The 288,358-nt window shown below is 38.0% G+C and overlaps 3 protein-coding genes across 4 annotated transcripts; 2 read left to right on the top strand and 1 right to left on the bottom strand.

Moving 5' to 3' along the window:
- Window positions 1-65,266: 65,266 nt before the first annotated feature.
- mlt (tubulin folding cofactor E like protein mlt) lies at window positions 65,267-87,794 on the top strand. Its single transcript, XM_083112254.1, has 6 exons — window positions 65,267-65,350; window positions 65,814-66,059; window positions 71,231-71,409; window positions 75,209-75,554; window positions 84,825-84,985; window positions 86,674-87,794. The coding sequence occupies exons 2-6, from the start codon at window positions 65,823-65,825 to the stop codon at window positions 86,993-86,995; spliced, it is 1,245 nt and encodes a 414-aa protein (XP_082968380.1). The 5' UTR covers window positions 65,267-65,350; window positions 65,814-65,822; the 3' UTR covers window positions 86,996-87,794.
- Window positions 87,795-92,321: 4,527 nt separating this feature from the next.
- Window positions 92,322-267,857, bottom strand: Sym (symplekin scaffold protein). 2 transcript variants are annotated; one of them, XM_083112238.1, is made up of 20 exons: window positions 267,676-267,857; window positions 255,188-255,281; window positions 244,858-245,054; window positions 227,430-227,663; window positions 222,343-222,498; window positions 219,152-219,300; window positions 213,425-213,579; window positions 209,517-209,777; window positions 207,890-208,054; window positions 202,682-203,030; window positions 200,473-200,680; window positions 190,309-190,504; window positions 159,055-159,296; window positions 153,161-153,339; window positions 148,719-148,879; window positions 133,025-133,154; window positions 112,961-113,148; window positions 108,541-108,717; window positions 105,912-105,983; window positions 92,322-92,638 (listed from the first exon to the last, which is right to left on the bottom strand). In XM_083112238.1, the coding sequence occupies exons 2-20, from the start codon at window positions 255,260-255,262 to the stop codon at window positions 92,537-92,539; spliced, it is 3,396 nt and encodes a 1,131-aa protein (XP_082968364.1). In that variant the 5' UTR covers window positions 255,263-255,281; window positions 267,676-267,857; the 3' UTR covers window positions 92,322-92,536. The 2 variants fall into 2 exon arrangements, with proteins under 2 accessions (XP_082968364.1, XP_082968373.1); XM_083112247.1 differs by lacking the exon at window positions 267,676-267,857 and adding an exon at window positions 267,219-267,299.
- Window positions 261,513-264,103, top strand: LOC145989071 (histone H2B-like). Its single transcript, XM_083124366.1, has 2 exons — window positions 261,513-261,518; window positions 263,813-264,103. The coding sequence occupies exons 1-2, from the start codon at window positions 261,513-261,515 to the stop codon at window positions 264,101-264,103; spliced, it is 297 nt and encodes a 98-aa protein (XP_082980492.1).
- Window positions 267,858-288,358: the final 20,501 nt, after the last annotated feature.

Genomic DNA, 288,358 nt, shown 5'->3' with positions numbered 1-288,358 from the left:
ACATTTTTATGTTTTTTCATTGAAATTCGGGGGATGCAGCCCCCGCCCGTAACCCCCCTACGGTTGGGGCATCCAAATTTTACATGGTTCCATGCACCGATGTATTGCCTGCAAAACAAAAGTTATCCGAAGTAGATTGGTCCCATACTGCCAGAGTTATTACGATTTTTCTCCATTATGTATACGAATTCAAATTTCCCGCTCAAAGCCTCGGCGACACTGGGCTTACTTTCGTCAGACCGCGCGGCGTACTAAGGGTTAATGGTCCAGTCATCAAAGATTTCCCCTGCCGAAAAGGTGTTGTGCAGCCTTGTGGATTAAAAAGGGAGGTCATTCTGCAACTGAATTACATACCTAGCCTTGCTGTTTTCCACATGAGTTTTCATGGCATGGGGCTGATGTTTCACATGTATTAAAGTGTTCAGAAGAAATTTGTATGTTTTGATTGATTGAGTGATTTAGTTTATTTTACTTCGCGTTTTGTGCCTCTTGGCTAATTTGCGAAGATGGGGATGAGTGATGAAATGATGAAATTGATGAATGGACACTCACAAACAACCAAGCCCGACCGGGATTCGAACCCGGGACCCTTGGCGTCGCAGCGCGATGTGCTAACCACTCGGCCACAGGGTCGGGCAATTTGTATGTATTAGATGGACATTAAGTTTGAACTTGGAATAGAAATTTGGTTTTTCGGTGTTACTTAGTTCGATAGCTCTTTTCGTGTATGCGTTTGGGTTTCCTTAGAATGTAAACATATAGGGTGTTTCTAAATTACGTTTAAATGATTTAATAACATTTTATGACTAATCAAGGGGTCCCGGGTTCGATACCCGATGGAGGCACAAGTGGTTCGGATCCCACTTTAAACTGTAGGTCCAGTCCCGATTAGCCTTACTGTGCATAAAGTGGACTTAAAACAACAACTCAACTCAACTCAACATTTTATGGCCTAGGTTAGAACAATTGTTCTAAGGTACTCACAACCGCCTGGAAATAGTTTATTCTACTAACTTGTAACATATAAAAATTTGCATAACCCCCAAAAGAACGATTGATTGATTTGGTGTTTTAAGTCCATTTTATGCACAGTAAGGTTAATCGGGACAGTTTAAGGTCGGATCCGAACCAGTATGTTCCTCCAACGGGAATCGAACCCGGGACCCCGTGATTACAACGCGACCACATTACCACTGCGCCATCGGGGAGAACTACGCCCCTGAGATGAAATCACAAATACACCGTGGAGTGGTCATCCCTCCAAAGCAAAAAGCTCAATTCGCACAGTGCGTAGAGGGACTACTTTGGGGGAGCGTTCCTGCCTATCAAGTCGAACATTCACAGCTGCTGTAGTCGACCAGCGTCGATGACAGAGGAAAACTTTGAGACAGGCCACGCATCCCCCCCTGGCCACAGTAATTTATGTTAATTATTATAAGGGCATTGATAATTTCAGACTGAAGCAGTATTTTTTGAGGGGGCATCACTATTATGGGGAAAAATATGCCCTCCTGGAAAGAATCCTGCGGACGTCCATGCGTGGACCAGGCTTTACACGAAAGGATTGGGCAATGCAATAACTCTCGCAGCTGTCGATTATCGTGAGACAATCCTCGCATTCCTGTCCGCTCCCGACCGTGGCCGATCGAGATTCGGGTTGCTTCGTTCGTCCTTGGCAGAAAGACCGGCTGCTTCCGCATTCGACCGATCGCTCAGCTCGCCAAGGCGTAGGCAGAGTGGTTTATCTTGCACAACCGGACTCCGCGATAGCTTCATTAACCTCGCATTTCCTCTGGTTTTTGCGCAGGAAGATATTTCACTTTTACTTTCTGGTTTTAGCTCTTCCTGTACAGAGGTATAAGCCTCTCCGTAAGTTTGGCTTCTTGTCCGGCTACGGAGGGACCAGCAGTGGCCAGAGTTTTGGCGGTGGGGGGAGGGGCAAGCACCTGGAAAAACGTGCCAACAATAATAATGACGACAGTATTATTATTACGATTATTATCTTTATAGGTGGTAGTAATTGATTGATTGATTTCTATGTACTGCTAAGTCGCTACAGACAGACGAGCTACCACTATACGGTTTGATTGATTGAGTTGGTGTTTTAAGTCTACTTTATACACAGTAAGGCTAATTTTGACTGCACCTACAGTTTAAAGTGGGATCCGAACCACTATGTGTCCCACTATACGGAGATGCCATGTAAAACTACCATGGCCACTACATGAGCGTCCCGGGTTCGATACCCCGTGGTGCAAATAGTGGTTCGATTAGCCTTTCTGTGTATAAAGTGGACTAAACTCAATCAATGAACACGAGCGTCCGTTCTGCCACCTGTTGTGATGCTAACTTGTGTTGGATGTTTATGACACCTTACAAACATCTGCTGACGAGTTTGGGAGCTGCAGGGTGCTTAGAAGGAAGCAGACATTCGAATCCCTGAACTTTTGAGCTCCTGTGTTTTAGTACGCTCAGTGCTCGGAGCAGTGGAGTAAAGAACACCCCCGCCACCCCCGCCGTGCGGGGGGGGGAGCAGTAAGAATCATAAATTAAGAAAGACCGATAGTTCACAAAAGTTTTCCTTTCGGCGTTAAAATACATTTTCATATATTTTTACGCCCGTAGAACTGCAAACAGAGAATGTTAATCACTAGAAAAGTAGAAAGTGAATTACCAGATTACAAGAAAACCTTCATTAGTTGAATTGTTCGTCATCGATGGCAGGCAAGAAAATGAGCTGGCAACGCTGACTTTAAAAAATTGATATGTAGGCTAAGATCCAAAATACTGTATTACTACTTTGCGCAAAATTTGTGTGTTCTTTGCAACCTAGCCTTTCTACCGCAAAGAATAACGTCACCGATGCGATGTTGACTTGCCAGCAGGCAGGCGACAAAGCGTTCTTTCTTGAACGACTGTAGCGCCGAAATGACGAACTAACGATAAAAGTATGTTAGTGAGAAAAGTTGTCTGTTTTGATATCCTATACACGTTTCTGTGGTCTGTGGGTACCATTAAAATGACACCCTGTATAATAGTTTACAGTTTGTCTGTTGTATTAACATTTTGAACCAGTATATACACTGATTCAAATTACATGTAGACTACGTACCTTCATGTTTGTACGTACATACTGTGAAAGTGTCGGCCCCCTATCCCTCGTTTCTATCCGGCCCTCTGGATTACTTCCTGTCTTAATCCCTCAATCTCTCCTTTCACCTCACCCTGGGTGCAAAGCGAGCAGATTATATTTGCGCCGGAATTACAAAAAGGGGGGGGGGTTTCACATAACAATTTATATTTGTATGTCCCTGGTTCGTTTACACATATACAGCAAGTGAATATACAACTGGTTAAATGGACAGTACCGTAGTTCTTGAAATTATAACATTCTCGTAGGATATATTGGTTTATTATACGTAGTTATATATATACATATTTTACAGAGCGTTTCCATGAGTGTCTTGCATAGACCAAAATTACCAAATCTCTAAATCAATATAATTGCGCACCTATGGCATAACCATCGGCACTTCCCTTACCACAGAGTTAGCATAACTATCTCTGTGGGCCTATCCTCAGCTTAAATGATATTCCGTTACAAATGCGTTTTCTTACGCCTTCACTCCTTCTTTTGGGCACCAATTAATCAAATACGGAAATATCCACATAATCAAAGCTTTTTCTAAAAGGGGGCTTGGGACAGCAACAGGGTCTGGCATAACCAGATGCTACAGTATTATATCCAGTTTAGCCACCACAAGTGGACTAAACTTGAGGAGACGTTCCTCTTTCGTCGATCAATAGGGAAACACTGTTTTTTCTAAAGCCCACTGGCCTTTTTTATAGTCGGGGTACACGTCCGTGGACGTGGACCCCGTAGCGTTGGAAAATTCCACTGCCAATGGTCTTTTGTAAGACAGCTAGCTCCCCCAACCGGGGAGCTAAAAACAGGGGAATCTAACATCCAGCAAAGCACAATCCAATAATATACACTTACATGCAATAATAACATAAAAGTACACTCATGGATGCATATTACTTAACCCTACACCTTGTAGCTGGCCAGCAATTAATTATTACAATATACCAAAACCAGTGATGGTCAATCCGACCGTTACAATACTTATTATAAATGTAAGCTGTAGAAAGGAACGTTTTTTTAAAAAAAAGACTAGGGGCGCACAATTGAAAGTTGCGGGGGGGGGGGAGGCACAGAGCTGTTAGTTACGCTTCTGGCTCAAAGTAGAAATTCTTAGCTGGGGAGATGCTATGGGGGTGAAAATCAATGTGGTGCACAGCCTGGTACAAAATTTGCAAAAAATCCTGTTTTTTTAGTTTTTTTTTTAGGGTAAAGCAAGTATAGCGCCCCCCCATCCCACCCAGTTGGGTGCCAAAACACCTAAAAACTCCGCACGAAGTTGGAACCCGAACGATATTTTCCGGCCGTGGTCCACGCGTTTTTATTTTTCCCATACTGATAACTAGGGAACGGATTTATATGTAGTAAAATTGTTCTAAATATGTAAATACATACAAGGCCTGTTCAAAAAGAAACCGAACCTATTTTGTAAAGTTTTCATATAAATTCGTTGAATAGTGTTGGTGCCTAGCGGTGTCCTCAGTTATTAACTTGGCCCAGTTTGAAAGCCGTTGCTAACCACAATAACGCAGTAGATCGTGTTGAATGCAGGTGTGTATAGTGCCAGCCGCGATTTTCAGTTCCCCTGCCATAAAGGAAGGAACTGGAAGAGTAGCGAGTACCGGTACGTGTGAAATTCTGTGTGAAATTGCAGAAAACTTTCAAAGAGACGTACGACATGTTACACGAAGCCTATGGCGAGGGATGTTTCAGTCGAACACGGTGTTACGAATGGTACAGACATTTCAGATAAGGTCGAACCTCCATCGAGAACGAGGAATGAGTAGATTCCATGTTAAAATGACGTTCATCATTTTCGTCGACAGGTAGGGGTTCGGAGTTCGTGCAGCATTCACCGCAGTGAATACAACCTTCTGCGTTAACGTCATGCAACGATTACAAGAAAAGGTGCAGAACAATAGGCTAGGCCACAGATGTGGTGGAACAAGTCCTGGATGGTTCATCACGATAATGCATGTGCTCACTCCTCACTCGTTGCCCGGGAGTTATTGGCAAAGCACCGGACACCTGTTGCCCTAAAACCGGCCTATTCCACTGATCTTGCACCGGCAGACGTCTTCCTCTTTCCCAAGTTGAAATCAACCCTCGAAGGTCACAGATTCCAGACAATAGAAGATATGAAGGGAAATTCGCCACAGAGTATGCAGGCCATTCCAAAACTGGAGTTCCAGCAGACATTACAGGACTGGAAGAAACACTGGGAGCGGTGGGTGCACAGTGGAGGGTAGTACTTTGAAGGAAACACATCGAAATAGCTGGTGAATATTACTATTTTCTCAATTTTGTAAAAGTTCGGTTTCTTTTTGAACAGCCCTTGTATTTAGTTATTTTCACCAATATATGGAGTTAAATATGGACTTAAAATTGTAAAAATGTACCTTTTTAATAATATAAGGCACTCCACGAACTACATAAAATACAGTCTCGACATTGTAACTATTAACGTGACTGACCTGAAGAGAAAACAGAAGCGAATCCCGTACGTGTATATATATATAAAAAAAATCGTATCTCCTTGAGCTGCTTGCGGGCACACAACTAGTAGCGAGGGTGGGGTTAGAATGGGCTGCTCGACTTTGGAGACTCTTCCAACAAAATGACATTTGTAACAAAAAGCCCTCATTCTCTATTGTTGACTTGACAACAATTGTAAATAAACAGGAATTTCAAGTGTTTTACAATAGCAAATAAAAACAGTAGGGAAGTGTAAAATTGAAGGAAAGAAAAACATTGTTCGGATGACAGTAAACTTATAATTATTTCACTGGCGTACCCAGGGGCGGCGCCAGAAAATTTTGACCGGGTGGGCAGGATCCATATATTGATAAATTAGGGTGGATATAAAGCAGAGGCATCTCCTGAACGCATGCGGTGCATGCTGCGCATGCGTCAATTGTGGGGAAAGGACAGCTTGCTCTGCGACGACATTAATGAGCAATTCTACATTCTAATTTCTTCATATAGAAGAAGTATTTATTTTACACTAGAGCGCGCAACTAAGATTATATTACATTTGTTGGATCTGAAGTGACGCATGCGTCAAAAGGGGGGAAAATAATTATTACTTTCTTTCACTTCAGATCCAAGAAATGTCGTATAATCGTAGTTGAGCGCTCTCGTGTAAAATAAATACATCTCCTATATGAAGAAATTAAAATGTAGAAATGCTCATTCATGTCGTCGCAGAGCAAGCTGTCCTTTTTCACACAATTGACGCAAGCGCAGCATGCACCGCATGCGTTCAGGAGACGCCTCTGATATAAAGTAAATGTATGAGCTTCACAATCATGCATTCTCTTCAGATTTCGTTTGTATTTCATTCCGCATTTATTTTTAATGGTAAACATTTTCTTATATATACTTAACGGTCCCCCCCTTCTCTCTCACACACACTCACTTTTCTCCCTATTCACTCCACTCTAGAAAAAGGTGGCGAAGGGACTCGATGCCGTCACCTATTGAATAAACACTTGGCAGTTTTCCTCCAGGCCCGTAGTCAGGATATTATTTCGGGGGGGCTCACCCTTTATCAGCAGCCGTCATATAAAGTCGAAAAAGTTGGGGGTAGAAGCCCTGAAGATAAATTTGTCAGTTTAATCCTGCTAAGGATATAAAATTAATTACCACTATACACTATATAAATTAGATATTTGTAGGAAACCTCATTATCCCTTCCCCTGTCTGTCTTGACCCCTCAAAGATCTGCAGCTGCTCAGGGTTTTCTCCTCTCTATCATTTCTTCTGTCTTTCCTGTGTCAGTCTTGATTTAATCTCCCTACTTATCTATCATTTAGGTCATCCTTCCTTTCATTGTATCTGCTCGACAATGCCTTTAACTGCTCACTGTGTACTTCGCTTTGTACACTGGATATAATATTGTCTCGTGCCTTTAAGTTAAGAAGGGATTTTCAACATAGCCTACTATTTTATTAGGTGAATGTAGCAAATAAAGTACTGTATAATTCATGCGAAAATATGAGACGTATGGAAGAAATTCTTTATCAATGCAAAAGGCAGCGAAAGTTATTATAAGAAGCATTTATATTTGTGAAACCAGCGCCGCCCCTGTGAGAGGGGCAAGGCAAGTCTCTACATGGAGGCAAGCCGCCTAGCAGCAAAAATATTTGAAATTTAATTTTTAACGTACACGGTGGAGGCACATAATGGTTCGGATTCCATTTTAAACTGAAAATCCAGTTCCCATTACTTAGAACAAAACCTCAAAAAACTCAAATATAATTTTAACTTTTTAGATTCGAAAAGCATGTTACGCCAAAATTCGACATTTACAGTTGCGTAAGTTTCAACTGTCCTACTTTATTTCCCACCATTAGTGTTATGTTCAAGACGAAATACCTTGTTTCTTATTTCGATTGTTGATTGTACATTATATATTCAAGGATGGCGACAGAAAGTCTCACAGAAAACAGTGAAGATTTTCTTTTGTTTTCTCCACAATTGAAATTAATGGTCTTGATTTGTAGTTTTAATATTGTGAGTTTTTAACTGGAAAGAGTGCTGCTTTCTGGATGAGGGTTAATGACTGATCCTTTCATTTGGCTCACGGGGGTTTCAGAAATTGATAAGTGCATACGAATCTTAGCATTTATTTGATGTATTGTAGGGAAAGTTTTAAGATACGCAAGGAACGTACAATTTTTGTTCATTCAGCATTCAACTTTCCCAGCATAAAAACGAGAATTTTCACACAGGATAAGTAGTATATGTTTATTCTTTCACCGGACAAATCCGTTTGATACCATAGCCTATTCTGGCCAAAATTAAGCTATATTTTCATATCTTCTGGTGGATTTAGATAAGTTCTAGGTGTAGTTAAATGCCCAACCATGGTAGTACTCTCGTACTAAGGTGATTAACAAGAGATTAAATTTTTGAATATCTAGCTTGGGAATTCTACCCTTAGAGTCATGTGACATTCTGTTGATTACTTGTGAGTGTATTTAACTTATGTTTCAAACAACTCTACTGCCAGGTGGCTAGTTTTATTTGAGAATGGTGCCAAGGTAGTTTTTTAGATATGAAAACTACTGACTACTTGATTACTAGTTATTTTGAGACACCCTGCTTTGCTTATACCTAAGGTAGTTTCTTAAATATTATTTTGGTTACTAATACTTTTGAGGCATCCTATGTAAGAGACTAGTTTAGTCTAGTCTAGTAAATTAAACAACTAAAATTGTTCTGTGACTCTTTCATTCTTCACATCTATGTATCATCTATACCTTTGTAAATATGTGCTATCATACTTATTTCTACTCAAAATAATTTCTTAAATATGATATAAACCTCTAAGCTATCATATTTGTTATTACTAAAAATAATTTCTTAGATATAAAAAATACCAATAAAAAATAGATACTACTTTTAATACACCCTATTTTTTCATCCTTATTTGCCACAAGTTATTACATAAAGAAAATAGATGCTACTTTTAACACACCATGTTTTTCATTCTCATTTGCCATGACTCAACATAACAAATGTATATGACTTTTGGGACATACTGTCTATTGTTCACCTACACATTCTAGTATTGATCCAGTCTGGAATTCCTTATACAAGGTTGTGATAAGTTACTCACGCATGTGTATGATTTTTTAGTTTCTTTTTTCTTTTCCACATGTGTCATTAGTGCAATTCCTTTCTCCAACATGCATGAACATGTTACCTTAGTGGAATGCTTTCTTCTTGTTGTTCATGGAAGAGTTTAAGGTTGGATATTGACAGAGTTTGTTAAAATTGTTGGTTTAAGTAAGTTTTTCTTCAGGATATTATACTAATATTGTCTAGTAAATTAGAGGAGTTTCTAAATTTGATTGATTTGCAACACTTCACTATTTTGAGTGATCTGGAAATCTATTATATACAATTTTGGTTAATCTATAGTGTGTTTAGTTTGCTTGAAGAGCTGGTATACAAAGTTTCAGTTACTATAGAATATCTAAGGGCCAAATATTGCCAAGATTAATATATATGGTGTTTTTCTCTCTATATATATACAGGGTGTTTCCGGGATGATGTTACAAACTTTCAGGGATGATGGAGAGGGACACATGTATCAATTTGAGATAAGGAACCCTGGTCTGGAAACGACTTTGTCGAAAGTTATAGGGAAAAATCGGTGTATGAGGATGTAATACTTTTATTACCTGCAGAAGTTTCACAAGCTCTTTCGTGGCCAGGTCGGTCACCTGATCTGTCCCACTTGATTTCTTCGTGTGGGGTAATGTGAAAAGTCCTGTGTACGAGACACGTGTTGAAACTGAAGAGGATCTCCTGGCAAGAATTCTCGCTGCCTGTGATATTGTTCGAACGACCCCGGGGTTGTTCCAACGGGTATGCCAGAACTTTGTGCGACGATGTCTTGACTGCAGCAAAGCTGGGGGACGACACTTTGAACAACTGTTGTGAATGTAGCAGCTTGTGAAACTTGTGCAGGTAATAAAAGTATTAGATTACATCTTCATACACCGATTCTCGCTTATAACTTTCGACTAAGTCGTTTCAGGACCAGGGTTCCTTATCTCAAATTGATACATGTGCCCTTCTCCATCATCACTGAAAGTTTGTATCATCACCCCGGAAACACCCTGTATATATATATATATATATACAAGGCGTTTCGTAACTTCGTTTACAACGCTTGGGAGGTGATTGTATGAGTGAAAATAAGGTGGAAAGTTCATGTACAGAAATTCCGGAAACGGCTTTGTTGCCGAGTTATTGACGTTTGAAAACGTGCGAAAATGATTTTCCGAAGTGAATAATGGCAAAACGGGTGGAGAGAAGTCGTCGGTGTTGGGCGGTCCACTAGGAAATTGGGTACGCTCTTGTCAAAAAATCACGCGGCAATATTGTGCAATGTCGGCGCAAGGGATTCCCCAAAGGACGCGAACGAAGATGTTGACGGGAGTGGGGTGGGTGTGCGTTCTGCGTTCTGCGTGAGCTGGTATCGAAGAAAATTGGCATGTGTTGAATTGCACCAAAAAACAAAGAAAATTTCCTGAGCGAAGGGCACCATGACGTAAAAACGAAAAAAATGAACTGTCATAGGTTGCATACCCTGAAGAGGAGATGGATGTCCGTGTGATCTGACGTTAAGTACCACATTTCCCGCTAGGGGCGCCAACAGTGTAGGTTTCCTCATGAAGGAGTACACGTGTCTGTGCCATTCGTGCTTCAGGTGCTGTGCCAGCAGCAGGTTCTTAAACATTCACGGTTGAATGGAAAGACGTGAGATTTTTAGACAGTAGTGTTGGGCAAACATTTGACCTAGCAGTGTTACGTGTTAATTCTTAGCCACCGTACATTCTCCCTGTTCGCCTACGTGGACCCACTTATCAAGCATTTCTCAGTGAGGTTTTGCCTGAACTACTAGAGGACGTGCCTTGGCACTGAGACAAAGACTGTGGTTTCAACATGACGGTGCACCCTCACATTTCGATCGGAATGTGCGCCATTTCCTCAATACCGTATTTCACAACCAGTGCATTGGCAGGAGAGGGCCCGTGCCCTGGCCACCTCGATCGCCTGATATTACGCCCCTGGATTTCTTCCTCTGGGGAGAGATGAAACGCCTCGTTTACGAAACACCTGTCGTGTTAGCCGAGGACCTCGTTGCCCGTATCAATGTAGCTGCAGCATCGATAGCAGAAACGCCGGGGTTGTTGGCTCGCACTAGACAATCCTTGATTCGCCGTTGTCGCCTCTGCTTGGAAGTACATGGTGGACACTTTGAAAACCGTCTGTGATGAGGTTCCCTTCACATCTCCATTAAGCATACTGTGTGCCCTTCAGGGTATGCAACCTATGACAGTTCGTTTTTTTCGTTTTTACGTCATGGTGCCCTTCGCTCAGGAAATTTTCTTTGTTTTTTGGTGCAATTCAACACATGCCAATTTTCGTCGATACCAGCTCACGCAGAACGCAGAACGCACACCCACCCCACTCCCGTCAACATCTTCGTTCGCGTCCTTTGGGGAATCCTTTGCGCCGACATTGCACAACATTTAAGCGTGATTTTTTGACAAGAGCGTACGCAATTTCTTAGTGGACCACCCAACAACGACGACTTCTCTCCACCCGTATTGCCATTATTCACTTCGGAATATCATTTGCGCACGTTTTCAAACGTCAATAACTCGGCAACAAAGCCGTTTCCGGAATTTCGTTACATGAACTTTCCACCTTATTTTCACTCATACAATCACCTCCCAAGCGTTGTAAACGAACTTACGAAACACCCTGTATCTATCTATCTATCAATCTATCTATCTATCTATATATATATATATTCTAATACCCAAAATATTTTACTATTTTTGATGCACTTAAGCATAGAATTGTGTCTCCAGCAAAATTTATTTATATACCCAATATAATTTACTATTCTTGATACATTTAAGCAAAGATTAGTATCTATTCAATTTTTAAAGGTATTTGTGCTAAATATATTATCTCCAAGTGAGATTGAAATATTGACACTCTCTAAAGTTGTAATATATCCAGAAAAATTTATATATAAATACCAAATAAAAGAACAATGGCTAAAACTGAATGCCCCAAATGTGGTAAATTTATATCTAAAACAAATTTGTCAAAACACTTGGCAATATGCACTGGTCAACCCAAAATTCCTAAAATACCAACCCAACCCTGCCCCTATTGTGGAAATCTTATTAGCATACCTCATATGATCAGACATAAGAAGATGAGTTGCAAATCTTAACTATTAACCAGCCAGACCAATCCTAGAAAAAGACAAGCAGATATAGATCCAAATGATGGTCCTAAACCAAAACAAAGTAGATTTTTGACTACACCTAGTGCAACAATTGGTCGTCTCAATAATTACGCTTTTGAATCAGAGCCACACTGTGATATCAACAATTTATTGAAGATCATAAAATCTTCAATAATAGAACTCCTGAGAAATGAACTCCTAAGAAATAAACTTAAAAATAAATAAAGTTTTATACTACACTATCTTCTGAATATGAGAAACCTGATGAAATACATCATACATTTTGCCATTGTTCCAAGATTCAGCCTCTATATTTGAGTGATATAGATAATTTGGAACGAATTTATGCCCAGCTTATGGACATATTACTTACAAAACATGAGCAATTTGAGGATAAAGAATCTGGTTGGAAATTATGTGGACTCCCACACAAAGTAAAACTGAAAATAAGTAAATTCTCACCTCTTTCTGCTTCTACTTACATATTGAGTACATATTGAGAACAAGAAGCTGTAGTCAATATAAAAAATAAAGAAGACAAGTGTTTTCTGTGGTGTGACTTGGCAAACCTTTACCAAATTCATTGGAAAAACAATCCAGAGCTAGTTCTTCATTATATACAGTATGAGACAGAGTATAAACATATTATGTCAAATATCCAGTATCCTCTTGCTATATATGATATAACAAAATTTGAAAAACAAGCAAAAGAACTCTTAGCAATCAATGTGTATGCTTATACAGAAAATAATTTTGTATATCCTCTCAGAATAAATACCATCAATAATGATAATGCTACTGAGATTGATTTGTTACTTATTTCAGATGACAAGAATTTTCATTAATGTCTTCTTCGTATTCTTTCTCGTTTGGTTAGAAGTCAAATAACTAAATATCCTGGGGATATCAAAATTTGTCGTAGGTGTTTGACTACATTTAATAATTGTAAACAACAGAACTATGTTAAATATCATAATCAAGAAATTCCTATCCAGAAATTTAAAGAACACAAACAATGCTGTGGTGGAAACAAGCCTGTACGTATGATTATGCCCAAACCAAAAGAAGTTTAGAAATTCAAACAACACAAAGCCCTGTTGGAGCATCCAGCTTTAATAATAGCAGATTTTGAGCCATTTCTTAAACCATTCAACTATTCAGACCCTAATCCTGAAATATCTTCTACTACACTTTATCAGCTCCATGAGGTCTGTAGTTATGGTTACATAGTTGTGTGGGGAAAACTAAATTTAAAAACTAATGAGCCTTATGGATACAGAGGACCTAATGCTGTCAAACATTTTTTCCAAAAAATAAAAGAAGAAGTAAGAAAAATTGGTAAAGTATTATCTGTCTCAAAACCAAGAGTACCATTATCTGCTGAGGAAGAATAATTATATGGTGCTACTGAGATTTGGCCACAGTGTAATTCATATTTTACAAATGAAAATAAGAAAATTCATCATCATGAGCGTTTCACAGGAGAAAATTTGGGGATTTTGTGCAAAAGCTGTAATCTCAAAATACAAAGAGACAAATGTGTCCCTATATTTTTTCATAAGGGCAGTGGCTACGATTTCCACTATTTAATTAGGCATCTAAGTTATGATACAGAACATATAGGTGTTCAAGAAAGATACATTAGTCTGAGCAGAATAGTGAAGATTTCTGAGAAGAGTACTATTAAGATGAGATTTCTACACTCTATGAGAATTCTCTTTGCTGGCCTGAACAGTTCCAAATTACAACTAATAGTTTTCCTGGCTTAGGCATAGAACATATTAGACAACAATTGGTCTATCCATATGAATATGTAACTGACCATACTAACTTTAATGATGAAACTCTTCCTCCTCTCAAGACGTTCTAAAGCCAACTCAGAGAAAAGAATATTACCGATAAAGATTACCATCATCCACAACTAATGTGGAAGAAATTAGGGTGTAACACACTGGGAAACTGCCATGATGCTTATCTAAAATTAGATGTGACAATTCTTGCTGACGTATTTCAAGCTTTTAGAAAATTGTCTATGAATATCTATAAATTGTACCCAGCACATTTTTACACCCTACCAGGGTTAGCTTGGGCAGCTATGTTGCTAAAAACAAAAATTGAGTTGGAGTTGATTTCAGATGTAAAGATGGTACAATGCACACAAAGATATGCAAGGGCCAAAAATGACAAAAGAATATAATCAAATGAACCCTCTAGCTGTATATTCTATGTTGATGTAAATAATTTGTATTGTTATTCAATTATGCAGAAACTCCTCTATGGTGGTTTTGAGTGGATAGAACCTACATCAATAGATATACAAAATTTTGATGACACTGAGTATGGTTTCTTTGCTGAGGTGGATCTTGTCTTTCCTCATAAGTTACATAATCTGTTTTCTGATTTACCACCAGCCGCCCCTGAGTTCAAGTGTCCACCTGAATCAAAGGAAAAGAAGCTTCTGATGACTTTTAGCCCTAAGGAGAGATATGTCATACACTATAAGAATCTAAAATTTTTAATAGAGAAAAAGGTTCTTATAGTGGAAATTCGAAGAGTCCTCAGATTCAGGCATAAGGAGTGGTTGAGGTCTTATATTGAGACTAACACAAGACACAGAACACTTACTACTTCAGATTTAGATAAGGATTTCTTCAAATTAATGAATAATGCTGTCTATGGTAAGACAACTTTAACAAACCTATCTATGTGGGAGCTGCAGTTCTGGATATGTCTAAGCTCCACATGCTAGAACTCCACTATAATACAATGAAACCTTTTTATAAAAATGACCTTTCTCTTCTGTATATGGACACAGATAGTTTTATATATCATATCAAGACACTTAATCTGTATAAAGATATAAAACATCGTAAGTTGTTTGATTATTTTGATACATCTTCTTACTCTCCTAGATTTGATATTCCTTTTGATTGCAGCCTACGTATAACTGAGAGCTTGTGTTTCCTGTGCTGGATTGGAATGTTGCATGCTGCCATAATTAGCCTAGGGAGTAGGACGTCAATACCAAGTCTGCCCGTGGAAAATCAATATCCCAACAATCTCCTATTTCCTTTACCTGCCGGGAAAAAGTACATTCAAGATAGGACAGGGCAACATGGTGTGTTAAATGTAATTTGTACTTTCTTAATAAGGCACCTATAGTCTATGTATTCCCATAATCAATAGTTGTGTTAAGTAGAAACTGTTCTTATATATTGGATAAACTATTTAGGCTATGCTATACTTTAAAAGCAGGATGAGACTACAGAGTGTGTCAAAAGTAATGTACACTTTCTCAATAAACCAGCTATAGTCTATGTATTCCCATAAGCAAGGGACTATGTTAAGTAAAAATTATTTCTACATATAATAGTACTTGCACTAGAAAATAAGATTGATTTGGTTTGATTTGGTGTTTTAAGTCCAGTTTATGCAAAGTAAGGCTAATCGGGACTGAACCTACAGTTTAAAGTGGGATCCGAACCACTATGTGTCTCCACCGCGTATCGAACCCGGGATCCCTTGGTTACAAGGCGATGACGCTACCACTGCGCCATCGGAGAGGCCCTAGAAAATAAGAGATTCTAAATACATAAACAATATCTAAGGATAGGTAGAAACTATGTTTATGAATATCTATATTTTCACATATTTTATATTAAATGAACATGGTCTATTTTAAATTGTATATGATCTTAGAGTAATATGATAGTATATGGTCCTAACCAAAATCTTTGATTTTTTCAAATTTTTCATTTATTCATTTTTTTCAAAAATTTTAATTTTTAATTTTTAATTTTACGATTACAACAAACTTTTACCTTTGTTTTTGGAGTTTTAAAGTTATCTATTTTATAATAAAGAACCATTACCAAAATGCCTAATAATATTTTTGATCATACAAAACAATGATTACAGTGATGAAATTTTTGTACTTGATATTTGAGTCAAAAAAATTACGTGCTGATCTACGAACATTACAGGAAACTCTCAACTGTAGTCTCCAATCCGAGATAGTTAGCCTCCAGTCTGTGTCTGGATCCAATACAACAATTAAATAATCAAACAAACAGTATTTGTACAGAACTACAAGCAATCATCCAAAGTATCAAAACTCAAGAAGATTATGATAGTATAATTGCTGATTTGCGTCAGCAGTTTCAATTCTTTGAGATTCCTACAATAGATAATATAAAAATCGAACTACAAACAGATGAGCTGCATACTGCCATAACTGAAGTCCTAGCGAAACTTCAAACATTGGAAGATTTTATAAATAATCTACCCTCCTCCAGTGGACTTAATGCAATTGCTCGTAATGTTACTAACATCAAACTCCAGCTTGAGACTTACGAGGATTTTGTGAAAATTCCAAGTACCATAGCCCACATTGAGGATACTTTGGCAACTATGAAAAATGAACTAATGAGTGTCCAGGAAATACTGGAATCAAAATTACCTGGCATTACTGTAACTCTGAGTATAGTCCAACAACAAATTCCTAAGCTGGAAAATCTGAACACTGAATCTGAATTATCTTATTTTCATCATTTGATAGATGACATACAAAACAAATTAGAAACGCTACAGCAATCAACACCTACACAAAATGACATAATACAACTCCAAGATGCCTTAAGTACTGTAGTTAATGCCACTGTACTAGATGCTGTGACAAACCTTTGACAACATTCCAGAATACTGCAACTAGCTGACCTACTTCTCAGGAACTAAGAGCTGTGTAAGGTCAGTAAATAGAATACTAAAATCTGAAGATATTAAAAACATTCAGGTGGAAATTGCACAAATTCAAGAAACTATTGCCACTTTGCCAACCAACCAAACTGTCAGTGAACTTCATTCATTATTTATGGATATCAGAAGCCAAGTACATGATCTCTCTAGCCAAAGCTCCAAATTGAGGCTTGTGGAGAGTTTAAAGCAAATTATTTCAAATATTAAGCTTCAAATTGGGACTACAGAGACAAATCAAGAATCAGCCTTATCAAGTTTCACCACACAGCTTTATGATTTAAATGAACGATTTCAACAACTGTATGTTGATGTGAAAATCAAACCTGGCTATGATGAAATTGTTCGTACTATAGGAGAACACTTGGAACGATTGTTGAGCAGATTCGATGAAGTAGAATCTAGTCAATTATTCTCTGCTGATATTGTCAGACTTCACAGTGTTCCAAATACTAGAGGGCACTGGACGTATGTTAAAGCTGGTAATATTTTCAAATTATTTCCTTACTCACAGACTCATGAATTTTTCCTCAATGGTACTATTACATTTTTGAAGTTTGGATATTTGAAAAAGGGAAAACAATTTGAGGTGTCAATTTTCACTGTACAAAGAAATATGGTGTATTCAGGGCACTTCAAATACCGATAGCATCTTCGGATAATACTACCAATAAATATAAAATACATGAAGATAAACAATTGTCTGTTTTTGATGTTGAAACTGGTCACCAATTATTATTTAAGTTAAACAATTGTACCCTGAGGATAATACCTTTTATGTAATCTTCTCTTACCAGACAAAATGTCTAGACAAGATATAGTTAATGAACTACACATGCCAGCTCGTCGTAACTACAAACGACTATCTGTGGTAACAAAAGGAATTGATGATATATGGCAAGCTGATTTGATTGAAATGAACACAGGAAATTTGAAAAATCTACATAAGATAAATAATGGTTTTAGGTATTTGCTTACTGTAATAGACACTTTTAGTAAAATGATTGGGCTGCTCCTCTGAAATCTAAAACAGGAGCTTGTGTCACTGAGGCCTTTAAGTTTTTTTTTAAAACAAGGCAGAATACCTCATCACCTACAGACACAGAGGAAACGAATTTTACAATTCTACATTCACCAAATTAATGGTAAAGCATGATATTAGACATTATTCTACATACAGTAATTTGAAAGCTAGTATAGTCGAACGTTTCAACAGGACACTAAAAAAATCATACGTGGAAACAGTTTAGTTTGCAGGGTAACTATAAGTAGGTAACAATTTTATCTGATCTTGTTCATAATTACAATAATTCTATACAAAGAACTATATGTATGAAGCCTACTGAGGTAACCAAATCTAATCAGACACACTTGATTTCTACTGTTTACTGTCCTAAATATCAACACACAACCAAGAAACCTAAGTACAAAATAGGAGATCAAGTAAGGGTTAGCAAATTCAAACACCATTTTGAAAAAAAGTTTTACTAAAAATTGGAGTACAGAGTTGTTCACTGTGGTTGAAGTCTTACTAGGGAACAGCATACATATATAATAAAAGACAATTGCAATGAAATATTTAAAGGAAGATTTTATGAAGAGGAACTTAGCAAAACTGAATACCCAGATACATATCTTATTGAGAAAGCATTACGTGTATAAAAACAGAAAGTTATTAGTGAAATGGCTGGCACTTCCAGAAAAAAGTTGGATTACAACAGACCAAATATTTCTATGATAACAACATGGAATGTGGTAAGACATTTGCCTGATTTACTAGAAACTAGAAAGAAAAATGGTGAGGTGCTCCCTGACAATCTCAGATGCCTCATTGTAGGTCCATCTGGTTGTGGAAAAACTACACTACTTATAGATAATTTTCTGCTTGCCCCCAATTGGTTAGACTGGAAGAACAGACACTTGTATGTATGTATTTTCAAAAAGTTTGGAGAAACCAAAATACCAGCAGTTGATGAAACTGTATGAGGGACTGGGCATAGCCACTTTTGGATCAAAAATAAAACCACTTGACAATTCTTATGAAAACTCAGTTGTAGTTTTTGATGAAGTAATTTTAGAAAATTAAAATGAAGTACGTAATTTTTAACTCGGAGCCTCACAGGGGAATAGACAGTTTTTATCTGGCTCAGATTTATTCTTAGATTCCCAAACAGTTACTTCGTGATAATAAAAATCCAGTTTGTCTGTTTCGTCAGGACCCCTCTAATCTAAAACATGTATATAATGACTATGTAGGATGGAGATCTAAACTACAGTCAACTTTCAAAATTCTTGTCTTTCTGTTGGAACAAAAATAATTTGTCTTTGCCCCAATTGATATGACTCAAAAACCAAATAATGGAAAATATAGAAACAAAATTAACATTTTTTTAAATGTTGAGTCATAAAATGTACGCTGTGACGTTATAAATAACCTATAAAGAAAAATGAAAAAACATAAAATTTAAGACAATCTGAAATTACGTGGTCAAAGGATTTAAAGGCTCGAAATCTGAAAATAGAGGATACTATGAACAATACAAACGTCAGGATTAACCAATTATTGATGGTATCAGTGGTCTTGGTAGAGATATTAAGGGTGTCAGAGAACAAAATAAGAATCTCATAAATCAGCTAGTGCCTCTAGCTGCTAGAAATTATGCAGATTTTCCTCCTACACCATTATCTAGTATTCATACTCCTCTAGTACTCCAACAACCACCTACTAAGACCATAGGATATTCAGAAAAAAATGAGTTAGCTCCCTTGGCATGAGAATACCTAGTACTGGGAAATTTGACAAAGTTGAAGTGTTTGGATTATATCCAACTATGGAGCCTAATGAGGGAATAGTCTGGAAAATTGAAAAGTCTAGAGTTACATTTCAAGGAGATGACGTAAAAATCAATTTTGGTAGGACAAATAGTTGGTCTAGATAACCTGGCACTGTGGGACTGTGGGAACTCATCACCAAAAAACAACCCAGAAATTATACAGATGAAGATTATCAGAGTTACTCAGAAATTTTAATACTGTCTGATGCTCTATACCAAACAATGATGCTAGTCAGAATAGAGTTAAATCTAGCAGTGGAGATAAATACAAGAATCTCATTAAACCTATATGGAACCAACTTAAAACTGGTAGGGCCATTAAACACTACAATACTCTACCCAAAGAGTTTGTTGGGTGGATAATGTGAGAAAACTCATAAATAGATTGTTGGTCATAGCAGGAGAAGAAAATGCGGGCAATAATAATTTCTATAAAGAAAAAAATAGGCATTGTAGATATTATTAGTGCTAAACTAGCCAATTTTATTGTAAATGACAGTAAAGGCATAGGATACTTAATGAAAGTTATTAATACTCTACCTTCCAAATTCTTGAAGGGTCAGGGTTTAGTTAATTACATTATTATCCAACTTCCTTTCGAAATGCACTTACCTGGTTACCAATACTGTGGTCCAGGGACTAAACTAGAATAAAGACTGGAGAAATGAGACAAATGAATTAATCCTATGGATACAGCTTGTAAAGACCATGACATTGCCTACAATACTCACAATGACCTTAGTGTTCGTCATAAGGCTGATCAAAAATTGGAAAAAGTAGCATTTGGAAGACTAATCAGCAAAGAGGCATCATTAGGTGAAAAAATAGTAGCAATAGGTACAACCATTGTCATGAATACAAAACAAAAATTAGGGTGGGACTATAATTTATAAATATATACATATATACCCATTATGATGAAACCTAAAGGTATTGTATACCAAGAACCTTATTCAGATCTAAAATCTCTAGGATTCTTAGACAATCTCCTCACTAAGAAACAACAGGAGAAGAAAAAATCTTGTTTGAGTAAGGGTCATGGAATGAAATTAACACTTAGTACACCTCAGTTGAAAAGATGGCAGAGTTCTAGAAAAAAGAAACACACTGGTCGATTCATATTTAGTATTCCAGCTATTTTAGCAGCTCTGGGTGCTGTAGCGAGTCTAGCAGGGGGTAGTGCTGCTATAGCAAAAACAGTTATTAACGCAAAGAAGAACAAAGCTGAACTAGAAGAAGAAAAACGTCAAAATCTGGCAATGGAGGAGAAAGGCAAGGGTATTAATGTTTTGAGAAAATGTCTTAAAAAATACAACCAATATCAAACTACGATATTGAAATATGATTAAGTTACTGAAAATTAAATACTTCAGAGGTGTTTTCATGTCAGATTCCTTACCCTTCAAGGGACCATATAAAATAGAGTGTGGTAGTCAATTTGGATAGTTTCAAAAATCAAGGCACTCACTGTATTTGTTATTACAAACAAGCTAACATAGCTTTTGTTTTTGATTATTTTGGTGGAATACCACCATCAGGCTTAGTTAGTTATCTTAACACTTCTAATCTTTATTATAGTGACGAGCGTATCCAGAATTTTAAGGATGTAAATTGTGGCCACCCATGTGTTTCTATGCTGGCCTTCCTATCTCATATAAATAACCCAACAAGAGAAGATTACCAGAAGGCATTGTGGCACCTGAAGCATCATGGGAGTATTCCATCTCACTAGTGAGACTTCAATACTAAAACTTAACTTACACAATGATATTATCTATCCTAAATCTACAGCTCTACGTGCTTTCTACAGTATGTATCTTATTCCCAATATCACAGAATACAATAATAAGGTTGCAGTAGGCAATGAAAAAATTATTATTACTCCTGGTCAGTACAATCTATCAACAAGCTCATCTTCCTATAGGAGTGTTACTATCACAAAATTCTGTTACACACAGAGTAGAATTAGTTTCTGCAACTGAAACAGTAGATCTAGGTACACTTGGTAACTTACTAGGTTTTGAGAACAACACAAAACTTGAGCCTGCCATCAAACACATAGGTGGCAATATTCCTAAATTCTTGGCCATAGAGACTTTAAACATCCATCGTAATGTGGCAGAAGGAATGATTACCAATTCTGATGGCATCGAAAGTAGTCACAAACAAACTGGAATAATAGCAACTTTCAAACCAAATTCTGAGTTCATGGATCCTATCATCTACACACCCTCCTCACCTAACTATTTTCCAGTATCTGACAATCGTATACACCTCATAGAGTTGGTGGTAACCAATGAAAAAGGAGAAGTAGTAGATTTTGCTGGTGCTTCTAAAACAGCAATCATAGAAATTAATATACAAAATAACCATTAACATGGAGCATATTGAAAGTTATGAATTACAATATTTTCCTCCCAATCGTCGTACATTTGCTAATCTCAATGAACCCAATCGTGAAATTGAATTTGACGTGTACGTGGGTGACAGTTTTGTACATCCTCACAGGGCTGATTTGTATATTAAATTTGAAGTAGTAAAAAATGAAAATTATGAAGCATTTCCCTCTGGTGCAAACATAAAACTAGTAGATAATTTTGTACCAGACTTGTTCTCTCAAGAAGAAATTAGAAAACATGGTACTGTGAGAATAGAATAGACTATCCTGGTATTACTTCTACTGCCATAGGAACACTTAAATTTTCCAAAGTAGATGCAACATATTACCAGACAGGGGATTTGAATCAGGAACCAAAATTATGGCAAAAAACCACAAAGTCTTATTTCCCATGCGTCTGCTGCCAGGTTTCTTCTCAGACTACAAGGACATCATGTGGAAAGGTGGTTTGAGGGTCACTTTTCGCAGGACAGCTAATAACAATAATGTACTAATGCGTTAGAGTACTTTGAATCCTGATGGTACAACATTACCCAACACCTTACCTGAAACAGCCAAGTGTATCATCAAGACCATGGAGCTAAGAATACCAGTAGTAGAATATGAAACTAATTATGCCCTCAAATACAAAGCAAATATTCAAAAAAATCCACAAATTCCTATTGGATTTTACACTTACCAGTGTTGGGAGTGCTCATCATTTGGTAGTGGTTAACTTTAAAATGAAAATTCAAGCTCAGAAGAAGAGAATGGAACAGACAAGGAAGCGGTATGATGTTAGTAAGTTGAATTATAAGAATCTCCAGGAAACCTTCAGGATTGAACTGAGAAATCGAATCCAAGTATTGACGGATGAAAGTGAGCAGAATGAAACAATTGAAAGAGAATGAACAAAAATTCAATCTGCCTTCGCAGAAGTAAGTGAAAAGGTTCTAGGCTTTAAGGATAGGAGGAAAAAAGATTGGATGTCTCTGCAGACCTGGGAAAAAATTAATGAGCGAAAAGTAATTAAGGAGGCAATGATCTAAAGCAGGACAAGGACAAGGAAGGCAGAATTGCAAACAAAGTGTACAGAGAAGGATCGAGAAGTAAAGAGTAGTGTTCGTAGGAATCAAAGAAACTGGGTAGACAATCTGTCTCAGCAGGCGGAGGAAGCAGCAAAAAAGAGGAATCTTAAAGAACAATACATCACAAAAGTTCTGTCAAGGAAACAGATGCAGAGAAATCGACCAGTGAGAAGTAATGATGGTACCCTCCTTACGAATACTGAGGACCAACTGAAACGTTGGAAGGAGCACTTCTCTGCAACCCTTAATCGCTCTGTGGATACTAGATATACCAGGGGGAGGAGGAAGATGATAATGATGGTGATGCTGGCCCCAGTGTAAGAATTAGGACGGATGTCCCAACAGTAGGAGAGATTAAACAGGCTCTGAAAGAGGTACGTAATTGTAAAGCAGCTGGTGTCGACAACATACCACCGGAAGTGATGAAAAGTGACATAAACACCACGGCAAATATGTTGCAGCCCTTATTTGAGAAGATATGAATAGAGGGAGTGATGCCTAAGGACTGGAGGAGTGGTCTGTTGGTGAAGCTATCGAAAAAAGGGGATACATGAAAGTGTGACAACTGGAGAGGTATAGCACTTCTCTCCATTCCGATTAAGATCTTTACTAGAGTTATCCTAAACAGAATTAAGGAACATGTTAACTTGAGACTCAAAAGAGAACAGGCAGGGTTTCGACCAAATCGCTATTGTATTGATCAAATTAACACCTTGCGGATAATTTTGGAGCAATGTATAGAATGGTCATCTCGTCTTTATACAGTTTTCGTTGACTTCGAGAAAGCATTTGACTCGGTCAACGAAATGCAATGTGGAAGGAAGTGAAACGATATGGAGTGCCCACAAAAATTCTTGATCTTATCCGACGTATCGTGATTATACATGTAGAGTTATACATGAAGGCCGTGTATCTGAACCAATAGATGTGCAGTCTGGAGTGAGGCAAGGTTGTATATTATCACATACAATGTTCCTGATCGTGATCGATGCAGTGATGCGAAATGTAATAGGAGGGAAAAGACGTGGTATCCAATGGGGATTGAATAACAGACTAGAAGACATTGATATTGCAGACGATTTGTGCTTCTTATCTGAAGCACATGGTGATATGCAAACAAAACTAGCAGATGTGATAGAAAGTGCAAAAAAAGCAGGACTTGTGATTAACTCCAAGAAGACCAAGGCACTGAGGATTAACTCCACAAAAACACACCCGTTTAATATTGGTGAAGAGATTATTGAAAATGTGGATAGCTTTACTTACCTGGGTAGTGTGGTGGCAAAAGACGGAGGGGCTGCACAGGATGTTTCTCAAGGAATCCAAAGAGCAAATGGTACCTTTGTGAGGAGGCTCTATCCAGTATGAAAAACAAGAAGATATCTATGAAGACCAAACTTCGTATTTTTCGAAGTAATGTTAAGTCTGTACTGTTATATGGAAAGTAACAAAAACGATTACCTCTAAATTACAGACCTTCATCAATCGCTGCCTGAGAAAAATTTTGAATATTTTTGGCCAGAAGTGATTCAAAACCAAGAACTTTAGAGAAAATCTGGAGAAACTGAGCGAAAATGGAATTGGATAGGCATACGTTGAGGAAGGAAAATGAGGCTGTCGAAAGAGAGAGGCACTAGACTGGAACCCGCATGGAAGAAGGAAAAGAGGGAGTCCTAGACAGACGTGTGGAAGATCTGTTCATGCTGAGGCCTTGGAGGAAGGAAAGAGCTGGAATGCAGTGAAGAGAATTGCCGTCAGTAGGACCAGGTGGAGATGCTTTGTTGATGTCCTATGTTTCACACTGAACTACAGGAATTAAGTCAAGTGTGTCCAAAAACCAGCCTCTGGTGAACGTTATGAATTTGACGCCACTAATCAATTAAGTAGTATACAATATGATATGCCAGATTTTGTAATTGTGTTGTTCCAGACTGGGAGAGAGAACAGTCAAGAAAAAGATTCTAGCAAATTTTATGATTGCAAGTTTAAAAATATTTATCTGAAAAATTGATGTAATGAGATTTTCCCTCGTGAAAATTATAATCTGGACATAGCACAAGATGATTTTCTTAAATGATATGAGGCTTACACTGCTTATAAGAGAATAACTGAAGGAAACATAGATGTATACTACACTCCTAGTGAATTCAAGGCACACAGACCAATGTTTATTATTAACACATCAAAAAGAAAACAAGTGGTAGTCAATGCTAGAACTAATATCAACATTGTATGTGAATTCCATAAGCCTCTGCCTGACATCACTTTATGTAGTGTTATTCTTAATGCAGAGAAGACTTTTGTTTTTATGATGTGAAGAATGAAAGAGTCACAGAACAATTTTAGTTGTTTAATTTACTAGACTAGACTAAACTAGTCTCTTACATAGGATGCCTCAAAAGTATTAGTAACCAAAATAATATTTAAGAAACTACCTTAGGTATAAGCAAAGCAGGGTGTCTCAAAATAACTAGTAATCAAGTAGTCAGTAGTTTTCATATCTAAAAAACTACCTTGGCACCATTCTCAAATAAAACTAGCCACCTGGCAGTAGAGTTGTTTGAAACATAAGTTAAATACACTCACAAGTAATCAACAGAATGTCACATGACTCTAAGGGTAGAATTCCCAAGCTAGATATTCAAAAATTTAATCTCTTGTTAATCACCTTAGTACGAGAGTACTACCATGGTTGGGCATTTAACTACACCTAGAACTTATCTAAATCCACCAGAAGATATGAAAATATAGCTTAATTTTGGCCAGAATAGGCTATGGTATCAAACGGATTTGTCCGGTGAAAGAATAAACATATACTACTGGATATCACTGAAAAGTGGTTAAATAAAAGGAATTTGCGCAAAATGAATATCGAATAATCGATGGAATTACTCAAGAGATCTGAAGTAAATCTTCATGTGGCTAATGCAGAAAGAGATATTTCTCGATGCGGTTCAACAGAAATATGCATAGCACTTTGGAAAACAATTATTTATACATAGTACTGTTGTGGAAAGTGATTTAGACCAAAAAATCATCAAATTTGATCATGGTAGCTACATAAAATTCTTCTCTTGTTCATAGCGCTTTAAAACTCTTGGGAAAAGTTGTTTTCTGCTCTCCAAATTCCTCACGAAGTACATGGTGAGGCAAAAGTCCGGCACCAGCCTTTTAATTTGAAAACTACTTGACGGATGGCAATGAAATTTCGGATATGGGTAATTGGGGTGGGGGCACACCAGATGGTGCTAGTGTGTATCATGGCGGCCATCTTGAAAGCCGCCATCTTGGAATTACATCCAGATTTTCAAGTGGGAAGGGGGTCATGTAGCATATCATATTACATTATAGATGAAAGAAAATATTGTCAATCTTGATCTCCCCCTCACTAAATGTTTATGTAAAGTTGGCACCCTCTGATTATTATCATACTATCGAAATGAAACATCCATTACCCAAAACGCTAGGATAGGAAAGCCTTCTCATGGATCGAAGTTATATTTCATACCATACGGAAGTAACGTGTTATTATTTGCTTGTTGGGTTGTTTTTTATATTTGTTCCATTCCGTGTGATTTTGTACTTCCCACCTCGGAAAACGTGCGCTTTGGCTATAGCCAGATTTGACAGGTATTATTCATCAATATAGAAATTTCCTAACGATTTTCCTTTTCTTGCTCAGTAAACTAATGTAAATCCAAAAACAGCGAATAAGCAAAACTTCTTATTGGATAATTTTTGATACTTTCTAGTATCGACAATATTCATATGAAAAATGTGTATGGAGTGAAGACAGGATTTTTTTTTCTTATTGCAGCATTCATATTTTCCTAAACACTTTATGTCTTGAATTTGATGGGGTGGGCAGAGGAATGTTTGGGTGGGCGCTTCCCCACACTCACCCACCCGTCGCGCCGTCCCTGCAGAGGGGCTGTAGAAAATGAAAAACAATCAAATGAAGTCGGAAATAAAAACTTAAAATTACCCCCGATAACCATTTTTCTGATTGAATAACTTTTAAAACCAAGATTTGAAATAGTAATTGGAGCTCATATCTCATGACAATAAAATACCAACAACGGGGTATCACCGAAAGTGATTCCCGCCGATGTATTCTGTGACCCAAGTAAATATTTAATCTCATTCTGTTCAGTAAAGTTTCGATTCTGGACACTGAACCCGCGTTGGCATTCAGCTGTAGATATTGATTCAATTTTAATTGAATTCGCATAATCCTTGAGTGAGGTGGAAATTTGTTTTGAATTGTCCTTGTAGATGTGAAAATATTTACAGGTTTTGAAAACAGAACGATCCAATAGGTTAAAATAGCTATTTTACAGCGTATTTCAAACTATGATAAACCAATTCACATCCTTTTTACCCATATAGTGGAATCTTGAATCCCAATTGGCAGGTGTTCTTGAGTTGGGACACTTCAGAGTAGACAGCAACAGGGAAGTCCAGGACGTCCGAATGATGCGGATGTGACGTCGTCAGTTTTTTGTTGTCATTTTTTACGATCGTCTGCCTGTCAGTTTAATAGTTCTATACCTTCTCGGTGGTGTGCCCCAATGTAACAGTTTCACATCTTCACGGTTGTCTGCCTCCACTGTTGTATTCCTATTTTTCCTATTTTCCCCACTTTATAAAGAAAGAGGAGAAATATTTTTTCTACTCAAAATACACTGGAAACTTATGAACCTAAGGACAAAATTTTCCACTTGAGAGAAGTGATTTGCGATGATCACAGATAGAGGAGATCAGGGAAACTGGCGACATTCGAATGAAGAGAAAGTGACGTCATCAATATCTCTGCCATACCTTCTCGATTGTTTGCCCCCAATGTAATAGTTTTACATCTTCACAGTACCCCCAATGTATTTTTACTATTCCTTTGATGTTTTTTACAACGCGGAAAGTGAGGAAAAATTTTCAATATTTTCGCTAGCGAGACTGAGGGTCTCTAATTTGCCATTCGACTGTTTTCTTGGTTAATTTTGCAAGAAATGCTATACTGTGTTGGCTTCGCAAGTGTATTTTTTAAAAATAAATGTATATAAATAACATATATTCAATTATAACACCATTAAGCCTTGTTTCCATGATTATGAAAAACTAAATATGCTGACCAAGGCAGTAATTTATTTTATTAAAAACATAAACTAAACGTTTAGTTTACGTTTTTAATAAAATAAATTACTGCCTTGGTCAGCATATTGAGTTTTTCATATATTCAATTTTTAATACGTAGATATGTTTTAAAAAATGGGGTTATTTCTAATAAATGAAATCAAATATGTAGTGTGGAAAGCCTCATATTTGAATTGAAATATTGTCTTGCTTTCTATTCACATGGCGCTTAACTTTCTTAGTTGTAAAAATTAGGGCTGACCCGATACCACTTTGAAACGATACTGGTGCAGATACTCTCACCGATACCCATAAATACCGATACTTGTATAATTCTAATTTAAAATATCAAAGGCTATATTATATATACATATATACATACATACATACATACACACATACATAATAATAATTATTATTATTATTAATAATACATTTTATACGTATGCATTTCTGACGAGGGAAGATGAATAAATTAACCCACCAAACGATGCTCTCTTGCAACAATGCATCTCAGCTTTACAGTATTTTTTTAGATCAGTGACAATCGATCAGATATTTCAAATATTAGAGAAATATTAACTGAAGCTAAGAGCGAGGCAGTCGAGTCGTTGTCGTCCCTCTCCCCCCATTGTTGAAAATTAAGATCATGCTTCTTCAACCCAGTGGCGACTCGTGTATTTTTTGGGGTGTGGGAAGTTACGGTAAAAAGACCGAGGAAAGTTTTCGAAAATGCTTTCAATTACACAGTCACATGTATCGCTTGTATCTTATAACGGTCAAATCTTGAGTAAAAGGTAATTGATCTAATTGCCCGTTATTAAGAATTAATTACAATAGGTAATATTAAAATCCGTCGCGAATAAAGATGTCTAGCAAATGCTTTAGCCAAAGCGTGCTTGCTCAACCACCGTTTTTCGCCCGAATCCTGATTTTACATGCATTCATATGGAGAATAACAGGAAAGGAGGAACTTCTAAACTGCTGGACAGAATTGAATGAGATTTTAATCAGCGGAAGACCACATCATGAAAAATTTCAGCATAATCAGAACCGAAATACGGGAGTAATAAATTATTAAAAATCCAACGCTGTATACAATGCAAGAGGGCATCCCCGTTGAGAGAGGCCTCGCTGGACGTGCGAGCCACAATAGCGGAGGAGTTAGTCTAATCTCTGCACGAGGCGCTGCTAGCAGAGGTCAAGGAACTGCATTAGCACAGACCAGGGTAGGAGGACAACGGTAAAAGCACCAAAAACAATAAATAGACACCTAATCACAGAGGCTAGAGCGTCACCACGTTCAAATCTAGCATAAAAGAGATGTTTGGGGATAGCCAGAACACAGTTTTGCCAAGAATCGACACCGGAGTGTGAGCAACGCGCGACCTAGCTCCGAATAGCGATCAGACCCGTGATCTGAACTTGTCTTTTTAAAATGAGTGATTGTTTAAAGCCATGGAGTAGAGCAAAGGAAACCCAGGGGGTGGTTTCCCCTCACCGTCAACGCATCCGTGGACATACGTGTGGTTATGTGAGAATAACACCAGACACATCCACCTGTGTCAATCGTCCGGTACATCGCCCTAAGTTAGTAGAAGTTAATAACAATTGATAGCCAAGTTAATACCGAAGTGCATAACAGTCAATACCAAAGTTAATAACATTTAATATCCATGTGTGTCCATGTGAAACCGCGAAGGGCTCATTACATATGTTCGTCTCAACGCCTAAGCCATGTATCTCTACGTACGAGTGACAGCGAAGGACTGACCTACGACTGCGCTAGTTTTCGTATGGAATCGACAGTGTACGAGTACCGTCATGGCCGTGCCAACGAAGTGAACGTGTGATGCCGATGATGGCATATGGAACTGCCGAGTGATCCACTTTCGCCGACCAGGATAACCGCGAAGTACAACACCTGAGTGTGGACACCTTCTAAAACTGTAGGACCACTTTCACCCTACCCAGGTCAGAGGGAATTCAGTGAAGGTTAGATCCAACCATGTGTGTGTGAGAGAGAGATGACACCAATCTACCGCGAATCTGCGTAAATCATTGCATAACTTAACTCAGTGCTATGGCATAACTAGACATCCTTATACCGGCGGACAAAATCAACGTTATAGAACAAGGTATATGTTAACAGCCAAACAATAGTTAATTGAAATATATTTGTACCTCCAGAAAAGATAAAAGGGCTCGCACAAAGAACAATTAATCGCATTACACTTAAAACACTAAACAGTAAATTTTAAAAGGCAATGTAGCTAAGAAATCACATGAGTCTCGTCAAAGTATTAATTAATTTAACATTTGTAATTGTAATATTGTCCCAATATGCAATGGAATGTGTGTATGAATGAACGAGAGAGGGCATGATGTACTGTTTATTTATCTGTGTTTTAATATATGTGTATATTTTGAATCACCGTAGTACTATGTCACGTCATTTCAGGTGCTTGAAAACAAATCCTTCTAGGTTTATACTTAGTAGCTCCGACTGTAGGCACTTATCCTGACCGTTGTTTTATAATTCAGGTAATGGTTTAATTACAGTGACAGGTGTGTCACGGTGAGCGATTCTGTGTTGTTTTGTTGTTTAATTTTGCATGGAAAAGAGTCGTCTCACAAATTGGCGCCCGAACATCAAACGAGTAGGCGAATAGGAAAGTAGGCAAGTAAAAAGTACGCCCGAACATCAGACGATATAATGTTAGCTCCAGGTATTCCCGGCCTGTCGTGTGTGAATTGAGAACAGCTTTGCCAACACCAAATTCCTAATAAGGAAAATGTTGTTTCAAGTCTTATGTTATGCTACATGTGACAAAATTATGTTTGGGTCTATTATTATTATACAATAGTAGATGTATTTACGGTGGGGACAGGACGAGAAAGTACGAACCCCTCTCCAGCAGCTTTGCTATACTTAAAACTTGCTCAACATGGCCATATGAGCTTTTTGCTCAAGTGTGGAACTCTGCATAATTCAAGATTTTTGTAAAAAATGCCCTCGGGAATCTCTCAGAAAGTACGAACCCCCCTCAGAAAGTACGAAGCCCCTCAGATACCTACACCCACCCATACCCACCCATACCTACCCACACCCACCCACACATATCCACTTCCGGTCCACTTCCGGTCCACTTCCGGTCTACTTCCGGTTTACTTCCGGTCCACTTCCGGTCTACTTCCGGTTTACTTCCGGTCTACTTCCGGTTTGAGTTCAATTGGGCACCAGGCTCAACTTGTATATCTAGTATTAAGATAATGTAATTCTTCTAGAATTGCTCCGTGACTCGCTCATTTCTCACATCATAAATATATGATTTTTCACCTATGAGAATAACGCTACATATGGTGTCATCTGGTAAAGCCTCGTGGAATTCACAGATAATTTTAATGTTTGTCCTGTCATTAACCACAACCTGTTTTCTTTTCGAAGTGTTAATTACAAACATGGGTCTCCGTTCCTTGAATTCATCTGGTGCGTAGTACAGGTCAGTATTGCCTGTAGTGACCCTTTTGAAAGCCGAAAAAGCTTCATATAATTTGAGAAAATCACCCTTGGACATGTCTAAATTATAATTTTCTCTAGGAAAGACCTCATTTCTCCCATTTTTAAGATATATGTTTTTGATGTTGCAGTTATCAAATCTACTTGAATTTTTTTCCTGATTGTTGTGTCTTCCAGTCTGAAACAGTACCACCACAAAATCGGGCATGTCAAATTGAATACTGGAGAATGAATTTGTAGCATCAAATTCATAATAAGAACCAGTGGCAACCTTCTGTACGCATTGATATGTGTAAAATTGCAGAGGAATCTGGGGATTTTTTACTATATCAGCTTTGTATTTAAGAGCGTAACTGGCCTCATATTCAACAACGGGGATTCTTAACTCCATAGTCTGAATAATGCATTTGCCTGCATCTGGTAAGGTATTAGGCAAAGCTTCCCCTGTAGGGTTTAATGTACTGTACCTCATCAATGCATTGTTATCATTTGCAGCTCTTCTAAATGTAATTCTTAAACCACCCTTCCACATAATTTCTTTGTAATCCGAGAAGAATCCTGGCAACAGGCGCATAGGGAACAGCACTGTGTGGCTCTTGGTTAATATCTTATCACCAGCTTCAAATCCACCGATTCTGTAGTATGAAGCCTCGGTTTTGGATAATTTTAGAGTGGCCAAAGCCGTGGAGGTAATGCCGGGATAATCTATTCTGTTTATAACAACGCCATGCTTTCTGATCTCAATTTCAGAGAAGAGATGCGGCACAAAATTGTCTACCAATCTTATATTCGAATTTGCCGGATAATCTGTTCCATCGAGCTTTACAACATCAAATTTGATGTATAGATCTGCTCTGTGGGGGTGTATAAAGCCGTCCCCTACATCAAGGTCAACCTCTATTTCTGTGTTGGGTTGATTTAAATTTGCAAATGTCCTCCTGTTTGGGGGGAATGATTGTAGCTCATAACTCTCAATATTTTCCATTGTATGTATTTTTATTTAAATGTTAATCTCTATGATTGCAGTTGTTGTGGCTCCAGCAAAATCAACTAATTCTTCTTTTTCATTAGTGACCATCAATTCAATGTAATCTATTCTATTATGGCACACGGGAAAATATAATGTTGGGGATGGATTGTAGATGATTGGCTCCATGAATTCGGAATTAGGTTTGAATGTTGCAATGATGCCGGTTTGTTTGTGAGTGCCTATGCCATTTGATTTGGTGATCATACCCTCGGCCACATTACAGTGAATATTCAGAGTCTCTATGGCTAAGAATTTAGGTATATTCATAGCAGTGTGTTTGATGCCTGCTTCAAGTTTTGTGTTGTTCTCAAAGCCTAACAGCTCTCCTATAGTACCCAGATGTACTGTCTCCGTAGCAGATACAATCTCTACTCTGTGAGTGACAGAATTTTGACTTAACACTACACCTCTGGGTAATTGTGCATTTAGAGTGGACAGATTATACTGCCCTGGAGTGATGACAATTTTTTGATCACCTACTGCAATTGTGTTGTTGTGGTGTGTAATATTAGGGATCAGGTACATGCCGTAAAATGCTCTGAGAGCTATTGTTTTGGGATACACTATGTCATCATGCAATTTGAGTTTCAATATTGAATTTTGGCTGGTGAGATGGAATACCCCCATGATGTTTCAGATACCACAAGGCTTTTTGAAAATTTTCAATTGATGGTTTATTTATTTGAGACATATATCTGAGAACGGATAAACACAAATGTCCGCAATTAACATCTTTGAAGTTTTGAACACGGGCATTATTGTAATAAAGATTAGCTGAATTTAGATATTTTACTAAATTTTCAGGTGGAACACCTCCAAATGAATCAAACACAAATGCCTCATTTTTTAAATATTTAAGATAACAGATCCAGTGAGTGCCCTGATTTTTGTACTCATCCAAATTAACAATGCCACACTCTTTGTTGAGTGGTTGTTCCGGTAAAGAATCAGACATGTACACACCTCTAAAATGTTTGATGCCCAGTGGTTTGATTAAAGCTTCAATATCTTGGTTTGTAAGCGGCTCTTGTTTTTTTTAAACTTATTCATGGCTCTCTTAACACCTTTGCCTTTTTTCTCCATTGCCAGGTTATGGCGCTTCTGCTCATCTAATTCTGCCCTATTCTTCTTGGCATCTATTACTGTTTTTGCTATGGCAGCTGATCCCCCAGCCAAGCTCCCAACAGCCCCGAGAGCAGCTAAGATGGCCGGGATGGTAAATATAAATCCCCCCACATGTGATTTTTTCCTGGATTGCTGTAATTTTTTTAATTGGGGGGTACTAAGCAACAATTTCATACCATGTCCCTTTGCAATACAAGAGCTTTTTTTCTTGCGCTGCTTTTTGGTCAAAAGACTGTCAATAGTTTTAAGAGATTTAAGACCTGCATAAGGTATTTGATACATAACACCCTTGGCCTTCATCCTATGTTTATTATATACATGTTCACAACCCCCACCCCAGTTTTTGTTTGGTGCTCATAGCTATGGTGGTCCCCAATGCTGCTATTTTTTCACTTAAAGAAGCATCTTTGCTTACAAATCTGCCAAATGCAGCCTCTTCTAATTTCTTGTCTGCAACATGTCTCTTGTCAAGATCAGAATGTGTGTTGTATGCTATGTCATGGTCTCTACAAGCAGCATCTAGGGGATTTACACCAGGATCGCCTCTGTTTAATCTATGGTCCAATTTTGTACCGGGACCACAATACTGATAGCCTGGAATGTGTAGTTCAAATGGCAACTTGTTTATGATGTCATTAACCAACCCCCGACCCTCAGAGACATTCCAAAATTTAGGTGGTAGAGTATTAATAATTTTTATAAGATATCCAATTCCCTTAGGGTCATTCACTATAAAATTAGACAATTTTGTGCTTATCATGTCCATAATTCCAACCTTTTCATTGTAAAAATTGTGGTTCCCAGCATTTTCCTCCCCAGCTATCACCAGCAACCTATCTACAAGTTTCCTGACATCATCAACCCACACAAATTCTTTAGGCAGAGTGTTGTATTGTTTGATTCCACTGCCAGTCTTGATCTGTGACCATATGGGCTTGATTAAGTTGTTGTATTTTGCCCCACTGCTAGACTTGACTCTTTTTTGTGTGGGATCATTGTTCTGGTATAGAGCATCTGATTTTATTAATATTTCTTTGTAATCCTCATAATCTTGATCTGTATAGCTGCCAGGCCTTTTCCTAGTTATCAGTTCCCACAATCCAGGTGTGCCGGTGTACTTAACAAAAGCACCTTTTTCTCCGAGACGAGATTCTGAATATACAATTATATCATCTCCCATAAAAGTTACTCTGAAATTACCGATTCTATGAATAATGCTGCCATCAAGCTCTGTGTCGGCATATAAGCCAAAGACCTCATCTTTGTTGTCTTTAGGTGTGGTTAAATATTTTTGAGCAAGAAGACCCAATTCAATAGGATCCTGACTAGCCTCAATTCTTCTAGGAGCAACAGGACTAGGTGTATGAATACTGGAAAGTGGGGTGAATGGATAATCTAATATGTTTCTTGCAGCTACAGGTACAAGCTCCGTGATCAAATCTTGATTTTGCTCTGTAACAGTTTTGATATTCTTACCTAAATTATTAATAGCATCAATGACAGGCTGTTCTGTTTGTTTGTGTTTTTCATAAATTCCACGGTTCTCTGATTTCCATCCCTTAAATCTTTTTACAAGATAATCTCTTAACTTAAGATCATCAATGACTGGTCGTTTCATGGTTGTTTATTTATGTCTCAACGTCTAGAAAATCGTTGATTTTATTTCTGTATTTGCCAGTATTAGGTGTTCTTGTCATATCAATTGTGACAAACCCATAACTGTCCTGGCTCCAGCACTTGCTGCAAAACTTGGAAAAATCATTGTAGCTCAAGTCCCCACCTACATATTCATCGTGTATGTGTTTGAGGTTGGTATGATCTTGATGAAACACACATATAAAATTGCTGTTGTCTCGGATCAGTTGCTTCGGTATTTTTGAAAAAGTCTGTGCCAGGTAGAAGCAATCAATATTTTTGTGCCGGCCCTGTGTAAAGAAATTCCTAACCTTGTTTTGATTATCCAGTATAATGTCATCAAACACAACAACAGAATTATCGAGACATTCATGAAGTGGCTTAACATCTGATTCAAAAGTGGCAATATCCAGTCCATCATATAGCTTCATCAGCTGCTGATATTTTAATTGTTCCAAGCTCTTAGAGAAGATATACAAGTGCCTGTTTTTCCAGTCTAACCAGTTGGGTGCCAATAAAAAATTATCAACCATTAGTGTAGTTTTACCACAAGCAGATGGCCCAACAATAAGACACCTAATATTATCAGGCAGCAATTTGCCATTTCTCTTATTCTGCTGTTCAGGTTCTGGCAGCCTTTTTATAACATCCCAGGTGCTCATATTATTACTTTGTCTGCATCGATCCAGCTGTTTTCCGGATGACCCAGCCATTTGACAAATAACTTGTTGCCTTTTCTGCGGATGATTTTTTCTATGAGATATGTGTCAGGCTGTTTAGTTTTGCTGAGTTCTTGTTCATAGAATCGGCCTTTGAGAATTTCTCCTCGGTGATCTTTTATTATATATGTGTTAAGGGTCCCGGGTTTAACTTGAACTACTGTAAATAATTCGGTGCTCCAGTTTCTCGTAAAGCCTCTCTTGAATAAGTGCTTATATTTGCTGATTCTTACTTGATCGCCCACCCTGTATTTGGCCCTTCTTGTTGTTGGCTGGTATCTAGGATAATAAACAGTCCTGATCAATTTTTGCTCATCAGATGAAGTTACTTCAGAGGGTTTCATGTTGATTGTGGAATGGACCGAGTTGTTATATTTATGTAGAAGTTCTGGAAGAATATTAATCCATTTATAATTACCTTGAAGTGTAAATTGTTTATACATAAGATTTTTTAAGGTTCTGTTGAATCTCTCTACAATTGAGGCTTTGAGATCACTGTAACTCGAATAATGTTTTATTGACTGGCTTTTAATAAATTGTTGAAACACTGAATTATAAAATTCTTTGCCATTATCTGTTTGCAAATAGCGCGGGGATCTTCCTGAATGATTGATGATTGTTCTGATGGCTTCTGTAACACATTTTCCAGTCTTGGATTTGAGTGGCACAGCCCAGGCAAATTTTGAAAATGTGTCTATTGCAGTGAGTAGATACTTGTAGCCCTTGTTGATTTTGTCTAAGTTTTTCAACTGTCCAGTTGACAACTCAATCAAGTCGCTCTGCCATAAATCATCTATGCCTTTTGTGACTACTGGGAGTCTCTTATAATTATGTCTGGCTTGTCTGTGTAATTCATCAACAATAATTTGTCTAGACATGATATGAAAACAAGAATATTGCAACTATGGGGTGTTCAGCAGCTGAGACTGCAGGATTTTCTAAATATAATTTGTCCCCTATTTGTATTTTAAATTCCAGAGAGCCATCATCTTCAGTATAGGCTGTTTCTAATGTATTGGGATCTGTAAAATCCTCTAACTCTACACTGGTGATTTTTGGTTTGTTGTCAGCATTTGTTATCGATAAGGTGGGGTAGTGGTGTGCCTGTGGCTGATGCCAATATTTGATCTTGATTGGTCTCAATGTGCCGCCAACAAAAAACTGGTAATAAAATTGTGCAGGGGACAGCATATATATTTTGCCACCTGGTGTAAATGGTGAATCATATTCTTTGTTGGGGATGCTGTACAATTCAAGAATTACTGTATGTTTTGGATTCTCGATTATGCCCGTTATTTCCTTTTCTGCTGTAAGCAATCTGCTTGTTACAGATTCAAGGTGCTCATTGATGGTCCTAACAACATCATCGTGGCCTGGCTTGATTTTTACGTCCACAACGAGTTTCTTGTATTGTTGTACAATCTCTTGAAGCTGGGTGGCAAAAACAGACAGAGCATTTGCTTGATTGGATTCCATGGTTCCTAGCTGTTGCTTGATATTAGCTACAATTTGCTGTAAATTTTCAACAACTGCCAATTTTGAATTTTGAGCAGTAAGATCATGGACCTGTCTTCTGATATCCTCAAACAGGGCATGCAATTCATTAATATGTTGATTGGTTGGTAGAGTGGCCACTGTCTGAGTGAGTTGTTTGATCTCTGCTTGGATATTCTTGATATCTTCTGATTTCAATATCCTATTCACAGCTCTCTTAATATTTTTAAGTTCCTGTGATGTGGGAAGATTTGAAACAGTATTCTGCAAAAATTCAAGTGCCAATTTTACATTGTTTAATTCAGATGCATCAGCCACATTTTGCATGGCATTTTGGAGCAGGGCTATATCTGCCTGAGAGGGTGTGGATTGCTGTAAAATTTCAAGCTTTGTTTGGATATCATCGATCAAGTGATGAAAATGAGATAGCTCAGATTCAGTGTTGAGGTTTTCAAGCTTTGTGATTTGTTGCTGGACACTGACAAGTGTGTCTACAATTCCAGGCAATCGGGATTCTAGTACATTTGCCAAATCATTTTGCACTGCTGCTATTGTACCTTCAAGATGGGTTATGGTACTTTGAATTTTTCCAAAATCTTCATATGTTTCAAGTTGCAGCTTGATATTTGCTACACTCCGAGTTATTGCATTCAAAGCATCAGAAGATGGCAAGTTGTTCATAAAATTTTCAAGTGTCTCAATTTTTTCTTTAACCTCGGCTATGGCATTGTTCAGAGGATCCAGATTAGGTATCTGGAGTGACTGAATCTGTTCCTTTAGAGTGGAAATCACTAGATCAAAATCTTCTTGTGATTTTATGCTTTTGACAATTGTTTGGAGCTGTGCCTGGACATTATTTATTTGCTCTTCCAATTGCTGTTTCAATTGCTCGGAGTTGTTAGCCTGGGTCTTAAATTTGGCTTGAAGAGCTGCTACAGCTTCTTCTAAACTTTGAAAATTATCTAATGTGGCCAAATCAGTATATTTCTGAAGCAGCACTTTGAGTTCAGAATCAATTTTAAGAAGAGGGTCCATGCATTGTGATTGTAAATTTGTAATTTCTAATTGAAGACTGGCATTGAGTGTGGTTTGTAAAGCTTGTAAATCACTTCTTAATTTCTTGACTCTGACATCAAGCATAAGAATCTCATCACTGTGATCTTCATGCCTTGTATGGCCAAATATATCATTAGGCATTTTTGTTTTACTGGTTATTTATTATAGAGTATCTGATTCTTAATTCTATAAAAAAGGGTATAAGCTTGTCATAGGATCCAGGGACCTCAATATATAAGCAGTCACCAGCAGAAACAGTATATACAGTGCCAGAAACCATGTTTGAGTGCTTAATTCTATAAATATTTCTCCCTACTGAAATTTTAACATCACCCTCAGGGGTTGTAATAAATTGCAATTGCCCACCTACAGGTAATTGGTAATGATTTAAATTATTGTTAAATATGTACAATGTTTTGCCTGTTTCTTCATCATTATCTGTAAGTATGCTGTTCAGATGAATAATTAACAAGCCACTCAGTTTAGACAGCATATCAGGAGAGCCTTGTGGTGTTGGCAGGTCCATAATAGCCTGTTTTTTGAACCCAAATAAGTTCATAGGCATGTTTATTTATTTCAAATCATGCTCTGTAATTGGGCATTGTTTGCCATTTTTCAAATCACAATGCCCCCAAGGTAAAGTATGTATGCAACATGATAAAATGCATCTCTTATCATCATGTGGGTCCAGGGCCACTTTTCTTACAACATTTGAAGTCAACAAGTGATCCTCACTCTGAATTCTATTTTCTGATGTTCTGATTGAACTCTGGGATTTGATGCAATTTTTATAATCTTCAAATTCAAGCTCTTTGTCAACAGTTACTCTGCCAATGCCCTTGGCCTTTTTTGCAACAACACCACTACATGTTTCAAAGCTGTACATCTTGGCCCTTAACCCAGCAAATTCCACAATAGCATCACCACATGTCTCATCTTTTAACTTGCCAGGCACCTTTTTGTTGTGGGGTTGAATTCTTGTATGTTCACTGGTATCAAAGTATTGAAACAATTCAGGTTGTGCCATATCTTGATAAACATCTTCTGTTTGAATATCAAGAATAAAACTATCCGTGTCCATGTACAATAATTTTACACCATCACCATAAAAAGGTTTCAGCACATCATAATACAATGTTAACATATGTAATTTGGACAATTCCAATATTGCAGCCCCTACATAAATAGGTTTATCAAATTTGATCTTTGTTTTCATCATGTTGAAAAGTGCCATGTGCTCATCATAAATTCTTCTGTAATTGAAGTTGGGCTTTGCAACCAATTTTTTGCTCCGGCTGGGGTCAGTAATTATTTTAACATCGGTATGTTTCCTGACATTTTCAATAGTTTTGCCATACACTGAATTCACCATCAATTTAAACAAGCTCTTATCAAATTGGCTCTTTGCAGATGTTCGAAGCTCCGTGTTTGTATCAATGTATGGTTTCAACCATCTTGAGTGCCTGAACCTTAAGACTTTGCCAATTTTGGTCACTTGAACACCATGTTTCATCAGGAACTGGAGGTTTTTGTAATATATGACATAATCCTGTTTTGGCTCCAGGGTCATCATGAGTTTCTTCTGTTTAGAGCCAGGTGAGCACTGAACCTCGGGAATTGGGGGCAGGTCAGAAAATTTGTTGTGCAAATCATCAGGAATTGTCAGATCAACCTCTAAGAAGAGGCCATATTCACTGTCATCAAAATTCTGAAGATCTTCAATATTGAAATCTTCGACCCACTCAAGCCCTGCATATGGCAATTTATCCATCATAGCATGACCATAGAGGTTGTTGGCATCTACATACAGTATATAATTTGATGGCCGTGCTGGATCATAATCAGGCATATGCTTGTTATTTGCTCTGGCATATCTCTGGGAACATTGCACCATCCCCCCTCTTATACATTTCTCCATAAACAGATACATATCTTGATCGTGGATCAGATCCAATTGCATTTTAGTGTTCAAAAACGTTGCGGCCCATGCTAGGCCCGGGGCACTGTAAAAATACACTGGGTCCAGTCCATAATTTTGCATGGAAGATTTTCTGAATGCTTGCAGTATATCAGCTAAGAGGGTGACGTCAAGTTTTAAATATGCCATGTGATAATCACCAAATATCTTGCATTTTAAATTGTTCCACATCAACTGAGCATGGCGATAATCTTCATCACTGATTCCAGATCCTCTGATTTTGCTATAAAATGCTTCTTGTGGTGGCAGGGAACACTCATCAAATTTAGAAAAATCTGTGACATAGTCATATGGATATACACCCTTCCGCCTAATTAATTTCAGGTCCTGATTTGGAAACAATGCACGTGTGATTTTGAATTGATCATCAGATAATTGAGTGGCCAGTGTATCCAGGCTAGCAGATAAAAATCTGTAAGAATCAAGAAATCTTATGTGAATAGGAACACCATCAACTTTAATTATCTTGCTAATAGATATATATTTCTCATCATTTTCAGCTAAAATATTTAAATTCTGCTTCTCAAACCCCTCGTACCTGATCAGATGATGGAAATCATAATTGGATGCTCCATGGCAAAATATGGGGACAAATCTTGGTCTCTTGATCTTAATATTACAGCTATTACACAGGGCCATTAAGAATTTACCATCTGTATGAGAATGGTGATGAACCTTGATATTTGTATCTGAAAATTCACAATCACATACCGGGCATTTTTCTGTATTGTTGAAATCTTCAATCTGTTCCTCTGTTAAAGGCAACATAGGCTTTGATTTTAATAAGATGTTAGATGCTATGTCACGGCACACATTTTCTATTCTATGTGCAAATATTTTGATGGCTTTTGGTCCCTTGTATGAATATTCTTTAATAACAACACCATCCCGTATAACCATAAAACAAAAGCTAGAAGGTTCATGTTGCTGGTACGGTGTAATTGAAGATTCTTCTGGATCTGGGCTACAGAATGCAAGAGATTTGAGATTCGATTCGGAATCCCAGACAATATATACAGGGTGTTCCAACGAGGCTTCATACTTTTTGAATTTGCAATTTTCACTTGGATTGGGCATCACCATATGAACAGGTTTATGGTTGCCACAGTATTTCAGATGCTCAATTAACTTATTTTTTGCAATTTCCGCACTCTCTTCCCGAACCCCTTTCACCATTTTTTGACCATCAAATACAGTTAAACATCTTCTGCACAACTTGAATATTTTTTTATATTTGTCTAGTTGTGTTCTCACTAAAGCTTCAAGATTATGTATCAGAGTGTAATGGTATGTATCATCTCCTTCAATTAAGAGCAGATCAATCGGAATAGCAGATTCATCATCAATTGTACTGATTCTGAGAGGTGCTATCGGGCAATTGCCAGTGGAACAAATAAATACATTAATAGATAATTGTTTGCCATTGATGTGCCTGGCCCTTTTTTCAAATTTATCAATATTCTGAACAGACATTGGATATTCCAAACCCTCTATTACATCGTCAAAATCGTGCTCATGTTGTTTATAATAAGTTATTCTCTCAGGATGGCTTGAAACTGGATACAAAGCAGCTAATATACACCACAAAAAGCATTTCTGGTCGGTGTTTTTTATATTGACCACGGCTCTTTTGTTTTTGATATTAGCAGGTAATGGCAGATATGTAGAACCTTTTAATGGAGTGAATTCAGAAATATTAACATATAGCTTGTGTGATGAACCACATAGGCTCCATCCTGATTCTTTTGCCGCAAATTCAGAGTGTTTGATATTCAGTTGATTTATCAACCTGCTTATTATTGTGTCTAAATTTGCGTTTGAATATACCGGTACAGTTTCTGTTACGTGGGGGTGTGTAAATTTTGTGTCATTTGGTTTCTTATATTGTACAAACAATTTGAGGAAGAGCTTATAAGAGCCATTTTGTGCATTTAGAATTGCCTGCACTTTAGGATTTACACTGTTCAAGAAATTCTCAATGCCGCATCTTGGCTCTGATACAAACTTGTGATCCCTTAATTGGCCGTTAAAACTGCTACGGATGGGTTCATAGCGTGGCTGCTTTGCTGCTCTGGCATTAACAGGTGCTTCGTGATTCCTTTTCAGACCAGATGTGGATGGTTGCTGGGGCAATGCAGAGCAAGTATTTTTATGTGTATATGTGAAATATTCCATGTTATATTTTCTATGGCATTTGGGGCAAATTTTTGTGGGAGTTTTGTATTTGTCTGGATTACAAATTTTTTGATGCTTGGCCCAATTAGAGCTGGATATATTTTTATTGCACTGATTACAATATTTTTGATTCGGCATTTTTGTTGTTGTTTATTATATACAATTTCCTGGGTTTCAATTCAAAACTTTATACTGAATAAAAAATATCAGTTGGCTTCAGCCGTGTGATTTGTATGTGTGTGTATGTATGTATGTGTGTATACACTTAATATTTTTGGCTTTGGTATTTATATAAAATTTCCTGGGATTCAAATCTAATCTCTATGGATTAATATTAATAATATTAATCTTATGACAGGTTGTAAAACCAATAGCTTACAAGTGAAAAATCATTCACACTGACCCAGCGCAAATGCCTGCACGAACATGCATATCTTGAATAGCAATAACCTTGTTATGTATAACAGGCTGGGACAAATATAAGCTTGACTCTAAATATGAATGGATTACAACAAATATCAGATTTTATATTGTTCAATATGAATTTAAACCAGTAAGTATGAGAAGCACTGTATCAACACATCTGTCCCCCTCAGTCACTCTCACATAACTGGCTGATGCAATAATCGGGAATTTCTGTAAATACTGGCGCTGAGGAAAAAATCAATACTACCGTCTCGGGAATTCCACACATTGCCACAGAGGAGAAACATGCAAACACAAAGCAATTCTAGAGGCAGGCTCTGCATATTGCTTTGTTTTAATATTAGATAAGCAAATTGAATAGTATCCAATTAAACTTAAACCTGAAGTAAATATGTATAGGTAGGTATGGATACAAGTTTATAGACAAACTAATGCAATTTTTGTAAATCTGCTTGAGGGGGTTTGATATTTTCCGAATTATAAAATTCTTGGGTTAGGCAGGTGCTACACTTAAACAAATAAACATGTTGAGCAAGTTTTAAGTATAGCAAATCTGCTGGAGAGGGGTTCGTACTTTCTGAAAAATTCCCGAGGGCATTTTTTACAAAAATCTTGAATTATAAGAGCTCCACGCTTGAACAAAAAACTCATGTAACCATGTTGAGCAAGTTTTAAGTATAGCAAAGCTGCTGGAGAGGGGTTCGTACTTTCTCGTCCTGTCCCCACCGTAAATACATCTACTTACAATTATTATTCACTTATCATTATCATTTTCTGATGACTGTTGTAGTTTTAAGATCAATTAATGCAGCTATTTTGGAGTTGTGAACTGCGTTATAACTATTTATTATAGTTAAGCAATGTTAGATATTTCGACCTTTAAATAAAATTGGTTCAATGTAGTGCTTGAAAAAGGTTGAAGAAAATTGGACGACTGGTAACGGCGTCCGTTTGTTTTATTTGTGACCTCCAACTTTCTACCGATTCCCTTTTATGAAATGTTTCCCACGTGTTAAATTGGGGAGGATATAGAAAAGATTAAAACAAGAGGATGGACCAGGGCCTGTATAAGCTTGTCCCTTGGCCAGCACACTTCCTTTTGTTTGAAACAAGTCCGCTGGAGAAGTACGAAGAAAATCTGAAGATTTTTAAAAATATATAGAATTTCCTCAAATGTCTTTATTAGAATTCAATTTCTCTGTTTCCCACGGACGCCCGTTTTTGAGATGATGGCATTATGATAAAAACAGAGTGCCAACGAATTTCAAATTTTCCTAGGTTTAGAACTATTATGTTAGGGTTGGCATCACTGATTGAGGAAACGAGTGGAGCTTCCTCGCGGAACGTGGAACTGGCCAACCCCCTCCCTCCCTTGTACTACCCCTCACCTATCTGCCTGTAGGATGATGAGAAAGCTTCCTTAGCCTCTCAGCCACGGAGCAGTCTCAGCGGCAGCAGATCTGGAGCAATAGCAGATTGACTCTTTGACAGTTGAGTAGCGAAACTACATTGCGCTCATAATTTTATAACGCTCATTAAATTCTTAAAAAGTAAAGAACTGGAAATAATTATAAATGAACTGTAGGAAGTTCCTCACTTCCTACATAGAGTAATCGCCCCTGCTTCAACCTCCTCTAAAACTAAGGGATCACTCTCCCCAAACTAACATTAAATCATCCGTGAACACAAGAATATTGGAGATTTACCAGCCCCGGACACGACGTCTAAAACTGACAGTAAAGATGTAATGTAAAACCAATCTCGTCTCTTCTTTGTCCTTTAACAAAGAGAATAAAAATTAGTAAACGAAACGTAAGGAGAGAATGAAAACTTACCAGTCTTCTATAAGAATATTGAGCCTAAGCAGGGATTATGACCCTCACCAACCCCTCCTTGAGTACGCCACTGGACTGCAAACCTCGCCTGACTCCATCAATTGGCTTAGAATAGGCCGGAACCGTCTCCTCTTTAGTGAATAAAACGCATTAACTTCAAGTTCCCACAACTTCATGAATCAGCCTTGACTCATTCTCGCGTATAAGAAAAGCATAAACTGCCTTAGAATGGGCCGGAACTGGGTTGATTAAGTGAGAGTAGGCCGGAACCGGGTTCCATAATAGTATCTATTATGCACTAATGGAAAACCATTAAAACCAAGCTCCCTCGACGGCATAAATCATCCGTGACTCATATCCGGCTGTAACACATATAAGAAAAGCATAAATGGGAGATACAAAAGGCCGAAAACGGACTTCACAATAGTATCTATTGTGCACAAATGGAAAACCATTAAGATCAAGCTCCCACGTGTGCGTGAGGCATCCATGACTCACATCCGGCTGTAACGCATATATAAAGTACGTACAACAATAGGGTTAGTTTAGGGTCAAAACGGGATACATAATAGTATATTTTGTGCACTAATTGAAAATCAATAAATCCAAGCTCACACGTGCGCATGAGTCATCCATGACTCATCTACCTCCCCCTATACTCTCCGCTTGATTAATTAACAATAGCGTCACCCCTCGATACTGAATTAAAAAAAACATTAATGTCAATTAAAAAGGTGTATGGTTTGGTCTCATCTATTCCCCCTACTACTCCCAAGTACTTTCTTTTCTTCATCTAAAATGGATTAAATATGGTGCATTTAAGGTGTAAACTTTTTAGATATATTTTAGAGAAATATATAAATGTTGAATGTTAATGTTATTTGAAAGGGAAAAAAATCCCCCCAAAAATCTCGATGGCGAAGTCTGCGCCACAGTCCGCCCCCTCTCTCCACCTGTGGGCATTGTGCTCCGTGATTTTTTTTTGCGCCCTATTAAATCAATATTGTTTTCAGTTTAGATCTAAAAAATTTCTTGCTCGCTTCGCTCGCAATTTATGATTGTTTCCTGTAATGCATTGTAAATTACCAGAGAGAGAGAGAGAGAGAGAGATGTAAGACATTCTCTTAAATGATTTTGTCTTAAATGCATGAACAATTTGTTTTGAGAAAAAGGGGCGTGCACATTTGGGAGGCAATTTATGTACTTCTTGTTCTTGTTAGTTTATTATGAGATGGATGAAATGACTGTGTAATGTATTTAAATAATATATACATTAAAGAATTAACGTTGAATACGTACACAGTTTAGTGTTAGCATGTTGCATATGTACTATCTGTCCAGAAAGTAAATGCTCGGTGGATGTGGCCAAATCTCGAACTAATGTCTGAATGAGAAATTATTTGCAACATGTATCAATGCCAATTTGCATTTACAATACATGAGATTTGTCACATTATATCAGACTGGAGAGAATAAGTTACCACAGTAGTCTAGTTCTGAGTTGCAGACCTCAAGTCTATTCCAGATTGTAAAAATAAACAAGTGAGAAACAGCAGGTATGTTAACGAAGTTTGCAAGATTGCTGACGACTCTTAAGACAAAAATTCAACTTGTTTTGATCCAGTGATGAAGTGGGAAAGTGGTAAATAGCTGTCTGAAAGTCGCAGGTTCAAATCTCTTGTAGAATCGACTTTTTTTATTTAGTAGAATTGTTGCTTTTAGACATTTATAAGAGGGAGAATATTAAAACTCTTCTTCTGATAAATCTAATTACTTGTCGATATCACTTGTGATGTGTTTTCCACATAACTTCTCCAATACTCAGTTACTTCCTACATGAGGTAATAAGGCGAACGTGGCCCAACTGTGAGGTAAAATAGAGGTTGTTTATTATTATTATTATTTTTAAAAAAAAGAGTCGTGAAAATCCTACATCTCGTTTCCAAATTCCTGGGCACTCCTCTGCAAATCAACCATCATACTGCTGAGAGAACATTCGCGTTGACTGTGTGAATTGTGGTTTCAGGCAGATGCTTGCCAATCGTTGAACTTCGAATGTCCAGCTCACAGGCTTCTTTAAGTAAGACTGTTGAATCATACACGACATGGGCTATCCTGTCTGTGACCAAATTCTAAATTCCCTCCTATTCAATATTTAGAGTTAACAAGAAAACATAATGTTTCGTAGTTTCGAAAAACACCAGTTTAATTGTAATATTCTGTTTGAAATATTGTCTATGAATATCAGATAAAATAGTGCAATATAGTTTGAAGACATGAGTACGAGCATATAAGCAATAGATCAAGAAGGATAGTGTGGTCCAGTCAGTACGATACCTGCCCATCACACGAAGGGTCCCCGTTCGATTCTCCCCATACAGCACTTTTATTTAAAACGATAGAATGCGAATTAATGTAAGTCTGTGAAATATTTATTGCATATTTGATGACAAATGTTAAATTGCAAATTGTTTTGAAACTGTTCAATACAAAACTACTTTAATACATTTGAAACCATAAAATGAGACGAATAAAATAAATGTAATAAAAATAACAATAAACGCCAAGGGTCCCGGGTTCGAATCCCGCTCGGGCTTCGTTGTTTGTGAATGTCCATTCATCAATTTCATACTTTCATCACTCATCCCCATCTTCGCAAATTACCTAAGAGGCACAAAAGGCGAAGTAAAGTAAACTAAATCAAATCAAATCAAATAAAAAACAATAAACAGTGTATAATTTAAAACTAGTGTTTGCATGGAATTGATGGAACTATATTTTATGCTTATTACATCATTGGTTTACTGTGCTATTAAATCTTGCCTCTAAATCCAAACACAGACACAAGTGTTAATGCTGGTGTTGTTAGTAAAACATTGTCAAGATGTCATTTCAGAATGTGAAGTTTCTTTCAGTTTGGCATTTATATTCCTCCAGTTTCTATTCAAATAATAAATTATTTATATTGATTCATACTTTGAAAGATTGTGCAGTTTCAGGAGTTGTATGTATGCAGTGAGCGAAGAAGATATCGACTTTGTATCACTGCTCTCATCATTCCCTATCCATATACAAACATTTCTTAAAAATTGAAAGACTCTCATCACCTCCCCCCTGCCCGACAATCACATCCCTTGCTTACAAAATTGCTCGTCTCTCCACTGCAAGGAGGTTTCGATTGTAGATCCAAGTGATTGAACCAATGTGTGACGTCATATAGTCATATATCGTTTCGTGAATGCTACACGTTGAAGTAGAGTTCACACTTCCACGACATTTTTGGTAACGTCCTACTTCAGAGCGATCAAGGAACTAACTTGCTGTGTGTGAATTGTGTCCCGGGCAAAACAGGCTTTTCTGTGCATGATCCCTACTGCCCTACACTTCCCTTAAATACGTAAACTTGCATTTATTGTCGAATAACATAGAAAGTCGTATAATAGTTGTATTTTTTGTTTTTTTTTACAGAAGCCTAAGTGGGCAAATGAAAGGCTTTGTGAACGTGACGTTGTGGTCAAAAGTCGGTCCCTATGGCGGAGTGGGTAGCACATTGCAATTCGCATCATGAAGTTTGAGCATTGCCAGAGACTTACTTACCAAGTTGCTGTGAAATCACAAATGGCTATTGAATTTTTTTTAAAAAAATGAAACATATTCGTCGATATCATGGTTAGTGGAAATGGTGGCGAGGTTAATTCTTAGGAACAGGCAAAATAATTTCCATTGAGGAGAGAAGTAAGGCATTTCAATAATTTAAACGGGATAAAATGTATTGTTTACCTTAGTAATGTTTCCTTGTTTTTGAGGGCATTGACGGGGGAGTAGGGGGTGGTAAGTGTTAAGCGGAAATTATAATAATTCACAGTAAATTAAAATTTGCCTGTGCTTTGTAAAGGGATTTTCGGTGGGCGTTCTGGTGGACTGGCTAGCACAGTACAAGGTCCCAGGTTCGTATTATTCATAAAAGATGAATTATTATAATTATTCACATTTCTTGTTTTACTTTAGTTTATATTTTTTTCCTTGTACTCTAAAATTTATTAACGAAATATATTCTGACCTCACTAGAACAGTTCTGTACCGTTCAAATTTGTATAACTAAAATATAAATTATATTTATACAATAAAGGAGAAAAGGTTTATTTAAAAAGCAGAGGAATCCTTAAACACTTTCAGAAAAGACGACCAAGGTTTATTTTATTTATTATATATATAATAACCCATGGCGCGACAGCCCTCAAAAGGCCTTGGTCTCCCTCCCACAATCATACACCTAGAGGTGTGGAGTTCTTCAATCCGTGATGTGGTGACGTGTGGTGAGCACGTCGAATTGTGGTGACGTGTGGTGAGCACGTCGAATCACCAGCCGTTATAGAAGATATCCGTGACCGGTCTACGCTACTCACTCGTAGCTCCCCAATTTCCTCACGATGGTGGGTAGCCACCGTCCCTATACACAGGCCGAAAATCCAGAGACTGAACCCAGGTGGACTCGAACCCATGCCGTCCTGCTGTCGAAACCCAAAGCACAGCGCCTTAGACCGCAGGTCCACGGAGGAGGACGTATATAATATTTATTTTGTAAGATGAGTGGTTCGTTTTGGATGTGGATGTCTTGGACAGTGGCGCAGGAACGGGGGGGTACAGGGGTACATTGTACCCCCGCAAATTTTTGAAGGGGGGTACTGTACCCCCTTAAATCCGTAAATCGAGTTGTACCCCCTGTACCCCCCTTTGGTAATGTGACAGCAGACGGAAGGTGCTACTGTTAAAATTACCTATTATCAATTCGCCCAATAAAAAAATGTATTATTGTTTATACATTTTAAGCATTATAGTCCTTACCACAGAAATTCCAAACATTTAATTGTAAACTTATTATACTACATTGTGCTTGCTACTAGTTAGTTCATTGACCTAAGTTCTTGGAAACCTCTTTAAGGAGATGAAAATTGTTTAAAATGTGTGTGGAACGATGGAATCAGATTGACTCTCAGACAATTACGCTGCAGACGATTGCTGCTTTGCGTAAAGGGGGGGTACACATTTCTAAAGCAGTGGTCGCGTCGATTCGAAGATAAGATACAAATCTTCATCAGAAGAATATATACTATGACTGACCCCATTTTCTTTGGAATATTTATAATGGAATTTTCCGAAACGGAACACTTACACGAACGAGACGAGACACTACAGACCAACTTGGGGGCGGGGGGGGGGGTTACAATGCACTCCTGTACCTCACCCATATTTTTCATAAATTTGTAAGAGGGTGTTGGGAAAACTATACTTAAACCTATACATTAAGATATATATTTTTAAAAAAAATAGAGTGCCGATTAGCCTATCTGAGAATTAGGTGAATTTGGAATAAGTTTTCATAACTTCAGAGTGGAAACCGAAAGGAAAATAAGCACAAACAAGAACGAGCAGGACCTCACCACACAGGAGACGAGATGAGGCTGTGACAATTCTCGACTCATCGCATCACGATATCATTCCTAGGTGACATGAAATCTTTCCTAGACATTTAAACAGGGTGCAAATTGCGATTTTATCAGAGGGGGAACTATTTTTTACCTATGTATTAGGTATACTTATAATTAGGGAACGGAAGTTTAGGTAAATAAATGTTTTTTCTGCGATAAGATAGAGACGCTCGTTTTTGTCAAAATTCTGATCATAGCCTTATATGTCAACACAGCAAATTTTATTTTACATAAAAACACATATTTTCCAGTTTTCCGTATGTAAATACATATTTTGCGAATTTTCATTTTAAATACATAAAATCGCTCATTGACTTCAGCTGCCTCGAAATCCTCGAAGGAAAAATGTAGATTCTCAGCACCTCTTTCATATCGAGAGTGTTAGGTTTGTTTTGTCTTTGAACACGCTCGCTGGCAAACTTCTGGCGCCTCGCCTACGATCCTATTGGGGGGGGGGGATATTACCCCCGCTGGATCTAACGCACAAGTGCTAATGTCTAAATGTACAGAAATTTTTGGGAAAAACCAAGGTGTTCAAAATTTTTGCCAAATTGCACATGTTTTGGAAGGTGAAGTAGAGGAAGAGGAAGCTTTGGAAAACTTCAGCGTTAGTGGCATCTCGTGCTTCAAATATGCAAGAATTGTTTCTTGTGACGTGGAGCGATCTTTCTCACAATATAAGATGCTTTTTAGAGATAATCGTCACAGATTTACAATGGAGAATTTGGAAAAACTATGGTGATTCACTGCAACTCTTCCAAAAAATAGCTCACTAAGAGGTAAGCATTTTTGTTACCAAATGTTTTTATTTTTGTCACATATTTTCCTGTTTTTATCACATATTTTCAACATTTATGAGACATAAAAAATAAATATTTCTGAGTTTTTTAGCACATAAAGTTCCGTTCCCTACTTATAATTGGACATTAATTGCTCAAAATCTAATTGTGATATCGAATGCAACACAAACACAACGCCATTTTATGTTAAACTCTAAAGTCAAATTGTAAGAAAATTACATTAGTCAGATGAATGCACGAGATAAATGAGACTCACTGCAGGTTCTATTGGTAGATTTTGGATTGGATTTACAAGGTCTCTGGGAGTAAGATGGGAATATTTGATTGATTGATTGATTTGGTTTATTTTACTTCGCATTTCTGCCACTTTTGGCTAATCGCGAAGATGAGGATGAGTGATGATGATATGATGAAATTGATGGACGCTCAAAAATAACGCGCATGGGCAGGCCAGGATTCGAACCTGGGACCTCAGGCGTCATAGCGCGCTATGCTAATCGCTCCGCCACGGAGTCCGGCGAGGTGGGAATGTGTTTTGGATTTACTTTGTAGATGCGAAAATCTTTAACTGTGACGTGCACAATTGCACATGCTTCTGCTTACATTAAAGTTTACCTTTTCACATAAACGAGAAATTGACATGTCATCCTAAAACACACGCATGTATCTGCATTTAATACCACTACATACGAAAATAAACCTTGGCCGGCTCTTCACATTGTCCACCAAAAATTGAAAAGAAAGAATAAACTTTTGAGCGTATGGCTTTCCTTGCTACTTCTGAGAGCTGAAGGATTTCGGTTTTGTAAATGTACCGAATGGTATTACTTTCAGTACTTGAAGAGCGTCATTAGGTACAGCTAATTATATTACAAATAAATGATTTGTCAAATTTTTTCACAAATATTTCAAAGTTAGACTTCTTACGAGTCGATTGGGAACCATCTGAACTCATTTTTTTTCTTTTTTAATACAACACCCTATAGATGTCTGAGAAAATACCAAATACATGGCTTCTAAAAGGCATTGGATGTGGTACACATCTGCCATAAATTGTTTAAAGATATTTTTATGCGTAGCTATGGGACTTTTAAAATGAGAATGAACGGAACTGAAGTGGAACTCTATATAATGTAGTTTCTATATCCAGTGGGTGGGAGATGATTATTCCTGGTTGGGGTGGCTCAAGATCCCCCTCACTCCTGATTTTCCGTTCCGTGAAATTCAAATAAGCCCAGAATGAGGTCCAGAGCTTAGCCATATATATTTCAGAATTGTTATCTGATTTTAAAATCAGTTTTTTTTGTTGTTGTTGAAAACTTAAATTCTAACAAAAACAATGAAAAATATTTATGCATATTTTGCATTAAATAACAGGACATTCGTGTGTGCTGTTCTAAAAGAGAATATTTCTCATGGCTTCACATTATACCTAGGTATCAAGGACGTTTTTGTGGGGGTCCAGGGGGTCCGGACCCCCTCCCCCCGAAAGACTTACCAAGTAGTAAAAGTAATTTATCAAAATATAATTGTTTAGCATTTGTTATACTCAATTTCCATCAATGCCAATACCATGCTTGAACAGCGTAACAATTAAAAGTTAGGGTGCGGCAGAAATATCTCCCGGATTTCATTTGTGAATAACAAAGCAACGATAGATGTTATGCAAAACTTTATTGCACAGTTGGAAAGAACAAGGTTTACCATTTTATTGCACATTTGCAAATAACAAAATGTTCCAATTATTTTTTGTCAAAATTGCCACAAGTCACCATTTCGTGTGACATAGTTGACTTTGTTTTAAAATGATATCGTCCAAATGCCGATCTGCACAGTGTACGCATTTCTGAATTCTCGCCCTGAAGTTCTGCATTACCCTCCTAGTCATGTCTGGTCGGTATTGCCGCTCTTTCCTGTCGGATACCATCTTTCAGATCATTGGCTGTCCTTGGCCTTCCTTGGTAAACTACAGCCTTCAGGTACTCCCACAGAAAGAAGTCGCAGGGTGCGAACTCGGGGGAACGAGTTGGCCATGGAAGGTGAGATCAGACGCCCTGGAAACATTTCACGTAGCACGTTCATCGATACGCGAGCTGTGGCACCATCCTGTTGGAACCACACAGCCAATTTGCCACGTTCGTTCGATTGCGGCTGCAGGAAGTTGCGTAACATCCATACATAACGGTCAGACGTTACATTAACTGCGTGCCGTCTTCCTCAAAAAAGTAGGGGCGTTCATGGAGTTGTCTCGGTACATATGGGAAACAAAATGGTAATCCTTGTTCTTTCCAACTGTGAAATAAAATTTTGCATAACATCTATCGTTGCTTTGTTATTCACGAATGAAATCCGGGAGTTGTTTCTGCTGCACCCTGTATACTCGATGGTTTTCTCCGCTGAACTTAATGGAAGACAAGGAATTTGGCTCATACGGCTTTGAAGGATTCCAAAGATTTATGCACACTACTAATGATAATATCCATAAAATATTAATCAGGAACTTTACTTTTCGTTAATTGGATCTAACTCTTTTTTTTTGTTATTCAATAAATATTCAATTCTTTTTCTATCTGACATTAAATTCCTTGCCAGGGCAGTTGTTTTTGTGCAAATCTTGGCGATCTTAACTACACGTACGCTAGATCAGGGGTTTCCAACTGGCGGCCCGCGAAGCTTGTTTGCAAAATACATTAATTTCATGTAATTTTATTAAAATACGTTCTATTTTTGCTGTTAAATGAACGGAAGTTCTGTGAAGAAAGACAATATCACAGGTAGAATTGATTTTGCAGTCAATAATGGTCATCAGAAGAATCTAAAGTGACGTAACGTTCTCTTCACACCATGCATTCAACCCCTTCGCTATGCGGAATGAACTTGCCCGCTTCACACCTCTTCGCTATGCGGAATTGCAGGGAATCGTAATAAACTGATGATTTTCAACGTTACTTTGGAGAGGAATAACCTGGTCCATTTTCCAAGCTGTCGGCGGCTACCAGAAGATGAAGAAACACTGGACTTTTCTGAATTCAGTGCAAATATTAAAGAAATAATGGACGAGTTTGACTCCAGATTTAAAGATTTTGAAGAACTTAAAAGCAGCATCCAGCTATTTAGTAATCCTCTTGGTGTTAATAACAAATGAAAAACGTTCCTGCGCCACTGGTCTTGGATACTACAATACAATGAAATGTTATCGAGGTTAACTCTGGAAGTGTCATCTCACGCTGTTTTTGAACCTCTGTCCTGTCCAAGTTGACCGTGTTCCTTTCGTCAACATCTGTTTTCTCTCCTCACGCCGAGGCAATAATTTAAAAGTGACAGAAAAGGGTCCGCTCAGGGCAGGCACCTATCCAGGAATTCCTTTCGGCGGGGGGGGGGGGGGTCAAAAAATGGGGAGCAACTATCCCCTAAATCGTTGCCACTGTTTAAGGCTGTCATTTTAATCGGAAGGTGAAATTGGAACATTTTTTACCAATTGACCCCTCTGTTTGCATACACTAATATTGTGTGTCGGAACCATCTCAGTATGTATGTATGTCCATTTCTTCTCGTCAGGCATCAAAACATCTATATACCACAAGTAAGTGTTTTTATAAAGCTGTTACACGTGCACGGGACAACGAGAGATTCAAACTGTGGGCTGCGAACTGGACGCAAACAGTTCTCGAATATTTCTCTCTGATTCCAGCCTGAATACCATAAATGTGTCTTGTCCTCTCATGTTTGCCGCTCTTATTAAAAGCCGAAACACACCACATTGTTCATATTCAGGCCTAAGCACTCGCAAGTGTTCAAAATTGTCTGTCATAGCTTCCGCAGTCTTGTCGTATATCGGCACGAAACAAAGGAAGTCTTCGCGAAACTAATGCACAGTGACAACCCTTCCGTTCCCAACACATGTAATGTTTTGTCTCCCGATATGATCAAATGCTTACTCATTTTTATCCTCATTCATATCCAGTTATGTGCCCAAGGAGGATTGGTTGTATCCTAACCCCATTTTACCCAGTATTCCTTAAAGCAAAAAGAACGTCAAAGACAGGAAAAGATGGCAAAATGAGGACTGACCACCAAAAATAGTGAGCGTAAACCCTCTCCCTTCCGAAAATCCTGGACACGGCTCTCTTTATTTCGGATACATTTTTTAAAATCAACTTACCAGAAGTTTTTGTCATTTCGTATTGGAGACTTAAGATCGTTCTTCCTGCAGATTTGGATATTATCCTTAAGGGTGCTGTCGCCTGCCTTCGCACCTAACTTTAACAAAGCCGTAATTTTCCATCCTTGTGACTAATCTTCAATACTTAGGAAGATATCAGACTGAAGGGACACGCGATACATGTCGTTTGAAATGAGGCAATCAACAGCAACATTTCACACCACCGTAGCGACACAAAAGGCCGCACAAACCTACTTTCGACTTGTGAAATCCTCAGGCTACACGGTGTGAAATCTCGCCACTGTCATAGCCACCTAGAAATGGTAGCTCTTCTTGACCACATAACTAGTGTTGCCCACGAGACGAGACGAGACGAGACTTTGGTCTGTCTCGTCCCGTCTCGTGTCTCGTCTCGAAAATATACGTTTGTCTCGTCCCGTGTCTCGTCTCGAAGGGTTCTGTCCCGTCTCGTCTCGTCCCGTCTCGTTTTGTCTCGTCTCGTCTCGTAAAAGTACTGCAGGATATTATGCCAACAAAAGTAAAAACTGGAAGACATCACAAAATATTATTCCCGAAAGTGGGTAAAACCTTAAAATATTTTGTTCACTGTATAGTGAGAATAAATAAGGTTCGTTACCATAAGGACATTAATCTAATATATGTATAAAAATGGATATATATATATATATGTGTGGGGGGGGGGGTGCGTATGTTTGTTCCGGCATAACTCTCGAACGCCTGGAGCGATTTCAACCAACCTTGGTACGCGTATCACTTGAAATCTCGAAAGAAATACTGTGGGGGTAAGACAGCTCTGGAGGTGGGGGTGGGAAATGGGTGACATTTAAAAATAATCGAAAACGACCGATATTAGTGTGGAATCCATAGTTTTCGGGGTTGCTAAGATGAATAGTGACACTCCCAATGACGTTCAACTCCAAGACACCTCTGGCACCCTTAGGGGTGGGGGGTGGGAAGGGGGTGAAATGTAAAACGACCGATATTAGTGTGGAATCCAAAGTTGTGGGGGTTGCTAAGATGAATAGTGACACTCCCAATGCCATTCAACTCCAAGTTCCTTTTACACTATAGTTAGAATTCAATGTTTTCCTGTTTAATAGAAGATTGGGATAAATAAATACCCAAGCAACGACGGGCAATCAGCTAGTATTTAATATAATGTTTGTTAATTACCAATAGGTAGAGAATGAACTCTACTTTGTCGTTTTTCTGCCTTCAATCAACTCTTTTATCCATTGTAAACTAAGGGAGCTTTCAGACCGAAGCAACAAGCGACAGGCGACAAGCCGCATGGGGAGTTTGCACCGAAGTTACGATCAACACGAGCCCCTTCCGTATATAGGCAAATATTCACCCCATAGTATGCACTACCAACTAACAGACCGAGGCTACACTATGCACGATATTAAGTTTCAGCGATAAAGAACACTAACACCTTGTCGTGTTACTTCGGTTCTGGAGGTCACATTTACTGAGTGTTCGATTCCAAGCTCCCTTGAGGGAGCGTTCAGATCGAAGTGACAAGCGACATGGTAGTTCACACGTGACACAGGCAACTTCAGTTTATTAGCAAGCATTCACAGTCCGAGGCAACATGACGCACGGTATTCAGAAAACTGTCTAATCCGTTCAACACGCAAGCGACAATCGACCCCGAACAGTTTGTTGCGTCGCTTCGGTTGCAAGGTTTCATGTAAGGGAGAGTTCAAACCGATACGACACGCGACACATGCTGCTTGGGAACTAGCCCATCAACAGCAGCATGAGACGCCGTGCAAGCCTGCGTTCGATCGGTGGAATGCCCAAGCGACACAGGGGTTTGGCACCGAAGTGACAAGCGACACAAGCTCCTTTAGTCTCTAAGCAGGCTTTCCCCACGCATGCGCTACCAACGGACAGAGGCGACACGATGCACTACATTAGAAAACGGTCACGTCCGAGCGACACGAAAGCGACAAGCGACACGTCCCGCTCGTCATGTCGCTTCGGTTCTGAGGGTTCATTTCCAAGTGGCAGGCGTCGCTTCTTGCTTCTTGCATGTCGCTATTTACTCCTTTGACTTCAGGCAATATAGATTCTTTACGTCAACGCAGAGTATCTAACTATATTGGCCTATTACCAGGTTTTTTGTGCGAAATCTTTGGACTTTGCAACCAGTACCGAGGATGGAGCTGTTGATTTTGAGAAGAGGGGTCGCAATGAATGAACTGTTTGTGCTGGCGAGAATTTTATGACGATTGTCCCCAATAAGGCTGGAAGAGGACCTACAGTAAACAATGGCAGTGGCTACCTCCACATCGTTTGGCGCAAGGATGAATGGAAGGAAGCCCTTGGGGTAGCAGTTGTTGAGGAAATTTCAGGATTTTGCAAGTAAAGATACCTGCAACACGAGGCTATAGCCTGGGCAAATTCGTTACGGGCATCGCGTGGCGAATTACGTTTTGCGAGGAGGAATCTTACAGAAATAACTCGAAAGAGCTTGCTAAAGAATCGAAGAAATGTTGGAACATCCAGAAATATGGAGAAATAAGGTAATGCTTAACCGAAGCAAGAAATTAATTAGAAATGAGATGTTGATATGGGCAGTGATAAAAGAAAATACCTTTTCCCAGCGACACGTGCAGCTGGTCGTGATACTTAGGTTCGGAAATTGACATAGGTTGTTACTTTGGTCTGGTCACTTCTTACTTCGGTCTGACTTATGCGACAAACAACGAAGGACAGGCGAAAAGCGAGAAGTGTCGTTACATGTCATAAATCACATCACTTCCTTCCATGAGAAGACTACAAAAATTGATTTAGGTCCGTTTCTTAGATGGCACGATTTTATGTGGAATATTCCTTATTCCTTGTGCGGGAATAATCGTGTTGTGAAGATAACTTAACTGTTCAGTGTGGTATTTAAGAAATTTCCAGTGGGGGGAAATTCTACTGAGTGTCTAGGGACAGCATGAGATAATGACTTTATGCCGTATAACATTTCCCCCACATGGATAAAATTTATCAAGCAGAGGGAGATACAAGTACCCAGAGGGGGGAAATCCCCCATCCCCCTACAAATACCACCCTGCGCGTTATAGCAGTAGTTTTTACTTTAAAGGCGTTAAATATATTTATTCATTCATTCCTTTATTTGGAACCTAACAGCTTTTATGCCGTTTTTTGTCCATAACAATACACATATAAAATGTACACAATTGTTTCACATTAAAATTATGAGGTCCTTCCCCCCTATTTTACAGATATTAGATTTTTTTCTTTTAAAAAAAGAACACTTTGCCTTTTACAATTGTATGTTACACTTCCTTAAAAATGATAACAAACTATAACCAATTCTCACATCTGGATTAACAACTAAACTTAACAAATTTGTTGGAAACTGAACCTTTGGATTATTCAAAGTTTTATACAAGATATTTCTCTCTCTATTATGTTTTGAGCATTCCAGTATTATATGTTGTTCATCTGCACTTTCCCAGCCACATTCACATTTCTTATTTAAGCTGTTTTAAGGATAAACAAAAAATACATTTCGTTACTATGGAAAAGCAAAAAAAGCCCGCAATTTTCGTAAGGTTTACAATATTTTTCATAAATTTTCCATTCAAAGAAATTATCGAGAATACTTCTCTCTCACAATATTTTTATACAGATAGATATCTGAATCTGTATTTTAGCAAAGTACTTCTATCTGGAGTACTATAACAGCTTAAAATTACTAAGCTTGAATACATTGCAAAATGGAAGTAATACTGGATTTCGGAAGAGTATAAAAACTAAATAAGATAGCCAGCTTTTTTTAATGTAATAGAAGCTGATTTGGGTTCCCAAAGAATATCCTTTACTCCGAGTAAATAAATATTCGCAACTGATTAATTATTTTGTTTGTATTTTTTTCGAGACATTCGAGACGAGACGAGACTTTTCACGAGCCGTCTCGTCCCGTCCCGTGTCTCGTCTCGAAAACGAGACGAGACAGGTGGTCAGTCTCGTCTCGTCTCGAATTTTGAAACGCTTGTCCCGTCTCGTGTCTCGTCTCGTGGGCAACACTACACACAACAATAATTCTTCTCGAATGCCCCTCAGTTTTCATCTCTCTCTTTTATTATCTGTGCTTGTTCACTATACAGGCAACATCTTACGATTTGACATACACAGGACATGTACTATGTAGACATTGTAACTAACAATCAGTCGAAGTCAAGGGTGGCTCATGGACACCTCATTAACCGATTCTGTTGTGCAGATCAATCGGGGAAATTGAAGCCGCATATTTTAACCTTATTATAATTCTAGAACGTTCCGCAGATAAAACGATTCGTAAATATTGCCAGTAGTTCGACTCCTTCTCTTATTCAAGAACGTTCCCTCTCGCACCTTCCAGATAATAAAAATTTCAACGAATCGCCCTACGTGCTACGTAACGCTACCTTTGTAGCGCAAGGAAAGTTTACGTAGACTATTAACAACATGAGGGTTATATAACATTCTCCGTCTTGCTTTGATAAGTATTTCTCTTCTCAAATTATTGTCACATGATTCAAGAAGACAAAAACCTAATTTTATCTAGTGTAATGTGAAAAGTTTCCTGGGAGCTCGAACCCTCTGATCCCCACCTTGGATGCGTACTATTAACAATAACAGAGTTATAGAACATTTTCCGTCTTGCCTCGATAATTATTTCTCTCAAATTATCATCACATTATTGAAGAAGCCAAAAACCTTATTAACTAGCGTAAACAGAAACATTTCCTGAAGGGGGGCTCGAGACCCGTGTACCCCACCTTGGATGCGTGCTATTAACAATAACGGGGTTATAGAACATTCTCAGTTTTGCCTCGATAATTTGTTTATCTCCTTCATTTATCGTCACATTATTTTATTTTACACCACAAGAAGCCAAAAACCTCATTTTATCAAGTGTAAACCGAAATCTTTCGGGGGGGGGCTCGAGCCCCCTAAGCCCCCCCTTGGATACGTGTCTGGCTCAGGGCAAGGACAAAAAAACGAAGATTCTGCAGGTTTCATGCAGGATTTCAAATTATTTTTAAAATATTTAATCGGTTAAACAAATATTGCACAATTTTGTAGATTGTAGCATGTTTAAAGAATCCACGCATTACTCCATTACACACAGACACGGATAATACACACATTTATTTACATACATTGGCAACTCTGCCAGTATCTTCGCTCTGCGGAGTTTGGAATTTCCAGAAGATTGGAGTGTTTCCAGCCTACTCCTCCATCTTATATGACATCATTGTTGACAACTTCCAAATTATTTACACTGTACTTCTGAGTTTTGATAGAGATAAATTCAATAAACGGAAAATTTTTGGATATAACTTTGATGTGAAAGAAGTACTGGAACTGAACTGTCTACTGAAATACTCAAAACAGTGCACACTTTGAACAAATTAATTTCTATCTTTTATTGAAGCTATTGGTCTCCTTGGAAGAAGATAAAATTTTGTGAATTTAGGCTGGGTGTGAATACGGGGGGGGGGGGGGTAAATTTATCTGAATCTTGAAGTGGGAATGGTGTGTTGTCACACATTTGACCTTAACATTTTACATATTTGAAGTTTTGCTTTCAACGCCACCATCAACCGAGCATTTTCTTTCTGGACACATAGTATTTTCTTATTTTACGTCGCTCCATGTTGCATATGTGTAAAACATATATCGTGCATGAAAGTTATGTTATAGACCCTATTAAAAAATATATTCGGAAAGCATTTACCAAGCAATTTCTGTCTTTCAAAAATACAGTTTGTGTGCTTGTTTTTCATTATTAATGTGAAATTGAACGTTTTGGAAACATATTTCAAATAGTTTGCTCCGACGCAAATGTTTTAGCAACCGACTTCGACCCGTCTTTGCGTAATTTACAAGGGTAATAACGTCTTTAATACTGCTGCGACTACTACTAATAATAGTAATGCTGTTATTATTGGTACGTTTATCCTGGTACTTGCCCCCCCCCCCCCCTTGACAGACAAAAGTTTGTGGTTGCGCCTCTGCTCTTACGTAAGTAGTCACTTCCATTGTACTTGGTGACCTCTCGGTATTCTCCTCGCAGCGTTGTTGCAGCTGGAGTGCAGCAGCGTTGCCAACCTCCCGATCAGGAAAAGTATAGATTTAACACTCAAATTATGCTAAATGCGACAAAATTGTTCTATTATCTCTTATTATTATTTTAGTATTAGTATTAATCTCACTAATATTATTATATATTTATTATCAATTTATGATTATGATGACTTAGGTTTCAAGTTCGATTTATGGATCTATTTTGGGGGGAGTTGTGAACATTCGTTATTAATTATTTACTACAGTTAAACAGTATTGGTAATATCCTCCCATTGAATTCATTACAATGTTTTAAACAATCAAAATGGTTCGATATAGCTCTTGAAAATGTTTAAGAACCTTCGATAACTAGGAAAGGAGACTCGCTTGTTTTATTTGTGACCCCAACTTTCTACACATTTCCTTCAATATGTTTCTTGTGAACTAAGTAAGGAAGAATAAAGAAAGATTAAAGAAAGAGGATGGACAAGGGTGTGGCTGGAAAAACTTACTTCTGGATTGGCATGCTACCTTTTGTTTAAAATGTCCGCACAAATAAGATCTGCGTATACAGGGTGACTTGTAATTAGATGTATTCCCTGAAAGGGGTTAAAGTAGAGACAATTTGCAATAAATTTGACCATATGATACCCCGTCCGAAAATTAGTAGTTTTCGATATAATCGGATTTCTATTGTTTTTTTAAAAAAATGACAATTTTCCACATAAAAAGATGAATTGAGAAAAAAAACTGCTCAAAACGTCAACTCGGGGATCAAGCCGGCCAGGGAATCGGGCCGCCTCGGCCAATCCATTTCTCTGGGTAATTTTCATCCAGCCACTGTCGCACGCCCAGGCAGAAGTATGGATGGACGTCATCAACAATCATTTGATCGAGCCATTTTTCCTGCCACAAATCTTAAATGGCATCACTTATGAACATTTTTTAAGGAACGGGATGGCAATGTTGTTGGAGGATGTGCCTCTAGCCACAAGACGTTACATGATTTATCAGCATGATGACTGCCCAGCTCGATCCCCCGATCGATTTGACGACTTCTACATTTGGAGCCACATGAAAGACTTAGTTTACAAGACACCGGTAAACTCGCAAGAAGAGCTCAGGGAGAGGATCTTAACAGCTGGTCAACACATCAAGGACACCATCACATCACGAGTTAAGAGACCAAATGTCCTTAAAAACCTGCGTGCCTGCATTCGTAACGGAGGTGCCCACTTTGAGCAAGACGTGTAATGTTCTTTAATTGTATTGTTCATTGATTCCATTCACATGAAGATGAACAAAGTATTATTTCTTGTACACAAATGTGAATGTTAGCAACATTTGTACCTTGTTGGATAGCTGATGACACAAGGAAGTAATTTAACTAATTTGTACGCTTCGTGTCATACCATTTTTGTTATTAATACGTTGCCAAGTAAACTAAGAGTGCATTTTTTTTTATCATCACTTGTAAGTTTAGACCCACCCGTTACTTACATGTGATTGTTATTTGGGAAAATCTTTTTGTTTCAACGTACCACTTATTTGTTAGTTATCAGAAAACGCTGAAATTTGTGCCATATAATGAGCAGTTTTTTTTTCAATTCAACTTTTTATGTGGAAAATTGTCATTTTTTTTAAAAAAAAACAATAGAAATCCGATTATCTCGAAAACTACTAATTTTCGGACGGGGTATCATATGGTCAAATTTATTGCAAATTGTCTCTACTTTAACCCCTTTCAGGGAATACATCTAATTACAAGTCACCTGTATATTCATTTGAATTCAATTTATCTGTCTCCCAAGGACGAGTGTTTGCAGATGAGGCTATATTTTACCATTAAGGCAAGCACAGATTGTTAGGTGCCAACCAGTGGCGTAGTGCAGTTCTCTGGGGGACCCCATGCAAGTAAAATATTTGAGGCCCCCTTAGTGACAAAAAAATAATGATGCCAGAGTGGGACGGACGTGCAATAGTTAGCTAGTCCCCCCCCCCTTTCGGTCAGTTGTAATAAATTAACTTTTACCTCAAATTCTCATTTTTTGTTATCGATTATACTATATCAGTGTAGTACCTTCCTTCAACCCCAAAAGAAATCCCAAGATTCAACGTAAGAGTCGCTAACATTAGCCCTCTAATACTAATAGTGGATAATATACTCAAGTAAATATATCACTTGAGTTATTGTGGTTGAACTGGATCTTTATACTCTCGGCGGTGACCTAACATCACAAGGTCAATCGCAATCTGCTACGAAGAAATAACATCGGACTCCAGTGTTTAGAGAGAGATAATAAAGCGGCGATGGAACTATTCACTAAAAAAATGTTACTCAATGAAATGCCGATTGGAAGGACTGGAGCTCCCAACATGTTGTTGACACCCGTACACGGTGTTTAATTTTAGTGTTGGTGGACCTCAATATTATTATTAATAATTTTAACGCTGTCGTTTCTTTTCGATAGACCTTTGATTACATATTTCTTAAAGACTTTTTCATGAAACAAGACCAGTTTTATTAATAGATCATCAGTGCTCGAATTTGCGTAAGCATCCTGCTCCACCTACTGCATCGTCTTCCAGTTGATCCACACAAGGATCCTTCCTTCTATCCTCAAACTCGAACAAGGAAATTCGCAGCTAGAAACTTTCACTTCAAATACTGGAGATCACAAAATCGTAACACATTGGAAAAGAAATGTCCACAAAATTTCAATATGTAAGAAAAATTAACTTCACAAAATTACACAAAATAATGGTCACATTTAACTCATACGCTGCTTACCCTGCTTGGCAGAGGAGGGATTAATGGCCCTTAGGGCAAAGGGATAGTAATTGCACCTGGACTCCACCTCCAACTGACTTTTGAGACCCATTTGAAGAAACGTAGACAATGTGGGAAATTCATTTCAGCTCTTATTCCAATATGAAAAGTCTTGAGGCTCCCTTGAAAATATTTAGTGTAAAGTTACATTTTAAATACTCGTATCACGTGTAAAACTAATATTAGCGGCAAAGGTCATGAATTACCAAGTTTGATGTTTACTGTGTAGCAATAAGGCATCGACTGGTTGAGCAACTGAATCTCTCTACTGGATTATTAACTATAGACAATTGACACACTACACTACTTTTACGACAAACTGCGACGCTATAAAGGTATGAGATGAGGGATATTTTCCTGTTGATTTCTATCTCCAGAGCAAATAAGTTGATTCTGCATTTCGGAGGGGGCCCGTATGACTAGTTACCCGGACCCCTTCGGTTGAAACAATACGCCACTGATTATTATTGCAGACGTCGTCATTCTATGGTCATATCATGTTACTGGGAACCAGATTTCTGTTTCTTTTTTTTTTTTTTTTTTTTTGAGATTATATAAAATTTCAGGAGCTAACATTGCGGGGCCCCCACACCTCGGGAGTCCCCTTTCATTGCGGGGGTTGCGGGGGCGGCCGCTACGCCACTGGTGCCAACAAAGTTCAAATTGTGCTAGGTTTAGCACCATTATGCTAGAGTTGGCATCACTGGAGTGCAGGCAGAACCTTGCCGAAGTTTGCTCCGCTCCTGGTTGTGCTTGGCGGTGCTGACATCTACGTGACGTAGAAAGTATTTTTTTACAGCTGTAAACAAAACAAAGCAGCGTACTGAAGCCATCCTGGAGTGGACGGTTTACACCGTCGTTTTTAATTAAATGTAAGTATTCAACCATTTTCGTTTTAATTGCTGTTGCATCCATATATTTAAGAGGTTAAAATGTTTTTGTATAATTGTAAAAAGAGCAGTAGAACAAGTACTAGTCGATGACGTCTCTTAAAAGCTGTCGCTTTAACGAGAGCAGAGCTGAATGGCGATGTTGTGAAAGCATTTTAATAATTTTTGTAATCCGAAATGCTTATACAGATGCTACATATACCCTATTAACAGTTTATACCTTTTAAGATGCAACACAAAAACTAATTTGACAAAATATGCATAATTTTATGCACTTCTGTTTTGCTTCTGCTAGTTGCTATTGTTGCAATCAGCTGATCAGAGGTGAAAGTAAAAGCGCAAGTCCGATTGTGAGGAGAACAAAGCAACAGAGACGTACATTATATACTACGTCCAGTGCTCGTTACAAGATAATTTTATTACGCCTAATGGTTTATTGTTGCAGATATGTGAAATGCCCTCACTTCTGGAAGCAATAGACAGAAAATATGGTAGAGATGAGCATCACTGTAATGATCTACCCATTGCAATTTACGTTCCAAGGAAAGGTCCGCGGAATTGTGTACCATCGCTCTTAGTGCTAAACGACTGTGATATTGAGTCAGCTGGTGATGATCAAGAGCTTGAAAGAAAGTGCCATGCTGTGGAAGAACTGGACCTTGCTCAGAATAAATTGTCACAGTGGAGGGAGGTGAGAATTTTCAATTAGTATTGCTTCAATCTGAAAACTTATTTTATAACTTGTGCATAGTGTGTGTGATACTTTGTATATGTCAGAAATTTGCATTTCTTTCACGAGTTGTTAATTCTTCTGTCATAATTATATGTTACACATGTAGTATCTCCAGTAAATAAAATGAAATATTTGTGGAAAGAAGTGTTTAAAAAAAAAGAACGATTGAAAAGTTAATTGGAGTTCATATTGATTACAGAAAGTGAGTTATAAAAATGGTAGCTAATTTATCAAAAATAAATTGAACAATATATTTGGAAGATTTCCACTTGGACATCATTTTGTAAGAACTAATTACTTGTTGGGAGAGGGGAACAAATTACTTGTTGGGAGTGCAGAAAAGGTAAATGATACAAGCACTGTCTGAACATAAGATGAGATTGTAAAACTAGTTACTTGCTTAATGATCTCCAGTATGTTGCAGTCTGAAGACTGCCCCCCATTAGGGGTCCCCAAATGCAGAATCAATGTTATAGAGCTTAATAGTTCATAGACCACATCAGGAAATTTACTGTTTTTGGCATGTATTTTCCGATGCATGACCATTTATTAACAGTTTGTTGTTTGATAGAATGTATAAGCTACAGTTGAGGGAAAAAGAGGGAAGAACCAAAAATTTCATTCGCGGAATGTTAAAGGAAAAGAAATGATCTGATAACCTTAATACTGGTTTTAGATTAACCCATAAATAATCTGGCTAGGTATTTTTTTGCCAAACCCAAGCTAGAACATTGCCTCTGGAGGTGATGTAATGTAATAGGTGACTTTCAGATCATTCTGTACCTCTGTTAATGATCTGGAGTTTTATAATCTGTATAGTATGTAATGATTAATTTTATCTCTGGTATAGCCATGTGAAATAATCAAAGTTCTTAAATGTGAAATTCTCTACATTGACTTTAACTCTGCACCTTGTCTTATCTTGCTGTTCTTACATCAAACATTTAAAAGGGAACAAAACTTGGTAACACTTTACTATACCTGAGACAGATTCCTTCAAATTTACAGGAGAAAGTACTTACGGAATTCATTTTCAGGAGTGTTGTTGATGTTCCGGAATGTAGTTTTGGTCCATTTTAATGCGAATCCATGTGGTTTTATACGAAAATCTCTCTCCAACGTGCTATTTCTGCTCCCGCCATTTGCTTTTTACACGAGAGCACTATACACGCTATTGCTGCGCAGCCATTTGCTTTGTGGACGAGAGTACAATGCGTGGTATGCGTAAACCCGGATTTCTTCAAATTTACAGGAGAAAGTACTTACGCAAATAATTTTCTGTAGCGTTGATGTTCGGGAATGTAGTTTTGATTCATTTTAATGCGAATGCACGGGGTTTTCTACGAAAATCTATTTCCAACGTGCTATTGCTGCTGCTACAAGCCGATGTTGTCCGTATATGCTAAATTGAACGAAAGGAGTGCTAATGGAACCTAACCTAACAGGCCTAACCTAACCTAGTAGGCATACCTCGTCTCCGTAAGTAAGTAAAAAGTGAATTTAAAATTCCTAAAGTGTTTTTAATTTTTAACAAAAATTTTAAACTATGCTTGCCTTACCTAACCTAACATAACGTCATTGGTTTGTTCCTGAGGTGTTTTTTTTAAAATTTTGTAATTTTTTTTTTATTATTTGAGCATACTTTGAAATCCGGCCCGAAAGTAGGTATTTTTTGGTAAAGGAGCTTGCAACACTGCATGCACACTCCAAATCGACAAAACACTGGCACAACGAACGATCAACGGTAAGCTATCGCCATGTTGTGTGTGGAAATAGACAAGAACAGTAAGTACTCGTAAATGTAAGAAATATACATTATTTTCATTACAAATTCCATTATTTCATCTAAATAAGTGTTCCGGAGTGCAGAACAGTACGTTAGCAATGTAAAAAAGTGCGAAAGAAATCAGGTATAGTAAAGTAGTACCCAAAACTTCATCAGAAGCATAGAAATGTTTGTTTACTGTTTGTAGTCTTTGGTACCCTGGTCAAGTGCTATTGAAGTGCTACATGAACACAAGGAAATATATTTCTAGCATTTAAAAACAGGTAATTTAGATAAAATATAAAATTAGAATTTCCTAAACATAAATTACATAGCAGAATCAACTTTCGGAAGCAGACGATTTTACTCGAGCCGAGATCCTATCCCCTGTACGAATTGAGGAGTGGGGGTGTACAGTATTCATGCACGGAGGGATGAAAAAGGAGCAAAAACGTGCTATTGAGATTCTAGCACGGTACAGTATTCCTTATAGCCCCAACAGCGCGAGGTAAATACGTGGTGCCGCTGTTAAATGTTGAGGCTCTTAACACGAGCAGTTTCAATTCACTTTAGGGCTTCATTAAACTTCTTGCATCTGTGAGATTTGCTTTTTTTCTTCTTTTCATTTTAACAAATTTAGCAACGTGCTATAGCACGGTAGCACGTATTAAGCAGCCGCCGCTGAATAATATATTTTGAGAACTTAATTTGAAAATTCAGGCACCAGGTAAAACATTTCAGGCACATGACAACTGGTCACCCTGCATTTTTCTACCTCTACGTGGGTCATATTTTTTGAATCAAATTCTGTTATTTTTGTTTTCTGCATGCTGGAACCAATTTTATATTACATAAAACATCTAAACAGTGACGTGCACTGAGGAGTAGCTAGTCTAGCAGAGATAGTTCAATCAATCTCACATCTCGAATTATATTCATATCACAATATTTATTGTCTTGTTAAAGCCACCACAGCTCATACGCAACACTTTCTTTTCCACGTGCTTCTCGTCCATCGGTGTTCTCCGCGGGCAAAGCTGGCTGGATACCCTAGCTCGCTCTTCTTCCGCCAGACCAGTTTTCAGGTAGAAACGGCTGGCCCAAGGAAAACGAAGATTTCTACCTCTACCTCTCTTCTCCCCTCGCCCCCCGCTGCAATGGTTGAAAGCCCAGGCTTTCAGGTCCCCCAGTCTATCTCCTATAGGACAGATAGGGGATTGGTTTCTCATAGATTTTTTGTAAATCCTGTAAAGAACTCAGGGTAAAATTTTCTGCAGTACTTATGTTCTCTGTATTTACACAACCTTTTACACGTTGTACAATATGTGCGTATGTATAATATGGGATGTAGTTTTATTATTTATGAAATGGGAACGTGTTATGTGCAGACAATGATGTTATGCTTTCTTTCTTTCTTTTTTTCTTTTACAAATATGGAATATATAATGATTAAATTACAAATATATGCTCAGGCTCTCTCTGACTCTCGTTTTAGTAGTGTTTTATTTAAATATACTACTCTTGGTCTCTAACAGTCATAAATACGGATGTATTTATTTGGGCAAGAGAACGCGTGTTCATATTGTTGTTGGTTTGGTTTATTTTACTTCGCTTTTCTGACACATTTGGTTATCGTGAAAATGAGGATTGAGTGATAATATGATGAAATTGGTTAAGGGACCTCATATGAACAATCCAGGCCAGGATTCGAACCCGTGATGAGTGCGCATTCTTGTCCTATGTGTTGCAGTGAATAATGAAATAATTTGGAATAAAAAATGTATCTCAGAACTCAAAAAGTCAAATGAATATCATTGAAGAAACTACAAAAAAGTGTGTTGTGTTTTGTTACTTGTCACCAAATCAACCAAGCGTGGGGGAGTGGTTATCATAGCACGCTACGACACCAGGATTTCCGGGTTCGAACCCCGACCCAGGCATGGGCGTTCCCTGTGCTCGTCCCTTCATCAATTTCATCGTATCTTCGCAATTAACCAAATGTGACAAAAAAGCGACGTTAAGTAACAAAAATGAAATCAAATCATTGATTGATTGCTCAATTTGGTTCATTTTACTTCGCTTTTCCGCCACCTTTGGTACAACAAAATAGATGAAGGAACACACACAAAGAACACAAATGGCCAATCCGAGATTCGAACCCAGGATCTCTGGCTTAGAGTCAAATCAAATAGTTTTTTACTTTCGAATGTGGGTGGGGGTTACGTGTACTTTTTTCTGGTACTCATTCATAATTTTGCAATCTTTTCCTGTTATTGACATTCTTTTTTGTAGGAATACTGGCCCTAAAGGGAGGAGGGGTGTGACCCACACCAACCCCCCCCCCCCTTGAGCACGCCACTGACTGCTACCCCAAGTGTCGACGTCACCGCACGTCACTGCATCTAAATGAGTCAATTAGAAAAAAAATGAGCATAATTCTCGAGGGGGTAGAGTGGAGCAATGGCTGGGTAGCCAATATTGGGGGAGGGGGTATTTTTTGTAACAAAGATCATTAAGTGTATCTTTATTTCTTGCTTTTTATGTACTTTATTTTACATAGCTTTTGTACTCTTGGTCTAATTAGTCTGTTTCTTCCAGCAGGGCTGTCTTGAGGCAAACTCATAGACTCAAGACTTTTTAAAACTCTCCAATGAAATTGACAGCCAGTCAAATTTCTTCATAGACAAGATAATGCTTTGAGAGCCTTCCATATTTTCCATAACAAATTGCACATAAATATTCTTCAATTCCATATTGTACAACATAGGAATTTACATTTACTCATTATCACGAGGCCAACAGTGCACTTGGTCACATTATTTTGATGCTAGTGTAATGCGTTATTATGGACATGCAATATGCAATACATTAACTACATTTAAAACTTGATTCTAATTGTACCTTTTTTTGTAATAATCCTAAGGGGTGACCCTTCCACATAGTACACCCAATTGTCAACCTCACTTCCATTAGTACACCCTGGACTGCATTTTGCAGGCTAACGAGGCTTTCGCATCTGGATCTATGGCCAGTATAATCCTCTGCAGGGCTCTGTGTGTTTTGTCCTTATGTGTGCTGAGTGCCCCTTTACAGACTCAGTGTTTAACCCAAGTAAGAATATTTTAGTAATGCGACATTTTAGTTATGTTGTGGTAAGGAGCTGGACCCCGTATAATGTGACGGGTGCAAAATAGCAAAGTGCTGAAGCACTCAAAATTTCTGATTCAATGAATCAATTTAATAATCCTAACCAATATGTTCCTTTATTAGAATCACATTAAAATATGCTGGATGATTTTTTTTTTTACTATTAGCTTTTATTCTAATATTTTCATCATATTACTGTATATTTGTTCATTTCCAGGTTTTTGGTATCCTTCGACACATGCCCAAGGTGAGATTTGTGAACCTGAGTTTTAATAACCTGACTGAAAAACTTTCAGCGGTTGACACCAATGGCTTTAGTTATTTAAAGGATCTCATTCTGAATGCAACTCATGTTGATTGGAAAAGTTTACAGAATCTCCTGAAAATTCTGCCAAAGTGAGTATCGTCACTCGTTGTTGTCAAGAAAAAGCTGAACACATCCTTAAAATACAGTGTGGCACGAGCCGACTGACACATTTCAAATGGTCATAGAATATACATGGAAACGGGGGAAAATAAGCAAAACTGTCATAAATACATCCAAGTATGCCATTTAATACTTGCAGATTACAAGCTTACTTATTGAAAACTACATCTGTAAATGACCTCCATTTACATCAATGTATTGCAAGCGTGTCTAGAAGTTGCAGTGCACGTGCCTCCATAGGTTCTCATCAATATTTGCAACTTCGTCTACGATGGCTTGCTTTATTTTTTAACAGTCATGGTACGTTTCTTAAAATTTCTTCACCCAAGCCAATATGGTATTCCGAGATAGTACGTGTCCATGTCTAACACATTGTTGTCATTTCCAACGCTCCGTTGCAACTGACTACATGAAATGGTGTCCTCTCGTTTACCGTTCCCCTTTCTGCCAACCACGACAAGCAGCACAGTATTTAAATTTGAAATGTGTCGATAGGCTCGGCACGACCCTGTACAAGGAGTGTTCCGAAAGCAAAGCCTCCTATTTTATTATATTGCCTATAATATGATAGGTGGACATTTGTGCTTTGGTAGTACAGATTAAATCTTCCTGTTAATAGTCATAAAGTTTTGTTGTGATAAGAGAAGGGCAATTGAGCAAAATGTAGTCTGACTAAACCTTTATGGAGATCAAAGAGTGGATGTAAGTAGAGAGAGAGGTGGGACATTACAAAGTGGTCTGCAGGATGTGGCTTCCAGCCCTCCCTGATGGTGTATGCAGTGGTCTTCAGCATGCAGCCCTCTGGCTGTAATTTAGTGGCTCGCTCAAGCCCGTAATGAATTGAAAGAATAAATGTAAAAATGCGAACCAGGGAACTCAAGTTATGTAAAAAGAGTCAGAATTCCCCGTTCTGTACAATCATACCCTATTCATTGCCCTCTAATTGGCTTCACTTATGTCTGCAAATGACTCTTTTCCAAAATGAAGAATGTGGAATCAAAGTTGAAGAATGGACTGTCCAAAACACTCTGCTAGTAACCTCCTCAAACGTCAACGCAAATATTTACATTATGATGAAGAAGAAACAATCGCAGTCTTCTCATTGAAGTAGTAAATTACAATTCGTGTGTATGAATAGTTAATGTGCTTTTTTTCTTAACAAATATCACACAGCATTGTTTTGTTATGCTTATTTGTTGCATTACATTGACTAACCTCGATTCAGAACGTGACATCGTTCTTTACAATGTTACCATGCTAATATATTCTTTCATAAGAAAATAGTACAGTAAGTGAATGTATATTTAACAACATAAATCATGCAGTTATTTCTAAAGCTCATGGATGAGCATCCAACCTGTCGGCTCTTTATAGAATGTAAATATGGCCCACGATAGATAAAATGTTGAGGGCCACTGGTTGATTGCCACTTTGTAATCAAGGGGTCCTGGGTTCAATACTTGGTGGAGGCACATAGAGGTTTAATCTGTAGGTCCAGTCCCAAGTAGCCTACCTGTGAATAAAGTGGACGTAAAACTCAGCTAATCCATGTGAATCAGAAGATTATAACCAGAGAACTGCGTGCAAAATTAAATACCAGCAAAGCCTATCTTGCAATGCAATTACACCATGCCCTATGTCAGAAAACTATGGTGCGCATTGCAAAATATTCTGGACTGTTCAGCCACATCCACTGCATGGTCTTCATTTTGTGCCTCTCGGCCATGAAAAATGCACTACATGATGAACATTTTGCCAACAATACCTTCATCTCAGTTTTGACTGTCTGCTGTGATAGAGTTTTACAAGTGGACATGAAGGCTCTTGTTCATTCCTGGCCAAAATATAAAGACTTTCTGCAACGGAGTTATTGTGATCCCTGTATCAGTTGTAATTTTCATGAAAATAAATTAGGCATTAATTTTGGAATGGCCTTTGTATCAGGGATGGGATGATGATGGTGCTGCTGAAATCGTGAGAAAATCAAAATTTTCAAATGAAATCAGTGAAGAACTCAGGAAAGGCAAGATGATAAAAACAAACTCCCTTTAAAATGTCTTTGGACAACTTTTAAATCGAAGAAAAAATTATATTTATGAAATATTTTATACTGTATCCTGCGTACGCCAGTGGAGTGCCCAGTTAGATTTTTCTATCTTATCATTAAGTTTGGGGCATTTTAACATTTATTCCCCATCAATAAACACTGTTTATACATAATTTATATTCTAACATTTCAAGTTGTTGTTGTTCTGAGAGTTTTGGCCAGCTCAACAATATTGTGTCACTGCTTTCTGTCTTTTGATTCTTGTCTTCAATTTCTAACTTTCATTCTCCTGAAATCTTCTTCCATGTCAGCTTCCCATTTCTTTTTTCGCCTTCCTCTTAATCTAGATGCAAATGGTTTCCATTTTGTTACTCTTTAACCGTTTGAGCTTCCTCCATCCTTTCGGTACGCCCTATCCAAGCCATCCTTTGAGATTTTGCTTCTCTTACTATATTCCTATGTTTTATCAATACATCCGTTCACAGTTTGTTTTTCGAACATACATTTCTTCATTCACCTTCTTCGATCCAAATATCTTCCTCAAAACTTTTCTTTCAAAGATTAGGAGCTGTTCTTCAGTCTTTTACTTTAGTGTTCATGTCTCACATGCGTAGATAACACATGGTTTTATTATAGTTATAAAGTTTTCAATTAGATGTTCTAATTATTAACTTGGTGGTGAACAGGTTTTTATGTGCATAGAAAGCTTGATTTCCTGCCGCTATCCTTTCTTTAATCTCCTCTTCCGTGGTATTGTTAATGTTTACTACGGAACCTAAATATTTAAAACCATTGACATTTTCAATTTTATTTTCTTCAATTGTAACTGATCTTTCGACTGCAGGATTTCTTGAGCATTTCATGTATTTTGTTTTAGCTGTTTTTCAAATGTATTGACTGCAGGGCAGATAAAAATCATCATTTTTATTATTTAATCTATTTTTTTAAAAGAAAAAAACATGTTTCAAATTGTTTCCATGTTTTTTGGCACCATACATGTAGATATGTTTTTTATAGAAAGGCTTTTTCTAGTAAACAGGCCTGTAAAATATTTGAACAGTTTGATTAAAACAAATAAAAAAAATATTTGTAAATGCACATACATTTTTCTGTTTCTGATACTGTATATATGAACCTACTATGGACATATTTGTTGAGTGTGTTAGTGTAGCTAATTTCAGTAACTTTAATTCCAATCAAAATAAAACATTCTGGATGTATTCTATAATTATAAAATCTTTTTTATAGTTTTTGCAGCTGAATTTTTGAAATGATAGTTTGCAAAATATCAGCTGCCATGTTTATTTACGGTTTAATGATAATGACACTATTTACGGTTTAACGTGATTAGTATTTTGTATATTATTCTACACAAAAGCGTTTGCTATTTTCGCCTTAAATCAAGATAAATTTAAGTGTGCTTACAGTTTACATACTACGTTTCCTTTCTTGGAGCCTAATAAACACCATTTAGTGATTATGAGATTAATTAATGTACTTTCACCAAAAGTGATTCTGATACCTTCAAAATCACGTACATTAGTTTATAAATGATTTCTAAATCCATCCACCTTGATTGACTGGTTTGCTGTAATTGGAATGTGAAAAAGTGGCCAAAGTAAATTTTCGATAGTAACTGATTTGAAAACATAAGATATGATTTTTGAACTACATCATCGTACTTGTCACAAAACGTGCTTATGTTTTGCATCCCCTTTCAGTCTCCAAGAGTTGCACTTGAGCATGAATGGCTACGAAAGGATAGAATTAGAAGACATACAACACCATGGCGTCAGGAAATTGCATTTCACGGGCAATCCAGTGAGGACATGGAGCGAAGTCTGCAAACTCGGTATCGTGTTTCCTCATCTTGAATCCCTGGTGTTGGCCGACTGCCCCCTCCAGTCTCTGGAGCCAAACGGGTACGACAACTCTCACTTCTGCTTTCCTTCCCTCCGATGCCTAAATGTCAACAACACACACTTGTCCAGCTGGAGTGACGTGGACAGGTTGAGAAAATTTCCTCTCCTTCATTGTCTACGGATCCAGTCATGTCCACTAGTGGAGGTAGGTCTGAGAGTATGGGTGCCATGTTATATTATACAGCAAGGATAATACAATACATTTTTTCTTTCAGATTTAAGAAAATAATTGATCTGGCAGGGGATTAACTCCTCGTGTTAATTACTACAGCTAGGATTTTCATGACTTAGCATATTTCTTTGGTAAGGGTGATGTGTTCCCTACGTATAAAGAAACTTATTACGTTAAGGTGCTTTTTAAGAGCAGCCATTTCTACATGATAGAGCATATTTTGATACATTTTTAGTCATATTCAGCACATTTTCCCTTTTTAAGTAATGTGCAGCCATTTTCGAAGAGGATTAGTTTTTACTCCCATGTCCACTCAAGTTGATTTTTTTTACAATTACACGTCCCAGTTTATTTCCTGAAAAAAAATGGTGAAAACCAGTCTCCTTTTCTAACGGAATGAAATCAGAAGATGAACTTTTGTCCAAAATAACACTTGAGAAAATATTTGCTTGTTGTTGAATTTCTCTTTTCTGCAAAATTATGAGAACTACCTTCCTCTCCTATTGCAATGCAGTGCACAAAATGGACTTTACCCCATAACTTCGGAGTCAAGCACTTTCAATTGTTTTGCCACAAGCAGGTAGCCAGATACTGGACTGCAGCAAAATCTTTCCTTGTGTTTGTCTGTTTATTGAATCTTGCTCAGGGTGTCTACCAAATAAAAAATTAAAAATTCTTGACTTTTTCATGACCTTTCTCCCGTTTATCTTGAACTTTCTTTCCTCTTTCTTGACCATTTTTCCCCTTTTTCGTAACATTTTTTTTAATCGCCTTCTACTTAGGTATAGTTGGAAATTAAGAAAGTAGACGTTTAATCAATGAAAAAACCTTTACAACAAGGCCAGGTAAGATGAAAACTGAAGCCGTACTTTAACAAGAGATTTAGACTTGCTTTCATTATTAATGCTTCAGACTTCATCCTGGATGGTGAATGGCCACATAATCCTTAAGAAATAAAGGTAATAGATTTTAACCACAATTCAATTCAAAATTGTAGAATTATTTCTCTTGTAGTCTACGGTTATTACTAGCATAAAAACACAGTTTGTTTAAAAACAAAATAAAAAATAAATGTCTGATGAAGGGAGCGTGTGTTCTGAAATGTCACAATGAAAAACTGTGTTTTTATGCTTGTAACAACCGTAGACTACAAGAAAAATAATTCAATACAATTTTAGATTTCAAAATATTCAATTTTATCAAATCCCAGTACAGGTATACAACAATGTAAATTCACTGTACCATAAAAAATAGCAAAACATCTTGACCACAGGCATAACTCCTTGACTTTCATGACCTACTGGTTGATTTTTTGACTCGTAGACACCCTGTTGCTGAAGTCGCAAGAATGTGGATTGCAGATGAAATGCTGAAGACAAAGCAATACTCTATTAAAATTGAAACAATACATTCCTGAATATGATGAGAAAGTGTTTTCGACTGATATTCATACTGATGTTTGAAACAGTTCAGATGTAAGGGTATATTTTTCAAATTATGGTGCATATTTTTTAAAAATTTTAAGTCATAAGTGCATTTTGTTATTGCATGTTTTGGTGATTTTGAGGTCATAGAAATCCTAGCTCTATGAATTTCATTCCAGACCAATTTTTCGTAATTCAATGGCTTTGCCTTCTCTTCTAAATTCTGGCCTCCCCATTAGCGCAGAGGTAGCATCATCGCCTTGTAATCAAGGGGGCTCAGTGGAGGCACATAGTGGTTCGGATCCCACTTTAAACTGTAGGTCAAATCCTGATTAGCTTTACTGTGCATAAAGCATACATAAAACACCAAATCGATTAAATTTCCTAAATTCCAGTGACCGGCTTTTAAATTTTATTGTTATTTTTGCAAATTGTGATAATAAATGGTGATATCTATTCACGAAATGTGTGCTCGTGCAGCATCTCACTGGTTACTTAGGGAAACAAGAGCATAATGCTTGGTCACAGAGCCTTACCTCCACACCCTGCATGTACAGTGGGATGTATAAGTATTACAAAGCAAATTGTTTACTGTCTTTTTTTCACACAATGAGAGCTTCAAAAACTGAGACAAAACAGCAAACAACAAACAAGCTGTGGACAACATCTGCATAACAAGCCAGTCCTTAGAAACACGAAGGATGCAATAGAATTAATGAAAATTGTCATGGACAATTTGCCGAGCAATACTAGTGCATCCTACTGTTCCTTTTAGGGCATGGTGCATTATTTTTGCTTCAAATAAGATAAGATCTTAATTTTTTTGTTTTTGCAGTGTTTTGTTTATTTTTAATTCTTATTCATCATTCTTTGCTAATGTTTGTGTATACAAGTACCATCATTAACCTTTAGCGGATAGTAGCCTCTTGAGCAAGGATTTTTTTTTCAAGTGCATGCTTTTCAAATGTGCAATACTGCGCCAATAAAATCTTGGAAGGAAAACTATTTTCCATATAGTTGTTTTTTTTTTTTACTGCAAGTGCTCTTGTGGGAAGAGAAATTTTGGTATTCTCTTCCCAAAAAAACACAATTAGAAGAAAATTTAAATTTTAGACAAAAATTCCTGTTTGGAGAGTTGTTTGGCCCCCACAGTAAACCAAAGAATAGTACTAAAAATGTAATACTGTTAGAGTCCCACAACCATCTGAAATTGTTTTGATAATCATCCAATAGTTCATTGCAAATTAATTTAATTGTATTATGCTATACCAATAAAACATAATATGTGCCAAAAAAATAACCCCACTATGATAGGTAAACATCGTAGGTACTATGTATAGATATACCGGGTGTCTGAGAAGTCTTTGTATGAAAACAAAAATTAACTGTATCCGCTATATGCAACATAGACATGAAAAAATGGTACCAAAATGTTCGGAAACTATTCAAGTTTTATTGGCAATAGGAAAGAAATCAATAAATCTCCACGTGAGCACCCTTGGTAGCACGGAGTACATCTAGTCGAAATTCAACTTTTCGCCATGCATTAGCCAACATCAAAGGAGGGATTGATGTGATGACTTGGGTTATCCGTTGTTGCAGAGTTGCAAGATCGGATGCAGGAGTTCTGTAGACATTGTCTTTCACATAACTCCATAGAAAAAATCTAAAGGGGTTATGTCTGGAGATCGTTCAGGCCACGCCGTCGGTCCATCACGACCAATCCATTTTCCAGGAAATGTCTGTTCAAGGTAGGAACGAACCTCCAGACTCCAATGTGGCGGTGCACCGTCTTGTTGAAAAATAACATCTGGGTGATATTCTAGCAATTGAGGAACAGCAAACAATTGCAACATGTCGAGATACACTCCAGATGTTACGGTGTCCTCACAGAAAAATAATGGTTCGATTATTCTGTCATGCAGCAGCGTGCACCAAACGTTCACCTTCGGGTTGCTCATGGTCGACTTCCTCACCTCATGAGGGGGCTCTTTACCCCAGATACGTACGATGTTTGAAACTGTCTCTGCACTGTTTTTTGTGACCTGCTCTCGTGAAACCACAGGACACACTCAGCCTTTTTCTGATTTGTGTACATTTCCGGTTTGCTGGACACTGGCACTGCTACACTACTGCAACGGTACAGAAATCTGAAACAAAAAAAACTTGAATAGTTTCCGAACATTTTGGTAGTATTTTTTCATGTCTATGTTGCATATAGCGGATACAGTTAATTTTTGTTTTCATACAAACACTTCTTGGAAACCCGGTATATATATATATATATTGTCACGATCTGATATTTTTGCCATGTGCTAAATAGGGGTCAAAGAGGAGATAAAAGTTTTTAAAAAATGGGGGAAAGTTACAGGCTTTTAAATGTTTTTGCATTTTTTTAAAATTATTTATTTGGTACGTAAATGTAAGTAATTATGTTAAATAGCTTGGGCTGTGTAATATTTCAATATATCAATATTGCAAGCATCAATATCATAAATATATCGATAATATTGGTACTGATATATCAGTGATGCTGATATTATCAAGATTGTCTGTCATGCTTAAATTTATCCACACTAAAGTACTTGGCTTTGAAAACACTGAGTTGCTGACCAAGGCATTTTATTAAGATTTAAAAACACTTAACATGTAACGTTTCAACCCTTCCTCAAACGAAGAACTTAACTAAAACGTTACTTGTAAAGTGTTTTAAAATCTTATTAAACGACCTTGGTCAGCATCTTTAGTGTTTTTAATATGGAAACAAGGCTTAATTATGTTACCATTGGTTTTGAGTATGTATATGCATTCTGTTGTGTTTCATGGCAATTGCCACCCACAAGCAGAAGTAGGGTAGAGATTATAGCCTTTCTCTTTTGCCAAGCTTTGATAAAAAAAAAAGAATGGGAATCCGAGTTTCTTACAACTTAAAAAGAATACATTTTTGTCTTGCATCAAAAGCATCACAAAGAATAAAAACGTTGATATAAACACCTTTATTGTACTTAAATTCATGAATGATAATAATTGTTTCATTTGCATCTCTTTTGGTGAACGATGATCATGATAGGCCTTACTGGTAAGAAAAAAATGCCATAGTTGACAAAAACTAGTATTTATGGTGCATTTGTGACAGACATAATGCAATTTTAAAGAAAGATATGTGATACTAACAAACAAATTGCATAAAGTTGGACGAAATAGACATAAAGAAGGTGATGTAGAATGAGGCTATTGATAAGAATTTTGTGGATGAAATAAGAATGAGGACAGGATAGTGACTTATTTGAAGGGTACTATCGGGTTTGAACTGTGATATAATTCGTAAATAAACCATTGGAACAGGGATTTTCAGTCGAGCAAGACTGATCCTCAATATATTCACTTTCATTTATGTCGAGACTAGTTAACAAGCTTCCAGTATAAAATAATGGATTGCATAAATCCTCTAAGTATGCATTGTAGTTACCTGTATTGATTAGGATTTTTGTTAGGGGTGTTTATGACCATAAGTTCTTATTTTACCTTTGCAAAATCAAATTGAGGTTGAGACTTTAGTATGGCATTTCAAATTTTACCTAAATCAAATTTACTTTACTATGCTGTTCGTTCAGCCATAGCAAGTGGATATTTACCCAATTATCTATGGATAAGTCTTGTATTTTGTCAATAGAATGTCACTCTGCAGTACCCATTTTAAGCTTATGTTGCTTGGTTGCACATATATTCAGTACACAGTTCCATCTTTTGAGGGCTCCTAGATAGTGGCAGCACCGGAAGAGAATTAGCATGGAGGCAGAGGGATGTGTGGGGTAGGGCTCCACAGATTCTTGATTTAGGCCATTTTGGAGGTGATGTAATCAGCATCATGCTCTGGCTGCCTTTACCCCCCAGGGTTGCCCCCAGGTACCCATTGATTTGAGGCTGGGTGAGCCTCATAGCCACTGTATCGAGGATAAGGCTGGAAAAATTCCTACATTAGATCACCCACGTGGCAGTCGGATACCCTAGTGACGACCGCTGTGGCTGGAGTCACATTTAGAAAAGATCTAGACACCACACATCAGTCCATATTTCAGGTAAAAGATCCTTACTTGTCTAGTTTTTCTTGTTTGTTAGAGGACAGAGTTGTGAACTGAAGGTGTTTGCTCCCTTCTCGTACTGCCACTGCTCGTAGCATTGAAGCAGAAAAACATTATTAAGAAAACGTTTGTTGTGACATGTGCGTGTTGTTTTTACTAGATTGTTTGAGATGAGGCTGACACTTGTTCTTCAGGGTGGAGATTGGTGTTCGTATTAGTTTCCATGTAATCGTAGACATTATTTACCTTTCAAGTTCTGCCCGTGTGATGGGTGCTACTTGCCCTCATAAGCCCTCATAAACAAACTTTTGTTTGACTTGCTTGCATGTAATGATTGCAACATCACCATTCTGTCACGATTGTTTTTAGTTCCTCAGTAAGAGGGATTGGTGCAGACCAAACCACTCAGTTCTTTTGTCAGATTCATGCAGAGAATATCATGATTTTCCGTTTGTTCTTGTGAAAAGTATAATTAAAATGTCAGGTTGAAAGATTCCACTGTGTCTGTATCATCAATATTTTCGATACTTGATATTAGGGATGAGCCGATATGAAATTTTGGCCGATACCAATAAAGTCTTGATATAAAATTTACTGATACCGGTAACTGATATTCTACCGATATAAAATTCCAAATGAACCTGTGGTTCGAGGTGACTCAAGTGCAAAATAAGTTGCATATTTGGACATTTACTTTTTTAAGAAGTAGGGCATGGAGATTATCCATAAAAAATTTAACAAAATGGGAGAATTTTGCACTAAATTATAAGATATTTATAGACATATCGGATTGGTAATTTTACCAATATGCCTATATCGGCTGATACCGATAGAGTACCGATTATTCTGTTCTGTCCCTATTTGATATTGACAAATTCATATCACACAGCCAAGTACATCGCCTATTTAGGAGCACTACCTTCTTGCTGATTTTGTAATCATAAACTATGGGACAATTTTCAACTATACTTAGCACAATTAGAGGTATATATTTTAGAATATTTCAACTCGCTTTGGTTTAATGTGGGGTCTTCGGAAAATAATTTCTCGAGTAATTTATTTTTCTTCTTTCTGACTGCACTGTATCAAGGTGGATGTCAACATTGTACTTCCAGTGCCCTATGGCAAACAGTTCTCAGTCTATGATTTTTTTAAAAAAACATCTGTGCATTTGAAAAGCCTGTATGTGAACTAAAAAATAAAATCAGCTTTTGACAAACATCTAGTCCTCGTATTGCAGTGTGTAACTCGAGTATACCATAGCTTCATATTTATATAAATGAGCAACTTGGTACTGGGACATATACGTATATGAACCAGCTGTGCGGAAGAGGTGAAAAGTAAAATAGTGTAATTTCCTACTTCTGGTGTTGTTGGAATGTAGTGTGAATAAACAAATTCCACATGGTGTATTCATTTCTTGATGATTCATGCAAGGGCATTGAAAATAATTCCTCATTAAATCAATATTTCAAGCATTTAAAGAATTCTATAGTAGCATGGGTATTATTAAAGCAGTGTTACGGTTATTTTCAATCTTTTGTTATTTTCTTACAACCAGTTGTGTGTGTACTACAGTAGAGGGTGATTCAAATAAAAACCTTAATTATTTATTATGAGGCCAGTGAGGAAATACAGAAAAATTACACATGTCACTTTTTGACAGTCCCCATGTTGCGAAATGCACGTATTCCAGCACTTTGGAAGTGCATGTATACCTCGTGAGAAGAATTCCTTTGCTTGCGACTAGCCACTCGTGCACCTGAGGTTTTCACCTCTTCGGAAATGATTGCCTCCCATCGTTCTTTGGGCCATCCGAAAACATGAAAGTCACCGGGGGCGAGGTCTGGTGAGTGCGTGAGACATTCAAGTTTCATATCCTGGATTGTTGCAACCGTTAAACTGGCAGTATGCGGTTGGGCATTGTCATGCAGTAACACCTGCACCTGAAGTCAGAAGTTGTCATCGTTTACTCCTGATTGCAGGGCAAAAGTGATTTTGGAGCAAATCTACATAAGAAGCACTGGTCACTGTTACACCCTTTTCCATGTAATGTTAAAAAATTACCCCATTTGCATCCCAGAAGAGAGTGAGCATGACTTTTCCTGCTGATGGTTGGGTGCGGAATTTTTTGGGTTTTGGCGATGAGCTATAGTAATCGATCCTTTTGTTTCAGGTTGGTGATAGTACACCCAGGTTTCATCTCCTGTAACAATTCTTTCTAGAAATCCATCACCTTTGACCTGGAAACAAAGCAAAAGTTCCTCACAGGCATCAACGCGACGGTCTCTCAATTCACCAGTCAACTGACGTGGCACCCATCTCACCGAGACTTTATTGAATCGCAGCACATCATGAACAATATTGTGTGCTGAACCAACACTAATATCCAAAATGGCGGCTATTTCTTTCACAAGCTCTTCCACTGCGGCGATGTTTTCATTCATCACTACATGGTGTGCCTGGCCCTGCACAGAAGTTACGCCAGTTTTAAACTTTCTACACCACTCAGTAAACATGCTGCAGGGACGCACACAAATCACTGTACTATGCTTTCATCCTGCGATGAATTTCACTACTCAAAAAATGCATTAGAGATTGCTGCTCTAACGCGATGCATGTTGACAATGGGGCGGCCATCTTTGCACTGATGCTGCTTCCTTCTTCAGTGTTGCAGCATCATGTTGCCACCTGCTGGTCATTCTTTCAACCACAAGAATAACTCCTGCCAACTTACAAATCAATCGTACAACGTTTCGGAATTTTATTGCACTTTTAAGGTTTTCATTTGAATCACCCTCGTAGCATACGAGGAATGTTCATAAAGTAATAATTATTGCCAAGAAAGACTACAGTAATGCATGGGAATTTTTGTGACTGAATCAGTCTTTCTCCACATAAACTTCACTCAGACTGACACACTTCTCCCATTGATGTACCAACTTGCTGATGCTGTTGTAAAAGTCCTGGGTCTGGCTGTCCAGGAAGTCATTCACCGCAGGAATGATGTCATCATCGTCGTCGAAATACCTCCCAGCAGGGGCTTCTTCAGTTCTGGAAAGAGGAAGAAGTCACTTGGTGCGAGGTTAGGAATACGGAATGTGAGGGAGAATTTCGAAACCAAAAGTAGCTGTATGAGTCACTGTCTCCTGAGCGGAATGGGCAGGCGTGTTGTCGTGGAGAAGCCTCGCTCCTTTCATCAGCATTCCAAGATGTTCCTTCTTGATTTCATCCCCTAACTTGGTTAAGAGGTCCAAGTAGAACCACCCAGTGATGGGTTGTCCATTGTGGTAGTCTCACAGGATCACACCGTGGCAGTTCAAAAAGACACCTAGCATCACCTTCCCTCGTGATGTCACGACCTTTGGTTTTTGGGAGTTGGTGACCCAGAGTGCTGCAAATGCTTGCTTTGTGTCTTCGTCTCTGGGTCATAATGGTGCACCCATCACTCATCCACGGTGGAAAATTTGCAATTTTTCCTTTCAAATAGAACAGGCGAATCGTACCTCGAACTTCAGCTTTCTCCATGGGCTGCGCCTTCTTGGTTTTCTGCCCCTTTAATGGTGTTCTGCAGAACTGCTACGTGCGGAATGTGTGCCGATCCGATTGCTTAAGGATCAAAGGCTTCCCCACAGCGGAAATTCTTGAAAATTATTACTTTATGAACGTCCGTTGTATATGGTAATGGTACAAAGAGTGAGTGAAGTTCATTTCTTAAGTAAGTGTATTTAATTTAGGAGTACACTGAGCATGAGCGTCGACTGCTTCTGATTGCAAGGCTACCGAATGTAAATACTCTGAATGGCGGTGGAGTGATTGACAGTGAAGAGCGCGAGGACTCGGAAAGGGCATTCGTTAGGTTCTACATGGAGAAGGCGCCAGAGGAGAGGCCAGAGAGGTATTTATCTTATTGCCTTTCCACAAGTAGCATAATTTCTTGAGAAAAGGTTTTAAGAAAATGTAACATTGGAAATTGGCAGAAAGAATATGATAGAACATCACAGTATCATGATACAAAGTGTGTGTAATTGGCTGACTACAATACAGATTTATGTTCTTATTTTTCTCCCTCTGAATGTTAATCACAATGACGATGATGCATGTTGAACTACTTAAATAGACTGCCTGCAGCTTGAATTTAGGCCTCGGGAACATCTGAAATACAATGCTATCCATTGAAGTGTAGACAACCACATCAATGTTTACACTATCGGCAAGGCACTCGTGGCTGTTTATCAGCATTGTAGTGTGTTTATGAAGCAAGCGCACAACAGTTTCTGTAATTATTTTAAAAAGCGATTTGCTTACCAGAATATAAAAGAAGGTGTTCGAAGTAGTTGCTTTTGATGTGCTCACATTTTTTATATATCTTTATTAAGACACCCACTAATGTAAGCTTGAAAGGGGACCTAGAAACTGTTTTATACGGAGGTCCTGAAAGTAGACACGAGACTGTATCCTTGTTTTGTAGTGGCCTGTTTATTAGTCTGGCAACTTTGAAGTGATGGGGTGTTTTTATGTAGTGCATTCAACCGGAAATTATGTTATGGCTCAGTAAATGTTTTCTACTGCACCGCTTGTGATATTCAAATGTGATTTGAAACAAGATTCCCGGGTGTAAAGTTCCATGTGATTTTCATCTTTGGGTAGATTAAATAATGCTGTATACAGGTCAAATCCACACACCCTGGAAGAACTTAAACTTAACATGTGCAAAGAAATTACCAACATTGATCAACGAGAACTGCAGTGAGTTATGGACAACTTCATCAAGAGGTGTCGAAAATGTGTGGACAACGAAGTACGTTCTTTCATAAATTGGTAAGTAAATAAATCACTCTAGTAAAACTAGTTACGGAAACTTGCACTCTCAATTCACGGACAGTCTACAGTGCCGACATACGGCCGTGAGTGCCTTGCTTGCCAAATGCACAAGCAGTCTACGCTTCAAGGATCGCTCTGTATAATTATTACTATTTTGTATCTGTGGTTCATTCTCTTTGTAGCAGGCATAACACCTGATCAAAGGAAATGGGACTTTGTTACATTTGATGACTGAATGTGACAGGAAGTTGATCTACATTCAGCCTAATGTAGTTATTTAAGTCACTTTTCATAGCAGTACTGCATTGCTTAGAGCAGTAAAAATGTCTACCTGACGTAATAAAACTGTTTTTAATGAAAGGAAATAAATCAGTATTGTGACCAATTAATTATGGACACCTTGTATTGTATTTGACTTTCTATAGTTAAAGTTCATAATATAAAAAAACACACACGCACGTTTTTTCCAAATAGCATTTGCACCCACAAGAAAGAATAATGCTGAATTCTGGATAGCTTTTTCCTATCATTTGAAAATAAGAAACTGAGTAGTAAAAATCTTAAGACTGCCTGAAAAGTTACTGTTTTTGTCCAATTTACAATTTGTATGGCATTTCTGCACGTATCAAAGAGAATTATGTTGCATAATTTCACAATACTTCATACAGAAAGGAACTAAGAAGTTGACCAGGTGAATGGGATTTACTGAAAGGAAATAAAATTGCAGTTTTAACATTCAGCAAAATATTGTCATTTTCACAGGTACAGTGAACTGGTTGCAATTCATGGACAGCTTGATCCCCTAGTCAGCGTGGATCTCAGCCCAGAGAAGAAAGTGAACGTTCTTGTTACGTTTGGTGGCATACATGAAGAACACAGTTTCTCGGTGTATCAAACTGTGCAAGAGTTAAAACAGAAGCTAGAAACTATAACAGGCATCCCAGTGAATAAAATGCGTCTTTTTTACGTAGATCAAATTATGCATGCGATACAAGGTCCCGAAGAGATGAAATTTCCTCAGAAGCAGATCTACAGCTACAACATTTCCAGCGGAGACGAGCTTATTGTTGACAGTAAGGTATAGGAGTTCCTACCTTATCCTTTCAGAATTATTGAAATGGGCTTGGAGCGTCCAGTGTTCCGTTTCTGGCTCACAGAGTCACCAGATCACACTTTCAGTTTCGTTTTGAGCATTTCTTTCGAAATAAGCACATGACTAACTGTGGTTGCGGCCAACTTGTTTCGTAGTATTTTGTAAATGTTATCTCCCATATTAGGTTTTATAAACCTTTTTAATTAAAAAATGAAATTTTTAGACACATATATATTGACATACTAATTTTCTAGTCTGTTTTGAGTGATGTGACCAGAGGAATGATTGTCATTTTTGTATTATAGCGTTTCTGTGCATAAATGAACTAAACACTTCATCTTTGGTTGACGTATGTATGCAATATTAATGATTATGTAGATACGTATTGTGTTAATGGTCATTGTGAATGGCCACATAAGTATACTGTGAAAAATGCAGACAAAATATTAAAATGCAATCAACTACTACCCTAAAGACTGAAGCTTACAAGAGGAGTGCCACTCGGAGGCCTTGCTATAATTAAGAAGAAAGTGTTAATATGACGGTGTTCTTAGACAAGGATCATGTACCGAATAAATCAATTCTTCCTATGCACTATTTTTAGGAAAAAAAAATATAAGACCGATGCTCTTCCAGTTGAATTATTTGATTTGTTTTTATATTTGTTGCTAATGATAATTTTATTGAAAGGAAATTGTTGTTAGTATTTTTATTCTCAAAGTATTTTCTTTTATGTTCCCTGTTTTAAATGAATTGATTCACAAATGCACAAAAATCAACATATTGCAATTTGAATGTGAATTCATATATAATAATAAAATTTACATTTGAAAAGAAATTTGTTTTTATTAACCGTATACAAGCAGGAAGGGGAATGACATTTATCGTAAATGCTGGTTTACTTTCTAACAGCTCCATGAAATCTTGGCACCCGATATTCACACAGAAACTTTCTCTCCTGAAACCAGACAAGTTAGAGAAAAAATACCAGGTGTTTCAGAAATACTTGAGGGGTTACAGAAATTTATTGCAAGTAAAGTATTGAATGTTAATGAAACTAGTCTGAAACGAACAAGAAATTCAGTTTTTTTTTTTACACCTATGTTCAATGTGTGGACCACGGATGACACTGCACACATCAACACAATAGTCTACTTCTTGCCACACTTGCATCAACAGGACCAGTCGATTGTGCCTATCACTGCGATGTATGCTGCCGTAGGTCTGCGATATCAGGCATCTTTGATGAAACCCCACAAAAAGAAGTCTCATGGTGTAAGGTCCGGTGATTTTGGGGACCAAAACATTGCACAAAACACTGAGTGATGTTGGTGATTTTGTCACCTAGTAGCAGGGATGTGAACTCTCAGCTTAACAAAACGTACACACACAAACTCTTTGCGTTCCTTGATCATTCTGGACTGGTTTCATTAACATAAGTTTAATAATTTACTTGCAATAAATTTTTGTAATCCCTCAATTATTTCTGAAACACCTGGTATATATTTCGTTTCTCACCACCACGGAAGAACTAAATGACCAAGTTTCACCAATTTGAGATCATGGCTTCCAAAACCTACTGTTTTTGGTTGAACTGACAGGGAATGACCATTTATACACATGGCTTAATTGAGACTACATGTAAAGTTTAAACTGGTATCAGAACCATTTTAAATGTCTCCACTGTGAACTGAATCAGGGTGGCTACTCACCGGGAATTCTTTGAATTCTGGGAATTATGCATCAATTATTGGCTCCAGGAATTGTGCATGAATTCTGCTTGAATTTTTCTCCATAGACGTGTAAAACTGTAACTTTTATTAATCCAAATCCCCTTCAATTTATACATAATTTTAAATGCACTGAAGCAAGTTTTTCACATTTTAGCTTTTATTCGAATCGAGGAAGGAAAAGAAAAAAAATCTCTATCAGTTTGCTTTGTTAGTGTCCTTTGCAGGGCAATCTTGAAGTTGATTCGGTAAATTTGAGTTTGAAATTCTTATACAATTAACAATTTTCCGTAGATGACTATATCCTGTGACATTTGAGACTTGTGTTTGTAGATGTATTTCTAGTCTGAGTACACGAAATGACAAATATAAACTGGCAGCTTAAATTAAATATATATAGCATTGAATTGAATTAGAATTTTTGGATACATTGGAGTTGCACAGTCCCTTTATATTGTTAATATATTTGTGGGTATGTGTGTGGGTGACTGTTGAGAGGCGGTCATACATAAGGCTGAAATAGAGAAAACATCTGCCTGTGGCATTGAATTTTTGGAAATTTCACCTTGGAAACTGGGAATTATACTTGAATTTTGTCATGGTCCTATCCAGGCCACTTCGATTGCAGCATGTAAAAACAATTTCCCCTTGCCATCCACTGACCAAAGACTTCTAAAATTAACAACCAATTGTAAATTATGAGTAATTCAGATGATGTTGGATTAAAAATTATAGGTACAATGGGATCCATGAGTATTACCGTGCAAATTGTCCATGACTATTTTCATTAATTTTTCTCTTACATCCTGTGTGTTTTTAAGCTACAAATTTTAATGTATGCTGGTGCAACAGCTTGTTTTAAGTGTTCCTTTAATTCTTGAAGCTCTTATTGGGTCAAATAAAGTGTACGAGCATGGTGATGGACAATTTGCAAGGTAATACTCATGAATCCCACTGTACTAGAGTTTGGACTCCCAATTAAAAAATAACCAGTAGGCCTACATAAAAACGAGTTGCATCAAATTTTAGCTTATTCAATTCTGCATTAATCTATGCTAACCATTTTTTTTAGTATGCCTTCTATTTTTTTACCATCATGAGAACAAGAAAAGAGCAGTTTTTTTTTTTTAGTTTTGCAAATGTGGCAATGTGTCTCTGAAATTCTATAAATAAAAAACAGGTGGTCAGATCATGATGAAATTTTGGTAGGGTGCAGGCAGAAAGGTTTTAAACACAATTCTTAATTTTCAGAATTTTAAAATTTGTCAAAAAACCATTCTTAACAATTTTAAGAAACAACTTTTTCTTAGGATTGGATGGGTAGTCCTACAAATATGATCTTGGTCTTGTTTTGAAGCTCTTTACGACTGTTTTTAGAATCCACATTCATGTTGTGAAACTGATTTTATACAGATTTATTTTCAACAGAGTAAAGATGTACGTGGAATGTGGCAACACCACACACAGCGATGTCCGTTGAACCGTGGAAACTGCAGGCTGTCACTGCAAGTCGGTGCATGCGGTGTTGCCACGTTCCATGTACACATCATCCAGGGATGTCGGGGCATTGAGGAGGATTGTCCAAAAAGTATAAAACCACCACTGAATTGAACACACACACTTGACTGAACCTGTTTCTACCAAAACCATCCATCGAGAACTTCATAGGGCCAACATCCATGGCAGGGTTGCTACACTGAAACCCTTGATCGCTAGCACCAATGACAAAAAGTGTGTTGACTGGTGCCAGCAGTGCAAATTTTGGATATTAGATGACCTGAAACATATATTCTCGGATGAGTCCCCCTTTATTGTTTTTCTAACATCTGGAAGAGTTTACATGTGGAGAAGTCCATCTGAAGCATAGCAACCAGACTGCTTGGTGCCGAGAATGAAACTTGGGGGTTCATCTGCGATGGTGTGGGGTGCAATATCATGGCAGTCTTTGAGACCACTGATTCAGAGGGACATGTCACTGCCAAGGACTATAGGGCCAATTTGGAGGACCATCTGCATCCTATGGTGCAAATATTGTTCCCTGATGGTGGTGCAATATTCCAGTATGATAATGTAACCATACACACTGCTAAACAAGTCACAGAGTGGTGAGATGAGCATGAACATGAGGTTGAACATCTGCCATGGCCTGCTCAGTGGCCAGACCTGAACATTATTGGAGTCTTTCGGAGGATCGTGTGTGGCGACATTTCCTTCCACCATCATGTTGTGAACTCATCAGCGTGCTCCAGGAGGAATGGCTGCAGGACCTCTATCAGTCCTTCCACAGACATGTTGCTGCTGAACTGGGTGCCTAATAAAGGTTAGTGTCTGCGTTCTAGGTGTTTCAGTTTCAATTTCCACCACCTGTAGCATCTGTACGATGTGATTCAGTAGAAATAACTTTTCTTGTGTTTTAATAAAAAAATATTTGAACTTGATTAATTTCCCAGATGATTCATTAACAGATACCATATTTATGAAAATTGATGAGGTGACGAGACTACAGAAGGGCTTTATAATTAAATACAAGGGGAATCATTAAATAACAGGAACTTTATTCTAAACCTCGTGCAAATTTATGCACAACGAAGAAAATTTGTATTTCGGAACTCAAAATGGTTCCTTAGCAACATGGCATAAAGGTGTCGTGACGATTAAACAGCGTGCACAGTAAATTGTACAACATGGCTGCTCCACTGTTGACTTGAACTGTAGGAGAGCACCGACCGAAGTGTTATTCATTTTTTGTGGTCAGAGGGAGTGATTGATTGATTTGATGTTTTAAGTCCACTTTATGCACAGTAAGGCTAATCGGGACTGGACCTACAGTTTAAAGTGGGATCCGAACCATTTTTACCTCCACTGGGTATCGAACCTGAAACCCCTTGGTTAGAAGGTGACGACACTACCACTGCACATCAGGGAGGCCGGTCAGGGAAGTGAAACCTGAAATCTACAACAGAATGAAGGTTCAGTAGGGAGACAATTGTTTAAGTCAGGTGAGAGAGAATACTAAATTAATGGATTCGCTGGTTGATCTGCCGTTTCACTGCCTCAGTTGCCACGCAAACTGGCCTCCCACTTCTGTGTTCATCACTGACATTTAGTCTTGCGGTTTTAAAAACGGATCTTTCCACCCTTTCATACACTCTCCCTGACTTAAGCAAGCAGAAGGTTTCACTCCCTCTGACCACAAAAAACAAACAACACTTCGTTGCTCTTCTACAGTTCAAGTCAACAGTGGAACGGCCATGAAGCTACTGCGTAAGCACATACTGCTGGATCACCACAACACCTTTATTGCATGTTGCTAAGAAACCATTCTGAGTCCCAAAATACAAATTTTCATTGTGCATAAATCTCCATGAAGTTTAGAATAAAATTCCTCTTATTTAATAACTTACCCTCGTATTTTAAACTAAAGTTTTTGAATTTTTAACAGTTTGCTACTTAAGCTCTTCTACACCTTATATCTTCCTTTAACTCTTGGGAATAATTTCTCATAAGCTTTACAACAAAGATGGTTTGGTGGCCACATGCGATAACTGTTTTAGTAAGGTTTGCATGAGTATATATACTGCTACAGATTACAAGAAAAACTTTTATTATTTTATATGAATTCTTTTCTGTCACAACATAAATTATGTACATCAAATACATGTTCACTGAATAGTGTAAATGCATAATTTGATGAATTGCCACATGACTTACAAAACTAATTTCATAAATAATCTGTCTATAGTTGTGAATATGCTGCGTGTTTTATCTTCAATCCTCTCCAACAGCCTGTCCTTGGGTACTGTCAGTCCTCTTCTCCTGGTGGTGCTGGTTCACCTTCCGCAGAAGCCCCCATCGAGTCGTCAGGCTCCTCTTTTATGTCTATGGTCATTGCCGTAGGAGAGATCTGGGGATAAAAATAGAAAGATTTTCGCATTTGTACACTTATTTTCAGGGAACGGCTTTATATGTAATGCAGCGTGACATCGGGTATGGCACGGGATAGAGTCATGCCGGGACATAACTCAGTTAAAGTAAGTAGTTTTCAGTTGGGGTCTCGCTGCACCACCTCTACCCTGAGTGGTGCGGATGAAGGGTTGTTGGGAGCCTAAGTTGTTAAACGCTACTCACCCCTTGCTTGTAGTTCTGGCCCTCGGCTTCTGACGTTGGCGACTGTTGGATGGTGTCGGGTGCCCACTGGAGAGATCTTTGGTGGTGATAAGAGGCAGCTGGCAATTCGGCAGCTTAATTCGACGCAGTACTGATTCTCCGGACTCGGCTGGCTATCGGCTTCTGGTTCTCCGTATTCCGGACGACTTCTCGTTCTGCTCACTCGTTGGTGCCTCGTAAAGTCGCGATCTCTTACTGGCAGACCTCGTGGTCCCGTCGATTGTGGTTGTTGATAATGTGGAGTGAAAGTGAGAGATCGATTTACCGTCTCCATGGGTTTTATACGTACATTGGAATTGAGTCCTGACTTGGTGGACTTTGCACCTCTAACTGTACACCTGGGGCAGGTGGAATTTTACACTGGCGAGTGCCTTGCTGACTGTGTGGAAAATTCTTGTTGCTTGGTGCTGCATCCGGTGGAATTTGGGGTGAATGAGTGTTCAACTGGCAATCTGCAGGACAATGTTTTAGTAAAAGTGATGACTTTTATGCTCCCAATTCCTTCATCAGTAAATACTTATTTATGTATGAAGCTGAAATCAGTAATATTTTGTATTATCTTTGCACCATATATTACATCTGACTACCATGCGAGAGACCTGGGTTGGGGATTTTTTCCACCTGTTCAAGTGGCTCCGGCACCCACCCAGTATCGCATAAAGTGGGTACCTGGAGGAAACTCTGGGTGTGAAGGCAGCCAGGAGTGTTGTGCTGATCATATCACCCCCATCTTTGGCCATAATCAAGTAAGTGTGGGCCCCTAACTCCACATCCCTTACATGCGTTCATGGCATGTGGACACAAAAAATTCAGTTTTTATTTTCCACACGTTCGGTTTTGGCTCATATTTTAGTTATTTTTACATATTTCCATATTTCAGGACATTTCTCAACATATATTCCATATTCACGCAATAACTACATGTCCCCATGTGACTGAAAGAGCTGAGTGAATAACAGACAAATTTGAAATCCACTCCCATTACTTCCTGCGATATTGAACACTTTACCTTTACTCAATATAAATCCATCTGAAGAGAGAACAGAAGGAAATTCACGTTTGAACACTAACAACAAAATTTTGTTATTCACTGTTTTGGAAACAAGAAAATGAAAACACATTTTGTGAAGAGTGAATGACATAATACATATTCAATGTCACCTACCCACCCCTCTCTCCCTCCACTTTGCATCCCAAAGCTTTCACTTCTGTAAACATCCTGTTTATGCTGTCATAAAAGAAATAGATCAAAATGTGAAAGAGGGGGAGTTACACCGCTGTTTTCAAATTGCAAGTTCGGTGGTATATACTCGAAAACGACAACAGGGCTGCAACTCAAAAATTTGACATGGTGAGGCAGTTCCATCCAAGAAGTGGGATTTTCAGAATTGGAGGAGCAGCAGCTACATAATTATGTTATGGATTTTCAGCACTCGGGAATATATTTTCTATTATTTCTCATGCAGCAAATACAGACGTTACGCATCCCATTTGTTGGGAGGTGGGTGATTCCATCCTGCTAGAATGGCTAGATGGCTCGTTGTATCAAAACGTTCCAATGCAAAGTGAAAAATCATGGGAAATGATTCACTTTAATACGTTCTTTTTTTAAAAAAATATTATTCCTAAAGAAACCCAATCTGGTAGTTTGTATTTGCACTTGTTGTTATATACGTGTTATATGCAGTGAGAGTGAAAACATGTGGGGTTGGCTGTCCAAATTTTTCCATGCATAATATACTGGCCGCGGTGGCTCAGTCGGTAACGCGTCTGACTACCATGCTCAAGGTCCCGGGTTCGATCCCCGGCCGGTTCAAATCCGGGAACTTTTCTAACGGTTGGAAGCGGCCCCGGCGCCCACCCAGCGTCGAATAACATGGGTACCTGGGGGAAACCCTGGGGGGTAAAGGCGATCAGGGGCATGGTGCTGATCACATCACCCCTATTCACGACCGGATCAAGAACCCCGTTACCCCCACACCCCCTATACGCCTTCATGGCGTGGTGCTATGCACAGGGGAACACTTTACTTTTAATATACACCACAGTTTTTGGGGGCCAAAAATTTTGGAAAAGTGTGCATTATAGATGAGTAAATATGGTATTTATTGTAATTAGCAGTTAAGCTGGAAACTATTCATTGCATAATGCCTTTAGTCACTTACCCAGACTTCTGCTGTCCTTTTTATGGCTTACTAAAGCAGTCTCTTGGAAACTGGATTGGATTACTGCCTTTCTAAATGAGATTGCTTCACAGGCAATGAAATGCATTTTTCAAAAATAACTTTGCAAAGCCTTCAGAATATGGCTCTGGAGCATTTATTTCCACGGTGGAATGAACATATCTCAGTGCAAAGAAAACCTTTTGGCACCAGCTGAAACCTTTAATTCCTCATGGCATTACATAAAAGCTACAAAATACGCACACCATGGTTACCAACATATTTCCTGCACATTAATGTCCACTATCATTTTAATCAGAAATACCTCTACATCATAAAATATGTATCTGGAAGGAATGGAACATATTGGTACTCTAATAGTATCATCCGATATAGACAACTGTGTACTAATACAGAGTGGCACATATTGTATCTATCAATATTAGTTGGTAACCCTGTCGGAATGGAGGTGCACATGTGCAGAAGTCTTCCATGCTTAAGCAGATGCAAGCCTGGCAATCAGTCTGCTATGAAATGTTGGCCGGTTCAGACACGAATCGTGGCAGTGGACACGTTCATCCAAACAGGTTCCTGTCAATAGAAGCAGCAGGATGCCCTGCACTGAAGAGCATCAGAATCAGAGAGCTGCAGATCGGGAAGATTCGCTTACTAGGCCCACCTGGCTGGTGAGCGGGCGAGTGAAACTAGACCTGAGTTTTGACCCATCAAGCATCGAAAGCCCACGGGTACCTGGAAGGCCTTGCAAGTCGATGCTCTCTTGTCTTCAGCGAACGCTCATTCCGGTTTTGCACGGTCTCCAGATACGTGAGTCACGCAGTCACCGTTGCCAACTTTTAGATTCTAAACTGGTCGAGGAGCACTTAAAATGTTCATCATGTTTTTATCAATTTGAAATTGCAGACATTTATTCCTTGGTAGAAAACATTTGTATCCCTCGCACCCAGTGGCAGCGATTGGGTTCCAAAACTAGGGGGCCAAGGTTCAAGACTTGGGGGGATGGGGGCAAGGACAGTTTAATTTCCCTCGGTACGTAAGGTTAGCGTGGTGCAAAAGTGGCACCCCTGCCGCTACTGCTGACACCTGCAAAGGAGTACGAACCAAGTTTTGCAAAAAGTGCCTTCGTAAATATTTTGGAACTTTGTGTGACTGGTGGTTGTTCTACATTAAACATCTTTTGGGGACACTCCCTTATGGCGCAGTGTTGGTGTCATCGCCTTGTAATGAAGGGATCCCGGGTGGTTAGATACCCGGTCGAGGCATATGGTTGTTCCGATCCCACTTTAAACTGTAGGTCCAGTCCCGATTAGCATAAAGTGGACTTAAACGCCAACTCAATAACAATAACAACAAACAGTGATTCTGACATCTACAAATTTCTTGTGTACATTATTCTGTAATTTCATATAAAGTGATTTCAATAAGTGATTCTTTAAAATAGAATTCCCCAATTTAAATCTTGATTTAAATCAAACCACCTTGCTTGACAGAAAGCTGGCTTCTGGGCAGCAAATGACACTTTTACATTACATCTTGCCCTTTCTCGTTCAAGAGTGACATTACTGATTCAGCTAAATTAGGGCTGAATCATACCATTTTACGCTACCTTCCAGAAGCTTTCCCTAAGTTTCAATTTTGAGAAAGATTGTTATTTTTTCATGGTTGTTACTTGAAGAGTAGGAAACAAACAGAAGGCAGTACAGGATATAGATAACACCGGAAGCTAGTGTAGAGCTATCAAGGAGAAGAAATTTTGCCAAAGCACTCGATTTCAGATTTAAGCACATTCCTGAAACGTAGAACTTGATCAGGAAATTAGGAAGATAAATCAATTCGTGCCCATTACAGAGGCAATAGCTACATCTGAGGAAGGAAGGGAGAACTTCTATTATTATCCATGCCCTTCTTCAGTTCAAAATAACGGAAGCATTTAAAAGCTGCCTACTTTGCTCCGTGGCGGTTTGAGGTGTTTTATCATTAACATATTCAAATCGGGTAGGCTATGCAAGGTTACGAGACAGAAGAAAAGCCAAGACAAAGCGCTTTTTTATTCAAGAATAGAATAAATGGATAAAAATGTCCAATTTTTACATTAATGTTTCACATGAAAAATGATCATTATTTTGACTTAGAGCTCCCCCCCGCCTCTGATTTGACGTATTCATTCAAATTATAACATGAAACTAGAATATAAAGCCAGAAAAAACAAAAGGTTTTAATTTTATTTCCCACAAAAATTAGCCTTTTCAATTTTTCTCACTTCCATTTATTAAGTTTTTCGTATCAACCTCATGGGACGTGAAGCCCCTACATGCGCGAGGTCCAGGGTGGTCGCCCACTTTGCCCACCCCTTGCTACGCCAATGGTTATACAACCTCAAGGCACCTGCGCCTAGCAGAAATTCAAATATTTCCATGCGTAGTGAAATATAATGGCTGTTGGCAACACTGACAGTAATCCTCGCATCTACCTGCAAGAAATACATCAAGTCTCAGGACCCGGGTAAAGAAAAAGCCTGACAGGCATCAAGACTTGTGTACAGCTGTGACATGAAGCCCACTTGCACGATGTCGTAACACCTGGGCTCGACGAGCATGTTGCATATTTTTGTAGGCACGCCTCCTCGCAGATGGGTTTTTTTCGGGTCTTGTGCAGGTCTCTAATCAGGATGCCAGAGAGTTCACCTCCTCAGATCTGGAGACTTCTGATTCTGCCGTTAGCTTTCTATTGCATGACCCATAGTATCATGTTCTGATGCTCAGGCATGGGTTCATGACGACCCTCATTGGAGCGCCGTCGCAGTGCCTGCTCCATCTCCTGAATGGAACCCGTTGGGATGAATGCATCCACTGACACGATCCGTGTCTGAACAGATGAACATTCCATGGCAGACTGATTGCCAGTCTTGCATCTGCCCAAGCATGGAAAACTTCTGCGCATGCGCACCTGCATTTTGACAGGGTTGCCAACTTAAATTGATAGATACAATATGCGCCACCCTGTATTACCCATCTGATACATCTATAAATAGTCTGAAATTTTGTACAAAATTCAGCCATTTTGTTCTTATCCTTATGGATATAATTATATAATTTATATAATCTACTTATGTACAGCAAATGTCTGCATAGACATTTCCCATTTTAAATCAAAACCCACTGCAATCACCTGGTTACATGCATTAACTAAGGGGGCTAATAAACCATTCACATTTATCAATTCAAGTGTTTCATATTGGTAAGAATAACTGAAGGGTGAACAGGTATGTCAATGTTCTGCTGTAAGTGAGATAGTGGTGTAATTTCATGTCATGTCGATGCTGTGATGGGACTTTACAACATGATTTATTTCGTTTCATGCATTTGGCACTTCCCCACTACACCACGTGGGGGGGGGGGGGGTGCTTAATCATCATGGATTGCAATAAGAAGTTCCATCAATAGTAATGTCATGGGGAAATAAATATTACCAAAAATTGTTACATCAAATATGTTACACATGTTCCATTATTATGAGGGGCGTATCATAAAGAATTACACTTTATTGTTTTAATGCAAAATGAAATGACGTAATTCCATGCACTGCGCAGGATGGGTGCATAGGTACCTTGTCTACCGCCAGGTGGCAGCACCGTGTGACAGTCCGTAGTCTGTGCAGTCGTCGAAGCACAACGTCACGAGTGCTGTTGCGGACAACATGGAACAAGATGAACGTGGTCAACGATGGAGGAGTTGGTTTTTGTGGAAGGAAGGGGAATCAACGGCACCTATCCATAGACGGTTAGTGGCTGTGTGTGGCGAGTAGCAGTGTCACGGAAAATGGTGTATAATTGGGTAACTGGTTGGAAAAACGGTCAAACGTCGACAGAGAAGGGAAAGAGTCCAGGGCGACATGGGAGTGTGAAAACAGACGCAAACATCGCACGTGTGGAAAATGTCATACTGGAGAACAGGCGTGTGACGTTTACGGAACTGGAGAGGATTACGGGATTAAGCAGACGAACCCTGCAACGCATTGTGCACAGTGACTTGAAAATGGGTAAAGTGTCAGCTCGGTGGGTACTGAAATGTCTTAACGCATGCCACAAACAACAACGCGTAGACATTTCCAGGGAGCTTTTGGAACTTTACGACCAGAATCCAGCTGATTTCATGGGGAAGCTTGTGACAGGTGATGAAGTGTGGCTGCATTACCACGAACCGGAAACCAAATCCCAATCCATGCAGTGGAAACATAAGGGTAGCCCCCACCCAAGAAATTCAAAACAGCGCCCACGGCTGGGAAACAAATGGCCACTGTGTTTTGGGATAGTGATGGCATCATCCTCATTGATTGGCTACCGAGGGGAAACACCGTTAACAGTGCAGTCTACATGGCAACACTGATGCGGTTGCGTCGTGCAATTCAAAAGAAGAGGCAAGGCAAATGGGGCAAAGGTGTGCTTCTCCAACATGACAATGCCCGACCGCTCACCAGTCGTGAAACAACTGTTATTGACCGACTGGGTTTCAAGGTGTTACCACATCCAGCATACTCTCACGATTTGGCACCGTCCGATTTTCACTTGTTTGGCGCCATGAAGAAGCCCCTGCATGGTCACCATTTCAACAATTGTGAGGAACTCCATGAGGCTGTCCAGCGATGGGTGCACACAACTCCAAAAAACTGGTTTCAAAATGGTCTCGAACGACTTCCACACCGCTGGCGTAAGTGTCTACAGCTCCAGGGGGACTATGTTGAGAAAGTGCATATAGCCGATTAAATGTATCTATGTCTGTATGTATCGAATACAATAAAGTGTAATTCTTTATGATACGCCCCTCGTATATTCATACATTAACCCAAACTTACCTGAGGAATGGGGAGGGAGTTGTCAGACCCACATCTTCAATTTTTTTCGATTTTTCAACTGAAACTTTTTTTAAAAAACTGAAAATAAATTACATTACATGGGTGTTCCAAATATTTCTGTATGACTTTTGTTCATAAAAATATAAATGTAATGTAAATAGGAGGCAAAATGCACTGGGTGGGCCTATAAGGCACCATCTCTGACTGCATATTATTAGACACTCACGCCCGTGAGATAGTACAATTAGTTGCTAATGATTGTAATTTTGGTAATTACTGTATTATATTTAATGAACAGCTACACCTCTATAAGCAAAAAAGCTTTAATGAGAAATTACTACGGTTTTTGTAATGAACAGCTACACCTCTATAAGCAAAAAAGCATTAATGAGAAATTACTACGGTTTTTGTAAGTTTTAGTGAATGGTAAAATATGTGCAACAATTGGTTATTATTTATTATACTAATTATGAGAATTTTTATAATTAATAATAATGATAATCAACAAAGGAAGCAGTGAATTAATAACAAAATGGTTTCTTGAATTATAATGATAAAGAAAGTGTGGGTCTGTAATCTCCCCCCTTCCCTCAGGTATGTATGTTACTCATACGGCATGGGCACCCTAGGGTTAACATGTGAAAATGGATCCTAACCTTTGCAAAATTTTTGCAGTAGAGAAATCTAATTTCTGTGGAGTAGATGCCAGCCAGGTTTGAATCAGTAATAAGCAGGGAATAGATTTATATGTAGTAAAAATGTACTAAATATGTAAATACATATTTAGTTATTTTCCCCAAATATGGAGTTAAAATTGTAAAAATTTACCTTTTTAATGATATATGTTTTCATTTTCTGTTTCTAAAACAGTGAATAACAAAATTTTTTGTTGTAAGTGTTCGAACGCGATTTTTCTTCTTTTGTCTCGTAAGATGTATTTATACTGACTAAAACTATGTTCAATTTTGCAAGAAGTAATGGGAGTGTATTTCAAATTGGCGAAGTCTGCTGGAGTTAACATTTGTTACAACCAGGAGCCGATGCTTGAGCCCTCATTCTCTATTCTTGACAATTGTAAATAAACAGGAATTTCCAAGTTTTTTAGAATTGCAAAAGCAAACAGTTGGGAGAGGTAAAATTGGAAATAATAATAAAACATTATTGTTTGGATGAGAGAAAACTTGTAATGAACGCAATTGGACTTTGTCAGTTAATCGCAAGGAATTCACACAACTACCGTATTTACGCATGTATAATGCGCGTGCGTGTATAATACACACCCTCGTTTTTGATGGGGAAAAGCAACAAAAAATATATCTCGTATATAATGCGCAGTACAATTCAGGTTCCAGAAATGGCTTTCTTTGCATCGGACTAACATTTACGTATTTCATTTAAAATTAATCAGTAGATCATAAAAACGATCTTTTCCTTGCTTTCGTAGCTGATGCATTCACCACGCGACCTTGAACTTCCAGATGTTGGGCTTTTCATAGGAGAGGAGGGAGCAAAGTTATCAACCACCCGTTCAAGGTCACAGTGCGTGATGCTTACAATACTTGGATGACATCAGGCAGCATGAACTCTCATCAAGCGGGAGGGTGAAACGTGCGTCGCTGCCGATTGTTTGTGAATGGGTTCGTGAGGCATGGAACTCCATCTCCCGTGAAATGATGATCAAAAGTTTTAAGGTAACGGGAATATCGAACAAGATGGATGGAAGTGAGGACATTTCAGACTGCTTGTATTAGTAACTGGGAGTGAATGATGAAATTAAGTGTACATGTTATTTATTTATTTACGTGAGTCAAGCCGCAATAGCGCAGTAAATATACAGTAATTATTTCTATTTGTTAAGTGTTGACGTAATTATTTTACCTTCATATTTGTTAGTCAACTCTCGATACAACGACCTTTCATAGTTCCCAGGAAAAAGGTAGTTATTTCGAAGGGGTTGTTATTGGAATTTGCACCAAAAACGATTATTAGGAGATTATCGGGCAGAATGAATGTTGGATTTAATACGGGTCTACTAGAGCACTGTCTGTTACAAGATGAACTGGTAAGATAAGATCTCTCGGAATATCTCACCTTTCTAGGCACAAAAAAGGGGCTGAAAATTTCGTTTTGGTTCGGCTGTGTAAAATACGTCGTAAAAATGTCATTTTCCTTCCTTCGACCCACTTCACCCCCTCCCCCATTCCAAGGAGCAGTCCTTCCTCTTCCTCGACTTGCATTGTAAGCCAGCCTGAAAAAGGAAACGGGCAACTTGCGATCTATTTGTACCCAATGCGTATTCTAAGACACATTGAACAGTGTCGCACTCGATAATCATTTTGCTTTGGAATTAGATTTCACTAAAGTGAAACTATATAATTAGTCCCGATTAGCCCAAAAGCATAAAATGAACTCAAAACAATCTTTATGAAACCTGCGCATTTTTAGATATCAAAATGGGAGATCTGTATTTACTCTCACGCGATAATCGGTGTCAGCTTATACATTGAGCATTTTTAAAAAAATCGTTCGCAGCTTACACATTGAGGTTCTGAAGATAAAGGTGCAGAACATGAAGTTGTTTTAACTCTTCTTTTTCTTTCTGAAGATCGAATTTCGTTATCGTCAAATCAAAACAGCTTTGCGAGATACAAAACAATGACTTGCCTTCGCGAGTCATTGCTGTTATCCACAAGCGACAACTTCGCAGACGCTAGACAAAACACTGGCGCCAGTTGCAGCGTAACAACAAGGTGACCGGCTGGAAGTTCGAGCAACAGGTGGTCAGGGAAAATCCTCCATATTTCAAAGATAACGCAACTGTCGAAGGCTGAACTTTTATCAGCTGTGTGAAGAAGAAAGAATAAACCCTTTCTTTACGTTTTACCTTGCAACAGACAATAATACGGGCAATATTTCAATACAATAGCATTAAAAAAAGAAAAAAAATAGGACCTGAATTCTGCAATTATTACATTGCCGTGCAGACCAGTGGCGGAGAAAGCTGGGTAGGGGGGTATTATTTTTATAATTTTTTTTTATACTTGTCCTATGGTTTTTGTTCGTTTTCAAGAATGCATCCAGAACTGGTTGACCATTTTAGAAGCCAAAGGAAAGTAAGAGCGGTCCACTTCCACCCTTGCCTGTAATCAGCCTGTGTGCACACACGAGCAAGAAGACAATCGGCATTGCCCCCCCCCCCTCCCTAAATGTTTGCTGAGAAGAAAAGAGGGAGAAGTCACTCTGCCAACGGAACACTTTTGGCAAATATTAGGACATCGGCACAGTCATGAAAATGTAGAAAGTGGTAAACGGGAGTTATGATGCAAGTAAGATCGAAGTGAACTTTTGCGGAAACCTGGATGAAAATGCATTAAGAGTGTTGACGATCTTCAGTTGGCCTATGTGGCTTTGATTATCTATAACAGTTTCACTTCTTTATGAAGTGTTACAGGGAACAAAGAATACGTTTTGAATGAAAGCGATTACCGGAAGTTGTACGCTACAAAGTCGATTTAAAATAGCATCCAAGCATATTCGATCCCTTCTCATCTATCCAAGAGCAAACGAAATCACAATGGCAAAACAAGCCTGGCATGTTGGGTAGCAGCCGTCGGCTGCGGGTAACATTGGTACGCTTGGGGGAGGGGAGGGCAGAGGTCAAGTGCTATTGGATATAACTGAAGCATGGTCTGGTGTTTATTTTTAGATCAGACCCACTTGCGAGCGGTGCTTCTGAAGGGAATGAGTGCAAAAAACGTATTTTTCGCCCGATCTCTGTTCATGACGAAAACAATCTTTGTGGAAGTTATTTCTTTCGCGAAAAATACCGCTTGATACGTCTCCCGTGTGACGGTAGGCGCGGGCTTGAATGCCGCCAGAATGGGTGCTGCTTTTCTCGATGTCGCAAAACTTTCCATTACTAAGTGACAACTCATGGAAAACTGCCATTTTGCATTAAAAAGTTATTTTTTAAAATTATTATTGCTAAAGAAAGGCAATCTGTAGATATATACATGTTATACGCAGTGACATAGTGAAAAAAAATGCGTGATTTCATTTTGGCTGTCCGAATTAGTACGTGCATAATACGCACCACAGTTTTGAAGGGCAAAAATTTTGGAAAAAAGTGCGCATTATACACGCGTAAATACGGTATTTCCGTCACATGGGAACATTAGTTATTGGGCAAATATGCAGTATATGGTGAGAAATCTTCTGAAATATGGAAATACATAATATGTAAAATTAACTAACATATGTAAAATATGAGGCAAAACCTAATATATGTACAAATATGGAAAATAGAATTTTTAGAGTCTACATGTCATGATGTGCAAAGATACTACAAAACATAATTGATTTCAGCTTCATATATGAATATGTATTTACATATAAATCCGTTCCCTGCTAATAAGGTATGGATGTTCATTTGTGTTTGTTCACACATTTCAGTAGCAATTAAACTAAAATCACCGATACAATAATTTGGGCTTCAGTAATATTGGTTGGTTAGAAAATGCAGGTTAAAATAAGCTAAACTCCACAGCACAACAGTTCCTTTGAGAATCAAGTCTCATTGGGTGAAACTATCAATGTGAATGGCTGCCATCACTCATTTCATCTTCCTTGCTAGATTAAAGCCTGATACACACATACCGGGTGTCCCAGAAGTCTTTCCCTGATTACAAACTTTATTCATATCCACTATATGCAATGTAGAGATGTGAAAGTGGTGCCAAATGTTTGAAAACTAACCAAGTTTATTTGTTGCAGGTTTCAGTAATTGGCTGTAATGTAGCAGTGTCAGTGCCAAGGAATCCGGAATTAATGCTCTTGACATCGGGTGGCATCTTTCCATACAATGTTTCTTGGACTTGACAGGATTTGGGAATAAAGATAAATTCCATTTTTTAAATACCAACTTATTGATGGCAGATATTCTAGACGAAATAATTCTGTACATTTGAAAGTTCCTCTGCATTGTTATTGGTGACCGGATCTTCTGATACCAGAGGACACACTGAGATTTTTCCTGATTTGTGAACATTTCCTGTTTTCTGGGCACCGACACTACTACACTACAGCCACGTTACTCAAACCTGCAACAAAAAAACTTGGTTAGTTTTCCAACATTTGGGCACCACTTTCACATCTCTACCTTGCATATAGCGGATATGAATAAAGTTTGTAATCAGGGAAAGACTTCTGGGACACCCGGTATATGTTCTTAGAATATTCACTTAAAGAAAGAAAACAGTAAGAGCTTACAATGCAAAAGGAGTGGGAATAAGGCCAAGGGAGAGACCAAGTTGTCTAATGTCCAAGCAATTACTAATGCTCAGAACTTGTTTCATATCTATATGAATTTAATCATACCATTTAGGGATTGACGATATCGGAAATTTGATATCATGATATATCATCAAGAAAATATTGTCACAGACGATACAATACGATGTGATATTTTTTCTGTATAGTGATATTGGTGACATTAGTCTCCACAATATATATCACCAAATACAGAGATGATATATCGCCTACATGATATATATTGCCAAAATATCATGATGATATATCGCTGACATGATATATATCACCATATATCGTGGCAATATATCATTCACATGATATATATAGGTAAAATAACATGATGATATATCGCCGACACAATAAATATTACCAAAATATGATGATATATATATATATATATAATCTAGTTGATATTTTTTTCAATATTTCGATATAGTGCCTGGACGATATATCTCCCAACACTAATACCTTTATTTTTTATTCGCAGAACATCACTCAAGCATAAAAAAGCCCTATTTTTTGTTTCCAAAATTCCCTGCTTACGAAACGAAATACTATTGAATTATCACATAAAATAATGTGTCCTTGTCTCATCATGCAGGCTAAATTTCTATTCACTATTAATACTGCTGACAATGAGTGAGTGAAAGAAAAAAACAGGAAACTTACAGGTTCTGTGTCCAAATCATCTTCAGTCCTTCCCATAATAACATCCATTATGGTGTGTGGTATATGAGCCCTCTGAAAAGATATTTAGTTTAATAGATTATTTTCTTTGTAATGTGTTTGCAGCATATTTTTTGGTTGGGTCTTAATTATTGTATGGTTGGAACATATTAATTAGTTAATTTATCTTTTATTTACTGATGCGACACTTTCTGAAGTTTGAATTATCCTGTGAGTTACGCAATTGATGGAAAATTAATCACTTCTGCTGTCAGAAGGCAAAATGGACCCCTTTATACAGGAATAAACTTAATACTCTGGTAAGTACGAGGGCAAATCTAAAAGTCTTTGCCCCTATTTTTTTTCAGCTGAAATATTAGTCATTGAGAAACGGAGATATACATTCAATGCAATAGGTTTTTCTTGGAACAGTCCAGCGTTAACTCTTGGCTGCTCCGCGGCACGGCACTACTGTCAGTTTGCTGTAGTACTCAACATGTCCACGTCGTATGAGCAGCAAAGTGTTATTCGTTTTCTATGGAGCAAGGGATGAACGCCCATCGAGATCCATAGGGAAATGCAGCCGACGTATGGGGACAAGTGTCTCTTTGAGAAGTATGCGGTGGTGGTGGTATGAGTTTGAAAATGACCAAGAAAACCTTCATGACATTGAGTGGTCGGGGCATCCTCGCTCATTGCTCACAACAGAAAACATTGCTCATGGTCTTCTGGGATTGCCTAGGACCACTCCTGCAGGATTTCATGTCACGAGGTGATGCCATCAATGCTGACAGCTATTGTGGCACACTCTCACGTTGCGAGCTGCCATCAAGGAAAAGCGCCAAGGGATTCTCAATTTGGACAATGTGGTTACCCTCCACGATAATGTCAGGTCTCATGTGACAAACAGGACCATCAACAGACTTCAGTCATTCAAATTGTGGGGGGGGGGAAGACTTTTCGATTTGCTCTCGTACATAAATGTGCTATTAGAAGGGATATATTTATTTTGTGTAATAAGTGTAGTTTTATAATAAACTTTAGGATTATATTCACAAAATGTCATTTTATATACCCCCCTTTGATCCAATTTTTCACCATTATAACACCAAAATTTTATTTTTACAGCTTTTGAACCTGGAATTGACTGTTTTTGTACGAAAATTTTGCTTTTTTACTTAACAAAAATATGTGCTTCTAATAATGGCTTAATTAAATCATAAGTACTTTTTTTTAGGGGGGACATTAATTATAATTTCCTCTGAGCAAAAAGGTGGTGAAATAAGTATGTAACAGGTTAAACTGCATGATACTTTAACTTATTTTATCTACACAAAATATTGAAGTCTTAAAATTTATTTCAAGTACTAATGATGTACAGAACACTGACTGTGCAAAATATTACACACATGTTTTGTTGGTGCTATAACCCTGTGCTCACAGGATTTTCTTTAAAAAAAACTGTACACTTGATACAAGGTTTGTTACGAAAATATATGAACTTTAGTTTGTGTTTGGGTCAGCCTCCATCTTAGTTGATGAGGTATTAATAGCAGCCTGTCTCTTTCTCTACTGTGTTTTCATTATGCATTTTGCTGATGTTACCAAACGTTAGCAGAGTTAAAAGAAATCCTTCAGTACAAGGCAATGATACGAGCTGTGGCAGAAAAGTAATGAGACTGGCAACACTGTGCACGAATTGATGACATTGTTGTCTTCCCCTTCACATGGCAGTTAGGTTAACCCCTGCCGTGGACTTAGTACAAGTTTAAATTTGCTGCATTTTGCAATTGTTCAGAGCGTCTGAAGTGAAGTTGTGTTTATGAGGTGCGCTACGAAAATGGACTGGCAAAATGTTTGAGCAATGTTTTGCCATCAAATTTTGTGTAAAGCTTTGCGAATCTGCTACTGTGACTTACATAAAAAGTTACAAAGGGCTTATGGAGAAAATTCCATATCCAGGGCACAACTGTTCAGATGGCAGGTGACGAGTCCTTTTTAGAAGGCCGAGAACAAGTGGAAGACGAACATCGTGTGGGAAGACCTTCAACCTCAAAAACGGACGACAATGTGGGAAGAGTGAGGTCAGATCGTTGATTGACGTTGAGAACGATCAGTAGTGAGTTAAATTTTAACCGGTTTACCGTCCATCAAATTTTAGCACTTGGATGCTGCACCATGGCAATGCCCCATGTCACACTGTAGTTTCCATCAATGAATTTTTGGCAGAAAAAAGCAGTCATGTGGTTCCTCAGGCCCCAGATTCGTCGGATCTCAGTGTGACTTCTTTTTATTTCCCCAGCTCAAAAACCACTTGAAAGGGTGGCATTTTGGTACTTTGGACAATATCCAAAAGAGCGTAACCGACGAGCTGAGGGGTATTCTAGCAGCAGCCTTCCATCACTGCTACGAACAATGGAAACAATGCCTCCGTCGCTGTGTAGCTGCCTAAGGGAACTATTTTGAAAGAGATAACCTTGATTTGTAAAAATAATAATATTCATGGTTAAAAGATAACCAGTCTCATTACTTTCCTGCCACACCATATCGTTATTTATATCTATATGTTACGAAGACTAACAACTGAGCAGGTCAAAAACAAAATTAAACATTTTGAAGGTCTGAAACCCACCTGTGTGTCTGTGAAAGACATGACATGGCTAAGGAGTGGCTGCTGTAAGTCTGAAGACATCTGGAAAACGTCCTTCAGCTGCACAGGAGGAAGCTGGAGAAGAACTTGGAAACTCTGAGGTTTCGTTCTTTGGCAACATTTCACAAAGCCTTCCCAGACCTTCTTCTGCTTCCACACCTACAAAGAAAAATTAACAATTGTAAGAAAACAGAGCTACCAGATTACTGTGAGCTAAAAAGTAAGGCATGTTGTTCCAAAATATAGGACATATTCACTCATAGCAAATCAGCCATGTCAAACTCAATACGTAAGTAGAGCTGCGTAACGATAATGTCGAAACTCTTTGGGCCGCACATCTTGAACCCCAATCCCTTGGAGTCCTTATATTATAAAAATTACATACAGGGTGACAATAAATGAACTATATGAAATAAAACCGTCATAATTTCTGAACAGTTCGCGTGATGACGTCCAAACTGCATGGTTGGCCACAGGGCATGATGGGAATTCGTATGCGTATGCGCACGCAACGTGTTGATGTCGGCCATTTGCAAGTGAAAATGTCCTGGAGGAGTATTTTGGGGACCGCATTCTGGCTCTGGGGTACCCAGAGGCCACTGGAAGGGGGCTATGTTAAGGACATGGTGTACAGAAATAACCCTAAAACCATTGCCGAGCTGAAAACTGCCATTCAGGAGGTCATCGATGTTTCGACACTTCAGCGGGTCATGCAGAATTTTGCTGTTCATCTGCCCCACATCATCGCCAGAGATGGCAGACATATCAAACATGTCATAACCTAAATCCGAATGTCTGTAGTGCCGTTTACAGGTGCAATAAAGTTTGTGTACTACGTGGTTTGTCACTAATTTCCGTTTTATTTCATATAGTTCATTAATTGTCACCCTTTATGAACCCCACCCTTCTCTGGACAAGTGTCAAAAATTAGCAATGAGAGAGGAATGCAAAAACTATAGGGGGAATTTCCCCTCATCCCAATTACATACCACCCTCTTCGGAACTGAACAATTACGGTCGTTTGTAATGAAAAATATTTTAATTATAATCCTTATGTATTTTATTGGAATAAAATAAACCTGGTTATAGTTGTGCAAATATTTTGACAATTGTCTATGGACAATTCTAGTTTCGTTTCTCAGAGATTTGACACATTTTTTAGAAAATCACTTCTCAATGTCTGCATTAAGTCTTTTGTGAGGAGAAAACTCTTAATACAACAACAAATTTTGTCAATCATTCTTGATTTTTTGGGCTAGTTTATTAAAGTTCATAATGGAGAACAGCTGTTCACATAGGTAAGTCCAGCCAAAAATGGCTAATAATGCAGCAGCAAAATGGCTCACTCCGTGATACTCTGTGGGAGATTTGAGGAAAATCTAGGAACATCCAGATCATGATACATTTGGTCAGAAATCGGCAACACAACCATACAGCCTCGACTGCAGAGTTTTGTATGTTTCTGATTTAATTCAGTGCTATTTTGGTAATATTTTGCACAAAGATGTTCATTTCATGGAAAATTACACATTTTGCATTATTTTGTCAATAAAACTCATGAATTTTTTATCACTTGGAATGTCATTATTTTTGGAATTCTAAAAGAAATCATATTTTCATATATTGCATATTCACCTAATCAGAGTGGCTACTCTAAGACCCTGATAAAATTCAAGGATACAAGTAAGTTTCCTTTATTTCATCATTACTTACTACACCCCCCCCCCCCATCACACACACACAAACATAATAAAAATATGAAGGGTCATTGTGGTTCCAACGTATCCTGACAGACAATGAAGTGACGGTCAATGCAGTTGAATTTCTGCCATAAAGGAACTCGTAACTTAAAATCTCGAAAAAGGTTAGATTTGGCCCCACCACATGACTTTCTATGTCAGTCAGAGACATTGTTATGCAAAGATCGTTAACTAAGTATAATGGACTGAGAAATCTGTTTGGTTTTCCACTGTAGCTTTCTTTTATTTGCTCCATAAACACAAAAGCTAAACTGTGAAAAACATATGCCAGAGCAATTATAAATATCTATGGATTAATAAAAGTAGCAATTTGTCACATCTATGGAGTAAAATTCCCGCAGAATTCCTGGAGCCAATAATTCACACATAATTCCCAAAATCAAGGAACTCCCTGTGAGTAGCCACCCTGCTACTGTAAAACATTCAATGCCCCTTCCAATAGAGTTCTCATTAATCTGTCCCTTTCGAGTAACACGATGTTTCAGTACTTGAGAGTGTTTCTTTGAAGCTCAACGATAGATTTGATTTTGATTTGAATTTAAAATTTTCGGTGCGTCAGCACTAAGGCTATTTTGCACCCGTCATATTATACGGGGTCCAGCCCCTAACCGTTACACATAACAACTCTTAACGTTGCATAACTAAAATTATAAAATATTAAAATCTTCTGACTTCCGTTAAAAGCTCAGGCTGTAAAGGAGCACTCAGCAAGAATAAGGACAAAACACAGGACAACACAAACAAAATTATACTGGCCATGGGGCCAGTCGCCAGAGCCTCGTTTGTCTGCAGTCCAGGGTGTACTATGTGGAAGTGAGGTTGACTATTGGGTGCACTACGTGGAAGGAGCACCCCCCTTACACCCCGCTCAAAGATAGATTTGATATGAAAATCCTTCTCTCTTCCAGACAGGTTAACATATATTTTTTGTTCCCGTTTTTAATGGATTTTGTTTTAAGCCTACTTTGTGCACAGATTGGCCAATCAGGACTGGATCTACACTTTAAAATGAGATCTGAATCACCACGTTCATCCACAAGCTATGAAACGTGGGAACCCTTGATTACAAAGCAATTAAGTTGCCACTATACCATCTGTAATGCTTTCTTTCCTTTAGGCACCAAGAAAATCCAAAAACTACTGTTACTATAAGCAAAAAGTTAAAATGGAAATGTTTATCTAAAAACTAGAAACAACAAGTGTTTCATTTAGCGATACTACTTGTATAAATTTCCCTATTTGTATATAAGGTTCATTTTTGTTGCGCATGTAATTAAGCAGGGCATTATTGGGTTAATGTACCTAGTCTTATCATAAATAGAATCACAAGGTTTGCAGGACACAAGATGGTTAGGGATAGTGTAACATCCATAGAATATATGGTACATGGATATGTGAGGAACACAAAACACCTATCGCTACTCAATATGACCACCTTTAGCACGCACGCAGTCATTCAGTCTTTTGGCCACGCATCAATTGCATTACGCACGATATCTACAGGGAAGTCCGCCACTGCCTTCCTGAGAGAGTGCCTCAAACTGGGGATGTTGGGGTGTCTTTTCTTGCATGCCACTTCCTGAAGTACAGCCAACAATTTGTAGTGTAGAGGATTGTGATCGGGGCTACCAGAGGACCAATCAGACATGGAAACAAAGTCTGGCAAATTCATCTGGAGCCACTGCTGGGTCATCTTAGCTTTATTGGCTGTTTCCTGCTGGAAACTCCAGGAATGACCGTGAAAGAAGGTGTTTATGAAACCCCTGATCACACCCTCAAGGACCATCTCTTGGAACACCTTGGCTGATGTTTTGATGCCTTGCTTGCAGAAATGAAGCTCAGTGGTGCCCTCGCAGCCCCCCCCCCCCACACACACACCAAGTAAGACTGGATGATGGACCCTCTGAGTTTTGTCGGCAGCTTCTTGTGAACTCCCCGCATATAGCCTGTCATTTTGGACATTGAATACCTCCTCAACATTGAACTATTTTTCATTGGTGAAGAGGATTCATCGGTAAAGTGCCCATTTGCTGTGTACCACTTGAGTATGCAGTTTGCTTTGATCAACCTCTGCCACTTTAACGCATCAGTGAGAAAATGACCTGTATGTCGTTTGTAAGCTTGCAGCTGCAGTCACAACGTAACACACGAGACATGGACATTTTGGACATCTTGTAGTCCCGAACCAGCACTGACCGTCTCCTGACAGGATTTCATCGCACACATTGATTTTACAACCTCGGCGTCCATACTCTTCCAGGCCACCCTGCCCTGGGCCGGTCGTTCACAGTTTCAGTTTCAACGTATCGCTGGATAGTGTGATACACAAAACTCTTTCAGATTTGAAGCTTCTGGAGAAGTTTGAAAATCTCAATAGCTGCTTTCCCTACCTTATGTAGTGCAATGACAGCCACTCGACGTTCATACTCCTCAACCTGTATCATCCATACCTGTATCACGATCACTTTCTCCCGTCCGCAGTTCACCACACAATGACTCGGGTCTTACACCTCCCTGTGGGCAGGTGCTGCCCTTGCCATGAGGGTGTCTAGCCAGCCTCCAAAGGCATGACAGTACTTATGATATGACTAGGTAATTAAAAACGTGTAACTACATGATAAAGCCATGCAACATATACCTACCTGTTTGAGAATAAGTCGTTGTAGAATGTTCATAACAAATCCTATGAGGCGTGGGTACAAAGACAAGGACTGTATCACGGTCCTCATCAGCAGGGTGGGCAATGGATTCTGTTCCATGAGTTGTTGCATTACTACGGCCAGCACCTCTTGTGTGTATACTTGCTTTTCGCTGAAGCATAGCGACGTTGCTGCAGAAGAAAGTTGCATCGTAAATTGCTATATACAATTTATACACACAACATTAAACATTCATGCATCGAAATCACTCAAACAGACAAACAAATTAAAATTTGTATGTTTTATCACAGGGTCGTCACTCTATGACCATAAAAATTCAAGTATAATTCCCGGTTTTCAAGGCAAACTTTACAAAAATTCAAGGTTACTGGCAGATGTTTTATTTATTTCAACCTTATGTATTACCCCACCCCCTCAAAAAATATATTAACAATATAAAGGATTTCCAATCCTATCGAAAAATTCTAATTCAATTCAATGAAACAGTATAAATTTACAATATTTAATTTAAGGTGCGGAGTTTACATTTGCCATTTCATATATTCAGCCTCGAAATACATCTTCAAACACAAGTCACAAATGTTATGGGATATACTAATCTACGAAAAAATGTCAATACTCTTAACAATTTAAAACTCAAAAATTTACCTAATCAACTTCAAGATATCCTATCTTGCAATAATTTTCTGTCTGTCTGTTCCACAAAGGACACTAACACAGTAATCTGATTGAATTCTGTTTTATTTTCCTTCCTCAATACAAATAAAAGCTAAACTCTGAAAAACTTGCCTGCGAGGCATTTATAAATATGTATAAATTCAGTGGGATTTGGATTAATAAAAGTTGCAATTTAATAATTAACACAAAAATCCTGGTGAGTAGCCACCCTGTGTCATTTAAAAAAAAAAAACATCAATAACACACACAAAATAATTTACATAACATTAAAACCGAAAGATACTAAACAATTCCGTACACTCACCTCACTTAGTACTTAGTACTCCAGCAGTTTGTTTCTTTATACAGGATATTTGCAGAAGATACAATTTAGCATACAAGTGTATCAATATACACTGTATATAACACAACTTATTATTAACTTCGTTGACCGTACAAACATGGCATTAGTAGGAATTGTACCTTTCCTAGCGATGTGATTCAAACAAGTGTTCTTGGGTTACCAGCCACGTTAAATTGAAGTTAGCTTCCAACGTTTCGAGGGCATACATTGCTCTCATCTTCAGGGAATGGAGAAATGGAGACCAGTGTAGGTTAATATACATGACTATAATGTGGCGGAGTTTGGACTCTGTCTTCCTATTGGCTCGTTCTGGATCCTGGTGTTCTCATTGGCTGATGTCTTGTTTGTACGGAGGAGTGGGTTCCAAGCATGACTGAGCTGGAGTCCCACGTCCCTGTTAAGATTGGTGCTTTCCCGTTAAATTTCTTTGGCTTCCTTTACCCGTCTGTCCCAGTAACCGGCACATTTGGCTATTATTTTGGTGTCGGTAAATAAAATCCTGTGTCCCTCGGTGATGCTGTGTTCCGCAAGTCCTAACTTTTCCAGTTGGAATAATCGGATATTACGTTGATGTTCATTCCGTCGCTGCACAGGCATGGAGTGAAGACCATTCACAGGCCACCACTGAAAACCAAGGCCTTACTCCGTTCAGTCAAAGATGACCTGGAACTCCGCATTGCAGGAGTGTACCAAATACCCTGCGAGTGTGAGACACCATACATAGGCCAAACGGGATGCACCATTGAACAGCGACGGAATGAACATCAACGTAATATCCGATTATTCCAACCGGAAAAGTCAGGACTTGCGGAACACAGGATTTTATTTGATGAATTTTATTTACATTGTTACAACAGTTTCCACCCCTTGAAATTTGCTATTTTATTTTATAAAGTCAAAAGTCCCAGATTGATTTGAACGCCCCTCGTATGTTTTCACAAATTGTGATGTCACAATATTTACCAGAAGGTTGTTCCGTCAGCCACGTAACTTCTCTCTCTCCCTTTCCTTGCTTTTGCTTAAGTTTAATTCACCAAGCGACCTACCCCCACCCAAGCTTTTAAAGTAAACAACATATCCGATTAACAGACTAAATTGAGGCCCAATCCATTCAATTTTATACGTAAAACTTCATGGAACCTATATTCTGGCCGTTATCCACTCACAACGCAGAACAGTTATTTTGACAAAATCCTGTTTCCCTGCTGGCTGATTTGGGGAGTGGGATTTTTAATGTTGCCACTTCTTGCCAAGCATTAGGCCTAATTGGTTGTTTGCCCACGAGTGCTTTCTAAGGAAATTGCAAAAACAAAGGGTCACTGCCATAAAAGCGGTCTTCGTGCCGGACATAAGGACAGCGGGACTGTAATACAGAGGAACCTCGATTTTACTTTTTCAGGGAACCAACATGACAAAACTTAAAATGCAGGAAAATATACCATTGAGGAAAATTTTATAACATTCTGTTATGTTAAGACCATCCTGATTGAATGTATAATGTGGGAAATTGTAAAATCCAGATGTAAATATGGGGCTATACTGTAGCAGGTAGCTTGTTGCCTGGCTCACATGAGAAGGTTAGTTCTTGACTGATTTTCACTGCATTGCATGCCTTGCTTCTTTTACTTACGAATTCATAATGTCGCTTTCTTTTTAATACGTTCTATGATAAAAAGAAGTCAATTGTGCAGTCATTTCTTACGTCCATTTGAGTTTCAACCTTTCCACTCATGCTTTCCTTCTTCTTATGTTCCCTATATTTTATTTTTTATTTACAAGCTTCTAATCAACATAAAATTGAGGTTCTACTGTGTGTATATGTGCGTGTATTTGCTAGAACCAATATTAATGGAAATAACTGGAAGCAATTACTTATACAGGGTGGCTACAAACAAGCAGAAATAAAATTCCCTGACTTTTCCAGGACAAAATTTACATTTTTCCCTGACAATTACAAACTAAACTAAATCGATGTTTCTTGCAAATGGAAATAATAAACTTGTACAGATCCAGGTATGGATTTGTTAAGTACCAATATTTCATCTATGAAATTGACTTAATTTCTCTAGTGTCTATGATTTGAATTCAAACTGCAAAATAGTGAATTTGGAAAATTATTACAATTCACAAGCTAGGGAAGGATTACGGAATTTTATCATACGCAGTAAGTTTAAAATAAAATACTTGATTATTTTTAAAGTTACGACTAAATGAGATTAGAGTGAAGAGTGATTGATTAAGAAATACATTTTGTAATTTATCAATCTCCTTAGCCATTCTCGGTATTGTATGTTGATATTTCCACTGAGGTTTGGAACCCTCTGCTTGAGTGTGGACTCATTTTTCGATGCATTTCTCTCTTCTCTGTAAAGCAAACAACTTAGCTCTTGCAAGTAAGTGAAACAATTGAATTGCACAAAAGAAAGTGTCATATTTCCTTACATTATCAATGGGATTTCTGCTTCAGTACAGTATATCCAAGTGAAGTACTGTGAAACTGAAAACATGCAGTTATACCATTATTGCTGACGAAAAGAAAGCAATTTATAGAATTTATAGAATTGCATTGTATAGGTACCTGATTTAGCTAATCAAAGATTAAAACCGGAACACATTGTTAATAACAGCTTTTAAAAGTTCATATACGAGGGGCATCCTGAAAAAAGCTCCAATGTTGCCTGTACGCAGCACTAGTGGCCAGAGAGATGGCAGGAAGAAGTGGTATGGAGCTGTAATCTGGTACAGTCGCAATGCAGCCATTTTAGGACAGTTCTAGGTTAAAGATTGTAGCTCTCATACAGTCTCCCACCGACTGTGATGTAGCCTACTTGTAGTAATCATATTTTTGCATGCTCAGAATTTGGCACAGAACCACCAGCAACCGTGTGAGGTGTGCAGACCGGACGTCGTGAGGTGTGCAGACCGGACGTCGTGAGGTATGTATGTGTGACGTATAGTATGGTCAGACGATGATGCAGACAATTCACGGAAGGCCAATCGAATGCGCACAACCTCATACAGCTGGGTACACGTGGGCCCTTTGCATCACTTCAGGTGAGATATCTTGGACCACTCCCTGTACGGATTTCACAGCTACACTGCGGTAGAGATAGTTCCAGTCTTTGCTGTCAGATGCATATAGCATGGGCATACAAAATTTAGTGACATGCTACCACTAATGTCATAAAAACGGTGGTGATTATGCCGAAAATTAGGTTAGGAATCACTGTTACTAATGCAATAAATTACAACTGATATTCTTGTTTTATTTATACCTAATCGGTAGGGACCTTGATATTTTGTTACTTTTTTTCAAATTGGTGTATTTTTTTTTTTACTATAACGTGTTATTTTTCCCAAAATTCACATTTTCATTTTAGCGCATTTTCTGGCAAATATCTCAAATTATACCTTCATGGTGTTTTAAAACTACTGTTTCAAATTGTAAGTCACATGGCTTACGCCTCTTCATGAGACTTTGATATCTTGAAAGTTATTTTGGGAAAGTTATTTTCCATACCCCTTTTTTTAATTTTAAGGTATGGATTTTAGATAATGGAAATTTCCCCGTATATACTGAATTTGAATTTGAATTTTATTTTTCTTCCGTTGACCCTTGTTTAAAAGGGCATGGAAAACGTCAAGATACATAATGAAATAATAATTAGTTAAGTACATCATAACAAAAAAGAAGAAACATTGCGTAGTACATTACTTCACTACACCAAAGTAAAAATGAAAAAATACACTTCATTACACTACAATAAAAATAAAAAAAACACATTATCATTGTTGCATGATTGAAATAAGAATACAATTAAAATACACCTTTTTTAGTACATTGGCCTTGTATTGTCTTGTTCCATGAATTCTCCGATACTGTAGAGAGCTCTATCTGTCAAATATTTTTTTATTGTTTGTATTTGATTATCTTTTGGAGATATCAGTTTTATGTCATGAGGCAGCTGGTTGTAGAATATTTTTCCGGCATTCATTGGTGATTGTTTTGAGATATTGAGTCTGTGTTGGTTCTGGTAATAATTATCTTTCCCCCTTGTATTGTGGTTGTGTAATTGGTTATTTTTAGTCATGCTTCCAGTATTTAGAACAAACATTATAGCCTTATAGATGTATAAAAGTAAAAAAGTAAAGTGCTCCCCTGTGCTTAACACCACGCCATGAAGGCGTATAGGGGGTGTGGGGGTAACGCCCCACACTTTCTTGATCCGGTCATGAGTGGGGGTGATGTGATCAGCATCACGCCCCTGACCACCTTTACCCCCCCAGGGTTTCCCCCAGGTACCCATGTTATTCGACGCTGGGTGGGCGCCGGAGCCGCTTCCAACGTTAGAAAAGTTCCCGGATTTGAACCGGCCGGGGATCGAACCCGGGACCTTGAGCATGGTAGTCAGACGCGTTACCGACTGAGCCACCGCGGCCACCTTATAGATGTATAGGGAGTATATTGTCATTATTTGTTTTTCCCTGAATAACTCTTTGCAAGATTCCCTACAGCCTAGTTTGTACATTATTCTAAGTGCTCTCTTTTGAAGTCTCAGTATTCTGACAGTATTATTATAAAATGATCCACCCCAAGCTATTATGCCATATTCAACATAGGGGTAAATTAGTCCATAATATATGCATTTGTTAATTTCTGTTAAATTATATTCAGCCATTTGTTTTAGCAGGTATAGATTAGATGATAATTTACTGCAGATGTTGTTAATTTGTTCTTCCCACGTTAATTTTTGATCTAGTGTTATTCCCAAAAACTTTACTGAAGATACAGTTTCTATGAGCACATTGTCTATGCATAGTGTTTGTAACTCAAAATCCATGTTTCGGATTGTATTGAATATCATAAATTTTGTTTTATTGTTATTTATTATTAATCCATGTGAAGTTAAGTATTGTGCCAGTTGGTTTATGGTGATAAAAGTGTTTATTTCAAGCTTCCTAGGGTCGATACCTCTGGCAAGAACAGTTGTGTCATCGGCATAGGTGACAATTTTTGTGTTTGGGTATTCTGGTACATTGTTTATGTACAAAATAAAGAGCAGGGGCCCCAGGATTGATCCTTGGGGTACCCCCATTAACACTTTCCTACTTTGTGATTTAAAGTTAGTGACTATACCATGCATGTTGTAGCTTATTTGAGTAATTTGCATTCTGTCCTGTAGATAAGATTGTATAAGTTCATAAGCTATCCCTCTTATTCCTATATTGCTTAGTTTGACCATAAGCAGGTCATGTTTTACCCTATCGAATGCCTTGGAAAGATCTAGATATATAGTGTTTGTAGCTTCGTGTTTCTCTAATGTTTCGGTTACATAATCAATTAACTGTGCTAGAGCTGTGTTTATTGATTTCCCTTTCTGGAATCCATGCTGGTTTCTGTTTATTATGTTATATTTGTTACAAAACTTTATAATATAATTTGATAAAATTTTTTCCAATATCTTTGAAAAAGCAGATGTTAGGGAGATAGGTCTGTAGTTCTCAATGTCTGTTGCAGCTCCTTTTTTGAATATGGGTATCACTGTGCTGTGTTTTAGAACTTTGGGGAATGTACCAAATTTTATTGAATTGTTGACTGCATACAGCAGGGGTTCTAAAATAGATTCTGAGCAGGATTTAATAAGTTCAGCTGACCATTCATCAGGTCCATGTGATTTTTTGTTTTTTAAACCTTGTATAACTTTTTTTAACTCATTAGCACTTACTTCTGGGATATATATACTGTTTGACTGATATTTCTCGATTGGGATCTCTAGTGTTTTGTCATTATTTTCATTCTCTCTGTTTGTGTTGGTTAAGTTTATAAAATATTCGTTGAATAAGTTGCATATGATATTCGGGTCAATTACTTCAGTGTCATCCTTGATGACTTTTATGTTTGCTTTATCATTGTTTGTGTTTGATACACGGTGATTGTTTACTATTTTCCAAATGGCTTTTTGTTTATTAACAGACTTTTTTATTTGTTTACTGAAAATATTTGATTTTTGATTCTTTATGGCTTTCTTGAATAGTTTTTTTACATTTTTGTACTTTTCCTGGTGCTTAGTGTCTTTTGTAATTCTAAATTTTTCATATTCTATTTTCATATTACTTTTCAAAAGTATAATTTCTTCTGTTAGTGGCACTTTCTTCTTATTAGGGTATATTCTTTTTGTTGTTTTGGGACAAGCTACATTTAAATAATATGTTAAGTGGCTTATTAGTAGGGAAAGGAACTTTAGGTAAATAAATGTTTTTTTCTGCGATAAGATAGAGACCCTCATTTTTGCCAAAATTCATATCATAGCCTTATATGTCAACACAGCAAATTTTATTTTACATAAAAACACATATTTTCCAGTTTTCCGTATGTAAATACATATTTTGCGAATTTTCATTTTAAATACATAAAATCTACCTCGAAATCCTCCAAGGAAAAATGTTTATTCTCTGCACCTCTTTCATATCGAGAGTGCTAGGTTTGTTTTGTCTTTGAAAACGCTCGCTGGCAGACTTCTGGCACCTCGCCTACAATCCTATCGGGAGAAAATAGCTGTAAGTAGCTGGGGCTGGCTACACGTAACGATAGCAAGGCTTTTTAATGAAGCAATGCAGCTATTGTGGCCAGGAGACATAAAATTTGACAATGTTCTTCTCTTGACAGATGCTGCAGCTTACATGCAGTGGTCTTGCCGTTAGCTACCCCAAAATGGTGCACGTTACATGTGTGGCGCATGCGTTGCATAGAATATGTGAAAAGATAAGAGTTCTTTATCCCAATGTCGATAAACTGGTTTCAAATGGGAAGAAAGTTTTTATCAAGTCGCCTAGAAGAATAGACATTTTTAAACAAAAATGTCCTGAGGTTCCCCTTCCCCCTACACCTGTAGTTACGCGATGCAGATGTTATGCCCAGAACTTTGAAAAAAATTGTATCTGTTGTAAATGATCTCGACAAAGAAGAATTCTGCAAGAACTGTTGATGGAGCCCTCCTTAAAAGTCGAATTGGCATACATCTCAACAAACCTGTCCATTCTCTCTAATTCCATATGAAAGCTTGAATCGTCCGCGAACACTTTGGCAGCTTCCATTGGTGAAGTCCGTATAGTAGAAACGAAACTGAAAGAACTCACTGGATCTAAATGTCTAAATGTACAGAATTTTTGGGGAAAAACCAAGGTTTTCAAACATTGTGCCAAATTGCATGTGTTTTGGAAGGAGGTGAAGTAGAGGAAGAGGAAGCTTTGGAAAACTTCAGCGTTAGTGACATTTCGTGCTTCAAATATGCAAGAATTGTTTCTTGTGACGTGGAGCCATCTTTCTCACAATATAAGATGCTTTTTAGAGATAATCGTCACAGATTTACAATGGAGAATTTGGAAAGAACTATGGTGATCCACTGCAACTCTTCCAAAAAATAGCTCGCTAAGAGGTAATCATTTAGAAACTAATTTCAGGTGTTTAAAATGCATGTTATAGTTTGTTTTTGTTACCAAATGTTTTTATTTTTGTCACATATTTTCCTGTTTTTATCACATATTTTCAACATTTATGACACATAAAAAATAAATATTTCTGAGTTTTTTAGCACATAAAGTTCCGTTCCCTACTTATTAGCAATTCCCAGATATCATTCGTGTCAGTTAGTTGGTAAAGGTCTATCCAATTTTCCTGATGTAAGAGGTATTTAAGATAATCTATATTTTGCGCACATGTATCCCTACATTCTATTGTGTAACTTTTTGAGTATTCTAACCTTTTCCCTTGTATTGTAATTTTTTGAGACGTGTGGTCAGAGATAAGCGTATGTAGGACTTCAGCTTTAATGTGATTTGATTGTATGTTTGTTATTACATGGTCAATCAGGGTTTCTGTACTTTCTGTTATTCGAGTTGGTTCTTGAATTATTTGAGTTAGGTTGTTTGACTTCAAGGTATCCAAGTATTGAGCACAGTTTGTGTCTTGTTTTAGAAGATGTATGTTTATATCTCCAACTATTAACAGTTTGTTATGTTTTTTGTTAGATGGTTTAGCATGTTGTCCAAAGCATTTACAAAGAGATTTATGTCACTGTTTGGTGATCTGTATACTGCTATAATCTTAAATGTATCTAATCCTATATTAAGCTCTACACCACTAACTTCTAGTATATTTTCCATACAGTATTTGTCAAGGTTTAACACTTTTTTGATATTTTGTACACTATTTTTTATGAAGATCGCAGTGCCACCACTTTTTTGAATTGACCTGTGGTAGACTGCATGTAGATTGTAACCTGTAATTGTGCATAATTTATAATTTTCAGACCTGAGACCATGTTCAGTAACTACAAATATATCTGGTGTGCACTCACTTAGCATTATTTCCAGTTGGTCAATTTTGTTGGAAATGCTCTGTACATTTTATGGAGAACTGTAATCGTTCCTTCTTGGTTTCGCAGGCTGTTTTTATTGGGGATTTGGTTATCATAAGTATGCTTATCACTTACCATAAAAAATCGTTTTTCAGTTTACTGGGTGTACACTTCTTCCGTTGAGATGACCGTACATTTGGAGCATTCACTTTTTCACTACACTTTTCACTGCTATCTTCGGTGTCGTGACTGATTGTAGCACAATCCCTGTTTTCAGATTGTACTTCTACCATGGAAGAATGTGTTTCTTCCTCAATTTCACTTTGGTTTATGCCATTCTCCTCACTTTCTTCACTTGATTTCCGCCCTTTCTCTTCCATGAAACCAATATCACTCACAGTTTTCATAGCAATGTCGCTAGCTTCTACACCCACCCTATCATTTTCCTTGCTGCTCTTGTTGTTTGTCTCAGTCAAAGTGTTCTGTGTTTTTTCCTTGTCGGATTCAACTAGTGTTGCTCCACTTATCCACTTCCTTGTGTCAGTACACTTTTTCCAGCAGAGTGGGATGATTTGATTTTCCTGTGATTTTCTGTTAATAATACCATGGATCATTTGACATACATACTGTTTTCCTTTGTGGTTCAAGTGCTGTCCATGTCTTGTATGATATTCTCTGCTCATTGTGTCAAGGTCGATTATGGTTACATTTTTGAAGTGTTTACAAGTGTTCTTCATCTGTTTATTTATTTTTTGTATTTCGATGTTTACACACGACTGAGGGATGAGATCATATCTGTGGGGTATAGTACTTACAATTACATTTGTATGAGTCAGTGAACCTAGTGAGTCACGTACTGCCATTATTGCATCGCTGCCCTGATTTGTCGCAATATCATTGGAGCCAGTGACTATAATAACATAGTCATTTGAGCTGAACCTTGAACAGTCCTTCCTTGCTGCTTCTAGTACATGTTTTGACTTTGCCCCAGGTTTTACTGAACCATATATATTCATTGCTGGTAGAAAATCTTTCATATTGGTGGCCAGGTGGCGCCCATGGCTGTCGGCGAAGATCACTGCTTTGGGTCTCTTTTCTTTGATTTTCAGTTTTGTAGTACTTTGAACTTTCCCGTCTCGAAGTGCATTGATTGGGTCTGTTGTATGCCTCTTTCTTCTTTCTTGGTATTTAAGCTCCCTACACTGATTGCGTGCACTTTCGATTTCACCAGGTTCATTGGTCAGTGCTGCAAAAGGGTTGGTATGCTCGAATGAATTATCCAAGCACTTTACTTTTGGGGCATTAGTGGATGGATAGTGCTGATTGAATAGAACTCTCCCATGTTTCACTACTTCACTCCAACTATCTTGCTTATTTGTCTCGCACAGATTTTGGGCAATCCTTCTTTCTTCTTCTACATCTCGAAAGTCCGATTTCAGAACGTCGATAATTTTTTTCTTTGACGCTAGTTCCAGTTTCAGTCTCTCACACTCGAGGCGTAATGATTTACAGCTGTCACAATTCGGCATCCTGTTTCTTGACTTTTGTGATTCGTTTGCCACAATTTTTTGCACAGGTTCGATCAATACACCACACTCACGTCAAGGTCGAGAAATAGAACCTACACTGAATTTCTTATACTTTCGTTTTCACTGCACTTCCTCACTCCCGAGTTGGGAAACACGCCTGATAATGGTGTGAATACCTCATATGGTTTATGAATGTGCTTCGTAAACAAATTACTTACTGCCTAATTATTATTATTATTTTTCACTGTTCACTTAAAGGACCCGTTCTTCCGTATGCATGTATGTCTTGCTACTCGTTGTCACTGTTCACTTAAATGATCCGTTCTTCCGTATGCATGCATGTCTTGCGACTCGTTGTCACTGTTCACTTAAAGAACCCGTTCTTCCGTATGCATGTATGTCCTGCGACTCGTTGTCACTGTTCACTTAAAGACCCGTTCTTGTGAATCAGGACGAACCAAAACATATCGCTGTCTCTGCGTCTCAGGTGGTGCAGTTTTCGAAGATTCTTGGCAAATTGCTTTTCACAGTGGGATCAATTTACTTGCGATAGGCACTGGTTGGTATCTGAAAACACTACAGGAGACTCATTTGCTTCTACGATCATATTTTCCTTTCAGAATATGAATAAAATCGGGAGCACAACTCGCTAATTACCGGTTCCATCCGCCATAGGGTGCATAGTGCATAATAACCATAAGTGGCGACGCACCCAAAAAATTAAAATCAATCAATCTCATGTGACCAATACCGATATATTATGGCACCAAACTGCAGTAGAGACAGTTCCAGTCTTTGCTGTCAGACACATATGCCCTTGGCATTCAAAATTTTGTGCCATGCTACGACAAATGCCAGAACAACAGTGGTGATTATGCCGAAAATTAGGTTAGGATGTTAGGACTGTTAGTAATGCAATAAATTACTACTGATATTCTTGTTTTATTTATGCCTAATTGGTAGGGACCTTGATTTTTTGTTATATTTTTTTCAAATTGGTTTATTTTTTTATTTTTTATATTTTACTTTTCGGTGTTATTTTTCCCAAAATTCACATTTTCATTTTAGCGCATTTTCTGGAAAATACCTGAAATTATACCTTCATGGTGTTTTTAAACTACTGTTTCAAATTGTAAGTCACATGGCCTACCTATGCCTCTTTGTGAGAGTTTGATAGCTTGGAAGTTATTTTGGGAAAGTTATTTTCCTAACCCCCTTTTTAATTTTAAGGTAAGAGTTTTAGATAATGGAATTTTCCACATATATACTAAAGGGTGCATAATGACCATAAGTGGAGACGCACCCAAAAATTTTCAATCAATCTCACATGACAGATTATGGAACCAAAAATTGGCATTATCTTTTTTTGACTTGTTAGTGTTATGTTTCCCAAAATTCGCATTTCTGTTTTAGAACATTTTTGTGCCAAATATACCAAAACTTATACGTCCACTGTGCTTTTAAACTATTATCTTAAATTGTAGGTCACATGGTCTTACGTATTTTTGTGACAGTCTGATATGTTTATTTATTTATTTATTAATGCCTTGTTTTAAATGGCGGAGTTAAGACCGTACAAAGCCTTTTCTTCCACTCAACCATACATTTAAAATTATACATTATTATATTATACACAAAGTACACTAAGTCATTTCACATAGGTCCACACACACACATTATACTCATACACACAAGTCTTAAAGCCCTGAATATAACACACAAAATACAAAATATATAATACACAAAAAACTAAATATGGAATGAAAGAATGCAAAATTTAAAATTGTATTTAAGTAACTGCAAGGTATTTTAAGAATTCGTTCACTTGCACATGCTTTTTTGTCTGCTTGACAGGAGAAGATCTAACGACTACTCTGAAGAGAGTGGCGAACACGTCTGCTAAAGGAACCAACGGAGCTTACTGCTCTAGTGCTTTCTGGCAACTGATTCCATAGTCTTACAGCCGATACGGAGAAAGAGTTGGAGAAGAAGTTTGATCTGTGGACTGGGTTAATATACATGCCATTGTCTAGCGACCAGTTAACAATCCTCTCTATATCTTCATTAACCTTGGAAATACCATCGCTTAACATTACTGGGGGTGCAGAATAGTACAACTAGAGGTCATCGGCATACAGGTGATAACGGCAGTGTTTCAAGATATTTGGCAGGTCATTAATGTATAAAGAAAATAATAAAGGGCCGAGTACACTTCCTTGCGGAATGCCACAAGTGATCTCAGATAGCGCCGAGCACTTGCCATCATAAACCACTCTTTGTTTACGTCCAGTTAAGTAGGATTTGACCCAGTCGGTTGCAGAGGTGGTGAAATTAAAAAATGATTTTAGCTTGGAATTGAGAATATCATGGTCGAGTGACTGGAAAGCTTTCGTGTAGTCCAATAAAACTAAAACTGTCGCCTGTCTGCAGTCCATAGCTTGTCTGACGTCGTCGGTTATGTGAGTCATGGCGGTGCTAGTGCTGTGATTAGGTCTAAATCCCGACTGAAACGGAGCCAGAACTTCATTTGTATGTCGGCTGATTTGGTCGTGAGCAATGTATTCTAATGCTTTGGATAGCGCGGGAAGAATACTGATAGGTCGGAAATTGTCAACGGAAGTGGCGGGGTCAGTCTTGGCGAGAGGAAGAACGTGTGCTATTTTCCACTTATCTGGAAAAATACCAGAGCGCAGAGAAAGATTAAAAATGTCAGTGATGTATGGCAATACATGAGGTAAAATCAGCTTCATTAGTCGCAATGGGAGGTTGTCGGCTCCTTCAGAACCAGATTTGATCCGATCGATTGCGGTTGCAACTTGGAACTCATAGACTGGGTTAAAATTAAACTCCATCACTTCTGTTTTGTGGTTTGCTATAGCTCTAATAGTAACATTTTTAGCATCGTTATTCATTGAATTAGAGAGAGAGAAATGTGTATTTAATTCATCAAGGGACGAAACACGAGTAGGATCTACGTTACGTTTCTCTCCTAGCCCTAAATTTCTTAAGTTATTCCACAACATTCGGGGGTTGCCTTGCATATTTAATAATTCGTAAGAAAGCCTCCTCTTTGCGTTGCGCACGGCCTGATTACATTGATTTCTCAACACGCGGTAGTTATTAAAACTATTTAAAGTATTTGGAGATTTGAGGTGCTTGTCAGATTTAAACCTGCGGTGAGCCGAATCGCGCTCCGCCATAAGTGTGAGAATGCTGTCGGTCATTCAGGGGGAAGCAGGCCGCGTGACGCGTTTTTTCTTTAGTGGAGCATGTTTGTCGAAAAGGTGTAAGATTAGACTATTTAATTCATTAAGCTTATTGTTAATATTAGTGAAGCTGTTTATTGAATTCCATGGGGTTCTTGTAGCATCTTCGTTTAGTGAAGCGGGGTTAATTTTCTTTAAATCGCGGTATTCAATTATGTTTGGCTCGGATTTCGGAACATTGAGCGAGTAAGCAACGTAAATAAGATCGTGGAACGAGAGACCACAGGCGCTCGTTTGTCCATGTTTGGTGATTCGAGAGCAGTCTCCTGTTAAGCTGACATCTAGCCAAGAATGCGAGGTAGCCGTGTGGAAGGTAGGATCGAGCTTCAAAATATTTAGATTGTAAGAAGAGATAGCAGCGCGGAATTTATTTACTTCAGGTTTGTCAGTTTCTAAATGAAAGTTCAGATTGCCCAGTAATAATTTTTGAGAAACTAAAAGTAAAGTGCTCTCCTATGCTTTGCACCATGCTATAAAGGCATCTAGGGGGTTTGGAGTTCGGGCCCCACACTTTCTTGATCACGGCTGAAGGTGGGGGTGATGTGATGAGCACCATGCTCCTGGCTACCTCTCACCCCCCAAAGTTTCCTCCAGGTACCCACTTGATACGACGCTGGGTGGGTGCCGGAGCAGATTGAACAGGTGGAAAAGATCCCGGTTCTCCCATTCTGGGGATCGGCCCCGGGTCTCTCGCAGGTAGTCAGATGCCCTAACGACTGAGCTCCATTATTTCTTGCTCGACAAATGCCGATGGTGCGCACTTAGTTTGGTAATTCAAAACACATCTCACGTGACAAATACTGAAGAGACGGCTCCCGTGTGACGGGGGTAGATACACACTTGATATCCTGTTAGAACCCTGCAACTTTGCTCTGTGATGCAAATTGTTTTGATAGAAGTTGAAAAAATCGTGGGAAATACATGATTTAAAGTGGCTGTCGGAATTATTCCATGCATAACAAGCATTATAGTTTACTCTTGACTAAAATGTTGGAAAACTTGCACGTTCTATGTACACAAATATGGCACATTTTGTTTCTTTAAGCCTAGAAAAGACAAGAACGTTGGATTTCACGGACTTTTTCGTTGTTTTAGGACATTTTTAAAATAAAAACATTAAAATGCTAAGGCAAAATTTATAGTATAAAAATATAGCACAAAAACATAACGTTTCCACCGTCTAACAGGGTCTGTTGGACCTGTTACAGAGTGGAAATGTTACGTTTTAAGTGTATATATTTTATAAATTTTGCCTTGGTCAGCATTTTAATGTTTTATTAACATGGAAACAAGGCTTAACAGTGTTGACATTTTTTTAAAAAAAAAATTGGTAAAAACGCACACAATTCGCGTCATTTTGATATTTCGAACGGGCGAAAAATGCATCCAGACATCACTGCAAATTCACAAACACAACTTCGCAGCAATTCACATTTTTTATGGTTTTCATGTTTGCGAAAAATCAAGGTCCCTACTAATTGAAACTTACTTTCTGGACACCCCTCGTATAAATCAGTAGATGAAAAGTGAAAATTTAGTAGGGCTGGCAGAGATAAGCCAATTCTTGAAGAAAGTGATTTGCTTTTATGATTGAATGATTCAAGCAAATATGATATTAAAATATTTACGTATTTATTATTAGTATTATATTTCATAATATTGGACATTACCTTCACTCAGTGAGAGATTAATGACCATCTCTCAAGAGTTTAAACAGACAGGACAGAGGGTAGCGTTAATTTCATTGAAATACTGTTGTTGTTGCAGTAAATTTGAGGTTGGGAGCATGCACTTGCCAATTTTTATAACGTTCACAAATGCAGATTTATGTTTCACTTTTTTGTGATATTATTTAATATATATCCCGTTTTGTTGGATTCTTCTTGATATCTAAGAATAGTGCAATGTCATTGTAAACTTGTGCGAAACCAGTAATACTTCAGTATGATGAAAGAAAACCTTTGTAGGCACTGCTACATTAAATAAGGTGAAGGGGAGCCAGAAGAGTAATAAAATTCCAGCAGCATACTTGCAGTCTAAAGGTCTTGTTTATGCATGTGATTTTTGTTGGATGTTGCAGTCTGAAGGCATCCAACAAAAATCAATTCCATAAGAGTGCCATGCATGCAATTTCTGTCGCATGCTGTAGTGAACAAAAATACGTTAGAGTATTCAAATTGGTAGACCAATTTAAATACTCTAACGTATTTTTGTTTATTGTTAGTGAGTAACACGCACGTAACCAATATGCTATTTATGTTGTAGTGAGATACTCTTGTCGGGTGGTGATATTCGACAAAAATCGTATGTATCAATGGAGCCTCTTTGTTTCCATGTTCCTTCAGTGTGTCCAACAAAATTCCTTACTACGACGTCCGACAACTATCGGATGGCACCACCTGCTCCCATCCCATCCAACTGTTGACAGTTCTGTCCCCTTACTACTCCCATATGGAGAAGAAAAAATGATAATTCAATGCATTATCCACGTAATATTTAGAGGCTTAACACATTTTTCTGCTCTGGAAATTTTCTCTCTATCTCTCTCTCCTCCTGCCATCAGTGCGCATAAAAGGGGCCTAAGTTGAGGCCGAAACTTAGCAACAAGATTTCCTGTTCCTGTGCAGAGTTCCATAAAGACATAAAAAAAGAAGTCAATCAAGACAAAATTCCCCGACATTTCCCTGACTTTTTTTGACACCTCAAATTCCCTGACTTTTCCTGGTTTTCCAGGTTTTCCAGGTCTGTCGTCACCCTTAATAATGCTGGCACAAGGTGCAAGCTATGTTAATAAATTACAATTACCTAGCTGTATACATTCACTTTTATTTTATTTATTCCTACATTAAACATACTTTAAAGTTACCATACACACACAGGCAGGATGCTTTTACATTGAACAGCCCCTCAGCACATGCTTTAAATTAAATAAACATTTAAAAATGTAGTGTGTTAAGTTTTGTGTATTGAGGAAAGGACTTGGGTGATGTGGGAACTGAAATTTTGACATCTCCTTCTCAATAGGCGCAGTTAGAAGAAAAAATACAGGAAATTTCATGCAAAACATCTCCTTTGGCAAATCACTATGGCTCCTAGAATGAATTAAAATCAATAGAAAAATTCTAAGGTGTAGCATTATTATGTTATATACTTACAATTGTGCAAAAACACAATGAAAAACCCTTTTGATAGTTCATTGTAAAATAAAAATAAAAAATTCATTATGCACTAAGAGAGAAGACGTATATGCACCTGTAAAAAAAAAGAATTCACAAAACTTGGTTCTAGCATCAGTGATTTTCAACGCAACTTTGCATGATTTTAGGTACAACTAACCTAACCTTACCCAACTTAACCTAATGTTAGAATCTTTCTATTCATTTAGTCTTTTTATTTTTTTTATTTTGAGGCCACAGTGACTCACTGAAGGAGGTGTTTGCGTAAAATTTTCTATTTATTCTTCTAATTGCACTTGTTGAGATCATGAGATCTCACCTTAAAACTAACTTCAACTCTATGATAAATTCCTTATTTTGTATTTTCTGCCCATTTTTTTTAAAACTTACTCAGCAGAAACAGAATTTTATGTTCTTCAACAGACCAAGATATAAAAAAAACAAAGAAAAAAACACAAACAATCATGGGTTGCACTGTAATTGCCTTGAAAACATACAATACTCCTTCCTAGTATGTTGTATTTGAAAGATGTCATACATTTATGGGTGCATGTAAATGAATATAAAACAGGAATGATATATCAACAGTTCATGATGGATGCGATAAATGTGGTTTAAGTATTACGTACACAATTATTAATTTCAAAGGCTCACTGCCTTCATTCACTAAGGGTACGGCATCTGAAGCAGAGATGGTTGCACATCACTTCTTTGTTCATTCCCGGGCAGTGATAGTTGCATTTTCTTCCATTTGGTGGGGCTGCAGACGATTAAAAGAAAAATGCAGCCACCCACTTGGCCTCCCTCCAACCATGTAAAGAACAGGAATAGGGTGGCCACTCTAGGACCATGATAAAATTCAAGTTTTCAAGGCAAACTTTCTAAAAATTCAAGGGTTCAAGCAGATGTTTTCTCTATTTCAACCTTATGTATTACCACCTCCCACCACCCACACAAATATACAAACAATATAAAGGGTCTGCGTAATTCCAATGTATCCAAAAACTTTAATTCAATTCAATTAAATCGTATATACAAGGGACATACCGAAAGTAATGAGCAACAATTTAAAAAAAATCAAAATCCATTAAAACACGCAAACAAAGTAAACTGTCTTTACTTAATGCGTTAAGGTAGTGTGACGTCGTTAGCTTCAATTACATGAGCGCAGTCAGTTGTTTAAAATGGCTGACAGTGATGTTTTGTTTCGACAACGTACCGTGATTGAATTCCTTGTTAAAGAGGGAATTCCTGCTGCTAGCAGTGTTAGAAGATGGATAAAAAATTTTAAATATGGAAACACGAGCATCAAAGATCAGCCTCAGAGCAGTCGCCCACAAACTGCCTCCAAGGAGTGCAACATGGAAAGCAGAGGTGTGCATTCTGGTTGGTTGAATTTCTTGGAACCTGGGGTAACCATAAATGCTTGCTGTATATCCAAACACTTCACAAACTCCCATCGTGCATTGTTGAATAAACATCCTGGAAATCATCCTTCAACATGCACTGTGCTCAGTTTACCAGGGAGGAAAATGGGGAAAACAGGGTGGGAACTTCTGCCTCACCCTCTCTACGGTCATGATATTGCACCCTCTGACTATCATCCATTTAGTTTTGTGAAGGAACAGTTAAGAGGCCAACGCTACCAGATGACTGAGAACAAACAGTCAGTGTCTGCAAGCAGCTGGATCAACTCCATTCTACCGTAAGGGTATTTGCAAGCTTCCAGAAAGGTGGGGAAAATCAGTGCAAAGAAATGGAGACTTTGTTGAAAAGTAAAGTCTGTAGCATGTTTTTACATAATAAAACCAAAACTTCGTTCATGAAAAATTGTTGCTCATTACTTTCAGTATGACCCTCGTATATATATTTAAACATTTAATTTAAGGCCATTTCATATACTCAGAATCGAAATACATCTACAAACAAAAGTCACAAATGTTACGGAATATACTAATCTACGAAAAATTGTTAATTGTATAAGAATTTCAAACTCAAATTTACGTAATCAACTTCAAGATATATTATTTTGCAATAATCATCCACCTGTTAGATAATAGATTGTTCTGAAAAAGACATTAACAAAGTAAACTGACAGAGAATTCTGCCTTTAAATTGTTATTTTTATTTTCCACACAGCTAGCTTTCTTTTTCTTCCTCAATAAAAATAAAAGCTAAACTTTGAAAACTTGCCTTAAAGCATTTATAAATTCAATGGGATTTGGACTAATAAAAGTAGCAATTTTTCATGTCTACGGAAAAAAATACATGCAGAAATCACACATAATTCCCGGAGCCAATAATTCATGCAGAATTCTCAGTGAGCATCCACATTGAGCAAAACAATGCAGCAGATGCCCCCCCCCCCCCCCCAACCACCACCTGACAACAGAAAGCAGAAAGCACAGCCGATGACACACGCCAGGAAACATGCACCAGCACTGCCAAACTGGAGAAAATGCAACTACCACTGTCCGGGAATGAACAAAAAAGTGACACGCTACCATCTCCACTCCAGATGCTGTACGTTTAGTGAATGATGGCAGTGAGCCTTCGAAATTAATCGGAATAAAAAAACAACTATCCAATTGTGCAATGCGGAAACACAAAACATTGCATAGGTAATATGAAAAGTTGTTCTGTGGAAATTACTTGAGTGTTATAATCACAAGATGATAGAAATCAGACTTGACTTACCTTTGATAATAGTTTTCATATCACATTTTGTAGGATCGATATTGTGCAACGCAACTAGCAGCTCCGCAGGAGTTAAGGGGGATGTGTAACTTGCAGCATCAGAGTGAGTGCCCAAAAGTCGATTGAAAACCTAGAAGAAAAATGTTAAAGCTGTATTATTTTCTTTGAAATAACTTCTTGAAAACAAAATTTGGAAAATGTCAAACTTATAAGGCTGAGATAATAACAATTGATCTTAGTGATTAATGTTAACCTTTTGAGACCCAAGACCTTTTTCACATGTAAGCCTCTCTGTCCCGAGCCGATTTTGAGCAAAATGCAGAGTTTCAATTAAATGAGTGTAGATCGGAGACTAATTGCCCTAGAGAGATGAGTGATATACCGTTGTACGCGGAATGAACCAGAGATTCAGACTATATGAAATTTATGCAAATTCGTCGTATATGTGGCGGGGGGAGGGGGCGAACTCTCAAAATTCCAAAATTTTGGAAAAAAAAATTTGGTTCCCCCACCCTCCTCCCAAGAAAAAAGTACATGACAGTGTCGACATGCACATGGAAATGATCGCTGACATGTAAGGAACACAAAAATATTTGCATTATTATCATATGACCAATGTAACTTGAGTTGTACCCCCAAAAGGAATGGTCGGCACCCTACTGATTCAAGCTTCAAAATGCAGCGGTACCTTGAAATGACTATAGCTCAGAAACTAAATGCCCTAGAGATATGAAAGATATACCGTTGTACGCAGAATGAATCACAGATTTAGACGATATATAATTTATGCACATTCGGCGTATATATGGAGGGGGAAAGGGGGGGGAAATCCCTGAAAATACTTTTTTAAAAATGGGGTTTACACCCCCCCCCCCGCCCCCCAAAAAAAGTATATGAAAAGTTCAAAATGCACATAGAAATTATCGCTGGCATGTAAGAAACAGAAAAATATTTGCATCATTGTCGTACGACCAATGTAACTTGAGTTGTACCCCCAATAGGAATGGCCACTGATTCAAGCTTCAAAATGCAGCGGTACCTTGAAATGACTATAGCTCAGAAACAAAATGCCCTAGAGATATGAAAGATATACCGTTGAACGCAGAATGAATCACAGATTCAGACGATATATAATTTATGCACATTCGGCGTACATATGGGGGGAAAGGGGGGAAATCCCCTCAAAAATACTTTTCTTAAAAAAACGTCAAAATGCACAAAATGCAAAATTTATGCAAATTTGGTGTATATATGGAGGGGGAAAGGAGAAAACCCCCAAAAATTATTTTAAAAAATTGTCACCACCCAAAAAATGTCCTCGCACTTGGGCACATAACGACACCTACGCACAACATTCACGGACGAAAAGCTAGAACGCAGTGAAAAATGAGCACCGATTCTTGCAGCTGCTTGAAATTCTATTTTTAGACAATGCAGGGTAACCCCTGTCGCAACTTGTGGACACTTGTGCTAAAAAAACAAAGGTTTCCTTCAGCGCGCTTCGAAATTCCATTCTCACAACGCAGATTCAGCAACGGAAAACTTTCATTTTGACATCGGATACTGATAAACAAGCTTCCTTCGAAAGCAGTTCACAGGCGGGAGTGAAAAGCATTGCTTTAGAACAACAAAGCCTGTCTTCCTTTGTTGGCAAAAATTTGACCTTGAAAAGAGACACAAAAGAGAAGTCCCTTTTCCCGCCATTCCCCCTCCATTTTCATGAAGACAAAAAAAAATGCAAAAAAACATTTCTGTTAAATACATGTGTTAGGAACAATATATAAAAAAAATCGAAATTCTAGCCAAAAATAGAAAAATTAAAACGTAAAAACTACGACCTTGGCACAGCATCTCGATCGAGACGCTTGGGACAGTGAGGGTTACATTTGGGTATCTCGATTGAGATGGTTGGGACAGTGAGGGTTACATTTGGGTATCTCGATTGAGATGCTTGGGACACAAAAGGTTAATATTGACACTGGTACCTGAACAACGTAGTAACATTAAGCTGCTTGGCGTGAAAAAGTGGTTTAAGCATGAACTGTAAGGCAGAGTTAAGAAAAGAAGCAATATGAGGATGAAAAGGTATCAAGAAAAGCATGAAATTAGACTAAAAGGGGAACTAATACCAATACCAAAATGGATTAATTTTTTAAAAAATCATGTTGTAAATCCCCCTGAAAAGATTTCCAGCATACAGGGTGCCTACAATTTTGTATAAACAAACTTTCCTGACTTTCCCAGGTTTTCCAGACCAAAAACCAAAACTTTCCAGACCAGTTCATTAGGGCAATTCACATATTTAAACATGTAAGAATGTCACTGCATTTTAGCTAACACCACACTTAGAACCCCACTTAATCAAGTTTTTAGAATATTCACTTCACACATTAAAATTAAAAATGAGAACAGGAACGAAACAGAAATTGAATGTTGAATAGGAGCATCAAGGGCAAGCTTCTGCGTAATACTTGCCATGTACGAGGTGATATGGTAAAGTTTTAATTATCATCCAGAAGTTTTTGAGCTATGAGAAATAAATTTTGCCAGTGTAATCACTGATCCTTGTGTGCATGATGGTGTAAAAATGTTCGAAGTATGTCGTTTACTTTTTTGACAGATGTCTGTAACCTGCAAGATGGAGAAGACTGAGGCTCACAGCATGATTAACTTCCTGCATTTGAAGGCATACGATGAACAGCAGATTCATGATGAAACAAAGGCTTTCTATGTTGATGATTACCTTTTAGGTTAAACTGTTTTGAGGTGAAAGAGTGATTGATTGATTGATTTGCTTTATTTTACTTCGCTTTTTGTGCCACTTTTGGCTAATTTGCAAAGATGGGATGAGTGATGATATGATGAATGGACACACACAAACATCCATGCCCAGGCTGGGATACGAACCTGGGACCCCTGGCTCCTTAGCGCGATGTGCTAACCACTCTGCCACTGCGGCCAGCTTAAGGTGAAAGAGAAATTTCCAAAGTGGCCACATGTCCCTCACAGACGAGCCAAGATTTGGAAGACCATCACTCACGGACGATGCAGCTCCAGTGAAGAAAGTGGAGGATCTCATCCGGAAGACCGATGAGTAACTCTCCACATGATCATGCATGCAACTCGTCTTAGTTACGGCAGCGTATGGAAAATTATTCACGACGAACACTACATGTCTAAGGCGTCAGGGTTCCACGGTCCGCCTCACTGACAATGCACCCACTCACTCATCTCAAGCTGGTGCTGTGGAAATCTTGCCACTTCCACCCAATTCTCCTGATCCTGCCCCAAGTGACTTTTTCTTGTTCCTTGAAATGAAAAATCCACTGCGGGATCGGCAATTCAACAACGCAAAATGTCATGCAAGTGTTGGAACACTGGTTTTCGACGGGATCTGAGGACTTCTACAGTGACGGCTTGCTGAAGGTCAAGAAATGCTGGGAGAAATGTGTGCATCTGCACAGTGAATATTTAGAGGACAGTGAATATGTAGAGATGTCTTAAGGACCACAACATGAAATAAACTTTCTGTTTCATTTAGTTCATGATGATAAAACTTTACGATACCCCTTGTATGGACTAATAGTAAACAAATACTTATTTTTCATGTAAATTGTAGCTTTCCTGGCAATGTGATTCGAACAGGTGTTCTTGGGTTACCAGCCAGGTTAAATCGGCGTTAGCTCCCAACGTTTCGAGCGCATACATAGCTCTCATCTACAGGAATTCACATTCCCTGAATAACCTAATGGCAATTTTACCTGACTGGTAACCAGAGAACACCTGTTTGAATCCTAATAATTGTAGCATAAATACATACATAATTATATAAAATGTATTAATCATAATATCAACCAAGTAGAACCCTAAAACTGCAAGAAGAAAGTGGTAAATGCCAATAGCCACTCACTGTAGTGCATTTCCACTTTAAAAAGGTTTAAAACATGACCCCTTTATTTAGAGTATTTAAAATGCAAACTGTACTCTAACTACGGGTAATACTAGGCATATCAAACTGAAGTATAGTTTGTCCACAACAAATATAACAAATCTTTCTTGTCCTTTTTTCTGTTTGTTTGAAAACCTTACTCCAAGTGAACTACTTTCAAAATGTTGACTTTCCAGAAACATGGTAAATTTCTCCAACAATTCTAGGATTTCCAGGTTCTCCAGACTGGTAGACACCCTGAAACCTTGAGAGCGAATTCAGTTTACCCAATGATATAAGAAGAGGACGGGGGAGGGAAGGACAATTAAGTTTGTGAACTCGCCACTGTTTAGCACTGAGGGCAGCACTATACAAGCAGCTCTGTAAGATTTTGTAACCTTGGTAGTTCAGTGTCTCACAGCAGTGTTCGCGTTGACGGGTGGTGGATTTGTGCTCAGTGATGTGCATTGTTGTTTGTTCATGTGTGTCATGAAAATGGTTGAGCTGGATTTAGAGCAAAGAACAAACATCAAATTTCTGGTGCAACTGGGCAAGAGTGGGAGTGAAATAAGGAAATGTTATTGCGGGTGTATGACGAGAATGCCATAAGGGAAGGCAACCAGTGACTGATGACGGAAGGGTAGGGCAGCCAGTAACGAGCCGAACGGACGAAAACATTGCCAAAAGTCATCAAATTGTGCATGCAAATTGGCGACTGACCATGAGATCCATAGCAGACCATGTGAACATTGATAGGGAAACTGTGCAGAAAATTTTAACTGAAGACCTTGGCAAGTGTACTAATTGAAAAAGTGATATGGGAACGACTGGAACTTTTCAAGACAATGCACCTGCGCACACGGCACTGCCTGTATGGGAGTCTTTGACCAGGGAACATATAACTTTGGTAGACCACCCTGCCATACTCACCTGACCTAGCCCCCAGTTACTTCTTTCTTAACCCGAAGATCAAACAAGGGGTGAAAGGAAGACATTTCGATGACAATGAGGACATTAAGGCTAATACGACGGTAGCTCTGAAGGCCATTCCAGAAAACAAGTTTCAAAATTGCTTCAAAGGTGAAGTAGGCGCTGGCATCAGTGTAAAGCTTTCCAAGGGGAGTACTTTGAAGGTGACCCCAGCGCTATTCAGCAATAAGGTATGTAGCATATTTTCCAGGATAAGTTTGCAAAACTTAATTGTCAGACCTCGTATATACAGAGCAAGGCCAGTGCTGCAGGCAGTGGATAGTGGCGTGCGTTGTTAACGCAAGACAGCTGACGTCCATGAGACAGTTTTTAATAAAGTGACTTTATCCTTTGAACTATTTTTCTTTCCGTTTTTAACCTTTTTACTTTATAATGTGATTTTATTGGAGGAGCCCTGAAGAAGGATCCAGCAACGAACCCGGAATGATGGTTTTTAACAAGAACCTTGAAAGCCACACGTCTGAATATATTATGGGGAGAAAACTTTCACTCACCGTTTCAACACATTTCAACTGAGTCTCTCACAAGAGCTGTGGCGGTATGTCTTGGCAAGTGCAGTTTAATTATACAGTTCTACTATGAATGTGAATACACTAACCATCTTAAAAAAATTGAAAAGATGAAAGAAAAGGAAAAGAATGGTGGGAAGAAATAAATAAATGGAGGAGAGTTGGATTTGAATGCAGATCCAACTGAAGAATGAAAAATAAATAAAGGGCAATGATGAAGGTTATAATCTGGTCCATTCCTACAAGATAAGACAAGCTGTTATGTCCTAATATTTATGACAAACAGAAATAAACATCTCAAGATTGGAACTTCATAATTAAATATATTCAAACTTGTAACAAGGTGGATTACATTTTTAAAACTTAAAATCATCCATAAGACACATAAACAAGATGCATAATCGTTGCTATGCACAGACTATGTACATTGGCCATAACTGCTAGGTTACCATATACAATAATACATTTTATAATATATATCAATCTTCTCCCCTTCCAGAGAAAACAAACTCATGAGGGGTAAAACACACTTGTCCTTTTTACTCTTTGCGATTTCCTTCTTCCCATTGAACTATGTCCTAGACCAAAACTATTCCCTTGCTTCTTAGACGAAGTAGTTCCTGGATCAAGATTATTTCCTCCCTTCGAAGATGAACTGGTTCCTGGACCAAGTCTGCTCACTTCCTTCGAATATGAACTACTTTCTTGCTTCGAAGACGAACTGTGAGCATTGTGTTCTTTACTGTCGCTTAGTTCCTGCCGATGCATTTCATTCCTAATTGGAGGACATAAATATGCTAGATATGCATTATCGTCATATTCCATACGTCTTTCTGACTGATTTGAATCTTCTCCCGTTTCATGAAGAATCTTTAAAAATGAATAGTGTACATTTCTCTAAAATGAATAGTGTACATATCTCTATCTGTAGACTCTCTCCAGAAATGATAACATCATCAATAATGCTGCAACTCTATCAATCCTGTTAAAATTGAATCAATTACCTGTTGGAAAAGCTGAGACGAAACATTTGTACCAAATGTTAAATGTTGCATTCTGTACAAGTGAGAATCATAAGTTAAACACAATATGTTTTGTGAGTCTGGATGCAAACTTATTTGTAAAAATGCTGAACGTAAATCAAGCCTGGTGTTGTGCTTTCCTATTTTAACTTTTTGTAAAATATCAGGAAAATATGGTAGAGGTTTGAAATCTGGTTTGAAAATTGACCGTTTTCGAGTAATCTACACATATACGTATAGAATCATTTGATTTCTTAACTGGCACAATAGGACTAGCCCATTCTGAATGTTCTATAGGAGCTATAATATTCTGCTTACACATATTACAGGAAACCCTCGTTAATACGAAGTTCAAGGGACCAAAAAATGTCAACTTCGTATTAAACGACTTCGAGTTATCCAAACTTTTCAAGATGGCGCCTGTTTTCAGGTGTAAATAAAGTAGAGTATAAATTACCCCCACAAAGGATGTTTTATACTTGGTGGTAGCTCAGAAAATAAGCTTTATATGTACTATATAATAATATTGTAAGTTTTAAAGAAAGTGTAAAAAATGTTACACAAAATGAGAACACGGAGCTTACGCGGACACAAAGATTCCAAGGAGACGGTTAACACCATTTATCCTGCCTAGTTATACAACCGGTTATGCACGGGATGCATGTTGTGGCAAAAAGTCTTTTAAAAAACGGTATTTTCTATTAATTGTGCAAAGTCGTTGCTCTTCCACAAAATTCTTACAATTTTAGTCCATAAGAAACCCGTTTGCACGGAGACCTACGGAAAGGAAAACAATCTCGTTTATTGCAAGAAGTGAAACTCGGAAGAATCTTGACAATAGTCCCACTGGCGCGAGCAAGAGACGGGAGATAATCGGACAGAATGAATATTGGATGTTATGTGCGTTCACTAGAACATTGTCCGTTACAGGTTTAACTGGTAAGAGAAGATTCTCTTGGGAGAGAACACAACCTTTCCCTGGCACAAAACAAAACAAAAAAAAATCGGGGCTGTACATTTCGTTCTGGTTCGGCTGTCTAAAACACATTCTTTGCTTCAGTTAACTTCATATTCGCCACCCCCCCCCCCTCCCCCTTTGCAGGGATCAGTTCAAACTCTTCTTCAACTTGCATTGTAATCCACTGAAAAAGTAAACACACAACTTGCGATCTGTTTGAACCGAATGTGTATCCTAGGACACATTAAACAGTGCCGCACTCGATAATCACTCTGGTTTGGATCCCACTTTAAACTGTATATTTAGTCCCGCTTAGCTCACCAACATAAAATGAACTAAAAACAAGCTTTACGAAACTTGCGTATTTTGAGATTGATCGACAATTTATTGTAGGTTTCAGGAGTATTCTGGAGGTCAAACACTCGCTCCGCCTATTCCTACATTGAGCATTGCGGTTGTTTTTTTTGTTGTTTTTTTAACAGCAGCAGGCTAATGGTTCTGAAGAAAAGCAGGAATTATATGGCTTTGCAAGATCCAAAACAATGAAGCTTATTCCTTGGCACTGGATGAGTCATTGCAGTTATCAGCAAGGGACAGCTTTCCAGATGCTAGACTAAACACTGGCGTCAGCTGCAGCATAAACACAATGAGAACGGCTGGAAGTTAGAGCAGCAGGTGGCAGAAGGGAAATCATCGGCATTTTATAATGCAGTTGTCGAAGACCTAACTTTTATCAGCAGTGTGAAAAAGAAAAATCATCCTTGCATTACCTTTTACCATGCAACAGACAATAATACGGATATTTCCTATCCAGACAGCTGCATTCAAACAAGAAAGAGGGACCTGAATTCTGCAATTATCACATTACCATGCACACCAGTGGCGGATAATAAAACACTGTTTTGGCAAATTTTATGACCGGCACAGTTCACAGTTGGGAAACTGGAGTTGCAACATACGTAAGATCGACGTCAACTTTTGCGGGAAACCTAGAGACAACGCATTAAGTGGGTTGACGATATTTAGTTGGCCTATGCGGCTTTGATTATCTGTAACAGTTTTCCTTTTTTTATGAAGTTCTACAGGGTACAAAGAACATGCTTTTAATGAAAGCGGTTACCGGAAGTTGTCGGCTACCAGGCCAAAAGTTGCTCGCTCACGGGAAATTGCTGTATCTCGAGCTCAGAGCTAGACAGATGGGTGAGACTTCCAGGTGCCACGCATCTTGTATTTTGGAACATTCCTGCGATCTTATTTCACATTTCTCATCTAGCACTGGTGAATATTTCCAAGGTGGCGCATTCTGCGGGGAAAGAGCTTGACCTGCCATGCACATTGACAAAGAATGTCAATGTCCAGCAGACATTTCGGGCTGCTTCCCTCGAGTTGTCAGCAGCTCTTAGGTCAAGGAAACATGTCAAGGTCAAGTTAAAATAACGTCCAAGCTCTCTCCACATTCGATCTTCTCTTGTCGACTTACGCAGGTGTCTACTTCGAATTAAGCAAAACCAGTTTTGCGGTATTAAAAATTATCCGTATTTCGATTTATCCATACTGAAATACATTATAAATCCTATCTTATCGGCTGGGGAATGGGAAGAACTTCGGATTAAAGGGAACTTCGTATTAACCAATATCGTATTAACGAGGTTTTCCTGTATCTATTTCTTGTTTTATTTGATCTCGTAATGAATATGCTATTCTGTACGTTTTCCTGAACACAGACCTGCCGTTCTTCTGTAAAGGTATTGATACCTTGAAATCTTTAATAGGTGTACTAATATCCTCATTAAAAACTTCTGCAAAAGATGTCAGCAATTGTGAACGACAGTCTTCAATGTTCATTTGTTCTAAATTACTTGAATTATCTACCTCGGCTTTACGTTTGTTCTGAATCATGGGTCTGCTATTTTGCCCTTGCACATTTGATGTTCGTGAACATTCACCCATTCCATCAAGCTTCTGTTGATGTACCTTTGGAGTATCCATTAAGCCTGAACGCTGAATTTTCAAACAAGCATCTGGTAGCAAATCTTTTGATTCTAGACCTAAGCAAGCATGTGTAGAATCTTCCTTTTGAAAGTAATCAGTTTCAGGAAACTCATTTAGACGTTTGCTGCGCCAATCACCAAATAATATGTTCATTCCAGCTCTACCAATTAATATATTTGTATTGATCTTGATCTTTTTATTTAAGGCTGATTTCGAGCAGTCGGCCTCACGACAAATGTTTGAAAAATGTTCGTTTATTTTATCTACGTCTCGTATATCAGAGGGTATTTCATTATTAGTAGTTTTACTATATACTCCCCATGCCTTGAGTTTGCTCCACAGGTCTTTGTTGTTTTCATTAGATCCTAGGTGATGGTTAAAGAATGCTTTTTTCTCTTGTCGTTGCACCGTAGTTGTAAAGTTTCTTAGTTCCTTGTAATGTTCCCAGTTGTTGTTTGTCTTTTCGCGTTTATATTTTAATAAAGCTCTGTCGCGGAGTTTCATGAGTAATTTCGTGTTTTCGGATATCCACGGAACACTTTTATGCTTAACCGGTTTAGTGTGGAGAGGTGCATGTTTGTCAAAAAGGTGGATAATATTGGTAGATGTATACTGTACCTTATCTTCGATGTTGTCGTAGCTGTTAATTTGTGCCCAATCAATTTTTGCAGCATCATCTTCAAATTTCTCCTTATTGAATTTTGAGAAATTACGGTATGTGACATAATGTTTTTCTCTTTTCAGTTTTTCAATGGCAAGGGTGACACTTACCATGCAGTGATCTGAGTTTCCGATAGGTACGGTTACATTTGATGAACGTACAATGGCAGGGTCATCTGTTATTACGACATCCAGGAGTGATTCGCTATTTTCCGTTATTCTAGTCGGTTTATTGATAATTTGCGTAAGGCCGACAGAATTAAGAATTGATCGAAAGTATTTTGTCTCCGGTTTGTGGTCATCTGAACGAATTTGAATCTTCAGGAAAGAAACCAGCTGGTGTCAGATTTAATGGGAAACATAAATGGGTTTCGTTTTTGTTTTCTATTACTACTGAGATTGCGATTTTCATATTTACATGTTTTGCACTTGCGTTTTACTTTTATTGTGTATAGGGAATGAATTGTGTTTGTGTTTATAATGTGTTATAGTTGTGATGTGTTTGTGTGTGTCTTGTGTAGTAGTTGTGCTGTCTAATGTGTTTGTGTTCGTCTTGTGTAGTAATTGTGCTGTCTAATGTGTTTGTGTTTGTGTTTGTCTTGTGTAGTAGTTCCTCCATTCATATTGGGGGTTAGGCGTAGAGCTGACAACTCTGCACTGTAAAAAGCCATGTCAAGAATCAGCAATATAAGGCCATGGATGTTCCCAAGGTAAAATATTCCGGAGGTAAAATAGTCCCGCGTTCGGATCTCCGGGTGGGGACTACTTTGGGAGGTCCCTGGACTAAGGATAATATCTACATTAGGAATAAGGATATTAAATTAGGCACCTGGAATGTTCTGAGCCTTTACTGGCCTGGGGCATTTCAGTGTACAGTTAATGAGATAGTGAAGTATAAATTAGATGTAGTAGCTGTCCAGGAAGTTAGGTGGCCAGGAGAAGGGAATTGTAAAACTAAAAATTATACTTTTTTCTATGGTGGTACTGAAAATCATAATTTTGGAACAGGCTTTTTCATAAATAATAGAATTATCTCAGCTCTTAAAACAGTAGAATTTATTAATGATAGGATATCATATGCAGTTTTACAGGGTAGGTGGTGTAAAATTATTTTAATAAACATACATGCACCAACGGAAGATAAAGATGATAATACTAAAGATGATTTTTATGCAGAGTTAGAACAGGTCTTTGATAAATTTTCTCAGTATGATATGAAAATTCTGTTAGGTGACTGTAATGCACAGATTGGCAAAGAAGAGACATTTAAACCCACGATTGGTAAAGAAAGTCTTCATGAATTAAGTAATGATAATGGTATAAGATTGATTACTTTTGCAACCTCAAAGAATTTAATTGTGAAAAGTACCACTTTTAAACATAAAGATATCCATAAATATACCTGGTCTTCTCCAGATGGTAAAACTCATAATCAGATAGATCATATTCTCATTGATAAGAGAAGGCATACTAGTATAATTGACGTTCGTACACATAGAGGTGCTGACTGTGCCAGTGACCATTATTTAGTAATTGCTAAATTAAGAGAAAGACTCTCAGTGATAAATCATAAGCAACAAAATCTAAAAGTTATAAAATTTGATACAGGAAAGTTTACTGATGAAAGAATTAAGAAAGATTACCAAATTAAACTGTCAAATAGATTTGATGTTTTGCAGGATTTAAATGATGATGAAAATATAAATGAAACAGACGTAAATAAGAATTGGGAGCACATACGTAATGCAATAGAATCAGCAGCTAAAGAAAGTATAGGATACCATAAACCGAGAAAAAGTAAGCCATGGTTTGATAATGAATGTCATAATCTAATAGAAATAAGAAATCAGGCTAGACTTAGGTGGTTAAATAACTCTGATGATACAAAACTAAACAATTATAATAGAATAAAGCGAGAAGTTAACCGCACGTTTAGAAGTAAAAAAAGAGATTACTTGAAAAGCAAAATTAACGAAATTGAAACAAACAGCAAAAATAAGAATATCAGAGATTTATATAAAGGTGTAAATGAGTTTAGAAAGGGGTGGCAACCTAAAGTAAACTTGATAAAAGATAAAGACGGTGATTTTCTAGCTGACCCAAGCGATATTCTAAATAGATGGAAGAACTACTTTAATGACCTTTTAAATGTCCATGTAGGAGATAAATCAGAAGTGAATGAAGTCCACACACCAGAACCTTTAGTTCCAGAACCTAATTTGACTGAAGTTAAAGATGCTATTAAAAGGCTAAAGAATAACAAAGCACCTGGCATTGATTTAATACCAGCTGAGTTAATTAAATATGGTGGAAATTCATTAATATGTCAAATTCATAAATTAATTTGTTTAATATGGAATAAAGAAGAAATCCCTCAACAGTGGAAAGAATCCATAATTGTTCCTGTGTTTAAAAAAGGTGATAAAATGAACTGCAATAATTACCGTGGAATTTATCTACTCTCAACAACATATAAAATATTATCTAACATTCTTTTAACAAGACTAACCCCATATGCTAATGAAATTATAGGTGATTATCAATGTGGATTTAAACGCAACAGATCAACTACAGATCAAATTTTTCACATCAGACAGACACTTGAAAAAAAGTGGGAATATAATCAAAATGTCCATCAGCTATTCATTGATTTCAAAAAAGCATATGATTCGGTCAAAAGAGATAAATTATATAATATATTAGTAGAGTTTGGAATACCTAAGAAGCTTGTTAGTATGATAAAAATATGCACCAGTGAAACAGAAAGTAAAATTCGTGTGGGTATTAATATGTCTGACAAATTTACAATTCATGATGGGTTAAAACAAGGAGATGCATTATCTCCATTGCTCTTTAATTTTGCCTTAGAATATGCTGTTAGGAAGGTAAACGAAACTAAAGAAGGACTAAAATTAAATGGTGTGACTCAGTTGTTAGCATATGCAGATGATGTAGACTTACTGGGGGATGATGTGAATACAATTAAGAATAATGCTAAAATATTTTTCAAAACTGCTAAAGAGATAGGTTTGGAAGTTAACAAAGAGAAAACTAAATATATGCTTACAGGGCGAAACCAAGTGTTAGGTAATAATCAAAATCTAATTATTGATAACAACTCTTTTGAAACAGTTTCCAAATTGAAATACTTAGGAGTAATATTAACAAATGAAAATTATATTAAAGAGGAAATAAAAAGTAGGCTTAAGTCAGGAAATGCATGTTACTTCTCTCTTCATAAACTTTTGTCTTCTCGTTTAATATCTAAGAAACTAAAAGTTAAAATATACAAAACAGTAATTTTGCCTGTAGTATTATATGGGTGTGAAACTTGGCCCCTTACATTGAAAGAGGAACATAAATTGAGGTAAAAAAGGTAAAGTGCTCCCCTGTGCTTAGCACCACGCCATGAAGGCGTATAGGGGGTGTGGGGGTAACGCCCCACACTTTCTTGATCCGGTCGTGAGTGGGGGTGATGTGATCAGCATCACGCCCCTGACCGCCTTTACCCCCCAGGGTTTCCCCCAGGTACCCATGTTATTCGACGCTGGGTGGGCGCCGGGGCCGCTTCCATCGTTAGAAAAGTTCCCGGATTTGAACCGGCCGGGGATCGAACCCGGGACCTTGAGCATGGTAGTCAGACGCGTTACCGACTGAGCCACCGCGGCCAAAATAAATTGAGAGTATTTGAAAATAAGATCCTTAGGAAAATATTTGGACCTAAAAGGGATGAGGAGACAGGTGAGTGGAGAAGGTTACATAATTTAGAACTACATAATTTGTATTCATGTCCAGACATTATTAGAATAATTAAATCAAGAAGACTTAGGTGGGCAGGCCATGTGGCACGAATGGGAGAGGAAAGAGGAGTTTACAGGATTCTTGTTGGGAAACCTGATGGTAAGAGACCAGTAGGAAGGCCAAGACGAAGATGGAGGGACAACGTGGAGATGGACCTAAGGGAAATCGGTAGGGATGGAAAAGAGTATATAGATCTTGCTTAAGAAAGATAGGGACAGATGGAAGGCCTGTGTTGCTGCAGCCATGAACCTTCGGGTTTAAGAAGGCTAGAGAGTTAGTTAGTTAGTTAGTATTGATCTTGTCTCCAACAACAAAAGGCATCATGTACATTTTGCCATGATAGTAAAGTTGTAAGTTTAATTGTCCTAATAAACACAATCTGTCACCTGATATCGACGTATATGAATTCAATAACGGACTCAGTGTGAAGTTGCCTATAAGATTAGTTAACAAATCTTTGGAAATGAAATTAGCAAAACTACCAGAATCGACAATAGCTTCTAACGGTTGTCTTGTATTATAATATTAATGTACAAAGGTAAACATTCATTTTGCAATGAAATTTTATCAGGTGCATGTTGCAAATTAGAAATAGATCCCTTTGTATGCCTTTGTATGCATTATGTGTTTCGAATCTTGATTCTCTTGTATCTTGTTGATTCTTTGAAAAATGAGATTTAGCAAACTAATTGTTTGTACTGAATCTACGTGAGCCTTGTAACTGTTTACTTGCACCTACCAAAAATGCATTTTGGTTCACTTTATTTTTATTTGTGTGTATTATCTCATGTTGGAGTACCCGACCCTGTGGCCGAGTGGTTAGCACATCGCGCTGCGACGCCAAGGGTCCCGGGTTCGAATCCCGGTCGGGCTTGGTTGTTTGTGAATGTCCATTCATCAATTTCATCATTTCATCACTCATCCCCATCTTCGCAAATTAGCCAAGAGGCACAAAACGCGAAGTAAAATAAACTAAATCAATCAATCAATCAATCATGTTGGAGTACATCACAAACCTTTTGACATGTGCTGGGCATGTCTGACAGTAATCTATCTTTTAGTATACTGCCGGGTAGTCCGAACACAAGTTTTTCTCTAATTCGTCTGTTGTAAACTCACAAGTTATTGCAGCAACTATTAAACGATTTATGTACGATGTAGCTGTCTCACCTTGATCTTGCTTTATTTGCATAAAAGCAAATTGTTGAATCCATTTATTAACTTGTGGTGGATATATTTTTCTCAATGTAGCAAAGAGTTCCTTCAAGGTGCAATCTTGTGGATCCTTTGGACTTAATCTGTGTTCCAGCTCTTGATATGGTAAACTACCGATTACAGAAATGAGAGTAAATACTCGTTTCTTTTCCTGTATATCGTTGGCCTCAATAAAAGCTTTGAATCTTCTAATATACGAATTTATATCCTAGCTTGGGTCATAAGCCTCAAATGTGTTTTTCCATACTGGCTCACTTAGACTTAGTTAATACAATTCTACTTACAGTAGTAATTATTTATCTTCTTTAATCCTCGTCGCTATTTTGTTATGTCCTAATATTTATAACATAAACAGAAATAAACATCTCAAGATTGGAACTTCATAATTAAATATATTCAAACTTGTAACAAGGTGGATTACATTTTTAAAACTTAAAATCATCCATAAGACACAAACAAGATGCATAATCATTGCTATGCACAGACTATGTACATTGGCCATAACTGCTAGCTTACCATATACAATAATACATTTTATAATATATATCACAAGCTAAGAAGTTAATAATATTAAAACTTTTCTTATAAAATGTTTGTAAGTTACCATGAATATACCTACCTCCTTTACTACTATTGGATTTAATTTGATTAATTTTGGAAGAGCTGCAATCACTTCTTTCTTCGTAAGGCCATTCAAAACAGGAATGAGAAATCTCACATCTGATACTCTCTTCTGGTACAGGTCCCGTACTCTATTCACCAACTCCATACTGGGTGGAACTGCAAAGAACAATGTAGCATATGTAATCCAATAATTAGCCAAATGAAGCAATTAACAATTTTACATTTCTTAGTTTGTTTATTAAAAAGTTAAAATGTGTGTTTCGCAACTGAGGCTGTTTGTTGTGAGCCTCAAGCATGCAGTTCCCGGGAGAGTCACATAAAGTGGGGTTGCCCTCGGGGATAAAAACGAAAAAAAAAATTACACTGTGAGATAAAAAGGAAAAAAACAAAAACAAAACAAGAGTCCAAAAATGTTAAAACTGCAGGACGACGATGATATGAAGGATGAGATAGTGTTGAGCATAAGGGTGAATGTTATTGTACGAGGGTTGTTTGGAAAGTTCCAGGAATGACCGAGAGATGAGTGTAGTTGTTAGGAACGACGCATGCCAGTGGAATACCTCACCCTTCAAGGAAACATGTGCACAATATTGCCCGAATATCTTCCTTGATTTTGTGTCGAGAGGCAGGAACAGCAGAGCAGGTGCGAGTGTTGAGCACTCTGTGGTGATAAACTACTTCGTGTAAAAATAAATAAAAATGAGAGAGATTCAAGCCGATATGAAGAACACTTTAGGGAACTCTGGTCCTTCATTTGCCACTGTGTCAAAGTGGACTACCGAGTGTAAACGTGGCCGTGACAGCTTAGAAGTTGACTTGTGTAGCAGAAGGCCAAAATCAGCGATGACGACAGAAATGATTGAAAAGGTCCATGATATGGTGTTGGAGGACCATCGTCTGAAGGTGCGTGAAATTGCTGAAACTATAGGCATCTCAGGTAAATGGGTGTTTCATATTGGATGGAAGAAAAAAATGTCTGTAACATGGGTCTGTTGACAGTCGATTAGAAGCAAATGCGGATGCTAGTGTCCAATGAATGTCTGGCCCATTTTAAGAAGAAGCAAACCAATATTGTGCACAGATTCATAACTACAGATGAAACGTTGACACACTACTACACGCCAGAGACAAAAGAACAATCAAAACAGTAGAAGCATAGCGATTCACACCACCAAAGAAAGCGAAGGCAGTCAAAGCACAGGGAAGCATCATGGTGTCGATTTTTTTAATGCGAAGGGCATCCTGTAGATAGATTATCTCCCAACTGGATCCACAATAATAGATAGTTCTATGCTAACCTTCTCGACCAACTGGACATAAATATTCATGCAAAAACATGGGAATTAAAGGAGAAGAAAATCATCATGCATCAGAATAAATGCCTGGCCACTCAGTGTGTTGTTGCAATGGCAAAAATCGACAAATTGAAGTATGATTTGCTGCCAGATGCTGCTTATTCGCTTGACCTGGCACCCTCAGACTTTCATCTCTTCCCACAGCTTACAAAATTTCTCGGAGGAAAGTTATTTTCATCACATGAAGACGTGAAAGTGGCAGTGAAAAATTATTTTGCAAGCCTTGAGGAATTGCATTTTGTGATGGGGATCATGGCACTGGAACATTGCTGGATGAAGTGCATTGCTCTCAAGGAAGACTATGTAGAAAAATAAAAACAATTTCAACAGATAATTGTGTTTTTTTCCTTCGTCATTCTTAGAAGTTTTCAAATGACTCTCGTATCTAAAGGTATCACTTTGGCGGTAGCATTCTAATATACTCACAATTCATTTTCCTGTTTCTTGATTACAATCGATTCTGCCACCTGTCTAATTCTGCCACCTGTCTAGTAGCTTTATCAGGCATGTACTGGCACCCACAACAGGACAGTCTGTGCCTGATGAAGCTTCCTGAAGAAACTGTACATGGATTAGAGGGATGAATGCCGTTCTGTTACATGGAGGGAGGAAAATTCACTTAGATGAAAAGCAGTGTTACATGATCAATTATACCTTTTCACATGGGAACATGTAATTCTACGCCTGAAGAAATCAGTTGATTTGGGGTTAAAGAAGTCATCAAGCCAAGATTGAGCAGCACTTTTGTTATTAAAGCAGTTTCCTCGAAGATTGTTGGATTGAGAGTGGAAAAGGTGGAAATCCAACGATGAAAGATCAGGCAAATAAGGTGGATGTGGAATAACCTACCAGTGGAGTGCATTATCGTGTCACAGCAGCACTCGATACAAGAGAAAGAAAGAGACAGTCTTCCTGGTTGTTTGTCTTGAATTGCAGCCACGAAGGATCTGAGTTGTTGGCAATATATGTCAGCAGTGATGGTAACATTTCTGGGAAGCAATTTGTAGTACACATCATCTTCTTGGTCCCACCAGATGCATAACACTATTTTCTGTGGATGGGGAGTTGCTTTTTCACTTTCTAATGTTGGCATAGAAGCACTGTTTCTTGTAACTGGAAACAATCCTGGACAGGAATTATCGATATTGTTCCTGAGCTAACCAATGTTGAGCAAGCAAAGAAGCACAAATGGTCACCTGCTGAGATTTTTTTTTTCCCACTTAAAGTATGCAGTATCCGAACACTCAATTTCTGAACCCTGCTCATCACAGTTCACACTTGCCAATTCTCGGGTTGACTGACATGGTTCATTGTGGATTAAAGCTTTTACACCATTCCAAAGCTGTAACCACCCAGTTTATTCTGTAGTAGAAGAAACCAAGATCAAAATTATGTTATGGATTTGCAGCTTTCATGAAGTTACTTTCTATTATTTCTCATCGAACAACACATCCCATGTGATGGGAAGTGCATGCTCGAATTCTGACAGAATGGCGCCATTTTTCTCGGGGTCGCAAAATGTATTGTTACAAAGTGAAAAATCATGGAAAATGACCACTTCACTTTCATGGTGTGTTTTTTTTTTCTTAAATAATATTAGTACTAAATAAATCCAACCTGACAATTTGTATTTTCGCCTGTTGATATATATGCAGTAACATAGTGACAACATGCATGGTTTCATATTGTCTGTCTGAATTATTCTACAGGGTGGCTCAATAAGTCACTTAACACCCTCAGTACAAGGCCAATGCGGCATGGAATTTGAAATTGGCGATGACCAATCGTTATCTGGCCAAGGGGGAACCACATTGACGCCACCCACATGGTCGGCGGCCATCTTGATGTCCGCCATCTTGAATTCAACTTCAGAATTTTAAATGGGAAGGGGGTCGTGCGACATATCAAAATGGGCTAGAATTTCACGAGAAATGCAATGGTGAAGGTTTTTTCGACGTATCTTTAACCAGTAAAAAGTTATGACTGAATTCTTGTACCAATTTGCTCCTTTTAGAGGTGTTAGAAAAATGCCTTAAAATTTGTTTAGCGCTTCGGTAATGCATCGATATCAAAGTGACGTCTATGGAGAGACGTTCGCATGCCATTGCACATTATTTTAATCGGATACATCCATGAAGAGCTGTGCATTATGAATGGTTGTCGCGAACAATTTACAGTGTGACGCTTCCATTGAATTAAAAGTCCTTCACAGTGACAAGGCTAATGTTTATGTTCATAAGGAAGTTCATAAACAGAATATTCGATGATTTTTATCTGATAACCCATTTTCGACAGATCAAAGCTGAATGGTTAGTGTTGGTAAGTTAATGGTGTGGCGTGCTGTGTGGAACACGATTGGTTAGTCAATTTTCCATCAACGGAACCTTAAATGCTTAGGGCTACTTGGATTTGTTAAATAAACAGTTTTTTTCATCCTTGCTTATGGAAGAAGGTACTTTTTACAGAGTTTTTTCAATAGGGAAGAACACCAGAACACTTATGGGAACGTTATGAACCAGTTTTTGTCCAAAGTTAGTTATCAGATGACAAGGGTCACATATTCTGTTTATAAACTTCCTTATGAACATAAAAATTAGCCTTGTCACTGTGAAGGACTTTTAATTCAATGGAAGCGTCACACTGTAAATTGTTCGCGACAACCATTCATAATGCACAGCTCTTCATGGATGTATCCGATTAAAATAATGTGCAATGGCATGCAAACGTCTCTAGCCCATTTTGATATGTCGCACGACCCCCTTCCCATTTAAAATTCTGAAGTTGAATTCAAGATGGCGGACATCAAGATGGCCACCGACTGTGTGGGTGGCGTCAATGTGGTTCCCCCTTGGCCTGATAACAATTGGTCATCACCATTTCCATGTTGCGCGCTGCAGTGGCCTTGTACTGGGGGTGTTAAGTGACTTATTGAGCCACCCTGTATGCATAACACGAACCACAGTTTTGGGGAGCTAAAATTTTGGGTGAGCATTATACATGAGTAAATACGGTACTGTTCATACTAACAGAGAAATATCAGCTCCATTATATTTTTAATTAAAAATTTAACTTTTGGCATTACCTTTGTCCGTGAGGATGTGAATAATCCGCGTCACCAATGTTTCAGCACCTTTGGGAAAGTTCTCCACGAGCAACATTAGCTGTGGTGAGTCTATGCCCATTCCTCGAACAGGTTGCTCCAGCACACGGAGTATAGTTCGCTTCACATCTGCTGCAGTTTGTACATACACTTGTGCCAGCCTATAATGTAAAAAAGGAATATGTAAAAATATACTTTCCTCTAACTCAGATATGACAAATTAATCTTTGACCTTAGTACAGTCAACGAAGTTAGTAGTAAGGTGTGTTTTAAACAGCGTATATTGATACACTTGTAGGTTCAATTGTATCTTCTGCAAATATGCTGTATAGAGATACAAACTGCTGGAGTACTAAGTGAGGTGAGGGTACAAGTGCATTAATGTTGGAATTTCCTTAGAAAAAAATGCATTTTATAAAAATAATGCTCAAGAATTATGTAACTATAATAATAAAAACATTAGAAAATAACATAATACTACCATATTTCAAAGAATAATTGTTGCAGATTTTATGCCAAAAAAGTGGGGTGCAACCACTGTGTAAAGCTTTCTTGAAAAAGAAAAAAAAATTGTACCAGTACTTCAAAATCATTTATTATTATTACTAAACTGTGTTTGGTGCAAGATTAGGATGCACAAAATACTCATACATATATACACATAAAAATTGAATAGTCCAAATTGACGCACATAATTTCTTCATGACAGTTTAGCCAACATTTTTCCGGTCTGAAAGCAAAGTGCTACCGACTTGTGCACTATAGTCGAAATATTACACTTGAGAAAATTTGTTAGTGTATCCAAGTATGGATTTCTGTGTCTGATTGATTGATTGAGTTGGTGTTTTAAGTCCACTTTATGCATAATAAGGCTAATTGGGACTGGACCTACAGTTCTTTTTTTGGTTCCGTGCGACTTACTCACTATCATATATAAGCATAAATTCGAAATTAGTTAATTTACTTACGTTCTGGGTGCTTTTCGATCAATGCATGGTTCAAATTGATGAGTTGTTGACGGTAGCGAACGGCATTTACTGTTTCACCTGGTTTCAGAAGCTCATGGTACACCACATCCTTATGATCCCACCAAATGCACAGCATTGTCTTCCTTCCGAAGCGATACGGTTTTGCAGTCGATGTTGAAGGTTGTCCTGGGTCAACCCATAACTTCTTGCATTTTGGGTTCTCGAAGTGGATCCATTTTTCGTCCCCAGTCACTATCCGATGCAAGAAAGACTTTCTTTCATGCCGAGAAAGCAACACTTCACACACCGTTTTTAGCTTTTCCATTTGTCTGTTGTTCAGATGATGTGGGACCCATTTTCCTGCCTTCTGGATCTTTCCCATGGCATGAAGATGATGAGATATGGTTTGGCGACCAACAATTAACTTCTCTGCCAGTTGTTGTTACGTTTGCGTATCGTCTTCGTCCAACAGTGCTTGCAATTCGGCATCTTGGGATTTTTTCGGCTGGCCCGGGCGATCTTTGTCTTTCAAGTCGAAATCACCACTTATGAATCGGCGAAACCAACACAGATACGCGTCTTGCGTTATGACATTGTCATTGTACATTTCCACAAGGATACGATGGCTTTCACTCACGTTTTTCTTTTGATTGAACAAGAAAAGCAGGACGTGCCGCAGATGTTCCTTATTTGATTTGAAGGTCAACATGTTTTCCAAACAAACCCAATATCACAATCACTCGCACTCGGTTGCATATCCATGGCATTTTGACAGGTACTGTCCTGGCAACACACTGACGTAACAGTTGAGACTGTGCACCAACCCTTGCTTCCAGCGCCATCCAGCGACGAAATTAAGAATTATTAACCGGCACACCTGGTAGTCATTAGTCATCCTAACATTCAACCTGTCCATACATATACCTTGATCCTTTCTAAATGACGAAGCTTTACGTATGCACGTAATAGTTGACTTTATGACCTGAAGAAGGGGGCAGTTGCCACCGAAACGTCGTCTACGACAACTATATACTCACTTTATGTAAGTAAATTAACTAATTTCGAATTTATGCTTATATTGGGCCTACAGTCTAAAGTGGAATCTGAACCACTATGTGCCTCCACCGGGTATCGAACCTGAGACCCCTTGATTACAAGACAACAACGCTACAACTGTGCCATCGGGGAGGCCTCTTCTGTGTCTGAAGGCTGTGCATCACTTTCATTGGTTTTGTTATCTGATGCGCAGATGTAACAATAACGAGGTGAAAGCCTACAAACTAACTTTGGACCAAAAAAATAGTCTGACGATTATGTGGTGAAATATGATAATTATAGAATTATTAAATATTAGGTAGCACAATTATCACCAATTTTACTGATAAAGAAGTGTGTCGGTATTGCCCATAAATATAGAACTGGCAGTACACAAATTAGGGTTAGATCGATATGAAATTTTGGCCAATACCAATAATTAAATGTACTGATAGCTGATAATTTACTGACCCAATATAAAATTTCATTGGCCTTCTTAATAAATGTTGTTACCAGATGAACCAAACTTTTACAATGGAAGGAAGCTGCATATTTCGACATTAACAAAAAAAAGTACGGAATGGAGATTATTTGTTCATGTCCATAAAAATTATAACAAAATGGCACAATATTGCACTAAATATGAAGATATTTATAGATATATTGGACCAGTAAAATTATCGATAATTTACTGATTAACTGATATATCTATATTGTTGTTGGTTTGGTGTTTTAAGTCCACTTTATGCACAGTAAGACTAATCGGGACTGGACCTACAGTTTGAAGTGGAACACGAACCACTATGTGCCTCCACTAGGTAATGAACCCAGGACCTCCTTGATTACAAGGTGAAGTCGATACCACTACGCCATCAGAGAGGCCTCAATATCTCTATATTGGCCGATACAGCTAGACTACCAATTAATCTGACATCCTCAATACAAATTAATACAAAACAGCATCCTGATTTCATTTACACATTGGACGCACAACATGAGACCTGAAGAAATAAAACATATACAGCAGAAACCCAATTCTATATTTTCTAGTACCCTAATATATATACATAAAAAAAAAAATACTACAAGAAACAAAAAGTGTGAAACCACAAGGACTAACTATTTATTGGTGCAATAGATTTGGATGCACATAATATATTGAGAACAATTTTAACATGGGGGAAAAGTAATATATGAAATCCTGAAAAAAATTCCATTCCCTTCACAGCACCATTCTTTGGTTCCACATTTCCCCACTCCTTTCACCATTTTTTGTTTCCACACACATTTCCCCACTCTTGGGGGAGGATGACTGCTATGCAAGTGCTGATGGTTATAGACGTAACAGCATAGCAACATAGTTGCTAGTTGCTGTGTGATTTTTACGCACACAGCTGGAAAATGGAAAGTATATGTATAAAAGTTTGGATAATTGTAAATGCTCTTGCCTAGGTTGCCTTTTGCCCAGTAGCCATGGAAGCCAACGGTGGTTGGGGATGGGCTGTTTGTCGGAGGTATAAATACCAGGTTCCGACTTATTATGGGCTCTCAGATCTCAGAAAGTTGTCATCGCTCAAAAACTCCATCAGTTGCTGACTCTCAGATACTCCGATACAAGGCCCAATGAATTAAGAAAATATTTGTGGATGCTTAGAGATACATAGAGTGAGCGTCGTATGTGTAGCAACCTCTGCGTGATGAACTGCGGGGGCAGGTTAGCGCTATGGTAAATAGTGCACTCGTACAGTGGAAGTCCTGATAAGTGCATTTCTCTGTGATAGGGCAAAAAGGCAACCTGGGGAGGTTGTTAACGGAATGTAACGAAAAGATGGATATACGGAGCAGAGAATGTATGTGTAAACTGTACATAAAGAGATAACTACGTGAGACATCATTCTTTCCAACATAGTGAAAATGGTTTCTCTAACAACAAGCGGCAAAAAAAAAAAAAAATGATTAGTACACGTTTCGAGGGCAGGAAAGGTCTTGCCTCTGGAAAGTTAGCACTGCTCTATGGGTTGGGGAGAGGACTTGGAAGGGGAAGAAAAGCAAAGAAAGGAAGAGACTTGCTTGGAGAAACGCTCAGCAATCTAAACTTATTTTGTGCTCCAAATGTCGGACACCTCTACTCTATGCTTATTGGTGACTTGTTGTCTCTTTTAGAAGTCTCAGGCAAAGGATGAATTAGGGATGTGCCGAAGCCGATTACAGATGTATGAAAATTGGCCGAAATTGACACATCGGCATCGGTATCGGAATCAGCAAAAATCCGATATTTAAACCGGTACAGATTATACTAGAGTTTTTACCTTCTAGTAAGTTTTATATTCTAGTTTTGTAAGATTTATTGAAAATTTGGTTATGATTCGTCATTACTGTAGAGTTTTTGTAATAAAATTATTGCAAACTCATTCAGAGGATCAACCTAACTATAAATCGGAAATAAAACAGTATATTGCTGAACCAGGATCTGCCGTTGTATTGGAAATTCAAAAATGAATATTCAAACCTGAAGCAAGTGATGAGAATGAATGCTTAATGTTGGACTTTAAGGAAATGATTGGCTTTAGTTTCCAGGTTTGATTTACAAAAGAGACTGAGCAGATGTTAAGAGTAGGAATGGCCACATTTGGATAACATTTTACCCAGATATTGGACAATTTTCTATCTGGATTTCAGATATCAGGAGAAATATCACCCGCAATTGTAGGTAGAGTAAAAGTCTGCTGCATTGCAGCTGGGCTACAACTTTTACATCAATATTCTTTCTAAAATGTAGTATAAAAAAGTGAAAATTTAAATATTACCTATGAATCTATGTAGAACTGATATTTAAAGGAACCGTAATTTTGTACCTGAATCAGAATCAAGGTTCTGATCTGAATCCTTTTGGGAGTGGAATAACTAGAACCAAATCCAGAAGTGGAAATGAACCACTTGTTCAATTTACAACTTTTTCTCTTGCATGCTACAAAATGCATGTAAATTTCAGATGATCTCCAAATTCCCTGACATTTCTCATCATCACAGAATCTGCCAAGATGATAGTTGGTTACTACCCAGGGCTAAATATGTGTGTAATTGTTGCAATGAACATTCATTAACGCTTTCACACCTAAATTGACCACCAAATTTTGGATCAAATCAAAAATCTATGGGATGACTTGGCACAGCCAGTGAACCAGTCATTAAAACTTCTGATGTATGAGTGGCTGGAAAGTTCAAACCGGAGTGAGCCAGGTTGGTTTCTACCATCCAAATCAACACAATGTAACCCATCTCCACCCATTAATAAGCTGCACCTTGACCTTTAAATAATTTAAATTCAATGAAATACTGGAGAACAAAAAACAATTAAAAAATTTAATGGAAATAAATGAGAAAATAATAATAAATGTTATCTACATTGAAAACATAAATACTCTACTAAACATTGCAGCTTTTGTTCAAAGGGAGGCATCACTTGTTATTACATAACATATGCCAGAGGTGATTAATTCTTTTGTCTGGTTGCTTATAACTATACATTTTTTAAAAAACAAAATTCACAGAAAAATAGAAGAAAAACTAGTTTTTTTCCACAGGTATATGTGTTATTACTATCTAAAGAAAGTCAGCATCCAATGTGGATGTGAAATGTAATTCTTAGTCTAAAATTTTATGAAGCAAACTGCATGAATACAAGAAGCATCACACAGGCACCATTCACATTATTATTAATTAGCTAAATAATTCTCAAACACTAAAATCATACTTCAATATCTTGAAAGATGTGAAAAAATATAACATTCCTTTTCATACACAACTCTAATTTGAAACTAAACAAAAGAGTAATTGAACCCCTATTAAAATATTGGATAGTTTAATACTTACTCATGAATGAGTGATTCATTAATTGGAAGAAGAGCCAGATACAAATACAAGCACACTTTCACAATGTCCTCATTCCACTCTTCTGCGGATACTGGTCTCCCTCGATCAGGCCCAAAGAGCACATCTGGAGGCGTTGGTAGAAGCAGAAACCGAAGATAGAAAATGGCATACTCTTCAATTATGTTTCGAAGATCCCCTCTGTCGTAGAGTTCCACAACTGCCTTAATGGCACGATTTCTTACCTTAAAATAAAGTAAAAAAAAACAAAAACATTTTAATACATTAAGAAAAACACAACACAGCTGAAGGAATTCATCTAAAGCTTGACACGTGCAACACTAACTAAATACAATGTACATTCACACAATATTTGAAGATGCCTATCCATTATGATGTGCATATATCATCAAAATGTGAAGGTGTGGCAAGTTCAACACCAGACTATGTTCTTATATCCATCATCTACATTTTGCCTAGAAGTGTATCTGCTCAATATATGGTGACAAACCTTTTGCATTGTTCCGTTTTGTTGTTAATATTTTGAAGCATTCTTTTTCTGTGCATCAAACCTTGTACTCAAGTTATTTTTCCATAAATTTCCTTAGGTCTCCTGAGTACAATACACTACACAGTACAGGATGGCCAGAAATTAAGGGGGCACCTTTTGCCACTGTAACTTTGTATTAATGTAAGCTAGTATATATATATATATATATATATATATATATATATATATATATATATACACACACACATACAGGGTGATTCTAAAGGTATAGTACAAACGAAAACCACAGATACCTCCCATGAAATAGAGACGAAAGTTCCCCTTCCACTTTGCCGAGAGATGCCTCCGTGAGGAGCTAGACAACGCCGAAAACGTGTGAAAATGAACTTCACGCCTCTGTACAGCCAGTACCAGTGAAGATAGAAAGGCGGAACAAACGAAGTCAAAAGGAACACCAAATTCGCCCATCCGAAAAACACTAGGTGGCAGCTGCACAACGCATGCGCATGGGGTTCCACAAAGGAAATAGGAGTGTCCCGCAAGACAAGTGAAGGGAAAGGGTAGCAATCGACAACGGTAGGGAGAAAAGAAGCTATGAAGCATGAAGTAACAATTGCACAGCGGGAAACAAACACCATCACTGAAGCAGTGCAGTCGAGAAAAGTAGTGCGGGGTTGCAGAACCACGGGAGGACGACGTAGGATGTAAAAACACACCGAGAATGCAAGAAAAGTGGTCCGTGACACTCGACAGGCAACAGACGCGTACATGGTTCGGGGCAGAAATGGCGGCGCTGGCGGTGCAGCGCAAGGGGAGTCCCCAAAACACAGTGGGGAGACACCGCAGCAAGAACAAAGCACGGTGCAACAAAAGAGAAAGAGGACCGGACGGGGAATGGTACCTGCCAAGGAGACAACAAATGCGGGATGAGGGATTCCCCGTAGCAGCACCGAGGGGATGTCACACACAGGTCGTGCGCCAGCAGGACAAAAACAGCAACTACGGGCACAGGAGGTTATTGCTAATGAAAGGTGCACGTACAGATAGGACCACGTACCCCGTACTGACGTTGTAACAAACGTCGGGATGGGGCCCAATCAGAGTCTTAGAAATGAAGCCGGAGGCACATCACTGGGTGGGAGGGGGCGAAAGGCTGCTGGAGTGTCGTACGGACCCCACCACTCCGTACGGTGGATGACACTAATGGACGAGGTCGGAATGTTTCCATCCCGATCACCAGGTCCACCGTTCCCAGACCTGACGCGGCTGCTTGCTTCCGAGCGCAACCCCAGCCGAAAAACTCGAGTCCCTCCTCGGCCGCAGCCTTCCGCTCCGAAACCAAGCGTGGCCTCACACCACCACAGCCGCACACTGCCGCGTGGGTTTGAGACCGGGCCGAGCAAGGCTGGACAAATAAACTGCGTGGGACAATCGTGTAATGAAGCTACGTGGGGGTATGCACGTCTGTTCAACTGCTGGGTTACCCCACATTGGTGTACACAAACACCACACGATCGTATGTAGTGCTCCCCGTCGGCTCGAGCAAGACGGACGAAGTACGTGTTGTGGGTGAATGGGGCAAGAATGAAGGACGCTACATGTGTTCCACGATGACAAGACCCCAGAGTACATGGCCCCACCTGACGGCAGTGGTCAGGTAGTGAAGAACACAGGCACAGGTGGCTCGGGAACGTCAGCTGATTGTACCACAGCGCCGTGCGGACGTGTGGGCGGCAGGCGTCTGTTCTGCGTACAAAGTGCCAGATTGGAAGTGCAGCGTCAGGGAGCGTGTCAGTGAAAGAGCCGGTGCGGTGGTGGTGTGCTTGACGTACGACAGTTGAGTACGTTGTTTCGAAGCCGTTGTGACCAGTGTGTGTGTGTGTGCCACCTGTGCACTGCAGTACAGTATTCCATAATTGGCACTATCCTCACCGTACCATGGAACGCTACACATTTGTAGAACTGAGGGACATGCATTTTGTGTACGGCCTTGCAAATAGCAATGGCCGAGCAGCTGCACGCCTTTATCGCAGACGGTATCCGGAGAGGCGACAACCCAACAGCAGGTTGTTTTCGAACGTGCACCGTACCCTTGGTGAATCGGGTGTGTTACGTGCAGGCCATCATGTCGGTCACCCAAGACATGTGCGCACCGCGGCGGTCGAGGAGGACGTACTTGCTCGCGTGGACGACACACCGTCCACTAGCACCCGTAGCATTGCACGTGCAGTGGGAGTATCACAGTCAACAGTGTGGCGTGTCCTTCATGATGATCTGCTGTATCCCTATCATCCACAGCGAGTCCACGCGTTGCAGGCTGGGGATTACCCACGACGTGTGGAATTCTGTCAACGACTGTTGCTGTTTTGTACCGACGATCCCCGTTTTTTGCACCATGTGCTTTTCACGGACGAGGCAACATTCACCCGTGAGGGCATCTTCAATTGCCGAAACAGCCATGTGTGGGATTATGAAAATCCACATGCAGCAGTCGAGGTGCACCATCAGACCCAGTTTGCAGTGAATATCTGGGCAGGTATCATCGATGAACAGATTATCGGTCCATACCTGCTGCCACCACGTTTAAATAGCCGCCTCTATCGCACCTTTCTTGCATCAGTCCTTCCAGAGCTGCTAGAAGATGTACCCCTCAACGTGCGACATCGTATGTGGTTTCAATTAGATGGAGCGCCTGCACATTTTGATGGCACAGTGCGAACCCTTTTGTACCATACCTACCCACAGCGCTGGATCGGCAGAGAGGGCCCCGTCCCCTGGCCCGCCCGTTCGCCTGACCTCACACCAATGGATTTCTTCTTGTGGGGCCATGTGAAAACACTAGTCTACGAGACCCCGGTGCCTGACAAGGAAACATTGGTAGCGCGGATACTTGCAGCATCGGCCGAGGTGTGTACCATGCCAGGGATTTTTGATAGGGTTCGCCAGAATTTCCTGCGACTCTGCAATGCCTGCATTGAATGTGGTGGTCGTCAATTTGAGCAACTTTTGTAACAACGTCAGTCCGGGGGTACGACTACGTACTAAGTACTATTCCTATCTGTAAGTGCACCTTTGCGTGGCAATAAACTTCCTGTGCTCGTAGTTGCTGTGTTTGTCCTGCTGGCGCACGACCTGTGTGTGACATCCCCTCGGTGCTGCTACGGGGAATCCCTCATCCCACATTTGTTGTCTCCTTGACAGGTACCATTCCCCGTCCGGTCCTCTTTCTCTTTTGTTGAACCATGCTTTGTTCTTGCTGCGGTGTCTCCCCACTGTGTTTGGGGACTCCCGTTTGTGTGTTTGTTTCCCGCTGTGCAATTGTTACTTCATGCTTCATTGCTTCTTTTGTCCCTACCATTTTCGATCGCTACCCTTTCCCTTCACTTGTCTTGCGGGACACTCCTATTTCCTTTGTGGAACCCCATGCGCATGCGCTGCGCAGCTGCCACCTAGTGTTTTTCGGATGGGCGACTTTGGTGTTCCTTTTGACTTCGTTTGTTCCGCCTTTCTATCTTCACTGGTACAGAGGTGTGAAGTTCATTTTCACACGTTTTCGGCGTTGTCTAGCTCCTCACGGAGGCATCTCTCGGCAAAGTGGAAGGGGAACTTTCGTCTCTATTTCATGGGAGGTATCTGTGGTTTTCGTTTGTACTATACCTTTAGAATCACCCTGTATATATATATATTCTATTTATCTTTCTTTACACTTATGTAAAATTTAACCGACATAGCAGAACAAGTGGATGTTGTTTAGGATGGCAGCAAGTCGCCTAAGTATTGAGCAGTGTGTCAAATGTGTACATGTAATTTCCATTACCAATAACGCATAGCTGAAGTTCAGTGATGAATGGTGCAGGAATGTGGACCTCTAGCACTTAAAAGTGAAATTATCTCAAGAATCAACAAGTTATTTGATGCAACCGGAAGTGTTTCTCAACTGGAAGTGTTTGAGACCTTAAAAATCTAGTAAGTCACGAACAGATAGAAGGAAAGCCAATTACGTCTCCAAGCTTGCATTGATTTAAATGGTGCTCTAATTGATAATTATGTGGAAAACAGATAAAGTTGCTATTGTGATGTCTAAGTTACTACCTTCAGAAAATTAACAGTTGCCAATATTATAAATATGTTCTCATTGTTAAACATAATTGATTATCAAAAGGTGGCCCCTTAATTTGTGGCCACCCTGTATATTCTGCCTAGAAGTGCATCTGCTCAATATATGGTGAGAAACCTATTGTACTGTTCTGTTTTATTGCTAATATTTTAAAGCTTTCTTTTTCTGTGCACATATAGTGTGTATCAAACCTTATACAGGGTCCAACAAGGAAATCTGACGTTTTTGTAGTACAAGGTTGTAATTTGATAAAAAACAAAATTTATGTTTTGTTATATACAGCAAATGAAGTGCCACTTACGAATCATAACGAAAAAACTGGATAAATAAATGTCGACGTTTTAAAAATGATGTCATGCAAATGAGAAACATTCTTGCGAACACACTCTCGCAACCTGTCACTGAAATTCGCACAGCATGTTGCACCATATCTTGTGGAATTACCAATATTTCCTTACGAATTGCTGATTTCAGTTTTTCTGCAGTGCATGGTTTGTTCATGAAAAGTTTCACTTTGAGGTAGCCCCATAGAAAATAATCGCATGGCAGTAGGTCCGGTGAGCGAGGTGGCCATGGCATGTTGCTTCGTTCAGAGATGAGGTGCCCGGGAAACATTTGTCTGAGAACAGTCATCGATGTCTTAGATGTATAGGCAGTTGCTCCATCTTGTTGAAACCAAATTTATGTGGGGTCAATTCATCGTCTACGAAGTTCTGGCAAGAGAGTCTTGCAACATGGTTATGTAACGTTCAGAATTTACTGTCACTGAATGTCCATCTTCTTCAAACACATATGGTCCAATTACAGATTCGCCATTTTTAAAAAAATGTTTCCACAACAAAAGTACGATGTACAGCATTCCACTACTTGATGCCGACTGAAATGGCATTATGTAACTGGCAAAATCCCAGTTCCCGCGTGGAATCCGACTCCACCTACCGGCAGTGTTGCCAAACTAAAAGTCAGATTTCCTTGCTGGACCCTGTACTTGAGTTATTCCAGAAATTTCCTTAGATCTGGTAAGTACAATACAGTGCACAGTACTGCACAAAAAGTATACAGCGGAACCTCAATTTTATGAAGCTCAGAGAATGAAGTAAAAAAAAAAAAAACCTTTAAAAATGTGGGAAAATGCAAAATCATGAAAATTTTGGAACATTCTGCTCTGTTGGACATTGAATTGATTTGATTGATTAGTTTATTTTACTTCGCGTTTTGTGTTTCTGGCTAATTTGCGAAGATGAAGATGAATGATGAAATTGATGAATGGACATTCACAAACAACCAAGCCCGAGCGGGATTCGAACCTGGCACCCTTGGCGTCGCAGCGCAATGTGTTAACCACTCGGCCACAGGTGTTGGGACATTGAAGACTGAATGTAGAATACAGGAAAATGTAAATCCGGGAACATATAATCTAGGTTTGAATGTATCAATTTTAGATTTTGTTAAGCATAACTTACATTTAAAGTGCACAGGTCTCAACAAAATATTATAATTGACTGAAAATATTTTTCACTAAATAATGGTCACAAAAATTATCAGTTTGGTGTAAACTGACATACAAACCACCACCAACTTTGGGCACATATATCAGCAAACAAAAAGATTAATGTTACATACATTTCTCTAGATGCACTACCAGTTTATCTGACTGAATGTAATATATGTGTAAAAAATATGTAAAGGAAACCAAATGAACTTTCATTCATCTAAATCTCAAGCACCCTGTATCTTTGCCATGCCACAAAACATAAATAACACCAAATTACTCATCTCCAACTGCAAACAAAACAGAATACACAAGGAAACGAAATAAACACAGTAGGCAACACGAGTTGATTTCAAGAAAATCAATGAACAGCTTTGAAAAGTACATTTTGTCAAATCTTTCTACATACTTAACAAAATATCATATATATAATAAAAATTTGAGTACATTTGATTCATATTGTTTCACTTTCATGGTTAAGGATCAATAGACGTATGAACTCTGCCAGCACTTTTGCCTCTCTTGTCATTGTCCAAGTCTCTGCTCCGTACATAATTATTGGTTCATTGTAAGTATTATATATTACCTTCTTGCATTTCATATGTACATCCCTGTTTCATATCAATCTCTGAACACTTCGATAGAGTGCACCACCATTTGTCCTCTTCTGTTTACCTCCTCGTCTATTCTTCCACTTCTCTCAAAGTACTTTATATTGTTTAAGTAACAACTATATTGAGGAGCTAGTACCCTAATACAGTTCAGAGATAGCAATGGTTGTTTTGTGAAGTCTTCATTATGTGTTTTCAGCGCATTCAACTAACTTAACATCACATCATGCTGAAACATGCCTGAGGCATATAGTACCACCAAAACTATGACAGTGCTACGACACAGTCCACATCATGCAGAAACATGCCCCAGGCATACAGTACCATCAAAACTATGACAGTGCTACGACACAGGAACTGAAAATTAACTGATATATTTGGATCTATGCATCACTTCCCATCCTCAAATATGCTTAACTGTCTGTGACAGAGGATCTTTTCACAATTGTACCAACAAACAGATGTACAGTCATGTTCAAAAAATCTGTCGCATGGATTTTTTCTAAGTCCAACGTCTTACGAAATTATGTTGGTAGCTCTGAAACAAGGAAGTGTTGTGAAATATACGATCCTCCAATCAGAGTGAAGTTCGATTCAGAGGAACAGGAGGCGTGACTCACGGTCTTGTCCACAGGAAGTTCAACCAATGCAGCATTTCCAAATATGAGATAACGTCCCCATTGGTTAAATATTGTTTCAATAATGCGAATCGGCAGAAAGATTGCGCAAAAGTTTACTTTGTCGTTTTAATTGCCTTTAATCGTTTCAAATTAGTATTAAATTGTCCCAATGATAGTTCACGAGCTTAATATAATGTATTCATGTATGTGTTTGACAATCATATATCACTCATTAGAACAATTTTCACATTGTTTTCACTACGTGAGATGACATTTCATTTACATTTACGATAAAATAGTGGTTTGGGTGCAATAACAGTTTTCATTAATTAATTTAGAGATGCATTTTTATTTGTTGAGTTAATGATTAGGTTAATTCGTTATTTCTCGCGAAAAGAGGGAACCACAGCTGAAAGAAAATACACAACTTGTATTATTGAGGTCAAGAGTTCGTTTTAACATCACGTTTTGCACACATAGGCTAATCACGACTCGGGATACATTTAAATTGGAATCTGAAACATTATGCGACCTGACTGGAACTCGGAAAAGGACACACTGATTACAAGACGTCGATACATTACCACTTGGTCTGACGAACGCCAATAATAATGAGGGGTTGTGGGAGTGGGAGAGGGATGACGGAAAGTAGAAAATAAATAGTATTTTTGGGGGTATTTAATGTTATATTTATACACATACAAACTTAAGAAAATATTTATGTTGATACATGTGTGTGGGGGGTGGGGAAGGGGAAAAAGAGAGGGACAGAAATAAATTTGGAGAGATGGGACGAAGAGGAGATTGTGGAAAATGTTTTATTTGACGTTCAGTAATAAAAACAATCAAATCAATGATGATTATCTTATAAATACCATATTTAATGTAAATTTGTTTTAAAAATGGGGGCGGGGAGCTGTTTGTTTTACGTTCAGTGCAGGATGACAAGTGGAGACACATAGTGGTTCGTATCTCACTTTAAACTGTAGGTCCAGGCCCCATTAGCCTATCTGTGTATATCGTGGATTTAGAATTCAGTAGAAAATAACGTCGATCTAGTATTTTGGATTTTAGATGCGTTGAGACCACTAAAATTTCCAATTCTCATAATAAGAAACCTGTCCTCATATTACCATTTTGAAAGAGAGAGAGAGTTAATTGTATAATCTTTCGTTGTTAGTTTCAAAGAAGACTAATTCAAATAGTAACAATGGGAACGAATAAAGTTTACGAAAAGTTTTTGCCACCGTGGGGATTTGAACCTACGACCATTAGACTGACAACCCAGCGCGATAACCACTACCCCACGAGTTCGTTCCTTTTTATGGAATGATGATGAGTTAAGACCAATTCGTTCAATATGCATTAGAAATATAATCCCCACCCGCCTCTTTATAAACAACACACCCAAACGCTCCTTTGTAGCAAATGAAATAAAGGTGGTATGAATGTCACAAAACATTTAAGCAAAATCTACTATATTTACGACGCAATCGTTTTACATGGAGAGGCTACAGCTTCGAAAATTGAGGTTGTGACGTGGTTTCTTGTAGTGGTAGGGTAGATATTCGTATGGCAAGGTTCCAGCGTGCACTAGGCAGTAATTTGCGAGAAAAAAAACTTCACTTTTTTTTTATGATGGTAAAGTGGTTCGGTGATAGTGTGTTTGAATTTGAATTTGAATTCAAAATTTTGGGTGCGTCAGCACTTAGGCTATTTTGCACCTGTCACTTTATACGGGGTCCAGCCCGTTACCAGAACTAAAATAACATAACTGTAACGTCGTGTTGTAACTAAAATATTAAAATATTCTGAATTCGGTTAAAAGCTGAGGCTGTAAAGAGGCACTCAGCACTCACAAGGACCAAACACAGGACAACACAGAAAATTATACTGGCCATGGGGCCAGTCGCCAGAACCTCGTTTGTCTGCAAACTGAAGTCCCGGGTGTACTACGTGGAAGCAACAATTGGGTGTACTTCGTGGAAGGTCATCCCTTACACCCTTGTAGTGTGTTTAGCTCAGCATGATAGCTGTAAATGTAACTTTTTATTCCTCCTCACTAACAATTTGTCTTTATATCTATTTAAAATTTAAACCAACCTCACTCCCATGTAGTACACCCTGAACTGCATTTTGCAGACTAACGAGGCTCTGGTGACTGGACCTACTGTTAGTATAATATTTGTAGGACTGTGTGTGTGTTGTCCTTGTTTGTGCTGACTGTCTGTCGCTTTACAGGCTCAGCGATATTACCTTACCTTAACCCAGGTAAGGATATTTTAGTTTTCAGACACGCTTTTATTTTTGTCATAATAAGGGGCAGAACCCCGTATAGCGTGACGGGTGCAAAATACCCTAAGTATTCAGGCACACAAATTGTAATTAAAATTTTAAAAAATCTTAACCTAGATGTTTCAAAACACCTATTGATCTACTGAAACCAGTACAGTAGAGAAACTGCAAGTGAAATTAATTTATTCAGTATAGTGTATAATATGTTAAGTTTAATATTTTGGCTGTAAATATTAATTTCATACCCCCTTATTATTTTTTTGTATTTATATTTTTTTGAAAATCTGAACACAGTAGATGTTTCAAAACACCTATTGATCTACTGAAAACAGTAGACAAAAGTTTAATTGGAGTAAGTAGAAAAGAGTCATGAAATAATACCAAAAGAAGTCAACCATTATGAATTAATGTTACATACTTTTTTTTTATTTCACTTTCCAAAACCTAGGAGCTCGAAATAATACATGGCATGCGATTTACTAGACAGTCTGCTTTTCTGTGATTGATTCGTCGTGCCCAGTCGGGGATTTCAAGGTAAAAGAGGAAGGGGAAGAAATCCACCACAGTACCATGACGTATGAAGTAACATGTTCACAGGCATCCAATACAACTGATAAGGGTTCAACTGACCTTGGAAGTGTGGGAAACACGTTTCACGCTTGTTTCCAGAATGCTGTGGCTAAATCTGGAACTAACTGTGGAATAAGAAATAGTTTGTAACATTTAACAATGACATTTCGTATTTACAAAATATGAGATATGTAGACTTTGATTGATTTATTATAGTAGACGGTAGAGAATTACTTACCACGAAAGTCAAAGTCTAAATTGCAGACATCAAAATCTACTCCAGATAGTAAAATACATTTGTGATAGACAGCAGATAGGTTAATAAGGTTTCAAGGTTGCTAACGACTCTTAAGACAAACGTTCAAAGAAGGTTATTGAGTGAGAAAATGGGAAATTGTTCAAAATAGCGGCCTAGTTGAGTGAAGATCGAAGGTTCGAATCTCTTATAGAACCGGCTATTTTTTGGCACTAATTTTTGGTGCGTAATATATTTAATGTATTGTCGACATTTATAAGAAACAAAATATGAAAACTCTCCTCCTCCGTAACGGTGCGGTCTAAGACTCTGTGCTTTGGACTCCGACTGCAGCGGGACGGCATGGATTCGAGTCGTCCTGGGTTCTCGGTCTGTTATCTGTATAGGACCGGTGGCAACCCACCATCGTGAGGTTTCGACGTGTTGACCAACGTCACTTCGTTGCCAGTTGAAGATCTCCACACCTCTAGGTAGGATTGTGGAAGGGAGACTGACAGTCGGGAGATAGCCCATGGCCCTTCTAGGTTTTAAAATATGAAAACTATTCCTTCCGTAAATCTAATTTCTCGTCATTGTCACATGAGATTTATTATCAGTATGACTCCTGCAATACTAATTAGTTCCTAAGTGAGATAATGAGATGGACAGAGAGATATTAAATTATGAGTTCACTGCTTAAAAAATAAGCATTAACACATTTTTATATTCACATACCTCTTTACAAATTCCTGAGCACGTCACTACAAATGGACCAATCTAGTGCACACTAGAGCCTTGGCTTATCGATACTCATGAGGTATCCTACAATTACAGTCAAACCACAACCTCAATTCTCGAAGCTGTAGCCTCTCCATGTAAAACGATTGCGTCGTAAATATAGTAGATTTTGCTTAAATGTTTTGTGACATTCATACCACCTTTATTTCATTTGCTACAAAGGAGCGTTTGGGTGTGTTGTTTATAAAGAGGCGGGTGGGGATTATATTTCTAATGCATATTGAACGAATTGGTCTTAACTCATCATCATTCCATAAAAAGGAACGAACTCGTGGGGTAGTGGTTATCGCGCTGGGTTGTCAGTCTAATGGTCGTAGGTTCAAATCCCCACGGTGGCAAAAACTTTTCGTAAACTTTATTCGTTCCCATTGTTACTATTTGAATTAGTCTTCTTTGAAACTAACAACGAAAGATTATACAATTAACTCTCTCTCTCTTTCAAAATGGTAATATGAGGACAGGTTTCTTTTTATGAGAATTGGAAATTTTAGTGGTCTCAACGCATCTAAAATCCAAAATACTAGATCGACGTTATTTTCTACTGAATTCTAAATCCACGTTATACACAGATAGGCTAATGGGGCCTGGACCTACAGTTTAAAGTGAGATACGAATCACTATGTGTCTCCACTTGTTATCCTGCACTGAACGTAAAACAAACAGCTCCCCGCCCCCATTTTTAAAACAAATTTACATTAAATATGGTATTTATAAGATAATCATCATTGATTTGATTGTTTTTATTACTGAACGTCAAATAAAACATTTTCCACAATCTCCTCTTCGTCCCATCTCTCCAAATTTATTTCTGTCCCTCTCTTTTTCCCCTTCCCCACCCCCCACACACATGTATCAACATAAATATTTTCTTAAGTTTGTATGTGTATAAATATAACATTAAATACCCCCAAAAATACTATTTATTTTCTACTTTCCGTCATCCCTCTCCCACTCCCACAACCCCTCATTATTATTGGCGTTCGTCAGACCAAGTGGTAATGTATCGACGTCTTGTAATCAGTGTGTCCTTTTCCGAGTTCCAGTCAGGTCGCATAATGTTTCAGATTCCAATTTAAATGTATCCCGAGTCGTGATTAGCCTATGTGTGCAAAACGTGATGTTAAAACGAACTCTTGACCTCAATAATACAAGTTGTGTATTTTCTTTCAGCTGTGGTTCCCTCTTTTCGCGAGAAATAACGAATTAACCTAATCATTAACTCAACAAATAAAAATGCATCTCTAAATTAATTAATGAAAACTGTTATTACACCCAAACCACTATTTTATCGTAAATGTAAATGAAATGTCATCTCACGTAGTGAAAACAATGTGAAAATTGTTCTAATGAGTGATATATGATTGTCAAACACATACATGAATACATTATATTAAGCTCGTGAACTATAATTGAGTCAATTTAATACTAATTTGAAACGATTAAAGGCAATTAAAACGACAAGGTAAACTTTTGCGCAATCTTTCTGCCGATTCGCATTATTGAAACAATATTTAACCAATGGGGACGTTATCTCATATTTGGAAATGCTGCATTGGTTGAACTTCCTGTGGACAAGACCGTGAGTCAAGCCTCCTGTTCCTCTGAATCGAACTTCACTCTGATTGGAGGATCGTATATTTCACAACACTTCCTTGTTTCAGAGCTACCAACATAATTTCGTAAGACGTTGGACTTAGAAAAATCCATGCGACAAATTTTTTGAACATGACTGTACCTGCAAAGCCTGATTCCTGTTGTCAGGTTGGCGAGTACAAAATATGGTTATCCTCTCCTTTTCCTCCTTTCTAATTTTCTTGCATATTTACACATATTATGTCACTACAAGCCGTTTGTTTGTAAGCAAGTGTGGCACATGCAAAGGAATTAATGAAGGAGGGAGAGTCACAAAGAAGAAAACTTGTTCGCATTTGTTCTTATGTTAGTACGAGGGATGATCGGAAGAAAAGAATACAAAGCCTCTACAATTCCAGTAGGTATTTATTAGATGAATACAAATGGACTCAAATGAAAAGGACACTTAATACACTACTTCTCAACATAGTCTTTCACCCGGTTCAGGCATTTATCCCAGCACTTCACGAGGTTCCTGTACTTTTAGTGGAAATATTCTTGCCATACTTGAAGAAAGTGGAAGTGAATTTTCCAAATGCTTTAATAACTCTTGGAAATAGTAAACTCAATTTGGTGGTCCACGTGGCCACGTGATGCTCTTTGTGTTGCAATCCAGCACCATGCCTGTTACAGGTTAATGAAAGAAATATTTTTTATTTAATGAAAAGCCAGTATCAAAAGGCTTGTTAAGATGAAACTAAAGCTGTATTTTCAACAAGAGAATTAGACTTGCTTTATCTATTAATGCAGGTAAAAATAAATGCCTCAGACTTCATCCTGGATGGGAAAACTTCACAATACAAGAATGCAATTCTTAAGAAACAAAGACTAACAAATTCTGGTTAGTGGGGCTCACAAACTGTTTCGAACAATACTCGCTTTTAGTAGTGATTAGTTAACAAACTTTTTTCCGCTGCATGGCCTAAGCAATAGTTGATTTGGAAACACAGAGAAGTTAAAAACTGATTTTGTTCCATTCAGGAAGGCTAATCTCTCCCAACAAATTCACTGTGCGAGATTATTTCAGAGCTCCTAGTAAGTTAACGTGCAATATTAATTGAACATATCCATTGTTCAGTGCTTCTACTACTTATACCTGTTCTAACATGTTACAAAAACTAAATGTGGAAAAACCATCACTTAAAATTTCACCTCAAACTGATCCCAGACAATGGGAGGGATTGTGGGGTGAGGTAAAAAAAACTCGGATCAATTGCAATAAACTTCTGAACTTAAAAAGTCTGCAATAATTACTTAACATTTATTGCAGACACAATGGAAGTACCCTACGAATTTTCATATTTGGAGAGTAACAATGTTCAAATATTCAACAATACGTGGCAGTAGCTATGGAACCACACTGAATTCACTGCTCATTGTGATGCAGAGGAAAATTAATTTCATCAAAGTGAGGTAAGGTAACCATATTCTATTTCATTTTAAGCTCTGTCCAGTGAAATGTGGCTAAACCATGACACACAGAGAATAATACATAAGTTTTCTTTAGTGTTCATGACAATTGACATTTCTGTGCTTATTATCTTTATAATTTTGTATGCAAGACCCAGATATGTAACAAATCTAAGATTTCGAGACAAAGAACTAGTGAATTTAATACTATCTTATTAAAACATATCAGGATTTGTGACATAATTTTTCTGATCATTTCAAACCTATTCAAACTCCACTATAACTAAAAAATATATAGATATTAAGCTGATAATATTTTAATTCTAATTTATTATCTCAAGATTCTCGTTTGCTACTTAAGTTACATGCTATCAGGTTCTTGCAGAACACATAATTAAGTTTTCTTGTACTAAAAATTGTTTTTACGTGTGTAATAACTTTGAATGAGAGTTCACTAATGTAAATCTCCACTTTTTAAAAAAAATCCTCAAATGTGGCTGTTTTGTATCACGTTCGAACAAATAAGGACAGTCGTTTAATTAAGAGTTTATCAAATGTAATGTAGGCTAATATCTGATGTTATGATTGAAAAGCTTTATTCTTTTGCAGTGGTGTCCAGGGACTTCACAAAGAAGAATCTGACTGTAGAAGAGGAGGTATTACTTTGTTTTACGTAGTCAGTGTTGCATCTCACCATTTTTTCATGCACCTGGCACTCTTTTATGTACGTGTGTTGCATTACTTTAGTACATAAGGTCGTAAGTACATATAAATCACTTCCAGTGGCGTATTGTGAACAATTGACATGGTTTACTGCAACAATACTTATTTATTTCAAGTAGCTAGTCTTGTCATAAATACTGTTCCAAACTTTCGGCTTGGACTGTACATCCGGTAGTCAGGCTCATGACCCATGCTTGTGTTGAAGTTCACTATTGAACATTGTGCGTTCAAGTGTGAAGAGTAAGTGTGTATCTTCTTGTGCTTTGCATGGAGCAGGGTGAATATGTAAACAGAGTAGCTGTAATTGCTCTGCATATGGTTGGAAAGTCACCCACTGAGATTTTCCAGCCCCTAAAATCCCTGAAGATCAGCAAAAGGTTTGTGTATCAAGCAACAAGAGATTCACCGAGACTGGTAGTGTGAAAGATCGCCCAAGAGTTGGTCGACATTACACTGTATGAACAGTGGCTGCTGTTAAAGCGTTCGCCGAATTCCCATACGGAAGCAGGTGATAATGGCATGGAAGCTGGACATTTCGCAACAATCGATGTCCAGGGTACTTAATGAAGACCTTGAACTTTGAGTTTACCGATGGAGTACTGGACATTTCCTGCGGCCACATCAGTGGTACAACACCAATTTGCATTGCAGAATCTTCTTCACTGAGGAGGTGTTCACCACCGAAGGAAGTTTTAACCACCAAAATTAAAGGGTGCATGCTTCAAGCTCTCGAGAAGTTCGTGAGAGAGCTCCCAAACTTCAGAGATGCCACCAGCCATCCGCTGATCAAAATCCCCAGAACTACAAACTGCGGTAAGTGCTAGAGGGGACTGTCTGCAAGAAGCACCACCTCATAATTGAAACTTTAAAGCACTCCTTGATGGCAGCAGGGGCAGACTTTCCCACCGAGACCATCCATGCTGCAATAGGTGCCTGTCCACACACACTTTGAGCATGTTTGAGGGCAAAAAGTGGGTATTTTGAAAACTCATTGGAGCTATTTGTGTGCAATATATGTAAGTGTAACATACTAAAAGAAAATTTTAAAATCTGCAACGATATTCAACTTATTCACAAAATAGTGTGTAACAGTATTTATCGCTAGACTAGGTATATCATTAGATATAATAGTAAGAAAAAACAACTATGCAGGCATGCAAGTAAAACAAAAATAGAAGTCAGACAGCTTCAAATTTACAGGCAATTTTTATATTCTTCATAAAATAGTCCTGTTTTAACCTTGAATTTATCTGCACCAAGAGAAGTTTTCCTTCACCTCGCAACACTGCTTCTGCCAAGCCCAGCACAGAAATAGAAAGAACTAGTACGTTTCTTCCGCCAACTGTGTAGTAGTGAACTGACCACATCCACCCGCCGAAATTTTCTTCGGCTCCCTCGCCCTTCCTGTGAACAACTGGGGAGGAAACCCAGTCATCGGGTGGGTGCGTTACTCAACGATCAGTAGCGTACGTAAACCAGTCCTTAAGTTATTTAAATAGTTTACTTAAATTCTGATTTAGAAGCTTCTATAATATATAATAAGCAATTTTCCATATATTAATGCTACAAATTAATAATAAAATAAAGTACATGAGGAAAGTTGGTTTGCTAACGGTAATAGCTAACATGGAGAATATGCCACTGATCACTTCATGTAAATGCATTAAGTAATAATTTGGGCATTTAATTTCGAATTTGAGGTCTACACATGAAACTGGATGTTAGGTTATGACCTTGTAGACTGGAGTTTTCGAGTTCAATTGTTCCCAGAGAGGGAGGAGTTCCCATGGTTTGGATACCAATTTAAACTGTAGGGTCGTTTCCGGAAAGTATATGTGCGTAGAAATGGACAAATTCGGCCGCATTTTTAGGCCGTGTAGCTTCCACTCCCTGAATCCACGAGCTCTCTAATTCCCAGTCCAAACGGGAAGACGGAGAAGTGCTGGTCGAGTAACCTACCCTTCCTGTTTACGTGGGGCCTTGGTCGAAGTTCCACCCTCCCCTCCTCCGTTGGGCATGGGCTTACGTGCAAACACATAAATAACCAAAAGGGGGTGTGATAGTAGAACAAAGGTTGGGCACAGGCTGTTCAGAATTAGTGAGCTCTTCAATAATACCCTTTGCCAAACTTCTACTTTTTACCGAGTATTGTTCTTATCACGCAGGGTCTATTTATATTTCCATTGGTTATTTACGTCTGCTTTAAAGTTTCACCTGTCGCTGCCACGTGCTGCATTGACACTGTGTAATAAGAGTTCTTTTTTTTATCATTACTTGTACTGAGTCATTGAAACTTGATTTTCTTACTTGTTTGTTTTTATGCGCAAGTATGCTATTCGGAATCAGTCCAACAGTTTGAAGTGAGATCCGAACCATTTCATGCCTCACCCGAAAATGAACAATGAAGCACTTGATTACAAATGTATTACCCACCGTGTCATCTGGGAAGGTCTAATTCAATGTTTACAAATTACCTATAATTGGTGTCAAGAACACTAATTTGTATTTTTCTTTCGTCAATTCATGTGAATGCAGGAAGATTCGCACCGAAGTGACAAGAGAAGTGTGCTGTCACTAGAGGACTTTGCCGATCGAGACCGGGGCTGTGAGGCATGTTGGTTCCGTACTGTTAATGCACATGTTGGTTTGAGGGCACTTTAATGTAAGGAGGCTAAAGAGTTGTTAAAGGTCCAGGAATTTTAAATAAATTCAATTCCGGCCCAGGAGAGAAAATCAGCAAGCGTAAATGGATTCTCGACTGTAAATAACCTTTTTATCTGTAAAGTATTTCAATTCGGTCCAGGAACCGTTTTACCAGATCAATTTAAATACGGTCCAGGAACTAAGTTCCACTTTGGAATGTCTTCTCAATTTTGAGCCATCCCCTCATATCAGTTTCTGTGCCATGCCACGTCAACAAATGTTTACTAGCTGCATCTCTAAATCACATGGTGGTTATCTTGGTGTTGTTCTTTAGTTGTAAGTTTACAATTCTTTATTTTATGTCTGTCGAAGAAAACTCTTGTAGCTTAGGTTGGGTTTTTATGTAGTATTGGTGACCTTCATTTGTGAAACTGAAGGCAAACAAATGTGGTGTAACAAAATCCTTTGTACATATGAAAATGGGGATATTGTTACACTCAGATGCAATTGACATTTATATCAAATGTATCTGCAATCGATATATCAAGTTGATTGCAGTTGGTTCTCCGGCGCAAGGCTGTAAGGTACTAATGGCCTTGCGTCCCTCTTCCAACTGAAAAAAAAAAGAGGCCTTCGCAGATGGTAGAGACTTTGACGCAGTTGTGAGGCTTTAAACTGACATCTACCTCTACCAAGTAACCCTTAATAGCAAACTATTTTCTCTGTCTTAAAGCCTACCTCCGTGGAACGTTTGGGTGCCAGGACAAACCTTACAAATTTACTTGACGCAAAGTAGAAGTGAACATGTTACGAAGTTTTGTTGCAAGTTTGAAGTTCTCGTCCACATTCTGTCAGCGAGGGACCTGCAGAATGTTTCCTTCCTTCCTTCTTGACATGTGGCAGGAAGAGTGGGATAAGGTAACAGGGAACAAGCTTCTCGAGCCCTCGAGAAGATGTCATTTTAGTTAAAATTCAGATTGGACACAGCTGACTCATCCATGGTCAATTGCCGCAAGGGATGGACCCTCCAATGTGTCTGGAATGTAATATTATTTTAAGTGTTCGTCATATTCTCATCTTCCCTTTCCTCAGCCAAACTTTCATCAAAAATGTTGGGAGCTGATGACAGTGTTGTAAGAAATGTTTTTTTTAGATTTTTTGAGAAGGGCCGACCACCTACACTGTTACGGAGGAAGTTTTTGGTGTATTTTTAATGTGTGGAGTTTTTCCTGTGCAGGTCCTTTCACAACCTTGCACTTTTAACCTTTCTCAAGGGGCTCTTTAACCCCCCTTCATAAACTTTGTTTAAGGTGATTTTCCTATTGTACTTTCAAAGGTGCAAAGTGGCCATGTGTGACGATGAACCCAAAAATTTTAACTCACCAGCTTCAAAAGCCTCAATCTTACTTGTCCAAATGCAATACCATAATAGTCCTGTGAAATATATCTTCTGTGATAATTTCAGTTCTAAACCTCTACATTCATGGCATTTATCGTGATTACAAAACCAGCTGCACTAAATTACAAATTTGTATTGTGTCATGATTTTCCAGATGCAAATCAGAAGTAAATGAAGTCCACACAGCAGAACCTTTAGTTCCAGAACCTAACTTGACTGAAGTTAAGGATGCTATTAAAAGGCTAAAGAATAACAAAGCACCTGGCATTGATTTAATTCCAGCTGAGTTAATTAAATATGGTGGAAATTCATTAATATGTCAAATTCATAAATTAATTTGTTTAATATGGAATAAAGAAGAAATCCCTCAACAATGGAAAGAATCCATAATTGTTCCTGTGTTTAAAAAAGGTGATAAAATGAACTGCAATAATTACCGTGGAATTTCTCTACTCTCAACAACATATAAAATATTATCAAACATTCTTTTAACAAGACTAACCCCATATGCTAATGAAATTATACGTGATTATCAATGTGGATTTAAACGTAACAGATCAACTACAGATCAAATTTTTCACATCAGACAGACACTTGAGAAAAAGTGGGAATATAATCAAAATGTCCATCAGCTATTAATTGATTTCAAAAAAGCATATGATTCGGTCAAAAGAGATAAATTATATAATATATTAGTAGAGTTTGGAATACCTAAAAAGCTTCTTAGTATGATAAAAATATGCACCAGTGAAACAGAAAGTAAAATTCGTGTGGGTATTAATATGTCTGACAAATTTACAATTCATGATGGGTTAAAACAAGGAGATGCATTATCTCCATTGCTCTCTAATTTTGCCTTAGAATATGCTGTAAGGAAGGTAAAAGAAACTAAAGAAGGACTAAAATTAAATGGTGTGACTCAGTTGTTAGCATATGCAGATGATGTAGACTTACTGGGGGATGATGTGAATACAATTAAGAATAATGCTAAAATATTTTTCAAAACTGCTAAAGAGATAGGTTTGGAAGTTAACAAATAGAAAACTAAATATATGCTTACAGGCCGAAACCAAGTGTTAGGTAATAATCAAAATCTAATTATTGATAACAACTCGTTTGAACCAGTTTCCAAATTCAAATACTTAGGAGTAATATTAACAAATGAAAATTATATTAAAGATGAAATAAAAAGTAGGCTTAATTCAGGAAATGCATGTTACTTCTCTCTTCATAAACTTTTGTCTTCTCGTTTAATATCTAAGAAACTAAAAGTTAAAATATACAAAACAGTAATTTTGCCTGTAGTATTATATGGATGTGAAACTTGGTCCCTTACATTGAAAGAAGAACATAAATTGAGAGTATTTGAAAATAAGATCCTTAGGAAAATCTTTGGACCTAAAAGGGATGAGGAGACAGGTGAGTGGAGAAGGTTACATAATTTAGAACTACATAATTTGTATTCATGTCCAGATATTATTAGAATAATTAAATCAAGAAGACTTAGGTGGGCAGGCCATGTGGCACGAATGGGAGAGGAAAGAGGAGTTTACAGGATTCTTGTTGGGAAACCTGATGGTAAGAGACCTGTAGGAAGGCCAAGACGAAGATGGAGGGACAACGTTGAGATGGACCTAAGGGAAATCGGTAGGGATGGAAAAGAGTATATAGAACTTGCTCAAGATAGGGAAAGATGGAAGGCCTGTGTTGCTGCAGCCATGAACCTTCGGGTTCAAGAAGGCTAGGGAGTTAGTTAGTTAGTTAAACATTTTTGTATTGTATTCATCGTGAAAAATCAGTCACAATTCATTGGCATTCTGCCTCTGGTTAAGTTTGCACCCTCATCGTAATTTGTTAGCAGATGCTTGTGTGTGCAAACTTCAGATGTCAGCAGTGTACATACTATTTTTGTCGTCAGAGCTAGTGCTCGAGCATTCACTTCATCATCGCTAGCCTATAAGAACATGCAAGCATGAATTGATTCAAGTCGTCGTAATTGTGCAGCACATGCACAAAACGTCGAAGTATTAGGAAACATGTAGGAACGACAAGTTACAATTTCTGTAAGTAAATTGGGCTTTTACGCACAACGAAGATACCAAGCCGTCAAGCTCAGTTTTGGAGCTCACAACACAAACTGCTCCTGGGTACCTAATAAATAAATTATAACACCATTAAGCCTTGTTTCCATGATTATGAAAAACTAAATATGCTGAAGCATATTTAGTTTTTTCTTATAAATAAAACCTTTTGCAATGAGATTTCGCAGATTTCCAATTGTCATACCTTGTAATTTCAATTTATGGTAAGTCAAGTATTAAAACCTTAGGTTACTATATTTTCTGAGGCTAAATTTAAAAATGAAAAAGAAAATACTTCATTATTATAAGTAGGAATGTAGTTTAACCTTACTTTGCAACGTCAGAAATTAGCTGACATATGTTACCTCATATTGACCAAAACGAGTTGAATCTAAAAGTTGAGATTCTTACTGTGAGTTAGGTTCATGCAGGGCTTCCTTTCTGTCAAATTTCAGAATTTTTCAAGAGGACTCATCTGAGATATTTAACCCTGAAAACTGTCAAAATTCAATGAATGGCCATGTTTGAGCCCATGCTGTAAAAAAGGGTTGCATTTCTAAGCACTGATATTTTACTTACAGATGCCCTGCAGGCAGGTCTACATATGAAAAGAAAATTAAGCCTTAGACTAAACCCCTTCATTGAAAAAATCGAACTTAAAAATCCAATTTTTTAACTATTGCTACCCCAATTTCGACCATAATTTTCGTACTTACGATGCAATTTTAAGCAAAGCATACTTGATTATCATAGAAAGTATACTTCATTTGCTACAAAATGAATTTTGTTTCAGGTCTCTAGCTCTAATGGTTTTTGAGATATTAAGGTTTCTGAAAAGTGCTACATGAGCAAAAAAAGCCATGCGCCATGTTGGAAAAATGGCTGCCCCAGGAGAACTAACAAGACAATATTTTTTTTAAACATTGGTTTTGATATCTAAACATGTACAAACGTATGTACTAAAAATGATTTTTTTTCTAAAATGGTCATGCAACCAATTATTTTAAATTTGGTTCATTTGACATGGAATGACCCTTCAAGTATAATTCCCGGTTGTCAAGGCGAACTTTCTAAAAAATCAAGGCAAGAAGCAAATGTTTTCTCTATTTCAACCTTACGCAATAGCGCCTCTCACCAATCACACACACATACACACACAGGTATATTAACAACAAAAAAGGGTCTGTGAGATACCAATGTATCCAAAAATTCCAATTAAATTCAATTAAATAGTATCTACACATATATAATATTTAATTTAAGGTACGGAGTTTACATTTGCCATTTCACATACTGAGACTTAAAGTACATCTACAAAAACGAGTCACAAATGTTACGGGATACATTAATCTACGAAAAATTGCTAATTGTATGAGAATCTCAAACTCAAATTTACCTAATCTACTTCAAGATATCTTATCTTGCCATAATCTTCTGTCTGTCGAATAGATTGTTCTACAAAGGACACTAACAAAGTAAACGGATTGAGAGGATCTGTTTTATTTTCAATGCAGCATTATGTTCCTTCCTCAGTAAAAATAAACGCTAAACTGTGAAAAATTTGCTTCAGGAATTTATAAATATGTATAGCTTCAATGAGATTTGGATTAATAAAAATTGCAATTTTTCACATCTATGGAGAAAAATTCATGCAGCATTCAAGCATAATTCCCGGAGTCAATAATTCACGCATAATTGCCAGAATTCCCGGAATTCCCGGTGAGTAGCCACCCTGAATATGAAAATTTAGATATTGAATATACCCACTATTAGATGGTTTGGATAATTATTGTTGTTAAAAAAATGAATAAAAATAAAACTTACATTAAATAACCCTTGTTGTCGTACTGTATTTATCCCAAAGAACAGTGAATGATTGATAATATGAAAAGTCATGATTGATGGTGTCCCCAGTATTTAATAGTAGTGATAGTAGTGTAGTAATTTGCAGTGCATTTTTGTGAACATATTATGCTATACACAGTGTTACATTATTTTGGAAGACATCCTTATTGTTGTATATTAACACACAACACACAAAGCTTTCAATTAAGAACTACCCACTAGTGAGGTTCAATCAGAAGTATGCCACAACAGTGGGGCAAAGACTTCAATACGAATCCAAATATTCAAACGATAGTCTCATTCTTTGTGCTCCATAAATGTACTTTATACGGAGTTTTGAAAATGTCACACACACACAAAAACAGTGCATTTTCTGACAAAAAAAAATTGCCCCAACCAGTCCTTTTACGAAACACCACTGCTCATCACCATGATAAGCTGAATAGTAGCCAGAGTCCACAAATTATTGGACGACTTTATAATACTACAATTTCACTAATGTTGAACAGACAGCCATGATATTTCAACCATGTGAAAGAGGGATGTTTAAAGTTTTGCACTGGTCCTAAATGTATTCTGTGTGCCCCACGTGTGACACAACACAGAGATGCCCCCCCCCCCCACACACCAACCACTGCCATAAGCAGGAAGTTTTTTCAGGGTGGGGAGTTAGGAATTGTAAAGGTAGATATTATGTACATAGCTGCATTCTGGGGAGAGATGGAATACAGAATAAAATATTTCGTAAATATAATTTTTTACCTCAGTTTTAAAAGTTGTTCAAAGACAAAAATGGTAATCAGGGGTTGCATTAAAGGGAGGATGTATTTATCATTTTGCCTTTCCTGAGTTCTTTACTACTTTCATTTGAAAAAATTCAGGAACTGCAGCACCAACAGTTCTCTCCTCCCCAAACTCTGCATATGCCAGTGGGGCACACCAAATATTCATGCTGCACTTGTCTTAACCAAAACTGGTTTGTTTTGTTCAAGTGACTGATTCAATTACGGTTTCATACACACATCCATAGACTGTGAAAATAGAATTTGGTGCCTACTGCAAGAAATTCTCCTCCTAAGTTTAGAATATTTCATAGTCAAAATTTTCTGTATAGTATCTCAAGTGCAAAATCCTGCAGCAAGTTACATATTTATTTTTATCTGGTATCAGGTTATTTATAATGCTAGATGGGGAATAAATTTGAAGCAAAATTCGTGCAATTTTTGGGTTGTTGGGAAAGTGATTTATTCACCTAATGAACTATGGGATCATCTCTCAAAAAAATACTAAAATATTCAAACAACCCTGTATAGTAGTATACAAACACCAAAAACTATATTTTAAAAAATGGTGTTATTATTTATCAACATCACAAATAGCGTTCACGTCATGTAATGCAGCAGCTACCTTCGTGGCGGAGTGGTTAGGACAGCATGCTACGATGCCAGGGGTTCCTGGTTCAAATTCCATTCTGGGCATGCGTGTTCTTTGTGAAATTTATCTTCATCAATTTCATAATATCATCACACATTCCCATTGTCACGATCAGCCCAAAAGTGGCAGAAAAGCAATGTTAATTAATGTAACATGCACATTTTGCATGTACATAGATCCAGTGAACTTAGTCACCTTAGTCGGGTGCGGTTCAAAACAGGAAGCACTGTGAATTGCATCATCAAAAGTCATCACTGCCCACGTGCATTCTATAGCCTTGCCAGGAGTTACGTCAGTAATGACAGGAAGCTGTGGTCTCTACCGAAGGTTGTTGCAGCTGTTATTATGAGCGAGGTGACTCCCTGTGGCCGTGAGCTCAGCTGTTACTGCAAGCGATGTCACTCCCTGCAGCCCTGATCACTCAATGCCAAGGCCACCCGACACGATCGCCCAACCTTGGCCTTCCAGACTTTCTGAGGCTGACCTTAGCCTCGACGAGTAAAAATACCCAGGCTGGTGCAAGATTAGTACAGTAGCCCTGAACAAGGTTACTAAGGCCCCACCCGACATATAAATACCCTAGTCGGAAGAGTAGGTGAGTGGTAGTCGAGTGATAGATCTAAGGTGTAGCCGGAGGCGCTGCCAATCCATTCTCCACACCTAGATGTCTAACCACCCAACCATGTCCAGGCTGTCTACACGCTGATGGAAGATGGAACTGCTCTACAACTTATAAGTATCGCTAATCTCTTATCCCTTTCTTCCAAGTAATTCCTTGCCTTTAACTCTTAGGCTGAGATTTCCTCCATCATATCAACTATGCTCTTTTATATTTATAAACCATTGTTATTATTTCTAAGGTGTTTCATTGTGACTATGCCCTACAGGTATCACCACTTTAGAATTAAGACTTTACCTTAGTACCTAATATGTTCTCTTACAGCAAAACCCCCTACGTCTGAGCTACGTTACCCTAACAGTTGGCTTGGGGAACTTGAAACTTCAGCTGACCGTTCCATTAACAAAAATGAAATCAAATCAAATCGTAATGCAGCTTTAGTATAATCCTTCACAATCATCTTCTGGAAACATCAAACATGGATAATTGCAAGTAAAGTGAGCAGGAAAATTTTATTTGCAAACTTACAAGAATATTAAATTAATTTAATTTGTCATCAATACTTCCAACTCGTCCAACAGAGCCAGATAGATGCAGACCCAGATGGATACATAGACAGTTGCACAGAGCCAGATGGAGTGACAGAGACCGATGGATAAAGATACACATGGACTCAGATGGATTGACAGAGAGAGAGGCTTGCATAGAGATAAGACAGAAAAATATGTAGAGAGTGAGCAATGTATGTAGCGACTCTTGCGTGATAAACTGCAGGGGTGGGTTAGCGCTATGGTAAATAGTGCATTCGTAGCTCGACGTACATGTACAGCACTTAATGAGAGGACTGTGTAGAGACTCTTGCGTGATAAACTGAGAGCGTGAGTTAGCACTGTAGTAAATAGTGCACTCGTAGAGAGAACTCTGGAAAAGTGCAAAAGTGCATTCTTATGTAATTGAGCAAAAGACAACCTTGAGCATTTTTTATTGGATCTGTAATGGAACGATGTACCTAGTCTTACCATAAATACTGTCCCAACGTTGTAAGTAAATAGACACAAAATGGTGAGAGATATTGTAATATCAGAATAACATGAGGTGCATGGATGCATTATGAACCAAAATCACAAATAATTATTCGAAATGGCCACCTTTAGCACTGACACACTTCTGAAGTCTTCGTGGCCACGCATCAATTGAATTACGCAACACATCGACTGGAAAATGAGCAACTGCCTTCAGAAGAGACCGACCGCTTTAAACTTTCAATATTGGGATGTCTCTTCTTGCAAGCCATCTCCTGAAGCTTGGACCACTATTTGCAGTCCAAAGGGTATAGGTCCAGACTTGCAGAAGGCCAATCTGAATTGGAAATGAAGCCTGGAACATTTGCTATGAGTGCACGCTCCATTTCTGTGAAAAGGGGTAAAAACATCAGCCAAAGTGTACCAGCAGACAGTGCTTGAGAAACTATGCAAGAATCTTACCGACACCATCTTCCATGGAGAGAACTGGAGCTTGCAGCAGGACTCAGCCCCAGCACACTAAGCACGCACCACCCAGCAGTGGTTGGAGGCAAATGTTCCTGACTTTATTTCCACGTGAGATTGGCCTTGTGCCAGTCCAGACTTAAACCCTTTGGACTACAAATTGTGGTCCAAGCTTCAGGAGATTGCTTGCAAGAAGAGACATCCCAATATTGACAGTTTAAAGCGGTCTCTTCAGAAGGCAGCTGCGGAGTTTCCACTTGATGTGTTGCGTAATTCCATTGATGAGTGGCCACGAAGACTTCAGAAGTGTGTCAGTGCTAAAGGTGGCCATTTCAAATAATTATTTGTGATTTTGGTTCATAATGCATCCATGAACCTAATGTTATTCTGATATTACAATATCTCTCACCATTTTGTGTCTATTTACTTACAACTTTGGGACAGTATTTATGGTAAGACTAGGTATATATGGAGAAGGGGAGGTCTGTAAATAAATTGTACATAAAACAATGAGTTAGTGAGGTGTCATTGAGTGTGCCCTATAAGTCGTTGGTGCATGCTAGGTACTAGGAGCATAAAGTGTTTTGGTGGTTTGAGAATCGGTCTGCTGTTAGAAACCCCTAGACTTTGAGAGGACAGCCAATCAGGGTTACGTAAAGTGCACATATACGTAAAACCACTAAAACAAGGAACAAAGGCAGGTGTCATGACACCCACCACCATCCAACTTAGCGAATAATTCACAGCACAATTCACTTGATACTAGAGGCATCGCCTGAAGAGGGTTCACGAAGCACACGAATCCCGAACTGAAAATGGAAAAACTTCAACTTGTTTTCTTTTCTGCATAATAAAACACTACATTTCAAGATACTTATTTTACAAAGCAGCTTTTTTCACTTTCACAATGTTTCAAATTTCCCAATTTCCCCAGACTGTTGACAAGAGAAGCTCACCAGATTGGGCAGCAAGAGCCTGGGGCACATCTGGCGAGCGAACTCCCTCTGCTGTACTGTTCCTGTGTTCTAGCTCTACAGAAGAAGCCAAGAGAAACCAAGGGAGAAAACTGGAAATTGCAGCATATGAACTTTCTGAAAGAACCGTCAACAGATGGCAGCAACTGTTAAATGTTCGGAGAATGTGCAGAAAAGTTAAGCTATAATGCAAGCACAGTTTGCATTGATATAGTAATTCCTAGGATCTTTGACGTATTAGCCAAATATATTTTCTTTCCAATACATTTTGCAAAAAAAAAATAAGGCCCCAAACTTCCTCAACAACTTCACTGCAAATAGTTTTTGCACACCCATAGACTTGCATGATCAAGGTTCCTTGTTTCCAAACACTATGTCACTAAAATGAGCAGATTTGCACTTACCTCTACATTTAAAATGCTTAACCTTTAGATAATGTAGACAAATCAAAAATAAAGAAGGCAAAGACACTGTTAGCAGAAAATAATATTTATCTTGGTACACATGTAAATGAGTATGGATAAAAAAACATTATATTTCTATTGAAAATAAATAATTATTATGAACTATTACAGACAATTTTAAAACAATAATCTTAAGTTTCCCAAGTTGCGATTTGCATCATGAAGTTTGAGCATTGCCAGAGACTTACAAATGAAATATAGGAATGCTGCTGTGAAATTACAAATAGCTATTGAAAAAAAACAACAACAAAAAAAACATATTCTTCAGGTCATGGTTAGTGGAAGTGGGGGCACAGTTAATTCTTAGGAGCAGAAATTAATTTCCAACCTTAAAATAAGGAGAGAAGTAAGGCAGTTCAATAATTCAAACTGGAAAAAAATGCATTGTTTATCTTAGTAATTTTTCCTTGTTTTTGAGGGTATTGACGGGCAAAGTGGGTGTTAAGTGGAAACGATAAATCGCAATAAAAGAAAACTGACCTCAGCTTTGTAAATGGATTTTTACTGGGCACTCAGGAGAAGTGGCTAGCACAATACAAGGTCCCAGGTTCGTATTCTTTATAAAACATGCCTTATTATAGTATTCATATTTCTTGTTTTACTTTCCTTTATTATGTCTTTTTTCTTTGTACTCTACAATTTGTTAAAGTTTTTGTATTCTTGTGATTCTTTTTTTCTACGGGCAGCTGAGCGATATGTTACTCTCTGAAAAATATTATTGTCAAATCAATTGTTTGGGGGAGGGGGAGGCAAAGTTCGGACACATGTATTATTCTGTGTGGGGCAGAGAACGGTTTCGTTTATACAGATTATGTGACTCGCGTGTTGTACAGTGATGGAGTCAGGAAAAATGAGTGAATAAATGAGAGGTGTGCCAATATTCTCTGGGAGCAGTCACATTTAGTGCACATCTAAATACCATTAAAATTCTTATTTGGGCCAAAAGAGCATATATTTATTTATTTATTCTCATTCGCTGGGGAGCCATGGTTGCCTAGTTAGTAGGGCGTCTGACTGCCGCACTGGAAACCTGTGTTTGATTCCCGGGGTAGGTGATCTAAGCTGACTCATAAAGTGGCTCTGAAGCTCATCTAGCCTCAAATAAATGCGTACCTTGGGGCAACCCTGGGGGTAAAGGCTGCCATGGTGCTGATAACATCACCTCCAAAATGGTAGTAATCAAAGAATAGGGGATGGCCAGATCATGGTGCTGATCACATCATCTCCCAAACACCCCTATATGCATCCTGGCATGATGCAAAGTACATTCTATGAACATAGCGTACTACAAGTAAAAAGAAAATTCACCCAGCTCCCCCCCCCCCCTTGCAACTTTATTAATCCCCCACTGGTGTGCACGATTCAGCCAGTTTCTCTCTCTCTTTTATTTAATGCCTCTATCTGCGTCGAAAATGTTGCTCGTATGTGAGTAGCATTGAGGCGACAGCATGGGAGAGCTTAAAGCAGTGATCCTCCCCTCCCTTCTTTCCTTCTGCAACTTGGCCAGGAATGAGCACACTTCTGATAAGACTTTTCTTCAACAAATGCATTAGCGCTGCTCCATCAACTGTTCGTCTTTCCTTCCCCTCCCTCCCGTTATCGCCGGTCAGAATGGTGGAGTGGTGTCTGCGGGCAGCGAGCAGCTGGCGCCAGTGTTTTAGTTTTGTCTCCTGGCTCCCAGCAATGACTCATCCATCATAAAGGGAAGAAAAACGGCAATGTTTTGAATCTCGCCTCATAAGGTTGTTTTGCTTTTGAAGTTTACGAAACACCAGCACCAGACACAAAGTGACGAGTTAAAAGACAAGCTATTTTTTAAATATTTTTTTTCTTGGTTTGCCTTCTGATAAACATCTTGAACACACAGAACAGTGCAGGAACGAAATGTATACAGTGGCATGCCGAAAGGAGGGATTGTTGGGGTCATCAAAGGCAGGAAAAGATGCAAAATGAGGGCTGACTATTAAAAAATATATACGTAAGCGTAACTGCCCTCACCACACCCTCACAACCTTTCTAAAATCATGGGCATGTCACTGATAACAATTCCCTGCATAGTGACATCAAAATATGCGTACCTTTGACAAAGCTTGTTTTCAGTTCACTTTATGCTGTTGGGCTGATCGGGACTGGACACACATGCAGCTTAAAGTGGGATCTGAATCATTCTACATGTCTCCACTGTCAACTGAATCCAGGATACTTTGATTACCGTATATAAAGAAGCTTAACGTTCAACTATAAATGATCACCCCCTCCCCCAATTACCCGATATTTATCAAACTAGTAACTAATTACCAGTTTACAGAGTAAATGAAGATCTCACACAATCGAAAGCATAAATAGAACCTAATAGGTGGCAGATAGAAGCAGTCATCCATCGTCCCTACCCTCGAAAGTGGGTCATGTTAATCCGTCACTGATTTTCACAGCAGGTCTTGATTTTTTCCCCCTAGAAATTCATAATCATGTTGTTGTTGAATTACTTTTGACACAATACCCCCTAAAAGTCGATTGTGAAGTCGTTTCTTACTTGAGTTTCGCCCCTCCCTTATGCTTTCCTGCTTTTCACATTTCCTGCATTTTACGTTCTTTATTTACAGGCTCCTGAAAAACGTAAAATCGGGGTTCCAATGTACTTCCTATTTAATTTTTTTTAGTTTTGAAATTCTGAAGTGATACATTACCAGTTGCAGATGGCAGCCATTACTGGGTTAACTCTGCTTTTACTCGCTGATCTCGAGGGGTAAAGTTGACCTTCCTTTTACTTCCAACTGACCCATCTTTTCCGTTGGTGCAACAGATATTCTGCTGATTCGTGGGTTAACTCTGAGTTTACTCTTGCTCAAGAGTAAATCCATGTTAGTGCAAACGGGCAAATATGTGCAAAATATGTAAGACAAATGGAACTTTTACTCGACATATATGTTAGAATTTATAGGAAAATAATTACTTTTTTAAAATCTGTCTTAAATAGCAACATGGATTTGATTTTGATTGATTCAATTTATTTTACTTCTGCTACTTTTGGCTAATCGCGAAGATGGGGATGAATGATGATATGATGAAATTCAGGAATGAACACTCACAAACACCTGTGCCCAGGCCGGGATTCCAATCAGGGACCCCTGGCATCGTAGCGCGATGTGCTAACCACTCTGCCATGGAGGCAGACTTAAATAAAAACGTGCATTTCAATTTAAGTCAATCTAAACTTCGTAAGAACATTGTGTGTACAATGCATTATTAAGTGCTTATTTTGAATGTTGAAATATAAGCTGGAAATGAAAAACTTACTTCAGCAACATCATGTGCAGTGTGAACCAGCAATGCATTGAGGAAAACGAGTTGCCTAGTTGGTCTCCGCACAATAAGCTCTTGAAGAAGACCTAGTCCCACTGGAGCCTTAGCCTCATCTCCACACAAATGACGAAGCAAGTCGATGGCCTCTTCAGTAATAAGTGGGGCTTCCAGGTAGATGCGAGACAGCAGTCTGCAAGAAAGAATGCTTTCTTGAAAATGCATTAGCCAAGCACCACAAAGGTATTTTAAAACATAGAATTTCATCAATTTTGTTTCATGATGAAATTTGTTTCATGTTCCGATAATTACATATGGAGCATAGACTTGGACAATGACACAGAGAGAGGCAAACGAAAGATGCAGGCAGTGGAGAAGAAATTTTTAAGGAGTATATTGGGGAAGACTAGAAGGGATAGAATAAGGTATGAGGAGATCCGGCAGAGAGTGGGGGTGGTGAAGCTCCAGGACAGGATAGATCAGGTACAGATTAGATGGTTTGGACGGATGGATGTAGAAAGACTGCCAGTAAGAGCTTACAATGGACAAGGAGTGGGAACAAGGCCAAAGGGGAGACCAAGATGTTGATGGAAAGAGCAGATAGTGGAGAGTGTTAGGAGAAGAGGACAAGATTGGAATACCACGGTAAGAGAGGAGTAGTGGAAGACCAGGAAAAAATGGAGAGGATTGACTTCTATGCCGAAACAGCCAGAGGCAGGAAACTGCAAAGGATGATGATGAAGAATTTGTTATGTTACAAGCCTAAAGCCCACTTTACATAAAGCTATTTCCTTAACAATTACATCATGACCAAAATGCTGCCGTGTAAAGTGAGAAATTTTATGGCATTTCAGATGCCATGGCATATTTCATGGCATTTCTAGGATAGGATCGATCCTATTTTCGTAGCATCTTTCATAGCATAACCAATCAGAAGTAACTTCTAGGTCACGAGTGCGGCTGTAATGGCGGCCGCGCGAGATGTAAACAATGTATCACTTCACATTTTTAAAAGCCGATAACTATTCAACCGAGAGGAATAACGTTTCATATAAAACAATATTAGGTACCAAACAATGGCGTTCCATAAATATATACATTACAACATTTATTGTGCACGTATGGAAGAATATTTTAGTTGTTTCAATTGTAAACACACTGCACTCAGCATAGACCGAGAAATTCGACGTGTCTTTCGTGCTGTATATGTTATACATTGTAATCGGAAAGACTTCCCGAAATTTACATGAAATGCTTCCGTGTAAAGTACCATCTGCTATAATATTTTTGGAAGCATTTACGTAGCATTTATGCTAGCAAAAATGTTAAAGGAAATGCTTTCGTTTAAAGCAGGCTTTATGCTAAACACCTGGAAAAGAAAAGTTCCAAGGAAGATTTTTGGAGCTGTAATGTAGAATGGAGAATGGATAATACAAACAAATGTAGAACTAATGAGGCTATATGGAAAACCTGACTTACGCTATGTCCAACGTGGATACGGGCAGCGTGATGCGTGCGGTGTGATGCGAGCGCCGCACCGCAGATATGTGCGTGAACGCCGGGAGTGTCCAACGTTACTGCGTGCGATTGTGATGAGCAGTTGCGACGAACATGGCTTCCAGTTCGGTGCTTTTGGCCGTTGTTGATGCAAGGTACAGATTTTTAATGATCGATGTGGGTGCATATGGCAAAGAAAGTGATGCTGGTGTATATTCTAACTCAGCACTTTATCAAAATGTCGAAAATGGTTTCTTACCAAAAGATTTGCAGCTGTCCAACTTCCATCAAAAAGACCCATTTGTGTTTGTAGGAGACGAAGCATTTCCATTACGAACATATCTTATGAGACCATATTCTAAAAGGAGAGTTCAAATAATGCAGCCGCGTCATATTTCAATTATCGTTTATCGCATGCTCGAATGACAGTGGAGTGTGCTTTCGGCATAAGTTCTGCGAAATTTAGGATCCTATTGAAACCAATTGAAACTAGTGTACAGCATGCTGTTCATATTGTTAAAGCAATTCGCATTCTGCATAATGTTATAATTGACATAGAAAAAGATTCTCTTGTAAACGTCTTGGACGAAAATGTGATGGACAGGAACTACAGCTCTCGAAGTCAAACAACCGCGCTTCGAGAGCAGCAGAAAATGTATGAACCGTATTCTGATTCCTTCTCAGTGAATACAATTTGATGTTTTTGTTCATCCACTCACGACTTTCAAATACTTAAAACGTGAAAACTGTTACGGAATCCCACTCCTTATCAACAATTAAACGATCTTTGTAACGAGGGTTTGTTTTATCCCACAATACATTTCTTCTTTGCACTTCTGCAATAAGCCCTTCCATCTTTCTCGGCGACTCGCCACTGGACGGCAAATGCGATACAAAACAAACCCGTTTGAAAATCAAACGTTGCGTGCGTTGCGAGCGGACGAATCGCACGCGTAACGTGTCCACGTAGGACGGGCTCATTGCTGACTACAGGTTTGATCGGATACGACTGCCGCATTGCTCGCATCGCACCGCACGCACCGCGCTGCCCGTATCCACGTTGGACATAGCGTTAGTACCTGATGGTTAAAGTGGCTCGGACGCATGGAAAGGATGGAGCAGAGCAGAGTGGTGAAGAAAGTTTTCTGCGGAAAACTAGGAGGTAGAAGAATGAAGGAGAGACCCAGGAAGAGGCGGCTGGAGGATGCAGAGGTAATGGAGACAGAAGGCTGCAAACAGAGAACAATAGACTAAGATCATTGTGGAGGCCAAGGCCCTTCGAGTGATTTAGCACCGTAAGGTAAGGAATTTCATACTTGAGAATACAACATATACACTGGAGCTTAAAAGTTTTAGGCAAAATTATTATTATCACAGCGACAACAATAATGACGATACAGGCAAATTACATACTTAACAAAATACAAAAATACACACAATTATAACTTCAACACTATCAGAGTTCATACGCAAGCATCTCAAAGAACATAATATAATCCACAACCATCGGAAATTATGTAAAAAAAAATATATATATATACATCTTTTAGGAAAAACAACAGATTATTATGTTTACAGTAAAGGACATTTCTTGTCCACAATTTTGTTTTAAACTGGCTTTTAAACTATTTTTTCCAAAATGATAAGTTATACCGAGAAAACAGCTGTATTCACAACTCAACATCAAAATTGGTTAAGGGGTCCCGGGTTGGATAACTGGTGGAGGCACATAGTGGTTCGAATCCCACTTTAAACTGTAGGTCCAGTCCCGATTAGCCTATCTGTGCATAAAGTGGACTTACAACACCAACTCAATCAATCAATCAATCAGAATCTAATATATAAAAATGGATGTATGTGTGTGTGTGTGTGTGTGTTTGTTCCAGCGTAACTCTCGAATGCCTGGATAGATTTCAAACAAACTTGGTACACATATCACTTACAATCTGGAAAGAAATACTGTGGGGGTAAGACACATCTAGGGTGGGAAGGGGTGACATGTAAAAATAATACAAAACGACCGATATTAGTGTGGAATCCATAGTTTTCGGGGTCGCTAAGATGAATAGGGACATTCCCAATGCCGTTCAACTCAAAGTTCATTTTACACCATAGTTAGAATTCATTATTTCCCTGTCTAATAGAAGATTGGGACAAATAAATACCTGGGCAACGTGAGCAATCAGCTAGTTAGTTAATAATTAGAAGTCCTTCATCATCATTAATATTATGCATTATTAACATTGTAAGGAGATGCATTATCTCCATTGCTCTCTAATTTTGCCTTAGAATATGCTGTTAGGAAGGTAAAAGAAACTAAAGAAGGACTAAAATGAAACGATGTGACTCAGTTGTTAGCATATGCAGATGATGTAGACTTACTGGGGGATGATGTAAATACAATTAAGAATAATACTAAAATATTTTTCAAAGCAGCTAAAGAGATAGGTTTGGAAGTCAGCAAAGAGAAAACTAAATATATGCTTACAGGTCAAAACTAAGTGTTAGGTAATAATCAATAATTATTGATAACAACTTGTTTGAACCCGTTTCTAAATTCAAGTACTTAGGAGTAATACTAACAAATGAAAATGATGTTAAAGAGGAAATAAAAAGTAGGCTTAATTCAGGAAATGCATGTTATTTTTCTCTTCATAAACTTTTGTCTTCTTGTTAATATCTAAGAAACTAAAAGTTAAAATATACAAAACTGTAATTTTACCTGTAGTATTACACTGGTCAAAACAATTAGGGGAGCAAGGAAGAAATCCCAAAACCAAAGTTGGAAAGTCAAAAGTAGCAATGTATGTTGATGAAGTGAGTGTATCCTCAACCAGTACAATTCATCTGTGATGAATCATCAGCATGAAGAGCTCTCTAGTGACACCATAAGACTGGCAGACCGTAAGTGCAGGTGGGATTCAGTTGAGTAGTGTTGAATAGGAACGATGGCAGAACAACACGATTTAGGGGAATCTAGCGCATGGAGAGCCATTGGGAGGATGGAAGCAGGGCAAACACAGCGTGAGGTTGATGCAGCCCTTGGTGTGTCACGCAGTGTCATTTCCAGGTTGTGGACACGATTTCAACATACAGGTACAGTACGAAGGAGGCCTGGGCAAGGTCGCCCACGGTCAACAACAGTTAGGGAAGACCGTACTTAGCATTGTCGGCTCGCAGGAATAGGCAGCAAACTGCAACTGACTTGCAACGCTGCCTTGTTTTGGCAACAGGACGAAGAGTCTCGAGCCAAACTGTACGAAATCGCCTTCGGGAAAGGGGTCTTTATGCAAGAAGACCAATGGTGTGTGTCCCTCTGAATGCCCAACACCGTAGGGCCTGCAGACAGTGGGCTGTGGAACATCGTGAGTGGGGGCATGGAGAGTGGAGTTCAGTTCTCTTCTCGGATGAGTCGCGTTTCAGTCTCCAGTCAGATAATAGACGCATTCTCATCTGGAGGGAACGTGGGACTCGGAACTATCCCGCACATGTGGGTGAAGTGTCTCAGTATGGTGGCGGTGGCTTAATGGTATGGGCAGGGATCAGTGTTGGTCGACGTACCCCCCTGCACATTATCCGGAACGGTACTTTGACAGCCTTACGGTACCGGGATGAGATCCTCAGGCCTCATGTTGTCCCAATGGCTGCAGATATCGGTGATCGTTTTATTTTTGTGGACGATAATGCCCGACCTCACCGAGCACGTCTGGTTGACGCCATGCTACGGGATGAGGGTATCGAACGAATCGTATGGCCAGCATCCTCCGCAAACTTGAATCCCATTGAACATGTGTGGGACACACTCGGAAGACACATTGCTGCTCGGCCAGCGCTGCCTACAACTCTGCAACAGTTGGAAATGGCCCTTCTAGAGGAATGGGTGAATATCCCGCAGGCTGTCGTTGATAACCTTATTGGTTCCATGCACAACAGATGTGCAGCTGTCATAGCAGTTCATGGCGACCACACGCCTTATTAGAGGTATGGATCTGTTGCGTATCTGTCCATTTCTGTTGTCTTATCACCGTGCTGTTCTCCTGATTTTGTGCAGTACTTTGCAGAAATCACCCCTAGAACTCTGTTGTGCTAATGACTCTAATAGACGTGTATTGTACTGGTTGAGGACACACTCCCCTAATCAAAATACATTGCTACTTTTGACTTACCAACTTTGGTTTTGGGATTTCTTGCTTGCTCCCCTAATTTTTTTGACCAGTGTATATGGATGTGAAACTTGGTTCCTTACATTGAAAGAGGAACATAAATTGAGAGTATTTGAAAATAAGATCCTTAGGAAAATATTTGGGCCTAAAAGGGATGAGGAGACAGGTGAGTGGAAAAGGTTACATAATTTAGAACTGCATAATTTGTATTCATGTCCAGATATTATTAGAATGATAAAATCAATAAGACTTAGGTGGGCAGGCCATGTGGCACGAATGGGAGAGGAAAGAAGAGTTTACAGGATTCTTGTTGGGAAACCTGATGGTAAGAGATGGAAAAGAGTATATAGATCTTGCTCAAGATAGGGACAGATGGAAGGCCTGTGTTGCTGCAGTTATGAACCCTCGGGTTTAAGAAGGCTAGAGAGTTAGTTAGTTAGTTATTATTATTAACATTGTTAAATCAAGAAAATCATGAGTGGCAATGCATCAGAAAAATTAAGTGGCAAAAACAGTGTATAAAAAACTAGTTTTGCATGGAAGCAATAACACTACATATTCTAACTTGTTGCCAAGATGTATGAAAAGTGATATGACAAAAAAGTTTCATGAGGTGTTCAATATGTTAACATCTTGAACAAATAAAAGCATGAAAACTTTCTATATTAAGACCTGAAAGGTAAAAATCTAAATAGGTGACCTCCTCTCCATCTGCAAGCAGAAAAGAATGAAAGACAGTGACTGTAGCACGTGCCTCCACCAGGTATCAACCCTGGGTTCCCTCGATTACAAGGCATTTATGCTTTAATTTTTATTTGCTGCATGTTATTTTCTATGAGGACAAGACATGTTTTGAAAAAAGGTTTCTCATTTAATAATACTATGTTTCTCATTTAATAATATTATCTTAAATGAGAGACATTACTCTCAAATTAAAAATTATAGATACTCGAGTTTGGACTACAATTAAAAATTAACCAGTAGACCTACATAAAAACGAGTTAGCTTATTGAGTTCTGCTTAATCTATGATAACCATTTTTTCCCCTGTATACCTTATATTTTTGATCGTCGTGAGAACAAAACAACGGCTCATTTTTATTAGTTTCGCAAACGATCACTGTATTTGAAATTCTGTAAATCAAAAACGGGTTGTCCAATCATTATGAAATTTTAGTAGGGTGAAGGCAGAAAGGTTTTAAACACAATTATTAATTTTCAGTTTTTCAAAATTTCTCAAAAGCTTTTTTTAGCAATTTTGTGTACCAACTTTCTCTTGGTATTGTGTAGTCCTACAAATACAATATTGGTCTTGTTATGAAGCTCTTTGCATCTGCTTTTAAACTCCATTATCGTTAACTCTGACAAACTTACTATTCATTTTCCACGCAAGTTTTTTCCAGCGATCGATTACCTATCTCCGCATAACCGCCAAAACATATCTTTAGATACAATGTCCATTATTATAAAGCTGTTCGCAGAATGTGGCAACATGGTATACAGTTATGTCAGTTGATCCACGGAAACTGCCAGCGGGCGCTGCGAGTCAAAGCTTACAATGTTGCCAACTTCAATGTACAGCTTTACTCCGCTGAATAAAAATCTGTATAAAATCAGTTTTGCAATGTGAATTGACAACGATAATGCATTTTAAATGCAAAGACCTTCAAAACAAGACCAATATTGTGTTTGTAAAAAAAAAAAAAAAGGTAAAGTGTTCCCCTGTGCATAGCACCACGCCATGAAGGCGTATAGGGGGTGTGGGGGTAACGCCCCACACTTTCTTGATCCGGTCGTGAGTGGGGGTGATGTGATCAGCATCACGCCCCTGACCGCCTTTACCCCCCAGGGTTTCCCCCAGGTACCCATGTTATTCGACGCTGGGTGGTCGCCGGGGCCGCTTTCACCGTTAGAAAAGTTCCCGGATTTGAACCGGCCGGGGATCGAACCCGGGACCTTGAGCATGGTAGTCAGACGCGTTACCGACTGAGCCACCGCGGCCACAATATTGTATTTGTAGGACTACCAAATACCATGAAAAAGTTGGTACGCAAAATTGCTAAAAACAGTTTTTGAGAAATTTTGAAAAACTGAACATTTGTGTTTAAAACGTTTCTGCCTTCACCTAATTGTTAATGTTAGCATTATTATTATTGTTATTTGTGTGCATGAGAGATGAAGGGGAGGGACTACACACAGTCTACAATTCATTAAATGATATCTCCAAAGGAACTTTCAAAACAAGGATGCATCATAACGATCGGACAACCTGTTTTTGATTTACAGAATTTCAAATATAGAGATTGTTTGCGGAACTAATAAAAACCAGCCCTTGTTTTGTTCTCACGACGATCAAAAATTGAAGGTATAGAGGGAAAAAAAATTGTTATCATAGACTAATGCAGAACTGAATAAGCTAAATTTTGATGTAACTCGTTTTTATGTAGGACTACTTGTTAATTTTTAATTAGAGCAAACTCGAGTATCTATAATTTTTTAATCAGACAGTATCTGAAGCTTTATAGAGGGTTAATGATCAGTTCTTACTGATCACAAGGATCATTTTGCAAATATGTGAAAATCGTTTAAATAAAATTATGCACTTAGAAAACAACTTTTGTGCACATTCAGCACAAAATTAAAACAGCAAATTTTGTGAAAAATAAAAATAAGACCAAAAAGTAAATAAAATGAAATTTAGGGGGAAAATAATACATAAAAGAACTGAGGTACTAACATACAGATGCTTTTATGTTGTCTCAGTTCTACATGATTGATTGTGTTTTTCTTGTAGGGATGGACTGGTATGAAAGTTTTAAATGAATCACTGTTTTTTAAGTCCACTTTATGCACTGATCGGCTAATTGGGATGCGAACCACTGTACAATGTGTCTCCACAAAATATCAAACACGGGACACCCCTTGATTACAAGGCGATGATGTTACATATGAAATTTTTGTTGATGATGAAAAACAAATTACCAACAACCAATATTCTACTTATCTACTATATACAGTAGAGCGTCGATTATCCGAAGTAATTGGGGGACATGGGTGTTCGGAAAACTGGTTTGTTCGGATAATCGAACTGTACATGTTTATTTGCCAAAAAGAAGTACTGTACAGTAAATTTATTCATAAAAACAGGCATCTCTTTAAGTATGTATTACAAATTAACGTACAAAGGCAACTTTAGTAGGAATATATAGTTTGTGGTACAGTTTATTAAACAAAAATATGTACATATTACATACGCATTTTGCATGAACAATACACACAGTACACAAAATTAACGTTTAAAAAAATCCTTTATTTTGGTCTGTCTAAGCAAGCCTACACGCTTACGAGCAGCTAAGTCACGTACTTTTTTCATTACAGATATCTGAAAGTGAGCGAGTACACAGTTCGGTTAAGCGGTCATTCGGTTGACCGACGTTCGGATAGTCGACGCTCTACTGTAATTGCAAATATTCCATGAAGACACTAACTGGATAGTTACCTCCATAATCAATTAATATAATCTGGTTACTGAAATATACTTTGCCGTAACAAAAGAAACTGTGTACGTGGTCTGGCAAAATAAAAAATCGAGACTGGCAACCCTGTCAGAAGTATACATGCAGTAGTGGGGAGTGCATGCGCAGGAAATAAACCTTGAAGCTTTAAGAAGTTGACGACAAAAAATCCGCAAACGTGTTGCCGTAAAATGAAAAATATGACACTCGACCAGCACATTAGCCTCAAATTCCTGGTGATTTTTCATTGATGGAGTTGGTGTTTTAAGTTCACTTTATGCACTCGGGATTGGACCTACAGTTTAAAGAGGAATTTGAACCACTATGTGCCTCCACAGGGTATCGAACCTGGGACCCCTTGATTGCAAGGCTGCAGCATTGCCACTACGCCATCGAGGAGCCCGAAATTCCTGGTGAAATTGATGAAATCACGGAGTGAGTGTGTGAAACTGTTACAAGAGGTGTATGGTGATAATGTGAATGTCACGTGCTTATGTGTTTGAGTGGCACACATGTTTCACCAGGGGATGGAAGGACGTTGAAGATGACGAAAGACCGGGTTGCTCTGTCACATCAACAACAGAAGCAAATGTGGCAGAATATATTGAGGTTGTTCGGAACGATCACCAGGTAGGAGACATAGTGGGCATTAATTAAGAGTCAGTGGACACACTCTCGGTAATTTCTTCAATTTCACCAGGAATTCAAGGCTAATGTGCTGCTCAAGTTTCGTATTTGCTATATTTGGCATCACAATTGCAGAGCTCCACCTTCAAGCATTGCTCACAGACTAACTACGAGTGACAGCGGCAGGGGGGAGGGGGGGTTTGTCGTTTGCTTCTTGAAGCTTCAAGGTTTATTTCCTATGCATGCGCTCCCCATTGTTGCATGTATACTTCCAACTGGGTTGCGAGTCTTTCTTTCTTTCTTTTTTTTTTTTTCAAAATAAAGTTTACAATTCAATCAAATTGAATATTCTTTACTTACACGTCTCTATCTTTGGAGTCTGGTTTCTCCAGCAAGTTTAAAATAAGGCCGCAGAGTAATTTGTTGTACGCTTCCTCTGGTTTAATGTCTCTCTTCAGGTAGCCAGGCAACCGATTAAAACCTTGCAAATAGCTGTATTCTTCATAAAGCCAACCAAATGCAAGATCAAATCGATTCTTCAAGTCATCATATATAAATTCCATTATCACTGAAATTAAAAAGCAAAATATGGAAAAACTAGTATTCACTTTTATCGGCGAAGCTGTTTTTTTTTTTCGATTAATTTCAGTGGCCACTGCCATATACTACCGCGTCTTTCTTTTTCCAATCATGAATTAAAAAGGAAGTGAAGTAAAACTCACTCACACACACACACACACACACACACACACACACAGATGTAGCAAAAGAATATTGATCAGTGGCGAAGCATCCTATGAGGCCAGGAGGCCAGGCCTACCCACGCCATTACTCTTTTAAAGGTGTATTTACTTATTTCACCAAAACATATGTAATGCAATGCAAAAGTTTCGAATTTTCATTTATGATAATTACAAAAAAAATTCTAATCCTGTCCAGTATACGAACTTTCCATGGAGTGAGGCACATTTCTTCTCTTCACATTCTGTCGTACGGTCGTATATGCGAGAAGCCTAATCGGTAAGGTAGGACCCACTTTTGGTCTTTCATGTTTCCTTCTTATAACAATCATTTCTAAAATGTTTTCAACTCTATTTTCAGGTCTGACGGAACAGACCAGTGTTGTCACATAGCTAAATTGCACCTAAAAATTGGGATTCTATTCTCTCAAGCAACTACATTTATTACAACCTGTTTATATGTTACATAGTAACTTGCCGTGTTGCCAGGTCCCAAACAAGGATCCTATGTTCTACTATCACGTAAAGATGTCTACTCACATGAGGGGTAGAACAAACTAGGATGCGAAGTATACACACTGAATGAGAGAGGTCTCCTTTACCTATGTTTTTTCTTGAAACCCGCGTAGTGGTCATCCTAACATGTTACGAAGCCAGGTGACATAATTGTGGTCATGTCAATGTTTCCTGATCATCTTTAATTCATTCTCCATACATTCTCATCTTCACGATTAGCATAGAGCAGAACAAATTAGACAAAAATATTCAAAATTTAAATTATGTTTACTTGCACATACAGGTGTCAGAAATTCATTTATCTAGAAAGCCAAGACTGGAATTAACTACAACCATTCATTTAGTTCGACAACAGATAACAATGGTGTTTTCCTTGATGCGAGGAAGTCTTGCTAAAAAAAAAACTAAGTTGGCAGCATTAGAACGTACCAAACTGACAGTCGCTGAAAGTGCAGAATTCTGTCGTCTGCTCATGGCACAAACGTCAAACTGATCCGAAAATTATGGGGTTCCTCTAGCCCTTTTCACCTCAATTGCAAAATAAATAAATAAATTTAGAAAAAAAGTGATGAAAAATTGACAACAGGGCCTGAGCACCATTTGTTGGATTTTCACGATGTCTCATGATTGGTAGTTCTTTCTGGAGGTGTGTGCATAAATCAGGGGTTGAAAAAATATGAACAAAAAAAGAAAACTAAATGAACAAAGATCTAGATCGATGACATCTGGTGGGCGGGAGGAGAACGTCCAAGACGTAATTATCGTACTGATGGTTGGTAACAACACTTTTGAAAACGTCACGCCACTGGCAAGTAAAGAAGCGCCTGGAGAGACATTGAACCACTCTCCATGACATAACCCCCCTACCTTTCTTTTTACAGATTTAAGCAACTAATGGAAATTATCGCACTTTTGTGCCTACCCTGCTAGCAACTCTATGCTTCACCACTGATATTGATTCAAAAGACTTTGTGATGCAACAGCCCTTTGAAGGGCCAAGGCTTGTCAAACAAGTTAACAATTTAGAAGTCCTCCACAATTATTATTATTATGTATTATTAACATTGTGACTACAGTTTAACCTGAGTTACACGTATATCAAGATGAAGAGAAAATAATATAACTGAGTATTACTTACAAATCAGATTTAGATACTATGTCATATAATTATTAAAATACTATCATTGTATCTATTTTGAGGAACAAGATATGCGTACGTAGAGTTTTCAGCAAAAAATGCAGGCTTCACCAGGACTCGAACTTGTGTGTCTGGCATTCTTTATTACCTTACAGAAGTTCATCACTATACTCACCATCACGAATGCGATCATGGAACTGTGAAGCAAAGGTGATGAGAATCTTGTTCCTGACGAAAGGAACTCCTCCAACCAGAGCACTCTTCTCTGCTTTCAAGATTCGCTGCACAGCACTTACGAGCATTTTATCACGCTCTTCAGTTTCTAGAGGTTTAGTGATTTCTGACAACTTCAAAGTTTTAATTTTTTGTTTCACCCTTATACTTCCCGAAGGTAGCAACTGCACCATTGGTTTCTCACTCTCTTCTTCCATGTCTCTGTCCAATGTAGTTCCACCTACCAGAGTGCCAATCTTTTTCTCTTTGGTTGAGAAATCATCATCATCATCATCTGGTATGGGAAAAACCTAAAAATATACATAGTGATCATTAATAACTGTTGACAGTAAAATATCAGTATGTATGATTAAACTTATATTCAGATGGAATTAACACAGAGTTACCACAAAAGAAACGGAAACTTTCCACATTATACAGAACCAAAACTGTTAAACAGGTAGACATTCAATGTGCATAGTAGTGTAGATGTGAGATGAAAGTTTTTTTTAAACTGCAGTTGTTCATAACACTAGCATCACGTGAGTAAATGGCTGGCACTCCAGTAGAGAAAGCTATTTGTGTCCTGGAATTAGTGAAAATGAACAGTTACTGTTCTGCAGTGGCATTTTAGAACATGGTATGGTAAACCCCCTCCATCTATGAAGCAAGAAACTTCAGAGCACTGAAGATAATAATAACAGAACAAAGAAAAAATTTTTTTTTTTTTAATTTTGTGGGATGGCAACACTGACGCTTGAAGAAAATTACATACAGTTTTTGTAAGTTATGGTTTAGACAGTACTATTTTGTAATTTGAGGTCTGTACAGTACATAGTAGCAGAGTAAATAATTTTAGAAAAATATCCAAAATGGTACATTGGCCGTGGTGTTTCCATGTCTCTGCATAAGCACCGAAAGGGGTTAATATTGCAAAAGGCATTTAAGCTATAAATATGAAATTTGGCAAGCTGAAAGATCTGCATAATAGTGGCTTCATGCAATATTTACATTCTTGACTGGCCTTACCATTACAACCAAAACTAATTAATTTATCAGAAACTACTAAAGATTGAAGCACAAAACTAGGACAGAAACAATAGATAATATTAACCTAACATGAAAAAATGGATTGTAATCTGAAGGTCTGTCTATCTATGATAGTCAAAAATCAAAAGTCAGCAATCAATATATCTCTAACCATTAACATCTGAAAATGAAATAAAACTTCGAACATGTAATTTGGTTCATAATGTGAAATAAACATGGTGAAAATATAATTTGGGAAAGTATCACATTTTTACAATACTACTCTTATTCTAGCAACCAATTACCGTATTTACTCACTTCTTTCCAAAATGTTTGGCCCCAAAAACTGTGGTGTGTACTATGTTATGGAGTAATTTGGATAGCCAACATGAAACTACACATGCTTTCACAATATCACTGTGTATAACGTGTGTATATCAACAGGCACAAACACAAATTACCATATTGGGGAAAAAAAAACACTGGTCCCATGATATTTCACTTTGTAATGAAACGTATTGCAATTTTTCACTTTGTTAACGAAAAGTTTTGCAACACAGAGAAAAGTGGTGCCGTTCGGTAGAATTTTAGCATGCACCTCCCATCACACAGAATGTGTATCAGCAGTATTTGTCATGCGAGAAATAATAGAAAAATAACTTCCTGAGCGCAGTAAATATATAACATAATTTTGATCTCGCTTTCTTCTGCTACAAAATGAACAAGGTGGTTACAGAAATGAAAGCTTTGGGATGCTGAACAGTGGAGAGAGAGGGGGAATGGGAAATGACATGGGTTGGTGACTCATTCAATACACAAGACAATATTCATCTCATGGTCCACATAGCAAAAGGCGAGTCACTGAATAGGTGTGATGTCATTCGCTCTTGATCGGTATAGTAATAGCTTTATGAACTATAACTAAGAAAGCTATTTCTTGAACCTGAATTGTACTGTATACGAGATATAATTGTTTGTCGCTTTTCCCCATCAAAAAACAGCATGTGCATTATACACACATATTATACATGTATACATGCGGTAAATTCGTAGGTCCGCTGCCTTCATTATTATGGGTTATGTTATCTCGGAGCAAGGTGGAATTGTTTTCACTCAGCTGGAAGGGGCTCTTATTTCTAACACTTAGAAGTGCTGGGGTATGGCATGGTGCCATGTCTATTCAGTTGGAAGTAAGATTTGAAGATGTTCTGTACTTTTTCTTGCCATCTGGGATCTACTGGAGTATAGAGTGTCACCTGCATTTTGGATAAAATATCAATTTAATTCTGCCAAATGTTTATAATCAAGCCATTCAATGTGTGTTTATTTCTGGGAAAATATTACAAACACAAAGATACAATTTCCTGGACTGAAAGAAATGTCAGGATCTTGAATAATTTTATATTTAATACCTCAATCAACCTGTTCCATCTGTCTGTGACAAGAAGAAAACTAACAAATCAATTGACATTACGGTGACCTATCCCTGACAAATAAATGTTGAAATCTATTTTGTTAGTAAATGTTGCTACAACATTCATTGTAAAAATTATTAGTTTATCAGTTAGTCTATTTAGGAAACTATAACAACTACAATGATAATCCTTTTTGTGTCATGAAATCAAATTCAACTTTGTTCAATTCAATTTTTTGTTCGAATCATGGTTACATAAATAACCTGTGGCGCAAAAGCCTGCGAGGGTCAAGTACTGCCAGCCTCACTCCCAACTGCCGAGGTGGGAAATCGTCCAACTAGTTATGGGGTGACATGTGGTCAGCACAATGAAACCCCAGTTGAAATTTTAGGTTTCCGTGACCAGGTTACGCTACTCATTCAAAGCTCCCCAATTTCCTCATGATAGTGGGTGGCCACTGATCCCATACACAGGCTGAAATCTCAGGAGAAAAGTTGTTACACTTCACCGATGAGACTCGAACCTGCACGCGTCCCGTAGCCCAAGGCATGATGCCTTAGACTGCACGGGCATGATGCAAGATTTGTGGTTACATAGTAAACACAATTTCAACATATTTTCTCCGTATTTCTTAGTTGTTATACAGTTTAATGGAAAGTTTTTAAAATGTTGGTAATGAGATTTATGAAAATCAATTAAAAATCAATTACAGTTAAAAAAAAATATATTAATGTGTGTAAGCAGCAGAAAAAAAGGAAGATATTAAATATTAGATACATAGTTGGTTCAGTGAATCAGTGAACAATGTACATAATTAGTGTTTTTTTTATATTCTTTCTACTTTTGAGTATATGCATTGAGTGTGAACTGATTTTATATTATGTGTAAGTTAGACACGTGTGAAGTGTGTGGGAGTAAAAAACTGCATAACCTCCTGCAGACTTTGAGAATGGGAACTTACACCCACAAGTGAAATTCGGGAACATCCTGAGAGCCGAGTCACGCTCTCTGCTTTGGTGTTGGCAACAGTCGTCGTAAGAAAGTCTTCGTGTCAAGAACCGTGACACACGCGCACGGTTACAAGTGCGCTGTAGATGCAGGTTCTACAGCCAAATTGACAGTCCTTTGTATTTATCGCGTAGTCCTTCGTGTACTTGTATTATAGTAATTAAATATATGTATCTATGGTCCGTGTGTGTCTGTTACTTAACCAGACACCGTGAAGGAACCGACGAATTTAGGATAATTCGGGCCAGGGTGGAGTTCAGCCAGTTAGCCAGTGTAGTGCGGGGATTTCTGGAAACTGACATCAACATAGTTCAAAGACTATTCCTTGTTCTCATGTCATTGTGCATGAGCAAATAACATGTTCATAAAACACTATCAGATTTAAGCCAGTCTCCAGTCTCACATCCCAACCCACCTCCGATTCAAGATTTCTTACATCTTCAGTTCGCAAAGGGAGCAAAAGGGGTCTCACGCGATCCTTAATTTCACATCTTAAAAAATGGCAACTACACAATCATGGTATACCACTTCACAAATTTAGATGCTAATAACCGCTGAAGATAAAGGAAAATAATGTTTTCTCCTAAAAGACACTGTTGAAAAATGCAGCACATGTAGCCCGTGGCAGTGAATTTGAGTATATAACAGATGTTACTTCAAGTTGATATCTATTTTATGGACACACTAGTATAAAATTGCATTACTCATATGTTATGATCGAAGTTGCATCTTCTAATGAAACCCTTCTCCGTTTGGTTTTGAAATTTATTCCCCAATACGAACTAGTCAAATAAATTGCATAAACCTCACAACATGCAAAATGCGAAAATTGTGGTGTTTACATTAAGTTACCATATTATATTTATATTACATTGACACTTCTTTGCTCATAAGATACTTATTGTGAGATTAACTTGGAAGGCCATGAAGAAACAATTACAATTCATAATGTATGCATCATTACAACACTAGCAGATTTATTTACTGCGGTGCTACACAGAACGTAGTCCAATTGTTACAGCCAACATATGAATCTGTTCAGTTTTCATTTCAAGATAGTATTCGTAAAGTACCAACATCACAGCAGGAAATTTAGACATGTGAACTATTTATTTAAAACAAAAATAATTAATAGACTCTTTGCTCAACAAATAAAATGTTCCTCTCAATCATTTAATATAGTTGTATTGGTCGAATGTTTTTTGTTTCTTCTTTAAGCTGCCTTGAATAAACAGTCAAACATCTACTGCTCTTCTTCTTCTTCTCCTTCCTACTTCAGCTGGCCAGTGTGCTCCTCAATTCTGATTGGGTGGTTCTATGGTATTAACGATGGATTTAAAGATGGTTTCTAATTCTGTCGGGAACTTAAAAAGAGAAATCTCTCACACGACCATTAAATAAGGAAGCAAGAAGTCGATCGGGAAGTACCGTGTGAGACTGGCTTTAGTGTGTTTTATGTGTGCCATTTATGCTTTAACAACAAATATGTATTTTCCAGCACAAGGTATGTATCATGCATACAGGTATATGATACCACTGAACCAACAACTGAAAACAGGAGCATCCCAGCACTGGATTATGCTATTACTACGTACAGTCACCGACACTTCTGGATTGTAACAATTCCATTGAAAGTCAATGGGATTATGACAACCCAAGAGTGTCCATGACTGTGCAAAATTCCAAATTAATTAAGTTATTTATGAACCTAAAAGTACCATAATAGTCTTCTTTGATTTGCTGGCACCTGGTCCTACTCCTGCAGCCGTAAGCTGAGCTCCTATGAGTCTGGCAACATGCTTTATTTGGCCGGGTGTTCCTGCGGCTGCTATGGGTGTATATGTTGAACTGAAGTGGGGAGGCATTTTGTCAGGAAGGTTGGCCTAAAATGAATGATAAAAGTACAGCTGCATATTGAACTGGAAATTGCATGTAAATAATAATACGTCTTCATTATGAAAAACAAATTAAGTAAGAACATGATAGTTTGCTCTTAGAGCACACTATCTTACTACAGATATTTCTAACACATCTAATGAGATGGCATACCACATGACCGAAATTGCACATAGACTACTTCATTTACGTACAAATCTGGTGAGTAATTGATGGAAATTTAACCAACAAGTATGTGGACATCAACATACAGGGTGTACATAAAGTCCGGTAACACTTTCAAAAATTTATTGTAAACAAACTATTAGCATTAGCAAGTGACACAACACATTAGTTGAACGAGTAAAGTTGTAAGTTTTTTTGTGTATTGCAGGTGTTTCGTGTAGTTCCATTTCTTGCTGCTAGATGTTGGCAAATTCAAGATGATGCTTCCTGGAGCTGAAAATTCTTTGTGTGATACATTTTCATAAAACAAGAGTGCTACAGATGCACAACGGAAATTTTAGAGCAAATACACGAAAGAAGCACCAATCAGGGAGGCAATCTAATGTTGCTTCATTACTAAAAAATAACAAATCTACGAATTCATCTTCTCTCCTGCAATTCAGAGCCAAAATGTTACTACCTTTCTTTGTCTTGGGGATATAACTTTTGCACTAACTGCAGTCAGATTGATATCACACACAATTTTTTACTCAAAACACTCCACACAGTCATAGGTGACATACCCAACTAACATGAAGCTCTAGATGTAGATTTTCTAGGACTTCTTGTGAACTCTTCCCTCACTCATTCACTCACACCTAGCCGAGCACTTCTTTTCTTTGCACACAAGCACCCGGTTGTAGCAAATTTCCGATGCCAATCGTAGATTGTCTTACTGCTTGGTGCTTCTTTCCTGTATTTGCTCGTAAATTTCCGTTCAACATTTCTGTAGCACTCTTAGTTTCATCAAAATGTAGCACACAATATTTTTTCAGCTCCAGAAAGTGCCATCTTGAATTTGCCACAAATGGAACTGCAGGGAACAACTGCAATACAGAAAAACTTATGACTTTACTTGTTCAACTAGTGTCACTTGGTTATGATGATAATACATTTTTGAAAGTGTTACCATACTTTATGTACACCCTGTACTGACACAGTACTGACTTTACTATAGGCTCCCCCACTTACATAATAACCTGCCTGTAAATGTTGATATTTTCTTGTCAGAGCACTGTTTCCAACAATCCGTAAGAATGTACATGTAACATTTTTTTTGTCTGACATCTTGTATTGTCTTGTTTTGTTGTTATTATTTTAATTTTTTTTCTTGTTGCTATAATTTCAGTATAAAATAGTCTTTCAGTGCTGTATCTGAAACTTTAAGTAAATAAATAAATAAATAATCAGGCTGTCTACCATTATGTGACCCACAACCATTCTCCATGCATTCCATGAACTTACCATTGATATGATTACTAGTTGTGTTGCTAATTCTGGTGTTAATCTTTCCACAACAAATTGCTCAGCAATATCCACAGCCTCATCTGTTTGTACTTTAACTTCCGGAACTACTTTTTCCTCTTCCTCCTCCTCTTCTTCTTCATCTTCCTCTTCTTCTATTCTGGGTTTCTTGGCCGGCTGCACACTCTCACGAACTTCACTCTTTTCCAGACGTTTCTGATGCTTACGAATGTCTCCAAGTTTTGGATATGCTTTCATGACCTGCAGAAACATAGAAGAAAAACTTTTTGTTTCGACATACAAATAAGATTTCAGCAATATATACCAATGGCTAAAAATTCATGTTCAGTTACCTGCAACATAAATGGTACAGAATTAGTTTTCATTCCCTGTAATACATACCATTATGCAATGGTATTAACATTACGCAATGGACTCTACATTATGTACAAGGTGGTCCAAAAGTGTGGAACCAATATATCCATGCACTTTCCAACCATCAACCCAAACAAAGGTTAAAGTGTGGCTGAACAGCCTTCTTCTACTGCCCCAGAGAAGAAGGGCCCAAGGGAAGAGATAGCCACCATCACAGAACTAGCCCTAAAATATTGGTTACACTGATTCGAACAAGTGTTCTCGGGTAACCAGCCAGGTTAAGTTGCTGTTAGCAGGCCAATGTATGCACTCAACACGTTGGATGCTAACACCGATTTAACCTGGCTGGTTCAAATCCCATCGCCAGGAAAACTACAATTCCTGTAGTTGCACCGAGTCACAACTCTCCACTTGGTGTAGTAAGGCAGAAATGCAGCTCAGAAAGCCTACCCAACCACAACCAGATCCAAACATCAAGAAAAGTGATTGCCTTCCCTGCCAGCACATCCCAGGCCCTTCTTCCCTACAGGATTGAAGTATCCCACAAACCAGTTGCCAAAATATCTGATAAAACTCAACAAACAGAAGCAATACTTGCTCTCCCCCCTTGTTAACCCAGGTGTGTATGATACAGAATTCAAGTGCAAGGCACTTTGAATCAGCAGATCCATCAGATGCATTAATGAAAGAATCCAACACTTGCATATTAAGAAAAAAAAGCTCAATCCATTGCCGGACTCACTAAGCATATTAGATACAACCACCGCAAAATCCAAAAAGTACATGTCAAACACACAGTGCGCACCCTCATGGACATTAAAATCAACAACCAACAATAATTGTTGTGGAAAAGTGAGTACATTGTTTCTCTATATTTACAGTACAGAAGGTGGGGACTTTTTTATTGGCCCCTGTACAAGAACGGACTTCCTCTCAAATCTTGTAACAAACAATTTTTGTCATAAAAGAATAATGGTATCAGTATTAATCCAACATCAGAATGATTGTTAACAGCAGCTTCCTCTCTCCCTCTTTTTTAGGGTTTTGTACTTATATTACTTCTTACAGGCCATGTTTGAACAGATTACAAAATATATTGCTTTCCTTTAACATGTATGTAAGTAAATAGAATAGAATTTCATATTCCCACATTTACATTTACGGTTCCAATAGTAGAATAAAAATATTAGAATGCTTTCTGGATATTAAATTTTCCCAAAGGCTCCAGGCCCCCGAAAAACATAAAATTATGGATCCATACAGGCATGCATATTTATTATTTGACGAAAACGTGAAATATGAAATAACACATTGTAATGTTAATTTTTCATGTTTCTGAAAGGTGTGAGGTGCATTATCCTAACGTTTTGGCACAAAATGATCCGAAATGAACTGCAAAATGCAAAATAAACTCTTAAACATGAAATTTACAGTTTATTTACTAATGTGACACTTTCTGAAGTTTGAATTTTCCTGCGAGTTATGCAAACCATTGGAAATTGCTTAATTTTGCTGTAAATATTTGAGAAGCAAAAATTGACCCCTTTATACAGGAAAAAACTTATACTCTGGTAACTACATAAATGTGCTATTAGAAGGGATACATTTATTTTGTGTAATAAGTGCAGTTTCAAAATCAAATTTAGGAGTATTCACAATTTTGAAACCAAAATGTCATTTTATATACTGTTTTTGATCCGATTTTTCACCACTATAACACCAAAATTTTATTTTATTTACCGCTTTGAACCCAAAATTAACTCTGTTTTTGTACTGAAATTTTGCTTTTTTATTTATCAAAAATATGTGTCTATGGATCCACTGCAACACTCTCTTGAGGGCCTAGTCCTGGAAGTGGTTTGAGAAATTTCTAAGATTATTAGTAGGAAGAGTGTTCCACAAAATATAATGACACATAAAAATAAAGGGTCTCAACTTAAAATAAAAAAATATTTTCACAATGTTATTTCAGGGTGGCCACTTTAGGACCATGATAAAATTCAAGTATAATTCCCAGTTTTCAAGGCGAACTTTCCAAAAATTCAAGGCCACAAACCCATATATTTAAAATATATAATTTAAGGTGCAGAGTTTAAATTTGCCATTTCAAGGTAGCTACAATTTTGATATTATGAAATTCCCTGACATTTCCAGGTTTTCCAGTCCAAAAATGAAATATTTTCAAGACATGTTTATCACCATGATTTTTGATTTTGAAACTTGAGTTTTTCAATTAAATATATAATTTGTAAATTGTTATGAACACTTTTACAACTTTCTTTTTTTTTTAGCAAATTTCATTCTACACACAAAAACACATGAAAATTCATTGAATAAAATGTAAAATTACAATCGGCATCAAATGTATTGGGTGCCACAAACACATGCATCTAGCCTTCAGGCTACAGTAACAGAGGTACATTATTTCACTATAACAGATCTCCACAATACAAATACAACAGAAAAAGTTCATAAACAACATTACCTTCATAAACCATTCACAATTTTTCATTTTCTAGCGGATTTATAGTGTCATAGAAAATGCTGCATTTTTGCTTACATTTATAAGTACACAGCATCCAGAGAAATTTTTGTTGCATATAGAAATTCTATAGAAAATGCTAACAAGACTAAGATCTATAAAATAATAGACGATTACCTCCACTTCACCAACCTTTCCAATAATTATAATCATATTGTCAATGTACTTTAGTTATCAATCAGATATCTGGACTGCAAGTTTTACTTTGATATTCTTTCTAAAATTAGTGAATTATAAAAGTGAAAATATATTACAGAAATTTGAAGGAACCATAATTGCACAAGACTACGATTCATAAGAACAAAAGAAACGAGTTTCTGAACTGAATCTTTTTTGGGAGTGGAATCACAAAAATTGAATCCAAAAGTGGAAGTGAACTGCTTGTTCATCTTGAAACTTTTTTCTCTTCCACAAAATGCACATGAATTCCAGATGATCTGCAAAATTCCCTGACATTTCCCTGTTTTCCAGGTTTTCCAGACACATAGTCCTGGCATTTCAAATACTCAGATTCGAAATACATCTAGAAACACAAGTCACATACGTTACAGGATACACTAATTTATTGAAGGAAGAAATATTAATTGCATAAGAATTTCAAAATCAAAGTTACTAATCAAGTAACCAACTAATCAATCAATCAACTTCTTAGTTTGCAATAATTTTCAGTCGGTTAGATAGATTGTTCTGCAAAGGATCCTTAACAAAGTAAAGGAAATGAGATAATTCTGTTTTATTTGCAACACATCATTCTCTTCATTTTCTTCCTTGATAAAAATAATGGCTAACCTGTGAAAAACTTGCTTCATGGAATGAATAAATATGTATAAATTCAACGGGACTTGGTAAAAAAAAAAAATCAAAATTTCTTTACGTCTATGAAGAAAAATTCACGCAGATTTCCCAGTACAAATAATTCATGCATAATTCCTGGAATTCAAGGAATTCCCGGTGAGTTGCCACCCTGCAATTGAACTTGAATGTCTCCTACCTCTTGATACGTTGCACCCAAATCTGTTAGGAGTGTTGTGATATTACTATGGTAGTCTACAGCAGCAGGGTGCTTCAGAATACTCAGCAACTGCAGTTTCAGATGCTTTCGGACTGAACTCACTTGGGATTTTGACAAAGTTGGTGGAAGATTAGCTGAAAAATAATATACAGTGAAACATAAAACATTGAAATTATACAGCCAGTTTCATTGGAATTGTAAGCAAGTCACAAAAGTGGAAAAATAAATCACAGGCTAGTATTATCTGTAAAAATAAAGTATGTACACTTCGCAACTTCTTATTTGTCTGCCTGGAAAAAAGATTGAGTCTTGGATTCATACATTTGGCAACATAGCATGTTAGCATCAACAGAGAATAGACAACTTTGAAATGAAAACACTGTTGTTATGAAAATTATTCATTATCCAACATTACATGAACTTATGAGCAATGATTAATATAATACACAAACAGAATTCATCAGAAGAATTGGAGAATATTTAAGATAAATTTATGTGGGATCTGTACCTCTGAACAGGTTTTCCTGAACCTGGAGAGAATCACTGTCACATTTGAACAAAAACAAGCCAATTTCTCAGGATTTTAAGTAAAATTTCATAACTATATCTTGTACAATACCGGACAATTCTACAAAATGCATCTTTTCCATGAAGTGCAGCAAATAATGGTTGAGAACGGTGCAGATGGTTTCCAGAAAGATGAATGTGTTTTAAAGTTCCTCCATAGTAATCTGAGCAGTTATCCTTCTTTTTTGTAGGTCCAAATCCCACCCACCTTCTCCTGTTTCTTTTTCACCTCCTTGTTAGGTGAACAAGACATTGAAATTTACTAAGAGCAAAATGTTGTAATAATGTAATACAGGGTGGTGCAGGGAAATGGGAAAATATCAACTGACGTAAATGCACAAATAAACACAGGGAAAAATACATTTAATGCATGGAAATGCATGTACAGAGTATTCATGATTGAAATGCATTAATAATGGCATTAACTATGGCACTTACATGTCACTTTACTTCTTGAAGATGACACTGGAAAGATGTGTTTCATCTCGGCGTACACATTCTGATAGTCTGCTGCGAAACCTGGAATGCACGGTGTATCATGCCTCTAAGAATGACAGTGATTTCCTCTTCACTTTTCTGTTTCAGTTCAGCGATGGTTGCAGAATATGTGCTGTACACTTTGCTTTTGAGATGTCCCCACGGAAAAAAATTGTAAATATTGAGATCAGGGGATCTCGAAGGCCATGGAATATCACAGTTACGTAAAATGACCTGCCTTGCAAACAATTTGTGAATGGCCTTCATCGACTGTCGAGCAGTATGTGAAGTATGTCCTGCTGAAACCACATGTTTTCGATGTCAAGATGTGTGTCGTGCAACTTCGGTGCAAAGAATGTTTCAAGCATAGCAACATACAGAACCGATGTCACTGTCGTTGCAATGCCCTCATCACTTTCAGAAAAAAAAAGGACCGATGACACCATGATATGACACTGCACACCAGACTGTAACCTTGGTGCTATGTAATGAACACTCGTGAACCCACGACCCCTTGATTACAAGGCGACTATGCAGCCACTGGGGAGGCTAATCCGTAACTTATAGAGGTGGAACTGTAATTTACGAATTATTCTTTGTGTGCTATTTGGACTCAACTGTATCACTGATGCATGTTGTCGAATGGAGCGGCGAGGGCTCCTCTCAATGGCAACTCGAACTGATTCCATATTCCAGTGCTCTGAAAATCGGGCACCAGGAAACCACCTACTAGCAATTGTGCATACTACGTACAGTATGTTTCAAAAGTTGCACAATCCAAACTTTGAAAATATATATCATGAAAATCGTAAACGGGGAGAAACCCGTTTTTCTGCTCTAAACTAATCCTGTAGGCTATCACTGGGTTCATCAATTTATGTTAGCATTTATCTAAATAAAAGCAATTAAATTATTTTAAAAATCATTGTTAATTTGCTGAAAACATCTGAGAACTGATTTTCAACAATAAATACCAACTCAAACAATTTGTGGGATCATTTGTTGGTGTTTGACTGGTTGTAAAACAGTTGCTTTGTGAGGTACAGCAGAAGCAGGGAATGTTTATTGGAAAACCTCTTGCACATGAGTGTAAGAATGAGTAGTAAAATACTCTTCAGCAATGCACACGCACTGCTACAATGAATACGCCATGCTGAATCAATTTAAAAAACAGTGACAGTAGCGGCGAAAGTGAGCCAGGGGCAGACTAGGATTCTATCAAGAGTCCAATTTCGGTACAAAATCTGGATTTGCGGTTTTTGACGTAAATGTATAGCCAATACTTAGGCACATGTTGCATGCAACTGTTGGCAATATTTCGACCTGCTGTGTTGACATATACGGATATATGTCCCAAAAATGGCACTTTTCACTCAACCCATAAAATCGCAAGTCAAAAATTCATCAAATGTTGCACATGACCAATATTGGTCGCAAATGACAGACTGACATGGCATCAGTCATCAAATGTCTAATTATGATCCTTCGATAATATCCTACATATTTTCCTTACTCTGGAAAAATTTGAATGCTGCTTTCCGTCAGTTATTAATTTATATAATTTTCTGTACGGAGTGAACTGATAATTTTAAAATATCTCAATGGATAATATAATGCAGAAAACCCGGTGTAAATATCTCTTACGGTTTCCATGATATACATTTCCAAAGTTTGGGTGGTGCAACTTTTGAAGCACTCTGTATAAGATGCTGAGCATCACTGTATTCAAAACATCGCTAAATTATTTGAGAAAGCAGGAAATGGGGTGTTGGGGGACAAAGGGTAAGAAATTCTTACGGACTCTATGGAATGTTCACAATGTTGATAAAAATAAATAACATCATTTGCTAACTTACGCTGTACTCCAATTTGAACTTAAAATCATCAAAATTTCGTACATATTACAGCAAAAGATCAGGCTGAAATTTTTACTCGCCATGGCGACCTGTGGAACGGAATTTTTCGAGCCCTGCCATATTCACTGGGGTACATACCTTCGAACGTCACCCGGAGGGTTCTCCTTCAAGGCTGAAACAATTTCTTCGAAATTATGCATCCAGGTTGTAATCGCATGAGCCGATGGGACACGACCATAATGTCATAGCTGGTAATGCTGCCGAAACACCCTTTGCGCTGCAGTCACACTATCACCATTCATATAAAACGTTTTCACAATAAACGCATGTTCCGCACCACTCCAATGCAAAGCCTTCTTAATGATGTAGCATCAATCATGAACAAATGCCGAAGCTACAGTGTTGCTAATCCTAGATTCAAAATTCCCGTTTCCCTGCACCACCTTGTATAATATTATATTAGATCACTATAAATATTTATTCAGTGCATACTTCTGTTCAGTTTCATTGATTTTTTTCTGACTCAATACTAGTGATGAACCATGTCGGAAATTTGATATCGCAATATACTGTCAAGAAAATATCGTCAGACAATTCAATAAGATTTTTCCATATCATGATATTGGAGATATATCATCTCCACAATACCAAATATCATGACGACATATCGCCAACACGATATATATCGCCAAAATATAGTGACGATATATCACCGACATAATACATATCACCAAAATATCAAGATGATATATCGTCTGGATGATATTTTTTTAATATTGTGATATATCGTCTGGGCAATATATTGCCAACACTACTTAATACTCAACACAATTTCAACGATATTCAGTTGATTGGCAGGATTTAGGACAAAACCTTTATCCTCCAGTCAGCTATGCATCATAAGTTACTTTAACACACATTAAGAACTATTTATATCCTAAATATCTAGTCTTAAAGAGGATGTTGTAGGCAATTCTTATTAAACTCTATTGTCCGGACAGTCGAAATTTCGACCCCATCCCCCTGTATACTCATTGAGGACGAATGGTCGATATTTAATGCACCATTTCTTGACAACTACACATTATATTTCAGTTCTGTCTTTTTTTATCTTTATTATATGAGGCTCAGTCAATAAATAACAAGACAGAGGATATTTCACAGTACTTACGTAAAGAACCTCAGAAGTATCGTCCGCCACTGTTTAGGCATTTATCCCATTGTGTAACCAGGCGCAAAATGACATGCTCTTACAACTCCTTTGGCTGCTGTTGGAACCAATTGCGCACGTACTCCTTGACGTCACCGTCCGATTGAAACTTTGTCTCCGCAGTGCTTTTTAGAGCTTATTGAAGATGTGGAAGTCACATAGGGACAGATCTGAACTATAGGCAGGGAAGGGGGGTGTTGGCTCAGGACTTTCCCCTTGAATTTTTTCAGAAATTCCTTTGTTGCGTTGGATGTGTGTGGTTTAGCGTTGTCGTACAATAGGACAACACCACAAGAAAGGTGACCGGGACGTTTCGATTTGATTGCATTCCTGAGCTTCGTTAACATTTCGTAATACTGCTGGACATTGACCATAGCTCCGTGCTCCAGGAAGTCGATAAGCAGCGGTCCCTTGCGATCGAGGAAGAACGAAAGCATGACCTTGCCGGGACTAGTGTGGAGGGTCTTGAACTCTCTTGGTGGAGGGAAATCTGCTTGCTTCCAATGACGACTTTGCCGTTTCGACTCGGCCTCGAAGTGGTGGCGCACAAACTTTAGTTGCCGGTAACAATTGCTGAGAGGAAATCGTCCCCACCGTCGTTGTAACGCTGTAGCAATTGAAGAGACATGTCCATGCGAAAGGCATCTTGTTCCAGTGTCAACTGATCCGGGACCCATTGAACACACACTTTTTCGGAACTTCAACGTGTCCTTGATGATTGTGTGGACCGTACGATGACCAAGCCCCACTGATGCCGAAATGTCGTCCACTGTTACACGCCGGTCTGTCTTGATGAGCACATCCACCTGCACAACATGTTGGTCTGTGACACGCTTCGGTGTTCCACTACACGTGTCATCTCCGAGTGACATGCATCCTTCGAGAAAGAGTTTGTTCCCCTCCTACACTCTTGCCTAGGACATACATATCCTTTCCATTCGTTAATGGATTTCACGATCTCTTACACATTCTGCTGTCAAGAAGCGCACAACACCTCGCTGCTCCTCTTTGGATGCCTCCATTACGCGTCACAGTTGAACACTGAATGACTGGAAATGGTTGCTGCTCGGTTAGCAGCCTTTGCACATACCTTGCCAGACACGTAACACCATCTAGCGGGAAAACCTGCGCGAATCAGTTTCGTCACACCTGCACCTCCATTTCGTGCCCATCGACCCATTTCTAACTACCATAGTTGTTTTTTTTTTGGTGTAATATCCCCTGCCTCGTTATTTCTTGACTGAGCCTAATACATATACAAACTCAAATTACAAAATTTCATTACATTTTTTTTTAAAAAAAAATAACTTTCTTCTTCTTCTTACTTTAACACTAATTATTGGGAGCCACAATGTATAAATTTTACCTTCGCTAAAAGCCCAGTCTTCAGGAAAGAAAACAAAACCAATTCCATCTCTCTATGACAATTAGTTCTGGAGCTACGATTTCTTTTGTACTTTGCAGCAAGTTTGAAAAGCTCGTGCTTGAAAAGGCGACGGCTTCAACGAGAATACAGGCATGCGAGGCTCCGGACGATAAAGGTTAATGTACTATGTAGTTTGTGCTCTTCACTCCTAAAGATATACATTTTCTTACCATGTAACATTTCCAGCGCTGCAATTACTTTTCCCATGAACTGTGGCCTCATTTTAGAAATTAATGTTAATGAACCCATGCAGGTCATCAGGTTTACACTACTAATGTGGGGGGATCCATGGAACTTAATCAGGAGCTCAAATATCATACTGTAAATGTTGAGAGAAAGAAGGTTACATAATTCATTAACATACACCTTAGTACATACTGGAAGTTGATTATTAATTATGTAACAAAATTCTAATTGTTCAACACAATTTTTTCTTTCTATTTTAATTTTGAGACAGTCACTGGAGAATCAATGAAAAATATTGTCAAGAATATGAAAAGAGTCTCCTAAGACACTGTTACTAAACACTAGAAATTTATATGTTGTACAAAATATTCATGTGTGTGCATGGGTGTTAAAAGAATTTTTTATAGAAAAATATACAATATATATAACACTTATATTGGTTACTAATAATTATTATTTATTATATTCTTGGGTAGGCTCTTGTACAGTCACAGACACTTCTGAGTTGTAACAATGGCGGAGTTACAAGCCAGAAATGTCCGTGACTATAAGATGCACAAGATGAGCAAATACCTTACACAGAATATCACTTATCAGTATCGGTAAATTTTATATCGGTACTGGCCAAAATTTAAATTCGGCACATCCCTAATTTATAACATCTAATTTGTACCAATTTTACTTGTATATATATTTTTTGTGTATTTTTTTACACTATTTTTGTTTCTTTTTCTATTGTTACGTATCTTCAGTATTTCATATATGTATCCATTGGGGTTACATGGAAGAACAACTGCAGGCTGAACCTTGCCCTTTAATGAAGAATTTAATCGAACTGAATTTTAGATAGCATATTCCCATACTCAAATGTGAGAAATTAAATTATTTCCATGTCCCTTGAACTGCCTACGAGCAGAGTGCACTTCATGGATACCTTTTTGCTATCTTATCCTGGGTTTATATATTGAATAGGAACATAGAATTTGGTGAAGGTATGTCCTATGCAATTGTGTGATGATATTAGAGCTCAGTGGGATTCTAAAGTTACAGTTTGTTTTTGGATGATATCAGGTTTCTATACATTCCTCATTGGATGTTGCATGTGCAATGTTCACAAGGTCAAGGTCAAGTCTTACATCATTCAATTCTCATTGTGAATCATATGTCACCGTAGCTAAGGAAATTGTTTCACTGATCATATACGTTTTTTATTTATTTACTTTGAAGGAAGTTCATGGTTTACAGCAAATTAAAGGAATATGTTGGTAAACAAATTTGGAAATGCAGGATTATTAACACAAATGAAAATGGTTGCACAACAATATCAAATTCAAGTTAATTTACGATCAATACATAAACAAGGTGGTGTCCTTCTACACATTTGATATCGTGATATATCGTCAAGAAAATACTGTCACAGACGATAAGATATTTTTTCCATGTCATGATATTGGCAATATATATCATCCCCACGATATATATATTGCCAATTTTCGTGATGATATATATCACCAACATGATATATATCGCCAAAATATTGTGATGATATAGCACCAACATGATATATATCACAAAATATTGTGATGATATATATCAATAACATGATATATATCGCAAAAATATTGTCACAATACAACCACAAGATATATATATATCACCAAAATATTGTGACGATATATCATCTATAGCTCGACCCCAAGGGAAAAAACCTTCCGTCAAAAGCGTTTCCGCACCTTCCCTGCCGTTATCTGTGCTCAGAGCAGTGTTGCCAGGTCAGACTTCAAAAAATCGGGAAATTGTTCCTTGGGAAACCATATCCGATGATCTAATAGTAGCGGATGAACGACGTTCTCGGGGGCAGCATAGGCATGCACACTGGGGGGGGCAAGGGGACATCCGAAGATTTCTTCCAGCAAGGGGAAACAATGTATTTTTATCAGGCAGGTAAACGAGGCATATTACCCCATAATAATGTTGCCCTCTCAGAAAACACCACTTGAGTTTGAATTTATCACGTTCCTACATCCCTATTATAAAAATGGATGTAAATTACTGTGACTGAAATCAATATATATATGTCTGAAATAATGGGTACTTTTATGTCAACATTCATTTTCCAGAAGGGGAGGGGGGTGGTGACCATCCTTGCACTTCCTTCTGGACGTCCATGCCGCTATATAATTTTGTAGAAAATTAAATATTTGAGTATAGAATAGTATATTAAGGATAGAAAACTAAGCATGCCCATGAAAGTTGGGTGCATTATTTCCTTTGTAATTGAACTATGCCGCTTTGTTCTCTAGTAAATTTCTTGTTATTAACACTCACATGCTTTATTTGTCAGTTATGCTGCCTCTATGTTGGTGCATTTAATATAAAGTAAAGTAAAGTGTTCCCCTGTGCATAGCACCACGCCATGAAGGCGTATAGGGGGTGTGGGGGTAACGCCCCACACTTTCTTGATCCGGTCGTGAGTGGGGTGATGTGATCAGCATCACGCCCCTGACCGCCTTTACCCCCCAGGGTTTCCCCCAGGTACCCATGTTATTCGACGCTGGGTGGGCGCCGGAGCCGCTTCCATCGTTAGAAAAGTTCCCGGATTTGAACCGGCCGGGGATCGAACCCGGGACCTTTAGCATGGTAGTCAGACGCGTTACCGACTGAGCCACCGCGGCCACCGCATTTAATATATATATATAAATATTATATATATATATAGACACACACACACATATATATGCCTAAAATTACACTAAGGGAATTTTCGATTGTTCCTGATGCTATTTACGCCCCTGTTTTGTACCCACCAATACAATAAAACAGTGAGTTGGAAAGAGGGTTTTCTTTACCGACTGAACATTTATCAAAGCTTTTGCCCCCCTAATCCACTCTACCTCTCCCCTCCATGTTCAAGAAGGATGAGCAGGAAATGTGTTTTTGAGTAGGCTGTTGGAGGTTCGATAGCAATAGTTTATTAAGGAATTCTCCCGAGAAATCAATAGGTCTGGCAACACTGACGTGGCCACGCTGAAAAGCTCCTTCCCCCTGTCCTTTCCTCCAACCGCCAGCACGATGAGATTCTGCACAGGTTTCTTTCCTTGTGGTTCCCCTATAGTTGATATTGCCTGTACAATATTTTTTCAATATCATGATATATCAACACTAGTACACATACTTAGCCTCTTCCTCAAGCTTTCTCCTACGAGCAATCTTTAAGGTGAGTGGAATGTCTTCTAAGGAAAAATCATTCTCTCTTCGCATGGCATCAACTCCAGGATATGTCTGTAGTAAAATTACAGCCTCCATGAACTTGACAGCATGAGTTCGAATACTGCAAGCAAAATATGGCAGTGATTAGATCAAAGATGGGAAAAATAACAGACAAAAAATAATTTTACATAGGAGTTACAAATATCCACAAAACATTACTTGAAAATATTACGATCTTCAAGTAAAACTTAAAACTTTAGCCTATGGGATGCCACCACATGCAAGACAAGATCATCAAGTCACAAATAACACACTAATCTCTATTTATATTTTTTAACCTGGTTTGCTAGTGATCCTTGCATATACGAAAATCAGTGTCTATACTTAAGTGTGAATCTTGGATTTGTGTCATGCAAAGAACTGAAGTATTTTTATAATGTTGAATGATTAATAAATATTACAAGCAGATCCAATAGGCATGTCATAGAGGCAGGATTTTATCGAAAGATATCCATCCATTTGGCAGTTATGTGGAGAGAGAGTTCACTCTAATAAGCTTATGGCTCATTTTTCCGTTCAGTTTTTGTTCATGATCGATTTCACCACCTGTCTGGTAGCTTCGCCAGGCATGTACTTCAGCTGGCTTACTACATCAAGTGGAGAGTTGGGACTCAGTGTAACTATGTTTTGTTTCACGGTGAGTACATGCCTTACAAAGCTACCAGATAGTTGGCGGAATCGATCAGAAACAAAAACTGCACGGAAAAATGAACTGCAAATTGATTAGAGGGAGAATGTTCTAGTTGGTTTGGAATGCAGGTGTAATGAATTCCATGACTTGCTTCACCCACTGAAAATTACAAGCTTGAACAGCTGAATGGATATTGGTGTTCAGTTCTTTCATGCTGATGTATCGGTTGGAATATGTTCATTGATATTGGATGATAGTTCTCCAGAGCCAATGTATCCCACAGACTTAACAAAAGTAACACATGACTCTTTTGCAGAATCTAAGTATTTTGGAAATTATGCAAAATGCAAAATTTCCATTAGTTTTTGCAACAACATTGTGAGGAGAAATAGGTTTTGTGATTAAATTATTATGTCAGGTGAAATTATAAATATTCTAAAGCAAAACTTTGGTAAACAAAAATACATTAAAAGTATTAAATTTCGTCTACTTACGTAAGTGAGTATGTATTCGTTGTAAACTACGTTTCAGAAGCTTTACTGCTTCCTTCTTCAGGTCACCGTATTTTAGGCTCGGAACATTAAGCCACGTTGGAGAAGTGTCATACGAGGATACTAGGTAAAAGGATGGGGTTAAAAATACTTCATGGGTGTCGGCACTTACAAATTTAAAACTACCTTTGTTAAAAAAACGCCTTAAAACTCATGAAAAAACATGTTAAAATCACCAACACGGTATGCATGAGTGGCCGTTGAAAGCCCTAGTTCCCTGCCAAGGTGAAGAGTGCGAGCAGCTGGCGCCATGCTACAGAGTTGTGGGAAACTTCCTCTCCTATGAGTGGTCCCCCCCTTTTTTTCCCCATCACAAATCCAAGGAGAATTCACGTTCCACTTCGGCTGCTTTCTTTACCTCCGCTGTGACATGGAAGCCTATCGGGGCATTTTTGTCATACATATTGTCCCACTTTTTAAAAAAGCTACTCCATACATCATCCAAATTGCCGTCGTCTTGGTTCAGTTTATTTCTGTTTCCCGCACAAAGAAGTGCAGTTTTGTATACATTCCTATCCAATTTACTGTTACTTCTTTTGATAATCTCCCTTTTTATGATCCTATGCCCGCTGTTTATTACGTGCTGTGCAAGCCCCGTTTTTGGATCCCTTTCCTTAATATTCTTATCGTGTTCCCCGAATACTCCGGGTACTCCGAATATGAAATGAATGTGTTAGCCAGAAGAGCGAGGAAGAATATCGTGAAGGAGAACTATGATTCTGATAGCAGGTTAGGAAAGGAGAAATTTGAGGAGGGAGAGTTGGATAGTAAAGTTCACTATGTTGCGATCCCATACTGGAAGGGACTCAACGGAGAAAGTTGAAAACACAGTGAAAAAATATGGTGTGAAATGCGGGATGAGAGTCCCTAGAAATATTGAAAAGAATTTCACAGATTATAAGAGGGGGGTAAAAATCCGAAGTAACCTAAACGAACAAAAACGGGTTTATAAGATCGAGTGCAATTGCGGTATGGAATAAATTGGACAGACAGGCAAGAACATGCGTGTTAGATGGGGGGGAACACAATAAGAACATATTTTTGTTCTTATCGTGTTATATGTTAATACTTTTAACATATTTTTGTTTATAGATAGTGAGGAATACGCACGTAACCAATATGCTAAAACTTTGGTAAGCTAGATATTATATAGTGCCAACGGAAAATGTATTTACATTTTGGGAAATGAGAGGCATTGTAGTAAATAGATATTACAGACCTGATGTCACTTTTCTGCAAAATTAGTTTTTATTGTTGCTCTATTAATTTGGGCGGCCACTGCCAACATCCTCATTGGAACTTGCTGCACTGTTGCTTGGTGTTAACTGGTGTAGTAGGGGGATCCATGCATGGTCTGCTTGTCTGCTATAAAAGTTTAATTTGTGTGGGAACTCTATGATGGCATGTTTCCTTGGCTTTAGTGTCTATGAGTGTGTGCACTGTGTGTTTGACATGAACTTTTTTGATTTTGTGGTTGTTGTATCTGATATGCTTAGCAAGTCCGGTGATGGATTGGGCTCTTTTTGTGTCTATTAGATGTTGCTGGATTCTTTCATTAATGGATATGCAGACGTAATGTAGCTATGCACTTGAATTCTGCATCATACAAACCTGGGTTATCAAGGGGGTAGGGAAGTATTGCTTGCGTTTGTTTGATAATTTGGCAATTGGTTTGTGAGCTACTTTTGAAGTTGATTTAAAGGGTAAAATTGTAGTCCACGAAAATTTCTTTTATGATGTATTGGTATAATAAATAAAGGCACTTTATTGGTTGGGAATTGGTTGTGGTTGGGTAGGCTGTCTGACCTGTATTTCTGCCTTACTATACCAAGTGGAGAGTTGTAACTCAGTGTAACCATGCTTTAGGGCTAGTTCTGTGATGGTGGCTATCCTTTCCTTTTGGAGCAGTAGCAAAAGGCTCTTCGATAAAAGTTCAGATACACATAAGCCTTTTGTTTGGGCTGATGTTGGGAAAGTGAATGGATATGTTGGTTGCCTGCGTCTGATTTTCTGTACACTGTGGTTCTAGTCTGGATTATGTCCTTTTCTGCTAGTTGCATAACTATGTTGGCTATTGGAGCTGATAGTAGATTGCCAATGGCAAGGTCCTCAGTTTGTTGATAGAAGTCCTCTTGTGTTTTTTGGCAAATTTTCTACATTTTGTGTGCCGGACCCTGCGGCCGAGTGGTTAGCACATCGCGCTGCAACGCCAAGGGTCCCGGGTTCGAATCCCACTCGGGTTTGGTTGTTTGTGAATGTCCATTCATCAATTTCATCATTCCATCACCCATTACCATCTTCGCAAATTAGCCAAGAGGCACAAAACGTGAAGTTAAAGAAACTAAATCAATCAATCAATCAATTCTACATTTTATTCACTGTTAGCCACCTTTTGACTGAACTTAAAGCTAGATTAAGGGGAACGGTGACAATTTCCCCGACATCCTTCTCTCCGATCCTCGGCCGGTTCAAATCCGGGAACTTTTTCAACGTTGGAAGCGCCCCGGTGCCCACCCAGCGTCGAATAACATGGGTACCTGGTAGAAACCCTGGGGGGTAAAGGCGGTCAGAGGCATGATGCTGATCACATCACTCCCACTCACGAACGGATCAAGAAAATGTGGGGCGTTGCCCCCACACCCCCTATACGCCTTCATGGCATAGTGCTAAGCACAGGGGAGCACTTTACCTTTTTTACCTTCTCTCCAAGGCAGCTGGGGAGCACTGTTGCCAACTCAGCTTTTTTGGGCCAGTTCTGGCTCTTTTGTGCACTCATTCGGCTGTGAACTGTGGCACCCGCTCCCTGCCCCACTATGATGCCATCACTAACCCCGACCTACATGAGTATACATTTTGCATGCGAGTATAGGCATTGGTATAAGAATTGGGTCAAGGTATCATCAGCTCCAAATTAAAATCTTGCAACTATCAGTCGGACAAGAGTGCACATGTTCCTCAATTGTAAGGCAGAAGGTTCAGATGCATTCTACTTGATGGAGACCTAAGAAGTTCCTTTATTCCCTGCATGTCACTCGAGGGTGGTGTAAAAAATTCAACTCATGTCCTTTTCCCCCAAGTATGCTTTTCTTCTCCCTTCTCTCACATGAAAAGCCCACCTGTTGGAAGTTTAAGGTTGACTGGTGAATGCAACTAGGGTAAAAGAAAGAGGGAGAAGTTGCTTTTTTATGACATCAGAACAGCTTGAGAAAAGGTATAAAGTGGGAAACGGCGAGTCACAGTAAATGATAGTTCAAGGTAATGATCATATATTTAATACAGGTTTTAGCCGGGACCAAGATGGCCAAATTAACTGAAGCCTGTTCAGCAAAAGAATAAAGTTCAAAATTCTATTTTTGTCTTTTCCGTCAAAAGCCAAGGAGAGTCACAAGAACAGCTGAACCAATCGGCGTGCTTATGGTATTCTGTGTAGCCAATTTTTTTCTTTCGAATCATTTTTGAAACAGGTGGCACCCTCAATAAGGCTAGGCAGGGCGAAGACTACTGGTTGCTGTCAAGTAGAAAGTGAATGGGTCTCCAATTCCTTGCCTCTCCCTGAAATGTGAACAAAGGCTTGTTGTTGACAGCAAAAGTTGTTGTGTACGACTGGACAAAGTTCAGGCACGTAGCAACACTGCTTTTCCCACCTTGAAACTCAAACAACTGGGGGCAAAAGGCCTGGGTTTCCTGACGTTTATTCTTTGGCCGGCCGGTCTTTAAGTGGGAAAACACAAAAGGCAGGACCGTAAGAGGTTCCACTGTAACTACCGAAGAAGTGCATAGTGATTTACAAAATAAAATTATTGTGCTTACCCATCATTTTCACTCTCAATTAACTGAAGTATAAATAATTTGATTTGCGTCATCATATTCCACGCTGACTCCATCACGTCAGTCACCGAGCGAGCAGAGGAGAGCCATGCTAAGGTGGCACGGTACATCTGCGTGGCAGCCTGTATCGCCCTCTTCTGTACCTGAACTACAGTGTCTTGCAACAGCATCTGGAGATTAGCAATCACTTTGGGCAAAATATCTGGATCCTTCTTGCTAAAATGGAGAAGAATAAAAATATTACAGGGAAACAAAGTTAAAAGCAAATATGAATAAACATTGCATCTTCCTTGCAGCAAAGCAAAGATTAGTGGACAAGACAGACTATGGAGAAACCCCTAAAACAAAAAGAAATCCACTTAGAAGAAAAAGGAACAGTAAAAAAATGGCACCCATACAGCAGGTACCCTTCTCAGCCTCTCTGCAAACCCGTCCACCCCATTCAAGAATACAAAATCCACTCTCATGCAAAACCATACTTCAAACGGACATCCCACACTCTGCTCCAATTGAGATAATATCACATCCACCCTGCTTTGAATAAAATTAAACCGACTCAACATTGATCTCAATACCGACTCGGAACCTCCATTACCCTCACTAGAACACACATCCCATCCCTCGGATCCATACCTAATATGTAGAAAGTTCGAACACAACTTGAAACTCTCATGCTTAGACGAGAGACATTCTCATTACCGCACTGAGACGACTAGTCAGGAAGAAGCATCCCAATGGAAATTCCATTACCTTTCCCATACGAGAAACAGTGAACAGGATAACGCTAAAAACTTATAACCTTCCTACAGATACAGAGGAGCTGCTCAGGCTAACCGAGACAGCTGTCAGACATCATGGAGAGTCTCTGGTACTTGACGATGTCTACTTGGACTTCGTATGGGCACAGGGGAGGATGAGGGTCATGGCTAAAAACGTATAGTCCAATGCAACCAACTAGTATGGAACACATAAAAAACGGACACAATATGTGTTGCACAGATCAACATTGGAACAAGCAAGCGTGCCACACTTCAAACAATACCACCACCGCAAAAAGCAAAATACTGAGATAATTCTCATGCAGGAACCACACACATCCAAAAACAAAATTCCATATACACCACTCAACATACAATCAAACCATGGTAGCAATAATTAACCTAACACAAATCTAACAGTGGTACTACAACAGTGAAAATGTATTTTTGAATATTACATGCAGCATGTCCGAGGGTTCTCACTCAGAGTGCCTCTGCCTTGTGCTACACTTGGCCATTAATTCTGAAATGCTCCTTTGCATTGAAGAGCAATGTGTAAATCAGCTATAACCTTAACATTCAAAAGAAAAATTACATTGCGTGAGTTTTATTGATGTAAATGTAAATGTAAATGAACCCACAACAGTGTACCACAACCTGCAACACCCCAAAAATGATAACTCAAGATTTTTACAAAACACTGGAGGAAAGGTGCAAGAGTATGTTCAGAATTTTTGATCTGAGTGACAGAGTTTCTTTACGAGGGTGGATTACAGGTCAAATCAACCAATTTTAAAATAATTGGTTGCATGGCCATTTTAGAAAAAAATCACTTTTGTACATACGTTTTGTACGTTTCTATATATCAAAACCAATGTTCAAAAAAAAAATTGTCTTCAGTTTTCCTGGGGCAGCCATTTTTCCAACATGGTGCATGGCTCTACTTGCTCATGTAGCAGTTTATGGAAACTTAATATCTCGGAAACCAATAGATTAAGAGACCTGGAACAAAATTCATATTCTAGCTAATGAAGCATACTTTCTATGATATTCCACTATGTTTTGCTCAAAATTGCTTCCTAGGAACAAAAATTATGGTGAAAATTTGGGTAAAAATAGTTAAAAAATTGGATTTTTAAGCCAGATTATTTTAATGAAGGAGTTTAGTCTAAGGCTTGAAATTTTTTTCATGTGTACACCTACCTGCAGAGTGTCTGCAAATAAAATATCAGTGTTTAGAAATGTAACCCTTTTTTTCAGCATGGGCTCCTAACATGGCAGTTTGTGGAATTTTGACAATTTTTGGGGTTAAATATCTCAGATGGGTCCTCTTAAAAATTTCTGAAATTTGGCATGGAGGCATGAACTTAACTCACAGTAAAAATCTCAACTTTTAGACTCAACTCATTTGGTCAATATGAAGTAGAGTATGTGACCTAATTTGTGACATTTCTGTGTAAGGTTAAGCTACAGGTATACCTACAATAATAAAGTTTTTCTTTTCTTTTAAGTTGGATTGAAAAACTCAGAAAATATTGTAACATAGGATTTTAATACTTCACTTACCAGAAATTAAAATTACAAGATATGACAATTGAAAATCTGCGAAATGACCATAAATAATGCATTTATGAAAAAAAATTGAGTTAATGAGGTATCGACTGATCCAAGATACATCCATATTTCAAGGGTGTGGTAAATTACTGATGCACATTTATTTACATTTACGGAAATACAATTCTTGAAAAAATGCATTTCTTTTTCGTTCGTCAATGATATACATCATGGAATATGGGATGGGACAGATGAAAGAGTGTAGTATTAACTTGGAAGATATTTGTTCATTGCTGTGCAACTGAGAACAGCATTTCAAATGAATGACTGCATGTGTTGAATGGCAGAGGCCACCTTACTCAAGAGCGTGAATCTATCAGGTGCAATCATTGGACTATATATAACATGGAAGGACTGCTTTACATCGCAAAAGTGAAGCCATTCTCTCGCTTACTTACCCCAGGAAACGGAGGAAGAAAAGCTGAAGCAGGCAAATTTTTCTATCGTGGCAAATGGATTTTTAAGACAGATTATTTACGAAATAAAAGCTGTAGTTTATGAGAAAACATTACAATTGCTAGTGTCGTAGAGGCTTGAGCATTTTACTTTATGCTCAGAAAATCACTATTCTACTTCACAGCAAATTATGAAATAAGAGTAATGTAAATAGTTCAAAATCACAACAGCGTTCTCTGGTGAATATATTTGTTATTTACACTAAATGAATACATTACTTTATGCTCAATTTGAAGCAATTCGAACTACTCACAAACGTTCTTGTTATCTCTTTCGCTTGTTTCTTACAACTGGTTGCTAAGCAACAAAACAGTATGCTATAACATTTCTTTTCTTTTATTTTACACAAGAAGTGATTATACATTTTACGTCAGCTATATTCAAATACCATGGGATTTAAGATTAAAATAACAATATCAATGTATTTTTAAGAACGTCTTGGTAAAAGTTGATTAATATCGTGAACTCCGCAGCTGCTGTCCACATCGTGCTATAACTTGCAACAATATTATTGTTGACTGATTTAGTATATTTTACTTCATTTTTCTGCCACTTTTGGCTAATTGTGAACATGGGGATGAATGATATGATGAAATAAAATTGATGAATCGACACTGAACTAAATTTTGGTTTCGTTTTAAATGCATATATTTTGGACATGTTAATTCTTCCTCTTACTGTGCAATTATTATATAAATTTAATGCATATATTTTGGACACGTTAATTCTTCCTCTTACTGTCCAATTATTATATAAATTTAACACCTAACATCTTTATTAAATTTCATAAAATGAGAAAAGATTAAGGATACGGCAAGTGTGTGTAAGGAAGCTACACCTAACAAAATGCAAAATAAAATCCAGACTTTAACCTGACAGGATGCACATTTTTCTACTAGGACGTAAGGATGCACACTGGATACAAAATCAATGCACAATTAACACTTTCAGGAAAAAAAACTGAATCATGGTCGACAAATCTCAAACAAAATTTAACACCATATATAAGCATAAAATCAAAATTTGTTATTTACTTACGTACAGTAAGTATGTACTTGTCAAAGACAACGTTTTGGTGGCAACTGCCCCCTTCTTCAGGTCAAGAAGTCGGCTTTACGGAAATCCACAACTTCGTCATTTAGAAAGGATAAAGGTTTTTATGTGGACAGGTTGAATGCTAGGATAACAAATGATTAAAACAGGGCTATTCCCCACATTTTAAAATCCCTTAAAACTCATATAAAAACTGTTTAACAGTTGAGTACATACCAGTTCCAGTCAACATGTGAATTGTGATCGGATAGTAACACGGGTTTTAACAGTTTTTATATGAGTTTCAAGGGATTTTAAAATGTGGAAATATTCCTGTTTTAATCATTTGTTATCCTAGCATTCAACCTGTCCACGTAAAACCCTTTATCCTTTCTAAATGACGAAGCTTTGTGGATTTCCGTAAAGCCGACTTCTTGACCTGAAGAAGGGGCCAGTTGCCACCGAAACGTTGTCTTTGACAAGTACATACTTAACACTCATTTTGAAGTGTCAACACATTTTTTTTTCCTGTACGTCTTGCGAAAAACATCCCTTGGGCCATAATATCCAGGCACCTTTTTGTACACTATTAATATTTTGGAACTACTGCTTGACATGCCAACAATACACAAATTGCTCGTAAGCATGACATGTAGATAAAACTAATATTTTACGACCATCTATCCAGAGACGAATTTTTAAATTGTCATTGATACTTCTGGTTAGCTTCTCTCCATGACTCAGTTAACTTCACATATTTATAAGTTATGATTGATCAAAGTTTAATCTCTTGCGACAGTGTATGAAAAACGTGCATGTAAACACATTTGAAAGCTTTCGCTGTAACAACTTCTAACAAATAGGCGTATACATCAGGGTTGGCGCGTGTGGGCACAGCCCAGTTTTCCCCATGCAGGTTTTTTCAGAAAAACCCACCATGAAAAAAAAACCACCAAAAAACAGTCAAAAAGTGTTTTTTTTTTCAGAAAATGTTGTGAAATATTGCTTTAAATAGTTGTGAGGTTCTACAATTGTAGAAATGTTTTGTAAAACTTGTACTGAAAAGGCTTAACGGAGCTTATAATACTAAAAATAATGATGCAGCACAAGTCATAGTGGGTTTTTCAAGCTATTTTCCACAAATCGTGCTAGAAATGGACTTTCAATAGAAATAAAAGAGAATGTATATCCAAGAAACAAAAAAAGAAGAAAGTACCAGAATTTTATAGATAAAACATTTGCATTGCATACTTCAACAAAGCTTATAGTTTTGAAATGTGGTAGCACTTTGGTCATCAGTCACTTCCTTATGTGGGGGAAGTCATAGTGGCACATCATAGTTTCAACTGTGAAGATCAATTAATACAATAAATTTTTGCATGATTAAGCATTACAAGGGAGAATTTAGTACATTTTATTGAAATGCTGTTAATTGTGGCATAATTAAATCGGAACACTATAAATTATTTTTCTCATCATAATGGGTTGCTTGCTTATGCAAGATAAAATGTTATTCATGTCTGGTCAGGAGCTGTATACCCTTGTAAGAAGTGCACCTTCATGATCTACCACAATTTCAGTTTTTCTTTTTCTCCCTTTTTTTAAGGGGTAGGGTACTCGAGTAAATATAGTGTAAATGTATACTTTCATATTTTGATCATTTTTGCCATTTTCAAATCTTCGAATAGACTACAGTTTTGAGTTTTGTGCATGAAACTTAACAGCAAAATTATGTACTTGCACAATAATAAGAAAAGAAAATTATCAAAATATAATGCATGAGTTAGGGTGGGTGGGCAGAGGTATAAGTCATCTATTTAGTGGCCATGATAACTACTGTAAATTTAGAATCATTTAGGTAAAATTATTTCTGCAGGTAGAAAACTTGTGAGCAAAATTGTGCAATGTGTTTCAAAGATGTTGGATGAAAAACTGATTCCTTTCCATGTTTTCCCTCTATGCTATGCTCTTATTTTTTTTCACAACTTTCGGAGTATAAGGAATTAAACTGAGTGATTTTAGAGATTTCATTGATCCACAGTTTTGCAGTAAAACATTTAAAATAATATTTCATAGTTTAAGAGAGGAGAGGTGGTAAAATCACAAACATTTTATTTACGAGAAACGCCATTTGAGAATAATTGGTCACTATGTTTCAAGATACTACACGAGAGACCGGTTTAACATGTCTTGGGAGAGCTTTAAATTATGCACTGGGTTACATTTGCGTAGATTAACAAACACAATATAAAAAAGGAAAGTTAAAAACTGTACTTACGTATGTGACTATGTTGTTACTACTGTAGAACGACGTTTCGGAGATTGACTATCTCCTTCTTCAGGTTTGTATAAAAAAACTAGGTACTTAGTATAGTACTTGTCACGTGCCAGTTTCACACGACACAATGAATGTTGCAAGGAGGAATGGTTTCTCGGAAGCGACGATAGGTGGCAGCACGCCATATAAAGAAGAGCAGAGCTCATTGTACAAACTAGGAGCGGAGAAGAGGAATTATATATATTATAGTAAATTGAGAAATATATAAAAGAAGAGTTCAAATACTATAAAAGAAGTAAATAGAATGATGTATATAGTAAATTAAAAGAATTAAGAATATGGCCGCATATGGAACGTTTAGGAAAGTTATTAAGTGAGTAAATGAAATTCAGAAATGCATCTCTCGATCTCTTTTTGATCCTATGGCGAGGAGAACGTCGCCATGTTTTGGTTGCTTGTCCCCGATGGCGCTGTGTCAAATTAGACGCCCCGAAGCACTTTACGGTTGCGCTTCTTTTTAGTCACACTGGGCCATTGGCAGCGCTTGTTATTAGCGATCCTGGTTATTCCCCTTTGGTTGTCGTCTTAGGAGGAGGCGCTATTGTCAGATTAGACGCTCCTAAAAATCCTCTATAGCTTTGGTCCAATTCTCTACAAGGAATGCAGCATAATGATTTGTCTATATTATTGAGAAGAGATATGGTAAAGAGAAATATTTGCGATAAATGAGAGAAATAAGACTTTTTCCAGCGGCAAAGAAGAATAGAAAGAAATAAGAATTTACTGTGGAAAGAATAAATAGAAGAATTTATCGAGAATATAAGAATATCTCGGCGGAATATAGAAGATAATAAAAATTGCTGCTGAAAGAAGAAATAAGAATTGATATGAATAGAGGAAATAAGGACAACGATGAATAAAAGGGGATGACTATTTATTGTGAATAGAAGAAAGAGATTGCATAAAGGATAGAAGAAAGAAAAAGATGATTATCCTTTTACCAAAGAAAAGAAGTGGAAGTTGAAGAAAGAAGAAGAAGCTAGACGATGCAATTGGACTTCTTGTATATAGAAGAAATAATAAAAGAAGAAGAAGCCTTTCCATATCAAAAAGAAGAAGCCTTTTCCACATTAAAAGAAGAGGAAGCCTTTTCCATATCAAAGAAGAAGAAGCCTTTTCCACATTAAAAGAAGAAGAAGCCTTTTGATATCCAAAGGAGAGGAAGCCTTTTCGATTATATACATATATATATATATTTTCTCTGTATTTTGTATAGTTCTCAGAATATAGATCCGCATTTAACTATATCCTCTTGGCTATAAAACGCTTTCTTATTTGGATTTCTCGAACAAAGAACCTATCCCCCTGAGATTAAGATGTCTGTAGCCGTGGTAAATAACATTTAAGTACGTACCCAAAAGGGCGTAGCATTAGTGGCGCCCATAACGTGGAGCTTTACCTTAACTTACCCACGAATGAGAGGGGCGTAGCATTAGTGGCGACCAACGTTGCGGCTAGCAGAATTGTGACTAAGAAAGCGAAAAAGGAAGAAAGCCAAAATGGAGGAAGAAAATAAATTCGAGGACGAGAACGGAGAAAATACAGTGAAGGAAAAACAAGAGAAAATAGAAGAAATGACCGTGATGGAGACGTGCCGGAAGTTATATAGAAGGATGATGGAGATGCTTGACGGCAAGATAGAAGAAGAAGACGTTTCCAGAATAGAAGAAAACGAAGACAAGATAAAAGTAGCTGTTTCAAGAACAGAAGAAAATGACAGCAAGACAGAAGTAGATGTTTCCAGAATAGAAGAAAACGAAAACAAGATAGAAGTATCGGTTTCAAGAACAGAAGAAAATGAAAACAAGATAGAATTAGCCGTTTCAAGAACAGAAGAAGATGACAGCAAGACAGAAGTAGATGTTTCCAGAATAAAAGAAAATGAAAACAAGATAGAAGTATCGGTTTCAAGAACAGAAGAAGATGACAGCAAGACAGAAGTAGATGTTTCCAGAATAACAGAAAACTAAGACAAGATAGAAGAAGCGAAGGTCCTTATAGAAGATAGAAGTTGGAAGATGAAAAAGGAAAGCTCCAATGACGAGCATGACAGCAAGATAGAAGAAGAAGTTATAAAGTTAAGCGAAGTAAACCAAGAAGAGGAAGATAAGAAAATAGAAGATGAAAGAGGAATAGAAAGTGAAGAAAAATTTAGTTGTCAATGTAACGATGAAGAAATCCATGTCAAAATGAAGATAAAAGAAGAAAGTTCCAATGACAAGCATGACGGCAAGATAGAAGAAGTAGCTATAAAGTTAAGAGAAGAGACCACCCAGGAACTTAAAGAGGTCAAAGAAGAGGAAGGTAAGAAAATAGAAGAAGAAGAAAGAGGAATAGAAAAGGACGAAAAATTTAGTTGTGAATGTAATGATGAAGAGATCAATGTCGAAATGAAGATGAAAGAAGAAAGTTCCAGTGACGAGTCTCTGAAGGAAGAAGAAAATAAGTATAAGCCTAGCAGAAGATGTAAACAAAGAAGAAAGAAAAGTAAAATGAGATTTAGATATATTCACGTAAAGACATGGAAGAAGAGGAAGACAAAGAAATTAAAAATAGAAAGGAACCTGAAGAAAGTTAAGAATATGCTAAAAAGAGTCGACATAGATCAAATGGATTCTGATGCTACTTCGCCAAAGAGAAGGAAGAAGAAGACGAGACGGAAAAGACAAGGAGAGCATGCATTCGATGAAGATGTAGAACATAAGAAGAAGACTTGGCAAAAACCAGATTGGAAGAAGAGAGAAATGAAAGTAATTTCTTTACTGGAAGAAAGTTGGAAGAGGAGGAAGAAGAATCTTGAAAAGAATAGAAAAGAAAATAGAAGAAAGAGAAGAAAGAGAAGAAAAGAAGAGGAAGGAAAAAAGAAACAAGATAATAACAAGCAACGAGTATCTGAAAGAATCGGAAGAAACAAATATGACCGAATAGTGCAAAGGAAGGAGATGTTATGACTTATTTAGACTGGCAAGCAGACGTTTCTAGAATTAATAAAGTTCTCTGAAAAAGTTCCAGCTCACCAGAAGAAAAATTCGTGGAATTATTAGTTTCGACAAATATTGATGATCTATTTGAAGGAAGAAAATTTTAGTTCTTTAATGTTAGTTCCTGTAAGAAGATATATAGATATGATAGTCATCGTTGGAGGAAAATCTATTCTGCAAGTTATATCTAAAAAAGAATAATGAATGCTAATTTATGTCACCACTCCATTGAACAATGAGACTGATAGTGAAAGATCAAACCTGTAAAAGGAAAGATGCCAAAGAAAGTAATATGGAAAATGGATGTAAACTTTTCAATTGTACGAACAGAAGAGAAAGAAGAGAACAGTTAGGCACAGAAGGAAGTTAATTATGAAGAAAACTCTCAGGAAAAAGGAGAAAACAATATGAAAGAAGATCGAATAGTATCAGTAAAATGAATTCTTTGTAAGCTTAGACGATTAAAAGTCATCGTGTATTTAGAAAAGCGCAAATGAAATGGGTTGTAATCCCAGAAGATAAAGAAAATTCGGTGGTATTCCGAGAATGGGTTGTAATCCCAGAAGTTAAAGAATCGGTTGTATTCCGAGAATGGGTTGTAATCCCAGAAAATAAATATATCTAGATACATGCTGATATGAAATTAAGGCTGATGTGAAGAATTATTGTAGCTGATAGAAACACTTAGATGGTCAACTTAGAAAAGAGAGAGAGAGTTCTTGAAACGGAAAAATCTGAGCTAACTGATAATCTGTAGAGAGATTGCTGAAAGAAGAAAAGGGTGAAACGAAAATTATTATTTTGGCAGGACATCGTCAGGTAAAAACTATCTTGGAGAAATTAGACGAGCAGACTTGCAGGAGATGAACTATTGAAGAATTATATTTTGTATTTAAAAATAACTTAAGATGTCACGAATATTTCCGGAACGGTGAAAATATATCTAGAAACGAAAATAGAAAGAAGAGATAAATCGAGAGATGAGAAAAATGCTGCATGCCAGGAGATATAATTTCACAGTGAAAGTGAAAAGCAATGTAAGCTGTAGAAATGAGAACCAATGAGAAAAGTCAAACGAGATGTAGAGAAAGTGGAAAAATTTATCTATTTCCAAAAGATTTTTTCCAATATATAAATTTTTATCCTCAAGGAGGGGGATATTGTGTCACGTGCCAGTTTCACACGACACAATGAATGTTGCAAGGAGGAATGGTTTCTCGGAAGCGACGATAGGTGGCAGCACGCCATATAAAGAAGAGCAGAGCTCATTGTACAAACTAGGAGCGGAGAAGAGGAATTATATATATTATAGTAAATTGAGAAATATATAAAAGAAGAGTTCAAATACTATAAAAGAAGTAAATAGAATGATGTATATAGTAAATTAAAAGAATTAAGAATATGGCCGCAGATGAAACGTTTACGAAAGTCATTAAGCGAGCAAATGAATTCAGAAATGTATCTCATCTCAATTTCTTTTTGATTCTCTGACAAGGAGAACATCGTCAGCTTTTGCATTTGTCCGTTCCCCGGTGGCGCTGTGTCAAATTAGACGCCCCGAAGCACTTTTCGGTTGCGCTTTTTATTAGTCGCACTGGGCCATTGGCAGCGCTCGTTATTAGCGATCCTGGTTATTCCCCTTTGGTCGTCAAATAGGAGGTGGCGCTATTGTCAGTTTAGTCGACCCTACTCTTTCTACAAGTATAGCTTGTATTGTTTGACAAAGAAGCGGGGGGAAAGCGTGCACATAAATAAGATTACGCTTTAATAAAAGAAGAAGAAATTCAAAGAAAAAGAAGAAGAAGCTTTTTCCATATTAAAAGAAGAAGAAGCCTTTTAGAAGAAGAAGAAGCCTTTTAAAAGAAGAAGAAGCCTTTTAAAAGAAGAAGAAGCCGTTTCCATAAGAAGAGAAGAAGCTTTTTCCATATTAAAAGAAGAAGAAGCCTTTTAAAAGAAGAAGAAGACTTTTCGAGTATACATATACATATATTTTCTCTGTATTTTGTCAAGTTCCCAGAATATAGATCCGCATTTTACTATATCCTCTTGGCTATAAAACGCTTTCTTATTTGGAATTCTCAAACAAAGAACCTATCCCCTGAGATTAAGATATCTGTAGCCGTGGTAAATAACATGTAAGTACGTACCCACAAGGGGCGTAGCATACTGCGTCGAAATGTAATATGAGGATTGTGGATAAGGGTTGGTTTGGATACATTTAAAATATTATGTTTTTGCTTTAGAGGTACGTAAAAAGCTCGTCGTTCACTAAAAAAACTTGCACAATAGACCTATTCACAGGTAAAAAAGTTAAAAATCTAAAAAAACCTGCATGAATCACTATACAACTTGCAGGTTCGACCATTCCTACCCAACTGTGCATCCTAAATCACACAAAGGTCAGTTCTCCACGGATGTTTCCCCCTCCCCTTTATTTTCTCATTTCCCCTTATTACGTCACAAATCCAACGTAAATTCACGTTCTTCCCGTGCAGCTTGTATAACTTCCGGAGTGACGTGGAAACCAATATTGGGTTCAATCTTCCATGCTTTGTCCCATTTTCGGAGGAAATTGATCCACCCTTCTTCCAAATTTCCTTTGTCCCTATTAAGATTATTCTTCCCCCCCCCCCCCCCCACAAATATTCGCTGTTTCATACACGTTTCTTCCTAACTTCCTCCCCTCTTTTCTAATTATCTCTTTTTTTGCGATTCTATGCCCACTTTCCAAAATGTGTTCTGAGAGACCCGTTTTGGGAACTTTTTCCCTTATATCCTTTTCATGCTCGCTCCATCTTTTACCCATATTTCGACCCGTCTGTCCTATGTACTCCTTCCCGCATTGACATTCTATTCGATAAACCTCCTTCTGTTTTTTCCGGTATTTCCCTAGTTGTCTTTCCTTTCTTATAATCCGTAAAGTATTTTTCTACATTCCCTATCGGGGAACTTATATATTAACAAGGAATCGGCGCACCCCGAAAAAACAAAGAAAAACGTATTCCTAAACTTTTTTATTAGGGCTGGTAGACTATGCAATAATGGAAAAGAAAAAGACAACTAGGGAAATACCGGAAAAACAGAAGGAGGTTTATCGAATAGAATGTCAATGCGGGAAGGAGTACATAGGACAGACGGGTCGAAATATGGGTAAAAGATGGAGCGAGCATGAAAAGGATATAAGGGAAAAAGTTCCCAAAACGGGTCTCTCAGAACACATTTTGGAAAGTGGGCATAGAATCGCAAAAAAAGAGATAATTAGAAAAGAGGGGAGGAAGTTAGGAAGAAACATGTATGAAACAGCAAATATTTGTGGGGGGGCGAAGAATAATCTTAATAGGGACAAAGGAAATTTGGAAGAAGGGTGGATCAATTTCCTCCGAAAATGGGACAAAGCATGGAAGATTGAACCCAATATTGGTTTCCACGTCACTCCGGAAGTTATACAAGCTGCACGGGAAGAACGTGAATTTACGTTGGATTTGTGACGTAATAAGGGGAAATGAGAAAATAAAGGGGAGGGGGAAACATCCGTGGAGAACTGACCTTTGTGTGATTTAGGATGCACAGTTGGGTAGGAATGGTCGAACCTGCAAGTTGTATAGTGATTCATGCAGGTTTTTTTAGATTTTTAACTTTTTTACCTGTGAATAGGTCTATTGTGCAAGTTTTTTTAGTGAACGACGAGCTTTTTACGTACCTCTAAAGCAAAAACATAATATTTTAAATGTATCCAAACCAACCCTTATCCACAATCCTCATATTACATTTCGACGCAGTACTATACTAAGTACCTAGTTTTTTTATACGAACCTGAAGAAGGAGATAGTCAATCTCCGAAACGTCGTTCTACAGTAGTAACAACATACTCACATACATAAGTACAGTTTTTAACTTTCCTTTTTTATATTCTGGATTTGTGAGTAATACGCGACAAACCTACAAAATGTTAACAAACACAGGTCTCTGCAATGTTACGGTATCACTTGAGTTTTATAAAAACACTGTAATATAGTGTGTGTTCCAGGGTGGGGGTAAGTCACCAATTTTGAGACCATGATAAGTGCAGCATATTTAGAGGAGCTGAAATTAATCAAAACTAGATACAGCTTGTGGATGATTTTTGTTTTGCATTTGCATTTGTTCAAAGCATTGCAAGTTTGTAGATTAAAAAATAGTTTTTCATATGCTGAGGTAAATTTCAAATTCTGACACCACCTTCAAATCTCTGCCTAAACTACATTTTTGGAGATAAGTAAGGAAAGGATGCTCTTTTGAGAATTTTAGGGCATCACTAAACCTTAGTCTGACAACAAATGTTTTGAAATACAGTGCATGTTTGGACAAAATCAGTACTGCAAACAAACTGTACTGAAGCAGATTTAAAACATTGTGTTGCATTGTATATTTGGATTATTTAATGGTCTATGGCAGCTTGTATGGAAATGAAATACAGTAAAACCTTGTTAATTCAGAACCCGATAAGCCGGACTTCACTTAATCCAGACAGGCAAAAGGAAGAAAGAAAAAAAAGCAAAATGGAAGGTTTTAAATGTAGCTAGAAGCACTGCATTGTCATATTGCTTTACATTTTACTGTACTGTATAGTGTATTTAGGCCTATGCCCTTTAAATACACCATAATAAACGTGTTTTGTTGCAATAAACGGAGTTTTAATGCACTTTCTACTATTCTCTTAGGTTATTTCAGTTCCTAATCCAGACTTTTGTTAAACCGGTCAACTTATTTCCCCCATTAGTCCTGATTAACGAAGTTTTACTGTAAATGTGTGTGTAGCTGTAGCATATACACTCTGTAAAAAAAAAATAGCATCACTTCATTATTTTTGGTCGTCAGCATTTCGCTCGTAAATTATCAGTTGTTTTATTGATTTAATTCGACTTGTCGATTTGTTTTCCTAACAATTATATAAATCACTATATCTGTACAATATATTTTTATTATTTAAGTCATAGTTGCATACATAATGCACTTTACAGAACTAATAACAAAATTATTGCAAATATAGCTTGTGGAACGTTATCGGACAAAGACAATTTTTACAAGTAAAAAGATTGAACAAAGGTTTGAAATGCATCATGATATGTCAATTTGTAATGATAGTAAGTAAATACATTCACTAGTACTTAGTGTGGCCACCCCCGGCCTTCCTAAGTGCTTCCAACCTTCGAGGCATGCTATGAATGAGATTTTGACAATATTCGTCCTCAATTTCATTCAAAACATGTACAATTGCTGCCATAAGTTCCTCTTTTGACCTGTACGTCTGATTACCAAGTTTTTTGCACATCATAGCCCACAGGTCATCTATAGGATTCATGTCTGGAGAGTCACCAAAGTCTTTCAATATTCATATCATGAAACCTGTTATTCACCACCTGAGCACGGTGACAGGTTGCATTATCGTCTTGATTAAATAAAGTAGTCCAAATTCTGTCCAGAAAAATGATCTCCTGCAGTTTGTAGAACTTTCCGATTCAGGATTTCCAGATATTGATCAGCCTTAACGGTCCTTGTGCAAATATGCATCCTGCCAATCCCTTTTGCAGAGAAACGTGCCCAAATCATAACATTGCCACAAAACTTTTGAGTTTCTAAAATACAAGATTTTGCAAGTTCTTCTCCCTTCCGCATCCACAGTTTAACTGAGCTGTCACTCCCTAGCAATTTAAATCGTTTTTCATCAGAAAATATTACATGTTCCCAATCTGTGTCATTCCATGCGCCATAACGTGTGACAAACTCACGTCTACCTTTTGCATGTGAGTCAGTTAGTCTGGTTTTTTTACATGGGATGTGTTTAGAAACACCGTTTCTTTAGTCGGGATACTACAATAGCATGAGTACGATTAACTCCCACCTCATTTTGAAGTTTATGTGCAATTTGGCGTGAACTCATTCCTCTGTTCTTCAGTGCCATGTCCTTTATCATACAATCCAGTCGAGGTGATGTCTTTTTCTTTCTGCCACAGTGACTCAGTGATGATTTTCCATGTTCTTGTTGCTTTTGCAGGCAGCGGCTAACTGTGGATTGATGCATTTGAAGTTGACGACCAATTTCTCTCTGAGAATGACCATCCATATGCAAAGCAAGAACCATTCCTTGCTTACGTGGTGAAATGTCACACTTTCTGCCCCTTTTTGTGAAGAAAACACGCTCAAATACACTACACCCCACCAGAACACTTCACAAATATGATAACGTATCCAAACTGTCAATAAGGAATATGTAGTTTGCAACATAAAACACGTCACAAGTTGCATTACTAACAATCGTTTTACAGATTCCTGACAATTGATTACAAAGCTTTGCAGCAGTAACTGACGGCAACACCCTCCAGCGGACAATCCAAGCACTAAATCAACAAAAGAATAACACCACACTACGCAGTGATAACAGACCAATGCTTCAATCAATTGATTTCAAGTTTTGCAGGAAAGATGCATGCATGTGAAACTCAAAATTGTCAGCATCCGTAATAAGAATACAGTGATGCTATTTTTTTTTTTACAGAGTGTATAATGAATTGCAACATAGGCACAACACTGCATACACAAACTAATTTGTTTCATAAACTGAAGTTCAGAATGGAATATTCACTAATAGTATTTACTAAAAATGTGCTGCATGTTGAAAAACTTATACTATAACGTGCTTTAATTTGAGTATCTTTGCAGGGGGAAGAAAGTACCAAAGGCCAAAACACGGCTTATAACATATTTTGTACCCTCCCCCTCCCACCTGGTAGTTTGATTGTTGGATTTGGATGCACTAAAGTATGTGCCTCCTCAGGGAATGCAACCCTGAAAACTGATCACATAACAACAGCATTAAGTATTACACCATCCAGGAAGAGTAGAATCAAACTGTTGGACAAATATTTTAGAACAGATCATTTTAACAGAAAGGTTAACCGGCCCTCAGTCAACTAGGTCCTCAGTCAACTATACCCTGTCTCGGTTACCTCTGGAACAAGGCCATGCATAGCACCAGAGAAGGGGAGGAAATCGAGTGGGCAGAGTGAAGCAGTACATGCTGTTGCAAAGGCTGGTAACTGCAGTCCCTTACCCCTTCTCCACGCAATCCAGTTCCCTCTCTGTTCATTGGTAGAGCAGTCTCGCGTCACTACTTGCGCAGACTTGTTTTTGTTTGCCTGCTCCAGAGATAACTGGGACAGGGTATAAAGCAATACAAATTGTTACGATATATTACTACCAGGGAGAAAATGTATTTCATTTTTAAAATATACATTTTTAAACATAACCTGAAAAAACCCAATAAAACCAAGTTCTGCCTGGGGTTTTTCAGATTCTATCTGAAAAACCCGTTTTTTTTGTTGTTTTTTTTTAAAAAAAAATGGGCAAAATGACAACCCTGGTATACACATATTGTAAGAATAATACTTACCGATAAAAGTGGACACCCACGCTATTATCTAAACGATTTGTACATCCAAACGCGAATACGACCGTACCATGTTCAACCCACTTTAAGACTGGATAAATTGTTCGAAAAAAACACATGCCAACTATTAATGTAGCAAAGAAACACTTAAGAAGACATTCACTTATAGCGCTGAATGCATAAATATTCTTAAATTATGTTCCTCGTTATAGTTTCCTGTATCTAACGCATGTGTTAATTTTACGCATATTTAATGATGCAAAATAATCAAACACAGTTATTTTTAGTGGTTTTTATTGATCTGCGACATTTCATCCTGGTTTCCCAAAACTTTTTCAAGCTTACCCTAGATACACATACAACACACAACCTCACATGGCTAGTTACTCTACACTTCTAGGGAATGAATAACTTGTGTCCTTATTTCCTCCTAGGCAAACTGGTTTTTCAACCTTGCAGGTGTCATAACTGGCTGCCACCAGAAGAAGGAGGGGAGGGAAGACAAGAAGAGTAAGTCACAAGATGGAGGGGAGGGGGAGAAACAGCCAGCTATGACAACTGCAAGGTGAAAAAACCAGTTTGCCTAGGAGGAAATAATGACAAAAAAAGTTATTCATTCCCTAGAAGTGTAGAGTAACTAGCCATGTGAGGTTATGTGTTGCATGTGTATCTAGGGTAAGCTTGAAAAAGCTTTGAAATGTCGCAGATAAATAAAAACCACTAAAAATAACCACGTTAGATTATTTTGCATCTACAAAAACTGGTTGTGCGAACCTTTAAGAAGAACATAATGTTGAAATCTTACCATGCTTCTTCGATAAAGCCCACAACAAACTTCCGTACTTCGGCTGTCCTGTCGATTTGGAATCCTAACATTTCATCCAAGAAATTATCTAATAAACTAGGTTCCTTGTTGATAATTATCTCCTGTACACGTCTTAAATTATCAGTTTTCGCTTGATCATCCTGTAACAGTGCTGCTTGGTTCAGTAGATCAACTATCTGAAAAAAAGAGGATACCTGAAATTAGTAAACAAGTCAAAAAAAATTAAACGACTCTCTGAGGTTACGGCAGTTATTCCTAAATTACGTAGTGATTGTGCATTTTTCTAATTTTCCTTTGAATTTCTATATGTTACCGGTAATTGTGACAATGAGAATGCATCATGATTAGATGACTTTCTTGATAGAGCACACACACACAAACACTAATATCAGGATTCTCAATATCAAGAGTTACATTTACAGTTATTATTATTTATGTTTTCAAATGCAAGAATCTGCAATATCCGGAATCACTTACTCTCCTGAAACAATGGTTACACAGAAAAAAACAGTTGGTTTCTGGTGTTTTGAGACATAATAGATAGGCTGTGCAATATTCTGATATATCGAAGCATTCATATCGTGCAAATATCAATGTTGATATATCGAAGCATTCATATCGTGCAAATATCAATGTTGATATATCGAAGCATTCATATCGTGCAAATATCAATGTTGATATATCGAAGCATTCATATCGTGCAAATATCAATGTTGATATATCGAAGCATTCATATCGTGCAAATATCAATGTTGATATATCGAAGCATTCATATCATGCAAATATCAATGTTGATATATCGATATCAACAATGTAAGGGTAGTTTTCCGTTCCAGTCACATTTGGTTGTTTGAGTGGGTTCTATTAACGTTGAACTTTTTTAAAAAACTAAATCCAGACGCCAATAAGTCCTGCACACCCCTACCAATAAACTCTAAAGTCAGATTATGGATATGGGTAACTGTTAAAGCTGTTGGCAACTCTGATTTCTCTGGAAATCTCGCATCGTCACGCCGAGCGACTGACTTCTGGGTAGTTGAAGGCCAGAGCTCAAGCTTAACCAAATTACCTGTACATGGAACTCTCTTCAGAAATCAGTGAAAAAGCCATTTATTGCTGGTGTATTACCTATTACAACTTGAAAGAGATTATTTTATTCTAGTTTCTTAGGACTAGAGCGTGGCAAATTCATATCTTGAATCAACAGCATCATAAATAAGAAAATAAAAAGTTCAAACTGCACCTACATTGTATTAAAATTTATGATTAATAAGGACTCTATAATATCACCTATAATATATTTCTGTTTCGTTTGTAGTTCTTTTTGTCAACTACGATGACGACAGCAATATAGGCTACATGGTATGATAGAATGCCAAAAAGTCACATTTACGGAATTGTAGTCATGGGTAGTGCATATCCCAAAGAAATAAGTATGATACTAACAAGCAAATTAAACAAAGTTGAATCAGAGACACATAAAGAAAGACATGTGGACAGAGGCTATTGATGGGAACAGTGTGAATGGAACAAGAAAGAGGAAAGGGTAAGGGCTTATTTAAAGGGAGTTGTTGGATTCAAACCAAACTAAAATTCGTAAATACGTCATTGGAACAGAGGTTTTCCTATGGAGTGCGATGTATTCACTAACGTTTCGACCCTGTATCAGGGTCTTCCTCAGACCAAGAACTAACAGTTTAGTTCTTCGTCTGAGGAAGACCCTGATACAGGGTCGAAACGTTACCTGTTAAGTGTTTTTATTTTAATAATAAATTGCCTTGGTCAGCAACTTAGTGTTTTTAAATATGGAAACAAGGCTTAATTATATTACAATTGAAAATTTTATCTCGGTCACTTTTACTAATAAAATGGACATTTCCACTATGACATGAAAAACGTTTTAAATCCATTCATATTACGGATAATGACACAAAAATGAGATGTGCAAAATATATCGATGATATTTGCTTTGGTTCTCAAGACACACACACACCTTCAACCACTGCTGAAATTCATGTCCTACATCATCGAATTGAATTGAAAACGTCCCCCGATTGGTCTGATGTCATCACTTAGAAATACATGCAGGCAGAGCTTCTGCTCTTCCCGTCAACTTTGCATGGGCCGTGAAAGCGACAGGAAAGTCACTTGTTACTGTGTAAAACAAGTATCTTGTAACTTCCAGTGCAAAAAATATATGCTTTGAGATGAATTATGTCCTAACAGTAAAGCAGTATTTACAATAATTCAGGCACTCGGCAGGGTTTTTCCATTAGGCTGAAAGAGCAATACTGGTAACAGTCAATGGCTGAACATGTGAATAACCTTATTCATTGCCAATACATAGGTTCGGACTGGCAAGAAATTATTGTTACAATAATGCCTTTTCTGAAATTACAATTATTTTCGTCATAATATTTTCTTTTAAATAATTTTAAAATAACAATAAACTTAGAACACTATGGGTTTACCACTGCCTGATGTTTTAGGGTAATAGTAATAAAAAAAGGTGTTTTCTAAAAAAAATGTTATTCTTATTTTGCAAAATGCAAAATGCAAAACCAATATACTAAACAATATGTATTTTATTTTTATTCTCATTTTAAGGATGCAAGGCCAATGTACTGAACAATATGTATTTTATTTGTATTCTTATTTCAGTGATGAAATGCTAATGTGTTTTTATTTTTATTCTAGTGTAATGAAGTGTATTTTTCTATTTTCACTTTGGTGTAGTGATGTAACATACTAAGTATGATATACTAAAATAAGAGCTCTTACATTTCCTGCAGCAAACGACAGTTTTCTTCAGCTAATATATACAGGGAGACCTGTAATTAGATATATTCCCTTAATTTGCAATAAATTTGACCATGTGATACCCCGTCCTAAAGTTTTCGAGATAATCAATTTACTTATTTTTATTACAATCTTTTACATAAAAATATGAATTGACAAAGAACAGCTCATTCTATGGCACTTATTTCAGCGTTTTCTGATAGCTTACAAATAAGTGGTTCGTTGAAAAAAAAAGTTTATCGCAAAAAACAATCACATTTGAGTAAAGGGTGGGTCTAAACTTACAAGCGGTGATAAAAAAATGCACTCTTAGTTTACTTGGTAACGTATTAATAACAAAAATGGTATGACACGAAGTGTACAAATTACTTTAATTACTTTCTTGTGTCATCTGCTATCAAACAAGGTACAAATGTTGCTAACATTCACATGACAATTAAACAATATTACATGTCTTGCTCAAAGTGGGCACCTCCGTTACGAATGCAGGCACACAGGTTGTTACGGACATTTGTTCTCGCAACTCGTGGTGTGATGGTGTCCTTGATGTGTTGAGCAGCTGTTAAGATCCTCTTCCTGAGCTCTTCTTGCGACTTTACTGGTGTCTTGTAAACTAAGTCTTTCATGTGGCCCCAAATGTACAAGTCGCAAAGGCATCAAATCGGGGGATCGAGCCAGCCAGGGAATCAGACTGCCTCACCCAATCCATTTATTTGAGTAATTTTCATCCAGTCACTGTCGCACTTCCAGGCAGAAGTGAGCTGTGCAGCCATCATGCTGGAAAATCATGTCACATCTTGTTGCTAAAGACACATCCTCCAACAACATTGCCATCTCGTTCCTTAAAAAATGTTCATAAGTGATTTCATTTAAGATTTGGGGCAGGAAAAATGGCTAGATCAAATGATTGTTGATGATGCCCATCCATACATTCAATGAGAATCTCCTCTGACTGGCCTTTTTCTTTGGCTTTTTTCGGATTCTCGCTATTTGTGCACCCAATAATGCGCATTATGGAAATTGGTTACACTGTTCTGGTTGAATTTTGATTTGTCCGTCCATAAAATCTTGCTGAGGTAATCTGGATCTTAGAGATCTGCATTTATTAGAAAACGACAAAAATTCATCCTCCTGGCAGAGTCTCCCTCCTCCAGAACATGCACGAGTGTGTAGTGGTATGGATAAAGCCGTGCCTTATGCAAAGTGAACCACACTCTCTACTGATTCATGCCAAGTTACTTGGCCACAACTCTCATCGAAGTAGTGTCGTCTCTTTGAAAACACTCCAGTATTTCCTCCTCCGCTTCAGGAGCAAACTTGTGATGTCTTCCTGCATCGCCTTGTCATCATCGAACTGAACCAGTTTCCCGGATGTGCCAGTGTCGTAAAAAACACTCTAGCATCTTGTAAACCGTGATTCGGGAAACAACGCTCATATTCTCTTCATTCTGTAGCTGCGTCACCATCACAAAACCCTTAACAGTACAAAATATCAGTGCATTCTTCATTGTCGAATGCAGCCATTGTTGAACAGCACAAAAACAACATCACCTACGTATTCTATCACTTATTGATTTCGTTGCAAGGCTACACAAAGTACATCAGCTACTTTCAACCTGAAATAGGCTCATAGGTACTGCCATCTAGTGGGTGTCATTTCACTGCAATCTACTGAGCTGCATGATTCACATTTGTATCACTTGTTTACGTGATAAGACAAGTATTGTCCTCTAGTGGGCGTACTATGAAACATGTAACAACCAAAGCATGAGTAACAGCAGCCCAGATAGTGCGCTTCTAAGAAAATTAACATGAAAATGAATGAAGTATTATTTCTTGTACACAAATGTGAATGTTAGCAACATTTGTACCTTGTTGGATAGCTGATGACACAAGGAAGTAATTTGTACACTTCGTGTCATACCATTTTTGTTATTAATACGTTACCAAGTAAACTAAGAGTGCATTTTTTTATCACCGCTTGTAAGTTTAGACCCACCCTTTACTCAAATGTGATTGTTATTTGGGACAAACTTTTTTTTCAACGAACCACTTATTTGTAAGCTATCAGAAAACGCTGAAATAAGTGCCATACAATGAGCTGTTCTTTGTCAATTCATATTTTTATGTAAAAAATTGTAATAAAAAAATTGATTATTTCGAAAACTACTAATTTTCGGACGGGGTATCATATGGTCAAATTTATTGCAAATACCATACTTTAACCCTTTAAGGGAATACATCTAATTACAGGTCACCCTGTATATTGAAAATCTGTCTATTTATCCTACATTTACGTCGCTTTTCTGTTGCTTTGTCTAACCGCAACAATGATAATGCATGGTTAATTTAGTATGTATTTTCTCTAATGTCACGTTTCTTGCCACTTTTGGCTAATTGCGTCAATAAAGATGAATGACTACAAGCAGTATTCGAAGTCGGGGTGCAGGAGAACACCCCCCCCCCCAAACAACCAGCACAATCTAAGTATCACCCGATCTGCACACGAGATGAGATGACATTTTGGTCTGCCCCTCTGGTTTCAAAAACATTCGTTTGTCCTGTCTCTTTTTATGAGATGAGACTGGAAATGTCTCGTCTCGTGAGCAACACTAACGTTAACCACAGAAGCATCCCCCTAGCTGTACCCAAATCTCGAGCAGACATCCCCCACAAAGAAACAGTAATGCCCAGGTCGAGTGTCAAACCTGGAACAAGCTACTTCCACAGATAAATCATGTATTTTGTGTATAATAATTATAACGTCAGTTCATTCGTGGAAATTCTGAATCGGCAGTTTGGTCTGCATACAAAATCAAGGTAACATCCAGTTTTCGAGGGTTCGTAGCGTTGAAACAAGGAGTCAAACAAACAAATGTTTTTATTTTATTTTTATAATCTCTATGTATGTATCTGAACGTTTGTACGATAAGCCTTTGCGTACGTTGTTAATTCTATATTTGACGAGACTTGAGACGAGAACGAGAATTGCCCTCCGAAACAGAGATGGATATTTATAAATCTATACGAGACAGTCAAGGAGACATTCATGAGACAGACATTTTTTAACTCTCAATGAGAACGAGAACAAGACTGTCATGTCTCGTCTTGATGGGAACCAAGCAATTGACGTGTTCGGGGGGTAAAGAGATAAGGGTGCTATTTCGAAGTACATTTCAGTATGTGATATAAACTAAGTACTGTGCAACTGATGTAATCATCTAGTGTATTTTCCCTTATCTGTACAAAAATATTTGATAATAATTTGCGCAAAAGAATGAAACACAAACTGAAATTGTTTTATGGAAAAGAAAGTAAAATAGGCTTTATAAATAAAGTGAAGAATATGAAAATTGAATACCGTATCTTTGTCGTTCTTATTTTACACTACATAGGTTATGACAATTTCGATAAATATAAGTTTAAAATATATTTTTGAAAATTTGGTCAGTAACCAATTATGCAAGCAATATTTTCGCATGACTTGATGAGAACACGCACGTGGTAGAACAATTTAATTTATCTTGCGTGTGAGCAGCAAGGATATTTAAGAAAGATGATTACAAAGCATAGCTTTTCCTTTTTAATATTACTCCTTTTTCCACTATTTAAATCTGTACACAGACAGTAAAACCGCTGCATGCGTTTGCTCTCCGTAGGCTACCGCCAGTAAACTGACACTCGACGAGCAGACAAGAAACGAGATCTAAGTAGAGACGTATTAACAGGGTGGGGCATGTGAGGAGCACAACGCTAGCCTCGCAACTTTGGAAGTCTCGTTCTTGCCTTAAACTGAACGCAGAGACACGCGACAACTTGCAGGGGTCATTTTCCCAGGGTGTAGTTTTTAAAATTGCTGGGAAAAAAATTGAGTGGAAATGTCCATTGATGAAGGGCATTAACTTCATGCATAAAAATTCATCACTACTACTATATTTTCTTTTTCCTTGCTGTTTGGTTGATTGCATCCATTTCTTTGAAACTTCTACCTATAAATATTATTACTTAATCTTATGAAAATGGATTTAAACATAAGTTCGCGGTGGCTCAGTCGGTAACGCGTCTGACTACCATGCTAAAGGTCCCGGGTTTGATCCCCTGCCGGTTCAAATCCAGGAACTTTTCTAACGATGGAAGCGGAAGCGGCCCCGACACCCACCCAGCGTCGAATAACATGGGTACCTGGGGGAAACCCTGGGGAGTAAAGGCGGTCAGGGGCGTGATGCTGATCACATCACCCCCACACCCCCTATACGCCTTCATGGTGTGGTGCTATGCACAGGGGAGAACTTTACCTTTTTTATGTAGAGAAGAGAACAGCACATTTGCAGTTCATCCATGAAAAGAAATTTTTTTGTTAATGTAACTTTTGAAATACTGCTAGAACTGAACAACAATTTACCCATGGAATGGAGGTATCCAGCTAACTGCTTCACTAGAAGGAACTGTCAGCAGCAATTCTGGTTGTTATAGTACAGGGTAATTCAAAATGAATGGTGCACCATTACACAGATATTATGACGTTACTATTTATGATCGATAATTAATCAGACAAGGCATCAATATGAAGAAAAACTCTGGAAGTTTTATTCTGCCCCACCAGGATCGCCAGTGTCGCAAAATGGATAAAAACCAGTAGAAGTATTGGAGCTATCGAGAAGTGATTCACTCGCAATGGTGCAAAGACATTTCCACATGCGAATTGGTAGTAATGCACTTTCACCCTTCCGAAAAGACTTGCAAACTGTGAATTGTTAGCATCTTAGAAAGCATGGACGATGACTTGCTGTCTCGTGGATACCATGCACTTTATTATCGTTTGGATGTTTACCGTATTACACGTGGTTCCATGTTGAATCGTTCTAATGAGAGTCATGCGAGTAAAACTTCCACAGTTTTTCTTCATATTGATACCTTGTCTGATTTTCTATCATAAATAATAACATCATTATAACTGTGTAAAGTTGCACCATTCATTTTGAATTACCATGCATTGTGTAATACAATATACAGTGGAAACCTGATTTTGCGTTCTCGGATTTTCCACTTTTCAGAATTATACATCCAATTCTTGTGGTTGTCCCATTCTATAAACTTTTTGTGGATTTTACATTTTCCCACTTTGAAAGTTTTGTTTAAAAAAGTCTGAAAACCATGCATTCTAGAATGTTTTCAATTTGCTTTGGTTCATTGTGGGGGGCACAGTAGCATGCCATGGGGAATTCCTCATACAGTAAAATTTTAAATTCCTTCTACCGTGGGTGATGGAACTTGACTCAACTTCATTTGAAATTCTGACTTTCTAAGAGAGACTAACTAATCTAAATAAATAAAATATCAGGTCTGCGACTGATATACCAGTGGAACCCAGATTTTACATTTTCCCGCATTTTAAGTTTTCATCTTGGTCCCCTGAAAAACCTAAAATCGAGGTTCCACTGTAGTTGTCTATTTCAATTTTTTTTCTATGCCAGTGCATGCTTCAAAAGCACATGCTTCAGAACATCCTGGTGGCAGAGGATTACATGGACCAGGTGTAAAATAAACTTTAAAAAAATAAAAGCCCTTTTAAATGTTTATGAATTTGTTAATAGTGGTTTTGACCTTTTGTTGAAATAAGATTGTCATTTTTCAAGAAATGAAATTCCTACTAAATTCCTAGGTTTTTTGTGTTTTTTTTTTTTTCAAATTATTCCGAGAATTCAAAGAGATTCATGACAAACATTCTGCAGATGTCTTCCCATGTATCATATTATAAACATTTAATTTTATTTAAAAAATAACAAGATTGTTCTACGAGGTGCATTCAAGTTATAAGGTCTTCCATTTTTTTCCATGAATTAAAGCAGTTATAAAAGGGACAGTTGTTTCAGAAGCAGCATCCATTCTTTAAGGTTGATGAGGACAGATGGCAGCATGGTCCGGTTCATAGGAAGCCAGTAGCTCTTTCTAATGACGAACATGTATTTGATACTGGAAATGGCATAGTTTACAATAAAAATAATAACATTATCAAATTTCTCCACGTGTGTGGAGTAACACTCACCGATATTCATCTTCAATTGACTGAGACATGCTGTGTTGGTGACATGGACAATGTCACGAAAAATGTGTGATCGTGGGTGTGACAGTTCAAGAAAGGCTGAACGTCGTGTGAAAACGAACCAAAGTAGCCTCAGCCACAAACCAACTGCCAGTTACCTCCATTGCTGAGAATTTGGGGGGGGGGGCAGTGAAGGGGTTATACTCAAACATTGTTATCCTAAGAGTACCACTAGATGGGTACAAGCTATGAAGAAGCTATTTTGAGGACCAAGTTGCTTCCGGCATTGTGAGAGAAACGGCCAGAAAAGGCTGCAGATGTGTTCTGTCATCAGGTCAACACACCTCCTTGTTGGGTGGCTTTTGTTTACTCATTTTTCACGGAAAACAAATTTGAAGTGATTCCACATCCTCCGTCCCTACTCAACTGACCTCCCACCTATACTACTTTTCCGGATTCTCTGGAGTAGCGACGCACAGAGAGGAAAGCTTGTGGGCGGGGCCAGACTGTGTGGGGAAGGGTGCAGGATGAAAGCAACGAAGTGCTGCACGGTGTAAAGGCCGTAAAACAAAACTTTTCTGCTGCCAATTTCTTCTTTTATTCTTAATATTGGCCAGTGTATTGTTTTACACAAATAATAAATAATATCACACGCTTATTGTTTTTTAAGAAAACAATGCAATGCAATCCTTTCCTCGTGATTGTTTCGCTTCCTTCCGGATATTATAGATGGTGGATTTCCCAATTCCCGTTAGGGTAGCTGTCTCCAAAACAGATTCATGTACTGTTTTACCACCTCGTTCAAATAGGTTCTCCAACACATTCAACATTATGCGGCGCTCTCCTGAATGTAGAGTTCCCCTAGACTTGCGAGCTGACATGTTTACTACGGAACTACTGGACCTAGAATGAGCAGTCGAGTCACCCCCTCCCATGCATGCCCCTCCCCCCGCACGTGCATTGGACGAGGTGCACACCCTTCAACATGCGCCCAGAACGTGTTCGAGTTCTCTTACTCCAGAGAATCCGGGAAAGGAATATAGCAATTTTTGGCTCTTTCATGCGCTCAAGAACAGTCTCTGTGGTCGCACATTTTCAAGCTGTTCCGCTCTTGCAAAAGCGATTTTTCAATATACAAAGCAAACCCTTAAAGAAGCGTTTGCAGAGGTCATGCTATTGTGGCGTCAGCATTGTGAAAAATGTTTATGTCCAGAGGACCATTATGTTGAAAAGTGATGGAAGTTTCAGCTTTCTGAGATGTGTGCAATTTTCAAAATAAATTACGAGACCTTAGAACTTGAATGCACCTTGTACAGTCATGGAAACTGCCGGCTGGTAACGATTCCATTGAAAGTCAATGTATTCATTGCAAGCTGGCAGTGTCCGTGACTGTACATTCACTCTCTGATGGATGGAACTGCACTTACACACAATACTTAAAAATAACCAAGTGAAAATGCTTAGTACCTTGTTGTACGACCCCGTTTCTTCAGTTTTCTCTTCCATAAAGAACTGAGCTGCTGTACTTCTCCTAGATTCCATTTTTCAGTGACAATAATACCTGCAAAAATCATGCAATGACATGTAACAACTGTCTGATTTATTCACATTTACTACATCTACTAACATGCAATGTTAATTGAACATTATTCACTGTCTGGTGCTTTTACTTATTCCAACACCACATACTGGGAGAGCACCTCTTCTCTCGTCTTCAGATGAAGAATTTTTTTTGCCAGTGGTGAGGATCAAACCTGCAAAAGACCTGGGATTTTACTACAAAACTGGTGAGACTATTCCTATTTCTCGAGAGCCAGCCCCCGTAACGGGGGTCCCAGGTTCGAATCCTGGCCTGAGCATGAATGTTTGTGAGTGTCCATTCATCAATTTCATCATATCATTCCCCATCTCCATCTTTGCAAATTAGCCAAAAGTGCACAAAAGCGAAGTAAAATAAAGATAATCAATCAATCCTATTTTCTGAGGAGAGGGGGATCATATTAGCTAGAATTATACAATGGGATGACTTACAGGATTTTGGGCCCTTGCAATCAAGGCAGTTTCTTTGATTTTCCTCATTTTTTCTCCTTTTTTTAAATATATATATATATATATAGTTCACTCCATACATGTTACATCTCCTGTAAACAATTTTTCCACTCGAGGACCATGATAAAATTCAAGTATTCAAGGCAAATGTTCCAAAAATTCAAGGGTACAAGCCAGGGTGGCTACAAACAAGCAGAAATAAAATTCCCTGACTTTTCCAGGTTTTCCAGGACAAAATTTACATTTTTCCCTGACAATTACAAACTAAACTAAATCGATGTTTTGGCAAATAGAAATAATAAACTCACACAGATCCACATATGGTTTTGTTAAGTACCAATATTATCTTCTATGAAATTGACTTAATTTTTCTATTCTCTATGATTTGAATTCAAACTGTAAAATAGTGAATTTGGAAAATTATTACAAATCACAAGCTAGGGAAAGATTACGGAATTTTGTCATACGCAGTAAGTTTAAAATAAAATACTTTATTATTTTTAAAGTTACGACTAAATTAAATTAGAGTGAAGAGTGATTGATTAAGAAATACAATTTGTAATTTATCAGTCTCCTTATACATTCTCGGCATTATATGTTGATATTTCCACTGAGGTTTGGAACCCTCTGCTTGCAAGAACCATGAGTGCGGACTCATTTTTCAATGCATAAAGCTACTTCTCTCTTCTCTGTAAAGCAAACAACTTAACTGTTGCATATAAGTGAAACAATTGAATCGAACAAAATAAAGTGTCATAACTCCTTACATTATCAATGGGATTTCTGCTTCAGTACAGTATATCCAAGTGAAGTACTGTGAAACTGACAACATGCAGTTATACCATTAATGCTGATGAAAAGGGTATGTAGGTATTAGAAATTTAACGCAAGGAATTTATAGAATTGCATTGTATAGGTACCTGATTTAGCTAACCACACATTAAAACAGGAACACACTAATAATAAAAGCTTCTGAAAGTTCATATACGAGGGGCATCCTGAAAAAAGCTCCAATGGTGCCTATATGCAGCACTAGTGGTCGGAGAGGGACACACACACATGCAGGCAGGAAGAAGTGGCATGTAGCTGTAATCTGGTACAGTTGCAATGCAGCCTTTTTAGGACAGTTCTAGTTTCAAGATTGCAGCTCTCATACAGTCTCCCACCGACTGCGATGTAGCCTACATTGCATGCTCAGAATTTGGCACAGAGCCACCAGCAATCGTGCGAGGTGTGCAAACCGGACGTCGTGAGTGATAGTATGGACAGAAGATGGTGCAGACAATTCACGGAAGGCCAATCGAATGTGCACAACCCCATACAGCTGAGAACACACGGGCCCTTTGCATCACTTCAGGTGAGAGATCTTGGACCACTACCTGTACATCCTTGGCCTTGAATGTACCGACTTTAATCTCTTTGTTTAACTGAAGAGGTTTCTTGCAGGGCAAGGATTTGACAGCTACACTGCGGAAGAGATAGTTCCAGTCTTTGCTGTCAGACACATATACCATGGGGCATACAAAATGTAGTGCCATGCTACGACAAATGCCAGAACAATGGTGGTGATTATGTCGAAAATTAGGTTAGGACTCACTGTTACTAATGCAATAAATTACAATTGATATTCTTGTTTTATTTATGCCTAATCTGTAGGGACCTTGATATTTTATTTTTTTTTCAATTTGGTGTACTTTCTTATTTTTTTTATTTTTTACTATACTGTGTTATTTTTCCCAAAATTCACATTTTCATTTTAGCGCATTTTATGGCAAATATCTGAAATTATACCTTCATGGTGTTTTTAAACTACTGTTTCAAATTGCAAATCACATGGCTTACGCCTCCTCATGAGAGTTTGATATCTTGAAAGTTATTTTGGGAAAGTTATTTTCCATACCCCTTTTTTAATTTTAAGGTAAGAATTTTAGATAATGGAATTTTCCCCATATATACTGAAGGGTGCATAATGACCATAAGTGGCGACGCACCCAAAAAATTAAAATCAATCAATCTCACGTGACAGATACCGATATATTATGGCCCAAAAATTGGGATTATCTTTTTTTGACTTGTTAGTGTTACGTTTCCCAAAATTTGCGTTTTTGTGTTAGAACATTTATCTGCCAAATATACCGAAACTTAATACTTCATTGTGCTTTAAAACTATTATTTTAAATTGTATGTCACATGGTCTACGTATTTTCATGACAGTTTGATATGTTGGAACAGATTTTTGAGGAAGTAAAAGTAAAGTGCTCCCCTGCACTTTTCCATGAAGATGTATAGGGGTGTGGAGTTAGTGCCCCACACTTTCTTGATCACGGCTGAAGGTAGGGGTGATGTGATCAGCACCACGCTCCTGGCTACCTTTATTCCTCAAAGTTTCCTCAAGGTACTAGCTTCATATGATGCTGGGTGTGCGCCGGAGCAGTTTGAATAGGTGGTTCTCCCCCGCAGGGGATCGCATAGTAGTCAGATGCCCTAACGACTGAGCTCCATTATTACTCGCTCGACAAATGCCGATGGTGTGCACTTAGCTTGGTAATTCAAAACATATCTCGTGCGACAAATACGAACCTGTGGCTCCCGTGTGACGGTAGATACGCACTCGATCTCCTGTTAGAACCCTGCCACTTTGCTCTGTGATGCAAATGGTTTTGATAGAAGTTGAAAAAAATCGTGGGAAATACATGATTTAATGTGGCTATCGGAATTATTCCATGTACGTATAACTCTGTAGTTTACTCTTGAGTAAAATGTTGGAAAACTGCATGTTCTATGTACACAAACATGGCCTAATAAAGACAAGAATGTTGGAATTTTTTGTTGTTTTAGGACATTTCTTTAAAAAAAATCGCTAAAAATGCCAACAATTTGCATTTTATGCCAAATTCGCATTACTTCGATATTTCGAACGGGCGAAAAATGTGTACAGATATCACTGCACATTCCTAAACATAACTTCGCAGCAATTACCATTTTTCTCGGTTTTCGAGTTTGCGAAAAATCAATGTCCCTACTAATTGGAAATTACTTTCTGGCAACCCCTCGTAGATGAAAAGTGAAAATTTAGCAGGGCTTGCAGAGAAAAGTCAATTCTTGAAGAAAGTGATTTGCTTTTATGATTGAATGATTTGAGTAAACGTATTAAAATATTTACGTATTTATTATTAGTATTTTATTTCATAACATTGGACATTAACCTTACTCAGTGAGAGATTAATGACCATCTCTCATGAGTTTAAACAGACAGGAGAGAGAGTGGCGTTAATTTCATTGCAATAATAGTGTTGCAGTAAATTTGAGGTTGGGAGCATGCACTTGCCAATTTCTATAACGTTCACCAATGCAGATTTATGTTTCACTTTTCGTGATAGTATTCAATATATATCCGATTTGGTTGGATTCTTCTTGATATCTAAGAATAGTGCAATGTCATTGTAAACGTATGTTAACTTGTGCGAAACCAGTAATACGTCAGGATGATGAAAGAAAACCTTCGTAAGCACTGCTACATTAAATAAGGTGAAGTGAGCCAGAAGAGTAACAAAATTCGAGCAGCATATTTGCAGTCTAAAGCTCTTCATGTTTATGCATGCAATTTTTGTTGGATGTTGCAGTCCATGCAATTTCTGTCGCATGTTGTAGTGAGGTACGTTGTCGGGTGGCGATATTCGACAAAAATCGAATGTATCAATGGAACCTATTTGTTTCCATGTTCCTTTAGTTTACCCAACAAAATGCCTTACTATGACGTCCGACAACTATCGGATGGCACCACCCGCTCTTATCCCGTCCATCTGTTGACAAGTCCCCTTACTACTCCCATACGGACAAGAAAAAATGATAATTCAATGCATTTTCCACGTAATATTTAGAGGCTTAACCTTTACTCCCCCGATGATAGATACCATATGGTATCATCAGAGTAAGGTCGTACTGGCCCGATGATACCATATGGTATCATGCTGCTGATTACGAAATGAATGTGCTTTTTGGACCTTCATACTCTTGTTTGGGTGGAAACTCTGACACAGGTCTGGAGCAAACCTGGGAAATTCATATTGATGACCAACCTCCCCCTCTCCGCAACATATCCATGCCACATTTCCGAACAGAGTTTCACATTTTGGCTCATTATTCAACTTGTATGGCACCCAGGAACATGAAACATGTTTCAATCTCTTTGGAAACATCCATTCTTTGAAGAGAATACTAAGGTTTGCGCCTTCTCCCCAAAATAGCGGGAGAAGAGGGAGCAAACTCCAGATTTTTGTTTTTTTATTGAAATTCGGTGGTTGTGCCCCCAAACCCCCCTTCCTCGGTCTGGCATTCTGAATTGTACACGGTTGCATGCTATGATGTTTTAGCTGCGAAACAAAACTTATCAGAAGTAGATTGCTCACATATTGCCCGAGTTATAACAATTTTCCTCAAAAAATGCAAATTACGTATTTTTCGTAAAAAAAAAGAAAAATCACGTTTTGGCTTATTAATCAACTTGTATGGCACCCAAGAACATGAAACATGTTACGTTCTTTTGAGAAATATCCATTCTTTGAAAAGAATACTAAAGTTCGCGCCTTCTTCCCAAATAGCGGGAGAAGAGGGGGCAAACTCCAAATGTTTATGTTTTTATCATTGAAATTCGAGGTTCGGCGTTCTGAATTGTACACGGTTGCATGCTCTGATGTTTTATCTGAAAAACAAAACTTATCCGAAGTAGATTGCTCCCATAGTGCCAGAGTTATAAAAATTTTCCTCCAAAGAGTGTTCGAATTTAAAATTCCCGTCGAGAAGACAGGGCGAGAGAAATTTCGCTCTCTCTCTCCTCCTGCCATCACTGGTTTCTGGTGCATAGGCGCATAAAAGGGGCCTAAACGTTGAGGCCGAAACTTACGAACGAGATTTCCTGTTCCCCTGAGGAGTTCCATAACAATATCTTTAAATAAAAGAAATAAAAAAAAATAAAAAAGAAGTCAATGAAGACAAAATTCCCTGACATTTCCCTGACTTTTTTTGACACCTAAAATTCCCTGACTTTTCCCGGTTTTCCAGGTCTGTCGCCACCCTGACAAGCAGATGTCTTATATTTCAATTTCAATCTTAAGTATTACCACATTTCACCACACACACAAAAATATTAACAACATAAAGGGTATATGCAATTCCAATGTATCAAAAAATTCTAATTCAATTCCATTAAACAGAACATATATTTAAAATACTTAATTTAAGGTGTGGAGTTTAAATTTGCCATTTCAAATACTCAGACTTGAAATATATGTCCACACAAATGTTTCGGAATATACTAAATTTAAGAAAAGAATGTTAATTGTATAGCAATTTCAGATTGAAATCTACTTTCAAAATATCTTGCAATATCTTCCATCTGGCAGATAGAGTGTTCTCCAAAGGATACTAACAAAGAAAATGGATTGAGAGAATTGTTTTATTTTCCACGCAGCTTTCTTTTCCTTCTTTGATAAAAATAACAGCTAAACTGTGAAAAACTTTCCTCAGGGAATTTATAAATTATGTTATAAATTCAATAGGATTTGGATTACTGTATGTTGCAATTTTTACGGAAAAAAAATCACGTATAATTCAAGAGGCAAAAATTCATGCACCATTACTGGTGAGTAGCAACCCTGCACTATATGCCTTCACCAGGTATCAAACCCAAGGTCCCTTGGTTGCAAGTCAACGACGACTCAACAATGCCATCAGGAAGAACCGAATGCCAGTAAGTATGATATAATTATTCTTCAATGTTGAAAGGTTAACTTACAATGACCATGAGTAATATAACTTCAAATTGTATTAAACAATTAAATTTAACATCTTGTAGTGTGGAAAATGTAATGTTTACGATTTGATGTAAAAAGTCTTGATATCCCCTTAAGAACATTAAATCTATGAAAAAATTTCTAAAACAATGCCACTAAATTCAACCGTGGACTCTCAAACACCACACTTTTTGTAGAACAGGAAAATAAATTTCCACGTGTAACACCTGTAAAGAGTACATAAAGCCAAATGATTTTTTTTCCTGCAAAATGTAGTTGAAGATACATGCACAGATGTCACGAGATAGGAGAGGCTCCGGCATAACAAAGAGCATGGGCATCTGGTGACTTCAGCACTTGGGTCAGATGTTCACTGTATTGGTAGATGATTGATCGATAGATTGATTTGCAATATTTTACATTGCTGTTTGTGCAAGTTTTGGTTAATTTGTGAAAATGGGGATGAGTGATGATATGATGAAGTTGATGAAAAGGCACTCAAACATCCAGGCCGGGATTCAAACCCAGGACAGCTGGCATCGTAGCACCATGTCATAACCACTCTGCCATGGGGGACCGGCGTTGATTACATCAAAATGTTTATGTACACACACACACACATCCTCAAATCGACATGAATAGCCTAAATATATCCCCCTTGTAATTAGTATTTTAAAGATTACGCAACGAACCCTCTACGTAACTTACAGAAAAGATATTAGCTGTTTTGAATTGGAATTTATTGACTTTATTTTATCTTTATGTAAAAGATAATGGTGTATTATACCCCATACAGCATGTTCTCCCAACACAAAGGTAATGACACTTATGTCCACAACTTATTTAACAACATTTGGAAAAAAATATGGTAATTTTAAGTGGTGTTTATTTTTCATGTGATGTTTCATCCTGGTCTCCCAGAACATTTTCCCAAGCTAAGATAAAAACACACACACGACACTCTACACTGAGTGTAGAGTGACAAGTCATGTAATGTTGTGTGTTCGGTTGTCTTGGCTTGAGAAAGTTCTGGGAGACCAGGATGAAACGTTCGCCTGAAAAATAAAGTAAAAACAACTTAAAATTACCATATATTATTTTCCATATACAAAAAGTGATGACTGATTGATTTATTTTATTCTATTTGGCTTTTCTGCCACTTTTGTCTTGGGTTGCAAAAAGTTTGTTGGGGAGAAAATGGAAATTTTGGCTTTATTGCCAATAGCTGCTAATTCCTTTCACTTGAAGTTTCTGTTCTGAGTTTAGAGGTTTGTAATACCATATTTTGCAACTAGCTAAATGGTGCAGGAGCCAAGAGACAGATACTGGCCAATGCTTTTCCTTACTAATTTGTTTTGGCCTTACATGTGCAAGTGTCTACCCAATGGGATAACAGAATCATGGGCTAGAGAGGCTTGATCCCCGGTGGAGATTGCATTCTGAAACTGTATGTCCAGTCCTGATTACCATAAAATGGAATTAAAACAAACTTTTACATGTTTGTGCCTCTCACGTCAAATTCAGATTGGTTGATTTGGAGTTTTAAGTTCACATTATGCACAGTAAGGCTACTCGGGACTGGACCTACAGTTAAAAGTGGCAAACCACTATGTGTTTCCACCGGGTATCGAGCCTGGTGTCTCTTGATTTCAAGGTGACAACACTACCACTGTGCCATCGGGGAGGCCATCATGTCAAATTTAGAAATTGATGTCATAAAACATGAAAAAAATGTTAAAAAATGAAAAAAAAAAAAAAAAAACTACTAGATGTTTCAGGCCAGCCAAACACTTTTTCCATTCAAAACACACATGCAGAATTGCACCTATTACATGCATGTGTATATACCCTGTTTAAGGAAGCAACAAGTGACATGTATCTCATGGAAACCAACCCTCAGGAGTAAATGCAAGTTTTCAAACCGAAGCAACACAACACAACAAGCAAGCTAGGTTGGCACATGCACGGTGGATGCTTGTTTATATGGAGCTTTGAGATCAAAGTGACGAGTGACATAAGACCCTTCAGTCTGTAGCAAAACATTTACCGTGCTTGCGCGAACAACACACAGAAGCAACACGTGAAGCGCGTCATGTCTCTTCCGTTAGAAAGTGTGCAATGACAGGGCGTCTACCAAAATAACAAATCCAAAATTCTTTACTTTTCTTCTTTCTTTACATTTATTTAATCGTTCTCTACTTAGGCACAGTTGGAAATTAAGAAAATAAATATACATATTTTTTCTTTCAAGGGAGACAAAAAGAAGAAGCGGAGGAGGAAGGAGAGCTACGCAATTTACATCAACAAGGTGTTGAAGCAAGTTCATCCTGACACCGGCATCTCCAGCAAGGCGATGAGCATCATGAACAGCTTCGAGCGCATTGCCGCTGAAGCTTCCAGGCTCGCTCATTACAACAAGCGATCGACCATCACCAGCAGGGAGATCCAGACTGCCGTCAGGCTGCTCCTCCCCGGTGAACTGGCCAAGCACGCCGTCAGTGAAGGCACCAAGGCCGTGACTAAGTACACCAGCTCAAAGTAAAATCAAGGAAATAGTTACCTTGCCACAAGGCTGGTTAAGATGAAAATTGAAGCTGTACTTTAACAAGAGATTTAGACTTGCTTTAATTATTAATGTTTTTTTAAAACTAATATTTCAGACTTCATCCTGGATGGAGAATGGCCACATTACTTTGTTTAATATTGTTACAACACTTCATGCACACAAGAATGTAATTCTTAAGAAACAAAGTGAACAAATCTTAACCACAACTCAATACAATTTTAGATTTCCAAATACATATTCAATTTTATCAAATCCAGTACAGGTACATAACAATGAAAATTCACTATATTGTAAAAAATAGCAAAAATTGTTGATAATAGTATAATTTATTGACTTTTTCTTGACTAGTAGACACCCTGAATGATCGCTGAGGATTGGCTTCCAAATGAAATGGTGTCGTTTGTACCTTTGGTCTGAAATTTCTCATAGGCTGGTTGCTTGTCACTTCAGTGTGAACCCTTCCTGTTGCATTCCAGTGCTTTGATGTGAAACCTTTCTAACACTTAACCAGATCTGTTTGCTACTTCATGGGAGATTAAGATGTAATTTATCCTGTAGAGCCCAGAGCACTCAATCTTTTCAATTCCATATTTATTTTATAAATATTAGGGTTGATGCAAAAATATTTTTAATGCATTTATTATATTGCTTGTTATACATCATTATACACAGTACTCAAAAAATCTTCTTCCGAGCTAGGTGCCAGCTCTGAATATCAGGTGCGAGGAAACCACCTACTAGCAATTGTGCATACTACGGTGTTTGAAAAGTCATGCAACCCAAACATATTATTGAAAATGTATATCTTGAAATCAGTAAGAGTTTTCTACATTATAAAGCCTCATCCATTGAGATATTTTACAATGCTAAAAAATTATCAGTTTACGCCACACACAAAATTAGATAAATTAAAAACTGGCGGAAGGCAGTGTTAACATTTTTCCAGAAATGCATTTTTGAGTGAGAAAAATATGTAAGAAATTATCAAAGTAGATTTCTGATGCCATGTCAATCTGTCATTAGCGACCAGTATTGATCATGTGCAGCATTTGATGAATTTTTGACTGGCGATTTTATGGGTTGACTGAAAAAGTGCCATTTATGGCCATTTATGGCACCTGGCAACACTAGCAGGTTGAAATTTTGTCACCAGACGCATGCAACATGTAACTCGTTTATTCTGTAATTGTTGACATTCGTACTTACCTATTCTGCATTGCGAAAGATTGTTTAACAAGGGATTTCGCTTTTTTTAATGAAAATAATTTCCATTTTCGAGATCAAGTAATTAATCTTCCTTGTTTTTCACCTGCCGTAGGTATTTTTCGGTAAAAATGAGTGCTAATGGAACCTAACCTAACATCGTAGGAATACCTCGTCCCAGTGATGGTTCGTGGGGCTATCGTGAATTTTTGGGGCTACCCGTGGATGGTATTTGGGGCTAACGTCAACCATCCACAGGTAGTCCCAGAAACCATTGACGCTAGCCCCAAAAATTCACGAACCATCAAGGGGATGAGGTATGCCTACGAGGTTAGGTTAGGTTCCATTAGCACTCACATACAAACATGAATTAACGGTGAAATAACTTGACCGATGAGGGAGAACATTTGTATGACCTATCACAAGTCTACAGGGTATAATTTAACAATACAGGGAATTTCTCCAATTTGTTTGAAATTTCGGATACTTACTAATTTGGGTCTCCTAATCACGAATCTGCACTTAAAATTTGGCACTCGCGTATAGAAATTCCTGAATTATGGCTAGCCCCACGGACCATTGGTGCTAGCCCCACGAGCCATTGGTGCGTGGTTAGGTTAGGCTAGGTTAGGAAACATAGTTAAATTTTAGGGTCTTAGTAATATCAGGAACATATGTATTTCGTTCTTTAAGTATTCGAAACGGAAAATCTTGCGATAAATAATGAGCAATTGAGCATTGTCAGTTGCGATGACTGACCCTCTTATTTTGCAAGTTTGACACGTGAGAACCAAATTTTAACTTGAGATTCGTGATTAGGAGCCCTAATTTAGTGAGTATGCTGAATTTCAAACAAAATGGAGAAATTCCCGGTGACACCTATAAATCATTCATTTCACACTTTTTTACATTGCTAACGTACTATTCTGGAATGCGGAACATTTCTTTAGGTGAAATAATGAATTTCTAACAAAAATAATCTCTATTTCTTACATTTATGAGTACTTACTGTTACTCATTATTTCGATTCTGTAACACACATTATGGCGATAGCACACTGGTTCATCGTGCATTGTGAGAGTGTTTTGTCGATTTATGCAGTGTTGCAACCTTGTTCACCAGAAAATACCTACTTTCGTGCCCGGATTTGAAATTATGCTAATACCTCGCAAACCATTGACGTTAGCCTCACAAACCATTCACGTTAGCCCCACAAACCATGTACGTTAGCCCCACAAAACACTTTCCGTAAGGTTAGGTTAGGTTAAGTTAAGTTAGGTTAGGCAAGCATATTCGACACGTCATGTTCTAATGAAAACACGGTGAGTTGGAAACACTGAATGCATTTGCATTAAAATGGATCAAAACTACATTCACGAACTTCCACAACGCTACAGAAAATGATTTGCGTAAGTACTTTTTTCTGTAAAAAGTAAGAAATCCGTCACCCCTATAGTAAAGTGTTACCTTATTTTCTCCCGTAAATTTGAAGAAATCAGTGTCCCGGCTTTGAAAATTTTACCATGCATTTTCAATGAATAGCACTTACCACACTAAAAACAAATGCCCACCTTGCAAACAAACTCTCAGTACCATGTGACATGAACCGAAACATCGTCTGCAGTAAATGTTGCGTGGCCTGATGTAACACTAGGATTGCCAACCTTCAATCTCAAATATTTCCAACACAGCTCCAAGTTACAAAACACAAATAATGTAACAACATGTTCCTTCATATCTCATGCAGATGGCAACGATGAAAATGACATCATAAATAGTCCCATCAAAAAACTCTCATTACTCCACTATAATACATCTCCTAAAGCTAAAAACAACACAAATCGTTCGTACAGAACATAATCTTCATAAATGACACAAAAATTATCACCTTATCGCGGAGGTACGGAGCAAAACGGTACCGAGATTTTTAAACGGTTGCATGCAAGTCTAAGTAATTGTGACAATTTTGAGAATATTATAGAATTTGTTTGTTGTCTCCCTGGAACTTAAGTCCCAGTAGAGCGAGTGTTTTCTGTTATGAAAAGTGTATGGACACCTCAAGAGGAATCGCCTCAAAATAGACAATTTTAAAGTGATTCCCAGAGCTTCTGCTAAACAATAGACAACAAGAGCCTCTGCTAAACAATAGACAACAAGAGCCATGTTAAACCGGTATTATACTGTGATTATTTTATAATTAATTCTATATAGACTATATAGGTTATAAAAATTTCGGTTGTCCGTATTTTCACTTCCAAATTTATGGTAATCCTACTTATAACATATGTTTCTGAAGTTTGTGTGCACTTAAAAAGCATACGTATGTGATAAGACAAAATATTTACCTTTTATGTATTTCAATATGTATCCTCTCGTTAGGTTTTTCTGAACTCCTTAATATATACCCTTACGATACTTTATAATGTGTTTTTCCCCCTTTTTTCCGTACATACAATTCTATTTTCAACATTATGTTCAAACATTAAATTCAGGTCTTCAACTTCACATGTAAAAAGCTTCTTCTTCTTTTTCGTGACCCTCACCGGCGGGTATGTAGCAGTCTTGGTCAAGGATCTAATCAGGCGCCCGTCAAGTATCTGAGCCAGCGACGCCAGCTGAGCAAGATCTTCTCTCGTTGAGCAGACAAATCATTTACTTGACGCTCTTTGCTCATTGATCAAAATATCAGTGGGCCCGTTCCGAAAGTCGCACGAGTTTAACGCGTTAAACGAGTTATGGTAACTGGCCGTTCCATAAGTACTTCCGTGCGTTTCGTGAGTTTCATTATGCTGTCCCAAAAGTCGCATTCCGTGCGTTTCGTGCAAGAACGAGATTCACCAAACGCACGGGCCAGGATGCTGGTTTGTTCCGTGAAAATCGTCTGCTCCTTGCAGACAAAGCGCGTGCTGATGGATTCAAACTGCACTAGTTCGGAAAATGTATTATAATTTTAACAGATAGCGATATGAAGCAACATGCACAAGATAAGTATGCCTTGACCGTTCTTAGAATGTGATTAAAATGAGTAACAGTGGCCATAATAAGAGTTTATTTTTGCCATAAGGACATCCCTTCCGCTGACGCCATGCGGAAACTTTCTCTAAACAAAACGCTGCGCCTGCGCTTTCGCCTAGCGTGTCCCATAAGTCTGTAAAATAACTAGTTTCACCAGATTCACGAGCCCAGTTATTTTCGTTGAATGCGTTCGTTTCGTTAAGACTTTCGGAACGCACCCAATGTTTTTGTATAATCTGTGATCAATGTGGCTGCGTGAACATTTCCACTTTGAAATGAAAAACGTTTTAAATCCATTCATTTTACAGATAGTGACACAAAAATGAGATGTGCAAAATATCTCGGCGATATTTGTTTCGGTTCTCGAGAAACACGCCTTCAAACACCGCTGAAATTCACCTACTACGTCACGGATTTGAAAACGTCCTCTCCACAGACAGGAGGTCCTCTGACGTCATCACTTAGAAATGCGTGCAGGCGGGGCTTCTGCTCGTCCCGTCAACTTAGCATGAGCCGCGGAAGCGACAGAAAATTCATTTGTTACTGTGTAAAACAAGTATCTTACAACTTCCAGTGCAAAAATCTGTGCTCCATTTCTTGGAGATGAATTATGCCCTAGCAGTAGAGTAGTATTTACTACAATTCAGCCACTCGGTAGAGGGTTTTCCCATTAGGGTGACAAAGCAAACCTTGCAACAGTCAATGGCTGATCACGTGAACAGCCTTGTTCATTGCGACTACATAGGTTAGTTCTGACCATAGACATACTACTACAAGATGTTACAGCTGGGGGTTAAAAATGGTTGACAGTATGGCGGCACTGGAAGGTCGTTTCCTCGCGACCACCGACAGCAGCACCGTCGGGGAAAGAACAAAAGACGAACGCTATGCGCAAGAACTCGCAGATTGCTCGAAACGACAAAACACTATCGTGTGCCGTACCATTCGCTCTCCGAATGGTTTCTAACTGCGTTCAGGCGATTTGCGCGTATAATAAATTATACGTGCAAATTGACTAAACGTAGTTAGAAGTGGCGGAAATTCATTATATGCAATGCTTTCGTTTAATTACAAACTTTTCGCATTAAAATTGATTTATGTCACAAAAATAAAAGTATACGAAAATTATATGGAAAACTTTCTATTACCAAAACTTCCTGAAATTGCACTCTTACTTTAAGCGGAAACATATAATTTCCTCTAAAGGCATTTTCAAAAACATTCTTCATCATACGAAAATGATCGTCTTAAAATAGGTGACTTTTTTTTCTTGGGTGGAGAAATGGAATGAAATAAGTATACAAGAATTCAGAACCATTTATGTCATGCTAATCCATATTTGCAAAAATATTTTTTCCCTGGTTGATCCTTCGGCTATACAGGATTGTATTGCAAGATTTTACACCGATCAATAAAAAATATTTTGTTTGCCACATATTAAAACGGAAAAAATGACTGCGTACAGCAACTACACTCTATTAGAAATAGGTTAGTCTGCACAGAAAAAATATAATAATTACCAAGAGAATACTCGGAAGATTTCTCAAAAATCAAATAAATAAAAAGTACTAGGTTGAAAAGTTCAGCCTTTAACACAAATTTACTGTCATGACACTGACCATTAAGTTGAAGTGAAATTTCATACCTTATTGTAGCAAGTGCAGCAGCACCTACTATACATATATGCTTCTTACACTGAAAGAAAGGTATGAAAACATATTTTCGAAAATTAATAGTTGTTCCTTGAAGACTTCTTTCAACATTTAAAGCAATTGAAAGAATGAAAACCCGTAATATTGAAAATTAATATTTCTACTTTAAAAATACCCAGAAAATATTAACAAAAATAATATCTACATATATATAAAATAATATCTACAATATCTCTTACATAAAACAGCTTATTTAAAAACCAAATACTCATCATTTACTAAATAGCTGAACATGAATGAAGAAATGTTGATTTATTTCCCTCCACGATGAACTTTGTGCCAGCAGATACGAGACTTAAACAGAAAAGTGCCATATTTATTACACTTCCCACGTCCAAGTCCCATACCGGACTTTGCATTTGTATCTCTTCTATCTTGATGTGTGCATAAAACACGCGCACAGGTGGATAATTCCTAGAAATTAAATAAATGATCTACAGTGCTGTACAGTGGGATTAATTTTCTTGCATTTTCATGTTCAAATACTATTAAAAAAATATGTACTGGGAACTGCCCAATGGGTAATATAGTTTCCCTGGTGACACTAACATTTCAGTAGCCAACATGCTAGTGCTCACCACATAAATGAGAGTACACTTTGCAAAAATAAAGTCGACCGAAGCTATGGCAAACAAAAATAATGTACTTAATGTACTGACTTTAAGAAATGCATGACTTCATTATCAACTTTGGCTGCTTTATCCTAAGGACATACGAGCACCATTACAAAAATGAAAAATTCATTTTGAACCTTGCTACTCCATACCTCCTTTCTGTAGTTATTACGCATAGTTTTATAACATGAGCAACTAGTATTTAATGAAGTACAACATAAACAGTGTTCAGCAGAGACTTCTTACTTTCATACATCTCACTGGAGTTCTGACTGGCAAGAACTTAATGTTATAGGAATGCCTTTTCTGGAATTACAATTATTTTCGTCATAGTATTTTCTTCACAAATTTTAAGATAATACTTTTAGAACACACTGGTTTACACGCCAATTTCTGCAATATAAGAGGTATAAAAAGATACTGTGAGTTTTTAAATGTCCTGCAGTAAATGACAGTTTTCTTCAGTTAATATATATATTGCAAACTTTTGTATTTAGCCTACTTTTACGTCGCTTTTCCGTTCACTTTGTTTAACCGCAACGATGAGAACGCATAGTTAATTTATTATGTATCATCTCTAACATCACATTTCTTCTCTCTTTTGGCTAATCGCTACAATAAAGATGAATAACTACAAGCAGTATTCGAAGTCGGGGTGCAGGAGTACACCCCCCCCCAGACAAACACTACCACCAACTGTACAATCTAAGTATCACCCAACCTGCCATGATAAGAGACGCGAAAACATTCACTTGTCCCATCTCCTTTTATGAGACGGTGAGCAACACTAACATTAACAATAGAAGCATCCCTCTAGCTGTCCCCAAAGTCTCGAGCAAACATCCTCCCATGTAACAATTTCCAGTTCAATGAAATGTCACTCACAAGGAAACAGTGATGCCCAGGTCGAGAGTCAAACCTGGAACATGCGACTTCCTCAGATAAATCATGTATTTTGTGTATAATAATTACAACGCCAGTTCATTCCTGGTTTAGACCTTAATTTGCAACACGCAGCTGATCAGATTTCATTGCGAAATGAACGTTTACCTTTGTACATTAATATTATAATAAAAAGGTAAAAAAAAAAGGTAAAGTATTCCCCTGTGCATAGCACCACGCCATGAAGGCGTATAGGGGGTGTGGGGGTAACGCCCCACACTTTCTTGATCCGGTCGTGAGTGGGGGTGATGTGATCAGCATCACGCCCCTGACCGCCTTTACCCCCCAGGGTTTCCCCCAGGTACCATGTTATTCGACGCTGGGTGTGCGCCGGGGCCGCTTCCACCGTTTGAACCGGCCGGGGATCGAACCCGGGACCTTTAGCATGGTAGTCAGACGCGTTACCGACTGAGCCATTGTCGATTCTGGTAGTTTTGCTAATTTGATTTCCAAAGATTTGTTAACTAATATTATTGGCAACTTCACACTGAGTCCGTTATTAAATTCATATACTTCGATATCAGGTGAAAGATTGTGTTTATTAGGCCAATTAAGCTTAAAACTTTACTATCATAGCAAAATGTACATGATGCCTTTTGTTGTAGGCGATAAGATTAATACAAATATATTAATTGGTAGAGTTGGAATGAACATATTATTTGGTGATTGGCGCAGCAAACTTCTAAATGAGTTTCCTGAAACTGATTACATTCAAAATGAAGATTCTACACATGCTTGCTTAGGTTTGGAATCAAAAGATTCGCTACCAGATGCTTGTTCGAAAATTCAGCATTCAGGCATAATGGATACTCCAAAGGTACTCAAGCTGACAACAGACATTTGCATTTGGTTACTGCCCCTAGAGGATCATTTCTCAACCTATGAGGCATGACCTACTGCTGGGTCCCGAAGAGGTGTTTGGTGGGTCGCGAAGTCTAAAATTTATTTACCTTGTCTTAAAAACCTATTACATTTAAGTTATTAAGATTTTTTTAAGGATTTAAATTGAACCTGTGTTTACGTAGTTTATCTTGTGTAGTAGTTGTGATGTGCTTGTATGTGGGTTTGTCTTGTGTAGTAGCTGTGCTGTCTAGTGTGGTTGTGTTTATCTTGTGTAGTAGTTATGCTGTCTAATGTGTTTCTGTTTGTCTTGTGTAGTATCGGTGGTGTGTATGTATGTGTCTTGTGTTGTAGTTGTGCTGTCTAGTTTGTTTTGCCTTGCGTAGTAGTTGTGCTGTCTAATTTGTTTGTGTTTGTCTTTTGTAGTAGTTGTGGTGTGTTTGTGTTTATATTGTGTTATAGTTGTGATGTGTTTGTGTGTGTCTTGTGTAGTAGTTGTGCTGTCTTATGTGTTTGTGTTCGTCTTCTGTAGTAGTTCCTCCATTCATATTGGGGGTTAGGCGTAGAGCTGACAACTCTGCACTGTAAAAAAAAGCCATGTCAAGAATCAGCAATATAAGGCCATGGATGTTCCCAAGGTAAAATAGTTCGGATCTCCGGGTGGGGACTACTTTGGGAGGTCCCTGGACTAAGGATAAGATCTACGTTAGGAATAAGGATATCAAATTAGGCACCTGGAATGTTCTGAGCCTTTACCGGCCTGGGGCATTTCAGTGTACAGTTAATGAGATAGTTAAGTATAAAATAGATGTAGTAGCTGTCCAGGAAGTTAGGTGGCCAGGAGAAGGGAATTGTAAAACTAAAAATTATACTTTTTTCTATGGTGGTATTGAAAATCATAATTTTGGAACAGGCTTCTTCATAAATAATAGAATTATCTCGGCTCTTAAAACAGTAGAATTTATTAATGATAGGATATCATATGCAGTTTTACAGGGTAGGTGGTGTAAAATTATTTTAATCAACATACATGTACCAACGGAAGATAAAGATGATAATACTAAAGATGATTTTTATACAGAGTTAGAACAGGTCTTTGATAAATTTTATCAGTATGATATGAAAATTCTGTTAGGTGACTGTAATGCACAGATTGGCAAAGAAGAGACATTTAAACCCACGATTGGTAAAGAAAGTCTTCATGAATTAAGTAATGATAATGGTATAAGATTGATTACTTTTGCAACCTCAAAGAATTTAATAGTGGAACGTACCACTTTTAAACATAAAGATATTCATAAATATACCTGGTCTTATCCAGATGGTAAAACTCATAATCAGATAGATCATATTCTCATTGATAAGAGAAGGCATACTAGTATAATTGACGTTCGTAAACATAGAGGTGCTGACTGTGCCAGTGACCATTATTTAGTAATTGCTAAATTAAGAAAAAGACTCGCAGTGATAAATCATAAGCAACAAAATCTAAAAGTTCTAAAATTTGATACAGGAAAGTTTACTGATGAAAGAATTAAGAAAGATTACCAAATTAAACTGTCAAATAGATTTGATGTTTTGCAGGATTTAAATTATGATGAAAATATAAATGAAACAGACGTAAATAAGAATTGGGAGCACATACGTAATGCAATAGAATCAGCAGCTAAAGAAAGTATAAGTTACCACAAACCGAGAAAAAGTAAGTCATGGTTTGATAATGAATGTCATAATCTAATAGAAATAAGAAATCAGGCTAGACTTAGGTGGTTAAATAACTCTGACGATACAAATCTAAACAATTATAATAGAATAAAGCAAGAAGTTAACGGCACGTTTAGAAGTAAAAAAAGAGAATACTTGAAAAGCAAAATTAACGAAATTGAAACAAACAGCAAAAATAAAAATATCAGAGATTTATATAAAGGTGTAAATGGGTTTAGAAAGGGGTGGCAACCTAAAGTAAACTTGATAAAAGATAAAGACGGTGATTTTCTATCTGACCCAAGCGATATTCTAAATAGATGGAAGAACTACTTTAATGACCTTTTAAATGTCCATGTAGGAGATAAATCAGAAGTGAATGAAGTACACACAGCAGAACCTTTAGTTCCAGAACCTAACTTGACTGAAGTTAAAGATGCTATTAAAAGGCTAAAGAATAACAAAGCACCTGGCATTGATTTAATACCAGCTGAGTTAATTAAATATGGTGGAAATTCATTAATATGTCAAATTCATAAATTAATTTGTTTAATATGGAATAAAGAAGAAATCCCTCAACAGTGAAAAGAATCCATAATTGTTCCTGTGTTTAAAAAAGGTGATAAAATGAACTGCAATAATTACCGTGGAATTTCTCTACTCTCAACAACATATAAAATATTATCTAACATTCTTTTAACAAGACTAACCCCATATGCTAATGAAATTATAGGTGATTATCAATGTGGATTTAAACGTAACAGATCAACTACAGATCAAATTTTTCACATCAGACAGACACTTGAAAAAAAGTGGGAATATAATCAAAATGTCCATCAGCTATTCATTGATTTCAAAAAAGCATATGATTTGGTCAAAAGAGATAAATTATATAATATATTAGTAGAGTTTGGAATACGTAAGAAGCTTGTTAGTATGATAAAAATATGCACCAGTGAAACAGAAAGTAAAATTCGTGTGGGTATTAATATGTCTGACAAATTTACAATTCATGATGGGTTAAAACAAGGAGATGCATTATCTCGATTGCTCTTTAATTTTGCCTTAGAATATGCTGTTAGGAAGGTAGAAGAAACTAAAGAAAGACTAAAATTAAATGGTGTGACTCAGTTGTTAGCACTTGCAGATGATGTAGACTTACTGGGGGATGATGTGAATACAATTAAGAATAATGCTAAAATATTTTTCAAAACTGCTAAAGAGATAGGTTTGGAAGTTAACAAAGAGAAAACTAAATATATGCTTACAGGCCGAAACCAAGTGTTAGGTAATAATCAAAATCTAATTATTGATAGGAGTAATATTAACAAATGAAAATTATATTAAAGAGGAAATAAAAAGTAGGCTTAAGTCAGGAAATGCATGTTACTTCTCTCTTCATAAACTTTTGTCTTCTCGTTTAATATCTAAGAAACTGAAAGTTAAAATATACAAAACCGTAATTTTGCCTGTAGTATTATATGGGTGTGAAACTTGGTTCCTTACATTCAAAGAGGAACATAAATTGAGAGTATTTGAAAATAGGATCCTTAGGAAAATCTTTGGACCTAAAAGGGATGAGGAGACAGGTGAGTGGAGAAGGTTACATAATTTAGAACTACATAATTTGTATTCATGTCCAGATATTATTAGAATAATTAAATGAAGAAGACTTAGGTGGGCAGGCCATGTGGCACGAATGGGAGGGGAAAGAAGAGTTTAGAGGATTCTTGTTGGGAAACCTGATGGTAAGAGACCTGTTGGAAGGCCAAGACGAAGATGGAGGGACAACGTTGAGATGGACCTAAGGGAAATCGTTAGAGATGGAAAAGAGTATATAGATCTTGCTCAAGATAGGGACAGATGGAAGGCCTGTGTTGCTGCAGCCATGAACCTTCGGGTTTAAGAAAGCTAGAGAGTTAGTTAGTTAGTTAGTTCATTCCTGGTAATTCTGAATCTGCAGTTTGGTTTACATATATAAGCAGGATAATATTTAGTTTTCGAGGGCTGTACCGTCGAAACGAGGAGTAAAAAAAGTAATAAAAAAATATTAAGAAAGTTTTTTTTTGTATTTATAATGATAAGCCTTTGCATACGTTGTTAATTCTATATTTTTCTAGACTTGAGACGAGAACGAGAATTGCCCTCCCAAACCGAGACGGATGTTTATAAATTGAGACGAGACTGTCAATGAGACATTTACAAATAAACACGAGACAGACATTTACAACTCTCAACGAGAACGAGACCAAGGCTGCCTTTTCTCGTCTCGATAGGATCAACTTTGGATGGATCAACTTTTGCTAAGATTAGGGTTGCTTTATTTCGTAAGTGAAAATCCAGAACACTGCTGGCCGGAAGCTTGTTGGGAAGCATGGGGGGAGGGGATGTTGGACCCGACAAAGTTGTGTGTATGTAGTCACGAAGTCACGCTAGTATTGATACTTTTCTGTTCATCTTGTGTCACTACGTTTTTAAGAACCAGATATCTTTGAGATGACTCATGGGGGAAAAATTACTGATTTGACAGTCTCAATGCAGTTTCTTATCGCAGAAATTCCGAAACTATCAGGAAATTGCAGATATTGGTCTGCAGTCCCATCTGGTGTGTGGAATTACGAAATTTCCTTCCCATCCGTATCCCGTCCTATACGTCTCTAATTTAAGAGAATGAAATAAGTCCGAGGTATTTTTTATGAACAAGCGGATAGAACAAGGAAACTGGTAATTTTAGTGAACCAAAAAAAAGAGGGGGGTTGGACCCGTTGGATCCCCCTTAAATACGCCCATGGTTATACACATTATTTCCTTGTAATAATTATACATAAACTAAGTATAGATATGTACTGTGCAACTAATGTAATCTTCTCAGTGTATTTTCTCTTATCTGCACAAAAATATTTAATCATAATTTCCGCAACAGAAATGGAACACAAACTGAAATTGCTTTATGGAAAAGAGAATTAAATAGGCTTTATAAATAAAGTGAAGAATGTGAAAATTCCTATTTTGCACTACATAGGTTACGGTAAATATCGATAAATATAAGTTTAAAAAATATTTTTGAGTGTCTGGTTAGCAACCAATTTTATAAGCAATATTTTTGCATGGCCTGAGAACACACACGCAGCTGAACCCTTTCATTTATCTTGCACGTGAGCAGCACGGATATTTCATAGAAGAATGATCATTACAAAGCATAGCATTCCTTTCTCCAATCACTCCTTCTTCCATTATTTAAATCGGTACAGATTTGTAAAACTCCTGCTCACGTGTTCGCTCACCGTGGGCTACCCATCCGGAACTGGACGCTCGAAGCAGACGACAAACGAGCTCTTCCTAAGGAGTGACGTAGTAACATGGCGGCGGCGTGTTTTCAGCGCAACGCTAGCCTCGCAACTTTGGAATCTCGTTTCTGCCTTAAACTGGACGCAGAGAAACGCTAGAACTTGCAGGGGTCATTTTTCCAGAGTGTAGTTTTTAAAATTGTTGTAAAAAAATTGAGTGGAAATGTCCATTGTTTTATGGAAAAGAAAGTTAAATAGGCTTTATAAATAAAGTGAAGAATGTGAAAATTCTTATTTTGCACTACATAGGTTAAGGTAAATATCGATAAATGTAAGTTTAAAAAATATTTTTGAGTGTCTGGTCAGCAACCAATTTTATAAGCAATATTTTTTGCATGGCCTGAGAACACACACGCAGCTGTCCCCTTTCATTTATCTTGCACGTGAGCAGCACGGATATTTCATAGAAGAATGATCATTACAAAGCATAGCATTCCTTTCTCCTATCACTCCTTCTTCCATTATTTAAATCGGTACAGATTTGTAAAACTCCTGCTCACGTGTTCGCTCACCGTGGGCTACCCATCCGGAACTGGACGCTCGAAGCAGACGACAAACGAGCTCTCCCTAAGGAGTGACATAGGCCGTGTCCGGATTGGCAAACGCTCCGTCCAGTTCTCTCCCGTTGCTCTCGCGTGCCGTCGAAGTCACGTCCAAGTCGTCCGAATCTGCATGTCCCCTTGTAGTACGGTTATCACTTTTCCCGCCAGGTGTCAGCTCGAACTTCACCCACCGCGCTCTGGGGCGCAGGCGCATCGCACGGAAGCAGAAGGCAGACGCCAAACAAACATGACAATGATTTCCACCTATTTACTACTCATATTAAAATGTAACACGCTATTTCATCATTTACAATTTTTCTGCATTCAATATTATCGATAAAATGTTAAAGTATAACTGAGTTTTACATCCTCTAATCAGTAAATGTTGTCTGTACAAAGTGAAAGTTAGAATATGGCTGCCAAGCGCAGCGTCACAGCGAGTTCAAGCGTGCATCTGTCGCTCCTCTCTGCTCTCCCCTCCGACTCCACGTCTGCCGCGAATTCGGACAACGGAGGTTGGCTGACTCCCCGAATGGAACGGTGCTCTAGGTGACATCTGCTGCCGATTCGGACGCGGCCGTAGTAACATGGCGGCGGCGTGTTTTCAGCGCAACGCTAGCCTCGCAACTTTGGAAGTCTCGTTTCTGCCTTAAACTGGACGCAGAGAAACGCTAGAACTTGCAGGGGTCATTTTTCCAGAGTGTAGTTTTTAAAATTGTTGTAAAAAAAATTGAGTGGAAATGTCCAAATAGTTGATGTGAACAAAACTGTCGAAATTTTCATTTTCACACCCTTGCAAAACTTTCCAAAACTACGGTGTATATTTATACTTATTATTTGGAATAAACAACACTTTCATTTTAATACAATTATATAAACTGGAAAATTACATCACCTCCTGTTACTTGAATTTCCTCTCTAATTACGCTATATCGCAACCAGGGTTGGCAAAATTTATGTTTTTTTAAAAAAAGAACAAAACAAACTGTTTTTTTTGTTTAAAACATTTTTTGTTGTTAAACATAGTTTCAAACCTGAGTTAAAATACATGTTTTAAACATGTTTTAAACAAAAGAAAGTCAACCTTTTCCCAGTAAATTATAGACCGTGTTAAAAATGTAAACATAAACATTGGTGAGGTCTTGCCCGGTTCCCCCGGAACTTCCTGTTTAGGCCAGTCCACGTTGTTGCCAGTGCAGATTCACCATCATACGATGTAAGAAATGGGCGCTTGTTTTCATCAGTTGTGCGACGATAGTCAAGAAAGGCATTTGTTAAAGTTCTACTATGAAGGAGTGGACGTCTTGAATCCGTCGGATGATCAACTGCAGAGCAGATTATTAAAATATGACGTGTCTTTGTGGCCGCCAGTTGTATAGCACACTACGTACCACAGAATCTACGTACATACAAGTATCTCATGTACACGCACGACGAACTGTTAGATATATTTAATTATTTTGTAAATGGAAAAGTGAGGGAAAGATAATTCTATAAAACAAGTGATATCATTATATTATAAAGTATGCTTAAGTGAATCCTTGCCAACAAATCTTCAGAAGTAATGACACATAACAAATACTAGTAAATATATGTGCTTTCAACGTCTCCTTTCCGCCTGAGGGATTTAGGGAAAACCTATGATATGGCATGCCACTTTCACTTGGAGGAATTTACTTCAAGCAACAAGGGAGTTTTCAGATTGAAGCGACAAGCGATATCGGGATTTCGCACAGAAGCATTCGATCTAAAGCAAACATTCACCAGTCACGCTTGCGCAAATAACAGGCCGGGGCAACACAAAGCACGGTATTGATAAAACGGGCCAGTCCGAGCGACAAGCGACACCTGCAATTTGTCATTCGGAAGGTGTTGCTTATTTTTTAATATTGATTTCCAAGAGTCACATATCGCTGCAGTCTGAAAGCTTCCTTTCGAACCAATTCACCACAAGAAAATGAACGTGTCGCTTGGACTGGACTGTTGTTTTCTCAGTACCATATATCGTGTCGCCTCGCTCTGTTGTACTCGTATGCAAGGTGAATTGTCTCCTTTAGAGTAAAGGGGCTGTTGCTTGTCGCTTCGGTGTGTAATCTCCGTGCCACTTGAAATAAAGTGAATCGTCAGTGTTCAATGAAATTTTTCGAACCTAAGCGACACGACAAAAACTGCACGTGTCGCTCAGATTTCCAATGGCGTGTATTGTGCCGCCTGAGACTTGATTTCCCATGAGCGGTAAATGCTTATTTATAGACTAAATGGGTCTGTGTCGCTTGTCACTTCGGTACGAACCACTGCTGTCGCGTGTCGCTTTGGTTTGAAGTTTGAAACCTCACTAAGAGGCGTGCTTTTTCACCACAACACAATACGCAGATAAACGATCAACATGCTTGTAACAAAATGCAAGTCGTAAAAATCCTTTCCGGGTACCAATCATTTCTCGTTCTGCTTGTATCAACAGGTTTCGTCTCTCTACGTCCTTCGGAAACCTAGGACGTGATACTTGACTCAATAAATTTGTTCCCGATCGAACTGTGCAACCATATGCTACACAGCTGACACCCTATTTCCTTGTAAAAGAATCTCCACCTTGCTCTTTCATATTAACGTCCATAGCACCGTAAGCGTAACCGGATGTTCGTGGGGGACCAAACGAGTGCGCATACTCCACAGTAGCTCCGCCTTTAACAAAGTCTATAGTTAAAGTCGTTAAAGAAAAAATACTAATTTCTTTGAGTACAGTGGCGGCAAGGAGGGTTTATTTCCCTTTGGAAATAAGGTTTACCATACTGCAGGGTAAGGGTGTGCGGGACAGAATTTTTTGGGTCGGACGGGAAATTCTTCAAATCCCGACATTCGGGACGGGGAACATTCTCAATTTCCCGAGAAAGTCAGGACATTTTCGGGACGGGATATGTTCGAAATTTTTCCGAAGCTCTTGAAATCTCGAATTCTACACGTAATTTTCATCTTAAGTGCTTGTTTTTGCACTTCTGGTACAAAACTAACAATTTCTGATAAGTTACAGACATTTACAGTGTAGAAAACGTTGAGAATTGACGACTTTTTAAAATTCGGTATTTCCCGACTGCTTGGGATCCCGAAAAGTCAGGAAGTCATTTTCCGAAGTCGGGAACGGGACGGGATTTTTTCCCCCGATCCCGGTTCCGGCTCTTTGTTGATCCCGCACATCTCTACTGCAGGGACAAAAGTTGGGGGTATTAGACCCTCTTTTTCCGTCACTGCTGAAGTAGATTAGGATTCATATTTATCTAAATTTCTAGAAACTAAATATTATAGAATTACTATCCTCGTCTTGGAAAAATCAGGGTGAAATATTTCCATCTGCCTGAACAGTTTATATGGGCGCTATTCGCCGGATGTTTACATTTCTGTGCTTCCTTGGCGCTGGCGGGTACTGCACTTCCGGTTTTTGAAAATAATAACATTGAATTCAATGGTGTAAAGGCAGTGTCTTCGGAAAAGGCGACAATATTTGTGTGGGATTTGGCTTCAATTGTTCTCAGGTATCTATGCATCGTTTGCAGACAGACCCGATATTGAAAGATCAGTGGCTTTAGGCAGTAAGGCGAAAAGATTTGACACAAACACGTGGGAGTAGGCTCTGCAGTCGGCACTTCATCAAATCAAATGAAAATATTTTACATGTTTCGAAAATTATAATGGTCTAACGTACATGTGTTGATTAAGTTTAAAAGTTGGAACTATTTATAAACATATTATAACGCATTTGCCTTTTGGTTGATGATAAGCGCAGGCGCGTCGCGTGATAATGTTCGCATGAGCACGTGAACGTTCATATAAATGTTTTAAATTACGTACATATTAAATACACACACACACACATATATATATATATATATTTGTTCGAAAAAAATACTTCTTTGATGTTCGAATATATACCCACAATTTACGCGGAGTTGACGTCTTTCACGTCTGATAACTTTTTTAGAGAGTTGGTAACACTGACTCCCACGGTGTTCCACGAATTGCGTTGAACACAATTGCTTTCCGTGTCGCATCAAACTGACAGCTAAGGGACTGTTGGCCACTATACCACGAAAATGTTCACTGGGCTGTGCGAACATATGGTGCTGGGAGCCCTGATTCAAGCGGCAATACTTCTTGCATTCGGCACCAGAGTGCAGCATATACAAGGCATATCTAGGGGGACTCTGTGCTCGAGACGGTCTGCGCTACATAGTTGCAAACTTTAGTGAGAAATCGCTAAACCTGGCGTATTTTAAATTTCAGTGGGCGCTAAAGTTCACGGAATAGTTACGAGCGACTTTTCTTTAGAAACTAGTCTGCAGGAGTTACATATCTTTCAAGGTTTGTATGATATGAGCATGTGCGTCTAAAGGCCATTCACACTATGCATTTTTTTTTAGTAATCGACGTTTTTAATGCAAAAAAAAAAACTCTCACCAACTTAAATTGCAAAGGAAAGTGCGGACTATATTTACATCAATTGAACGCGCATTTTTCTGGTAACTATACTCAGAATAGTATGGAGTCCTAGGCCTAAATAGCTGTTACCGAAAACAGTTATCAATTGATGTTAGTAAATTATTTTTACTATTCTCTACGTTATTAGAAAATGCTTATTCTGAAGAACAAAATATAACTTTCAAGTACTAGAGATGCATTTTTGCTACATATAATATTTTCTTCTTTGAAGTTAGAAAGTTAAAATGAAATATGCATAAAATTATCTCATTTGAAATTAAGTAATTTTTTAATCTACATATAAATGAACAAACATTGAAATTTAATTTATTGGTTGGAATAAACCTGATGCAAGTTGTTCTTTGCAGCACTTTTTAAAAATATATTTCGCATTTTTCACCTGTAAATTTGATTCAGTTACTTTTAGCGCATGTTGAAGATTTAGCAACTTCTGCGTTTCAATTGTTGGCAACACTGTTAGTAGTTATGTAGGCCGATAAATCAATTGATTGGAAAAGATCGATCAAAGATCAATTGATGATGTAGGTGTGTGGGCAAGCAAGTGTGTTTTTTTGCGTGATGACGTCATAAAAGGGGCGTGGCTTATTTTGTGAGGTTGATTTTGATTGGTGCGTGGGCGGGGTTTTGTTTCGTGCGTAAGATTTTGATTGGTTGTTGGGGTGAGGAGGAAAAGTAGTGGATTCCGGTGACGGTTTTCTCGGAATTGGAGTACGTGTTTCCGGTGTCTGAGGAAAGATGGCGTTGATGAGTTTGAAATTCTGGGAATAGTGATACGTGTTTCCATTGTTTGAGGAGAGATGGCGTCTAAAACTGTACTAGGAGTTGAAGTAATAAAACCGTTTGTACATATAAGTAAATGTTATTATTGTATCGAAATAAATAGATGTAATATACGTACAAAATTCTCTCCCTCCACCAATACAACACTGTACCAGTCGAGGCGTTACGGCAGAATGAAAAATCTGCAGTGATGGTCAAAACACATACATATCAGTTCTGTGTAGGGTTTGGTCATTAGCGGAACGGATGCAACTTTTTTGCTGATTATGAATGCCAGAGATAACCAACCACAACTTCCGCGTTGAGTCTGCGGGCAACGGGAAGTTTGCGGTTTGAGCCCGTTGTGTGTGGCGTCGATGATTTTGAAATTCTGAGAATTGGGAGGGGTGAATAAGATAAGAATGTGCGTTTAATTAAGGAGATAGGCGTTGATGAAATTGTGGTGGGGAGAGGGAGGAAATCCGGCGACGGTTGGTTGCTTGGTATTATCATTTTGTTGGTCGTTAATTGAAAAGGACGGGAAGGAGTGTGGCGTGTTTGTTGTGGTGGAGATATGTGGTTTCCGGTTGTTATGAAATTCATGGAACTGTTGAGTGATATGTGTGGTGTGTTTGTCGGGCTGGAGATATGGGTTTCCGGCTGTTAATGAGTCTGGTGATTAAGGGAGAGGGTTACGAAACTTTCGGCTGAGTGCTATGTGCGGTGGTCCGGAAATGCTGAGATAAGAAATCGTGGAAGGCATATGATAAGAATCCTTGTGGTGTTGAATAAAAGGAGATAGGAGTCGTTGTCGGATAGCATGTGATGGAGGAAGAGCAAAAGGAAAGAAAGAACTGTGAGAATCTGGATGTAAAGAAAAAAAATAGAGCAAAAAGAGTAAGTTTCTCGGGAGAGGTGACTGTGTATAGTGTACCAGGACAGGAAGAAGATAGGAGAGGCACGTGGGCGTTGGACGCTCTGCGCGAACGAATGCGCACGGAATGTATTGATAACGTAGATCGGAAGGAAGGTATATAAGGGGCCAGCGGATTGTGTTGTTACCAGAATCACCATCTCCATTGTAGAATCAGCAGAGTCGCTTTTCACCAGGAGCAGCAGATATTGGAACACCGTCGAAAGATCATCAGAGTCGTTGGTATCTGTCTGAAATCCGAGCAGGTATCGAAGGTGAAGTACCCTAAGGTAAGTAAAAATGTAGTATCGTGGCTGACACTAGGAATAAAAGGTCCTGAATTAGATCTGGAAGAGATGGTCGGATATTCCGACCGTCCTTCAAGTCACAAGTAGCCTGCCCGATGGCGCAGTGGTAGCGTCGTCGCCTTGTAATCAAGGGGTCCCGGGTTCGATTCCCGGTGGAGGCACATAGTGGTTCGGATCCCACTTTAAACTGTAGGTCCAGTCCCGATTAGCCGTACCGTGCATAAAGTGGACTTAAAACACCCAATCAATCAATCAATTCAAGTCACAAGAATCGTAAACGAAAATATTTGTTTCTTTCCAGCATCGGCAAAGTGGAAGAGCAGTTCGGCAACAGAAACCCGCATCGTGAATTCCCGGATATCATAGAGGAGACCGACACATCGGAAGCAGAAAACGATACAACTTGAAAGGTGAGAAAATAAAAAAATATTACCTATGGCAGCAGAGGTTTATTTTGAACTTGAGAAGATACAGCCTATGGTGAGGGGGGTGGCTCTTCCCGGTCCTCTTCTCTAGCTGGAGGTAATGGAGGCGTAATATGTCCCTCCTCCTCCTCCTCCTCGTGTTGCACTAAATTGACCTCCACCTCTTCCGGAGCAGGAGAAGGAGGACGAACATAGCCCCTGAGGACCGCAGGAGGTACCAGTAGAAGTAGGTTATCAGCTCTACGAATATTGCGTCGATTCATTCTGAAAAACAATATATAATAATTAAAAAAATATATTGTGTTCCATGTAGATATCGGCTATAAAGAAAAAAGTGTTATTGTCGGACTATGTCAAAATATACAATGTTATGAGAAATAAATTGAAAAATAATTACCTTTGACGATATTGATGAAAAATGTCTTCCATCCTTTGCCGATTTCGGTTACGCCGAACAGCGAATACGGCAAAGGTGTATTCGTATTGCCGATCTATTTCAGCCTGCTCCTCCAGGCACCTCCTAACACCCCTGGTAAGCTCTGCGAATTGCTCTCCTTCTTCTGCTTCTACATGATATTCATGAAAAGCATTACGCAGAGCCTCTCCTTGCTGCATGTTACGTTCCTGAAAATATGTGTGAATTAATATATAACAGTGATTACAGTTTGTGTAATATATATATATATATATATATACACATATAACTAATATATTTTCTGTCTATTTTCAGATGACTACACTTCCACTAGGGTTCAGTCTACTGTATGGTGACGTAAAAGAGGAGACGGGGACTACAACAGAAGAGAGAAGAAATTTGTGGAGCAAAGTTCACGCACGCCAAGTAGAAAAGCATGTAGTCAGCTACGTCAAGTTCTGCGAAGAAAACGGGTTGGCCGAAGATTTATTGCGCCGACTAGAAGAAACGTGTAAAGATTTTGAAGTGAAGGTGGACACATTTGTGAAAATATTCAGCTTCATTATTGAAAAAAAAGAAACGCGGCAGTGTTTGGTGATTTTGTAGAAAACATACAGAGAGTCCAATATGTACCCTCGCATTTATCGTTAAGAATCTGTTTCGAGTTAATGGAACTATTTAAAAGTGTGAGGAATGAAAGAGCAGAAAATAAGAAAACAGGAGGAATGGGGAAAGAGCTAGAGGAACGGATGGTGGAGATGTTAAAAAAGAGAAAACTGAACGAATAAACTAACAATCACTAATACATTAACACCTGTTTGTTCAGTTTTCTGACCGGTCACGGACATTTTAGGCTTGCAACACTTGTATAACCAAGTTGTTGCAAGTCGAAAATGTCCGTGACTGTAGATATTGTGGGTTCCTGCTGGATAACCGAAACTGTTAAATTATTGTAGAAAATGAGATGTGTTCCAAAATAAAAATCCCCCCTATTTTGCCCCTCACTATGCTAAACCTTATTTACCAATGAAAAGTAAACTGTTAATATTGTAGAAAATGGAATGTGTTCCAAAATAAAAATGCTATATATCGGAACCCCCCCCCCATTTCTGCCCCGCACTATGATAAACCTTATTTACGAGGGAAAAATGAACTGCTTTTGGAACCTAATCGCCGCCACTGCGATAAACCTATACTAAAGTACCAGTATTATAACAAAATGTAAAAAAATATATATGAAAAACATGTACTATGAGTTGAAGTAATAAAACATTTGTAAATACAAGTAAATGTTATTATTGTATCGAAATAAATAGATGTAATATACTTTCAAAATTCTCGACTTCCATTAATACACCACCGTACTTGTAAAGAGTGTATAGAAGAATGAAAACTTTCCACTGAAGGTCCCAACACATGCATATCAGACTGCAACTTCCTTGCTGATTATGTATGCCCGCGATAACCGACTTCTTTGTTCGATGGAGACTAATTAGTAGCGGCTATCGTTATCATATAACTCTTTCCGCCTGGAATGCTATAGAGAACCTATTCATAGAAACACTATTTCCTTGTTACATCCTGTCAGAAATTCCCCAGCGTCAAACACTTATAACCGACTTCTTTGTTCGATGGAGACTAATTAGTAGCGGCTATCGTTATCATATAACTCTTTCCGCCTGGAATGCGATAGAGGACCTATTAATAGATAACACTATTTCTTTGTTACATCCTGTCACAAATTCCCCAGCGTTAAACACTTATAACTGGAAATGGAGAACATGCCTGTGAAAGGGGTTTATCTGCAGTATGTTTTACTGGGGGGTCAAACAGGACCGGAACTGTTTTTTTTCAAACATGAGTACAGGGCCTACAGTTTTAAAAGTGGGTATGTGTAGATTCCGAATATACAATTAGTTTTACTCTTAGGCAAACATGACCGTAACTGAGGACCCTTTGAAACATGAGGTCCGGGGCCAAACAGGGCCAGTAACTGAGGGCCCCTTGAAACTTGAGGTCTGGCGACAACAGGGCCGTAACTAAGGACCCTTTGATGCATGAGGTTTGGGATAAAGAGGATTGTGACTGAGGGTATTTTACTTCAACTTTTTTTAAAAAAAATTCAATTTTTTAAAACAAATTTTGGACTTTTGTCGATTATTGTTTCGATTATTTTTTCGATTATTTTTCGATTATTTTTTCGATTATTTTACAATTTTTGCGAAAATTTCAAATCGATATATCTCCGTCCCTAATTGAGCTAGAAGAATGATCGATAGCTTTTCGGACTCGGAATGAAGTTTTTTTCCGTTGAACTAGGTTTCATCGTTCTAGGTTCGGCTGTTTTCTACTTTCTTTATTTTCAATAGTAGATTCCTTCCAACGCTTTACTGATAGGTCTCGACATCCAACGCTCTACTGATAGGTCTCGACATACATATTCCGAATCTACATTTTTCCTTTATTTGCCTACGCTAGTTCGTATACGTAATATCTTTGATATGAGCCAGGAAAACATGTGATGAAGACGGTTAACCATTTCCGGAAAATTACATAGGCTTCATATTATAGATAAACATCAGAAGACTGTTACAAATTTCCGGGAAGTTTACAGATTAGACGGTAGAACCGTTAGGAACGGAATTAACTGGTTCGGCATGCTTGCGTATATAAAGAACGGTGTTGTCTCCACAAGACAGTCTTCGTGAAATAGTCAGCCTACTATCATGGACGCACAGTTATCCGCTGACGATCTGTTAGTGCTATATCGTGATGGATATTACACAACACCTAGACAGTTGCGGGAAGTGTTGGTGAACATTGCGCAGAAAATCATCGCGGGAGAAATTATCTCCTTGGTCGAGGAGTATGACCACTTACTACGGACAGTGACAACATCCGTACCCGATCTTTCCGGAGAAGGATGGACAGGTATATCCGAACAGTCCCTAGGCACGTCGTCGACACCCGATCCTGCGTCACCAGTCACCAAGGAGAAGAA

The sequence above is a fragment of the Lepisma saccharinum genome, chromosome 1 (genome assembly GCF_977018435.1).
Source record: "Lepisma saccharinum chromosome 1, izLepSacc3.1, whole genome shotgun sequence".
Lineage (NCBI taxonomy): Eukaryota > Metazoa > Arthropoda > Insecta > Zygentoma > Lepismatidae > Lepisma > Lepisma saccharinum.
Note: the sequence above shows the minus strand (reverse complement) of the source record. Positions and strands in the feature narration are given on the sequence as shown.

What these genes read in the sequence shown, in the direction of transcription:
- mlt (XM_083112254.1), top strand. Translation starts at nt 65,823, where the DNA reads ATGCCCTCACTTCTGGAAGCAATAGACAGAAAATATGGTAGAGATGAG. An exon ending in AATTGTCACAGTGGAGGGAG is followed by an intron (nt 66,060 to 71,230) that starts GTGAGAATTTTC and finishes GTTCATTTCCAG; the next exon opens with GTTTTTGGTATCCTTCGACA. An exon ending in CCAGAGGAGAGGCCAGAGAG is followed by an intron (nt 84,986 to 86,673) that starts GTATTTATCTTA and finishes TCATTTTCACAG; the next exon opens with GTACAGTGAACTGGTTGCAA.
- Sym (XM_083112238.1), bottom strand. Translation starts at nt 255,262, where the DNA reads ATGGAATCTAGGAGAAGTACAGCAGCTCAGTTCTTTATGGAAGAGAAA. An exon ending in AAACGGGGTCGTACAACAAG is followed by an intron (nt 245,055 to 255,187) that starts GTACTAAGCATT and finishes TCTTTTTTTCAG; the next exon opens with ATAGTTGATCTACTGAACCA. An exon ending in CCATGATCGCATTCGTGATG is followed by an intron (nt 200,681 to 202,681) that starts GTGAGTATAGTG and finishes TTTTAATTTCAG; the next exon opens with TGATAATGGAATTTATATAT.